Below are 243,793 nucleotides of genomic sequence, written 5' to 3' on the forward strand. Positions count from 1 at the left end.
CCAGGACTGGGATTGCTGGATCATATGGTAGTTCTATTTTTAGTTTTTTAAGGAACCTCCATACTGTTCTCCATAGTGACTGTATCAATTTACATTCCCACCAACAGTGTAGGAGGGTTCCCTTTTCTCCACACCCTCTCCAGCATTTATTGTTTGTAGATTTTGTGACGATGGCCATTCTGACTGGTGTGAGGTGATACCTCATTGTAGTTTTGGTTTGCATTTCTCTAATAATTAGTGATGTTGAGTATCTTTTCTTGTGCTTTTTGTTCATCTGTATGTCTTCTTCGGAGACATACATATGGCCAAAATAGATCTTCCACCGAATTTTTGATTGGGTTGTTTGGTTTTTTGATATTGAGCTGCATGAGCTCTTTGTAAATTTTGGATGGGCTGTGCAATTTAGGTTGGCATAGGTGATTTACCTGGATTCAGAGGAAATAGCTGCAGGCATCTGTCGAAAAGATAGAGAATCAGATTGGTAAGCCCGAGCTTTCCTTTTTTCAGCCGCAGCACACTCAGATGTCACAGTTCATGGGCATTCTGGGATATTGATCACCTCAATCTTCCTGGCAGGCAGTTTTGCCTGGAGTCTTCAGTAGGTCACCTCCAGCCTCGGACTACTCCATCCACCTGCCCCGATGTGCTGTACAACTATGATCATTTTCTATGTTTTCCATCTGCAGAGGGTTGGGAAGTACTGATTTAGTCTATCCTTGAGAAATTCAAAGAACAATCTAGAAGCCAATATTTAGAAGAGAAGCAAAAAATACCATTCAAATCAACATCTGCTCTACCTCCTTCCTAACACCTGAACGTTCTGAACATCTACTGACATCAGACAAATGTGCCTTTGGATTAGCTCCTAGGTACCCAGTCACCAAATATTACAAAGTAAATAGTGGGACGAGTTGCCTTCATCAGTCCACTGTACGGAAACAATAGACTCATCTCCCCAATGCTTTATGCAAATCCACACAAAGACATCAAATAAAGCAAACTCTTACAGACTCTATCCTATGAGAAAGAAGTTGCCGAAGAGATGTGCACTGAAATCTTGCCTTCATGTACACCCCTGCTCCAAGAAAGCTGTGATCCAGAACCCATCCATGCTTGCGCTTTGGAAGGGTGGCACGCCTCATCAGCTATTAATTGGAACTCTGAGAGGAACGTGTTGGAGTTGTAATTAGAAGGGTGGAGCTCTGAGTTGTTTTCTAGTTACAAACTAGTATCCTGAGAATGTAGGACACTTGTTAATAATGATTACATTACAAGAGCACATTTTTCCATTTCTAAATCATAAAGATTTATGAAGCTGTGTGGTCATGTCTTGTAGCTGATGTTTCCAATGAAGAATAATCTAATTTCCCAGCACATATCACAGTGATGTGACTTAGAGGCATTCTGTTTTGTCACAACAGCATTTAATTTGAACTGAAATTAGCCAGAATTACACCATGTTCCTGGCGAACAGTTTGATCCAAAAATATCACCATAGTAACATGTGTATTCTATCAACAAGTCCCCTTTCATATTTTTTAAGGTCTCATTCTATCAGTAATTCTGAAATGCATGAAAAAAAAATTGTTTTGGGGCCCCAGCCTGTTGCTAAAAACTATTTGCAACTCAATTTAAATGGCATATTGGGTTTAAAAAATATATATTTCCCTTTATTTCAGGAAACATTTACTTACTCATTAGGCCAGATCAACTTTGTTGTTGTAGTGACAGCTTCCAGAGATGTTTTATATGACCAAGTGCTGAAATTCATTTTCTTTTTACTGTTTCTTTCATCACCTTCTAAGAAATTATATGTTCATTCCAAGGAGTTAGGTCTCAACTGACCATGGAAAGGTAATTTTTTAAAGTTTGCCTCTTTAAGCTAAGAGAAATCATAGAGGAAACAGAAAGTTCATATTCTCAAAGAGGTTTTAAGTTCTCACTTCAACAATTGAAAAAGAAATCTCTTTTGATTATATATATATGAAACGATTATAATTGGCCCTTCATAGGTTTAAAGCAGTTCATTCCCTCCCTTCATCAGCTAGGTTTGTTAAATGTTTAGAGAGGTAACAGTTTGTATAGAGATGAATTTGAAAAATGATCATTAAATGTATTACGATGCCCCAGGTTGATATGTGGGTGGTTAAAAGAGACAGAAGGGAGGGAAAAGGGGAAGATGGAGGAAGGAAGGAGAGAAGAGAAAATATTTCAAGGCCTTTGATTGTTACACGAAAGACATTGAATAAATAACAATTGAATTTTAAAGGAAAAAAAGAAAAAAACACTAATTTTCCTGAAAAAGGAGTAAGAGTTATATAGTCCTAAAAACCAGCGTTTGTGAGTGAAAGACAAATAATGATGACAGAGGATGGAAAATCATTCCAGCAAGCTATAACTAGGTAAAAGTTTGAAATGCTCTTATCTGAAGTAGTGGCCTATTGTGTGAAGATCATGTGTGAACATTTCAGTTTTTCTGTGTATAAGAACCTTCAGCTTGATACCATTAAGAATGAAAAAAAGGATTGTTTTGTAGAAAAAGATTGCCTTTGACTAATCATGCCCAGGGTGTAGCATACGAAGCAATGAACATTTCAAAGATGTTAGCTTTGTTTTTCTGTTTTGTCACGGTGGGTGGATTAATGATCCAGAAAGCAAAGCATTACATGTAAAGTCACTTGTTTTTCAGTTTGACTTGAACTCCTTAACTATATTGCAACTCTATGTAGACATTTTCATTTAGAACAACATGCTCAATGGCCTCATTTGAAATAACTTCTTGTTTGTTTCTCTCTGTGTTTGTTATCTTTCTGGTTGCTTGTATCTTGTTCCATTAAGTTTATAGCAATGAGGACAGTGACCCATATTTTATTTCCTTTAGCAGAATTCTTCTTTATTCTTTGATAAACAGTCATTCATATCTCGTGGGAAATTTTGACATAGAGAGACAGGACTACTTTTTGCTTAAACTGTGACAGCGGGAAGACTTTCTTTGGTAAAGCATTCATTTACTCAAAAACTGTTTAGTTAATAACTATGCTATGCTAAGTATTGTACAAGTCAGTGGATAAACATGTCTGAGCAAAATTGGCAAAGTTCTGCCCACTGAGGCGGATGTCAAACAAACACAGAGCAACATTTCTAATGATAAATATCAATAAAGGTCATAAATTGGGGATAGGTCTAGAAAATAAGAGAATGGTACAGAATTGTGGAGCTAGGCAAGGTCTCCCTAAAATTCAATCTGAGAGTGTATGATTAGTCAAAGTTAGTCAAAAAGAATAGTGTGACGGTGGCTGGTGAAGAGGATATATAAGGAGGGGGAGATAGAAACTGTATCATAAGGAAACTGTATCATAGAGTACATATAGCAACATATACATGTTACTATATATAAAATAGATAATCAATAAGGACCTACTGTATAGCACAGGGAACTCTACTCAATATTCTGTAATAACCCATATAGGAAAAGAATCTGAAAAAAAATGGATATATGTATATGTATAACTGAATCTCTTTGCTGTACACCTGAAACTAAAGCAATATTGCAAATCAGCTATATTCCAATATAAAATAAAAATTAAATTAAAAAACCACTATATATAAAATAGACAAGCAACAAGGTTCTACTGTATAACACAAGGAACTATATTCAATATCTTATAATAAAATATAATGGAAAGGAATCTGAAAAAGAATATATGTAAAACAACATTGTAAAGCAACCTATACTTCAATTAAAAAGAAGAAAGGCTGTAAAAAAAACTAACAGGGAAGGGTAGTGAGAGTTGAGGTCAAAGAGATGGGCAAGGGTCAGAACCAGAAGGGCTCAACAGGCCTTAATAAGAGGTTTGAATTTTATTCTAAGAGTGATGTGCCATGATGAGAGAATCATGAGAGTGACATAATGTGATATACTTTCAAAAAAAATCACTCTGTCTAGTCTAAGGAATAGATTCAAAAGAAGTATGAGTAAAGACAAGAAAATCCAGTTAGAAGACTATAGTCCAAGCAAGATATTATGGTGGACTTCCCTGGAGACACGGCAGTGAGGAGAGACAGAAATCAACAGATTTGAGATACATTTTGGAGGTAAATCAACAGGTTTTGAGACAATAAATCTAGAAAGAAGGAAGATCAAAGATTACTCTCAGGTTTCTTGCAGTGGTAAGCAGCCTCCTTCATGGCCCCCAATTTTCCCTACCTCCTGGTATTCACACCCTTGTGTAACTGCCTTCCACATTGTACTAGGTTGGTCTATGTGATCAACAGAATATGGCAGAAGTGATGGCATGTGACTTCCAAGGCAAGGTCATAAAAGACTGTAGTTTCTACCTTGTTCCCTCCCTCTTGGGTCACTTACTCTGGGGTAAGAAACCCTACATAGATGCCCAGCTCAGTAGATGTTAAAGGAGAAGCCAAAGTGGTAGAAGAAAACCAGAAAATGAGTGTCACAAATGTCAAGGGAAAATGAGAGGTCAACAATGTGGAATGGTACTTAGAGGACTAGTCAAGTGAAGAAATTTGCACAACACTTTACTTTTCATCAAGTGTTCATGTCATCGCACCTTCCAAGCAGTCTTATGAGGTAGGCAAAACCGATGTTATTTTTCTCAAGATAAGATCAACACATCCAGAAAAGTGAAGTGAAGGGTCCAAGCCCATGCAATAAGGGTCCACATGTTTTAACTCCAGTTCGTTTACTTCACAAACCATTTCTTATCCCATGATTGTTGAAAATCAACTTCACTGAGTATGAGTAAACCCGATCATTTATAAGAATTTAAAGGCAGACATACATTGGCAATATATAAATAGTTTAAATTCTAGAAGTTCTCTGAGAAATTTTGTATTGTAGAAAATTGGAGGTTTTTTTAAAGGGCTTAATTCTGACAAAATAATAATAAGGTGTTATAAAGTCACCTAATAAAAGTTGTAGGGAAGCAAAAGGAAACACTTCCAGATTCTTACTAAAGACTGAGACCCCGTCAACCTGAGAATTATTGCAACACCCCATTATTTGAGGAAACCTCTAGGCTAAGGAAATCAGTGGGATAACTTGAAAATTTGGATTGTAGCTGTTCAGATAATTGTTGGGATTTGAGGGTGCCCGGTAAATGACACCCCTTTTCCTTGCCTAAGTTCTGAACAATTGCCTGAGTTCTGAATATTTGAAAGAGGATTCAGTCAGCTGGAGATGAAGATGGAAACTTGGGTTAGAGGACATGGCTTAGATATGAAGCCAATGGTTGGTTGGTTTGATTGTTTGTTTCACCATTCATGCCCTCTCCACCCTGAATCTAGGCTTTGTGAAAAGATAGATCCACAGTACCTAGTATTGCTGCATTGGACTGTTTAGACAGGGAAGAAAAGAAAGGGAATACCCAGTATGTACAGCTTTTTAACAGACTTGCCTTTTCAAATAAGACATAGATTGACTAATAGATGTATGCCAATCAAATGGAGGAATAAACAATGAGGAGGCATGAGTAAGGGGTGGGGCAAGGAACCAGGAGTGCTGCTCTACTGAATGACACTGTTCTCCAGATTATCCTAATGACAGCGTAGCCCAGGATGGTGGCATAGAGCTCTGTTCTGCAATGAGAGGGTTAGGTTAGGAGGAAACATGTAGACACATAAAGATAAGATGGTATGAAGAGTGTGAGATGGCCTCTAAAGGAAGCATGCTTTGGATGCACACCATTTCACAGGCAGAAATACACACATGATGATCTGGGAGCCTCCTGGGGAGTATACGTTCCCCCCACACACACCAGGTGACTATAGCCAGCAAGCTGAGTGCCCCGGGCTTTGCTTCCTTCATGTCAATGAACATCACCCAGACTTGCTTACATCCAATACTTTTCCATATCACAAAACAAGTCAGCCTGAAAGAACCGTGTTTGTAAACTCTTCTTTCAGGTAACCAGTTCTGATATTCCAAAACAGACACTGAGTTAATTCCTGCTAAACCTTTGTTTATCAGAACAAGAACTTTTCTTTTTATTATAAATGTTTATTTATTTTATTTATTTATTTTTGGCTGTGTTGGGTCTTCATTGCTGTGCACGGGCTTTCTCTAATTGCGGCGAGTGGGGGTTACACTTCGTTTCAGTGCACGGGCTTCTCATTGCAGTGGCTTCTCTTGTTGCAGAGCATGGGCTCTAGGCGTGCAAGTTTCAGTAGTTGTGGCTCATGGGCTCTAGAGCGCAGGCTCAGTAGTTGTGGCACACGGGCTTAGTTGCTCCGTGGCATGTGGGATCTTCCTGGACCAGGGCTTGAACCCGTGTCCCCTGCATTGGCAGGCGGATTCCTAACCACTGCACCACCAGGGAAGCCCCAAGAACTTTTTCTTTAAACAAAACTTTTAAAGTTTTTAAAAACAAATTAAGTCTTTTACCTGATTTCAGAAACTGCACAGTGTTCCTTGCAACAAATGCAATATAAAATATACCATTAAAAGGGGCCAGGACAGATGAAAATATCTGGGAAATACCAGACCAATTAATTGAAATAAAGAAAACCATGTGAAAAAATCCACTCTTTACCTTTCATAGTTAACAATAAAGCCAATGATGATTGAAGATACTCTATGGCTTTCTCCATGCAATGAAACATAAACCAAGCAAAAGATTTCTTCTTCTAGAATTTACAGTGTTGTCCCTTAAATCTCATGAGCAATATTTCAACTCCAAAGAATACATACTCTTGATTATCATCTTTGAAGTGAACATATTCAAACTCCCCAAATTACTAATAGCAAATTTAGAATATGCTTGATAGTTTTACCTTTTCTTTCTCTGGCTGTATTCCAAGGCAACCTATGTGCAGATTATTTGAGTTAAAAGACTAGAAGAAAACATACACTTGGATGCTTAAATACAATTGAGGAAAAATGTCAGGGTAATTCTCCAAATCAGTAAAAATTGTGATTGTGGTTAAGAATCCAGTCCTGGGACTTTTCTGGCCTTTTGAATTTCAACACTCAGAAATAGAATCTATGTATTTCAAATCTCCCATAGATCACTGATGAAAGAAAGGATTTCATAAATCTTTGTCTATTAACCACATTGTGTTCAGACAAAAAACCTTCCAGACACATAAACACCCAAAGAGTTGTTTTTTGCTGGTGGTGGTTGATGTGTCCTGCCCTTGCTGCCCCTTTTTGTACCCCTGTTTTCTAGTGAGTATCTGAGAGAGAAAGGCTATGTCTGTTGTGGTTTTATAATTGCCAGATAGTCTAATAAATGATTAGGTGTCGAAGCTGATGAGCAAGAATGTTTTATAACTGTTTTGAAGAATACTTTGTGTATAAACTGAGCAAGTTTTTGTTTTTTAATTACTTTTTATTGGAGTATAGTTGCTTTACAATGTTGTGTTCATTTCTGCTCTACAGCAAAGTGAGTCAGTTATACGTATACATATATCCACTCTCTTTTAGATTTCCTTCCCATTTAGATCACCACAGAGCACTGAGCAGAGTTCCCTGTGCTACACAGTAGGCTCTCATTAGTTATCTATTTTATTTTCTGAGCACTTTATCTGACAGCTTGCGCTTGATTTCAATGCAAGGTCCTGCATAGACAGTTTAGTAGCTGAGGGCCAACTGAAGACTTGCTTCTGTTCTCAGTGGTCGGCATGCCCTGGGCTCATGACATGATGTAGGTAATGGTTGAGTTGAACGGGCTTAAAGTCCTGCTTTTTGAAGACTACTTATTCTGCGTTTCTCAGCATGCAGGTGCAAAATTTCCATCGGAGCTCTAGTCATAGGATATGATTTTATTTATACCTTGCTCTGGTTTCAAACCAATCAAAAACTCTATTCATTCCCCCCAGGTACCCATTTGGCTCAGTTGTGAAGGAGATCTGAGAACCATTTCAAACATAGCCCCTGAGTTGAAAAAAATCTACAATACAGTTTGGGGGGAAAACACTTTTTTTTTTTTTTTTTTGCATCTTGCACCATTTTAATTACATCATAAAATATTTGTTATTTGACCTATTAATTAAGGAAAATCTTAACCTTTGGAGAAATATATACATTTCCATCCAAGAGAAAAAGACTCTTAAGTAAAGCACAGAGCAGTAGAATTGCTATACTTCTGTATGTATTGTATTGATATTAATAGTAATTGCTTAAGGTTATTGAGCAGTTTTTATGGACTCTGTGCTAAGTGCTTTATGTACTGTATCTCATTTCATCTTCATACCAACTCTTTGAGAGAGGTTTTATTACTCTCCCCATTTTGTAGGTGAGCAACCAAGACTTGTAGGAGCAATTCTGCCTGAAGTCCTTGCACTGATAAACACAAAGCAAAGACCAGAATCTAAGCTTCTTTGACTCCTCCGCCCATACCCTCAGCTACTGGGAGATGGAGACCAGCAGGGCCAAGGCAGAAGGTGCTGGGGTCCTCGATAAACAAAACCAGAAGAGATTTTATGTCCAAACCTCAACATCAAAGCCCATCGTTGGGCTGGGAGAGGCAAGAGCAGGGCCAGGCCCATGTGAAAGGAGGCCCAGTTCTGAGTCATTTGCTTAAAGGGACTTAACTCCTGACGAGGCAGTACTGAGCCTGTCAGAGGAGTTAATTGGCCCCTGAATGTGTGGAAAGTAAGGAGAGAGAATCCAGCAGCAGGCAGGGTCTGTCACACTTAGCCATCTTCTCAGGATCCTTGGACTGTGGAAGCCACAGGCCAGTGCGATCCTGGTATTATCAGCACAAGAACCTATTGACTGAATATTCTCTCAATGAAATAGAGAGTTGTTGTAATCCTACATGGCGACCATTTGAGGTCAGGACTCTGTCTCTCTCAGTTGTGCAGCGGGTATAAAATGTATTCCACACACAAATGAAATGGAGGCTTTTCCTCTGTGGTGTGAGCTCCTTTTTATAACTGAAGGTTTCTTAGAACAGGAGATAGGCTTTTCAAGGCCCCATGAAAGCGAACCATCTTTGTAAACTGCTCTGTAGGAAATTACACTGGGAATCATAGGTCTGTGAGCCACTTCCTTCTTTCTTTATCACCACTGGCCTGAGTACATCCAAAACTTGCCTTGCTGTGTCTTATGCTGCATCAGAGACATTCAAATAGCTAAAAGATTAAATGCTTTCTTATGTTGTCATTTCTCATATCACTAAACTTTCTTTCCGAAAGAAAAGCTATAGCTGGCTTTGCAAAATAATATTTCCATCACTCTGAGGTTTTCCCTTATGACATAATGCAATATCAGTCAGATCATTCAGACCAATGCATTTAATCCACTAATCCAAGTGATTCTCCTCTGAGCATGTTCAGGGTTTGAGGAGATACTGGTTCATTGCAAGGGATTATGCTTTATGTCTTGTGCTTGCTTGTAGACTGTGCACTTCAGAGATGCCGAGACAGGTGCGGTCTGTAGGGTAAGCCTTCCTGAATGCTAGAAATATCTGCTGGGAGCTAGAGTCAGAAGTGCTTATCTGTGGGTGGCACTGACCTTGGGAGCCCTTTCACCAGACACAGCCAGATTTACTGCTACATTCTGGAAATACAAGAGGAGAAAGAGAGAGTCCCAGCCTAGGAGTCAAGGGACACGCAGGCCATTCCTAGCCTACTGATTCAGTATTTGACTGGGAACAAGTGGCTTAGCTGTACTCAGATTCCTCAACCTTAAAGTCAGATGAAAATAGTAATTAACATATTTTTGTGCCTTAGCCATCTCATCTAATAAGTTAGTCTCTTTCTGACCTAGAGAAGTGAAGTGACTTGTCCAAGGCCAAAAGTTTCTTAATGCCCAGGCTGGGAGGGTTTCTCAGCGTTCCTGTCTTGTAGCACAGTGCTTTGTTTACTGGACTGTCACTATGGCACTGCTGCCAGCCCTGGTTGGAGGACAAGTTTTGAAGCAGTTTAAGTTTGCTTTTCCTGAGTATTTGACTCAGCATTTTACGGGGTTGTAGACCAACGTTTCTTTTTAAGGCAAATGTTAAAAATATATAAATAAGCTGCTTCAGGCTTGCAAGTAAGCTTGGTAAACTTGAATTTCATCCTTGTTTAGAAGCTGACTCAGGCTGGATTTTATTCAAACTCCAATTCTAGCTCCAAAGAAAAATGGCTCCCAAATATTAGCCTCTCAACAATGGTGCTTCACACTTGCCAAAAGGTCTTGGGATTTCAAAGCTCCATTCAGCTCTGAAGCAGAAAACAGTGCCCGAGATATATGAAAGCTCACGTTCAATTCTCAAAGACCATTTGTCTATTTGTAAGCCTAAATTGTCTAAGATAGGTTTAAGTGTGTAGTCATCAATGTATATGTATTTCCACCAAATAGGTGTAGGAATCTACTTGTGTATCTTTAAAACCAGGTACACTTTTCTCCTCTCTGCTGACATAGGATCTGGCAGGCATCATTTTCACAAGAGTCTAGTATTGTCTACACTGACAATTGGGAAATTCACTCCTTCTCTTGGTAATCTCTACAAGCTGTCAGGCAACTCTTTGGCCGCTTTGGTGTCTACACTGGCTGCTTTGCCCTTTACCCTGATGTTATACAGAATCCAATCAATAGCACTCTCAACATGCTTATTATTCCTTCAGTCTTTGAACCAATGCTTAGCCATCTCTTGAATAAATATTAGGCTCATAAGCACATGCCATTGATACTGACCCATTGGCTACATGCTTCAATTTTTCCACTTTTTTCTCTGTAATGAATATGGTTGGTTGTAACTATCCCCCACTTCTTCCTCCATGACAGTCTTAATTGTCCCCAGCTATGCACTCCTGTGTCATGCAGCTAAGTATCTTCCAGGAAGCTAACCCATTGCCTCACCCCTGCCATCCCGGTTTCAAGAATGGAACTGATTAATATATTCAAACTCTCCAGTTGCTGTGACCGATTCAGAAATAGACGTGGGCATAAAGCACAAACATTACAGGCCAGTGGGCAGCTCAGAAATCAAGAATTAAACACCTCACAACCATTAACAACATCTGTGTTGATCAATATTAACATCCTATTTCTCTGGAGAGGCCTTTTGTTCCTGACTTGAAAGGTCCCAAGAAGAGGCCTCTACATATTGTTCTTAGCCTGTCAATGAGCTTTTATGGGGAATTCGAATAATTTTGATCCTTGGATAACTCACTTTGCCCAAATAGGTTTATATCTCTTATCTGTGTAGTGAAGAAGCTGAAGAGCTGGACTATTTGGTTATATATGGTGTGAGGTCAGCAGGAGAGACTGCACTATAGGTTCTGACATACTTCAGAGGGTAGGGGTTCCTATACCTTAAAATTGCTAGAATATTTCCAGGATATTGGGTCCATTAAATTGGAAAAATTTTTTTATTTAATTATAGAGTATTTAAAAATAAAAATAGGGCTCCCCAGGTGGCGCAGTGGTTGAGAGTCCGCCTGCCAATTAGGGGACATGGGTTTGTGCCCTGGACCGGGAGGATCCCCCATGCTGCGGAGTGGCTGGGCCCGTGAGCCATGGCTGCTGAGCCTGCACGTCCGGAGCCTGTGCTCCGCAACGGGAGAGGCCACAACAGTGAGAGGCCCGCGTACCGCAAAAAATAAAAAAATTTTAAAAAATTAAAAAAAAACATAAAAATAACATAAAGGAGAAAGAGAGACAGAAATTAATACCCGTAGATAGAGGCCATTCCAAACAGAAATAGTGATGTTGTTTAGCAAAATTATCAGAGAAGAGCAAGATGTTTTTGTGTATTTGTTTTGTTTTGTTGCATGTTTGGTGGAATAACATTTAAATGTTAAATATATAAAAGAAAATTCCATTTAATAATATTAACTGTTTTTTCCCATCACAGTATTTCCCTAATCCCTCTGGTCCTCCACCCCTGCTGATAGTTACGTTTATCTGTAAGACTTTCTACCTCAGGGAAGGAATGTGACAGCAAAAGGCAGAATGTTCTTTCTGCCTCTTTTTGGCATTTGAGTTTCAAAACATTCAGGCTCTCGGTGAATGGAAAGGACTCATGGCGTGGATAAAATATTTTGAGGACGACATCATGAGTCAGAGCAAATATTCCTCATCCTTTATTTCCCACCCCACCCTGGGCCTCAGACTAACCATAAACAAAATCCTCAGGCTGAAAGGGGAAATGAACGTCAGAGATAAGCTATGAGAAAGAGATGGGTGGTTTTCAAACATGGTTCCAAAATCCTTTGACACTCTTCCCACTGAGAGGTAGGGGTCTATGTCCCCTCGCCTTGAATCTGTATGGCCTTCTGATTTCTTTAACCCATAGGGTATGGCCGGAGTGACTTGTGTGACTTCTAAGATTGGGCCATCAAAGGTAATGCAGCTTCTACCTTATTTTCTACAACAGTGGCTCTTGGTGCCAAGAACTGCCATGTAAGAATTCTGACTACCCTAGGCAGCCATGCTGTGAGGAAGCCAAGCCACACAGATGGTAGGAGATCCAGTCGGCGGTCCTCATCTTTACGTCATCCCAGCCCAGGCTCCAGACACGAGTGAATGAGTCTTTAGATAATTCCAGCGCACAGCCATTGAATCTCCCCAGCTGAACACTAGACAACATGGAGTAGCACCAGCATGTCTGCTGTGCCCTGTCTGAATTCTTGACACACCAAATTCTATGAGATAATAAAAGGTTGTTGAAGCTGCTAAATTTTAAGCTAATTTATTAGGAAGCAATAGTAATTGCAACAGAGGAGATTGTTTACCTGTCTCTGAGCGCCTCCCCATGGAAGATAAACCTCTCAGATTGGTCTGAAGAATCTGTCTTTTCTTGTGATGTGACTCTGGTACTTTGTAATTACTCTGTAGATACAAGTCATCTTCACAACCATTTTGGTCTCTTTCTTAGAGGGATACCAAGAATAAAGCCATAAAATAAGGAAGGAATCATCCTCAGTTTCAGTGTCTTGATCTAGTGGTGGGTGGGATTAAGGCACACAGCAATTTTGTACAAACTCTAAGGCTTTTTGCTAACTTAAACATAGCAAGTCAAAATTCACACATCATACAAAACTTTAACTCTGTAATATTTCCTTCCTTTTCAATCATGCATAAATAATGCTGCAGTTTGACTCTACTCACTTTTATGGTATTTAAGGTGGGTTGATTTTATTTTTTTTTTACTGAAGTATAGTTGATTTACAATGTTGTGCTAACTTCTGCTGTATAGGAAAGTGATTGTTATACATATATACACATTCTTTTTTTATATTATTTTCCATTATGGTTTAACCCAGGAGATTGGATGTTTGCTGCTCTATACAGTGGAACTTGTTGTTTCTCCATTCTAAATGTAATAGTTTGCATCTACTAACCCCAATCTCCCAACCCATCCCTCTCCATCCTCCCCTCCCTCTTGGCAGCCACAAGTCTGTTCTCTATGTCTGTGAGTCTGTTTCTGTTTTTTAGATAGGTTCATTTGTACCATATTTTAGATTCCACATATAAGCGATATCATATGGTATTTGTCTTTCTCTTTCTGACTTACTTCACTTAGTATGATAATCTCAAGTTGCATCCATGTTGCTGGAAATGGTATTATTTCATTCTTTTTTATGGCTGAGTAGTATTCCGCTACATATATGTACCACATCTTCTTTATCCATTCATCTGTTGATGGACATTTAGGCTTTTTCCATGTCTTGGCTATTGTAAACAGGGCTGCTATGAACATTGGGGTGCATATGTCTTTTTGAGTTGTAGTTTTGTTTGGATATATGCCCAGGATTGGGATTGCTGGATCATATGGCAGTTCTATTTTTAGTTTTCTGAGGAACCTCCATACTGTTTTCCATGGTGGCTGCACCAACTTGCATTCTAATGTGGGTTGATTATACAATGTTATATTCACCTCCAAATGTGCACCTTTCCTGCTTCCTCTTCTATAAATCCAGTGCTGCTGTAACTTCCTTTCAGAGGATCATTATATTTCACAGCATTTTAAGGTCCATTATAATGGTTTTCTTCAAATAAAATACCTGTAAGTAAGCAAAAAAAGAAAGAAAGAAATCTAGAAGATGTGTTCATATCTAGGAAGGTAAAAGTCCCCAGTGAAGATACACTGTGATATGTCCAGGCACAAAGGGCCAGAGATAGGCTCCCAGAGTTACCTTGTTCTCTTTGGCACAATTGCCCTGCAGGGACCCTATATATCCCCAAATAGCATGGAAGTAAGCGCTAGAACTTCTAGACCTTTCAGAGCCTGTGGAAGTGCCCCAGAGGGGGCATGGATACCTTGGTACTAGGTCAGCCCTGCAAAGCTATACACGACTCTGAAGTAAAGAGGTAGCCTAAAATTACTGACCAATTTTTTGTCATCCTGGTAGAATAGGGGTGTAAGACAGAAATTATGTTGAATTATAGAAAATTAAGAAAACCACACACTGAGGTGTGTGCATGGAAATTCATTGTCACTCCTTGTGCCAGCAGGCATCGCCTATTGTTCCATGAAAAGGCTAATTCAGGTTAATCTTCCATTGTCATCGATTGTTTGATCATCAATATTATGAGTTCCCTGATTAAGTATAATCAATGACCCAGAGTTGTCAGCTTAAATTCCTAACTCCTTGGCATAAACTTCTATCATACTTGGCCCTACTTACATGAACAACCTGTCTCATAATTCTCTTTACTAAAAATCCTGGTCTCATTAAACTCCTCTTTAGTCCAGGCCATACTCTTTCTAAATTCCATGCTTTTCCTGTGTTATTCTTTCTAGAATGTTCTCCTCCTTTCTCACAACTGTATCATGTGCTTCCGGTGCTCCTAACAAAATCCTACTCATCTATCAAGACCCAGCACCAAAATTACCTCATTTGTGAAAGTTTTGCCATTATGCCTAGGCCAGGCAGCATTAACTATTCCCTATTTATTGCCTCTATAGCATTTTTTCAAGCTTCAGTTTTAACACTTGCTGTATTGTAATTATTTATTGATATGCCTCTCCCTTAGAATTCTAAGATCCTTCAGAGCAATAGAGTGTAGTGCGGTGGTTGTTAAGATACTAGCTTCCAATGAATCATGCCTCTCCATTTCCATGATCTCATTCAGTTCTCCCACCTTGACTCTAAGCTTGGCTCTATGATTTGTTTGGGGTAATAGGGCACTGAACAATCTTATGCATGCACAGGCTTTAAAAAGCTCATGAAGTGGATCTTGTCTTTCCTCTTGAAGGAGTCCAAGCTAGTATGCTGGAAACAGCTCAGCAAACAGCCAACACCAACTGCCAGACTTGTGAGGGAAGCCATTTTGCATTGGTCAGCTTCCACCTGCATTCCAGACTGACTATCAACCCGTGAATGGGCCTCACCAGTGTCTGAGGAGAAGAGCAGAACCATCCCAGCTGAGCCCTGTCCAAATTGCCAACACACAGAATGGTGTCTGTCCTAAGCCACTAATTTGGGAGATTATTTGTTATATAGCAAAACTGACACAGTTGACTAACTACTCTAACAAGCAGTTAATGCATCTTAGTGACTTAATACAATAAAATTTATTTCTTGTTTGAGTCATAGCCCAATGTAGGTTGATGTTGATGGGAAGAACCTCTGTTCTACGCAGCCACTCAGGAACCCATGCTCCTGTCTTCTTGTGATCCCTCTCTCTCTGCTAGGTCCTTCGAGTCCTCTTCATTTATGTGGCTGATGGGACAGGGAGAGATGAGGGAATCACACAAGGGATATATTTATGGGGCAGGTCTGAAAGGAACACATAACACTTTTACTTTCATTCTGTTGGACAGAATATGGTAACAGAGACTGGAAAATGAAGTCTAGTTGTGAGCCCTGAAAGAAAGGAGAACAAAAATAATAGTCAGGATTTAGTGGTCACTGTCCAGGCAGAAATGCTTTGTTCCACTTTGTGTATTGCTCAGAGCCAGCACGATAGCTGGCTTATAATAAATACTTTATAAATACTTATGGAAAGGAATGAATGAATGAATGAAATAGGCAGTGATGCCGTAGTGCCTCTTTTAGGTGAAGATCTGAGAATTACGCATGAAAGGAGCAATTGTCTCACCCAGGATCTTTGTCTCCTAAATCTTTGAATTCATATCAATTTTATGAGAGAGCACTCACCAATTTAAAAACCGAGGATGAATGGATGTTGATGTTTCACTGTGGCTGGTTTCCTAATACTGCGATGATGACATAATAGTTTTGCTTATCCTGAAATTTGTAAGAATATCAAATTTAAAAGAACAAATTGAAAGTATACTTAAAGTTAAGTCTCTGATTTCCCCAAGGATTTATGTGGTGTGTGTGCACGTGTGTGTGTCATTAGTATACTATTCAATCAAGTTACCAGTAACTTAAGCATTTTTACGTGAAATATGTTACAAACAATATAGTTAAGAAATTTACACAATATAATTTTCACTGCAATGTATGATACCATATCAGCATACTGAGTTAAAAAGCCAAAGAGATTTGGGTCCTGGTCTTCATTCTGTTATTAATCGTTTAAATTTTCCTGGTTTTAGTTCCTTGAGTCCTTACCAGCTATAAAATCCTAGAATTGTTGATTTCTCTATCATAACACATATGTTAGAGGCATCCTTCATTTTTCTCTTCCCACTAGTCAAATCAAATAAATATAGATCAAGCTTCTTCAATAAAACAAATAAAAGAATAGTCCCTTTTTTGTTTTATTTTACCTGAGAAATGGGAATGTGAGTAAATAGACTATAAGGTGTAAGCTCTGAACGCCAAGCATTCAGGTAGAGAAGATTAAATGAGCTCCAGGCAGCATTTAAGGGATAATTAGGACAGTTATTCAGCCATGGAGTAGGACAGGAGAGGATGACTGGTAGCCTTCCTTTATTCTTAATATCATATTCAGTGTTTACCAATTATGACTCATCAGTGTGTTTTAAGGCTTGGTCTTTCCAAGCACTCTATTTTAAAATACGCACCCTCAGAGGGTTTGCATTCATCATTACCACCTTGGCCTGAGTATTCTTAGATGATCAAGTCTACCAGCAGGGGCTTTAGAGAAAGTGATAGCAAGTAGGAAGGTTTTAGTTTGGAAGAGTGATGACAGTCTGCTTTGCAAGTCAGGGTCCTAACGGGCCACCTGAGAGCAGGAGAAAGATCCTGGGCACCAAAACGATGGTGCCGGGAACCCCATGATCCTATCTATGCCATCTTGTAGAGAAAATTAAACAGTAAGGACACTGCGGCATGTAGAAAGACCCCACAGATCCCAGGCAAGCTAACTGGGCAAGTGGAAGGCAGAAAACAGAGGCAGTGCTCTCGGTTGGGAATAAGGCATCATGGAACAGAGACCAGAAAAGAAGTCAAGAGTGAGTGGGGTTGGTTCGACTTATTCACTGACGCACTCGTCCATCAATGCAGATCCTAGACGTTTCTTCTTCAACGTTACCCTTAAACCATTTTAGGGTACACTCACTCAGTTTAATTTTCAACCTGATCAATTCAGTGGAGGGAAAGTAACCTAGTTAATTCAGGGAAAGGAATAATTTATAGCATGAGTATGTTTTTTGTATAAAGCTTTTACCTTTGATTGGCTACATTGGTGTTGTTAAAGACAGTGATCATCCATCCCTAGAAACACTTGACATTAGGAATTCTTTTGACTGGTGTCACTCTGAAATTAGGGTCCTTCCCTCCCTTCCTCATTACACAATTTCTTTTCAAAAGAATGCTGCAGAACAGATTAACAGTACATTGTTCTTCTGGTTACTGTAACAGAGTCAGGGTAAATTTGAAGGGAAGAAACGCAAACCAGCTTGAGGAAGCACTGCCCAATTTGATCAAAACGAAATGCAACCATCGTGGGTTCGAGTTTGGTGGTCCAAAACATTGGAATGTTTCAAAGACATCTCAAATCCGATGCCAGTGTTGTTTTATTTGGTTTGGGGTTTGCTAACCCTTTATGTTAAACAGGAGTTTGGAAAAATGACACAAAAGTCTCACTGTCTATTTTCGTGGATACCTACATACTAAGTAGCCAGTGTTACTGATAAAGGAAAATATCAAATACACTGAACAAAGTCTCCACTCACCTACCTCGTGAACTTAGAGGAAGCTGAGGATGAATCAGATCTGATCTTTATTTAGCATCCTACCTCACAGTAGTCATTTTCTCTGAACAACTAGATTCTGAGCCTTGGAACTGCACATGAAATGATATTCACCTGGATCTCCCTGCAGTGACCCATGTAATACCCTTGGTTGAATAACACCATCCAGATCTTCTTAAGAAAGATACAGGAACTATCTGCTGTCTTTGAACCCCGGAGAAATATTACACTCTAAGTTAGGTTTGGAGGAGGGGAAGTTAAATTCAGAATCCAGAGCAGCAAATGATACCTTTGTGATGCACCGAAACGTATTCTTCTAGCATACTATTTTGTAAAGTTTTATTTTGTTTGTTTAGCCCAGATAGCAAAGTACGGTATTGTCAGTCAAGACAGACTTCAAACTGCCTGGGCCCGTTAGAAACGTTTCATTAATAACATGTGTTTACCATTGAGCAGAGTAGAGTTTGTGTGCTAAGATTTTGTTTGTCAGTCATTCATTGGAACCCCACTGTTAATAGCATACAATGGTTTGTGGTTATGCCACAATTTAACCCAAGTTTAAAAATACAAACCAGAGCCCTGGTGGTCTAGAAGGAAAAGGGAGTGAGGGAAGGTATTGGCTCAACCTGCTCTGTGGTCTGGTGGCTTGGAGTGCTTTACAAACTAATCAAATTTATTGACTATGATCCTGAGGACAAAAAAAATCACATGCTGGTGTGTGCATCCTGGTTTGACGGCAGTTTGGTGAGGTTCTGAATGTCTGAAGGGGGAAACAAGGCAACCCTTTGGCATCCCTTTCCCTAAAGACAAATGAGAAACAGATATCACCGAATAGGAGAGAGCTTTTTTTCCCAGCAGTCTAATAAGAAAGAGAGATTTTCCTCTATAGTTTTAATTCGACTGTATGTTAAGGATAAGTCAACAAAATTAATACTGTCCTAGGTTGAAGAGTCAATGAAATTTCTATTAATTCAGTAGTTGGAGCAGCAAGTATTCTAAACGCAGCACAGGAAAAATAATTGATTTTGCGTGTGATATCCATTTACCTATGTAGGGCTGGCTGCAGGTTTGTGGGATTAAACAGTGCTCATTCTATATGCACTTACAAGATATATACTCTGAGGAGGAAAGTTTTACATTTTGCACAGATCTATGTGTAAAATGTTCATTTAAAATACAACCAAACATAGCTATCTATAGTAATGGATAGAAAATACCCTTTGTTTAATGTGCCACCTCAGTGATGCAGAAAGATACTAAACCATAAATAGTTGCTATATGACGTGTTTATGAAATCTCATAGTCATGGAAATAACACCATGATCCTAAACATTTGTGAAATCTTATATCACATGTGCTTAAAACCAATTTTCCAGTTGCTTACGATGTATCCTTTTAAAAATATTTGCATGTCAAAATAAAACAAGAGAGAAAATTTAACCCCTGAGAGAAGGCGGTCCTTAAATTATCTGTTTACACATTCCTAGAGGGGAGATTTGGGACTTTAAAACGTTTTAATGTTTGAGTGTGTTTTCCTTTCCTTTTATCACTTTTTTTTTAAAGGAAAAGGACACATCCAGAGAGAAACGGTTACTACTAAAAGATCCATTTTCCAAGCTCCACATGCATAGAAAATGAAGAACAGATAACATCTGTTAAAGTCACACTTTACATTTTCAAAAATCAAAGTCCACAAGTATACATTGTGTGTGGACTACACGTGCAGCAATGTGCTAGGAACCATGAAGGCCAATAAAGATGAAGAAAACTGGATCCACGGTTGAGTGGCCGACGATTTAGCCAAATATACAAACACCTAATGGTTCGTAAAACAAATCTTTCCGTGTCTGGAAGTGTAACATTGCGATCTCTTATTTTTAGTCCTATATGATTCTTGGAGGTATTTCCTGTGACTATTTTGTTTGTTTGTTTTTTATAGCACTTTGTTATATAATACCGTTTTTCTGTAATTAACTGTAATGGGAACATAAAATGGGCACAAATAATATTTAGGGTAATTGGCCCTTTCTCCAGGGACTAGAGGAGGCAGCATATATAGACGATGAACCTGGGGCCTCCTCGACGTGAAGAACACCCCAGCTGCCCGATCCTTGACATCAGACTGAAAGAAAAATTTTTAGAAACCATGTCCTCTGCTTAAACTCTGCCCAGACCATGATAGAGTCAGCTTTAATCCTAAAGCTGGTCCACCAGAAAACAGCATTTTGAAGTTATAAACTGTTTAATAATATGACAATAATTTATTCAGACCACTCAATATGAAAAAAACAAACAACCCAATCAAAAAATGGGCAGAAGACCTGAACCGACATTTTTCAAAAGAAGACAGATGGTCAACAGGCTCAAGAAAAGATGTTCTACATTGCTAATTGTTAGAGAAATGCAAATCAAAACCACAATGAGATATCACCTCACTCCTGCCAAAATGGTTAGCATCAAAAAGTCTACAATTAACAAATGCTAGTGAGGATGTGGAGAAAAGGGAAGCCTTGTACACTATTGGTGGGAATGTAAATTGGTGCAGCCACTGAGGGAAACAGTATGGAGCTTCCTCAAAAAACTAAAAATAGAACTACCATATGATCCAGCAATTCCACTCCTGGGTATATATCTGGAAAAATGAAAACACTCATTCAAAAAGATTCATGCACCCCAGTGTTCTTAGGAGCACTATTTATAATAGCCAAGATATGGAAGCAACTTAAGTGTCCATCAACAGATGAATGGATAGAGAAGATGTGGTATATATAAACAGTGGAACATTAGCCATAAAAAAAGAATGAAATAATGCCATTTGCAGCAACATGGCTGGACCTAGAAAATATTATGCTTAGGGAAATAAGTCAGACAGAGAAAGACAAATACAGTTCATTGTCACTTACATGTGGAATCTAAAAAATAAAGTTATTGTATATAGCAAAACAGAAACAGATTCACAGATATAGAAAAGAAGTTAGTGCTTACCACTGGGGAGAGGGAAGGGAAGAGGGTCAAGATAGGGGTAGGGGATTAAAAGATACAAACTACTGAGACTTCCCTAGCGGTCCAGTGGTTAAGACTTCGCCTTCCAATGCAGGGGTGCAGGTTCGATCCCACACCTGTTCCCTGGTCAGGTAGCTAAGATCCCACATGCCTCGTGGCCAAGAAAACAAAATATAAAAGAGAAGCAGTATTGTAACAAATTCATTAAAGACTTTAAAAATGGTCCACGTCAAAAAAATCTTAAAAAAATAAAATAAAAGATACAAACTACCATGTATATAATAGATAAGCAATAAGAATATATTGTACAACACAGGGAATTATAGCCATTATTTTGTAATACTTTTTAATGGAGGATAATCTATAAAATATTGAATTACTATGCTGTACACCTGAAGTTAATATAGTATTGTAAATCAACAATACTCCAATAAAAAAAGTTTAATGAAATAAAATTAAGAGCTTCTGTTCATCAGAGGACAACATTAAGAGTGTCAAAGGGCAACCCACAGGGTGGGAAAAGATAATTACCTAGAACATATAATGAACTCCTACAAATAAATAAGAAAAATGCAGACAACTCAATAGAGAAGTGGGTTCAAAGACTTGAACATATATTTCATAAAGGGGATATCAAAGTGGCCAATAAATTTACGAAAATATACTCAAATATACTTGGTTCATTAGTAACCAAGTAAATGCAAATTAGACCACAATATAATACCATTAAACACCCTACAGACTGACTAAAACAATAAAGACATAAAATTCCAAAGATAAAATTGGCAAAGATAAAAGCAACTCAGATCTTTATACACTGCTGGTAGTAGTGTGAACTGACACAAGCACTTGTAAAACTGTTTACCAGTGTCAACTAGTTCTTCTCTCTCTCTCTCTCTGTATATATATATATATATAATACATACATGATATATATATTATATATATATATATATAATATATATATATATATTCAGCACAAATATGTACTTAGATTTGCCAAAAGGCTTTACTGGAATGTTCACAGCAGTGCTATTTGTAATAGCCCCAAATCAAACTGGATATTACCCAGATGTCTATCAGTGGTAGAGTGTATAAATAAATTGTGACATATTTACTCCATGGACTTTTATACAGCACTGAGAATGAATGGTCTACAGGTATATGCAACAATACAGTAAATCTTACAAAAAAATACTCAGCCAAAATGTACAAAAAAGTACCTGTTGTATGATTCCATTTGTATACATTACAAAAAGAGGGAAAAGTAAGCTATGCTGTTGGAATTCAGGATAGTGGTTAATCTTATGACTAGAAGGGAAAGTGGAGGGGTTTCTATGGAGGCTGGTTATGTTTGTTTTTGATCTGGGTGCTAGTTTCACACGTCTGTTCAGTTTGTGAAAAATTCATCAAGAAATATGCTTAAGGTAAATACACATTTCAATATATGTATTTTATATCAATAAAAAATTTTAAAAATGGCTTTGTCTCTTTAGTTCATACTACTTAGGAGAACTGTTGTGATACAACTTCTATATGATCAAAGCAATAATCCTGAAAGATGAGCCTGATAGCTGACAAAATCAAGCACAGGGACTTCCAGGTTCATTTCTTCTCTAACCAGCTTCTTTCATCCTTCCTTCCTTTATTTTGTTTATCTACTTAATGAAAGAGCATCATTAAACAAATTTTGCCGAATTCTAGGAAACAATATTGTACCAACTCTCCTATGTAGATTAGTGTAATTAGTTCATCCTTCATTTAGTAGCTGCTATTTCAAGCCAGGTAGGAAGGGTAAGCCTGGTGATGAGCCATGTGACAAAGAAGCAGCAGGGCTAGACTATAAATATTTTCTGCTTGTCTCTACAACTTGGTAAGGAGACCAGGAGAGCACCATTTTCCTATAAAGAGCCTTTCACACCTTAATGCAGGCAATCGACCAAATGCTTTCTCAGTGGACCTACTTAATCTGCACAAAGATGAGTAATAATTCCTTTCAGTAAAAGGAAAGACACGTACATTAGAAAATTAATACACTTCTTTTCAAGGCTTATAAAAGAAGTAGCAGCAAAACAAATTGTGCAGAGAATCGACTACACTGTCTTTATTTAACCTGACAACCTGGCTCCAGGGGGGCATCCCAAATAGCTGTCCAGTGATCTCAATCACATTTCAGGGAAAGGCATTCATATGTTCTCAATCCCTGGAAGCACAAGACACAATATCATGGAGACAGAGTTGGTTTGGCCTGATAAGAGATTCCCTACTAACTTTAAAAGTCTTTATCTATGGGCTTCCCTGGTGGCGCCGTGGTTGAGAGTCCGCCTGCCGATGCAGGGGACATGGGTTCATGCCCCGGTCCGGGAAGATCCCACATGCTGCGGAGCGGCTGGACCCGTGAGTCATGGCCGCTGAGCCTGTGCGTCCGGAGCCTGTGCATCCGGAGCCTGTGCTCCGCAACGGGAGAGGCCACAGCAGTGAGAGGCCCGCGTACTGCAAAAAAAAAAAAAAAAGTCTTTATCCACAAATTCTTCTACTTGGCTTTTTGAATGGATACGTAGGGACCAATTTATACATCAAAAAGGCAAAAGAGTTGTATGGGTTTCTCTTAGGAGAGTCCTCTTTTAAGAGTACTGTAAAACTAGACATTGAAAATTAGAGAACAAGAAGTATCTTTGACATTTCTTCTTATCCAAAATGACTGCAAAACTGTTTCAAGAGTTCCACCAAATCCTTGTCCCCTAAAATTTTACTCAGCTATTTATAAATATTGATAACACAGATATCGAAGCAAACCCCAAATTTGCAGTGACTTAATCTAATAGAAGTTTATTTTCACTCATCTGAAATGTTGGTGCTCTGCCTAGGGGTAGTGGGTGATTTTCCTCCACACCGTGATTCAGAGACCCGGACTCCTTCCATCTCTTGGGTCCACCACCCCTAGGACCTTATCACCATTATCCACACTGAGCTGGAGAAAAGGGGAAAAGTGTAGAAGGCATACTTGCTACTAATAAAGCCAACTCTGAAACAACTTCCGTTCATACTCCATCATTGAAAACTAATTGTATAGCTGTCCCAAGATACAAGGAGAAGGTTTGGGGAACTGCAGTTCTTGGCTGAGCAGTCCCCTGTAAGCAATAATGCCTCACTGAGGAAGAGGAACCATGGGTTTTGGTGGATGTGGCCATCTGTGCCACAACTGTCTTCACCTACATTGGTCGTGAATTTGACCATAAGACAGGTGAATAGGAAACTGAGGGTTGATTTTTCAGTCAAATTTGGAAGGAAAGTGGAGGAGGGAAGGGTAGAGGATAGCATAACAGACTTGAGGCTGGTTACGATTTTTCTCACATATTCACAACAATACACTTATGAATTCATTGACCAAACAAGTATGTATAGGACATCTCTCTCTTTTTCTTTCTAGTTTCTTACTTGGTTTTATTTTTTATTTTTTTAACGTCACATATGCATTTTATTATTTTTTAAATTGGAGTACAGTTGATTTACAATGTTGTGTTAATTACTGCTGTACAGTAAAGTGATTCAGCTATACATATATATACATTCTTTTTTCTTTACATTCTTTTCCATTATGGTTTATCATACGATATTGAATATAGTTCTCTGTGCTGTACAGTAGTACCTTGTTTATCCATTCTGTATATAAAAGCTTACATCTGCTAACCCCAAACTCCCACTTCAGCCCTCCCCCAATCCCCTCCCCCCTTGGCAACCACCAGTCTGTTCTCTATATGTATAGGACATCTCTTAAATTCCAGATCTAGGTTCTATGGACATAGCAGTAAACAAAACAAAGTTTCTGCCTCTATGAAGCATACATTCTAATGTAAGAGTCAAAAAATAAGCATATGCACAAAGAGATGTATAATGTCAAATTGGGATAAGTATTGTGAAGAAAAGTTGGGAGGATAAGATGACTGAGAATGACAGAAGGGGAGATGTCTTCAGGGAAGTGACAGCTGAGCAGAGAACAGAATGAAGTGAGGAGGTGGCTCTTAAGGACACCTGAGGGAAAAGTAAGGCCCTCAGGTATTGGGTTGGCCAAAAAGTTCATTCAGGTTTTTCTGTAACGTCTTATAAAAGCAAACTTGACTTTCCCAAAGAATATTGGATAGCCTATTCCATCTCAGCAGTGCTTCATGGGTTAATTTATGCAATGCATTAATTTTGCTTAGGAAAGAAACATTGAGGAGGGGAAACAGGATGGACTTTGGAGTAAAATGATATGGTTCAAAAATGGAGTCTGCCAGTTATAGCTGGTATTACTTTTTGCAAATCATTGACATGCTTGATCCTCTGATTTTTTTCATTAGCAAAACAAGGAGACCGATCTCACTGAATTATGACAAGGTATATATGAAATAATGCACATAAATTATTCCTGCTATACAGCACATTGCAAACATGCATTAAATATTAATTACTCCTTGTCTGACACGTAGTCCTGGGGCTGGTGAGTGGGAGATCATCTCTTTTCCCTCTTTCCTTTCTTCCTCAAGCTGGGCAACTTTCATGCCTTTTCCATTTTGAAGTTCTGAAATTCTTTTCTCATCTCAGAGAACTGGCCTTGCTTCACAATAATGGGGATGAGGAGAAGGAGAGCCTGATAGTCCTTCTATAAGGAGATGGACTTTAATATAGTCATCCATCCCTCTGTGGACACTTTCTTTATGATTTGTGCCATGTTTAATACAGTTAAGGACTTGGTTGGGAGAAGCCAGAAGTTCATGGCTGTACACCACAGTGTGAAGGTCAGACTTCTAAGTGGGCCTCCTCCCCATCTTATTCTCTCTGTGTTCATTATTCATTCATTTCTTTTAAGCTCTAGGGCAGGCTGTTGTCCTTTGGAAAAGTGTTGGGGAAAGATGAGATCAGCAGGGTTTTTTTTCTCAGACTCATCTTTATGGATTCTCCATCTGCCTTGTGACTTGACTATGGCTGAGTAGTTTCTGCATTCATTGGCACACTGATTTGGTTTGGTTTAGCACAAACACGTGTCTAGAAGCCCTACTGGACTTCCAGCGGAACAGGTGGCTATTAGCCCACTACAGTTTGAATTACTTTGTGTGCACTGCTTTCCATGCCATTTTGAGAGTTCAGTCCCCCCCTTTTTTAGAATGTGTTTATCATCACCGCATATGCATGGACTTCTAAATTTGTCTCCTTGACTTTTTGACAGCAATATCCTCAAGGCATTTCTGCCCCTCTAGTAAGTCTGCAGCTCCCTGGGGCAGATCTCAGTACTTTCCATCTTCAAGGAAGCACCTTGTCACACTCAAGTGTATAATACACCATGGGTTATTAAACATTTAACTATTTATTTGCATGTGTGGTCACCTATACCTTAGAGTCCTTGTTGTGAATCCCCTTTTTTCAGGGGCAGTAGCTTTATTGTATGAGTAGCACTTTAAGATATGTTTATAGAGTTCTTTTGACTAGATTTTGTAATGACGCATTCAGTTTACTTGCTTGGAGTCAAATCAAGTCTTCCTTTTCCTTTGGACCTCCCTATTCTATCTCCAGGACTAGTATTTCTCAGACACTGATAAATGTTTCAGTAATTTCATTTTTTAGAACACTCACCAACTGAAACACATTAAATTGCAATCTCAGGACCTCAGTGAGACAAACAGAACATCCAAGAGTGTCATCATAATGGGGATATTTGAATTTTGAAAAAGTTAAATTGTACTAGAACATCTCTGACCTCTGTAACAGCAAGAGTTCATTCTCATAAAAAAGTGCATCCATTTCCTAGAGAAAAGCTTATGTGACCATAGCCTGGAAAGCCCTGCCTTCCTCTCTCCAACACCTCCCTCCAAGCTTCACCGCCTTCTCTCAGCATCTTGCTTCAAGTACATCCATGCAAAGATGCTTTCAGGGACATCTGTACTCTCTCATGCAGGAAGGCAAGCAGAGCGGATATCCTGCAGAAGGATATACCAGTAAACATTAAAACTCCAAGAAAGACATTTGTTGGGGTATCTGCAGACACTTCTCAGGACTAATGAGTCCACAAATACGCCCCACTCCATGCAGGAGCTACTGAAACTCTGTAAATGCTGCAGAAAATTTCTGTATTCCTTTACATCTCCAAATGCCAGCCTCTGGTGTGTTGGGACAAGGCCTAGATTTCATGGTGCAAGTAAAAAAAATAAACATTTGCCTCAACTTTTCTTTCCAAAAAACACCTTCAAATTCCTCATGAATCTTGCACTGTAGTACAGTTGGCTAAGAAACTTCTGTGTCTTGTACTTGTTAAGTTTTTAACAAACAGCTGCTATAAATCAAAGAATTTCAAAATTAAAAGTTTCCTTAGAGATTGTCTAGCCTAGGTACATAGTACCTTTGATAAAGTGGGAAAACTGAAAGTCAAAAACACCTTAATGGTCATCAACTTAGGAGCCAGTTATTACATTTGAATTTCTACAAAATATTCTAGGAAATATATGGAGCTGTTCAAAAAGAAATCAAAGTATAATCTCTTGATCCTAAGCTTAACTAGTTGTACTAAATTAGTAGAATACATCAGTATTTTTTTTAGTCAATGACTTGTGTTTTATTGGAACAACTTTGAGTCCATGTAAAAATAATAGCATTAAAAGCTCAACATATTTTCTGAGTTTTTTTTTTAGCATTTATGAAAACTATAATAAATGAAATACATGCTAATTATAAAACTTTTGTGAAATATCCAACTATAAAGAAGAAAATAAAACAAACGGTTGTAGTCCTGAAACAGAAATATACATAATTAATATTCTGACATCTACACGTTGTTGACTTTCTCATTTTTTGAGTAATTAAGGTCTGTCTAATATTCTTTATTTGCTCAGTTATTTTTTGGGTTTTTTTTTTTGCTCAGTTATTTTTATCATCAGCATTGTCCTACTGTGGCAGTCAGTCTCCAAGGTGTCCCCATTGATCCTTACCTCCTGCTAGGCACACCCTTGTGTAGTCCCCGCTCCTTCCACCAAGATTTGTCTGTGCCGTCAACAGCACAGGACAGAAGTGAAGGAACGTCATTTCGGAAATTAGGTTATACGTGACTTCAGCTTTCACATTGGGCTGGCTGCCTCTCGCTGCCTCTCTCTCTCTCTCTCTGGGGGAAACTAGCTGCCATATTGTGAACAACCTTATGACAGGTGAGGAACTGAGGCCCCCCAACCAACACCCAGAAAGCCTGCCAATAACCACATGCATGAGCTTGGAAAAGGCTTCTCCAACCCCAGTCAAGCCTTGAGAATACGATAGCCCTGGCCAAACAGCCCAACTGAGATCTCACAAGGCACCCTGAGCCAGAACCACCAGATAAGCCACTTCCCAGCCAATCCTGGGAAATTCGGTGAGGTAATATATGCCTGTTGTATTAAGCTAATATGTTTTGGTGTGATTTGTGGTGTAGCAAGAGAAAATGAATGCATCCACAGTTTTAGAGTCTTCAAGAAAACTATTTTTAATGGCTACCTAATATTCTGCCCTATAGATGCATCATGATTTAATTTACTATTACTGGATTCTCAGGCTGATCTCAATTTTTTGCTCCTTTAATTATTGCAGTCTACATCTTTTTGCAATTGTCTGTATCTGTGACTAGTTTCTTAGAACAGACTCCTAGAAATAAAATTATTAAATAAAATATTAATATTTTCAATGCTTTTGATATTTATATAATATTTTCCAAATTGATTGTACTAATCAGTAGTCTAATCTATTTAAATTTTATTGACTCACAAAAGGCAGATCTTGGGTTTCCCTGGTGGCGCAGTGGTTGAGAGTCTTCGTGCCCCGGTCTGGGAAGATCCCACGTGCCGCGGAGCGGCTGGGCCTGTGAGCCATGGCCGCTGAGCCTGCGCGTCCGGAGCCTGTGCTCCACAACGGGAGAGGCCACAATGGTGAGAGGCCCGTGTACCGCAAAAAACAAAACAAACAAACAAAAAAAGGCAGATCTGTGGCGTGACTGAATTGTACTTGTTTAGAGCACCAAATATTGTTGATATATAATCTAGCTTTACATTTAATCGCCTTTTATTTTAAATGCTATTCTAGAAAATAAGATCTTAAAATCCATTTGCTATTTGGTTATATCTGATGATTCAACTATCCAATGCAAACACATTATCTTTTCCACCATACTTGCTCTCTTTCTGTTTTTTCTGATCTCAGGGAATAGCTTCACCATCCTCGCAGTCTACCAATACAGAAGCCGGAGAGGCATCTTAGACTATTCCTTCTATCTCACCCCTTACATACACTCTACCCCCTTCTCTTTACACCTCCCTCTCCTTTCCAGCCCCACAGCTACTGCCTTATTGAAAATCTTGTTCAGCTCTTTCCCAGACTGTTCTTCCCATCCTGATTTTCAATCTTTTCTCAGCCATGGCTCTACTTTGTGATAATGCATTGGTGACTCTTGGAAACACTAGTGATAATTTGATTTTTTAAAAAAATATTTTCTTGGCTGCGTTTCATGGCATGTGGGATCTTAGTTCCCCAACCAGGGATTGAACTTGCATCCCTTGCATTGGAAGCGCAGAGTCAACCACTGGACCGCCAGATAAATTTTGATTTTATTCAGCTATACTCTCTTACTAGTACATTCTACTTTTATGACTGCATTATGGAACACTATAATGTTAATATTTTATGTATAAAAGAATATACTTATTTTCACACACACACACACACACACACAAAACACCTGAACAAATTATACCTGCTGACTGTAACAAGGCATGGCCTTCCATGACCATGTTAATGAACAACCATCCAAGAGGGTTTGGGGATTGCAGATGCAAATCTCAGTGGTGTCAAGACAAAATCTGCCCTGAGTGAGAATCATTCCTTCTTCCACCTCTCTCAGAATATTCACTCTAGTTGGGGCTTTGTTTTGCCTTCTTTGGGAACTCCCCACACCCCTCCAGGTAGATTTCACAATTGATTTGGCACAGACTGCAGGCAGCGTCAAAGTGCAGACAATGAGGAAAAGGAACATGTTGAAGATGATGCATCATTTTCCCCCTGTCTTTCAACAGGTACCTACACTGGAGCATATTAATGTTCAGAAGAAGAAAGATGGTCGTTGTCCCAAATAATAAAGTGAAATTTTGTTAATGATTGTAAAATGTTTCTTCCAAAAAAAAAAAATGAATGCAGTTCATTTGGCTTTGGATTATCTGGTAGAATTTCCAGGTCTATTCTGGGCCATCTATTTTGTTGGCCAAAGTGACCAAAAAGAACTAAATACAGATCAAGTACAAGTTTGAATATATTTTGCAGATATTTACTAGAACATAGCATTTTTAATGTAGCTCCTCTAGCTGACTAGTATATAATAAAATATATTTTTAAATGATGCCTTCCCCAGGTCTAAAAACAAATGTATGCTTTCATTTCTACGGGCACAAAGAAAATTTCCAAGTTCAAGAGATGCATCTTCTAGGGTGAGGCTGTTTCTATTTAGTTTAATGTAACTACTATCTGAAGAGACATTCAAAGGATATATTAGAATAAGATTCCCATTTTGTTTGGTTCTTGTTATCTAAGCAGTCATTTTTCACTTTCAGTTAAAATTAGCACAGAACATTCTTCAGGACAGCCCTTACATTCCTCACATATTTCCACAAAGGGCCCTTGGTTGGAGGGCCCTATCCCCATGATAGTGTACTCTTGTCAGTATTTTATGAATAATAGTTTTTCATAGTCATATCTACCTGTTATTTGCTGGACACAGTGCTAAAATCTGTACACACATTTTCTCATTTCCTGCTCACACCAGTACCATAATGTACTTATTATTATTATCTTCATCTTCTAAATGAAAACCTTGAAGCTTGTAGTTGAGCAAGTTGACCAAAGTCACAAAGTAAGGGGCAGTGTCCGGCTGGTTTAACTCCAAAGCCAGTTCTCTGCCTTAATGTTGTTTCTTCTCCTGTAACTGGTTGCCTAGTAATTCCATATCAGATTGACCTAAGACCTTGATTCTTCTAAGATATCTTCTAAGACTTTGAGCAAGTCTCTGTACATTAGAACCCTGATTTATGAAGAAACATCCCCACAGAGTATTAACTTGGATTTAATGAATTCCAATTGCTTCCTGCTCACAGGAGAGGCCTGTATATACTCTGTGCTCTAGTGACTTAAACATTCAGTTTCTATTTTTAGTGCCCCCACTGAGGGGTACACAGTATTTCTCCCAGGGCACTACATTCTCAGGGTCTAACTCTCAAGTGGCATCAGCTTTCACTAGGATGCACTCATGACTTGACTTGCACAACTTAAGCTTTTCCTGCACACACACACACACACACACACACACACACACACACATGGGAACTTCCAGAATAACCTCCGGTCCCTAGGAAGTCTCTCTTGAGCCCAACAAGAGAAACACCCAATCAGCATTTCCCAGACCTATTTTGTGATATCTATCTACTTGTAAGTGTCAAATAAATGTGTCTTTCAAAATAAACTACATTTTAAAATGGTTTTCCATTCCCTAAAGTAATTAGGATTACAAGCCATATTCAATCATCCCATGGTAGAATGTTCCACTGCCTCTGTTTTCCTTCTTGTCTTTCTCTTGCCCTCTCCACTCCTACCCTATGTATTTTCTTGCCTACTCTTGGAGCATTTTGGCCTTCAGAAAACAAGAAATAGTAGTCATTCCAAGTAATAAAGTTAGTTCTTTGTTATATCATTATATGCTTTTTCTTGGGAGGAAATGAATACTCTCTAAAATTTGGCTTTGGATTATCTGGCAGAATTCCTATATCAGTTCTAGGCCATATATGTGTTGCCTGAAGCTTCCCAAAAGGACTAAGCACGTATTAAATACAGGCTTAAAGTAACATTTATAAAGACTGATGTGTGATTAGCACTTTGTAGTTTACAAATCACTTTTATAAATATTAAGTCATTTAACCCTACAACAACTTTTGGTGGAAGGAAACAAACATTTTCCTTTCCTTAAATATTTATCACAAGCTAGGCGTTATGTTGGTGTTTTACATTTAGACTCTCCCTTAATCTTCACGACAGTCCTTCAAGGCATGTATTAGTCCCATTTTGGAGATGAAGAAACTGAGGTTCAAAGAGGTTAAATACTTATGTAGCACCACACAGCTTTAGGATTCAAATTGAGAGTATTGAGATCCAAAATCTGATGCCTGCCCCCTGCGCTGTTTCTGACATCCCAGCCTACTAAGGTGGTCCCCAGCTTCATCCCAAAGAACACAGTCAAAGCCATGGAGGTATTAGCATCTACTATATATCTTATTCCATAAACACTTTTTCTCTAGGAGAATGAGTAGAGAGACATACATCTTTATCCACATCACCATTATATCTCTAAATTCTCTTCTTTGATGTTTCTTCCCTAAACTTCTGATTTATAGACAAGTAAATTAATTCCTTCCTATGTCCAGGAATGAGACCTCTTGCTTCTAGATATATGAAGTTTTCATTACACTTCAAAATGTTTCTCAAGCCCAGGGGTAACTCAATTGTACCAAGTTATTATGTGTATCACCGTTCAGATTATATGAACTAATAAGGGTCAGATTTGCACTTTGGCAAGGCCTGACTTACCTAAAAGAGAATTTAGCTCTTCTAGATGGCCACAAGGTGACTCAGACTTTTTGCTACTTGCTGGAATAGAACTGTAATAGTAACATGAAATGTCCTCAGGACACTCGGCTAATGACCTGGTATAACATAAATTTTCTGTTTTCTTTGATAGACCAAAGTTCCCCTTTGTGATTTAGACAAAGAAGGATGGCTAGATGAGTGAGGTATCCCAGAAGAGATAATAAATAGTACCTGGGTGGGCTGAATGTTAAAGTCTCTCAAAAAGAAAATTTCTCTCTTAATACCCTGTAAGACAAATTTTATAAACAACACATAACTGATTTTGTGCCAAATGATTGTTTATACAAATATGATTTACACACACACAAATGCATGTATATGTATGTGATTGTGTATAGCTCCTCATTCTCAAATATAATTGCCTTTATGATAATAAGAAAAATAGTCCCATATATCTGAAGCATAGTAAGAGTGAAATAAAACTAATGAGTGTTTTGAGGTATGGGTCCGGATCACTTGATAAATACAGATGCAAACCTGAGTTTCTAGTAGACTTTAGAATACGTGCTCTGTGAAATCCCATAAAAGACCAGCTTACAGATATAAGATCTCCAATATTAGAATTTCTAGATAAATATTTCCTGTAAAATAACAGCTCTGTCATGGTAATATTTTCTAGGGCATCATGGACTACAGCCTGTAGTTTTGCATTTAACTAAACCTCTCCCACGAATCATACAACAGGTTCCCAACAACATGTTTTTAAATGTGTCTCCTAAGATACAGTGGAAAATGTGACTTTTATTTACAACTTAATAAATAACTCAATGATGTGAAGTGTTTTAAGTACAGCAATGTGCTACTTTAAACAAAGTAGTGAAAATATATAACTGAATGTGTCTCGTTGTTTTCACTTCTTTTAAGGTTTAGATTTCCTTTGCCCGCCTGTCTGATTTAACTTAAAAAAAAATTATGGAAAGTGGGAACCTTGGCTACTTCAAAGTTAACCAAGATCAAAGTCAAATGAGGTCCACTGAATAAGGAATAAGCCTGCCTGCAAAATGTGTCACGTTGATATTGGCTTGAAGTCTCTTAGTTTATGGCTTGTACCAAAGACCTGTCCTTGGATTTGTCAGGTATGTAAGCGCCGGGAGTTCTTATGGAAAAGAATGATTTGCTTAGTATTTCCGGAAGACCGATTCAGACACCAATTCATCTGCGTGACCAGGTAACTCATTTCTCTCTTGGTAATTGAAACATTGAAAATATGAGAGTCTTCTCACCGATTGCATCCTTGTCCACCGTATATAACTCCTGACAAGCATGTGCCTTCCACATGATGCATCTTGTTTAATTACAGAAACCTCATCTTTTAATATGAATTCTGCCTTCCTGAAATGGAAGCATGCTGAGAACATTGAAATTCGTTAGTACATCTTCCTTTCTCTGCTCAGTGAAGCCTTTGGAGTGAGACAGTTTCCTTGAGTGTTTGCAGGATTCCAATGTAGGTTTTGAATCTTCCCTGCCTCTCTGTAATTTTAGGGTCTGGGGATTTGGGCTTATGTTGAATTCAAAAAATGCAGGATCATTACCATGTGAAAAGGTAGTGTGGTCTGTTATTCAAAAGATGCCATGGGTGTTCTTGAATGTTCTGCTTCATTGAAGCCCTCCTACACCACACATGTTACCAGTAAAGGAACAACGTTTTTTCCTTGAAATGGTCCATGGTGTTTCATCCGAAACGGTGTATGCCTGCTGCTGGGCATTCTGTGGTTCTGTCTCAACAACATGGCTCAGAACTCACATTCAGCAGGTATCAGCCAAGAGGCCCTTTCGTATCAGAGGAGGAAATAAATCACATTCTCTAGAAACACCCATCTGTTTTGAATAGTCCCATAGATAGATGGCTGTCTGTTTCAGGGAATATTTAATGTTAGAAAAAAACTAGTCCAAACAGTTTACTCTCCTTAAGTCTAAGTAGCAAGAGGTCTTCCAGTAAATGCTTCAAAACTGCCTAACAGGAGAGGCCAGAAACATCCCTCTGTGACTCAAAATGAAAACGGAAAGGAAAAAAAAAAAAAAAAAGACTACTAATCTTTATGTCTTTGGTGACCTCTAGTGATCAAAACAGAGAACAAATTTACCAGTTTTATTTTCCTTTTAGAAAAGAGGGATCTTCCAAAGTCAGGAAATGTATATTTGTTTTGCAATTTTTCTACTCATTCTTTAAATAAAATAACTGATTTTTTAGTAGCAAGCAGCAATGTATTCTCACAGTAGAATATGTAATAAGCAAAAGGAGGGGGAAAATCTCCTTACTTGAGGGTATATTCTTTTCAGTTTTGTTTCTATACATTTACAAACAGGCTCCCAGCAATACACAAAAGTAGGTAATTCTCCACGAAGTGGTCACACAGGACAATTATTTGCAATTTGTATTTTTTACAACATACTAATCTGGTAATATACTATTTCATAACTCGTATTTTTTAACAGTATATTGTGAATATCTTTCCATGTCTTTAAATATCCCTCTACACATGATTTTTACTGATCACAATATTTCATTATATTTTGTTTAAGCATTTCCCTATTACTGGCTATTTAGGTTGTTTTCAATTTTCTTTCTATTATCCCTGGAGCTAATTCTCTGATCTCTTCCAGCATTAAGATAAAGTCCTAGACATGAAATTTCTGGTTTAAAAAATGTTCAAAACAGAATGGTTTTCAATACTTAGTATCCAATTACCAGATAATTCTAAGAAAGAAATGGTCACCTAAACACTACAGTAGTGCTGTCCAAGGGAGCATGTGGTGAGCTGGGAACTCCTTGGCCGGAGGTCTGTGTGTAGACCAGCCACCCAGGCATTCCTTGAAGGGCCTTCGGCCAAAGAAGGAACCAAGAATAACCCAAAACGCTATGTGTGAGCTAAGAGCGCATGTCCACTGGTGCAAGGTTATGCCACTTGGAAAAAAGGAATAAGTAGAGAGTTATCAGGTTCTGAGGAGCTCTGTTTGGTAAACGCATATAAACATATGGTTCTCACATCAGCAAAAACCTCAACTTTTACACAAGGTATCTGTTCACCAGCTATCAGCTGAAGGTTATATTTGAAAAGTGTTTGTTGAGGGCTTAATTTATTTTAATGGTTTTTGCATTCTCAGGGTAAATACAAAGTTCTCTTTTTCTTCTCTGTATAAATAAGGTTGGGTAGATTTTGTAGAAGAAAGGTAAGCCGGGAGAACAGAATTTCTGAATATCTTTTTTGCAATGATCAGACTAAGGGTAGTGAAAAGTATTGTGAAATACTTTCCAAATGTATAAATTACATTTCCTGGCTATACTGCTTGAGTTTACACTGTCAAAGACCTGTACTATATTCATACCCTCTCTCTCCTAGGAGAATGTATTAGGCCGTTTTTAATAAAACATATTCATGTGCCCTTTGTTTCTTTTTAAAAAATTTTATTTATTTATTTATTTATTTAGGGCTGTGTTGGGTCTTCATTTCTGTGCGAGGGCTTTCTCTAGTTGTGGCAAGCGGGGGCCACTCTTCATCGTGGGCCTCACTGTCACGGCCTCTCTTGTTGTGGAGCACAGGCTCCAGACGCGCAGGCTCAGTAGTTGTGGCTCACGGGCCTAGTCGCTCTGCGGCATGTGGGATCCTCCCAGACCAGGGCTCGAACCCATGTCCCCTGCATTAGCAGGCAGACTCTCAACCACTGCGCCACCAGGGAAGCCCTGCCCTTTGTTTCTTAATACGAATTACAGAAAGTAAAAATCAATCAGTCCTCTGGGTTGGTTAAAACTGAGAAAAGAGGGATTTCCTTGGTGGTGCAGTGGTTAAGAATCCGCCTGCCAATGCTGGGAACATGAGTTTGAGCCCTGGTCCGGGAAGATCCCACATGCCACAGAGCAGCTAAGCTCATGTGCCACAGCTACTGAGCCTGTGCTCTAGAGCCCGTGAGCCACAACTACTGAGACCGCATGCCACAACTACTGAAGCCCGTGTGCTAGAGCCTGTGCTCCACAACAAGAGAAGCCACCGCAATGAGAAGCCTGCGCACCACAACGAAGGGTAGTCCCTGCTCGCCACAACTAGAGAAAGCCCGCGCCCAGCAACAAAGACCCAATGCAGCCAAAAATAAATAAATATTTTTTTTAAAAAACTGAGAAAAGATGGAAGGGATGGGTAGCATGAGCTAGAAAAATCGAGAGGCACTTCTTCAGAGCAATGGATGTGTACCAGGTCCTTGCAGTAGAAGCATCACTTGGTGAAGTTGAAGGATGTGTTACAAGGTCCAGCCAACTTGTTCTTGCTCTCAAGCCACGCTCTCCAGGCACTGCTGTCCTCCCACTACCTACAAATAGCCACTCTGGCTTTTCCCCAAGATTAAATAGCAACAGCTGAAGCCCAACATCCACAGAGAGAGGGGCTTCTCAGGCTGGGTCCTTGGCCCTCTCCCAGCATGAAGACAGATGCCACAAAGCTACTGATGCCTTGATTAGAAGATCCAGGCTGAATCTGTGCATCCTGGGTCCCAGGTGTGGCATTGCCTCAGATTCTGAATTTCAGGCTACTTCTCTCTGATGGTGTGTGCCTTCTTCTATTCTGTTAGAGTTATATGATTTCAAGCAAAATAAATCAATGCTGGCTAATGTATCATTCAGTAAAGAAAAATGTAAAAAACAAAAATGAAAAAAATAAAAACAAAAAGAGTAGCTCAGCAGATCCAGAAAAAAGCTACTAAATGTAGTCTCTTCTGAGCCTGGCTAGAAAGAACCAGCTTAAAACACGTTCTGTGTTTGAGTCCCTCTACTGAAAATACCATAAGGGATATACCTAGGTATCTTAACCCTGCTCACCCAAGGCAAAGACTCTATATAGAGCCAAAGTTATTTTTCTTTACTGAATGATACATATTATCAAAATGAGACATTTATTTTGTAGTTTATCATCTCCCCATACAAGTAATAGTGTCAATTAGGTGTCTCATTGACAGTCTTGTGTCTTTTTTTTGTTGTTGACATATGGTTGATTTACAATGTTTCAGGTGTACAGCAAAGTGAATCAGTTATACATACATATATATATACACACATATATATAAATGTATTCTTTTTCAGTTTCTTTTCCATTATAGGTTATTACAAGATATTGAATATAGTTCCCTGCGCTGTACAGTAGGTCCTTGTTGTTTATCTCTTTTATATATAGTAATGTGTATCTGTTAATCCCAAATTCCTAATTTATCCCTCCCCCACCCCCTTTCCCCTTTAGTAACCATAAGTTTGTTATCTCTGTCTGTGAGTCTAACTCTGTTTTGTAAATAAGTTCATTTATATCATTTTTTTAAAAGTCATGTCTTTTTAAGGGACACCTCTTAGGTTATTTCTGGGTTCTAATTTTTTACTAGCTATGGCATTTTGCAGAATTATTATAATCTATCAGATTTAAACAGCTAAATTGTTATCAAAGCTATTGAAGTATTACACAACTGAAACCTTGTTTTCTTTCTCACAGCATGACATTTTCTTGTACGTTCTTTTAAACTCCACTAGTACCAGTTACAGTCTTCATATTGAAGGCAGTGCATAAGAAGTGTTCCCATATGACTCACTGGTTAAATCATACACACTGATAAGACATGAGGCTAGTAAGAGAAATTAACAGAGTATTTTTTAACCTATAATAATTTTATTTATATTATAAATAGAAATATGAAACTTAAGAGTATTTAAAAATGGCTTCTTCCCTCAGTTTTTATTCTGAGGGGTTTTTTTGTCCTGTAAAGATAGACATCAAAATTTTCCAGTAATTTCTTCTTTTTCCCTACTCTGTCCAGGATCTGAGTAGAAAACCCAAATAAAAAAAGATGCTGGCCTTCTGTACGGCCACATTCTATGAGGGAAAAAAGAAAAACCCTGGTGATTTGGCTGAACCACATAAATGAGAAACAGATTTGTGCAATACAAGCTTGCTCCAAGCCACAGAAGGCCAATGCCATCCTTTGGCATATTTTTAAGACTAAAGGGTAATTGAATCCCTTCTGCACTAGACAGATAGTAAAAAAATAAAAATAAAAATAAAAAGTCAGCAGGGTTTGTCTGGAAACTGGAAGAGACAGTGCAGGCTCACATCTCACTTATGGGAGTGTCATGACAGGACTAAGGGGCATATTTGGATTGTGTTAAACATCCCCACATGATCAGCCATGCACAAAAGGGCCCTTTAGTCCTCTGCAGCCCAGCAATCTGTAATACCTTCCAGGAGTGCGATCTCTGCTGTCTTCCCACCCATGATGGAGACTTGTAAAGCTGCCTGTCTTGGTCCCCGGCCAGTTCAGCTCAGCATCAGCTTTTGTTTTATTCTATTAATGATTCCCTAATTAGACACATCAAGGCCTGTCCTAATTAAGACTCTTTTGGTTACAAGTATCCCAAACCCACTTCAAAATAGCTTCATAGAATGAGAGAATTTCTTGGAAGAACTTTGGGCTACCTCACAGACTCCAGACATCACAAAGGGTGGGAACACATGCGGTTCAGTGGAGCTCAGGAAATTTTGGTCGCTATTCACCCAAGAATTCCATCGCTAATAGAGCTTAATTTCTAACTCCCAGTCTTCTGTGTTTCTCAAGAATATATTCTCCAGTGGGGAATCAGATGGGCTCAAGTGGTATCCCTTGTCCATGTATGAGCTCATCAGCCATGGTCAAAATTAATCATCACATAATAAAATATATGTCTAGTGTGAGCCCACCTCTGAATTCTGGACTAATGGTATCTTTTATAAGGCTCCAGCTGGATGCTACAGGAACGCAGAACTTAGCTGAGACAATATGGCCAAGATCCCATCCATGTCTCTAGTTACCAAGGCGAGGCTTAGAGACATTCTGGGAACTGTCCATCCAGCCTGAAGACATTATAAACTTTCCCTTGTCTTCTGTCCATCATTACCTCCATTCTCTCCATTTACAAGCTGACAATACAGGCACCTCTATCTCCAGTCCAGATTCCTCTTCTGAGTGCCAGATTCAATCATCCATCTTCCTACTTGACCTCTCCACTAAGATCTTCCAGAGAAATCTCAAATTCAGTATTCCCAAATGAAACTCATGATCTTCCCTCATGAACCTGGTTTGCCTCCAGCATTTCCCATCCCCATAAATAGGAACACGCTTTACCCAATCATGTAAGCTGAAAAGGTTGGAAGCAACCTTTAGCCTGCCTCTCTCATCCCTCTTATCCAATTCAACACAAGACTGTTCAACCTGAAGTTCTAAACAGTTGTTGAATCAGTTCAACTTACTCCATAACAGCTGCCTTATTCAATCATCTGGCTTTATTCTCACATTATTGTCTGCTAAGACCTTCTTCCTGTTCTCCTTGACAGCAATATTACCTCCCAAAGATCTGTTCTCCATCCTATGGACAGTATGGCATCACACTGCTGCACAGCTTTCAATGGTTTACCAGTTGTCCATAGGATAAAACCCCAAACCCTAACATAGTTTATGGTCTCACCAAGCACAGTTTTTAGCCCTATCTCTTGCCACCATCCTCACTGCTCACACTCTACTCCCCAGCCATAATGAGTCAAGTTTACTCCTCTGAACAGTATGCACCTGTCTCAGAGCACAGAGTGGTCTCTACATAAAGGCTCTTCACCTACTCCTGTGTGCAACTAAGAAACAATGTCCTTATCTTAGTGTTTGCCCTGTCCCTGCCCCTCCAGACCGTGCTAATTGATTTTCACTATGTGATCTGGCATAGCAGGAGGGAGTGTAGTATTGAATATAAACCTGGGACCTGGTGAGAGACTGCTTGGATTCAAATCCTGGCTCTACCACATGCTAGGGGAACAGTACTTACTGCACAGAATCATGATGAGGGTTAATACATTACTCACAAGAAGTAATTAGTACAGTAATTAGCCTGATAATTGGTTAGTATTCAATAACTTTTCATTAATATCATGGACTGGTCAGAAGCAAGAATAACAGAGCCAGTGGAGTAACAATGTAGTAGGCATCCCATGGTATTATAACCTGAAAATAAATCTATTGTTTTGGGTTCAGCTGGCTCTCAGGGCTTAGAGAAGCTCACCTATATTTGCTACAGCAAACCACTCAGTTTCTGTTCTCTGACCCTAAGAGTGAGGCCAAGAAAGGGAAAATGGAAGAGATATTGGGATCTATAATCCCAGAATTTTATAAAATACCACCTGTTTCTGGATTAGTTTTTAAGAAATCGGAAGTCTGTCGCTAAAAGTGATCCTCCAAGTGTCAATGAGCTATTTACTCATCGAAACATGTGCTACAACTACTCCTTTAAATTTGGCATATTGGGGAAAATGTGGGAATATCATCAGGAAGATTCTGTTAGAGGTATCATAATCAGGTGCAGATATGAGAAGTAATAGGAGGTCCCATCATCACATAGAAGGAATCTTTTTTTTCACTGAGGAAATTTACCTATTTGTTGATTTCTTCCATGGGGACATTAGATTGTGGAAGGGGGAGAAAAAACTATCAGAGCATTTGGCGGTTAATCAGGTTGGCGTAACAGACTAAGAGCAAGAGGAGCCCCACTACAAGGCTTGTTTTCTCCCACAGGACACTTGCTGAGTTCTAGAATGGCACAGGAGTCTGGGGAGCTAAATTGGAAAAACAGAACAAAATCCTACCAGAGGGAAGGGGTTTGCAACAAACCATGATGAATCTCTTCCTCGAGACATCTCCACGGAACCTGCATGGACGGGAAGCTTAAAAGTTAAGGTCAATGTCCTGCACAAAAGAATAAAAATTATTAGGCATGCAAAGAGACAGGAAAATGTGGCAAATAATATTTAGAAAATAAGAGCTGATGATTGTAACAATGTGAATGCACCTACTTATGCCTTTCAAATGTAGACTTAAAAATTACTAAAGTGATAACTTTTATGTTATGCATATTTTATCATAATGAAAATAAATAAATAAAATAAAAGTTGAACTACAGATGTCCAGATACTGCAGTCAACAAACAAGGACGTTAGAATAACTATGATTATTATGTTCAAGGACTCAGAGAAAAAGGTACACAGAACAAATGAAAATAAGTAGAATTTCAACCATGAATTGGCACCTGTATAAAAGAATTGTGTGCATTCTGAATTAAAAATGTGAAAGTAGCATCAAAGAACTCATGATATAGGACTATATCTAGGACTAAATTTAACAGTAGACTAGACATCGTAGACGAAGGATTATTAAAGGACATTAGATAGAACTCAAACTGAAGCACAGTAAGAAAAGAAGGTATGGGTTAAAAAAACCCATATGTGTGAGTATTAGTTAAAAAGTCTAATGTATGCATGATCAAAATCTCAGAAGGAAGAGAGAGCCAATATTTGAAAGGTACTGGTCAAGATTTTCCAAAACTGCTAAAAATACCAACTCATACATTTAAGAAGCTCATATCCCAAAGAAAATTACACACAGATATTTCATAATCAAACTCCTGAAAATCTAAGACAAAGAGAAAACCTTAAAAGCAGTCAGAGGACAAATACACATACTACCCTCAATGAAGAAACCATACCTTGGGAAGAAATGGTCTTTTCAATAAAGGGTGCTGAATCAGTTGGATAACCACCATACTATAAATGAAAGATCTACTCTTCCATGCAAAATCAACCTGAGTGAATCTCTCAGACTTTATGTTAAAGAGGGAAGAATCCAGACACAAAAGAGTTCTAATGTGTCATTCAATTTTTACGAAGTTCAAGAACAGATAAAACCAATCAACAGTGTTAGAAGACAGGGCCGTGGTTACCTCAATGCAGGATAGATATTGACCTGAATGAGCAAGAAAGAAAATAATGGGAGTGTTGAAAATGTTCTATATCTTGATCTGACTGGTTGTTACACACACACACACACTCACCCTCACACTCACACACATGTGTGTATGTATGTATATATGTGTGTGCATGTGTATCCATCACATTGCACCCTTAAAATTTGTGTTACATCTCAATAAAATATAAATACAAAAAATTACTATAGATTTGTTCTTTATCTTTTGTTGGTATTCTTCCCCCAGTATTTCTTCATGTAGAGAACCAGGGTCAAATTCATGTTTACATAGGTAAAGGGCAGAGTGGATTGACCTCCTAGACATTGAAAAGTGCAAATGTGCAAGTTCGTGTGTGTGTCCTTGAAATTTCAAACAGTTGTGCAAACTACTACAGTGCTGTCTCTCAACTCCAGACCATTACTTATGCTGTTTTCTCTGCCTGGAATGTGCCATCTTCTCCCTTGACCTGGTTATTCATTCTCTATGTTTCCTTGCTTGCTCTGGAAAGCCTTTCCAGAACACTATGTTTGAGTGGGCCTCTCTTATGTGCTTCCAGAGTGCCCTTTGCTCACGATTATATATCCTGGGCACTCCGTAATGCACTTGCCTCCTTACTTGTTTGTCCCCCAGGCAGGCTGTAAGTTCCTGGGGGGGAACTTGAATTACAGAAGGTTGTATCTCCAGCACTTAGTAGGAGCTCACTAATCATTTATTGGACAGTTATATGGATGTAGAACACAATGGACCTGTTAATCCTTAATGGAAAGATGATGCATGATACCTGATTCCAGGGGGATAACACAATGGGATTAGAGCAACATGGAGCCATTGTTTACTGCCTACTAACCACGTAGTGATGAGAGTTTCTGACTTCTAGGGTGTGACTGAGCATACCTCCAAAACAGCACATTACATTAAAATTGTAAAGAAAGGAAACAGGGACCTGGTTAAATCTCATCTCTAGAAGACCTTGAAGAGGTCTCCTAACTATCTAAATTGGATTAGCAAACTTAAATGCAGGCAGGAGCAAGGCAGAGAGTATAAATGAATGTGGTTGATTGTATTATTGTTCTCAATTATTCACTGCCCTCCATATAAGTGTTTTCTATATCCTCACCATTGCCATACAACTTACAGGATTTTCCTTTGGAGGAAATGTACTTCCTTGCCCCGTTGCTGTCAGTTTGGCCTGTGATTTGCCAATAGAATGTGAGCCAAAATGGCATATGCCATGTCTGAGGCAAAGCATTAAAAGCTATTGCCCCATTTGGCCATTTTTCTTCTCCCGCTGCAACAAGAATTCCAAATGGGGGCTGTTCCTTCAGTATGGATCCTGGAACCTGGAATCAACACAGACAAACAGGACTGTGAGCAGGAAATGAAGCGATGTTGCTGTGAGATGCTGAGGTTTTGAGGTTTTATCAGAGGAGAACTCCGTCTAAGCTGACAGCGGCAAGCATCAGGCGGAAGGCTTGGCTAAGTCAAGAAAGCCTACCTGTCCCAAGGGACAGCTCCAGTGGACTGCCACCATGTAGGACTGCAAGCTCACCCTTGACAGATCTTCCTGTGCTTTCAGAGGGCCCAGATTTTTAATTAAATCCCCTACTGATGTTTAATTGAAATATATCTCCTTTTATTTTTTTTAATTTTAATTTTCTATTGGACTATAGTTGATTTACAATGTTGTGTTAGCTTCAGGGGTACAGAAAAAGTGATTTAGTTATACATATTCATAGATCTATTGCTTTTCAGATTCTAATTAAAATATGCCACCTTTTAAATATGACAACTGGGGACCTTCAAGATGGCAGAGGAGTAAGACGTGGAGATCACCTTCCTCCCCACAAATACATCAGAAATACATCTACATGTGGAACAACTCCTACAGAACACCTACTGAACACTGGCAGAAGACCTCAGACTTCCCAAAAGACAAGAAACTCCCCACATACCTCCGTAGGGCAAAAGAAAAAAGAAAAAACAGAGACAAAAGAATAGGGACGGGACCTGCACCAGTGGGAGGGAGCCGTGAAGGAGGAAAGGTTTCCACACACTAGAAGCTCCTTCGCGGGCGGAGACTGCAGGTGGCTGGGGGGGAAGTTTCGGAGCCACGGAGGAGAGCGCAGCCACAGGGGTGCGGAGGGCAAAGCGGAGAGATTCCCGCACAGAGGATGGGTGCCGACCGGCACTCACCAGCCCCGAGAGGCTTGTCTGCTCGCCCGCCGGGGAGGGTGGGGGCTGGGAGCTGAGGCTCGGGCTTCGGTCGGATCCCAGGGAGAGGACTGGGGTTGGCGGCATGAACACAGCCTGAAGGGGGATAGTGCAACACAGCTAGCCGGGAGGGAGTCCAGGGAAAAGTCTGGACCTGCCTAAGAGGCAAGAGACTATTGTTTTGGGGTGTGTGAGGAGAGGGGATTCCTTCCCTGTCTGCCCACAGAAGGCAGACCACTGCCTAAATGAGCTCGAGAGACAGGTGGGAGCCGCGGCTATCAGCTCGGACACCAGAGACGGGCGTGAAACGCTAATGCTGCCACTGCAGTCACCAAGAAGCCTGTGTGCAAGCACAGGTCACGATCCACACCTTCCCCCCAGGAATCTGTGCAGCCCGCCACTGCCAAGGTCCCAAGATCCAGGGACAACTTCCCTGGGAGAACACACTGTGTGCCTCAGGCTGTTGCAATGTCACACCAGCCTCTGCCACTGCAGGCTTGCCCCACATTCCAATTATAACTACTGTACCCCTCCCTCTCCCCAGCCTGAGTGAGCCAGAGCCCCCTAATCAGCTGCTGCGTTAACCCTGTCCTGTCTGGGCGAAGAACAGATGCCAGAGGGCGACCTACATGCAGAGGTGGGGCCAAAAGCAAAGCTGAAGCCAAGGAGCTGTGCAAAAAAAGAAGAGAAAGGGAAATTACTCTGAGCAGGCTCAGAAGCAGTGGATTAAATCCCCACAATCAACTTGAGGCACGCTGTATCTGTGGAATACCTGAATAGAAAACAAATCAACCCAAAATCGAGGTGGTGGATGTTGGGATCAACTGTAGAACTGGAGTTTGCTGTCTGCAACTGACTTGTTTCTGATTTTTATCTTAGTATAGTTTTTAACACTTGTTATCATTGGTGGATTTGTTTATTGGTTTGGTTGCTCTCTTTTTTTATATTACTTTTCTATTTTTTTAATTTAATAATTAAAAAAATTTTTAATTTTATTTATTTATTTATTTATTTTTCTTTCTTTCTTTCTCCCTATCCTTCTGAGCCATGTGGCCGACAGGTCTTGGTGCTCCAGCCTGGTGTCAGGCCTGAGCCTCTGTGGTGGGAAAGACAAGTTCAGGACATTGGACCACCAGAGACCTCCTGGCCCCATGTAATATCAATCAGCAAGAGTTCCCTCAGAGATCTCTGTCTCGATGCTAAGACACAGCTCCACCCAATGGCCAGTAAGCTCCAGTGCTGGATGCCTCATACCAAACAACTAGCAACACAGGAAACAACCCCACCCATTAGCCGAGAGGCTGCCTAGAATCATAATAAGTTCACAGACACCCCAAAACACACCACCAAATGCAGCCCTGCCCACCAGAAAGACAAGATCCAGCTCCAACCACCAGAACACAGGCACCAGTCCCCTCCATGAGGAAACCTACACAACCCACCGAACAAACCTTACCCACTGGGGGCACACACCAAAAACAATGGGAACTACAAACTTGCAGCCTGCAAAAAGGAGACCCCAAACACAGTAAGTTAAGCAAAATGAGGAGACAAAGAAACACACAGCAGCTGAAGGAGCAAGGTAAAAACCCACCAGACCAAACAAATGAAGAGGAAATAGGCAGCGTACCTGAAAAAGAATTCAGACTAATGATGTAAAGATGATCCAAAATCTTGGAAATAGAATGGAGAAAATACAAGAAACATTTAACAAGGAACTAGAAGAACTAAGGAGCAAAGAAACAATGATGAACAACACAATAAATGAAATTAAAAATTCTCTATAAGGGATCAATAGCAGAATAACTGAGACAGAAGAACAGATAAGTGACCTGGAAGATAAAATAGTGGAAATAACTACTGCAGAACAGAATAAAGAAAAAAGAATGAAAAGAATTGAAGACCATCTCAGAGACCTCTGGGACAATATTAAACATACCAACATTCGAATTATAGGGGTCCCAGAAGAAGAAGAGAAAAAGAAAGTGACTGAGAAGTTATTTGAAGAGATTATAGTTGAAAACTTCCCTAATATGGGAAAGGAAATAGTTAATCAAGTCCACAAAGCACAGAGAGTCCCATACAGGATAAATCCAAGGAGAAAAAAGCCAAGACACATGTTAATCAAACTATCAAAAATTACATACAAAGGAAAAATATTAAAAAACAGCAAGGGAAAAGCAACAAATAACATACCAGGGAAACCCAATAAGGTTAACAGCTGATCTTTCAGCAGAAACTATGCAAGCCAGAAGGAAGTGGCAGGATATATTTAAAGTGAATGAAAGGGAAAAAACTACAACCAAGATTACTCTACCCAGCAGAGATCTCATTCAGATTTGCAAGAGAAATTAAAACATTTACAGACAAGCAAAAGATAAGAGAATTCAGCACCCCCAAACCAGCTTTACAACAAATGCTAAAGGAACTTCTCTAGGCAGGAAACACAAGAGAAAGAAAAGACCTACAAAAACAAACCCAAAACAATTAAGAAAATGGTAATAGGAACATACATATCAATAATTACCTTAAATGTAAATGGATTAAATGCTCCAACCAAAAGACATAGACTGGCTGAATGGATGCAAAAAATAAGACCCATATATATGCTGTCTACAAGAGACCCACTTCAGACCTAGGGACACATACAGACTGAAAATGAGGAGATGGAAAAAGATATTCCAGACAAATGGAAATCAAAAGAAAGCTGGAGTAGCAATTCTCATATCAGACAAAATCGACTTTAAAATAAACACTATTATAAGAGACAAAGAAGGATATTACATAATGATCAAGGGATCAATCCAAGAAGAAGATATAACAATTGTTAATATTTATACACCCAACATATGAGCACCTCAATACATAAGACAAATGCTAACAGCCTTAAAAGGGGAAATTGACAGTAACACAAGCATAGTAAGGGACTTTAACACCCCACTTTCACCAATGCACAGGTCATCCAAAATGAAAATAAATAAGGAAATACAAGCTTTAAATGACACATTAAACAACATGGATTTAGATATTTATAGGATATTCCATCCAAAAAAACAAGAATACACTTTCTTCTCAAGTGCTCATGGAACATTCTCCAGGATAAATCATATCTTGGGTCACATATCAAGCCTTGGTAAATTTAGGAAAGTTGAAATCATGTCAAGTATCTTTCCTGACCACAACAAGATGAGACTAGATATCAATTACAGGAAAAATTCTGTAAAAAATACAAACATATGGAGGCTAAACAATATGCTACTAAATAACCAAGAGATCACTGAAGAAATCAAATAGGAAATAAAAAAATACCTAGAAACAAATGATAATGAAAACACAATGACCCAAAACCTATGGGATGCAGCAAAAGCAGTTCTAAGAGGGAAGTTTATAGCAATACAATCCTACCTCAAGAAACAAGAAAAACCTCAAATAAACAACCTAATCTTACATCTAAAGCAATTAGAGAAAGAAGAACAAAAAAACCCCAAAGTTAGCAGAAGGAAAGAAATCATAAAGATCAGATCAGAAATAAATGAAAAAGAAATGAAGGATACAATAACAAAGATAATAAAACTAAAAGCTGGTTCTTTAAGAAGATAAAAATTGATAAACCATTAGCCAGACTCATCAAGAAAAAAGGCAGAAGACTCAAATCAACAGAATTAGAAACTGAAAAGGAGAAGTAACAACTGACCCTGCAGGAATACAAAGAATCATCAGAGATTACTACAAGCAACTGTATGCCAATAAAGTGGACAACCTGGAAGAAAAGGACAAATTCTTAGAAAATCACAACCTCCCAAGACTGAAGCACTGAAACTGAAACTGTGATTAAAAAGCTTCCAACAAACAAAAGCCCAGGACCAGATGGCTTAAAAGGCAAATTCTATCAAACATTTAGAGAAGAGCTAACACCTATCCTTCTCAAAGTCTTCCAAAATATAGTGGAGGGAGGAACACTCCCAGACTCAGTCTACAAAGCCACCATCACCCTGATACCAAAACCAGACAAAGATGTCACAAAGAAAGAAAACTACAGACCAATATCACTGATGAACATAGATGCAAAAATTCTCAACAAAATACTAGCAAACAGAATCTAACAGCACATTAAAAGGATCATACACTATGATCAAGTGGGGTTTATCCCAGGAATGCAAGGATTCTTCAATATATGCAAATCAATCAATGTGATACACCATGTTAACAAACTGAAGGATAAAAACCATATGATCATCCCAATAGATGCAGAGAAAGCTTTCGACAAAATTCAACACCTATTTATGATAAAAATCCTCCAGAAAGTAGGCTTAGAGAGAACTTACCTCAACATACTAAAGGCCATATATGACAAACCCACAGCCAACATTGTTCTAAATGGTGAAAAAGTGAAACCATTTCCTCTACAATCAGGAACAAGACAAGGATGCCTATCCTCACCATTATTATTCAACATAGTTTTGGAAGTTTTAGCCACAGCAATCAGAGAAGAAAAAGAGATAAAAGGAATCCAAATCAGAAAAGAAGAAGTAAAGATGTCACTGTTTGTAGATGACATGATACTATACATAGAGAATCCTAAAGATACTACCAGAAAACTACTAGAGCTAATCAATGAATTTGGTAAAGTTGCAGGATACAAAATTAATGCACAGAAATCTCTTGCATTCCTATACACTAATGATGAAAAATCTGAAAGAGAAATTAAGGAAACCCTCCCATTTACCATTGCAACAAAAAGAATAAAATACCTAGGAATAAGCCTACCTATGGAGACAAAAGACCTATATGCAGAAAACTATAAGACACTAATGAAAGAAATTAAAGTTGATACAAACAGATGGAGAGATAGATCATGTTCTTGGATTGGAAGAATCAACATTGTGAAAATGACTATACTACCCAAAGCAATCTACAGATTCAGTGCAATCCCTATCGAACTACAAATGGTATTTTTCACATAACTAGAAGAAAAATTTCACAATTTTTATGGAAACACAAAAGACCCTGAATAGCCAAAGCAGTCTTGAGAAACAAAAATGGAACTGAAGGAATCAGGCTCCCTGACTTCAGACTATACTACAAAGCTACAGTAATCAAGACAGTATGGTACTGGCACAAAAACAGAAAGATAGATCAATGGAACAGGATAGAAAGCCCAGAAATAAACCCATGCACATATGGTCACCTTATCTTTGATAAAGAAGACAAAAATATACAATGGAGAAAAGACAGCCTCTTCAATAAGTAGTGCTGGGAAAACTGGACAGCTACATGTAAAAGAATGAAAGTAGAACACTTCCTAACACCATACACAAAAATAAACTCCAAATGGATTAAAGACCTAAATGTAAGACCAGCCACTATAAAACTCTTAGAGGAGAATATAGGCAGAACACTCTATGACATAAATCACAGCAGGATTGTTTTTGACCCACCTACTAGAGAAATGGAAATAAAAACAAAAATAAACAAATGGGACCTAATAAAACTTAAAAGCTTTTGTACAGCAAAGGAAACCATAAACAAGACAAAAAGACAACTCTCAGAATGGGAGAAAATATTTACAAATGAAGCAACTGACAAAGGATTAATCTCCAAAGTATACAAGCAGCTCATGCAGCTCAATATCAAAAAAACATACAACCCCATCCAAAAATGGGCAGTAGACCTAAACAGACATTTCTCCAAAGAAGATATACAGATTGCCAACAAACACATGAAAGGATGCTCAACATCACTGATCATTGGAGAAATGCAAATCAAAACTACAATGAGGTATCACCACACAACAGTCAGAATGGCCATCATCAAAATATCTACAAACAATAAATGTTGGAGAAGTTGTAGAGAAAAGGGAACCCTCTTGCACTGTTGATGGGAGTGTAAATTGATACAGCCAGTATGGAGAACAGTATGGAGGTTCCTTAAAAAACTAAAAATAGAACTACCATATGACCCAGCAATCCCACTACTGGGCACATACCCTGAGAAAACCATAATACAAAAGGAGTCATGTACCACAATGTTCATTGCAGCTCCATTTACAATAGCCAGGACATGGAAGCAACCTAGGTGTCCAACAACAGATGAATGATAAAGAAGATTTGGCACATATATACAATGGAATATTACTCAGCCATAAAAGAAATGAAATTGAGTTATTTGTAGTGAGGTGGATGGACCTAGAGTCTGTCATACAGAGTGAAATAAGTCAGAAAGAGAAAAACAAATACCATATGCTAACACATATATATGGAATCTAAGGGGAAAAAAAAAGTGGTTCTGATGAACCTAGGGGCAGGACAGGAATAAATATGCAGACGTAGAGAATGGACTTGAGGATATGGGGGGTGGGGAGGGGAAGCTGAGATGAAGTGAGAGAGTGGCATGGACATATATACACTACCAAACGTAAAATAGATAGCTAGTGGGAAGCAGCCACATAGCACAGGGAGATCAGCTCGGTGCTTTGTGACCACCTAGAGGGGTGGGATAGGGAAGGTGGGAGGGAGACGCAAGAGGGAGGAGTTATGGGGATATTTGTATGCATATAGCTGATTCACTTTGTTATACGGCAAAAACTAACACAACATTGTAAAGCAATTATACTCCAGTAAAGATGTTAAAAATAAATATTGACAACTAAATCAATATGTTTTAAAAAAACCCTTAGGGTGAAATCAAATCAAGGATACATATGCAATTTCTTATCCACCCCTTAGTTTTCTGGTGTGTAAGAGAAGAATGATAATATCTGTTCTGCCTCTGTAACAGGGTTATTTTGAGTGTCAGATTTGTCTAAATTTGTGTTTGTTTTATTTTAATTTTGAAATGATAAGAGAAAAGAAGTTTGAGGAAAGAAGTTGAACAACCCTGGCAAAGCAGGCTGGAGATTCCTAAGGTGACAAGATACCAAGAGGCCAATAGTGCAAGCACCATGTCTCAACTTTCCTCAGCCTCCATAAAAAGCCGGCTTCTCCATAGGCAGATCAGACTAGCCTGCAACCATCTTCAGGAATCATGTGATCCTGAAATCGTTGGGGCATAAATAATTGACAAAAAGTAACAGTTCCTTGTCATGAAATAAGTCTGAGCTAGCTTAATAGATCCAGTTTGACTTTCCTTGTTTGCAACATTATAATTCATCTTTCTCCTTGAGTAATGACAATACAAAAAAGTAGCCCAAGGACATAATGTACCTAGAAATGGGATAAAGTTTCCATGTTTGAAGGTATAAACTGAAAATTCTCAAAAGATAGGTAGATTTCTCTGACACCTTTCCACGAAATATCTCACAGGTAGGATTTGTTGGTGATCCTGCACATGTGTCTCAGTAAGAATATAAAGAAAATTGGGGAAATGCCAGAAAGGGAAAAGCGTAAGGTGATGTCCTGTGTTTTTTTCTGTTTCATTTTCAGATTTCAGTTTTCCTTCGATTATGCGGATGCACCACTAGAGGGCACCATACAGTTCTGCTTCCACACACCCTGTGGTGTAATGCTGGGTCTGACCTCCAGTTACTACACTGAAAGCTCTATAGCTTTTGTCTATCTTTAATCAGATCACATAGGGTCAACGTATCTGCCTGAAGGAAGCTGCAGACCCATCCTTGATCCAAGGTCATTTCTCACTCCTCGTGTCATTAGGAGCTATCTAGTCCTTTCAAGTGACCAAGAGCAAAGCATCCATTCCTGTCCTATGGCCTCAGGTTCACATAAGGGGCTACATATGTCATCCAGTTGCCAGTACTGAGGACAATTTCCTGACTGCCCCTCAGCCTCTGTAGGGTGTTCTGCCAGACGCTGGAACTAGAACAAAGATCACAGGACCTACAGATACAAGAAAAGGGGTCGTGCAGGATAACAAATGAACCAGTGTGTGTAAGTACTGTAGGAGCTTCAAGACTGATGAATGAAGTGATTCTCCAGGAAAGCACGAGGTCTCATGAAGAAAAGTGTTCTTGGAGGCCAATCAGCCCAGGCTGAAGAAGGTAAGAAATTGGATTTTACGCTGAGTTTCCTTTTCTCCTTCCTGCCTTATTAGGGACCTCCACACAGGGGGAAACCTGAAGCTAAGGTATGATATAGGGAATATCTATCTATCATCTATCTCTCTCTATATATATGTATACATATGTATATATTTATGTGTACATATACAGAGCAGCTTCTGTTCCCCAAGACTGCCTGAGAGAAGTTACTTTCTCCTGCACTGCAATATTCATTTGTCATTTATTGATTTGACAAGTATTTACTATCAACTGTGCCCCAAACACTCAGTGGTAAATAAGATAGCCACAGGCAGGGCATACCTGCTTAGAAGTTATAGTCCACTGGGGACACAAAAATGATTGCAACACAATATGGTAAGTCCTGTAAAAAGGGAGGAAGAGGGTACAGTATGAGTACAGAGGAGGGACCCCTGACGCAGATGTTGGAAGTCAGGGAAGACTTCCTGGAAGAAGAACTATTAAATCGAAATCCTAAGCAGAATAGAAGTAGGTCATGTGAGAAGAGCATAAGCATGTTCCAGGCAGAAGTAACACGGCACAGAGGAGAAAAGAATCAAACAGGATTTTATTTCTGCATATACAGTTTCCGAGCTTGCTGTTTTCCACTTACCTATTTTATCCCAAGTCTCCATGTCAAATATTTTTGAAAACGTGATTTTAACAGATGCCTAATAGTCCCTTGTGAGGATAGTAACTAATTTATTTACCTATTTTCAAAGAGACATAGCATTTTCAAGGCTCATGCTAATTGCTTTCCCCTTAAAAATATAAAGTCATGTGAAATAACCTTTATTGCTCATATTAATATCCAAAAAAACTCCTTTACTTGGCTCTCTGTCAAGAACAATTTCTGCAACCCAGCCTGATATTCCCCCTGCAGCAAATACTGAATTTAAGCAAGTCATTGGTTTGCTAAATATTGGTTACTAGGAATTATTTGTAAATTTTGCTGTAATTGTCTTGCATGCATTGGTGGGGCCTTCAGGATTCCAGGGCTTTCAGATTTTGCACTGTCCCTCAGCGTGCCACTCTGTGCCCCCAGCCTCCTCCATGTCTGCATCTCAGCTCCTCATCTATCCCTCAATCTCAGTGAGATTGGGATGTTAACAGATATTTATCTCCACCTTTTCCCCAGTAAATATTTTTCTCGGTGGCTCAGTTTCCTGAAGCTGCAAATATCAGTTTCATAAATATTTTTTTAAAACCATCTTTGGGTAAAAATAGAAATAGAATCTATTTAACAAGTTGTTGACTTAGCAAATTGATTTTCTGGGCCAAGCAGGAAAGATTTGCACAGACTCTTAGAGGAAGTGAGGTGTTTGAGGTAGAGTATCCAAACAGCTTCTTTTGAGCTGTTTCAGATCTAATTCCGCCTCCCTTTAAAACTGACCTTCCTCGGATGGCCATACTTCTCATTTTAACCTGCTTCGCAACAAGGTTTTGGGTTTGTCTGTTTTATTTTTGAGTGTTCACATTTATTGTCTCGTCATCCATTTATGCTTCCTTAGTGAGGTGTGTTTGGAGGGAAACTCACCTCACTGGTTCTGCGTGGGCCCTAGCTGTTCCATTCAAACTCTATTTTGAATTAAAGATTTCTTGCATCGCATGTATTCTTACATTGCTGTATGACTTGCCATGGTTGGAGAGTTTTTTCAAACCTCAGAGCACTCCAGTGGTAATTCCAGTTCTCCAATACATTTATTTCGTGTAAGAAGTCATTTTCTCTCTGGCCCACAAGAAACTCCACATTAAAAATGAGAATTTCCCTGGCTCTATTATAGTGACCCTAGTCTCAGGCCTTCACAGTCTAATTCTTGTTTGTCCAATTGGGTGGCTCCTGACTGCTACTACCTTACCAAGCCCACTGAATTTATGCAAAGTAAATTTAACATGTAGCTGCCAGTTCCCTAAAGTGAAGATTTGACTGAACACTTTAATAATCCTGGTTAAGCAGATACCCACGTATCTTTATGGACAGATGGTTCACAACTTTGCATCATTTAAAAATGCCACCCGGCCTATCACCCAATGCCTGGAGAAGGTGGGCCTGAAAGATAACAGAGTGCAGGCTGAGGCCACCGACGTCACACCAGTCTTCCTTGGTGGATTTCTTGCACTGACCTTGGCAAGCGAGCTCATGATCTCAGGATGCACGGAAAAATGATCTTTGTACTACTATTGTCAGGTAAGTGGAATTTTTTTTTCGCAGGGTGCTGTTATATGGGATATAGGATTATACATGCAAAGGTAAACTATCCCATTTTAGTCCTATCTGACTTAAACGAATACCTAAATGAGTAGTATCTCAGATCCCAGTCTGGAGGATGGATTCTTATTGAGACTCCATGGAAGAAATGGCTCCAGGGGGCCCAGAAATTGTGACTGGATCACAGCACAGTTCCAGGATGAGAAGCATGCTTCAATCCTAAGCCTAGCCAGAATTAAAAGAATTTTATCAAATACACTGAGAAACATCTCTGTGTGAAGGAATGTGTTGCTTTACTGGCGTTTTCACGAGTTGAACTTCTAAGTTAGAAAGTCATTTGTGAAGGTGATCGTGGATATACGGTCTTCAGTTTTCAAAAAAGTCTTCCAAAAAATTATGATTTCCTCCTTCTCCTGCCAAAAATGTACAAGCCGCAAGCATGAACCCTGAATCCATGGGGGAGTTATTTCTCACATTGTGGTCCATTACTGAGGTGTAAGGTGGAAAAAACAAAAAAAGAAAGAACTCTTATTGGCTAAGGGGTTATGTGGTTTGGGGAGAAATCGAAATCCATTCATTAAAAAAAGAAATAACATAAGCGTATTATGAAGTGGTATCAAATTAGCATTACTTTTGGCCTCTTCCTGAGGGTGTTATGGTTAATGTCTTCTCAAATGGAGTGTTTATGTGTCAGAAATACTGGTGCCCGGCACATAGATAAGGAGCAGGCAATGACATGAAATGTGTTTAGCCCCTCAAACGTGGTTGTAACTCGAGTTACAGCAAGCATCAAGGATCTACCGGGCGCTCTAGGAGATGGGGAAGGGATCCAGCATTTTCTAAGATCCATCAGGGGATACAGTAGTATCATGGTTAAAGCACGGGCATGAAAGACAGAACTAGATTCAAACCTGGCTTCACATCTGAAAGCTGGGGAACATTAAGGCAAATTACTTACCCTCTCTTGGCCTCAGCATCCATGTCTGTAAAATGCAGACAATGTTGGTACCTGCCTCCTAGTAAGCGCCTAAGGACTAAACAAACTAATTACTGTAATGTCCTTCCTCCAGTGCCTGGCACATAGTAAAGTAGTAAATAAGTATTTAGCTCTGATAATAGTTATAAACTAGGAAACAAACCTGGGTATGGGATGGTGATTTCTGAGAAGTGATGGAGAATGGAAAAATTCCAGGAAAACAGAAGATCAACAAAGTTGCTCTAATTTTTTTAAGTGGCAAGGAATGAAAACATTTAGCTTGAAGAAAACACATGGAAGGAATGTGGCAGAATATTTAAATATATTCAAACATTTGTAGAGCTCTTACACAGAAGAGACAAGAGGTATTCACTGCGTGGTTCCAGAGGGCAAAGTGGGGTTACTCAATCGAATTAGACACATTACCCATTTGGGGGAGGGGAGGGGCAGAATATTTGGAAAGGATTCCTGGAAAAGAAAGAAATTCATTTTACCAGTGCTCAAGCAGGTAGTGCAGTAAGGCCTTAAATGAGGCTTCAGGAGGTCAGAAAGTTCAAGTGACTCCAAAGGCTGCCTTGGTCTCCAGGGCCAAGGCTGTCATCATCTTTGCATCTCCTGGAATCCTCCAAAGCAGGGATCCCCAACCAGCCTGTTAGGAACCGGACCACACAGCAGGAGGTGAGCAGTGGGCAAGGGAGCGAAGCTTCATCTGTATTTACAGCCGCTCCCCGTCGCTCGCATTACCGCCCGAACCATCCCCCGCCCCCCATCCCCTGGTCCATGGAAAAATGGTCTTCCACGAAACCGGTCCCTGGTGCCAAAAAGGTTGGGGACCGCTGCTCCAAAGAAACTCTCTTGATGTGATGACTTTATAGAATAATAGAAAGACGCTGGAAAAACTTTCTCCCTCTTATTCATTAGTTGAAGAGGAGAATGTGAAAAGTGTGAGGAAATGGGGGGAAAAATTATTTGCTTTCTCCAGTAATCTTAAGGGTAAAGCCAAAACTTCTAATTCTAAGAGTCTCAGATGTCATCCTCCCAATGGAGAGTAAGTTTTTTTGAAACGATTTGATTCCCAATCCCTGAATTCATTCACTCCTTTGTTCATTCGGTAAGTATGTGTCAGATGACAAACACCGAGGCCATGGTAGGGAGAAAAATGAGCTCCCAGAGTTGGAGTTCAGGGCGGGTGGGGGCAGGTGGGGAGGGGGACACAGACATTCAGCAGAACAAGTAAATTATTAAAAGAAGAAAAGACAGTGAAAACTAGCACACAGAGAATTAAACCGGGGAAGGTGATGAACACAGCGCAGAAGGCTGATGTAGAGGAGCAGGACATTTTTCTCTGAGTTCGTGACATTTCTGATGAGAGCTGAACAGTGAGAAGAGGCCAACCTTGCAAAATCTGGGGAAGGGCACCGGAGGTGGAGGGCACACGAACGGCGAAAGTTCTAAGGCAGGAGAAGACATAGTGTGTTCAAGGAAAAGCCAAAGCTTTGATTTGAAAAGCGGGTCCTGATGCTAAGGAGCCTTTGGAGAGAGCTCTGTGTCCCTGGACCGTGATTAGCCATGTGCACCTTACCACACACGCCTGCAGACACACCATTAGAATGACTAAGCAAAGAAACAAGGCTTCTCCTTTTTCTTCAGTGATCCAAGAGGAGATCCTTTCTCTCCATTTAATTGTTACGGGAATGAGTTCTGAACTGGGTTTCAGGGACCACAGCACTCTAAATTTCTTAAAAGTCAAACCTGTGCCTCATTTATGCATCCTCCACACTGCTAGGCACATAGTACGCACTCAATTAATAATAGTTGCAGAAATGACAAATGACCAGAATTTTGCTGCAGGTTAGTTTAACTGTGGAGAATCAATTGACCCCTACGGGCCTCAGTTTTCTCCTGCCTCTTAAATAAAACACAGACTAGATGGCATCTAAAATCCCTTTCATCTCTAAACTTCAGTGATACCTCAAAGGTCAGCCTGAGATGATCTGTTAGGCTAGCTACCAAATCTATAAATCTCTAGTCTGATGCGAAATTTTTAGAAAGAAATGAACACTCTCACTATGAACTCCTGGAGAAGGATTTCTTTTTTTTTTTTTGTGGTACGTGGGCCTCTCACTGTTGTGGCCTCTCCCGTTGTGGAGCACAGGCTCCGGACGCACAGGCTCAGCGGCCATGGCTCACGGGCCCAGCTGCTCCGCGGCATGTGGGATCTTCCCGGACCGGGGCACGAACCCGTGTCCCCTGTATCGGCAGGTGGACTCTCAAACACTGCGCCACCAGGGAAGCCCCGTGGAGAAGGATTTCTAAGAGGGGGAAGAAGAGACAGTATCTCAAAATTGACTTACACAGATTTTAAATTGGGAAGTTGAAGTTAACATTCTTGTGATGAATTTCTTTTTACTTTGGTCTCTAGAGGATGACCGAAAACATCTATGAATCTATTGGGGAAGCACATTTTAAATAATTTTCTCAAATGTCTTTATAGGTTATATTTTTACTAAAGCTGTCGCCACTACTACAGAAATATCTGTTACAACTATACCATCAGGTGAGTTACCAACAAAAGCAATAGATTTCCAGACATTATTATCATATCTATGTATTTAATAAATACCTTTCGGTGTGGTTTTCTGTGATAAATGAACTAAATTAAAACTAAAGCAACAATACTGAAAAGAAATATTCCAGGGTTATCTCTGGGTGTTGGGATTGGGGGTCATTTTTTTCTGCTTTTTCATACTTTCTAAATTCTCTGTGAAAAGAATCATCAAATATAATTAGGAACAATTTTTTTAAATTTTTTAAATTAAACTGAACACACACAATCTTTGCCTTCTAAGATGTCTCTATCATTAAGCAATGCTGACAAACATTAACAGAGGAAAACCTAGACACCAGCATATTCATTTCATCATGCTTATTACTACTGAAATAAACTTGGTTGTTATGTATACTGAAATTGATTTCAGGGATCTGACAGACAAAAGAGCAAGAATTGACAGTAAATGTATGAGATAACCCATGGTTACTATTTTCCCATTTTCTGTTTTTCTTTTAAATTGAAATATAGTTGATTTACAGTATTATATTAGTTTCAAGTGTACAACATAGTGATTCAATATTTTTATAGATTATACTCCATTTAAATCTATTATAAAATATTGACTATATTCCCTGTGCTGTACAATATATTCTTGTAGCTTATTTATTTTATACATAGTAGTTTGTACCTCTTAATCCCCTACTTCTGTTTTGCCCCTAACCCATTCCCTTTCCCCACTGGTAACCACTAGTTTTTCTCTATATCTGTGACTCTATTTCTGTTTTGTTATAGTCATTCGTTTTATTTTTTAGATTCCACATTATAAGTGATAACATACAATATTTGTCCTTCTCTGATTTATTTCACAAGTATAGTACATTTTAGGTCCATCCATGTTGTTGCAAATGGCAGAGATTCATTCTTTTTTATGACTGAGTAATATTCCTGTGTGTGTGTGTGTGTGTGCGTGTGTGTACTGCATCTTCTTTACCCATTCATCTGTTGATGGACACTTAGGTTGCCTCCATATCTTGGCTATTGTAAATAGTGCTAATATGAACATTGGGGTTCATATATTTTTTGAAATTAGTGTTTTCATTTTCTTTCCATATATACCCAGGAGTGGAATTGCCAGATCATATGGTAGTTCTATTTTTAGTTTTTGGAGGAATCTCCATACTATTTTCCATAATGGCTGTACCAACTTACATTCCCACCAGCAGTGTACAAGGGTTCCTTTTTCTCCACATCCTTGCCAACATTTTGTTATTTGTAGATTTTTTGATGACAGCCATTCTGACAGGTGTGAGGTGATATTTCATTGTGGTTCTGATTTGCATTTCTCTGATGTTTAGCAATGTTGAGCATCTTTTCATGTGCCTGTTGTCCATACGTATGTCTTCTTTGGAAAAGGTCCATTTTCTGTTTCTTACAGGGCTTGTTTCTGTTATGATACAATAACTCATCTCCAAGCCCCCAGCTGCCACACTTTAGTAGCTAAGAGTATCCGGAAAGTGGCAGCATATAGAACCTTAGGATGCTTTATTCACTGAGAGACTTCTGCCACATCTTGGGAGTCAGGCAGTGTTCTGACGCATGTCTGTTTCATAAAAGTAAATGACTCCAAAAACACTGCAAGCCCCAAGTCACAAAACATTGTACATTCTTCCTTCAGTCCCCAAGCACCATACCAACCCCCAGTACAAAATGCAGGAGGAGAGTTCTGGCCTCAGCTTGTCTACAGCCTTATCTCCCTTGATATTTTAGATCTTTCCCCTTTTAATGGTCTTGGCACCCTTGCTGAAAATCAATTATCACAGATATATGAGTTTATTTCTAGACTCTCAGTTCTATTCCATTGATACTTAGTGCAGCGCCACACTGTTTTGATTACTGTTGCTTTGTAGTAAGTTTTGAAATTGTGAAATGTAAGTCATCCATCTTTGTACTTTTTCAATATGATTTTGGCTATTTTGGGTCCCTAGCAATTCCATATGAATTTTAAGATCAGTTTTTGTTTTTATAAATATTTATATAAATATATATGTATATATTTAACTCATTTATCTTAGTCAATAACTCCATATGATAGACAATTATTATCCCCATTTCATAAATTATGAAATAAAGGTACAGAGTGATTAAATCAGCTGCCCAAGGCCTCAGCCAGTAGTTAGTGAAATTAGTTTGAACCCAGGCATTCAGGCTCTAGAGTCTGTGCATTTAATCCATATATGATATTGCCTTATTTGTCATACACATTGATGTTCTGAGCTTGGCCCTTCCTTACTCTTGTGGCGTTGTCACTCAGTGTTCTGCTCATGCTTTCACTAAAATGAAGCCTATAGTGAAGGCTGGTAGTCTGTCTTCTCCTTTTGGTGCAGCTAATGAACCCTAATTTTATGACTATGATGTTAACCTTCTGCTCCTTTTTATCTGGACTAGATAACTTTTATCTAGGGCTCTCCCTTTGATATTGCCACTTATTTCTCTGTCATGATGATATTTAAAAATTGAAAGGAAAGGAAATAAACCCAAAGCACAAAATGTGAACATAGTGCATCTGTTGAAGGCAACTGGGAAGATGGATCATGGCAATGACATTGCGTCTTACCAGGAGAAACACGGCACAAATTTGCCTCTTGGTACCCTCCCTGTTCTGTCAGGTACAGATCTCAAAATATCTTGTCAAGCAATTCAGCAATGTCACTTCAGAATGCATGTATGGGAATATGGGAACATGTGGTAAAGTTTATCCTCATTGATTTATTACCAAAAGAAGTATACATCGATCACTTGTGATTGTGAGGCAGATAATTTTCAGATTCTCTCAATGTTTTTCTTTTTTGCTTCCTTGACTTATCACACTTGGAGAAAACTGTAATATTTTCTCACTGCTATTGTAATTCTGCCAATTTCTTCTTTTGCTTTATATTTCATTTTGCTCTGTTTTTGAGCATATGAAAACATTATATGTTTTTGAGCATATAATGTTTTGATCAGTTTATATTTATTTAAGAATCATTGTGCAATGTATCCTTTAACAATATAAAAAAATTTTGTTAATTAATTAATTAATTAATTTATGTTTGGCTGTGTTGGGTCTTCATTGCTGTGTGCGGGCTTTCTCTAGTTGCAGCAAGAGGGGACTACACTTCGTTGCGGTGTGCAGGCTTCTCACTGCGGTGGCTTCTCTTGTTGTGGAGCTCGGGCTTCAGGCGCGTGGGCTTCAGTAGTTGCAGGGCGTGGGCTCTAGAGCGCAGGCTCAGTAGTTGTGGCACATGGGCTTAGTTGCTCCACAGCATGTGGGATCTTCCTGGACCAGCGCTCGATCCCTGTGTCCCCTGAATTGGCAGGCAGATTCTTAACCACTGCACCACCAGGGAAGCCCTAACAATATAAATTAATTCTCTGTCTTTTTATTGTTTTGCCTTTAATTTTACTTTGTCTAGTATTAAAATGGTGATTTCTGGTTTTATTTATTTTTATTTTTCTAATATACCTTTGCATTTTTATTTACATTTCACATTCTTTTGTTTTATTTGTATTCCTTGTGATCTAGTGTATATTTACTGGGATTTTTGGTTTTTGGTTTTTGTTTTCTTGTCTATCGTGACTCAGTCTAAAGGTTCTTGTCTTTTAATACAGAAATTTAATCCATATGTGTTTATGAATTCACAACTGACTTTTAGTATCTTTTTTGTTATTTTTATTCCATATTTTCTTTATTAAATGTTTTTCTTATTTCTGATCTTTTGATACACATGCTATGGTGTATTTGTCCATATCCTTTTATATGTTTTGAAGGTATCCATCCTACCTTCAAATCATCCCATTGGTTAACTTTATGCTTTTGAAAGCATTCGCTCCTCTCAGAACCCCCAAACCATTTTAATGGTACAGCACACATAGAAACTCTAACTGCTTTTACAGACCTTATATAAGCCAGATAAGGCTGTTAGAGTATGAAGCTAACTGGCCAATAGCTTGTGGGTGCCTTAAGTGGATTTCAATTGTGACAAAGGCTATTGATTCCCTTAGCCCCTCTGGAGGCCAGGTATTCAGATAGGGTATAGCCAGGTGTATTAATCAACAAGACATATTCAAGGACGATTAACACATAGTGAATGTACATTGCAACTCATTGTACACAGAGACAAACACATAAACATATATATGTATGAAACAAACTTTCACAAAATCATAACTGTCCTTACAATGTGTGATGCACTTTCATGTACTCTCTTCTATTTTATACAATTTAATTTTTTTAATGCCAGTGACAACTGAGTAAACTGATTTCATGGCCTCTTATAGCAAGAATTCACTATCTTGACTACATGTTGGAATCATTTGAGGGACTCTAAAAAGTATTGATAACTGAGTTCCACATCCAGAGATTCCAAATACACTAATGTCGGGGCCAACAAATTATAGCCCATGAGCCAAATCCAACCCACCACCTGCTTTTGTATAGCCTGAAAATTAAGAATGATTCTTACATTCTTAAGTGCTTAAAAAAACCAAAAGAATATTTTGTGACATGTGGATATTATATGAAATTTAAATCTGAGTGCCCATAAATAATTACTGGAACACAACTGTACTCACTCATTTATACATTGGCTGATATATTGCCAGTGGCTGCTTTTGCCCTGTAACAACAGAATTATAGAGCTGTAACAGAGACTGACCTGCAAAGCCTAAAATGTTTTACTTTACCCCTTTACAGAAAAAAGTTTACCAACTCTTACACTAAGGGATCCCAACTTGAAATTTAAAAACTCAGTTTTAGACTGAGGATTCTCCAGCTGAGTGCCTGTGGAGTTCCTTGGGGACGCTCCCAGGTGGCTGTGGACATGGGGTATGAAGCTCCAGGCCTGGAACCCAGGTTTCCACCAGAGCCATTCCACTTTGTCTGTTTCACACACTGTGGAACTTACCCTTGGGAAGTGCATTACAGTGAAATCAAATGTCAGGGAGATGGGGTTTCCTAAGACAAAACCTCAAGAAATACCATCATTTAATATGGAAAAGTTTGAATGGTATTCTTTCTCAAACAAATCAGGCTAATATCCAATCATTTTATGAATCTGTGCAACACAAGGTAAGGGTGACATAAGAACCTTTGAAAATGTAAGAAAAGATCTTAAAGATTAAGAAAATGAAGTTTCTACATGTTTATCTAGACTGGGACAATGGTTCTTGCTGCAGGCAACACATTAGACCCCAATGTCTGGGTACCACAGATGATTCTAACATGCAGTCAAGAGTGAGGATACTGATCTAATCTCTACTGTTCCTACTCATGGTTGTCCAGCCAGTGACAAGAAGTCTCGGTGGTGTGAGAACTTTGGGGTAAAGTTTTCATTTTTAATTAGAATTTTTCTCATCCAGTCTAACTTCCTTTAACCCCTAACCTAATATGTATAGGGAGTTTAGCTACAGAAATGCCAATATCTTAAGATAAAGCAGACACCTCTAAAGTATGTGAAATCTCCTTTAGTTCTGAGGATTTATGATAAGCAGGAGTAACTGGACTGGAAGATGGATGCTTCACTGGAAAAAGTGAGATTTCGGTTAACAAATTGTTACCAACCAGAAAAATCTGGCCTTCCGTAACCTGGATCTGACACTACAGGTCATGCTGTCACTGTATGTTAGAGGAACAACCCTCCTACCCTCACCTTCTGCACAAGGTGAATTATTATTTTTGCATCTTTTCAGTTAGCCCTGATTTGCTGCAAGGTAAGGCTTGCTTGAGAGTTAGTTGCCTAATTTGGTGAGAATTTCATCTTCTCTTAATGAAACTTATTTGGTGTCCTTTCTTTTTATTCTGCATAGATTATGGTAGACCTTGGCAGACAGTTCTGCCATCAAGTAGATAGGAATTCAAACTCCAGCTCCACCATTTATCAGCTGCATGATCTTAGGCAAATTAGGCGATGTTTCTGATCTTTGTTTTTCTCCTCTACACATAATGATTAATATATAATAATATGCTCTCAGGTAATTGTTTTGAAGAGAGAATGCCTAATATGTAGTAAATATACATGTTGATTATGAATATTACTATCTCAGACATATGAATCATATATCTATGATTTTGGAATAATGAAGTACCTTAGGGGACATCTGTTCCTTCACTCTCATACTAGAAATGAGACACTGAGGCCCAAAAAAGTTCAGTGACTTACTCAGATCCCCAACCAACTGGTGGCAAAGCCAGGACAAGAATCCTGATCTCCTTTTGCCCTGGGACGATGAACAGAAATATCCCTTGCTTTCTATCTATCCAGGCTGAAGAATGCACAATGGCTGGGATTATGGCCTGGTTTTTCTCTCTCTTATTCGCTGGCTCAGTAATAGTTTGGAGCAATGAGGGTGACTAGAAGCTGGGCAGGACAGAACCAGGCTGCAAAGTTCAGGGTCCCATGAGGGAAACCACTGTCCTCCTAAGCCATAGCAGCTCCAAGGCAGACTCAGGGAGGAGCTGTTCTCTACCAAGTTAAGGAAGGCAGAGGTGTGACCCATTGGCTGCTGGGAACCGCCAAAGCAAGCCACTCTGCAGGTGAGCAGAAACTGGGTCATTGCTCTTGACATCTGGTCCACTAATTAATTGCACCAGTGGACAGGCTGTGTCCTTCTTTAAGAGCTATTAAACCAGAGAGTGCACAAAATTTTGAGGGCTATTCAAAACACTAAGCTCAAATGTTATCCCATCAACAACTTTATCCTTTAGAAAGTTCAATTTTTCTAAATTGTAACTGAGCTACTTTGGCTTACTAAAACCCTTCCAAAAAAAGAAAAATGAATAACAAGAGATAAGAGGGACATCTAACTACATTATCACAAGTTGACCCAAATTGAGTTTGTCAATCCTTTGGTTCAAGGGCAAAACTGAGTATTTCTTTTAAAATATTGCTTTGTGGCAATAGCCTTCTCCAAACATCTTTTGGAATAGGCAAGAGCTCTGTTTGTACGTTCGTTCTGTAGAAAACAAAGAAGCCTGGCAGAAGGACACTGAGTTGGAAGCCAGCAGATGTGAGTTTTTTTCCCCAGCTTTACCACAAACGAGCTGGGCAGAACTTCCACAAATACATTATCTATCGGTTTTCACGGTCATCACAATGCCAGAAAACTGTAGCACTTAGGAAATTTCCTTTTCTGACTTGGGAACTATTGAAGGCATTTCATAGGTTGGGTGTTTCCTTGTAAGAGTTGGCTTTTGTGAGATAAGACTTCTATCAACTGCAAGTCAGGAGGGAACCAAACGAAAACTAACAGCTGCGTAAAATGACTTTATCACATCCTGACAGGAGCTCGGCAGCTGGAAGTTTGGACAGAGAGCAAAACTGTAGGGTGTTTGTCCAACGTTGCATTTTACCTTCTTTCTGATGACATTCCATGTGAGCAAGGTCAACTGTTTGGGAGAGCCGTGTGGTTTAGTGGCTGGAACCCAGAGCAGAGTGCCGGGAGATAGAACCTCCGTTCCCAACTGTGTCCCTAACCCCCAAGTCACCCCACCTCCTCCAAACACTGGGAACAGTGTCAGGGGCCCTATCATGTTCCTCCTGCAACACCCAGGCACGGTTTTCATGACCAACCATGAGGTCAGAGCAGTGAGGATAAGAGACAAAAGGGGTGAATGTTCTGGAACAATTCCGACATCATGCAAATATGAGATGACACCACCGTGCAAATTTGGAATGTTTAATATTCTGGGTGGTATATTCATTCATTCACTCCTTCCTTCCCAAATCTAAAATGAAGTGATTCAATTCAAGTCCCTAATACGCACTTTGTGCAAAGTACCACAGCAAACGCCATCTCAGTACCTGGAGAATGAAAAAAATGTTTTTCACTAGGAGATTGAGGCCCCGCTAAACCTACCCTTCTATTCCATTTTGCGCTAATTCGCCACTTGAACATTAAACTCTTGTCAGTCTGAGAGGTTTGCCAACCTTGGCCTGCCAGCTGCCCCTGAGCCGCCACATAAATGCACCTTGTACTCTTTCTTCCTCCGTATTTTAGCCCACGTTATTTCTTTACCTTAATTCCTTCTTCTCCACATTTCTACCGGATACTCGACCCATCCTTCAAGCTTCAGCCAGTGATTCATTGCAAGTAGGCATGGGGCAAGAACTTCAGAGTAAGTTTTCAGAGCCCAGTGCAGCTAAGGAAATGTGCAGTGATGGCCCAAGACCCATCTGTTCCTGGGTGGCCAGATGCTGGAATGTCTTCCATGATACCGCAAGGTAAATATGCTTCTCTTGGGGAGAGAGGGGGAATTTTTCAGGTATAGTCTGGATGTGTTCCTGCAAAAGAAGTGAAGGGATTAAGGAAAAGACTCTCAGGTCAGTATTTCTAGAGCAGAAAACAGTTTTTCTTAGTGGCTATAGCAAGAGGACACTGAGGGCTAAGAGATATAATGGAAGTAGTACAATATATTGGTGTGAAAAAATCATCAAGATGAAGACTATGTGATTATTATAACAATTCTGGCCCTTAGGATGTCTGGGAATCTCGAGAACTTTAGTTGCCTTTTTTTGTGTGTACAAGGCACCCCAAAGTTCACCAGCTAATATGCTAAAACATCAAAGAAATCTTGCTGACAAGATCTCAACCAGGCAGAGATCTGGAAAGTGGGAATATTATAGGAAAGCAGCAGAATTTGTTCTCGGTTTTGTTCCTTACCTGCTGTGTTTAACTGAGCTAATCATTTAATTTTCAAATTTCTTATCTATAAAGTAAGAAAGTTGGATTAAATAATCCAAAAGTCTTTGTAAGGTAAAATGTAAAAGTACATTCTGAATTAATTAGGACAATATTTAAATTGACCTTTATTCAGCAAACAAGGCAGACAGATTGAAAGCTGATTTAGCAACAGAAAAGGAGGGACCTAGAGCACCAGAGGAAAAGAAGCAGGAGAGAAACCCTTCCTGTAATCCAGCCTCTATGAGGTTCAGGCAAACTGTGTCTGTTGCTTAATGGTTACAAATTTCCTTGGAATCTTTCTACCTAGTTGGCCCAACTGAAGATTAGGTTGTAAAAAGCCCTGTTTAAAATCTGCTTATTTGTAGAAAGTTTGCAACTTCGCATGACTAAATATATCCCTGCTTGCCTATGAGCCAATTAGGGCCTTAGGAACCTGGGAGAGTAAAATAAGTGTGAGCTCTATTGCTATCAATGTAGCACTAAATCATTCTTGGTGGTTGTTGGAGATATGTTTTGTGGGATTTGGGGTTCCTTCTCTTGAATTGTGAAAGGAGCTCAAGCATCTGAGGATGTATAAAGAGATATTTCTTTTGTTTCTCCTAAGTGACATTTTCCAATCAGGGGCTGGTTTATTTAATTTGAGGTGATGGATAAAATTCTTTAAGTTGTTCCATGTGAATCTATGTTAGAATACAATTTAATTAAAAGTTTGTCTGTGTGATCAGAGCCCGTGTTCTTTCAAGCTGACACTGATTGTGAACTGTGGACTTTGAGGTGTCTGAGCCCTTCTTGTACCACTAACCAAGCACGGGTATTCGTATCGAAACACTTATAAGGTTATCTACTTTTTTTAGAAAATGGAAGAATAACTATGACAAAGGTCATTTCACAGATCAGCTACAGAAATTAGATTGTTAAGCCAATGATGTTAAAAAACATTTTCTATCAAGTTCTTCTTAGGTCATTTATTTACTGACTGCAAGTTAGTATTTATTTATTTACTGTGCTGGTGGTTTTAGGTGACTTTGGTAAGAAATTGTATCAGAGAAACTAAACCTGGAGAATTCAAGCAGGTATTTCTAAGAACATACATGGAAAATTTCAGCCTCAAATCCATTTGGCCACCAATCAGTTTTTATAGCACGTGACACTCACCAATGGAACTTGGATAAAGCATGTGCAATTTTTGGAAATTGCCTCAAGGACATTGTTCCTCTCAACAACTTGTTGCCTTCAATGTTAGATATTCCTGAGTTCTGACTACAATTTAGAGGCTTGGGACTTCAGCCTCTGCTTCTTCAGAATAAAATTTCCACCAAATGGTCCTTTCCCTTGAGGAGCAGCTTGTAGAGAAGAAAGAAGTCTGTCTCTTTGCTAGAGGGCTTAACTTGTTTTGCTAAAGTTCAAAACAAATTTTAATGATCTCTCTCTCCTTAAGCATTTTCTCATTTTGATAACAAAAATGTTACAGACTTTGATTATCCCTAGCAAATTCTGTTTTCCCCTTCTCTCACTTTGTTTAAAATTAGAAGCATGAAAGTGCCAGCTTTAAGACACATGAGATCCTACTGTTAGGTCTTTGCCATATTCTTTGTTTGCTGTAATTTTCTGTCCCTTTAAGCCCTTAATCTATAGGCCTTCTCCACCAAAGGCAATGCTGACAAGTGATAAGGACCCTCTGCAAGGAGGAGTGCCCTGTTTTCAAAAGGACTGCATATCTTGACCACTATTGAACACAAGATGGGATCCTCTTCTGAGGAGTTCTGGGCATGGTTTTTTTGTTTGTTTTTCCCACATCCTTCATGCCATGGACGGTGATCCTCCCCAAATGAAAGTCTGGTTCAAACCCTTCATCGTCTTTCCAACTGCCTTGGCCCATGGAAATTCCATGCCATGGCCCACAACAAATGGCACTTCACTGCCTTCACTGCTTCTCACACCACAGGCTGTAGCCACATGGATTCTTGTAGTTCCTCCAAACTGCCAGGATGTCTCAAGGACCAGGGCATCGCTGACCCTGCTGACTCTGTAACTAAATGTCCACATGGTTGGCTGGGTGAAACCCTAGACTTCCTTCAAGGTGGGTTCAGAAAACCCCTCCATGAGGTCTTTCCACCTCCTCCTTTTTCAGATAGAACTGACCACTGTCTCCTGTGCCCTCACTTCACCATCCCCTAAAATACTTCATTACACTTAGATTAAATTTTTATCTCTCTTGACTAAGCTGGAACTTCCTTGATGGAAAGACCATGAATTATTTATTAATTCATTGTATTGCTAGTGCAAAAGAGACATGCCTACACACTCTTGTAAATAAACGAACAAGTGAATAAATACCCAAGGTGCCTAGGAACCATTGTTGGCTGAAAAAAATGCACAACCCAAAAGCTGAGAATTATGTTTTATTCGGTGAAATTTCTGAGGAATTAAGCCCAGAAGACAGCCTTTCAGGTCGCTCTGAGGGACTGCTCCAAAGAGGTAAAGGAAGAGCCAAGGTATGTAGGAGTTTTACAATAAAAACCAAGTAGTCGGAATATCAAAAGATTACTGTTAATGAAAGAAAACCAGACACCTCAAGTTAATAAATTTTGTGCTTTTCCATGTGTGGGAAGATGCAAGAGTCAGGGCTCATTGAAATCATTCCTTTGATCTGTACCTTAACTGTCTAGGGCCAGTAGCCCGCTTTCCTCCATCCTGAATCCTCTCAGGGTGCACAGTCTGGGGCAGCTGCAGTGGCTGACAGCTTGATAGCTGCAATATCCTTTGTTTACTGATATGGCAGGTGACTTTTTTCATCCACACCATCAAGGCCTATGGAACACATCTGGATTCTAACAGTCTATCGTAAGATTTCATTGAGCTTTACCACACCATGCCAAGCACTGGGAACTTTGTGGAGTTTTTAGTCTAAATCTAAGTAGGGGAGATCAGAGAAGATCTCCCAATATTATGCAACAACCTAAATGGGAACACAGCTTGAAAAAGAATAGATATATGTATATGTATAACTGAATCACTTTGCTGTACACCTGAAACTATCACAATATTGTTAATCAACTATACTCCAATATAAAATTAAAAGTTTAAAAAAAAGAGAAAGAAAGAAAATGACCTTGAACTGGGACCTGAAAAGCAGATAACTAGGCAAATTAGGGCCTCAAGAGGATATTTCAGGAAAAGGGAAGAATAGGCACACAGGTCTGGGCATGAAGAGTGTGGCTCATTTGAGGAACCAAGAGATGACAGCATGGCTGGACCACAAGAGGAAATTGGAGTGGCAAGCAATGAGGATGGGGAGACGGGGGTGCTGGGTCATGCAGGGCCTTGAGGGTGTTCACAAACAGGAGGGGGCACTGTCCCATAGACAGAACACACCTCCCTAACTAACCCCTGCAAATCCTGACTCAGACAGTCAGGAAGCCTGAAGGAGGGCCATCTTTTCACTCAGTCAAAACTCCTAGATGGCTTCAGTTAAACTTTTAACTTTTTAACTCATTTACCACTTAAAAACTTTAAATTTGGTATGGTTTTGTTTTTTCACTTGGGGATTTCTTTTCTTCTAGTTGTAAAATTGTGTGTGATTGAAATATCAAAAATATTTTGTTGGTCTTCTGTAGATGAAGGTTTCCACTATCCTTACACTCATTCTGTGCATGCCACTTTGCCATGTGACTTGTTTAATTCATTGTTATGTTAATTTTAGATGCAATCTGGAAACTCACTTATGTGTTTCTTTATAAGAAATTGGCCAAAAAATACATTGCTGTATGTCAATTACATCTCAATAAAACCGGAAGAAAAAATTTTAAACCAGAAAAGAAACTGGCCAAACATTTACAATTGTTAGTATTTCACTGAATACCTATTATGTACAGAGAGCCCTGTTCTAGTGCTGAGGAATTCAAAATATGCCAGCCCTGGGATCTAGAAGCCCAGGACACTTGTTTCAGAAAAGCTCATTGGTATCCACAATGGGTTATAAACCTGTGCCCTAAATGTGAATGAATGACACTGAACTGAAAGATGTAAAGGAGATGTAACACTAACTAAGAGAGATAGATGATTTTTGTTCATTACGTATCATTTTTTATAATTTTTACATACTTTCATTGATTCCTAATGAAAATATTTATTTCCATAATTTTAATCTGAGTATTTTATGAAACCTCAACATTCCTATCATCTAGTTATTGTTTAAAAACACTTGTTCTTAACAGATACACACTATTATATACAAAATAGATAAACAACAAGGACCTACTGTATAGCACAGGGAGCTATACTCAATATCTTGTAATAACCTATAACAGAAAAGAATCTGAAAAAGAATAGATAGATGGATATATGTGTAACTGAATTCCTTTGCTGGATACTTAAAACATTTAAAATCAAGTATACAACAATTTAAAAAACACTCTTCTTCTTATATTATCTTTTACACCACCATCCCTGAATGTTGAAGGATAACTTAGAGATACAAGTTATTTGTCACACCATTTGCCTAATTTGTGTGGCAACTGTTTACATACAAGTAATGAAACAAGCAGTATGACAAGTCAAGGAACAAGATGAAAATAGGATTTATAGGAGAAGAGAAAATATTTCAGACAGTGTAGGTTCTTGCCTGAACAATTTGAGGGTGAACTGAGTAGCTGGCAGCTGGTAGAAAGAGGCAGACCTTGGAAACCTGTCTTTCAGTAGACTGAGCAGAAGTGCCAAAGGCATTTTCAGTTCTTTGTGGATTCTCCAGAAAACCTTGAGCGCTTAGCTGAGAAGCTAGGGTGATGCTGTCCTGAGAAGTGTCTGCAGGGGTCCTTCCACCTCCATACCATCATACTTGGGTACCAGTTCCTTCACTAATATGTCTCAAAAGAATGAGTGGAGATACCTCTGCAGAGTTTAGTGCACTGATGTTTGTCTCAGAGTGGTATTAACTCTCATAAGAATAAAAATAATATGAATGTTCAAAGTCAGAGATTCATAAATAAACTACAGTCTTCATACAATGGAATACTATGCAGCCATAAAAAATCTTGTAATAGAAGAGTATTCAAAATATAGGGTATATGTTCATGGTATATATGTTTTAAATGCTATTTACATATTTAAACACAATTATTCCATATTTAGATGCAATAGCTAAAAGTTCAGATGATTATATACCAAGATGTTTAAAGTATCTGTCTCTGGGTGGTGGAATGATAAATGACTTTTTATTTTTCTTTGCCCTTTCTTGTATTTCCCAACTTTAATTTATTCAATCTATATTGCTTTTACAATAAAAAATCTTATTTAATTTATAAAACTTCATAAAAGAATTTATAAATTTATAAAACTTATTTTAAAATAAATGGATAATTGATTAATTATAAAAACCAATTCATTATGTATTCAATGAGATCTTAAAAGACACATGAGAATACATGTTCTGTATTTGTATTTGTGTGCATATATGTTTGAGGTAAAGAATAACCATGACCTAGAATTCATTACATCACTTGGTTATCTGGATCCTTAGCCAGTAATCTTAGATCGGAGCCAGCATTTCCTACAATTCTATTAGAGCTCGGAGATTCTATTTTTGAAAGAGAGAATGGATGGAGAACCTTAGAACTGACTCATCCTCTATCAAGCTAGAAGAAAACTAAATTTAATAGTGTCTTTGTTTTAGTTTTTACTGGGGAAATAGGATCGTACTGGGGAGATGGAGGCATGGGGCAGAACTTCAGTCTTTGTATAATTGCCGTGAGTCTCCATCTTCCTTTAACATGGACAGTTTTCCAAAGTTATGTAAAATGGTATGCTAATGCAGCTTCAAGTCACCCCCCTTATAAGAACAATAATAATAGCCAACCTGAATGTAACGTTCATTACATGCCAAGTACTGTACTAACTGATGAGTGTGTGAATACACACACATATATATTTAACTTAGTCCTCACAATGTCATTTTGAGGCAGGTATTATCATTTTACAGATGAGGAAATCAAGGCTCACTTTCCTCCTCTGTAAGGCCCTGTGATGTACAAATTCTGAAGCTGCCATTGGGAGAGATGTGGGATAAATTTGTCTTTTGTGACACACTCTCTGGTCCACTCATCACCTCATTCTTGATTCCTTTCTCAATTTCTCTCTTGTACAGCTTCGTTTTCCACCAGTGGCTCAACATCAACCACTCCTAGTGGTCCAAAGTCAACCACCCCTAGTGGTCCAAAGACAACCCCTCCTAGTGGGGCTGTACCTACTACAAAAAAGGAAGAAGGTTTGTTCATATATTAAAACAGTTGCTCTGGAGTCATTGTTATGGTGCAACTCTATTTAATGGGACCTACCACTGTGGGGAAACTGTGACAAAGACTGAGAAATGGAAGCAAAGTGGACACAGTCCCTCCCACAGAGGAATTCTCACTTCCAGAATGTCACACTGAAAAAATACTGTAGGTTAATAAAATTAAAACAATCTAGCAAAACACATAAACAACGAATGTGACCATGAAATAGTGGGCCAGATAAAAGGGATCCAGTAGTGCAGTGGTGATGGGGGGGCTTGTGGTTAAACCCAGCTGGACTCAGCCAAGGGCTTGGCCCTGTCCCAGGTGCTGACCCTGAGTGAGTTGAACCCTGAGTTCCCCAAAGGGCCTCTGTCTTCTTAATTTTAAAATGGGACTCATTATACTTATCTCACAGTGTTCTCTAAGGATTAAATAAGAAAATGTGTGTAAAATTGCTTGGCTCAGAGCCTGGCACATCATAAGCGCCCAGTAAAATATAAGCCATCTGGGTGCTGAGATAAGAATGGTCAGGTGGCATTCACACTCTCTCTGGTTATTTTTCTAGGGAGAAGAAGATGACTTTACAAGAGCAGGTTGAAAGTAGAAGGGGAGAGGGTCTTTTGTAGGTGGGGTTTAGGCAGGGTCCTCTGGATTTAAAATACAGCCTCAAAGAAGACTTAGCGTGGCTACCGGATCATTAGCTAATAGAATCATTGAAAAAATACACTGAGATAAATGGAATCAATGGATTTTCTGAAGGACAGAGAGCAAGAGAGGAAAATTAGGCTGAGTGCTTGGAACTAATTATTAGGTTTCTGGGTCCAATTAAACAATCTAGTTTTCAAAGTGGTTGCAGTGTGAAGCCAACATGTTAGTGTCAAACCAGAAAGCACTGATGGGTCAACTCCAGACACACATGGTGCTACATGCCTTGAATCCTATAAGTAATGAATGGCATGGTGGGTGGGGCATTGTACTAAGTGGTTTCATGCACTAGCTGGTCTTATCCTCATAGGAACTCAAAGAGGTGGCTATTATAATCTTCATTTGCTAACAGAGTACTGAAGCACAGAGAAACTAAGTAACTTAGCAAGGCCACACAGTTAGTAAGAGGCAGACAGATGACTGAAACCCTATCTGTTTTATTCCAGAGCTCATAAACCAGCCACAACTATCAACTGCCACAAAGATAGAGAAGACAAGCCCAGTTAACCTTTATGCACAAGTGCTAAAGAATGACCAAATATAACTAAGTCCTTGATTTGTATGTCATACAACATAGTGTGATATGTTGTTCGTAATATCTAAATTCAAGAAAATTGTGTGGCTACAGTAGTAAGGCAGCTTCTTGACATGAAATGACATTTGGAGGCAGCAGAAAAAGAAATATTAGTTGTGGACTGATAAGGGGGAGGTTAACTCTAGCGGAGCCTTAAAGCAACCGTATTAGAAACTTCTACAGAAAGGGAATCCAGTGGGACTGCTGGCAAAAACTTAGCTGAGACACAGTAAGGGTTTGGATCCTCATGGTGGCTGTGGCATAAATCTGGAAAACTGATAGCAACATGGCCTCTCTTGGGGTTGGACTGATGTCCATGCGGGATGATGGCTCAACATGTCTCCTTTCCGATCACTGTTTTTACATTTTTTAAAAATGCACTGCTTCTTGTGGAAGTCCACGGATGGTTCTTCCAATACTTTTTCACACCCTTCCCTTTAGTGCATGAGATGGTTTACTAATTTCTGATTCATTAAAACTTGTTGGGTAGTTGAAAGTAGATATTGGAATTACTAATGTTAAGACTGACATTACCTCATACATTTTACTAGCTCACTGCTGAAAGTTGAACATTAGCTCTCTAAGCATAGTTAAGAAAAAGAAATCCACTAGACAGCCTGATTCCAAAATGGTATTTTTAAAACATGTCTTATGTTTTCTAACTTTATTTTGAAATGTTGTCCTTTTAGCCGCAAGACAAAGATATCCACACCATTTCTCAGAACCAGGTATGGTAATATTTGACGTGGAATGATGATCATTCCATTTAAAATTTTGTTTTGCTAGTTTTAAATGCCTATGAAAATAGAAATGTCAATTTATTTTTTATGTTTATTTTATTTTTTGTTGCTGCTTTTTTTAAATTGAAGTATAGTTGCTGTACAATATTATATAAGTTACAGGTGTACTATGTAGTGATTCACAATTTTTAAAAGTCATACTCCATTTATAGTTATTGTAAAATATTGGCTATATTCCCTGTGCTGTATAGTATACCCTGGTAGCTTATTTTATACATGATAGTTTGTACCTCTTACTCTCCTACCCCAATATTCACTGTCCTCCTTCCCTCTCCCCACTGGTAACCACTAGTTTATTTAAAAAACAAGAGAGTGTATGTTATTGACTTTAGTCACACAAAATTGTAAAGGCAAACAAAATATGCTCTTTTCAAAATTAAAATAGGCATCTATAATTTCCTTAAACATTTTGGAAACAGCAACACATAATTTGATCATCATTTTTCTTTTAGGATAGATATTTTTTTAGCTTTCTAAGTAACTATGGGTACTTGAGAAAAGTCTGAGAGCTTATAAAACACTGGAACTTCTCCCCTCCCTACTATAAAGAAAGCAAGGGGCTTAAAAATCATCTACTTAATTGGCACCAATCCAGAATAAATATAGACCATTCATGTCTCCATCTGGATTTGTTCTGGGCCCTGTGCTACCAATTTGGAGCTATCTTCCCAATCCTCTCTATCTGGGGACTGTCACTTCCCCACTTAGGTGCTGCTGTTGCTTTGGCTCTCGTTCATTTATGTGCTTATTTACTATTCTGCATCTCTAGGCATCCCTTCCCACTTGGCCTGTGTCCATACTTCACACCAGAAAAATGGATTGTATAACTGAGTCACTATCTCATAAATTAAAGCTAAGTGGAGAAGAAGGCTGGACAATACCAGTGATAGGAAAAGCTACTTTTACTTTTTTACCAGTAATAAGGCTTTTAAACATAAACTAGCCAGATAAATATGCTCTTTTCCCTGTATGTCTTGCCCTCAATTCTATTTACTTCATTTGGAAGCACTGCAAATATGCCGTGAATATGTGAGAGTACCTCTAACTTAAATTCTGTTTCACTCCCAACGTGTAAAAGATTTGAAAAAGATTTTTAGTGATTTTATTATAGACTACACATAAGGATACTGTGGAGGGAACAGAGGCTTAGAATATAGGTGAGCTGGATAATAGTTACCAGTCTACTTCTAACTAGTTATCTCACCTAGTATAACTTGAACTCATTAGACTTCTTTTCCTTTTATAACGTTATACCAGGTTCCTTCCAAATTTTTGATTCTATGATCTGTCCAATACTCTTTTATACATCAAGACATTATCTTCTCCCATATCATTGAAACTATGAAAGAGTCTGTGGTTTCTCCCTTATTGGGTAGAAGGTCTACATAGCTCTTATCCATAATTATACCTCTGAGGTCCTGTAAACTCCACCGGACTTGGAGTTGAAACCCCTGGGCCTTGGTACTGTCGTTAGTTGTGTGACCTTGGACAAAAGATTTTACCACCCAAAGTCCAAGTTTCCCACGTGGCTACTGTAAAAAACCTAATTTTTGAAAACTAAAATATACATAAATTTTATTAATGTACTTTCTATAAAAAAGACAAAGTGATATTACCCTGATTTTACCTGCTTTACTTTTCAATTGCTATGTCATTTACTTCACACTTTTGTAATTTGCTGTTTTATTTTTCTCTCATAGTAATAACAGTCATTATTTTTTCTGTGATGGCTGCTATCATTGGAATTATCCTCATAAGTGCTCGGCTTATTGGCCTGCTGATAAAGGTGAGGACTCAGTTTTCAATTTTGCTGTAAATGCTGGTGTAAATAGCTCTAGGAGGGTTTAGTCCTCTGCGTTCAACTAAACTCAAAGAGAAAACTGTGTAAAACTCATCTTTTTCAACTGGACACATAGAAGTCACTGCATTACTCTGACAGAATTTTTTTTTTTTGCACTTGCCCTATAAATAAACCCCAAATATAAATCTATCCCCCTTTTCTAATGAAAGATCCTCCAAAGTTTTTGTCTAACTTGATTTAATATATTTTGATGGATATGGATGAAATAGTCAAATTTCTAATTATAGTATCTAGTTTAATTTGTGTATGAAAAATATTTAAAATAACATGATATATTTATGCATGTTTAAAACGTTTGCTTTTTTTAATTCTCATATTTCCTGAGACAGATTTTTCAAACTCCACCTATGAATTTTCCAGCATGAGTGATTTTTTTCACCCCTAAAATTAATTTTGAGTCTGTATGACAGATTCCAAAGCACACAACCTTTACTGTAACTTTCTTTATAAGAAAGTTCAGACACAACACTGGTGTGTGTGATTATAATGCTAGTAATTGGAACTATAATCATAGATCATTAAGTTCCTAGTCACAAAAGAATGGTAAAATTGAGTTCTTATTCACACTATTTTTTACCTCTCTTTGTGATCTCCATACTATAAACACTATATATTCTTTTAAAAAGGCTTGTTTAGATAGATAACAATATTGCAATGGCAGGGCTATAACAAGATCGACAGTAAATCTACATAAAGTTCCTTTGCCCTTTACTTTTTTAACTATTTTTATTAGGTGATTTTGATAATCATACAAATCTATAATTGATTAGCATTACTCCATGTCAATGTATCTTCTCTAAATAATACTTTCTTGATAACAGTAAAGTAATTGAGAGTATCTACTCTAATATGAGAGATTTTGTAACGACTTGAATGGGAGATGACCCCTCGTTTGCAGTTTAAATGTTGGGGAAAAAGTAATCTCCTTGGGTTTGGGCATAGATGGCAAACTTAAACTTTGTTGTCTTCTCTCTTGGTTGATGATCTAAAATCTGAAAAAGTCAATGACATACTTAGTTGGCAAAATTCAGAGAAAATCTTCTATATGGATATAGAAGAATTGGGTCATGGTTAATATGACTAAAAGAACTTATCTCTTTTTTAAAAATTTCCATTTTGGCTTTTCATTACAGCAGGGAAATATGACAGAGTCAAGGTTTGGGGTAATAATTCACCTACAGAAATAACAAATACTATTTAGAAATACAAATACAAGTTTAAATCAAAGTTTGTAAATATCTACGAAATAACGACTTCTCCCGCAAAAGAACTCTGCAAAGTGAAGTTTAATCAAAAGAAAACAAACTTTAGCCAAAAAATATATATTTTTAATCTGAGGTATTTTTCTTTATTGTGTCTAAGTTTATAAAACTGTGGTATTAACATTCTTTTGGTTTTTATTCATAGAGGAATCCAACTCTTGGAACAAGCGATCCTTTAACTTCTGTAAAAATAGGAGAAACAGGTTGGTGCTAATATTTTTATTGCCTTTTGTGTTTTTGAAAGGGAAGTAAATTAATGACTTACTTCTTTCTGAGTTGGGAAGGGTGCACCCAATTAGGATTCATTTATATTCTGTTTTATCAATGCCTCCTCTGTAAGAATTTTTTTTGTGAATGTTTATCTGCAGCATAATGAAATTCTCCCTTAGGCATAATATATCTTTAAAAAAGAAGAAAGTAAAACAAATAAGATAAGTAAAGTAAAAACCAAGTTATTTGTGTACTTCTTATTTTCCAAACTGCAAAGTTGTGTATAGGAGACCCTCCAGGGGGTATAGTTTAATAGTCCCGTATGTGGAGCCAGACCTGGATTTGAATACAAACTCCAACACTTATCAGCTGTGTAACCCTGAGGCAGCTATTCATGTGGAGATGATGATAGTGAATGTGGAGATAATTTAACATGGACATGATGATGGCCTTCATCTTATAGAGTTTCAGGAGGATTAAATGAACCAGCACAAGTAAAGCACCTAGAACAGTGCTTGGCCATAGTAAGTACCTATGGCCTATTTATATTATAAATATTGCAGGCTTCATTTCCAAACGACTTCTGCACAAATGGCCAGTCACTTGGCTCTGTTCTCGTTTCCACTCCCAGGTGCAAAGGGGTACACAAACATGGGGAAAATAGCGGGTGTATCTTGCTCACCCAGAATAGTATTGACTCACCCAGTGTTTTCCAAAAAGAGCACTCATGCCAACCTTAAAAAGTGTGAGACTTTTACATTTAAAAACATCCAGATATTAGTACTCTCTTGCAGAAAAGAAAAAAAAGTAAACTCTAACAGTGCTGGAGCATCCATACCAGCATGAGAGCAATTCATAAGAGCTGTGTAGTAGTTGCTGCCTCTACTATGTGTTTAAATACCTAGCCAATTTTATTAAATATGGCCTGTTGTATAATCTCACTAATTGCCTATATAGTTCTATTAAAATTTGCCTCAGACATAAATGCAAGTGACATCTATCCTGGGAGATGTCCAGCAAGAACAAGTCTCTGTGGAGTGGGCTTTAAATGCTCAAGCAAAAGGGAACTGATTCTGCCTTCTACAAAATCGATTGAAGTTTTTCCCATAATTAACAAGGGCTGTAAATTTCTAGATTCCAGTTTTAACCCTATACCTAACACCTATCTTCAAAGGACTTGCTAGGACTTTGGGGTCACTAAAAATAGAGAGTTTTAAGCTTCTACCCCCAACCACATAACCTGTATGCAGAACTAGCCTCATCACATTATCTTATAGCTTCTTAAAGCTTAACGATGATCGTTATATAATTGTTTAGTCCTAGGAAATTCATGCTTGGTAGGCCGAATGGCCTACATGTAATTCTCAGCTAACAAGATTAATAAAACCCAATCTGCAGATACTTAAAACAACAAAAGTTTTGAGTCATGTACCAGATTCACTTCATTTACTAAGGTTACTTCTTTATAGGACTTGCAGCTAGAACAAATATGCGTTAAGTATTTATTTTATCTACATTCTGCATTGTTTCAAAAAAATGTTTTGAAGCTGTTTTTAAAATGGAGAATTTACCAGTCAAAACCTTTTTTTTGTTGTTGTTACCTAAATTTCTATATGCTTTTAACTACTGATTTATTTTGGTGACAAATTTAGTGTTTAGTGTTTTGTCTGCTTTTTTTTCCATACAATCTTGAGCCTCTCTGTCGAATAGCCCACAAAAGTTTGGGACAACTTAATCCATCAAAGTGCATTAATATATCCTTGTTAGTTATTTATCACATGCTTACTGTGGGCTAGGCACCACACTCGCATTAGATACACCAAAAGGAATCTCTGTCCTCTAGAAGCTTAGAATCTAGTTGGGAAAACAGACTGTGGTCATTGTAGGGAACAAGTTTTAAGGTAGCAGAGGTGTTAGCATCTAAAAAAGACCGGGGCAGGTAGCAAAGGCTTCTGGAAATGAAATCACCAGAGGGCAGTCTTAGGGGACAGAGAAACATTTCTGGGGGAAAGTCAGTTCTAAGCAAAAGGGGAGCTTTGAGCAAAAGCATAAAAGAAGACAGGATATGGTGTAGTCAAGGACTTGGGTGCATTTCCACATGAGCAAGATTAATGCCTCAGTTCGCCATTCATTTCTCAAATATTTGTAAAGGCAATGGGAAGTCAGATGAATCAGATTTTAGGCTCAATTCATTTCCCCATATTTGTGCAAATGAAGTTATTAAATGTGTCTTAGTAAGTTAATGAAATTGTTACTGGAGAGTAGGTTCTTGTCTCATCGCAGAAAGAATTCAGATACGAGACACGGAGGTCAAGAAAATAAAGTGAGGATTTATTAAGCGATAGTGTGCTATCAAGGGGAGAGCGGGCAGACTCAGGTGAGTAGCTGCCCTGAATTCTTTTAGCAATCCGGTTATATGGGGCACAAAAATGAATGGGCAGGATATTCACTGGGGAGGGAGAAGTTTGACGTTGTATTCCCTGATTTTCATCCCAGCTTCACCTTTCTAAGGAGAGGAGAGATTTTTGTCCTTATTTAGCCTTGTGAATAGAGCTGCAATGAACATTTTGGTACATGTCTCTTTTTGAATTATGGTTTTCTCCGGGTATATGCCCAGTAGTGGGATTGCTGGCTCATATGGTAATTCTATTTTTAGTTTTTTAAGGAAACTCCATACTGTTCTCCATAGTGGCTGTACCAATTCACATTCCCACCAGCAGTGCAAGAGTGTTCCCTTTTCTCCACACCCTCTCCAGCGTTTATTGTTTCTAGATTTCTTGATGATGGCCATTCTGACTGGTGTGAGATGATATCTCATTGTAGTTTTGATTTGCATTTCTCTAATTGATCAGAAGTGTCACAGCATCGGCGCATGATGGCAACATTTTATCTGCAAGGCTAATTTTATTGTAATGAGGGCATAATGAGCAAAAGGTTATGTTTGGACACTGGAGATGCCTGACTTTTCCCATCTTTCTTTGTCTGCCTCCTGGACACTTGTTACCCCAAAATGTGTGGTTTCCTGTCAGTCCTGGGGTTTTTTGTCTGCCCAAAGACCCACTTGTTTACAAGCTGTATGGTTTCCTGCCATTTGGCCTGTGCTTCCCTTTCTCTTCTCTTATCTAGCTATCTGTCTGCTCTAACAAAATAGGTTATAAAATCTGATCCCCACACCTCACAGGAAATTTTGGGAAACACATGAGATTCAAAAAAAATGCTTTAGCCCTATTTTTGTAGAATACTCTAAAGTAACTTACAAGTCAAAGGCAATGAGAGATTAGAGTGATCGTACCATCTCAATGAGAACTAGAGATGTTAGGGTATAAAGAATGAATTGCTTTAACCTCCCTGAACTTGCACACGATTAATGGTTGGTGGGAAATGAGAATAAGTGAATCTGAGTTAGGTGCCCACAGTGGCGGCCACATGTGACCCCTGCCAGCCCATTTTTTATGGGAGAATTTTGAGCTGCACAGTTCCTATAATTCCCCAATAGAAAGAAACTGTGAAGAATGCTCTGCTTCCATAACAGCAAAAGTTCACCCCATCCCTTTCACACAGTCTCTGGAAGTAACATAAATCCAACCTACCAGCCAAGAAAGTTGGAATGTCAGATTTGGTGCAGGAGATCAACCCTGCTTTCACGTGCTAGAATCAGAGAGGAATTTAGCAGTGAGTTTCTGTACAGACTTGCCCTTGCTTATGGTCTAAGAAAAAAAAAAATTATTCCTAAAAGAGATTACAGACTACTTGTCTTAAATTCAAACACATATCTGTAATTCAACTCACTTATCCTTTACGGCCTTCCCACTATATTCTACTCCTACACAAGTTCTCTGTTAGTTGCTCATCTCTGCAGAAACTAGAACCAGAGAGATTATGTTTGTTCCTTACCTAAGGTTTTTAGAATGATTTCCTAAGGAATTTTTTTTCATTACACATAACTCTAATAGAGCTAATATGAAAAGAAATTCCTTTCATTTCTTAACAATTGTATTCCAGGACAACTCGATAGAATATAGAATCCTGAAATTCTTTTATGCATTAATTTCCTGTTGTATTTAAATATAACTATGTTTTATACTACTGTTTTGTTTTGTTTTTCTCTATAATCCTTCTACAGTATAGTAACCGATGAGAATCTGTTCACCAAGCCAAGTTTTGGAAGAACTCAAAGACAAGACTTCAGTCAAGTGAAAAATAAACATGTAAATTTTGGTCAAGTGAAAAATGAGCATGTAAAAAAAACCCAATAAATTGTATACCTTCCAAAGTTGTACAATTTCAGGATGAAAATTTCATTGTAATGAGTCCAGTGACAAATATTTTCTTTCATGCTTGTTTTTGTGTGTTAGCATACTTTTTATAATTAAGTAACTTGGAATTCTTATCCAAAACTTTAGTTGGCTTCGTCCACAATTCTTTAAGACTGACATTCTGTTCTTTTGTATTTTAATGATTGTGCTGTCAAATGAAAGGCTTGTAACATCTAGATAAAATCTAAGTTCTCTTCTCATTCTAAACTTCCAAGTCTATTTTCATTGTTTTGAATAAATTAAGAGGACAGCGAAATGCTATTACTTCCTTCATTGCTGAATAGGCAAGGTATATATTACACTAATGATGATGATGTTTTAGTCACACTAAAAAAGTTTGTGCTTGGAAATGCCTTGCATCATACATACGTACATACACATATACATACATACACATATGTACATATACATAAAGACATGGACATAGATATAGATGTATAAAATGACACCTACTTTCATCCTATAATGCGTAAATCAACACAAAAGATTTTTCCCATTAAAAAAGTGAGGTGTTACACATGTGTAAATGGCTCATTTAAAATAACTGTCGATAGTCTAGAGCATTAACTCACTCGGGGCACTGACTGATGCATTGTTTTCTACTAGGAGAGTTAGTTATGTCAGTGGGCAGAGTATCCTGAGAAAGAATTAATGACTTTTTCTTCTTAACAACTCTGTAAATGCAACAAAATGTGCAAAATTAACATGCAGGTAAATATATTAAAAGGTTACTCTGTATTGTCAATTAAATTCTTTAATCTTTCCAGTCCTGGTATCTCTTATTAGTAAAGTTTGGAAACTGGTTTAAATAATCTAAAAGAAATTTCTGGATACAAGAGACTAAGGCTTCGTGACTATACAGTTATCACTCATTTACAGTAAAACTTGAAAAGCAATGTAAAAACAAAGTACCTTCTTGTGATGCTCTATTTCCAAATGAATAAAAATCCATATAGCTTTTCATTGTTGTGTAATAATTAAGTAAATAATATTATGTACATATTTGAGCCTGGGAATGTAGATTTACTTTTTAATAAGTTAAAAAAATCTAAATCTTAACCTACTTGTATGTTCAGAGAGTATTCTTGTACTAAATTGATTATATAAAAATAAAGAATAAGAACAACATATTTCTGTTGGTATATGTATTTAAAAGTAGTTTTAACAGTATTATTGGGTTAAATTAATCAAAAGAATGACCCAAGCATCATGCCAACTTTAAATGTATTTTTTTAATAAAAACAAAATGTTGAACCAAGGGAGAACATGAGACTAACCTTGTCTCTAAAGTAATTTATGACTCAAAGACAATAAGAGATCAGAGTGACTGTGCCATCTCTACCAGGGCAAGAGAGTCCAGAGAATAACTGAAATAGGAATTGCTTTAACCTCGTTCAACTTTTCCTCAATTTCTCTGTACTTCTATCAAAGGAATTTTCACATTTAAATTTAATGTTTGTGGGGAAAAAATGGCCTTTACTCTTCATATTTTTATAATTAAATCATCATAAGATTATAGAAAAGAAATCTTACCTATGAGGTCATCATGCCCCTATGAATGGTTCACTTAGAATTTCTTAAACTTTGGGACTGGAGTGGGGGTGGGAGTGAAGCTGATTAGAAAACGTCATCCTTCAGGCCTGGGTGTTTGTCTGTGTAAGTGTGAGTAAAGGGTCTACAGTAGGGAGAAAATGAATGGAGAAAGGGGAGAGATGCTTGAAGGCAGAACATGGGGAGGCAAGGAATAACATGGTTAAAGGGTTATTGTAATGATATCCATAATAGTAATTGAAGGAGAGCCTTCTGACTTATTCTAAGCATTTGTCTTATCAAATTTTGCAAATTTCATACAAGAAACTCTTAAGAGCCAAATGTCACTTAAATAAAAATCAGTGCAAAATTCTGCCCAATATCATGCAAAGCCTCTTATTATGTCAACACAGTTCTAATGAATCTGTACCCTCAGCTCTATTTAGCTGGACTGTGTCCACTGGCAACTGATAAAAGATTTTCAGCCTCTAGCTTTAAACAAGTGCTCTGAATTCTCATGCATTGCTTGTACTATTATTTGGGTTCCATCCCCTATTTAACTGGGTGTCATTGAAAGCAGGGACTTTTCATTCGTTTTTGTAATTCCTGTGAGGCTTCATAAAACTCGCTTCTTATTTCATGATGCTTCTCTTAATATTTAAAATGCCATTATACATAGTGATATCTTGAAAGTTTCACATGACATGATATGGAAAGAGAATCGATCTTGGAGCCAGAGTTTGAACCCTTGCTTATTTGTTCACATAATTTCTGTTTCCTTATCTGTGAGGATGAGAATAACCACCTTGCAAAAATGTCTTGAGATTTATTCAAAATGAAGTACATAGGGTGGTCAGCACCAAGGGAGTGCTTGTGTCCTCTGAACACTACAGAAGTCTGACTCTCACTGGGGAATCTAAACAATAGATGCCCCAGTCCTGCTCCGACAGTGCAGGACAGGTAGTGATACTGGGGATGACAAGCATTCCTAAATTTGGTGGGGAGGGGCCAATGAGAAAAAGACTTTCCTATGGGCTTTCTATGGGTTCTGGGTTGTGGGGGACTGTTGGGCATATCAGACATGAATTTCTAGAGGAGGGACTAGCTTTAAATAGAAAGTAGAAGTGCTGCCAGATACCTTAGGACTGAAGAAGATGGAGACAACCAACTGAGACAAAGATGGATTTACAGAAGCCAAGAGAATAGTAGGTGAGCAGTCCCCAGTGATGGGAACGTTTTGCAGAACCCACAAAAGCACCTACAAAAGAAAGATTCGAATGGAAATCTCTGCCAAGAGTAGAAAGCTGGGCCACTGTGAAGATATTGGTCTAGTCAGAACTTTCCTACCCCCTTACCCAATTTTTCCCTTACTGTGTTCATATGAGAGAGAGGTCAGAAACTTTGGGTAGCAAGATGCAGGAAGAGGAGTGAAAGCTTTAGGTGGGTGAGGGAAGGAATTTGACCATCTCTTTCCTGATCCTAGGTGGGAGAAGGAGTAAAAATATTAATTTAAACTCAGAATGGAAATTTTGATTATTGCATTGGTATAAATTTTAAAAAACTTTTTTTAGCTTTTATACAATTTTTTTAAATATAGATATTTTAATTACTAACTGGAGGACTATTTGTGTTACTTAATAGTGACCAGAATAGCAATGGAGTCTACCCAGGTTTTGACAGAAGAACAGTGGAAGAATCAGTTCCATAGAATACATTTTAAATGACACAGGAGACATAACTAAAGTTATTTTAAATTTTCTTCTATGAGTCTTATTCATTCAATTTAACCATTATACTGATAGAATTATTAATGTAGGAAAACCATTTGTTGATGAAAAGTAGATAAGGCATAATGATAAGAACACATACATTATCAGTATAACTCTCTAAATTGACTCAGAAACAGTAGAAAAATGTATCCCCAAATTTACAAATTTGCCCATACATTTTGGCTCAGTATTTCTATTTTGAAGAAGGTACTCCAATAAAAAATAGAAGAGCAATTTGTAATTTATTACCTTGTAATTTATTACAAAATAATATATACTCATAGCAGTGGCTAATAACAACATGAATAAAGAAAATAGCACAAATGTCCAACAACTCAGTACTGTCTGTATGTCAGTCATATTTTTCTTGTTAGTATCTTAACAAAATAGACTGTTCCATAGCCATAAAAAGTTACAAGTATGTTGACTCTGTTTCCATGTGAAAATGTGTGTATAAATTACTTTTTAAGTGAAAAGGTAGAAAACATAGCCTGTTTACTCTGAACAAATCAGAAGTACAGGTGCATAAATGAACAAGTTCAGAAAAAAATGGGCAACAATATTCAATAGTTTCTTTCTTCCTGTTGTTGTTTAAGAACTAGTTAAAAGTAAAATGCTACCAGTGTTTGTAGGTTTTTGCTGAATATCTTTAAGCTAGAGCTCTATTTCAAAACTGAACACCAGAGACATTTTGGCATACCATTACCCGTATCTCATGAAACATGTTTTTGGGTGTGATTGAAATGTGTGGTGACTCTGCAAAAATAGTTCTTGAAAGTTGTAAGATAAATGTTTCAAAAAAGGGTGAAACAGAAAGATTTTGTTTCCCAATTCATCAATAAGATAACTTAGTCTGTACACCTTAGGAGGAATGTGATCCTATTTTTTTAATGTGCTGCAGTCTTAAAAACTATTTTTTTCATATTAAGATGTATATCTGTTTGTTGTAATGTTAGCAGCCAGTGTGTATATGATATTTCAACAACTTAACAAATTTTACTTCATTCAAATCCTAGTTTAAAAGAATCAAATGAAATAATGTCATCTGCAGCAACATGGATAGACCTAGAGATTATTATACTAAGTGAAGTAAGTCAGAAAGAGAAAGACAAATATCACTTATATGTGGAATCTAAAATATGATACAAATCAACATATCTATGAAACAGAAACAGACTCACAGATATAGAGAATAGACTTGTGGTTGCCAAGGGAAAGGGTCTAGGGGAGGGAAGGATGGGAGTTTGGGATTAGCAGAGGCAAAATATTATATATAGGATGGATAAATAACAAGGTCTTACTGATATATTCAGTATCTTGTGACAAATCATAATGGAAAAGAACATGAAAAAGAATATATATGTATGTATAATTGAGTCACTTTGCTGTATAGCAGTAATTAACACAACACTGTAAATCAACTATACTTCAATAAAATTTTTTAAAAATTAAAAAAAAGAGAAGAATCAGGCCACTTTTCCCTCTTAGAAATCCAAAGAAACAAGAGTAATGTCACCCCAGCAACAGAAGGCAGAAAACTGTGTCTGTTTCCCCTTCCAACAAGTCAACTCCAGAACAATGTTTATTTCTAGATATCTAATGGCCACCTCATAGAGCAGTAACCATGGTTCCCACAGAGGCTTATAAAGAAAACACAAAAGGAAAGCAAATGAAGCCCTCATCTCTCTCACTGGAATCATGCGACCAAAAGATATAGGAGTTTGTGCTCCCCATTGCTCCTGACATGTAATAGTTCTTGTTCACTTCTAAAGCTAAACACAATCCTCTAAGAAATGATAACCTGTAATAATTTCAAAACCCTTTAATAATTTGTTTTGATTTACTTACCGCGAGGTTTTCACAAAACTTCCAGTATATTGGAGGTATAAGTTCCCAGCGTTCTTCCTCATTCCTGTTTAATACAGCTACACAGCGTGAACTTCTGGCTTCATGTGATTTGCCTATTTTTCTTCCATGAGACCCTCAAGGCAACGACAGAGCATCTTCCCATCCTAACTTCTTCACTGTTCCTAGAACAGAGTCCACCAAAATAGTACATTATTACATAGATGACTCGTAACTCTTTTTGAAATCACAACTAAGACAGACCAGGAGTTCATGTACTTTTTTTCTCAAATATTCTATAGGTAGATAGGGAAATACAACTAGTACTGTGTTTCCTCGTAGTTTAAAAAATTTCTTAAAGCAAAGTGATTGATACTTTATTCATATTCTTTTCCATTATGGTCTATTACAAGATATTGAATATAGTTCCCTTTTCTACACAATAGGACCTTGTTCTGTATCTATTTTATATATAGTGGTGTGTATATGTTAATCCCAAACTCCTAATTTATCCCTCCCCACCTTTCCCCTTTGGTAACCGTAAGTATGTTTTCTATGACTGTAAGTTTATTTCTGTTTTGTAAGTCTGTTTTCATTTGTATCATGTTTTAGATTCCACATATAAGTGATATCATATGATATTTGTCTTTCTCTGTCTGACTTACTTCAAAAGTGATCAATATTGATTTAAAAAATGGCTTATGGGGCCTCCCTGGTGGCGCAGTGGTTGAGAGTCCGCCTGCCGATGCAGGGGATACGGGTTCGTGCCCCGGTCTGGGAGGATCCCATATGCCACGGAGCGGCTGGGCCCGTGAGCCATGGCCGCTGGGCCTGCGCAACCGGAGCCTGTGCTCCGCAACGGGAGAGGCCACAACAGTGAGAGGCCCGCATACAGCAAAAAAAAAAGAAAAAAAAAAAAAAAAAAAAAAAAAAAGGCTTATGAACTCCTGGCTCGGGGTCTCTTCCCTCTGCTGTCACTGAACTTCCCAGACCCCGAGGGGAGGGCGGCCTCACTGAGGCTGCTGGCTCTGGAGGGGTCCCAGCAGCCAAAGCCGCGACACTCCTGGGACCGTGGGCCGGTTGTTTCAACAAGTAACTTAAAGACAAAATGGAAAAACAAGGAGGTTTGTGCCTGAGATGATGTTGATGTGAACCCAGGGATGGCCATCTTGTGCCAGACATCAGGGTTGTGCCTCCGAGGTGGGAGAGCCAAGTTCAGGACATTGGTCCACCAGAGACCTCCCAGCTCCACGTAATATCAAATGGCAAAAATCTCCCAGAGATCTCCATCTCAACGCCAAAACCCAGCTCCCCTCAATGACCAGCAAGCTACAGTGCTGGACACCCTATGCCAAACAAGTAGCAAGAGAGTAACATAACCCCACCCATTAGCAGAGAGACTGCATAAAATCATAATAAGGTCACAGACACCCCAAAACACACACATCAGATGTGGACCTGCCCACCAGAAAGACAAGATCCAGCATCATCCACCAGAACACAGGCACTAGTTCCCTCCACCAGGAAGCTCACACAACCCACTGAACCAAACTTAGCCACTGGGGAGAGACATCAAAAACAATGGGAACTATGAACCTGAAGCCTATGAAAAGGAGACCCCAAACACAGTAAGTTAGGCAAAATGAGAAGACAAAGAAACACACAGCAGATGAAGGAGTAAGGTAAAAACCCACCAGACCTAAAAAATGAAGAGGAAATAGGTAGTCTACCTGAAAAGGGATTCAGAGTAATGAGAGTAAAGATGATCCAAAATCTTGGAAATAGAATGGAGAAAATACAAGAAACGTTTAACAAGGACATAGAAGAACTAAACAGCAAAGAAACAATCAAGAACAACACAATAAATGAAATTAAAAATTCTCTAGAAGGGATCAATAGCAGAATAACTGAGGCAGAAGAACAGATAAGTGACCTGGAAGACAAAATAGTGGAAATAACTACTGCAGAACAGAATAAAGAAAAAAGAATGAAAAGAATTGAAGACAGTCTCAGAGACCACTGGGACAATATTAAACGGACCAACATTCTAATTATAGGGGTCCCAGAAGAAGAGAAAAAGAAAAGGACTGAGAAAATATTTGAAGAGATTATAGTTGAAAACTTCCCTAATATGGGAAAGGAAATAGTTAATCAAGTCCAGGAAGCACAGAGAGTCTCATACAGGATAAATCCAAGGAGAAACACAACAAGACACATATTAATCAAACTATCAAAAATTAAATACAAAGAAAAAATATTAAAAGCACCAAGGGAAAAACAACAAATAACATACAAGGGAATCCCAATATGGTTAACACCTTATCTTTCAGCAGAACCCTGCAAGCCAGAAGGGAGTGGCAGGACATATTTAAAGAGAGGAAAGGGAAAAACCTACAACAAAGAGTACTCTACACAGCAAAGATTTCATTCAGATTAGATGGAGAAATTAAAACCTTTACAGACAAGCAAAAGCTAAGAGAATTCAGCACCACCAAACCAGCTTTACAACAAAAGTTAAAGGAACTTCTCTAGGCAGTAAACAAAAGAGAACAAAAAGACCTACAATAACAAACCTAAAACAATTAAGAAAATGGTAATAGGAACATACATATCAATAATTACCTTAAATGTAAATAGATTAAATGCTCCAACCAAAACACATAGACTGGCTGAATGGATACAAAAACAAGCCCCGTATATATGTTGTCTACAAGAGACCCACTTCAGACCTAGGGACACATACAGACTGAAAGTGAGGGGATAGAAAAAGATATTCCATGCAAATAGAAATCAAAAGAAAGCTGGAGTAACAATTCTCATATCAGACAAAATAGACTTTAAAACAAATAATATTACAAGAGACAAAGAAGGACACTACATAGTGAACAAAGGATCAATCCAAGAAGAAGATATAACAATTGTAAATATTTATGCACTCAACATAGGAGCACCTCAATATATAAGGAAAATGCTAAAAGCCATAAAACGGGAAATTGACAGTAGCACAATCATAGTAGGGGACTTTAACATCCCACTTTCACCAATGGACAGATCATCCAAAATGAAAATAAATAAGGAAACACAAGCTTTAAATGATACATTAAACCAGATGGACTTAATTGATATTTACAGGACATTCCATCCAAAAACAACAGAATACACTTTCTTCTAAAGTGTTCATGGAACATTCTCCAGGATAGATCATATCTTGGGTCACAAATCAAGCCTTGGTAAATTTAAGAAAATTGAAACTGTATCAGGTATCTTTTCTTACAACAGCGCTATGAGACTAGATATCAATTAAAGGAAACAATCTGTAAAAAATACAAACACATGGAGGCTAAACAATACACTACTTAATAACCAAGAGATCACTGAAGAAATCCAAGAGGAAATCAAAAAATACTTAGAGACAAATGACAATGAAAACACGACAGCCCAAAATCTATGGGATGCAGCAAAAGCAGTTCTAAGAGGGAAGTTTAGAGCAATACAATCCTACCTTAAGAAACAAGAAACATCTCAAATAAACAACCTAATCTTACACCTAAAGCACCTAGAGAAAGAAGAACAAAAAACCCCCAAAGTTAGCAGAAGGAAAGAAATCATAAAGATCAGATCAGAAATAAATGAAAAAGAAATGAAGGAAATGATAGCAAAGATCAATAGCACTAAAAGATGGTTCTTTGAGAAGATAAACAAAATTGATAAACCATTAGCCAGACTCATCAAGACGAAAAGGGAGAAGTCTCAAATCAATAGAATTAGAAATGAAAAAGGAGAAGTAACAACTGACACTGCAGAAATACAAAAGATCATGAGAGATTACTACAAGCAACTCTATGCCAATAAAATGGACAACCTGGAAGAAATGGACAAATTCTTAGAAATGCACAACCTGCCAAGACTGAATCAGGAAGAAATAGAAAATATGAATAGACCAATCACAAGCACTGAAATTAAAACTGTGATTAAAAATCTTCCAACAAACAAAAGCCCAGGACCAGATGGCTTCACAGGCAAATTCTATCAAACATTTAGAGAAGAGCTAACACCTATCCTTCTCAAACTCTTCCAAAATATAGCAGAGGGAGGAACACTCCCAAACTCATTCTACGAGGCCACCATCACCTTGATACCAAAACCAGGCAAGGATGTCACAAAGAAAGAAAACTACAGGCCAATATCACTGATGAACATAGATGCAAAAATCCTCAACAAACTACTAGCAAACAGAATCCAACAGCACATTAAAAGCATCATACACCATGATCAAGTGGGGTTTATTCCAGGAATGCAAGGATTCTTCAATATACGCAAATCAATCAATGTGATACAACATATTAACAAACTGAAGAAGAAAAACCATATGATCATCTCAATAGATGCAGAGAAAGCTTTCAACAAAATTCAACACCCATTTATGATAAAAACCCTGCAGAAAGTAGGCATAGAGGGAACTATCCTCAACATAATAAAGGCCATATATGACAAACCCACAGTCAACATCGTCCTCAATGGTGAAAAACTGAAACCATTTCCACTAAGATCAGGAACAAGACAATGTTGCCCACTCTCACCACTCTTATTCAACCTAGTTTTGGAAGTTTTAGCCACAGCAATCAGAGAAGAAAAGGAAATAAAAGGAATCCAAATTGGAAAAGAAGAAATAAAGCTGTCACTGTTTGCAGATGACATGATACTATACATAGAGAATCCTAAAGATGCTACCAGAAAACTACTAGAGCTAATCAATGAATTTGGTAAAGTAGCAGGATACAAAATTAATGCACAGAAATCTCTGGCATTCCTGTACACTAATGATGAAAAATCTGAAAGTGAAATCAAGAAAACACTCACATTTACCACTGCAACAAAAACAATAAAATATCTAGGAATAAACCTACCTAAGGAGACAAAAGACCTGTATGCAGAAAATTATAAGACACTGATGAAAGAAATTAAAGATGATACAAATAGATGGAGAGATATACCATGCTCCTGGATTGGAAGAATCAATATTGTGAAAATGACTTTACTACCCAAAGCAATCTACAGATTCAATGCAATCCCTATCAAAGTACCACTGGCATTTTTCACAGAACTAGAACAAAAAATTTCAAAATTTGTTTGGAAAAACAAAAGACCCCGAATAGCCAAAGCAATCTTGAGAACGAAAAACGGAGCTGGAGGAATCAGGCTCCCTGACTTCAGACTATACTACAAAGCTACAGTAATCAAGACAGTGTGGTACTGGCACAAAAACAGAAAGATAGATCAATGGAACAGGATAGAAAGCCCAGAGATAAACCCACGCACATATGGTCAACTTATCTTTGATAAAGGAGGCAGGAATGTACAGTGGAGAAAGGACAGCCTCTTCAATAAGTGGTGCTGGGAAAACTGGACAGGGACATGTAAAAGTATGAGATTAGATCATTCCCTAACACCATACACAAAAATAAGCTCAAAATGGATTAAAGACCTAAATGTAAGGCCAGAAACTATCAAACTCCTAGAGGAAAACATAGGCAGAACACTCTATGACATAAATCACAGCAAGATCCTTTTGGACCCACCTCCTAGAGAAATGGAAATAAAAACAAAGATTAACAAATGGGACCTAATGAAACTTCAAAGCTTTTGCACAGCAAAGGAAACCATAAACAAGATCAAAAGACAACCCTCAGAATGGGAGAAAATATTTGCAAATGAAGCAACTGACAAAGGATTAATCTCCAAAATTTATAAGCAGCTCATGCAGCTCAATAGCAAAAAACCAAACAACCCAATCCAAAAATGGGCAGAAGACTTAAATAGGCATTTCTCCAAAGAAGATACACAGACTGCCAACAAACACATGAAAGAATGCTCAACATCATTAATCATTAGAGAAATGCAAATCAAAACTACAATAAGATATCATCTCACACCAGTCAGAATGGCCATCATCAAGAAATCTGGAAACAATAAATGCTGGAGAGGGTGTGGAGAAAAGGGAACCCTCTTGCACTGCTGGTGGGAATGTGAATTGGTACAGCCGCTATGGAGAACAGTATGGAGGTTCCTTAAAAAACTAAAAATAGAACTATCATATGACCCAGCAATCCCACTACTAGGCATATACCCAGAGAAAACCATAATTCAAAAAGAGACATGTACCAAAATGTTCATTGCTGCTCTATTCACAATAGCCCAGAGATGGAAACAACCCAAGTGTCCATCATCGGATGAATGGATAAAGAAGATGTGGCACGTATATACAATGGAATATTATTCAGCCATAAAAAGAAACGAAACTGAGCTATTTGTAATGAGGTGGATAGACCTAGAGTCTGTCATACAGAGTGAAGTAAGTCAGAAAGAGAAAGACAAATACTGTATGCTAACACATATATATGGAATTTTTTAAAAAATGTCATGAAGAACCTAGGGGTAAAACAGGAATAAAGACACAGACCTACTTGAGAATGTACTTGAGGATATGGGGAGGGGGAAGGGTAAGCTGTGACAAAGCGAAAGAGAGGCATGGACATATATACACTGCCAAACGTAAGGTAGATAGCTAGTGGGAAGCAGCCGCATAGCACAGGGAGATCAGCTCGGTGCTCTGTGACCGCCTGGAGGGGTGGGATGGGGAGGGTGGGAGGGAGGGAGATGCATGAGGGAAGGGATGTGGGAACAGATGTATATGTGTGACTGATTCACTTTGTTATAAAGCAGAAACTAATAAAAAAATAAAAATAAAAATAAAAAAGGAGGGTAAGTGAGGCAATAATAATAAGTAGATTTGTGGAGAAACACTCTCAGTGATTTTCATAATTTTTAACACTAAAGAACACAATTTTTCTTAGAACAGATAATGTAAATGTATGTTCGTCATTTGCTTTCTAAGAGCATGGCTTTGGAATCAGACAGAATTTAAAATCTCAGCTTCACTACACACTAGTCAAGTAATTTCAGATAATTAACTTCCCTAAGCTTCAGGTTCATCATTGGAAAAATATGAGAATAGCCTACTTCATAGGATTCATGTAACAGTTAAACAAGAGGAGGCAGGGAAGGAATATAGAGCCTGGCACACACTAATTGCTCAGTGCTCATTGCTGTGCTTTAAAGGTTTTTTTTTTTTTTTTTTTAAAAAAGCTTAAGCTCATCTCTTTCTGTCACTTGTGACCTCATGTATGGAGAAGTGAAAATAAATTATATGGAGTTTATGTAAATACACCTGTCAGTTATTGACTATCCTTGCATGTATTTTTATAATATTGCTTTTTTTCTATTGAGGTATATTTGATTTATGATATTATATTAGTTTTAGGTGTATGACATAGTGATTAAAAATTTTTATAGATTATACTCCAGTTATTATAAAATACTGGCTATATTCCCTGTGCTGTACAATATATCCTTGTAGGTTATTTACACAGTAGTTTATACTTCTTATGAATATTGCTTTTTGTTTAGAAATTTTAATAAACTTGTCTAGTGGAAAAAGAAAATAAGTAGTGTTGGGAAAACTAGACAGCTACATGTAAAAGAATGAAAGTAGATCACCCCCTAACACCATACACAAAAATAAACTCAAAATGGATTAAAGACCTAAATGTAAGCCCAGACACTATCAAACTCTTAGAGGAAAAGGTAGGCAGAACACTCTATGACATAAATCACAGCAAGATCCTTTCTGACCCACCTCCTAGAGAAATGGAAATAAAAACAAAGATAAACAAATGGGACCTAATGAAACTTCAAAGCTTTCGCACAGCAAAGGAAACCATAAACAAGGCAAAAAGACAGCCCTCGGAATGAGAGAAAATATTTGCAAATGAAGCAACTGACAAAGGATTAGTCTCCAAAATTTACAAGCAGCTCATGCAACTCTATATCAATAAAACAAACAACCCAATCCAAAAATGGGCAAAAGACCTAAATAGACATTTCTCCAAAGAAGATATACCGATTGCCAACAAACACATGAAAGAATGCTCAACATGATTAATCATTAGAGAAATGCAATTCAAACCTACAATCCGCTATCATCTCACACCTGTCAGAATGGCCATCATCAAAAAACCTACAAACAATAAACGTTGGAGAGGGTGTGGAGAAAAGGGAACCCTCACACACTGTTGATGGGAATGTAAATTGATACAGCCACTATGGAGAACAGTATGGAGGTTCCTTAAAAAACTAAAAATAGATTTACCATATGACCCAGCAATCCCACTACTGGGTATATACCCTGAGAAAACCATAATTCAAAAAGAGTCATGTGGGCTTCCCTGGTGGCACAGTGGTTGAGAGTCCGCCTGCCGATGCAGGGGACGCGGGTTCATGCCCCGGTCCGGGAAGATCCCGCATGCCACGGAGCGGCTGGGCCCGTGAGCCATGGCCGCTGAGCCTGCGTGTCCGGAGCCTGTGTTCCACAACGGGAGGGCCCACAATGGTGAGAGGCCCGTGTACCGCCAAAAAAAAAAAAAAAAAAAAAAAAAAAAGTCATGTACCACAATGTTCATTGCATCTCTATTTACAATAGGCAGGGCAAGGAAGCAACCTAATTGTCCATTGACAGATGAATGGATAAAGAAGAGGTGGCACATATATACAATGAAATATTACTCAGCCATAAAAAGAAACGAAACTGAAACTGAGTTATTTGTAGTGAGGTGGATGGTCCTAGAGTCTGTCATACAGAGTGAAGTAAGTCGGAAAGAGAAAAACAAATACCATGTGCTAACACGTATATATAGAATCTAAAAAAGAAAAAATAAGGTCATGAAGAACCTAGGGGCATGACGGGAATAAAGACGCAGACGTGGAGAATGGACTTGAGGACACGGGGAGGGGGAAGGGTAAGCTGGGATGAAGTGAGAGAGTGGCATGGACATATATACACTACCAAATGTAAAATAGATGGCTAGTGGGAAGCAGTCGCATAGCACAGGGAGATCAGCTCGGTGCTTTGTGACCAGCTAGAACAGTGGGATAGGGAGGGTGAGAGGGAGGGAGACACAAGAGGGAAGAGGTATGGGGATATATGTATATGTATAACTGATTCACTTTGTTATAAAGCAGAAACTAACACACCGTTGTAAAGCAATTATACTTCAATAAAAAATGTTAAAAAAAAAAAAAAAAGGCTTATCCCACAGTTCCTCTACCAGGTTTGGGAAATGAAATTCAATCCTTACTCTTTGGTCTGGTTTCTGACCACTTGGATAGCCCTCGTCTTGTGACTAGATATTTCTCTGTATCCTCAGGCCCTGATGACACTGTGGCCCCAAACCTACTTAGCCTGTTTGCTGTCACCCATTTGAGTTGGCTTATTTTCACTGCTTGAGATTACTGCTAAAATATCCCATGGACTTGATTGTATATGGTATTAACTAGGGCAGCTTAAAACCCAACTTATAATGGTGCTAACACTAAAGTTGATTTCTTGCTCAGGTAATGGTACAGAAATATTCCAGGTCAGCGGGGAATAGAGATTATCTTTCATGTAGTCATTCATGCATCTAAGCCAATGGCACCTCTGCCATCTTCAACACATGGTTTCCAAAGTTACCCTGGGCATCATTATTCCAGTCAAGAGGGAAATAGTAAGAAGGAATACACATGGGAGGCTTAATCACTAAGAACTAAAAGGGAGTGGAGTGGGGAGTGGGGGAGAGGATATATCATCTTCACTCACATTCTGTTGATTAGTACTCAGTCTCATTGTTCACTTAACTGCAATGGAGTCTGGGAAAAATCAAGCCCTATGCCCAGTACTAAGGGTAGAATGGATTTTAGTGGACAGTTGACAGTCCCTGCCATGACCTCATGCTTCTGGTCATGAGATACTCGTGTACTTCCCTATTCTCACACAAAAATCACACTCTCCTCCTCTCCCCTCTAGCATTGCATGTAGCTGAAAGCCTAGGATCTCTTGGTGGTGAACGGTTTTCTCATGAGGTTAAAGTGTAGTTCCTCATGGTCAAACAATCAAGAAACTAAGAAGACAAGCTATCTGTACCTGCCACCCCCCATACACAATGGTGGAGCTGGGCTAGAATGTTAGCAGTAAAAATTACCATTCAAAAAAAGAGATGAATGTGAAACACACGTCAGTCATTGGTGCAGAGCAATGAGAGAATCTTATGGACAAGAACTGTGAAGCCCAGGATGGAGAAGATGTGTCTATTGTTCTCCACAGCACTTGGCTTTGCACTTTGAAAGGCTTTTCCTGGTGATTAAATATCACAGTCACACTGAAGTGAGTTTTGAGCAGTGGGCCCTCCTTGAAAACTGTACACACTTTGCAACACATTTTCTAATGGTGCCAGGGTTGTTTTACAGAAGAAATAGGCAAAGGCTTTTTCAAGCCAGGCTCAGGGTTACTTTGGTAACACAAATCCCTTAGAAACTTAAGTGACTTCTAGTCAATTTGCTTTCAATCAGCTCCATTTGCCTGTAACTACACCCAAAGTTATTTCTGAGACACAATTCCAAATCTCTTAATTTCTCTGTGTACTTGCATTAATCCTTGCCTCTAACTTAATGATAGCTCCTTCGAGACATCTTAAATAATGGGCTAAGATGAAAAGCAATATTCTTGATATAATCTTAGCCATAGGGATGGATTCTTTTGGTGAATGAGAAGCACTGATACATCTTTTTCCTCTAAGTTTTTTTCAGCCTTATCTTCTACTGTTTTAGGTCCAGAAGCGTTTGGTTTCTCCAGCATTCTGAGATCCTTAATTTCTTCTTAAAAATAAAAGCCAATTCTTTCCTGAACTAATTATTTTCTTAAAATATATTGCTAAAGGCAGCGTTTAAGGAAGGAGGGAATGAAAAGTGCCCACCAAGCTAAGAAGACATCTTGAGACCAAAAAATGAGGCAGCCAGCTCCATATAATCAATAGATCAATTTATTATTGATTAACTTACTCACAAGGTGGGATTGGGCAGACAGTGATCCAGAAGCATTCACAGCTGCACTCCACACCAGTGAGGGGCCATAGGGACAATTTTACAGTTAACCTAGGTATGGGGGTAGGTGCTTGGAAACAGGACAAGTATTCCTAAGTCAAGATTCATGAAAGGGTAACTAGTCTCATGGCATCCTGGAATACATCAGCAAAGGTTTTCATCCTTGTTTGGGGACTAACAGAGTATAGAGGCCACCTGATCCTGATTATTGTTAAACAATATCTATTAACTACAAAGCCCTTGATGACAGAGAAGTGATTTATTGCACAGTATAGTTCTGGGTAGAGTCAACGGAAGGAAAGGAAAAACTGTAAGTGCCCAAAATAGTGTCAGTTATGATACAAGCAGTAAAAATTAACAAACACCAAAATTTGGGTGCTCTCTAACCACTCTCCTAAACTACAGATGCAGAAGGCACATTCCTTCTAAGTTATTGTAGATAACACTCACCAAATAATAATATCTAATTCTTTGTCTCCTGACACCCAAATACTAACCCAATGCTATATATTTCAGGGGTTTGCTATGGTAGCATCCCTATTTCTGTATTAGATCGGTTAAATGCTATAACAAATAGGCCCCAACTTTAAGGGTTCAGCACAATTAAAGTTGGTAATTTTGCACATATAAGTGTGCAGTGTGAATCTGGGCGGGGAGGAGAGAGATTTCTCCTCCACACAGTCATTCAGGGATCTAGGCTTAGTGCCTCTTCAATCTGCAAAGTCACCTAGCCAGGAAAATGAATGGAGAAACGCTCAGATGAAGTTTTCTGGGCCAGACTGGCAAATGGAACAAGTGGTAACCTTCACTCACATGCAATTGGCTAGACTTAGATGCACAACCACAACTAAATGCCATGGAGGCTAAGACATGTTGTTTTAGCCACTATGTCCAGTAATACATTATATAATGGCAGTGACAGTTGGCATCCTTCTTGCTCCTTTTCTTAAAGGGAATATGTCTGAACTAAAGTTTCTTCATTAAGAATGATGTTTCCTATAAGTTTTCAGTCTATAACCATTATTGTTTAAGAAGCTCATTTCTAGTTGTTAGGGGATTTTTTTTTCATTGTAAGTAGTTATTAAACCCTACCAAGTGCTTTTTTTCCCACAACTCTTGAGAATTTGTAAATTTAAATCTTCCTTTGTCTTGTAATTATTATTTGAACACAACTGCACCTGGTTTCAAGCCCAGGTTTCTTCCACTCCAAAAGCAGCTGCTTTTGGAAGAATTAAAGTTGTCACTGCAGGTGACAAGATGCTATATGTAGAGAATCCTAAAGATGTTACCAGAAAACTGCTAGAGCTAATTAGTGAACTTGGTAAAGTAGCAGGATACAAAATTAATGCACAGAAATCTCTCGCATTCCTATACACTAATGATGAAAAATCTGAAACTGAAATTAAGAAAACACTCCCATTTACCATTGCAACAGAAAGAATAAAATACCTAGGAATAAACCTACCTAAGGAGACAAAAGACCTGTATGCAGAAAATTATATGACACTGATGAAAGAAATTAAAGATGATACAAATAGATGGAGAGATATACTATGTTCTTGGATTGGAAGAATGAACATAGTGAAAATGACTATACTACCCAAAGCAATCTACAGATTCAATGTAATCCCTATCAAACTACCAGTGGCATTATTCACAGAATTAGAACAAAAAATTTCACAATTTTTATGGAAAAACAAAAGACCCCGAATATCCAAAGTAATCTTGAGAAAGAAAAACGGAGCTGAAGGAATCAGGCCCCTGACTTCAGACTATACTACAAAGCTACAGTAATCAAGACAGTATGGTACTGGTGCAAAAACAGAAATATAGATCAATGGAACAGGATAGAAAGCCCAGACATAAACCCACGCACATATGGTCACCTTATCTTTGATAAAGGAGGCAAGAATATACAGTGGAGAAAAGACAGCCTCTTCAATAAGAGGTGCTGGGAAAACTGGACAGCTACATGTAAAAGAATGAAATTAGAGCACTCCCTAACACCATCCCCCAAAATGGATTAAAGACCTAAATGTGAGGCCAGAAACTATCAAACTCTTAGAGGAAAACTTAGGCAGAACACTCTATGACATAAATCACAGCAAGATTGTTTTTGACCCACCTCCTAGAGAAATGGAAATAAAAACAAAAATAAAGAAATGGGACCTAATGAAACTTAAAAGCAGCTTTTCTACCTTTCATGTGTAATTCTGGATACCATCAAATTCTTCCAATCGTGAGAGAAAAGTGAGCCTCAGAGCATTAGCAAAGCTTTGTCCCTCCTGGAAACAAGTGTTTAAAGTCAAGAGCAGAAGGCATAAATGAAAGGGCATAGTAAATATAGATACCATTCTCAATGACTTAATAACTGACTTTTACCCTGTTTTTCACTCAGTGCAATAAACCCAGAGGTCAAAACGCAGATGTTTTCTAAGTATTGTTCTCCAGAAATGTTAGAAACTACAGGAACAAAGGAGAAATTTTAGAGGATACTAATTCATTTTGTCCTTAATTAATTTTGTCACTGTCATTGGTAACAAAAGTGAGACTCTCAAGAATACATAAGAAAAAAAAAGAATATATAAGAATGTGGATGAATGAAAACTCAGAGTTTTATTTCATTTTTCTGGCTCTGATTTCCAGCCTGTTCTAGAAGTGACCCTATCAAAGGAAAGGAAAAGTTGTACATGGAGATAAAGATTTTTATAGATTAAAATTTGAAAAATTGCTGTGAACATGGAAAACAAATGAAATTTTAGAGATATCTCTTCAGCAAGCTGACTTTTTGAGTGCACTATTACAATTTTTTTTATTTTAAGTACCACCTCTGAGTCAAGGGATGCAAATGGAAACCGGGGAAGCCGGTGGAACTTCAATTTTCCTGCCCACACTGACATTGCTATTTATAGCTGTGTGTTCCTGAAGCAGTGTCAGCAGATCTGGATTTAACTCCACCCAAAGGAGTTGAAAATTTATTTCCACATAAAAACCTGCACTTGGATTTTCATAGCAGCTTCATTCTTAATCGCCAAAACTTGGAAACGACCAAGATGTTCCTCAGTAGGTGAATGGATAGATAAACCAAGGTACATCCAGACAATGGAATATTATTCAGCGCTAACAAGAAATGAGCTATCAAGCCATAAAAAGACACTGAGAAACCTTAAATGCATATTACTAAGTGAAAGAATCCTTCTGAAAAGGCTACGTACCATACAATTCCAACTGCATGACATTCTGGAAAAGGCAAAACTATGGAGACAGTGAAAAGATCAGTGGTTATCAAGGGTTGACTGGGGGAAGAAGAATAGGTGGAGCACACAGGATTTTAGGGCAGTGAAAATAATCTGTATGGTACTATAATGATGAATACATGTCATTATACATTTTTGCAAACCTACAGAAATGTATAACATCAAGAGTAAAATCTAGGGTAAACCCTGAACTTTAGGTGATTATGATGTGTCAGTGTAGGTTCATCAGTTGTAACAAATGCACCACTCTGTTAGGGGATATTGATAGTGGGCAAGATTGTGCATGTGTGGAGACAGGAGAAATCTTTATACTTGCCTTCTAATTTTGCTGTGAACCTAAAGATTCTCTAAAAAATTGCCTAAAAATTAATTAATTTTAATTAAAATTAATTTTATAAATAAATTTTATTATGATTTTATAATAAAATTAATCAATTTTACATTTTTATTTTTTTTTGCACACCTGATTTTTGCTTACCAGTGTACTAACTGAGCATACAAGAGAACATCCAAGCATCTACACCTTATGAGGGCTTGTCTTAGTCTGCTCAGGCTGCTGTAACAAAATACCACAGACTGCATGGCTTAAACAGCAGAAATTTATGTTCTCACAGTTCTGGAGGCTGGAAAGTCCATGATCAAGGTGCAACACAGTTCACTTCTTGGCTTGCATATGTCTGCCTTGTTGTTATGTCCTCATACGGTGGAGAGAGAGAGAGACAGAGCAAGCTCTCTGGTGTCTCTTCTTATAAGGACACTGATCCTATTGGATCAGGGTCCTACCCTTATAACCTCTTTAAACTTAATTACTTCCGTGAAGGCCCTATCTCCAAATAGTCACATTGGGAATTAGGCCTTCACATATGAATTTTGGAAGAACACAAACATTCAGTCCATAACATAGCCCAAGCCTGAAAAAAAAAGAATGGATCTAAATATTGAATAATATGCTCTTGAGGAAGGATCTTGGGGGTAACTCAATATACAGCATTCAGTACCCCAGATTCACTCCAGGCAAGGCATGTCACTATCCAGATAGCAGCTAAGGTGTTACACAAGTCCACACATCACAGTAAACTTAGCTGATGTTAGTTAATAAGTCATTTTATCTAAGCCTCGATTTCCTTATCTGAAAAATAGGAATATTATTTACCTCAATATTAATCCTGTAAGGATTAAACAAAATTAGAATATGAATACTAACTAAAGAGCTTGCACACAAACTTGATAAATATTAGTAGAAATGAAGGTGTGTCAGATCACCTCAAAGAATATCCAGTTGCTTCTGTATTCACTAAGGTTTATTAAGGTATGCTCCAGAGTTCCCACCAAGAACCAAGGAAATAGCTAGATTTACTCCCCTATGACCATATACCAAACACCTGCTTACTCCACCCCAGCATCTGTACTAGGTACCGGGTTCATTAAAGCATATTAGCTTAGGTAGAAACGATCAGATTTAAGGTGTTTAATTATAGCTAAAATAGAATTAGGCATGCACACTGAAGGGCAGTGTCTACTGGTTACAATCTTTTAGGGCCTTGGAGCTGCAAGTCCCTTGTTCTAAGAAGTGAGTCACTCTTTGATGGTTAGTAAACCCAACAACAGTGACCACACATCCTAAGTGCATCTCAGTACTAGAGCTCATTTGCTTTCAGATGCCTCTGGTTGGTTGCTTATACCCGAGAAGGGGAGTTTCAGTAGGTATAAGACTGGAAATACCCCTTTATGACACCATCAGCAACATCATGAAAATTGTAGCTTTCCACTGAGCAATTCCCAAGTAACAGACTCTGAGCTAGGTTCCCTGCTTATGTTATCTCATTTAAGTCTCACAACTACAATCTTGAGAAGTAAAAATGGAGCTGGAGAAATCAAGCTCCCTAACTTCAGACTATACTTCAAAGTTACAGTAATCAAAACAGTATGGTACTCGCACAAAAACAGAAATATGGATCAATGGAATAGGATAGAAAGCCCAGAAATACACTTATGTCACGCACTTATGGTCAATTAATCTACAACAAAGGAGGCAAGAATATACAATGGAGAAAAGACAGTCTCTTCAATAAGTGGTGCTGGGAAAACTGGATAGCTACATGCAAAAGAATAAAATTAGAACATTTGCTAACACCATACACAAAAATAAACTCAAAATGGATTAAAGACCTAAATGAAAAATCAGATACTATAAAACTCACAGGGAAAACATTGGCAGAACACTCTTTGACATAATCTCAGCAATATCTTTTTGGAACCGACTCCTAGAGTAATGGAAATAAAAACAAAAATAAACAAATGGGACCTAAGTCTCACAACTCCATGAGGTTGGCATATTCATTATCCCATTCCATGGGTGAAGAAAAAAGCATGGCTTCAAAAGATACCTGGTAAATTAAAACCACAAGTAAGGAGATGAGTAAAGTTTCAACCCCAAATCTGAGCAATTCCAAAGACCATGAGTAAGTCTACCACAGGTTGGTCTGGGAGGAGCAACCTAAAATCCAGAAAGACTGACAATTTAGAATTCTAAGTTGCTGGCAAAGACATCTTCTTTCATAACTTTCATAAAGACTTAGAGCTGGACTATATCATACTACTCCAACTTTGTATCAGAGCTCTGACAGGAATGACATAAAGCAACTGTTATAGGCAGAGTGTGGGGAAAAAAATAAGAAAATTGACTCTTCAGAGCTATTTATTTTCACCCAGAGATGGAACCAATATTAAACTCTTGTTTATATTGGGTAAGGATTCACACTTATTGTTGAGATCTGTACTTCAGTATAAACAGAATAATTCTGAACTTGATTTAAAAAACAAAACACTTTTAAAAAACAACCTGCAAGGGGAAAGTATAATTTTTTTTTGGTCGCTTTCCTCTTGATTGGTGAGCATTTTTGCATTTTCAAAGACATCAAAGTAACTTCTTTAAGGCTCAACTCACACATGTGACTTGTGCTGTATCTTTCAGTGCTGCCGAAAGGCTGTATGATGACAAAGTGAATCTCCTTTGGTGGGGGGGTTGGTCAAACTAGAATCACTGGGCTTGAAAAGAAGGCAGAATTTTGCCGTGTGCTCAAGATAGCTCATGTTTTTCTCTAGGGAATGTAAAAGTTGTAAAGGTGAAAAATAAATGATTGGAAGAAAAAGGATGAAGGAAAAATGCTTTTTTTGTTAATATGTAAACATTTAAAAACAAATTCTATCCTGAAATATGAATCATACGAGAAAATTAATGTCGTACTACTAGCAAGATCATCCACTTTATGGCTCACTCTTTTCCATAAAGCTTTCCCAAGTTTGGAGAACATGAAGAATATTATTTGGAAAAATAGATGAGATAACTTCATAAATACTTTTCAAATATCCCTTTGCCACCAGAATTTAAAACAGATCTGCCTACTATGGCCTCAGCCAAGTTAATGAGTGTTACCCTTTCCCCTTCTAGTGATTCTCACAGACTTCTATATCTTTTTAAACCAAGAAGTCACAATGCATCTGCCTGAACAAAATATATACAGCTATCTCAAAGGCACATCTTCTAAGAAAATGACGTTAAAAAGGGAACTATTTAAGACAAAAACTTATTGACTTTTTTTTTTTCTTCAGGCTTTCACCTATGTTCTTCAGGTCCATTTTAATATCCTCTAGGTCTTAGGATAACGGGTACATTAAACCAATAGATTTTGTTCACATATTTAAAGAAAATGTGTAGCCTAAAAGAAACAAAGCAAAGAGAGGATATAAGAATAAATTTTATGCATAGATGCAGGATAGAGTTAATTTTATGCACTGGTACAGATGTCATCTACAGGAGTAGATATAGCCCTTCTTTCATGACTGCTTTTGATTGTGCGTTACAGGCATCTTATACTCAGTGTAACACAAGGTAGCATTCGTCACTGACAGAAGTGTGTTCCAGGACATCTTCATGATGCCAGCTAGAAAAAGGGATCTGAGCTTAGTTCTCTTTGTTCAGTGTAGTTATAGCCCTGAGTCTCTCCACCTACCACTTTTCACTTATTTTATTGAAATTTCAGTGTTATGAGCAACTAAATCCTGGCTAAGATAAATATTCCTTCCATCTTCTTTGACATACCCAGTTCCCAATATAATCTCAAACTCTGATTAAATTGCACACTGTAAACTTAATTCTTTAAGACTTACAATGTCTTAAAGTTTCTTTAATTAGACTTTCAAATCCTAGGGAGACCCAAAGATAATTACGTTTAAAATCTTTATAACTCTCCTCACAGCCATGTGCAAATAGATGCTCTGTTATCAAGAAATAGCTAGATTAATGCCCAGGAGCTGTCAGCCTATCTTTTGAGCAGGGGAAGCAAAGCACCATAGTGATTAGTTTGAGTGGCAAGCTGTCTAATTTATTTCTGCTGAGTGAAATTTATTCATTTTCCAGGAATAATAATAACACAAAATAAAAAGGCCATGCAAATGCCAAGAAATTAAGCATGGTAATAGAATTACATCATGCTGCTCTGTGGGGTCCAGGTTTCAGTACAAGGATAGGAAATTGATTTTTATTATCTAGATGATCATGTCTTCATATGTCTTATACTACCAAGTTGAAATACTTTGATCTTCTTCATTGTTTTTTCCTAAGATTAAGGCAGCTGAGGACACATTCTTTTACTTTTACATGTATAGTCTGTCAATGTACAGAAATTTTCTTGTCATCCAGAGATAAAACAATAATATAAAACACTGAAGTTTCTCTGCCCTATAGAATTACCTTAAATATTTGACTGATAAGTTTTCAAATTAAAAATCAGACCACCAAGACTCTATTATCTATCCATATTCTAAACAGAAATTGCAAAACATGTTGTTACAGGGATAAAAAATAGAATAATAAGGACCCAGTTTATAGAAAATAGTGATTGACTCTATCCTGTTCTTATATCCTTCATACCCTTTAGAATTTTTAGTACGTTTATGGGTGGGAACATGGAGATATTTAGAAACGAGTTCCTTAAGGAAAGCAGCTCAACAGGGCACACATCTCTTAAAAAGGCAATAATATCTTGGTGTCTTGGCCCAAGTTAAAAATGATAATTACTCACACATTATATTCTGATGGGTCTCCTACTCTCCCATCCTCCCACACACCCCCATCCCATAAAAGGATAGTCCATCAAGAGGTATTGTGTGTATATGGGATACTTTTCCTCTTTTAATTTTATCTTGTCTTCTAAATAAAAGGTATAAACATTTATGTAGAATTGTATATGAAAATAGAATATGGAGTTTGTACAACTCTCTTAGTAGCTTCAGTAATGGAGCAACAAAATTTTGCTGAGGAATAAATAAGCAAGTTCCCACAGATCATTGATCCGGTCTAGTGAGAAAATATATTAGGTGATTTCTATGTCTGTGTTCCCTATCCTAGAGAAAAAACAGATTTGATCCCTCATAATGTCATAAAACTAAACTGCAGAAGTCCATCTTCTCCTTTCTTACCCTTCTACTGTTCACAGAAGAAGAAAAAAAAATGTCCTCATTGGCAAGAAATTTCTAGTGCCAGGATCTAGAGCTTACAAGCCTTAATATTTTCACATTGAGGTATGTCACTTTGCAGACAATGGATTTCATTGTTTGCTTTATTTAGAAAGTAGAGTTTTCTACAGATAGCAATCAATGTGTGTTTCCCAGCTAACCCAGGGATCACCTCCAGTTGTTGTTAACAGGCTACAGCAGGAATGAGAAAAACATTTCCCAGTATTTTACTACTGTTTAGAATAACATTGATTTATTAGATTGATTTGTTTCCTTTTTTTTCTGAGTGGAAAAAGAGCCGTGTTCATATTTCTTACCTAAGTGCTAGTTTAAGGTTAAATGAAGAATCAATACACCAAAGATTTCTTTACAGGAGTAAGGGAGGCAGTGTAGAAATTGGAGAACATGTAATCACATTTTGACACAACCTTATGAATCCAGAATCAACACATTTAAATAGAGCCAGACCATTAGATTCATTTGGAAACTTGGGCTTAACTACATGACTTAGAAGAAATTCAATATTCTATTTTGGCTCTGAAGCAGCGTAATATAAACAACAATTTCATTAAAGCAACTGTGTCAAACCATATAATTTTACAAAGCAAGACCTTTCTGTCCCCAAAGTTTTTGCATTAGTCTCAACATTTCCTACATTCCCACAGAAAAGTTAAAATTGGAAATGGCACAAAATTATTCAGTATTACTTGAAATCAAGCTCCATTTTGTGAGCACTTGAAAATTGAGTGTGTGGCTATTGGGGAAAACGAGTTCCATTGATGTTGGTGTTTTTGTTCCTTGGACAGTACGGTGAGATTTGCCTGGTGTTCCAATACATTGCTCTTTATCAGTGTACTTAAACTATCTACATTTTTTCCCTTGGACAAAACTCCACATGTATATATAACTCCTGTTCGCTCAACTGGCTATGGGGCTGACTCATATCATCAGTTTGGCGGGCAACTGGTCCTTATCTCCTTCTCTGAAGTCCCTTTACGTTTTCCTCAATTAGAGTTGAGACAACTTGTGTTTCCTGGGCACTAGAAGATAAGAGAGTCTCAGAATTACTTCCCTAGCAAGGAAATATTTACTCATCTAGAATGACATTTCCCAATTTATAGGACCCTCCCCTCTGAGCCAGAATCCTCTCCCATTTCCACCTCTCTCCCACCCAGAATCCCAGAGAATATTGGAGATATCAGACAGTGAAATGACCCACAGTGAACACTCGGATCCACATCAGGGTTGAGTCAGTTCCAAATTAGTATTCTTTTAGAATAGCCCTGACTGGATTAAATATATTTTGTAATGTTTTAAAGAAAACGCGATGCCATTTTCTGAATGCCAACTGTTTATAACTTGATCACTGATGATAATTTTATCACTGATTATAACTAATCACAATTATTAAGGACAGGAAAGCTGAGTGATGTATGGGAAAAGCATTGGATTTGGAAATTTGGCTTCTCATGCCATTCTTACAAATTATGTGCTGGGTTTCCGTAGTTAATTATCTTAACTTCTCTGTGCCTCATACCCTCATTGGTAAGCAGAGAATGATGATAACTATCCCACTTACTACATACAGTTCGTAGGAAGATTAAACGAGATAAGAGATTCCAAAGTGATTTGAAAACTATAAAACACTGTGTAAATTCAAAAAATTAATTTTAATAACCTCAGAGACATATAACCTACCAAAATTTTTACGCCAATGGTAACTAAAGGAAAAACATGCTATTGAGAAGCAGCTACATATTTCTCATTTACTACCTTATAGTTTATGATTTAAATATGTTTTTCTATGTGGATTGGATATGTGAAAGGAAAAACTGTTTCTTCATCAATCATATCTTTCCTTGGGTTAAAAACACCACAAGCTATTCAAATGACTTCAAAGTCAGCTTTGTGTCCTCTTTCTCCCACAGCCTCCACATCCAGCCAATCGAGTCGTCAGGTCCTCTTGATCCTCTTCCTGAGAGGTCTTTACCTCCTCCCCCCACACCCACTGGTACTCTCCATGTCATCAGGCCTATTTTAGCTGCAAGCAGCTTGAGGAGACAAAGAATGAACTGATTTACCTATCCAAAAATTTCAGAAGGAAACCTAGCTTCAGGCACATCTGGATTCAGGAGATCAGATGATATTGTCCTGACTCTGTTGTCTCCATCAAAGGGCTCTGCTTGCCCCAATGTCACTCACAGGCCCTACACCTGCAAGGGCAAAAAGACCACCAGCAGCTCAGGCTTATACTCCCAGCTGAGCAACTTCAGTGGAAACACTACCTCTCTCCCAGTAAATTTTTTTTTTTTTTTGGCCACCACGCAGCTTGCAGGATCTCAATTCCCCAAACAGGAATTGAACCTGGGTCACAGGCAATGAAAGCCCAGAATCCTAACCACTAGGCCAGCAGGGAACTTCTGCCAGCAATTTTGATAGAAGTCCAGCACTGACTTTCTTTGTGCTGACTAGGTCCATTTTCTATCCCAGAACCAAGTCCTCTGACCAGAAAGATGGAACACACTCATTGGTCAGCTTGGATCACATGCCTGCCACACACACTCACCTCCAAATATCAGGCCCCAGGGACTGCGTCAGTTCCACCTCCAATCACGTGGACTGAGAGTGTACAGGAAGTGGCTTTCCATATAATAAGAATGATAAAATAATCAGAGGAAGAAGAAGAGCAGAGGCTGGTCAAGCAAAACATATGTGCATTATACTCTCCTAGCCTACGGTCTCATAATATACTATCCACCTCCAGGTTTAATAAAACTAACCTAAGGTTACTCTTTGGTAATATTAATTTTAAAAGAATTTTTAAATTTAAATACATTTTTTTAATTTAAAAAATATTAAATTTATTTTTTTTAATTTTTAAATCAAAAGAATTAAAAGAAGCCATATGTATGTATTATCCCCAATGTTATCTAACCAGGCTGCATCCATCTATATACTGCTACAAAACCACAATCCTGCTTGCATTGTTTCCTTGGGTTTCCTCTTCTCAGGTTCCCAATCAATTCCTCCTTCAACACTGGATAACTCTAATACAAATTCTTTTTTTCTTTTCAAGTGTGTACACATCATATTTTACTTCTGTGGTCAAGATTATGCAAAAGTCCAAACACTTTCCTTTAAAACTTATAGACATTATTTGGGGTTAAAGTGACCCATCTGTTTTTTCTACCGTTTTGCTGCCTTAGGCTCTTTTTTTGATGCAAGATTGTTTTTTCTCATATTTATGAGTCCATTTGTTCTAAAATATTATTTGAATTTGAAAAAATGCATCCCTGTTATGTTAAAATTCCCTCCTCCTTCTTCACGTCCTGTGTTGAGTATCTGTTTTGAGTATATTAAAAATTCTCGAGAAGGAATCAATAGAAGAATAACTGATGCAGAAGAACAGATAAGTGACCTGGAAGATAAAATAGTGGAAACAACTACCGCAAAGCAGAATAAAGAAAAAAGAATGAAAAGAAATGAGGAGAGTCTCAGAGACCTCTGGGACAACATTAAATGTACCAACATTCTAATTATAGGGGTTCCAGAAGAAGAAGAGAAAAAGAAAGGGTCTGAGAAAATATTTGAAAAGATTATAGTTGAAAACTTTCCTAACATGGGAAAGAAAATAGTCAATCAAGTTCAGGAAGGGCAGAGAGTCCATACAGGATAAATCCGAGGAGGAACACAACAAGACACGTATTAATCAAACTATCAAAAACTAAATACAAAGAAAAAATATTAAAAGCAGCAAGGGAAAAGCAACAAATAACATACAAGGGAATCCCCATGAGGTTAACAGCTGATCTTTCAGCAGAAACTCTGCAAGCCAGAAGGGAGTGGCAGGACATGTTTAAAGTAATGAAAGGGAAAAATCTACAACCAAGATTACTCTACCCAGCAAGGATCTCATTCAGATTCAACAGAGAAATTAAAACCTTTACAGACAAGCAAAAGCTAAGAGAATTCAGCATCATCAAACCAGCTTTACAACAAATGCAAAAGGAACTTCTTTAGGCAGGAAACACAAGAGAAGGAAAAGACTTACAATAACAAACCCAAAACAATTAAGAAAATCGTAATAGGAACATACATATCGATAATTACCTTAACTGTAAATGGATTAAATGCTCCAACCAAAAGACATAGACTGGCTGAATGGATACAAAAACAAGACCCGTATACATGCTGTCTACAGGAGACCCACTTAAGACCTAGGGATATATACAAGTTTAAAGTGAGGGGATGGAAAAAGATATTCCATGCAAATGGAAATCAAAAGAAAGCTGGAGTAGCAATTCTCATATCAGACAAAATCGACTTTAAAATAAACATTATTACAAGAGACAAAGAAGGACATACATAATGATCAAGGGATCAATCCAAGAAGAAGATATAACAATTGTAAATATTTATGCATCCAACATAGGAGCACCTCAATACATAAGGCAAATGCTAACAGCCATAAAAGGGGAAATCAACAGTAACACAATCATAATAGGGGACTTTAACACCCCATTTCACCAATGGACAGATCATCCAAAATGAAAATAAATAAGGAAACACAAGCTTTAAATGATACATTAAACAAGATGTAGTTAACTGACATTTATAGGACATTCTATACAAAAACAGTAGAACACACTTTCTTCTCAAGTGCTCATGGAACACTCTCCAGGATAGATCATATCTTGGGTCACAAATCAAGCCTTGGTAAATTTAAGAAAATTGAAATTGTATCAAGTATCTTTTCCGACCACAACACTATGAGACTAGATATCAATTACAGGAAAAAACTGGAATAAATACAAACAGATGGAAGCTAAACAATACGCTACTAAATAAGCAAGAGATCACTGAAAAAATCAAAGAGGAAATCAAAAAATACCTAGACACAAAGGTCAATGAAAACACGATGACCCAAAACCTATGGGATGCAGCAAAAGCAGTTCTAAGAGGGAAGTTTATAGCAATACAATCTTACCTCAAGAAATAAGAAAAATCTCAACTAAACAACCTAAACTTACACCTAAAGCAATTAGAGAAAGAAGAACAAAAAAAACCCCAAAGTTAGCAGAAGGAAAGGAATCATAAAGATCAGATCAGAAATAAATGAAAAAGAAATGAAGGAAACAATAGCAAATATAAATATACTAAAAGCTGGTTCTTTGAGAGGATAAAGAAAATTAGTAAACCACTAGCCAGACTCATCAAGAAAAGGAGGGAGAAGACTCAACTCAACAGAATTAGAAACAAAAAAGAAGTAACAACTGACCCTGGAGGAATACAAAGAATCATGAGGGATTACTAAAAGCAACTATATGCCAATAAAATGGACAACCTGGAAGAAATGGACAAATTCTTAGAAAAACACAACCTCCCAAGACTGAACCAGGAAGAAATAGAAAATATAAACAGACTGATTACAAGCACTGAAATTGAAAGTGTGATTAAAAATCTTCCAACAAACAAAAGCCCAGGACCAGATGGCTTCACATGTGAATTCTGTCAAACATTTAGAGAAGAGCTAACACCCATACTTCTCAAAGTCTTCCAAAATATAGCAGAGGGAGGAACACTCCCAGACTCAGTCTACAAAGCCACCATCACCCTGATACCAAACCAGACAAAGATGTCACAAAAAAAGAAAACCATAGGCCAATATCACTGATGAAAATAGACGCAAAAATCCTCAACAAAATACTAGCAAACAGAATCCAACAACGCATTAAAAGGATCATACACCATGATCAAGTGGGGTTTACCTCCGGAATGCAAGAATTCTTCAATATACGCAAATCAATCAGTGTGATACACCATATTAACAAACTGAAGGATAAAAACCATATGATAAACTCAATAGATGCATAAAAATCTTTTGACAAAATTCAACACCCATTTATGATAAAAATTCTCCAGAAAGTAGGCATAGAGGGAACTTACCCCACCATAATAAAGGCCATATATGACAAACCCACAGCCAACATCATTCTCAATGGTGAAAAACTGAAACTATTTCCTCTAAAATCAGGAACAAGACAAGGGTTCCCACTCTCACCACTATTATTCAACATAGTTTTGGAAGTTTTAGCCACAGCAATCAGAGAAGATAAAGAAAGAAAAGGAATCCAAATTGGAAGAGAAGAAGTAAAACTGTCACTGTTTGCAGATGACATGATACTATACATAGAGAATCCTAAAGATGTTACCAGAAAACTTCTAGAGCTAATCAATCAATCTGGTAAATTTGCAGGATACAAAATTAATGCACAGAAATCTCTTGCATTCCTATACACTAATGATGAAAAATCTGGAAGAAAAATTAAGGAAACACTCCCATTTACCATTGAAACAAAAAGAATAAAATACCTAGGAATAAACCTACCTAAGGAGAAAAAAGACCTGTATGCAGAAAACTATAAGACACTGATGAAAGAAATTAAAGATGATACAAACAGATAGAGAGATATACCATGTTCTTGGATTGGAAGAATCAACACTGTGAAAATGACTACACTACCCAAAGCCATCTACAGATTCAGGCAATCCTTATCAAACAACAAATGGCATTTTTCACAGAACTAGAACAAAAAATTTCACAATTTGTATGGAAACACAAAAGATCCCAAATAGCCAAAGCAATCTTGAGAAAGAAAAACAGAGCTGGAGGAATCAGGCTCCCTGACTTCAGACAGTACTACAAAGCTACAATAATCATGACAGCATGGCACTGGCACAAAAACAGAAATATAGATCAATGGAACAGGATAGAAAGCCCAAAGATAAACCCACACACATATGGTCACCTTATCTTTGATAAAGGAGGCAAGAATATACAATGGAAAAAAGACAGCCTCTTCAATAAGTGGTGCTGAGAAAACTGGACAGCTCCATGTAAAAGAATGAAATTAGAACACTCCCTAACACCATACACAAAAATAAATTCAAAATGGATTAAAGACCTAAATATAAGGCCAGACACTATAAAACTCTTAGAGGAAAACATAGGGAGAACATTCTATTATGTAAATCACAGCAAGATTGTTTTTGACCCACCTCCTAGAAGAATGGAAATAAAAACAAAAATAAACAAATGGGAGCTAATGAAACTTAAAACCTTTTGCACAGCAAAGGAAACCATAAACAAGATGAAAAGACAACCCTCAGAATGGGAGAATATATTTGCAAACAAAACAGCTGACAAAGGATTAATCTCCAAAATATACAAGCAGCTCATGCAGCTCAATATCAAGAAAAGCAAACAGCCCAATTCAAAAATGGGCAGAAGATCTAAACAGACATTTCTCCAAAGAAGATATACAGATTGCCAACAAACACATGAAAGGATGCTCAACATCACTAATCACTAGAGAAATGCAAATCAAAACCACAGTGAGGGATCATCTCACACTGGTCAGAATGGCCATCATCAAAAAATGTACAAACAATAAATGCTGGAGAGGGTGTGGAGAAAAGGGAACCCTCTTGCACTGTTGTTGGGAATGTAAACTGATACAGTCACTATGGAGAACAGTATGGAGGTTCCTTAAAAAACTAAAAATAGAACAACCATATGACCCAGCAATCCCACTACTGAGCATATACCCTGCGAAAACCATAATTCAAAAAGAGTCATGTACCACAATGTTCATTGCAGCACTATTTACAATAGCCAGGACATGGAAGCAACCTAAGTGTCCATCAAGAGATGAATGGATAAAGAAGATGTGGCACATATATACAATGGAATATTACTCAGCCATAAAAAGGAACGAAACTGAGCTATTTGTAGTGAGGTGGATGGTCCTAGAGTCTGTCATACAGAGTGAAGTAAGTCAGAAGGAGAAAAACAAATACCATATGCTAGCACATATATATGGAATCAAAAACAAAAAAAGAAAAAATGGTTCTGATGAACCTAGGGGCCGGACAGGAATAAAGATGCAGACGTAGAGAATGGACTTGAGGACACGGGGAAGGGGAAGGGGAAGCTGGGACGAAGTGAGAGAGTGGCATGGACATATATACACTACCAGATGTAAAATAGATAGCTAGTGGGAAGCAGCCGCATAGCACAGGGAGATCAGCTTGGTGCTTTGTGTCCACCTAGAGGGGTGGGATAGGGAGGGTGGGAGGGAGACGCAAGAGGGAGGAGATATGGGGATATATGTATCTGTATAGCTGATTCACTTTGTTATACAGCAGAAACTAACACACCATTGTAAAGCAATTATACTCCAATAAAGATGTTTAAAAAAAATTATATTCAGCAAGATCCAGGGGAAGGAAAGTGTGTGTGTGTGTGTGTGTGCGTGTGTGTCTGTGTGTGTATTCTGAGGTTGCTAGCCCAGGGAAGAAAGAGGGACATAATTTATCACTGTGGGGTAATTATCAGAGAGTCTGCATTTGATGTACAAGCTTAAATAGCTGGGAAAGTTCTAATGGTTTGTTCACTTGGTTATCTAAATCCTGGTCTTGACACGTACTATACTGAATGAAGTTGAGATGCTAGAAGTTCCTGTGTGTAATATAAAGGGGATGTGAGAGGTTATGGAGATAGGGATATTAGAGTGGCATTATCAAGGAGGATTGGCTCAAAAAAGAAAAAGAAATATATCTTGGGAGGCTGTAGGATGTCTCAAAATTTAATTTGTTGATCACTCCTGACCTGCGAAGTTACCCTTATGCATGTAAACAGCTCCAAGCCCTGCTGTTGGCCCTGCACACATCACACTCTTTTTTAGGAATCAAATATCTTAATTTCCCAAGTGTAACCCCTGGCTTACAATTACTGGCAACACTACAGGTCAGAAAGACAGACTGCTCTTCTAAACTCAACTTGCAAAACTCCTTTTTGATCTCTATAGCCAGAGGCAATAGAGTTAATAAGTTTCAAACACCATAAGCTCCAGAGACACTAGTTTTCCTCTTTCTTACTGAGAAAAGCAAGTGTGAGATAAATATAAGTATAAAAATCCTACCATGGAAATAGTTACATTTCTGGCCCAGAATATTTCAAAACACTTAATATTAATAATAATACTTAAATAAAACCAAAGAATTACATTGGCTAGCAAATGCGACCAGGCCCATGTCTTTTGGCTCTTTCCACTGTTGCCTCATTTGACTAGATGTTTTGGTTACTACAAAGATCATTACTATCCTAAATAATTTCTGTAAAAAGTGAATAAACAGAAACCTCAATTAAATTGAATTAGAGACTAGAAGAGAGAACTCTCATACTTTGCAATGATACCAGAGCCCAACAGGAAAAAGACTCCTCTTGTTTCTTGGCAATAACTCAACCAATGAAAACCCATGGACTCTTTATTTACTCCAGCCCTTCCAACTTCCTTTCCCCTTGATAAGAGTTCTCCATTCTTCACTCTGCTGGGACTTGCACGTGACTCACCATGGTCACAGACCCCAAATTACAATTCTCTGCTGATCCCAAATAAACCCATTTTTGCTGGAGAAATAACTGGCCATCTATTTATTTTAGGTCAGCTTTTCAAAGCAAGTTTCTTCAATATTGAGATCCTGTAAATTATTATTTAAAATAAAAATTTGGGGGCTTCCCTGGTGGCACAGTGGATAAGAATCCACCTGCCAAAGCAGGGGACACGGGTTCGAGCCCTGGTCCGGGAAGATCCCATATGCCGTGGAGCAACTAAGCCCGTGCACCACAACTACTGAGCCTGTGCTCTAGAGCCCGCAAGCCACAACTACTGAGCCCACGTGCCACAACTACTGAAGCTCATGAGCCTAGAGCCCGTGCTCCGCAACAAGAGAAGCCACTGCAATGAGAAGCCCGCATACTGCAACGAAGAGTAGCCCCATTCACCGCCACTAGAGAAAGCCCGCGCAGCAACGAAGAGCCAACGCAGCCAAAAATAAATAAAGTAAATAAATAAATTTAAATAAATAAATAAAATAAAAATTTCGGAGGAAAACAGCATGTTACAAACAGCTTGCAATATGATCTCATATTTGGAATTAGCTTTTTTTAAGTCTAACATAATTGACAATTGAACCAATTATATTTCTGTTAAGTTGAAGACACTTCACAGTTAATTGACTGAAAACATGATTAAATTCAAACAAAAGGGAAGCCAATAGTCCATTACGATCTTTGAAGAATATGGATAATCAATTGCTTTTTACCAAACGTTTTAAATCAACCCATACCAGGCAGATCATTTAAAAGGGCTGCTGAGATCTTAAAGTTTGTTTCAAAATTTGCAAGCATCAAGTGTCAATCAAACCTAAAGATGAGGGACTTCCTTGGTGGTCCAGTGGCTAAGACTTCAAGCTCCCAATGCTTGGGGGGGCCCGGGTTCGATCCCTGGTCAGGGAACTAGATCCCTCATGTCGCAACTAAAGATCCCGCATGCCGCAACTAAGACGTGGCACAGCCAAATAAATAAATAAATAAATATTACCAAAAAACCCCTGAAGATGAAATACTAATGAATGTTGAATTCTCATGCTTTAGGTGTACTTCCTTTTTAGATTTTTTGGTTCTCTGCTATTTTTACCTTACTGTTTCATTTAAATTTCCTACACACTAACTTTGTACAATTGAAATAAAATTGCAGTATATACGAAAAAAAAAAGGGCTACTGAGTAAGAATCACCAAATAATATTCTGAACTTGAACGAGTGGGATTATGGTCTGACAAATTACTATTTAAGTTAATATAACCTTTATCTTTAAAGTAACTGAGAAATTCTAGAATACTTGAAATAAAAAGGTTTTGAAAGAACTTTCAATGTTTAGGCAAAACCACATCTAAACCAAGCTAGTGGTATGTGTTGTTTATTTACTTGGGACAGGGATGTTTAATCACTTGGACCACATAATTCCAATCAATCAGAATGAATGCTGACTGACATAACAGTGCAGGCTAGCTAATTATCAGTCCTAGTTTTAGGTAAAATTAGTAAAATGAGTAAACAATAAGGAGCCGTATGCTTTTGTGTATGCCTTGTGAATCTCTTCTTAAGAAATTCTGCAAAGCCAATATTAGTTAGAACTCTGTAATTTGGTTACCTTGCTTTACAAATTATGTCTCTAATCAATTAACTTTTTAAAGGAGATTGAATGATGTCAAGAAATATGCCTACTGCTATCAGTATGTGGCAGAATAGAAATTTGTTAAACCTGCTAAAATCTTTGAAGATGTCAGCTGAATCTTTTCTTTGATAATTTAATGTTTGTTGAGTGTAAGAAATGAAAATGTTCCAGAGTAATTTTTTAAGTTTTACCTTAATAAGATTAATTTTAGTAAATATTCCAGGTGTTCAGTGTAAACATTTTAATCCTGATGTACTGTAAGTAAAATGAATCATTTACTCTGGACATGCTAGTCTCTCAGGTAGATAAGATAGGATGTTCATATAACAATATCTGTTCAGGAGGGTGAAAACATTCACCTTCTTAGTTGTTGGCACCTCTTTTTGAATTGAATATTAGAAACATTTTTTGGGTGGAAATATATCTCAGAATTATGTTTTCCTTTAACTGCAGAGTCTGGCTGTAGAAATGTTAACATTTCCATATAGTCCTGGAATAGATATGATTATTTAATGCTATCAAAATCTGTAGTAATGTTTCTGTATGTTAAATATGGTCATTTAAATTACTAGTTTCAGTTTAAAATTTTTTCTATGTCCAACTGTTTCTAAACAATTTTTTTTCACAGCACGATACTTATTCTATCAGTATTTAACGCTATAGGATAAGCAACTAGGCAGTGGTCAGTTCACCAAAATTGAAGTTCAAATTATTTAAGTTTAAAGTATTATAAGAAGAGATCTATATTTATACTGAAGTATTTTAAAATCTTGAATATCCTCAGTCTTAAGGTTTGAGGTGGAAGAAAATTACAGTCAGGAAGAGCATCACTTCCTGTCTGTGCTGCTCCAAGCCCCCGTCCAGTGGCTGAGAGCTCAGGGCATGCTGAGGTGTCCCTCTGAAGTGCCAAGTGGACAGAGGCTCACACACCCAAGCCCTGGGCCTGCTCGGTCAGTGGCTGTCATGAACAAAGTTGTAATGGCACATGGTCCCACCATGCCCTTCTCATCGTCTGTGGCTGCTTTTGCAGCTACGTTGGTGGTGGGGAGAAGATGGGTGACAGACACCATGGCCCCAAAACCTGAAACAGTCACCGCCTGGTCCTTTACAGGGAAGGCTGCTGGTGCTGGCCCTGCCCGGAGGACGCAGTGGTCTCTCTTCTCCCTGCGGCGTTCCTGCACAAGCTGGCACACCCCAACCTTCTCGCCCCCCCAGGTGGGGACATCATCGTCACTTGTTCCATACGGCACAGGTTGACAACTCAGCTGTAGTGTGACGTCACCACGAGGCTAGAATGTCCTTAGAACTCTGACCCTGAATAGCTTCCCTGCACTGATTTACTGAACGCTCTGAAATCCCCTGGCTCAGGTGTGTGGCCTTTGTCCACAGGCATGTGGAGAGTGCCACCAGTGGTGGCCCCAGGCAGTCCCGGGAGGTGCTCGCCCTGCACTTGGAGATGCTTTTGTTAACTCTCTCTCTGTTCCCCAAACCAAGCCAAACAACAAAGGAAACGCACATAACTCAAACTTGAAAGGGATCATACGCTACTAGTTCGCACTAAGTTTTGGGGGGAAAGGGAAATAAATGTATATATAGATGCGATCTATTGTTGCACTGTTTTCTTACTGTTAGGGAATGATGAGGTCATCACCTTGTCAGTGTGATGGGACAAGTAGTGCTGATGTCACAGGTGCTCTGACTCAGAACCACACTCACCAGGAACTCTGGGGGCGTCTGTGGGGCTGCGGCATGGTGTCACCCATCAGTCGCTGCCCAGGCCTGGCTTGCAAACGTGTGGCTCTCCTGCAGCAGCTGGGCGAGCTCCCGGATCCTGTGGTGCTCCAGAGGCTGCTTTAGTTCCACCATCTTGCCAGAGAGGCTCTTCACGCTTGTCTGAAGTCCAGTAATCTGCAAGTTCAGCAGCTGGAGTGTCGGCATTTCTCGCTTCTTTCTTCATGCTGAACAGAAGAGACTTCCAGCTCCCGCTGTCCTCCAGAGGCCTTTCCAGATGCTGCCTCGGGCAATCCATCTTCTTCCCAGTGTCGGCGAGTTCCTATACCACCTCACTCATCATCACGCCATACTGCTGCTGTAGCTCAGCAAGGTGACTGCGCAAAGACTTCTTTTCCAGAGTCAGGTAGCGAATTTCTTCATTCACAGCTGTTGAACAGTCCTGAGTGGCTGTAGATTTGGGGATGGGTGGGTGGGAGGTGGTGGTTGGCTGTGTTCCAATAAAGCTTTATTTACAAAACACGTGTGGGCTGGATTTGGCAGGTGGCCTATAGTTTGCTGCCCTTTGCCCTAAGTGATATAACAACTCCATGGGAAGAGAGGGATGAGGAAACTGGACAGTTAGGACTAGAAAACGAGCCAATGATTTGATAAACTCTGATAAACCAGAACGTTTTGAATTAGGAATTAGGAGACCAGCTTCCAGAGCCTGCTTGGCCATTAAGTTACTATGTGGCCTTAAATAGGTCTTTTAACCCCTCTGGGTCCAGTTTTCTCCACTGGCAACCTGGGCGTTGGATTGGCTGTAAATTCTTGAACAGATGACAACACGTGTCTTGCCTGGGCGAGGAACACTTCGTCGCTGTGCAGGGACCGGCAGCCACTCCAGCACCTGCCCACCAGGTCGAGGAGAGCTGCCAGGAGCCTCACCTCCAGGGCGGCCTTCTTCACGGGCGGGCGGCGCAGCCGGGTGCAGGTTGGGACACACCTCGCTCACACCAGGGTGGGGGGGGCCTCTGCTCTCAGGCTCCAACGAGCTCCACCGTGGGCCAGGGCGCCTCACTCCAGCCCTCCGAACCATTCCTCCTGCTCAGACCCTCCTTCAGGCAGCTCAGACACTACTAGTCTGAAGGCGCCCGGAACCTCCCGCCTGGCATCCTGTACTTTTTTGGGAGCGGGCAAGGGATGTAACACCTTTTGGGTCGACAAATTCGACTCCAAAGAAGGGACTGCGCCCTCAAGGTCTGTGCAGGCTGAGGGAGGGGTGAAGTGCTGGGGGGGCGGGAGCGGGGGACGCTCGCCACCTCGCTGTCCTGCAGCCCCGGCTCTGCACAAACGCCCCCCCACCAGCACGCACGCCCGCTCCTCTTCTTCTCGGGGTCCTGCCAGCGGGAGTCCCCACACTGGTGCTGCACCGCCTGAGGACTCGACAGGGGCTGCGATTCTTGGGAGCTCTGGAAGCCGGCCTCTCGCTCCTTCCAGCTGGAGCTCGCGCTCCCAGGAGGGTTGCTCAAGTCCCGCTTGCACTTGGCAATGAGGTTCAGGACCGCTTCGTCATCCGCGTCCATGACCGAGCACTTCTTGGCCGAGGGGGCAGTGCACTTGGCTCTGGAGTGGCGCGGTCTTTCGACGCTGAAAACTGCTGGGAAGCTCTGCTTTGAGGCCATTGATTCCTCATCGAAGCAAAATGCAGCCAGGACGCTTACTGCTCGCTCCCCGCTCACAGGGCGGTAGTCCAGCACCAAGCCCCGCCCCGCGCCTCGCTCCCGCGCAGCCTATCCCCGGGCGCATGCGCACGACGAAGAGGCGGGAGTCAGAGTCGCTCTTCACCGCGGGGTTCAGCCGGAAGTCAAGGAGCAGAGGCGGAAACTTCCACCGCGGAGGAGATGCGCTGAGAGCAGAGGTTGAGGCTCTCCGGAGAGTCAGATCCTCGATGCCCTCTAGACTAACCAAGGAGTTTCGTGAGAGATGTAGAGATTTGAGACCTGTTAAGTTCATCAAAGAATTTCCAAGGTGAGTCATCTCTTCTTGGTAAATTCCAGGAATAGATCATGACCGAAACCAAATGGTGCGCACCTGCCTGCTGCTGCGCCTCTTAGCAAATATTTTTTAACTTATTGCGATGTTCTGGGCCTCTGTTTGTTATTAAATAGTGATTTTTATTACCAGTTTTCTAAACAAATGTAGCAAGTTTATCATACTTGGGGCCAAAGAAATATCATTTAGATTAATTATTTTTACTTCTAACTTCATTTTGGTTTCATATTTTAGTTTGGTTCCGTGTCTTTAGACTGACAGCTAATGATTGATGCATGTAAGTTCAGAGAAATATGTGGAGGTGACTAAAAGGATTCAGTAAGGAACATTTAGGACAAAATGTGAATTAAGCAGAAATACAACAGAAGGGCTTCTGTGGTTTTATTTTGTCTTGCCTTGTTTTTAAGTGTATATTTTGTTTGGGGATGAAAGGGAGGCAATTATTTATATGGAAGGAAGTTAGATATCTATCCTTTGGGATAGATAAGTATCAGGTTTCAAAAATTGCTGTGTAGAGGGAGTTCCCTGGAGATCCAGTGGTTAGGACTCTGCGCTTTCACTGCTGAGGGCATGGGGTCAGTCCCTGGTCGGGGAACTAAGATCCCACAAGCCACGTGGCGTGATGAAAAAAATATAAAAAGTAAAAGTTTCCCCTCAAAATATTGCCGTTAAATTACCAAAGGATTTTTTTTTTTAATTGCTGTGTAGAGTTTAGTAGTGATAGTTAACTTTGCTTTGAAAATTAGTCTGACAAGCCTTGCGCTTTGGTCATATAAGTGCCCATGCACAAAATTGGCTTAACGGCTCTGTGTATTCAAAATATGCAGCCACAAATTTATTCTCTGAGAAATCTTACGGGGAATTAGCTCTGTTATTCCAGATGCCTTACATTCTCAGACAAGTGCTTTAAAATACTTGGAATTATTTCAAGATGTTTAACGGTAATGTAAGTAAAAACAGCAAAAGGCCATTTTAAACGGTAAAGTCTAGTTACATATATAGAAGCTTAAAGATAAAATTCAGGCTAATTTACAAATTTTTATTTACATTGTTTTATATACATCCTAGTTGATGAGTTTTGTACTCATATTGATCTCATGTGATCATTTACTACCACATTTTTTTCTTTAGAGTTTTGAAAGTACACTTCAAGAAAGGCCTTCTGATATCTATTCCCAATCCTCACTTAGCTACATGATTACAGCCAAAACTGGGAATAGAATTCTACTCTACAGTAAATAAGCTATCCTACAATAAAGATCTTAATAAATTGCACTTCATAATTTTCCTTAGTATTCTAAATAGCATGTTTACATCTGTGTTACCATGCATGACTCACATGGTTCTTTTATTTTGCTCGTCACGGTGTTGTATTTTGTACTCTGTATTTTGGCTGTATTTACCTGAGGTGCATTTCCAGCTGATTTCTTATTGAGAGAGAGCACAGCTACCCTTTGGAGCTGGTCTGAACCATTGCTTCCATTGTCTCATCCTGCAAATTAGGGTTCTTTTCTAGAGCTTATGAAAGTCTTAGCTTTTCTGGGAGCCTTGGATTTCAAGGTCAGAGATTTACGCCACTGTCTGAACAGGAAGTGAAGAGATTGTCTCGACCCAAATAGAGTCTGACCTGAATTTGCTCCTCACAAGCTCGCAATTTACACTTGTTCTCCCTGACTTTGCTTTCTCCTGAGTTTTCCATTTATCTAGAAAGAAATTCCTGTGGCCTAACCTATTAAACACTAGATGGGCTGAAGACTATGTGCTCCAATCGAAAGAGGCATTCAATAAATATTTGTTTAATACAGCCTATTCAACAAATTATCTTAGAAGTTCCAACTTCTTACCCCAATGGAGAGTCTAACACTTGAGAAATAACTGCTGCTAGGAAACTTTTAAAAGCAAAGAAGAAACCAAATTCTGTATTAAATTTTAAATGTTTAATATTTAATAATATTTCTTATCCAGGTGCTGTACTGTATAATAATGGCATAGTTCCCCACCACAAGAAATAGTTGGGGAACATAAGATGACTTGATTATCTCAGTTCTCCTTTTATCCTTATAGTTTTATGATTATATAATATTCACCATTTTAATTTCACATACATTATCACCTCTTTCAATTCTAATCATGAATAAACATATTTCAAGGTGTACCACAGAATGTAGGACAAACTTTAATAGGCTATTATGAGATATATATATATACACACATACATACACACACATACACACTTGACATTGCATTGTATATCTCTACTTTCAAACTCTTTGGTATTAACATTACCTTCTTTTTCTTAGGGACTGTTTTCTTACTATCAACAGAACTCAATGAATTAAATTCAAGTGAAAGAAAAAATATAAGAATGTCTCATAAAACTCAATGGTAGGAGACACAGTCAGGTCTCAAAAAGAACTGGAACCAGGGACTGAAAGTCAGTAAATGAGGTTATTTGCTCCCTCTCTTCTGTTGTTGGAGGGTGGTAGAATTAAAATGGAAAAAAGGGGGGGAATTGAGAAAAATAAATAGGAAATTCCTTTTTATATCAGCTAAATGTTTATCCTCTAAACCAGGGTTTCTCACCCTCAGCACCATTGGCACTTTGAGCTCAGGAACCCTTTGTAGTGGGGGGCTGTCCTGTGCATTGGAGGATGTTTAGCAGCGTCCTGGACCTTTACACTAGATGCCAGTAGCATCCTCACTCATCCCTTCCTCCCCACCCATGTGGCAACTGACAATATCTCCAGACACTACCAAATGTCCCACTGGAGGAAGACTGTCCCTGCTTGAGAACCACTGCTCTAAACTTACCCTGAAAGCACTTTTAAATAAATTATAAATAATTTAAATATAATCACATATGTGTACTTATGTAAGCAGGCATGTATGTATTAGAATTATCTCAGAGAACCTTAGGCCAGTAGATCTAATAAACTAAACCGGTAGTTCTCAAAATTTTCCCTCAAATTATATTTTATCTATTCGTTTGTTTATTTATATTCCCATCTCTCCCTTCCACAATTAGATCCCCAAATCCCTGTGTCCCATGGTAAATCACAAAAAGATACTCCATTACAACCAATAAACAGCTGGACTATCACCATGACTCTTGTTTTGATCAATTCTAATGTGAAAGTAAAAGAAATTATACACACAGTAAGCACAGAAAATATTTTAACTTGTTTTAATCGATTGCATCGGTTTCTACCAGCACCTTAATAAAAGTGTTTTTAAAATTACTAAGTTGAAAGATCTCACATCATGTACTATAAAACTTTGATTGTGATTTGTTTCAGGTAGTAAATTGAAAGCTAAAGTATTTGTGAGCTGGGATTCATGCACTTGGGGACCCAAGTGTATGAATAATCAGCCGCTGAATCATACATACAAGCTTCTCTTTCCAGGAAAAGGCAATAAATAAATGCTAGAGAAACATAACAGTACATTCATAAATATTGTGTACATTCTTTGTGTTCTGTTATCTTCCCTGTGAATTGTAAAATTTGTTTTCAGGAACCCAGATTGTATGAACATAATCACACCCTTTAGACTAAGAGATATGTGAGGACATAGAAAAACATTTCAGCAGCTCTGGAGAAAAAAATCCAGAAATTTAGGGCTCTGTCCCCTGCCCAGGAAGCTGGCAAACCCCACACAAAAGACAGGCAGCAAATTGCAAAGAGTAATTCTGCTCCTGTAAAATTTGTGCTTGAGTTGACCCTGCTCCGTACCTTCCCCACACCTCTGCCCACTCTGTATCTATCCCCAGCTTGTGATTGAATCCTGCTGTTTATTTTAACTTGGAAATTTCCAATATCGATTTCTTGGTTGACCTGCTTCTCCATTCTTCAGCCCACAACGTTGCTGCTTAGCTCACAGTCATTCTTTCAAGAAGTGCTCTCTATTATCTCAAACAATGGGGATCCAATGAAAAAGGGAAGGATGGTCTACGTGGGAAGGTGAACATTGAATAATTACAGTATGGAGTGATGAGTACTGTGAAAAGGAAATTATGGGGGAGTCTTCTGGGTTGAACTCTGTCCCCCAAAAAGATATATTGAAGTTCTAACCCCCAGTACCTGTGAATGCCACCTTAGTTGGAAATAGAGTCTTTGCAGATGCAATCAAGTTAAGTTGAGGTCATGAAGGTGGGCCCTAATCCAATATGATTGGTATCCTTGTAAGAAAAGGAAAGTGCCATATGAACACAGAGACACAGGGAGAAGGCCATGTGATGACAGAGACAGAGATTAGAGCGATGCGGCTACAAGCCAAGGAATGCCAACTATGCTGGCCACTTCCAGAAGCTAGGAAGAGGCCAGGAAGGTTTCTACCCAGAGTCTAGAGAGAGCATGGCCCTGCTGACATCTTGATTTTGGACTTCTAGCCTCCAGAACTGTGAGAAAATAAATTTCTGTTGTTTTAAGTCACTCGGTTTGTCGTACATTGTTATGGCAGCTCTAGGAAACTGGAACAGGGGGTTACAGGAGCATAGAGCAGTGGGGGTGAATCTAATCTGAAATTCAGGCAAAACTCCCAAGGAATTTGTATTTAAGCTAAAATCTGAAGGTTGAATAAGAATCTACTAGCAAAGAAGAGGAGGGGGAAACACCTCAGACAAAGGGAATGGTGTATGGAAAGGCCTGAAGGCAAGAAAAACAAGATCTCATTAAACAACTGAAAAAAATTCAACATGGCTAATGGCTAAGGGTGACTGGAAGGATGAACAGAGATCAGTCTGGAAATATGCACTGGATCCAAGTCAGGGAAGGCTCTGAATGACATGTTAAGGAATATTCACCCTATCCTGAAGACGATGGAAACTCATTGAAAATATTTGAGTAGAGAAGCAGTATCCTTGGGAATCATGTTTGATTTAATAAAACACTCCAGCTACAGCATGAAGAATGGGCTCGATGGGAGCAAGACTGCAGGAGAGGAGGACAGTTCAAGAGCTACTGCAGTCGTTTATGTGAGATGTTGCTAGCCCTAGTTAGGGTGGTAGCTGTAGGATGGAAATAAATGGACAAGTATAAAGAATTAAGAAGTATTTAGAGAACTGAATCAATAAGGGTTGATGACTGACTAGACATGGAAATGAAGAAAAGGGAAGAGGACTTACTGATGAGTCCAAACTTTCTGCTTGGTTAAGACAGTGGATGGTAGTGCCATTTACTGAGAAAGAATACAAAAGGGGAAGCATAATGTCCTTATTGACTTTGATGTGTCCATAATGGCATGTAGATGAATTGGGCTCAGGAAAGAGGATTAGGATGGAAATATAGATTTGGAACTCATTAGTATATAGCTGAGACCTGAACCTATGGTATAGGATAAAGTAGACTAGAAAGAAGTTATAAAATGAAAAGAAAAGAAAACCAAGGATAGACACAGAAGACACCAACTTTTTTTTTTTTTTTTTTTTTTTTGCGGTACGCGGGCCTCTCACTGTTGTGGCCTCTCCCATCGTGGAGCACAGGCTCCGGACGCGCAGGCTCAGCAGCCATGGCTCACGGGCCCAGCCGCCCCATGGCATGTAGGATCTTCCCGGACCAGGGCATGAACCCGTGTCCCCTGCATCGGCAGGCGGACTCTCAACCACTGTGCCACCAGGGAAGCCCAATTATTCCATTTTTATCAATAAACCGACATCACATAAAATAATGCTTCACAAATTTATTGAAGATTACATTTCTCACAAATGTAACACAAATGATCAAATACCACATAAAAGATCTACTCCCAACTACAAGTATCTTGATTTTATTCCACAGTTCCATGTCTTCTTGCAGAAAGATCAAACATGCTCTTTCTGTCTGTTCCCGAAGATTTAAATACTTTGCCGTAGCATACTGAGGAGATAATTATGACACAATCTCTCCTTCAGCAGACACTAAATATATAATTTCTCTCACTTGCTTCAGATTCCAGAAAACTTAGTTTTTGTTCTCTTTGAGCAGTAAGTACAAGTCTCCTCCCAACATACAGTGAAAATTTTAACTCATTTCTATTTTTCAAATATAGAAGCTGAGGCAAAGACCCCATTACCTTCTTAACTCTTAGCACTATCATTAACTTTGGATGAACTGAAATTCTTTAGCTCCACCAAAGACTCAGAAATTTTGAATTGCTTAAAAAAAAAAAAGTGTTTCTGAATTTAAAAATCAGTAAGGATGGAGTATTGCCAGCAGACTTTCTGGATCTGGGTAAAATTTCAGTGCCAGACATTGGTGACCCAGAGACAAATAAATTTTCCCTGTAATTTATTGTTCAAATGCTAATGTGTAAACTGGATCTTTTGTTATTTGTGAAAGGGAAAGAAAGCATATGGTAAGGGCAGTCTTTCACAGCCCTTTAGCAAATGTCTCATTTCAGGAATATAACACATCTCATGCCAGAAATCCACAGCTCAATGTTAAAAACCCACCACAGATGTTATCTGTCAGGGAGAAGGGTAGGGATGGGGACCAGCTTTAGGGAGGAATCAGTTTGTTGAGGGAAGCCAAGAGCACCATGGGTAACAGATATTCCCAACAGGCAGGTCGAGTCAGAGGACAGAGGTCGGTGTGCAATGGAGAGCATGGGAAGGGATGCAGAAAACAGGGTCCCAGATCTGGTTGTTATCTATATTGTAGAGCATTTCACGTCTTACAAAGAGCTTTTGCATAGATGACTTTATCCAGACTTCATTGTGGAGAGGCAGGCATTATTAACTACATATTGCAGTCGGTAGGACAAAGACTCAGAAGGGGACTGTGAACTGTGGCACTTGCCTAAGAGAACATCACTAATAAGCAGAGTCCAGATCTTCCCACCACAAGCCCAGGCCTCCTCCCAGCAGTTCGGATTTGGACTCCACTCTCATAACCAGAGGCACTACGCTTTTACTGTTGGCAACTACGACAACTTCTCTTACTTGCCATATAAATTCTGGATATTTCATTGGCCTAGGATCCTGTTTGTTTCTTTATTCTGCTTGGAAGGAAATCTTATTCAAACAGATAGACAGTTGTAAATGATAACCGTTTTTGAATAGCTCCCCTTGCAGTTTCAGGAAAACTCCAATTAAACAAAGATAGCAGGAAAAGCATTTTTCCACTAACGGCCCAAAAATGAGGTAAGCTGACAGCACAAATTATAGCCTTGATTGACTCCAGCAGTGAAGGTGCAGAATTCAATTTAACACACCTGTTGTTTTTATAACAGTTTAATTAGTCTGTGTACACACAGACACACACACACACATACGCATATATATACATATAGAGATATGTATAGATACACATATATGTAATAACAAAATTAGAATCAAGTATTTGGAAAACAAGGTATTATGCTATGTCTGTGCCACCAAATTTTGCTCTGAGTCTTTGAAGAAACAAAAGAGGGAATAACCAAATGACTCCATCAGCAGGAATAATTAATTGGATTGTACAAAAAGGCCATAACAGAAGCTTACAGTGCTGTAGAATTAGCCTTAGATAATTATATTCCTGTCTGTGCTTTTATGAATGAATAAACACATGAGTTAATTCATCTTTATTTGAAGCAATCAATCTATAAATATTTACTTAGTAACTTTCACCTGCAAAAAGCACAGTGCTGTGCATTGTAGGAGATACAAAGACACAGTCTAAGTAGAAGTTAAGGATGAAGTGTGAACAGGAGCAGATAAGCCACCTTACAGAGATGTGAATGATTTGTACCTTGAGAGTAGTCCGAACCATAAGTAGTCAGGGGGTTTAGAAGAGGGAGAAATCACTTCCATCCTGGAGCTCAGGAAAAGCTTTGTTGTAGTGGGAATTCAGCTGGTCTTCGATAGACGATTGGATTGAAATTGGGCTCACAGGAAAAAATGGAAGAAGGAACTTGCAGGCAAAGGAGATATCCCAAATCACTTCATAGGAAAAAGTTAATAATTTTTTTTAAAGGCAGGCTATAGCCTTCTGTGGGAGTTGCTGTTTCAAAGACTACAGAATTTGAACTTTATATGAGAGGTTAAGAGGGAGCCACAGGAAGCTTTGAGGGATGAAAGAAGCATGATCAGAGTGGTAGTTGTGCAAGATGATTAGAGACTTGGAAAATAATGTAATACTCCAGGTAGAAAGTGACAAAATCTGAAAGAGGTGGTTAAAGGGGAAAGGAAAAGCAAGCAAAGCTATGAGAAAAATGAAGTAATAACTAGCCAGAACGCTAAGTAGACTCTACGCCCCCTAGAGGACAGAGATTATATTGTATTCACCGCTGCCTGACCCTGAGCAAGCTCTGGATAATTGCGGAGTGCGTACAGAAGGCAAGGGAGGGGAAGGATTTTAATGACTGCACTTTTGAAATTGGGCCACTTAGAAGAAAATTAGCACTGTTCATTGAAATGGGAAAATCAGTGGTGAGAAAATTCAGATAAAAAAACGATAATGAAACTTGGTGATGATGTAGACTTGGAGTATTTCTGCTATCCTATTCCCCTTAAACACACATAATCTGTAAGTCACCTACATTTCTTCAGTAATATGAGTCATTCCTTTCTTCGTGACCACTTGCTTTTTCCCTAAGTTTTTAGCACCCTTTAAAAACTTCTGTGACTCTATGAAGTAACTGAGATGACAAAGGAAACAAAAGTACTGATCATGCTTTGCCTGAAAGTGCAGCACCGAAAAGGCCTAATAGGTGGGAGTACCTTCTGGTCTTGCTAAACATCCAAGGAGATAAGAGTTGACCCTGGCAGTGGTTCTACAGACCTCAGATTTCAGGGACCTGCAATTACGCCAAACATGAAATGTATCTGGCGTGCCTTGGACTGCATCACAGGTACAGAGAAGTGGTTAAACTGTTAATAAGTCCTACCCATGGATTTAGCTATTTTGAAACCAAAACAAGATTTTGTATTCCAAAAAACAGATTATTTAGTTGGAATCATTCCCTCAGTTGGTTATCATTTTCTATTATTGCTTCTGTGGGCCTTTTCATATAAAAGGACATTCTCTATTTCTACCAAGTCTGAAAATGTTATTCGGCTCTTTCTCATAAAGCCCACAGTTTGCAAACTTAGCTCGCAAATTCAAATAACTGTGTAATTACCAACCACATCTTTAATTTAGAGCATCTGACATTGTAAGGCACACAAGTGGAAGTAATGGTATCAAACACCGCAAATGTCTTTGAGAACAAATAAACCAATAAAAACATTACTCAAGATAACGTGTGCAGGACGAAAACTCGTAGAGAATTTATACATATACTTAAAGCATCTATTCAAAATTTGCTTTTACAATCACTTTAAATGAATAATAAACATCACATTATTCAAAATAAACCCATTCAACAACAATAACAAAAGAAAAGAAAGTAGCCAGTATGGTGTGCTACTCTCCCACTGCAACTGCTTCATATTATTAAAATTTTACATTTTGCAACTGACACAAAAGCAATCTAGACTTTTCAAAATGCTCTATTCATTTGGACTACTTTAACAATTTTCCCTCAGAACTCAAAAATATAACTTTTTAAACTTGAAAACATAATTTTAATTGCTATATTGCAGTGTTCATATTGCAATGTCTACACATTCAAATATATGAAATGGATGTGATTGAAACAATAAATTTCATAAACTCCATATTTTCAACTGTTTACAGACTTTTGTTTCAAGAAGTCCTGAAGAAGAAAATAGACACCGTTTTCAAAATATAAACCATATTTATTCTTCTATACATTATACAGAGAATAAGGCCAAGCCTAGAAAAATCCATACATAGCATACTGTATAATTATGTGAACTATGACAGCTGAACCTAAACTTTGGAATGATTCAGTTTTAAAAAATCTTATTGGAATCAGTATGTCCTACACCTGTAACTTATATAATATTGTACACCAACTATACTTCAATTTTTAAAATCAAAATATAATCTTATTGGACTTCTACATATCAGGTCCTGGGAAACACACATAAATGAAAAGCCACTTCTTGCTCCCAAATGGAAGGAATGTGCAAGGAAACCAAGATGTTGGGAGTCCTGGATGCCTAGATGCCAGGCACTTTCCATACATCATTTTATTTAATTCTCACTTTGGGTGGTTTTTCCTGATGCCTTCAGTCTCTCCCCCTGATTCTGCTCTATTCCTGTGTTATGTCTTCCCCCACAATTATCCATCTCTGCTTCCTTTTCCACTCTATTTTCCTTCCCCTAAAACATCCTAATTTTTCCCTATGTATCCTCCAGAATAGAATAATGAGGCAGTGGGCAGTTATTGGTTTAAACAGATGGCCTGCATACAAAATTAAAGATCAACCCACAGTGTACCACCACTATGGACCCCATTCCTGGCTTCAACATCCCTGCCACATCTCAGCCCACCAAGGTCAAGAACTAGGTACCTGGGGGAGATTCCTTGCCATCCCTACTGTGAGGTCAAAGGACACAGCTCTATACCAATGATCATATCTTATGATCCTTATTTAAAATGAAACAATGTATAAGAAGGTCCTTTTTCCCTGACTCATGCTACACTATACACCTTGGTGTGCTACATATTCCCATAGTGCCTAAAAGATGGACAGCTTCCAAAAGTCTTATGTCTTAGCAGGCAAAAGAGACTTTGTGAAACAACACTATATCCTTTGTAGATGAAAACCATGCTTGACTGTAAAGCATGCACTTTATGTTTTCCCAGCGAAGACAGAGATGTAGTCTCCCTCCTTTATTTTCTTATGCCCCTATGGCTTAATTAATTCATGTCACCTGTCTAACCCTCTAAGTATTTGACCTCCTTCAAATTCTCCAAACACAGTCTGGTCACACCTGTTAAACTTGTCAACCCCCCCACACACAAATTATAATAACATTTGACTTTAATGATTCAAAAATGAGTTTTTCCCTTAAGCAAAATTTCTACAGTGACTCCAAAGTGCCCATACCTATCCTTTAGGGGAGAAGCGAAGAATGAATTGTTAGGCTACCTGCTGTGACTTCAGGAAACCCTATTTACTGGTCTAAGGAAGGCCGCCTTAGGCAAGTCCAGTGTGTTTCTCCCTCACTGAAGAAGAGTGTGCACACACATCCACACATGCAAATTTAACCTCATTTGATCATCCTGATACTCTTAGAATCTTCTTTTAAAAATAGCTTTAACAACTTAAATGTACATCACAGATAAATGTATAAAGATGTGTATATACCCAATGGAATACTACTCAGCCATAAAAAAGAATGAAATAATGCCATTTTCAGCAACATGGATGGACCTAGAGATTATCATACTAAGTGAAGTAAGTCAGAAAGAGAAAGACAAATGCAGTATGATGTCACTTATATGTGGAATCTAAAATATGATACAAATGAATTTATTTACAAAATAGACTCACAGACATAGAAAACAAACTTATGGTTACCAAAGGGGAAAGGGGGGGAAAGGGATAAATTAGGAGTTTGGGATTAGCACATACACACTACTATATATAAAACAGATAAACAACAAGGTCCTACTGTATAACACAGGGAACTATATTCAATATCCTGTAATACTCCATAATGGAAAAGAATATGAAAAAGAATATATATGTATATAGATAGATATGTATGTGTATATATATATATATATATATATATATATATATATAATTGAAATACTTTGCTATACACCAAAAACTAACACAACACTATAAATCAACTATTCTTCAATAAAATTTTTTAAATAGAATAAAAATAACTTTGATATGCCAGTTATAAATTAATCTTTAACAAGTGACTAAGTCAATTTACCTTGGAATCTCTAATAGAAAATGTTGAATAAACCTTGCTCAAGCTTACTGAATGTATTAGAAGTGCCCTTGAAAGTCAAAATTAAATAAATTCACCACCTTAATATATTCTGAACATTATAATTAAGATGTCCTTGCAGTTATTCTAAATAACATTTCAAAACCAACAGGTCAATTAGCAAAGCAACATTTATATGAAACCCTTTTCATTTTTATCCCTTGATCAGTTTAAATGGGAAGGTTGAACTAGTTTTTAGCCCAGTCTGAGGAAAATACATATTGCTATAACCTGAGGATTTTCCTTATGTCAGTTTGGTGTTACTTAAAAATTTGGCTTTATAGAAAAAAATCATGGTGAGAATCAGTTTGGCTACATGCTATATTATTAATAATTTTTATTGTCTTTATTTCTGTTAAGAACCTAATAATAAGGTGATGATTTGACCTCATATATAAAGGCTTCCAGAATTGGTTTTCTTCCTCATCACCCACATACAAATTTTCATTGAGCATTGCCTTAATTCTAAAAGATAATGAACAAATTGTCTCCTTATTAATCAAGAAGAATTCAAATTAGATTTTTTCCCCTCCTTCAACGTGCCTGGAAAACATTTTCCTACCATGTGAGCATTCTTTATAGGTCACAACTAGTTCAGAATATTGTTACATACCTACCCTGGGCTGAGGGGGTGGGACCATTACTCAGCTGGGTCTGAAGGACAGAGTATACAGAGCGTTCAGCCAAAAAAGATTATTCTCAAACCTTAATATCTAATGGAATTTGCCCTGTTAAGTGTCAGACTTGCTTGAGACTCATAACTCTGTTTTCCTTCTAATTTTACCCCTTTGGAATAGAAATGTCTATCCTATGCCTGTCCACCACTGATTCTGGGAAACAGATAGCTTGTTTCCTGGTTTTGTTACTGCACCAAACTTAGATCCAATCACTTGACTGGCAACAAAGCCCATCTACTGACACCAGGTTGTGGTGAATGAAAGTACAGTGTTTATTGGAAGGAACCAAACAAGGAGAATGGGCAGCTTATGCTCAAAAAACCCAAACTCTCCAATAGCTTTCAAGGAAGGGTTTTAAAGACAGTGTGGGGAGAGGGTCGTGGGGTGTGCGATCAGCTTGTGCTCAATACTCTGAATGGTTGATGGTGAGGTGACAGGGTGATGCTTCTGGAATCTCAATCATCAACCTTCTGGTTCCAGTCAGTCTGGGGTCTGTGTGCTGGTGGTCAGCATGCAGTTAACTTCCTCCACCTGGTGGTGATTTTAGTATCTGCAAAACAACTCAGGGATATGGCTCAGGATATTATCTATAGACCTTGAGGAGGAACTAAAAGTCCTTGACTTTGTTTTATGGCCAAACTATTGTTTTGTCTTGCTTGATTTTTTTTCCTTTGTTTCTGCATTTTCTCACTTCTCTGATTAAACTTGCTCTTTTGGAACTTGGGGAAAGCCTAGGAGCCCAAAGCTTTTCTACAAACAAGAGATGGGGAACATGGGGGTATGTGATGGCAGGGATGGCAGGGTCCTGCTCAGTTTCAGTTTCACAAGTTCACAGGTGGAGAGGAATTTTTCCCAGGATGAATCATACCCCAAGTCTCACCCATAACTGTTTTAAATGATGTTTGGATATTTTGGACTTAGAGTTGATGATGGGATGGGTTAAAGACTTTTGGAGATGTTGGTATGGGGTGAATATATTCTGCATGTGAAAAGGGTATGAATTTTGAGGGGCCAAAGCAAGAATGCTATGAGTAAATTGTGTCCAAAATTCATATGTTGAAGTAATAAACCCCTAGTACCTCAGAATGCAGTTTATTTGGAGATAGTATCTTTACAGAGGCAATCAAGTTAAAGTGAGGTCATTAGAGTAGACCCTAATCCAATATGAATAGTGTCCTTAGAAAAGGAGGAATCTGGTCACAGAGACATGCATAGAGGGAAGATGATATAAAGATACACAGGGGAAGAGATGGCTGTCTATAAGCCAAAGAGAGAGACCTGGAACAGAGCCTTCCTTCACAGCCCTAGAAAGTAACCAAGCCTGCTGAACCTTGATTTTGAACTTCCTGTCTCCAGAGTTGTGAGACTATAAATTTCTGTTGTTTAAGCCACCCAGTCTGTGGTACTTTGTTATGGCAGCCCTAACAAACAACACCATTTAATTATAACAATTTAACATAGAAAACATGTTGATATTTAAATTATAGTGTTTATGTGGCGTTTGAACATCTATTCAAAAGCTATTGATCATATTTTGCAGTAAGATATTGCTAAAGCTTTAATTTCCTTATAAAATATATTTAGGGCTTCCCTGGTGGTGCAGTGGTTAAGAATCAACCTGCCAATGCAGGGGACACGGGTTTGATCCCTGGTCCGGGAAGATCCCACATGTCACAGAGCAACTAAGCCCGTGTGCCACAACTACTGAGCCTGTGCTCTAGAGCCTGAAAGCCACAACTACTGAGCCCACGAGCCACAACTACTGAAGCCTGTATGCCTAGAGCCCATGCTCTGCAACAAGAGAAACCACCGCAATGAGAAGCCGGCGCACCACAACGAAGAGTAGCCCCCTCTCGCCACAACTAGAGAAAAGACCACCGCAGCAACAAAGACCCAATGCAGCCAAAAAATAAATAAATAAATTTATTTTAAAAAACATATTTAATAGAGGTAGACTCATATCATAATAGTTCTGTATTTCCTATGCATATTCTGCACTTACTGATTAAAAGAAAAAAAGTCAAAGTAGAACACTCTGAAAGCATAAGCAAAAGAAAAAATAGCTGAGAGGTAAGAGTAATTATATTTAATTGATAAATATACTAGCAAATCATTTTTAGAATTTGGCTGAACTCTAAATTTCCGAGCTGAAACCATGATTATAATACGCAACAGATCAATTCTTGAGACAAAAATGCTAATTTATTAAATATACGTAATTCCCCTTCAGATAAAACTTGTCGACAAATAAACAGGACTGTGCCTCAAAGCTAGACTTCCTATTAACTCCTTCAAATTAGATTGATGGAAGACCAGAATAAAAACAAAATAATGTCATCGTTAAGTAGTTCTGACATCAGATTCAACTAAGATTTCTCCAAAAAAACACTGCCGATTAAATAGTATCACTATTCATCATCGTGTGAGTTTTGGCTCCTAAAATTTGAAACTACTTTTAAGGAAATCACTGCTAAATAGACATGGTTCCTACATATACTATAAGGGAGTAATACCAATTAGATTAGAAAAACAATCTTTTATTTAGGTTTGATTCTTTTTTTAACACGTTCTTTTTTTTTAACATCTTTATTGGAGTATAATTGCTTTACAATGGTGTGTTCATTTCTGATTTATAACAAAGTGAATCAGCTATACATATACATATATCCCCATATCTCCTCCCTCTTGTGTCTCCCTTCCACCCTCCCTATCCCACCCCTCTAGGTGGACACAAAGCACCGAGCTGATCTCCCTGTGCTATGCAGCTGCTTCCCACTAGCTATCTGTTTTACATTTGGTAGTGTATATATGTCAATGCCACTCTCTCACTTCATCCCACCTTCCCCTTCCCCCTCCCCGTGTCCTCAAGTCCATTCTCTAGTAGGTCTGCGTCTTTATTCCTGTCCTGCCCCTAGGTTCTTCAGAAGCTTTTTTTTTTTTTTAGATTCCATGTATATGTTAGCATACAGTATTTGTTTTTCTCTTTCTGACTTACTTCACTCTGTACGACAGACTCTAGGTCCATCCACCTCACTACAAATAACTCAATTTCGTTTCTTTTTTTGGCTGAGTAATATTCCATTGTATATATGTGCCAGATCTTCTTTATCCATTCATCTGTCGATGGACACTTAGGTTGCTTCCATGTCCTGGCTATTGTAAATAGAGCTGCAATGAACACTGTGGTACATGACTCCTTTTGAATTATGGTTTTCTCAGGGTAACCCAGTAGTGGGATTTCTGGGTCGTATGGTAGTTCTATTTTTAGATTTTTAAGGAACCTCCATACTTAACATGTGTTCTTAATGTCTTCCTATGAAGTAAAAAATATCAGTTGTTACCTCTTTTATATGTTGTATGATTTAAAGCAAGAAAATCAATTATGTCAGAAATTAGTGCTGAACAATCCCTCTTGGTCTCCCAGGGTCTTCTTTTCAACCAGGAATGAGGGCATTTGAATCAGCTCTTTGTCCTGGTGCAGAGCAGAGGAGACCCTTCTTCACCTCTCATGGGCTCCCTTGCCCTTGGCTCCTGGCATCCCAGCATTTTCCCTGAGCAGCTACAGCCTGTGCAAGAGTCCTGCCAGTCAGGGATCGTGCACCCAGCAGCCTGAAGGGCGTCTCTCTTTGGGGTTAGAGAGCCAGGGCCACCTGCTCTCTTCCAGATGTTAGTTGGAATCTCAGAAGAGCAGGAAAATATATTCTGATTCCCCTCTTCTCTCTCCTTGCCAACACCACACAGTTCCCAAATGCACTGACAGTAACAGTGTACTTTACATTAGTAGGATAACTAGAAGTCTTTGTTGGGACAGCTTGAGAAGTTAATGAATGCAGCATCATATCTTTGATACAAGCTGTGTGGCTACTCCCATTGGGTATGACGATCTTCCCGTTGCCCAACTGCGTGGAGCCTGCCTTTAAAAACACCCCGTAGTATGTGGAGGCACAGAAAACAGTGGTGCCCATCCTGCAGGGCATGGAGATCCTTGTCCAGATCTATGCAAAGGAAGATGTGGTCCTGGGATACAGTCATCGAGGTGGAGCTGCGGCCACTGCATTCTTCAGGCTGGGAGGGACCCATAAGAAACATAGGTGCCCACTGACTCCACGTGTAATGGAGGGGCAAAGCAGGCTCAGCCAACGATAGACTGTGTGCTTAACTCCTCTTGAAGCTGCTGTCCTGACAGATGACATAGGACCTACACAGCCAATGGATGTCATTTTAATGTTTGGGGGGTGAGGGGGTTTATTTTTTTAACCTATAGCCTTTCTGGAACATATTGTTTAATGTCCAAGTGTCCACTGCTGACCCCAAGGCCAACTAGAGGAGAGCCTCTGGGTAGGTTTTACTGTGGCAAGGCATTCGTCTTGCAAAATTTAGGCTTTAGGCCCTTTTATTTCTCCAGTTAGTAGACAAAAAATAGCTTCAGCAAAGATCAGGTTGAATAGCTGGGCTCCATTAGCCTTAATGGGGAGCAGAGATATTGGTGTAGAACTTCCTAGTTCTTGAGGCAGAACTTTCCACTTGTTCTCAGTCATTTCTCCTGAAGTTGGATGTGACTTTACTGAAAATGGACTGTTTCTCTGCCAAAGCACAAGCGCAGTATTTGGACACATAATCTCCTTTCTATGACCTATTAAATGCCATGTATGTACTTCAGGGCAGAGCCAGTTATTTATGGTGTGGGCATGATGGAAAGTACCCTGGGGTGACAGGCGCATGTGAGGACTCCTTCTCTGTAAGGACACACTTTTAGTGATAGTTGAATTAATTTACAAGGTAAATTTTTTCTACTTAACTCCTGTAAATCTCCATTTCCCATCTATAATTGTAATAACTTACATTCGTTGAACGTTTACTGTGTGCCAGGTATGCTTCAAAGCCTTTTATGTGCGGTAATCTATTTAATTCTTATAATAGCTTTATGAGGTGGGATCTATTATTACATATAAATTAGAAATAAGACACACAGTCACCTTGCAGGGTTCCACAAGGATCCAATGACATAAGGCATATGAAAAACTCCAGCATAGCACACAGTCTGTAGTTCTTTTCTTTCCCACTTAATGATAGACTTGAAATGCAGCTCAGGTTTAAAAGAGAAATTTGGGATGGTGAGAGATAAAAGAAATATAATATGGATAAGTGAAATTGCCCTGTGGAAAGAAAACTCTAATAAAATAAATCTTTGGTTAGAAATCAAATTCGTGTTCTCTGAACAGAGCCATCACCAGCCTCTAATGAATTGTCATAGTCTGAAGAAGGAAGAAAGAAGTGATCCTACATTTGAACTGTTTTTCTCTGCCTAGCACCTCGACCTTATAGTATGTCAATTACTAATTCTGAGACTCTTTCATTCTATTATTCATTCATTCAATCAACAAATAGTTGTCATGTACGTGCTACGAGCCATAAGCACTAGGTATCAGGGGTAAACATCGCAGGCTCCCTGCTCTCATGGAGCTTAAAATCTAGTGGAGAAGACAGATCTTAATCAAGTGGTCCATGAATGTATAATTGCAGAGATTTAATATGGCTTGGGGAGCATAGGAAAAAGGCTTTCTGAAGAAGTTAGGACTTGAACTGAGAGGAAAGAGGAATACCAGAAGGGTGGGACAAATGGACAATACCAAGCACAGTCATTAGATTTTTCCACCTAGAGGTTACTAATGACCTCAGCAAGAGTTTTGTTGAAGTGTCTAAAATGGAAGCCAGACTGGAGTGTTCTAAGAGGGAGTTGGTGGGAGGTTAAGAAATGGAGATAGTAAGCAAAAACCAACAAAACACAAGGCCAAAAAACACCGCTTTCAAGAAGCTTCATAGTGAAGAAGAGGAAAAGGAATGTTAGCTGGAGAGGGCAGATCAGAGGACAAAAATATCAACATAGTTTAGCTTTCTATCAGCTCAGCTATCCACCCCATCTCTGCCCACAATGAAAATATTATAGCACATAGACAAGATAGTTGCCCAAAGTGAGTGGTGCTTGGACGGGAATCAAAATACACTCAACAAGAATATTCACTTGGTAAAATTTAATATATGGAGACCAATGAGAGTTTTATTATTTAAAAAAAAATCCTTTGGGGACTTCCCTGGTGGTCCACTGGTTAAGACTCTGTGCTTCTACTGCAGGGGGCACAGGTTCGATCCCTGGTTAGGGAACTAAGATCACCCCATGCCGCGAGGTGCGGCCAAAAAAAAAATCCTTTGGACAAGGCAGGAGCTTTATAAAATATAATGCCTCTTTCATTTACAATGGAATTTAACCTGTGTTTCAATTTAAAATATTTTTAATAATACTTTCCAGACACACCAGAGTAGCTTTGCATAATTAGGCTAAACATATATTCTTTCAATTTTACTATCTCTTAATGTTCTGTTATATGAACAAATCTGTGCATTGAGGTGTACTAGCATTCTACTTTAGTGGATTATACAGACCCATAGCATTTCACTGCCTGGTTAAATTAAATATTTAGGGAGAAAATTAACTATTTCAAGCCCCTAGCAGATTATTCCTGCTCTGGGAGTCAGTCAGTTGCTGCTGCTGCTGCTCAAGTGAATAAAACAGGCATCTGCAACACTGTAAAAAATCAAAAGCATAATTTAAGGATGACATTCTACAGATTTATATTCCCCTTGAAGCCATTTTTATCAGTACAGGTTTGGATGCACCTATTTCTACTGTCATCAGTACGTCTCTCTCACATTCACATTAATTGCATAAGAAAGCACATTAACTACCATTTTATTTATAGGAAAAGATTACTCTGCACTGTGCCTAAATGGACACCTCTAATACTTAAAACATGAGTATGAGGCTAAGATCACACACTGCTAGCTTCTTTTATGTCCCAAGTGAGACTCACTTTTGGCTAGAAAAATGCACTCTTGTCAGCGGTAAGGAAGAGGAATGGTGTCTCTCCCCAAGACCATTGCCTGGATGAATGGACCGCGGGAGCGCAGTGTCTCTCACACGCGCAGAACTGGCCCGGGTACCGTCGGCGTCTCCCAGCCCTGGGGGACAATCCCGTTGAGCCTCCTGGGGAGGAGAGTATCCAGACGAACTGGTCCGAGGTAGGCAGCCCAGGGCTGCACGGGGGCCGGCCACCCCTCCGGGCGCGAAGGTCAGTGAGACAGCCGGGGAAGGGCACCGAGGAGTGGAGGGGAGAGCTTCCGCACCCTCCTAGGTGGGGCAGGAGGTGGCTGAGCCCCTTCCTCCTATCCTCCCCCCACCCCCTGCTGCTCTTACCTCCTGCAGCTGAAGCGCAGCCACCGGCTCTTGTTGAGTCCGTTCGTCCCCTCCAGAGTGGACAGCAGCCACCGCCTGCACCTGCCGATGAGCGGGCCACTCTGAAGACAGGGTACCCTCCAGGCACCCCAGCGCCAAGTTCCCATGGCTGGGATTTCTCCGCGCCCTGCTGGGTCGCCCCGGCAGCTTGTCGCCGCGCTCGCCTACCTGCTCCTGAGCTGCGCTGCCCTACAGGGACAGGTACTCTCGCCTGAGGCTAAGCCCCACCGGGCGCTCTACCTGCCCACCTGGGGCGCCCTGGGCCGCAGCCGCCCCGACGGCCCCAGCGTCTTGATCGCCAACCCCGGGCTCCAGGTGCCCGTGGGCCGCTCTCTTTGGCTGGACCCGCTCCGGGACCCGGTGATTCGAGTGCAGCCGAGGGACCGGTGTGAGGTGACGGTGCTGGACTACCTGCCGCCGCGCCACGGCGCGCTCTCCCCGCGCCGCTTCCCCTGCGCCTGCGGGCCCCGCCAGACTCGGTCCACTCACTTCGGCGCCCGCAGCCCCGGACGCGCCGAGGCGTGGCTGCAGCTGCGCTACGACGCCCGGGCTTCCACGCTGGCGCCGCCCTTCACGCTGGCGGTGGGCGTGGTCTTCCCCCAGCTGGAGCTGGTGTCGCGCAGCAGGCCTTTGGAGGTGAAGGGGCTGCGCGGCTGGAGTCACGCCATCGACAGGAGAGTGCTGCACTTCGCCTCCGCGGGGCCCGGGGCGGCAGCCACCCGCAGGTGCCGGCTCGCCGCTCTTCCGCCCGAGGGCGGCCCACTGCCCAAGGGTGGGCGTTTGGGGGCCCCTCTCCCCAGGGCGAAGGGCGTAGACTGTGGGGCTTTTGTCCAGGCTGGGGCGCGCTACCAGCGCCCGCCACCACCCCCTCGCCACACCGGGACTATGTGCCCATGATGGCGAAGCTGCTAGGGCCAGGGGACCGAGGCGCTGGGTCAGGGGAGTTGCTGCTCCGCGGACACTTCCAGCTGCTGGTGAGGATCCGCGAGAGAGCCAAGAACACGGCACCCAGGCCCAGCTTGAGGCCCCTGATGTTGACGGGGGTCCATCAGTTCGTGCTGACAGCCCTGACGCCCGACGCCCTGGCTGCGGAGGACGGGGAGTCTGCCGCTGATGACCGGGTCTACAACATTCTCAAGGCCCCCATCACCACGCCAGGGCACCAGGGCTACGTGGTCAGCACTGACGACCCCCTGGGCCTTCCAGTCTCCTCCTTCACCCAGCGGGAGCTGCGGGAACTGAAAATTGCCTATCAGCCCCCTACGGAGAAATTGGATGGGGAACGCCTCTTCCAGCTGGAGCTGGAGGTGGTCGACAGAGATGGCGCCATCTCAGACCCGTTTGACTTCATGGTGGTAGTGAAGCCTGTGAACTCCCTGGCCCCAATGGCGAGCCATAACCGGGGACTGCTGCTTTTTGAAGGTCAGTCAAGGCCCCTGTCCAGCGCCCACAGCCTTCGGATCAGTGATAGTGATAACCTGGGAGAGATGAAAGTGGCTGTGGTCAGGGGCTTGAGACATGGGCAGCTGGTGGTGCTTGGGGCACCTGCTGGGTGCAAGCATGTCACACCAGTAGACCTGGCAGCAGGGCGAGTGGTGTACCAGCACAATGGCAGCAATACCTACAGTGACAACATCATCTTCCGGATGGAGCATGGGCACCACCAGGTGGAATTCCTCTTCCCTGTCACCATCATCGCTGTTGATGATGAACCACCAACGGTCACTGCCAACACTAGGCTCTCAGTGACTGAACGGCAGCTGGTCCAGATCTCCCCCTGTGTCCTGAGCGCTACAGATATTGACTCTGAGGACTCAACCATCCACTTTGTGCTGGAGGACCAGCCTCTGGGAGGAGAAGAGGAAAATAGAGGGTGGGATCTGGACCCTGGTTCCTCCAACTCAAGTCAGCATCTGGGGAAGATGCTGCTGCGGCCTTTGGAACCACCTCTGTCACCTGAAGATGAAGGCTGGTATTATGTGGAAAAGGAAGTAGTTTATGAAAAGGTGGTGACTGAGTGGCTTCAGAAGACATAGTGGAAGGCAGACTCTTCTACCATCATCTTGGACCCCTTGGCCCTCAATCTGTAATGGCCCAGATGACTTTCCATGTGCAGGATGACCATGACCCACCCAATCTATCCAACCAGCATTTCTTCACGATCAAGGTCCAACCAGTGGATCTGCAAAGTCCAGAGCTGTTTCCAGGAACTACCCTAGAAATGACCGTGCAGCAATACCAGCTCACTCAATTCCAGCAGAAGTTCCTCCGATATATTGACCAGGACTCAGATGACCAGCACCTGTGATATACCTTACCGATGTCCCCGACTGGTACAGTTGGCACCCAACAAGTCCAGGCTGGAGAATTTGTGCTCACTGATTCACCAGACACACACATTATGCACTTCCCCCAGGCCCAGGTAAATCACCACAAAGTTGCCTACCAGCCCCCCCAGAAGAAGCTGGGTACTGTACCACGGCTTGTGCAGTTCACCTACCTGCTGGACGATGCTGCAGGCAATAGCGTACCTGGCACAGTCACATTATTCCTGAAGCCTATGGACAACCAGCCTCTCCAAGTCACCAACAGAGGCTTCACTGTCTTAGAGGGAGAAAGTTTTATCCTCAGCAGTAATGAGCTGGATGTTTCAGACCCTGACACAGACATTGACCAGATTGTCTTCATATTAGTTTGGGGTCCCCAACATGGACATTTGCAATACTTAAAAAAAATGTATGGTCCCAGGGGAATTTTTCATGCAAGCTGATATTGTTAATGGGAGTATCTCTTACCAGCACCACAGAGACCAGACCTTTCAGCTGGAGGTAAGTGACAGGGTGCATCACATACCCATCACTGTCCAGATTTCTATGCATCCCATGGCAGCTGACAAATGTCCTAGTATCTCTATTATAGGTAGTCCATTATCAGAAGTGTCCATAGATGTGCTAGAGAACAGAGCCACTGAGATCACCATAGGCATCATCCATGACCAAAAAGACACAGGTGACTTGATGCTCTCTTTCGTTGTGGAGGACAGCCCAAAATTGGGCACTGTTCTGGTGAATGGTTTACCAAGAGAACGATTCACCCAAGAGGACCTCATCAGTGGGGCAGTAGTGTACGTCCACACAGGAGGTGAAGTTGGATTCCAGAAGCAGCCTGATGCCTTCAGCCTTGCCCCCTCCAAGGATTCTTATCGGTGGGTGGCGGAGGACAACACAGTGGAGGGGGTGCAGGTGCAAGTGGTTGTGCTACCTGTGGACAGCGTGGCCCCCAAGGTCTTGGTGGGGGAGCCCTACACCGTCCATGAAGGTGAGAAGAGCCCCTTGACCTTACAACATTTCACAACTGAAGATGTGGACACTCCCCAAGATGAAATTGTACGTACAGTAACTGGCTAGCCAGCCTCTGGCTACCTGGAAAACATGGCACCAGCTCCTGGCTCAGAAGAGTTGCGAGCTGGTAACCTCATCAGTGCTTTCTCCGTCAGAGATGTCCGGGTAAGACGTATCAGTTACATACAGAGTATCCACAAGGGGGTAGAGCCACAAAAAGATCAGTTCACCTTTAATTGCTCTGATGACATCAACTTCTCCCTAAATGTCTTCTTCCCTATAATGATCTTACCCACCAATGATGAGCAGCCTGAACTTTTTGCCTGAGAACTTGTGGTATTAGAGGGGATGAGCCGGGTCATAGTCACAGACACCCCCTGCTCAATGTAGCTGAGGCTGATCTGCCACCAAATGAGCTTCACTTTCAGCTCACAGCCCTCCCTCGGCAAGGGAGCTGGCCACAGCAGGTGGCCACAGGCAGCCAGCCCATCCACAGCTTCACCTTACAGGAGATCCAGGAGGCCTCCACCATTGTGTATGAGCATGATGACTCTGAGAACACAGGGGACGGTTTTGAGGTCTGGCTGAGCGATGGCAAGCACACCACCCGCAGGAAGGTACCCATTGGGATGATCCTGGTGGATGATGAAGCCCCTCAGCTGATCATCAACAATGGGCTGGAAGTAGAGACTGGATATACTGAGGTCATCAGGCATCGGGTCCTCAAGGCCACAGATCTTGACTCACATAAGAGCCTCAGTTTTGTCCTCCATGCTGAGCCTCAACAAGGGCTTCTACAGCGACTGAGAAAACCCAGAGGGGAGGTGAGGAACAATCTCACCCTGGGAATGAACTTCACACAGTATGACATTGACAGAGGTCTCATCTGTTACACCCACACAGGCCAAGGACTTCATGACCTTATCAAGTTTGATGTGACTGATGGGATTAACCCTTTGCTAAACCACTACTTCTACATCACCATTGGCAGCTTACACAAGGTCTTCTTCCCTGAAGTGGTTAGCAAAGGGGTCACCTTGATGGAAGTTGGCAGAGTAACCCTCATCATGGATCTACTTAGCACCAGTGACATCAACAGCCCCGATGAACAGCTTCACTTTAACATCACACAGGCTCCTAGCCTGGGGCACTTGGAAATCTCTGACCACCCTGGGGAGCCTGTTGCCTCTTTCACTCAGCTTCAGTTGGTTGGCAACAAGATATTCTATGCACTTCAAATGATGAGATAAAGGTGGACAGCTTTGAGTTTCAAGTGACTGATGGACATAATCCTGTGTACCGAACCTTCGGGATCTTCATCACGGATGTGGATGATAGGATACCTATCATGACCATCCATAAACTAATACTGCAGGAAGGGAAAAGCAAATGGATCACTCCCTTTGAGCTGACAGTGGAAGACGAGGATACCCCAGATGATCTTCTCCTCTTTACTATCACCCAGGTCCCTGTCCACGGTAGGATTTTATATAATGGCAGCCGTTCTGTGACCACCTTCACCAAGCGGGACCTGAATGAGAACCTCATTAGCTACTGACATGATGGCAGTGAGACAACTGAAAACACTTTCTCCTTGACTGTGACAGATGGCGCTCATGCTGATTTCTGCGTCTTCCCAGACATTGCCGTGGAGACACACAGACCTCAGGTAATGAGCATCCACATAAGCTCCCTAGACAACAGGCTCCCCCAGATTGTCTTTAACAGGGGTGCCCTGGCCTTGAAGCGCCTTCACACTGGACACGTGGGCTTCCTGATTACCAGCAGGTCACTGAAGTCAGAGGATCGGGACAGTTCCCCAGGCTCCAGAAGTATAAAGTGACCAGAGGACCAGTTCATGGCTTCATCATCAACACTGGCCTTGGAAACAAGAGCACTTGAGTGTTTACACAAGGTTAGTACACAGTGTCCTCTGATGCCTTTGTCCCTCTCCTTGAGTAGATTAGATCTCCCAGGTTTGTATGAAACTGTCCTGACCTTACTTAGTCCATTAGCAGAAAGATTCTAATTCTAATGAAATACAATGGGATGTGAAATTAACAAACCAAAAAAGGCAACAAGTCCATTATCAGCTATTTCATCAACATGCCTGTTTAACAGGAACCCTCAGACATTCAATCAGGCTTGTAGTTATGCCTTAAAACTGCAAAACACAGGTGGACAGCTTCTGCTTCTGAAATAGTGTAAGATTACATTGATTTTGAAAATTGCAGTTAAGTTTGACTTTTAAGTAAACAATGACATATCTAGGAATCACTTGCATAGTTTATCAGTAAGTCTAGATTTCTGAAGATAGCGTTTGATATTTAGATTTTAGATATAAAAATTACACTGCACATTTTATTGTAGTACTATTCAAATGCAATTTCTGCAACTAAAAAAACGCATAGAACTAAGTTTGCCTAAGTGTTGGAAGTACGTGTTTTTTAAAATTTTTATTGGGGTATAGTTGATTTACAATGTTGTGTTAGTTTCAGATGTACAGCAAAGTGAATCAGTTATGCATATACATATATCCACTCTTTTTTAGATTCTTTTCCCATATAGGCCATTACAGAGTACTGAGTAGAGTTCCCTGTGCTATACAGTAGGTCCTTATTAGTTAACTATTTTACACATAGTAGTGTGTATATGTCAATCCCAATCTTCCAATTTATCCCTCCCCTTCCTTACCCCCTGGTAACCGTAAGTTTGTTTTCTATACATCTGTAATTCTATTTCTGTTTCGTAGATAAGTTCATTTGTACCCTTTTTTTAGATTCCACACATAAACGATATCATATGATATTTGTCTTTCTCTGTCTGACTAACTTCATTTAGTATGATAATTTCTAGGTCCATACATGTTGCTGCAAATGGCACTTTTTCGTTCTTTTTTTTTTTTTTACCACATACCAACATTTATTGAATTCTTTAGATGAAGAAAGAAAATAGTTTACATAACCTGTTCTATCAGTTTGATAACGTCCCATCTCTTTTTTTTTCAGGTACTGACCTGATCTTGCATGAGTAGTTTACTTGAGGCAGGTACAATAATATTCTAAATGTGGAATCCTATACCCTTAGAGATAGCTTATAATCATCCTCAACCAGTGAAAATCCTGCCAACAAATGGACAAAGAATTCTTTAAGAATAAAGTCCTAAGCACGCTTCTCAACTGCACAGGCTATAGGACCTGCTAGATGCATAACCTATTCAGTTAATGTGGAGAGTGTATCTATAATGTTATAGCAAAATTTTCTTATCTTTATTTTCATTGATTTCACCAATGATATTTTATTCCTGTCATTCATTATGCTAATTGACAAGCCACTAATTTCAGCAGTGAATCCCTGTATCAAAAATTGAATTGTAGGGCCTCCCTGGTGGCGCAGTGGTTGAGAGTCCGCCTGCCGATGCAGGGGATACGGGTTCGTGCCCCGGTCTGGGAGGATCCCATATGCCGCGGAGCGGCTGGGCCCGTGAGCCATGGCCGCTGAGCCTGCGCATCCGGAGCCTGCGTGTCCGGAGCCTGTGCTCCGCAACGGGAGAGGCCACAGCAGTGAGAGGCCCGCATACGCAAAAAGAAAAAAAAAAAAAAAATTGAATTGTGCAATATATGACCAGAAATAATGACAAATGAAATAATGAAGTACACATGTATCTCAGATGGATCTGCTTCTAAAATGGAGTTGTTCTGATTAAAGGACACGTGACAATCCCTAGGATGTGAATCCCTGATTAGAGAAATTAACAACACCTAACATAGCTAGCTTGAGTGTCTCTTTTTCTCAGGTTTCACTATTAGGGGCATTTAGAAGAGCTGATAAGCAGTTCCAGAGACCACTGAGCTCTTCACTCACCCCAGCAAAAGCCCAGTGTTTTCACTGATCATCTCACCATCCTCCCAAAGCACTGAGTTTCCCTCCTCTTGAGGCAGACTACAAATCCACTGTCAGGCCCTTCCGGAATCTCATGCACACAGGGTGCTTGAGAAAACAGTGTCATATGTCTCAGGAAGTACTTCTCCTCTTTTCCCCAGTGATACTTATTCCCAGTTTGTCATGTCACCCATTATTGATATGTAGAGTAAAGGCTAGTCTCTGGGAAATTATGAAAATAATAATTGTAGAAAGGGTAGTCGTGACAGAAATAGCATATTTTAATTCTTGATTCATGTCTTCTGCCTGGGCCTGCCTGGAGAAACCCCAAAGCCACCTACTCTATATAACTATAGAACTACTCTACTATAACCATGGAAACTCCATGCTGGGCAAACACAGGACCTTGGCTTAAGGGACAGTCATATTTTTGTTCTATATCTTGGACCATACAGTTCATATGCTTTTAGTGGGGAAATGTTTCTTTTCCTTACAGACACCAAGAAACACTTTTTAAAAGAAATTACATACTTTTCAGATTGAGCTTTCATTTTTTTATTTAAAAAAGAGCAAAATTATAGAAATTATTATTGTTGTTATTATGATAATACTCACTTAGAATCACAGACCTAAAGACTAGAAATGACTTCAGAGATCATACCCATTTTTGTTCCTTTGTTCAATGAAAGATGTAGGAGACTTACCTTGAGATTTTATCACAAACTCCAAGGGAACTACTAGGTTTAATTCCAACGGAAGGCTAAAGGCAAAGAATAAATTAAGAAACCTCTTTATAGATGCTGCTTATTAAATAATCATTTCTTGTATGTTTAAACTTTAAAAAGAGAGTGTATACAAAAATACTAACCAGTCTTCTAGAAGCTGGAAAGAGCTCTTGTTTACACAAAGACAAATAAAAATACAGAAGGAGAGGCAGATACTTGGGAGGGGGGAAAGATAAAAGAAACAGAGGAGAAGGGGCTTTGGCAAAGGAAACACACCACACCACACACACACACACACACACACACACACATACACACACACACACACACACACACCAGGAAGGGAATAAGAGAGAAGGAAAGACGCAGAAAGTCAGGAAGCGTAGGCTATTCTGTGTGTGTTTGGCCCCAGTTACAACATTTCTTTCCCCTTTAAATGTCCACTGATCATTATATAATAGTATCCCATGTCAAAGTATGCAGCAACGTAATTCGCAAAATAATACATGTAATCAAAAGTCATCAAAATGATTTTCATTTTAATAAAATATATCCTAAGTGATTTTCAAACTGAATTTTTCTTTACCATTAATACAGGCAGTATCTGGGGTTCAGTCCAGACTCTCAGGGACCTATGAGCTAAGACCTATTCTGCCATTTTTTAATTCTTGCCAATCTATAGCATAATTCAATTTCCATTTTCCTTAAGGGTCCATAAGATTTAAGAATTTGACATTTGATCGCTTTAGTGGAACCCCCTGGGACCGTTTATAGCTTGTGCTATTTAAAAAAAGGCATTTTACTTTCTAGAAAATGAATATTCTACCCAAGAGTTTGTAAGTTGAGTGGAAGCTTTTCATTTATCTAGCAACTGTTGATTTGTGGTCTGGCAGAAAGGAATTGCTGACACATGGAATGCTTCCCTTGGAAAGAAAAGCTCAGCTTATATTCTTCGCCTGATAAGTGCTTGCCAAGCACCAGGCTAATGACATCTGTTGGGCTCCCTGGCTTGACCATTTTTGTAAAGCGCTGACTTAACAATGGAGATGATTATTACAGAGCTGGCCTGTGGTTTACTTTAACTCCCAACCTTTCCTCCCTAATTATTTTTTTGTCAAACCTCAGGAAGGGCTCTCAACCAGAGGTCATCCTCCGTTTGTTTAGAGGTTTGCTGGATGGTTCCAAGGTTTGGCCCAACCCACTTACAATAGCATGTCGATACACTTGGCTCTAAAATCTGGCCTGTCATCAGTAGAACTTTATTTTTATGCCTCCACAAGGCTTCCTTTTGATCACCTTTTCCTTCATGTGGACCTTCACATGGCTCCTCCTTTCCTAATATTTATGAATCAAATTGCTCTTGGAACTGTCTTATATATCCTTTGTACTACGTACATGAGCTGGGATGGGATGTGACATTGATCTCTTTCTTCTTAGGAGAATAGGTGATCTGGGTATTATGCCCACTATTTCAGAGTCACTTGTCACTGACATTAGCATAGCCACACTGGGGACTCTGTCCTGTTGTTGGACATCTATATGGAACTGCAGGGGCTTGGTTTGGTAAGGGATCATGTCTTCCTAAGGCATACAGTGCATTAGGGCTTTTCAGGAAATGGGCCTTTTCCTTTCTTTCTCTTTCTTTCCTTCCTTCCTCCCTTTCTTATACGATCTCATTTCTAATGCCAATCAAGCACAAACTTATATGACAAGTGTTACAGTATCAATTTCTAGAACATGAGAAGAATGCTGGACCATGGGGAAAAGGTTAAATAATAGGTACTCTGGAAATGCAAAGTATTGTTTTTATCATTTTTAAAAAGATTTCTCTAGAACAAGACCCTCAAACTTAAAGATTGTTTCACACTCTGTACGTATAATATTTTGTACAAGAACAAGCTCTAAGCTAAGAATCTAAAAGCCTGGCATGTAGGTCCTGGCTCTAACTAGACTATAACTACAGCTTTATATATTGATATTACTAGATTTTTTTAAACCATCATCTATATTCTTATGAAGCAAGGTAATAGAAGTAATACATTTACAGCTTGTAAATAGATTAAATTATTAGCAGTGCTCAGTCTATTCTTTAAATCTATATTTAGGTCAGTTTTTATCCAGGAGGGATTTAGTCATATTCAACAGGTATTTAATGAGTCCTGATTAATCTCCGGGAACTGTGCTACGTGTTAGGGACTCCATGATGAAAAGCCACAAGCAATCAGCTCCAAATAGAGAAAGGGAGCCAGAAACAGAGACAATTAACTACTGTGAGAGGCACCTACCAAGGAAGTATGTGCATGAGGGGCAGAGATGAGCCATCACCCAGGGAAGTTTCATCAAGAAGCAATGCCCACTCTGGGCTTTGAAGGATGAATAAGAGTTTTCAAAGCTGAATTCAGAAACAGCACCACAAGATTTGCAAACTGCACATAGCTTAGTTAGCTTATAGACTCCAAGGCAGCAAGAGAGTAGGAGATGATGGAGAGGTGGAGAGGATCCAGATTGTGGAGAGCTTTGCATTTTTTTTTTATTTTTATTTTTTTGGCTGCATTGGATGTTTGTTCTCTAGTTGCAGCGAGCAGGGACTACTCTTTGTTGCACTGCACAGTCTTCTCATTACAGTGCCTTCTCGTTGCGGAGCACAGGCTCTAGGCATGCGGGCTTCAGTAGTTGCAGCATGTGGCCTCAGTAGTTGTGGCTCGTGGGCTCTAGGGCACAGGCTCAGTAGTTGTGGCGCAGGGGCTTTGTTGCTCCGCAGCATGTGGGATCTTCCCGGACCAGGTATCTAACCTGTGTCCTCTGCATTGGCAGGCGGATTCTTTAACCACTGTGCCACCAGGGAAGTTCCTTTGCATATTTTTAAATTTATTGACTGATTCTGTGACCTCGAGTGAGGCACAGTTATGGAACCACAGGTACTTCATTTGTAAATATAGTGTCAAGTGTGCTTGCTCCCCTTGCAGATTGCTGTGCTGCCTGGATTTTCACACGAGATAATGGATATGAAAGGGCTTGGTTATAACATGCAGCCGAGGTAAAGATCATGCCTCTAGATGAGCCAGTGCACCTCAGTACCCAGAAAATTTGTGTGCCTTCTGCAGAACTCATTCTCCTCGCCTGTGCATAGGGCTCCAGAGAGCTTACGGCTTACATTTAATTTGTCAAGTTACACCAACTTAGACGAAGTAATATTATCATTTGTCCAAAGTGGGACATAATAAGTTAATATGTTTTCTCTACTGCTGTGAATCATGAAATATTCAACCTGCAAAGGAACTCAGAAAGGTTCTAATTCCGCTCCCTCGTTTGAGAGAAGAAGAAATGAGGTCCTGAGAAGGAAGTATTTCCTTAAGGGCTACACCTCTAGTTAGTGGTGCCCCTAAGACCGCAGCCCAGGTCTCCTCACCCTGAGTCCGGTTCTCTTCCCACTGCATCCTGCCTCATCTCTACGTACCAAGTTGAATTACACAAAATTGCTGACATTTTTGATCTGAAGAAAACAATCATTTCCTGTGGTTTGATCTATAGAAGGACTAGCTCAGCTGGCCAGCTTGCTGCCCAAATCCCACTCCCTCCATGACCTCTGCCAGCGGAGAAGGCTCTCTTCCCACTCAGATCCCTGCAAACTTGGCTTTAGGGAAATTCAAACTTTTCCAAAACTTCCACATCCCTTATCACATTTGATCCTTATTACAATCTCAACACAGAGGGAAGAATCTCTGAAAGAAAAGTTATATTAAGATATCACCAAATAGGGCTTCCCTGGTGGCACAGTGGTTGAGAGTCCGCCTGCCGATGCAGGGGACACGGGTTCGTGCCCCGGTACGGGAAGATCCCACATGCCGCGGAGCGGCTGGGCCCATGAGCCATGGCCGCTGAGCCTGCGCGTCCGGAGCCTGTGCTCCGCAACGGGAGAGGCCACAACAGTGAGAGGCCCACGTACGGCAAAAAAAAAAAAAAAAAAGATATCACCAAATAAATATTTTGATATCACCAAATAAATATTTTGGAAGTGAGTGTAAGTTGTTTCACAGGGTCGGTAATCAGAAGCATGAATATGAAATAAGTGATACTAAGCACAGAGGATGCACCTGGATGTGGTACTTACGAGTCAGGCACTGACTGGCTCTCTGGGAATCTGAGGGCCATGACCCCTCTTGCTGCCTCAACACCCCCATTAGTCTGGTGTGTGGAGCTGGAATTCACTGCTTCTGTGTCTTCTCCCTAATGAAAAATCAAGACTCTGTCATGGGCAATTTATTTAAATTGCTAGATTGCTTAGGGAACAGAGACCTCTAGCATCCCTGGCCCTAAAGCACAGTAATCAAATATAGTCTCCACCTCCAATGGGGAGGGCAAAGAAAATAGAGTGAAATTTTAAAAAATTAGATAAAAAGATTCTTTCATTAAATATGTGAAATTACCCCATCACTTTGTCTGGATCTATCTAGATTGTATCCAAAAATGAGAATGATTATTCTGATTTCCAAATAGGAAGTTGCTATATTACATTACATTACATTACGTTCTCTGGAAGGAAGAATATGTTTCACATCTTCCTTGAATCCTATACACTCTAGAGAAGGAAGAAAGCATAATGTTTTCTCCCTTCCAGTTAACCCATATGGAGCCCTAACTCCCAAACAGAAATGGCCATTCACAAATGGCCATTAAGTGTATTTCTACTTTCCTGCTAGTTGGAAACTAGGAAATTGACATTGGTATACTGGGTTTGCATAGCTCTGTGTCACTTTATCACATGTATAGATTTGTGTAATCAAGTAATCAACATATAGAATCTATTTAAAATTCTTATTATTGTTCTCTAAAGTCTTGCTTTAAGAGTTTCTTGGGTAATTTTATTTTGTGTCAAAAGCAGCCAATGGTTCTCCTACTGAGGCTTACAGAAGAATCTAATAAAAGCTTGTGGTCTGTATTTTTTCACGTCACTTCCACTGAGTTTATATTGAAAAACTCTAAGAAGGAGGGAAAGGACACAGAAAACTTGTATTGTTATCCATAGCAGTAACATGTTGGGTTCATAGCCTTCTAAATGGAGAGCCAAATATATCATCAAGACAGTTTGGAGACATCTCCCAAAAGAATATACCAAACACTTCTTTTTAAAACACATTAGGGCTTCCCTGGTGCGCAGTGGTTAAGAATCCGCCTGCCAATGCAGGGGACACAGGTTCGATGCCTGGTCTGGGAAGATCCCACATGCCGCAGAGCAACTAAGCCCGTGTGCCACAACTACTGAGCCTGCGTTCTAGAGCCCACGAGCCACAACTACTGAGCTCACATGCCACAACTACTGAAGCCCGCGTGCCTAGAGCCCGTGCTGCACAGCAAGAGAAGCCACGGCAATGAGAAGCCCGCGCACCACAACAAAGAATAACCCCTGCTCACCACAACTAGAGAAAGCCTGCACACAGTAATGAAGACCCGACACAGCCAAAAATAAATAACTACAATAAATAAATTAAAAATAAAAATGAAAAATAAAACACATTAAACCTGCCACCCTGCTGCCCTCACCTGCCCACCAGGTGAGCACAAAGGCTTCTCCCTCCACCACCTGCTCCCACATTTCCAAAGACTGCAGAAGGGGATTTAGAAGCATTGCATGGGAGGAAGCTCACTGTAGCTGAGGAGAACACATGGAGAGAAATGACTGCAGATAGCTTATCTGTTTGCTCTGGGTTCCCGCCTTTCTAAAGAACCTGATGTGAGCCTACACAAAACAGCCTATTATTTCTCAAAAAGAGAATGGACTTGACCCTTTGGGGTCGAAGACTCCAAGAGGAGACAGCTCTCCTCCGCAGCCCCGGGACATGGGCGTTCGCGCCCACTGAAGGCAGACAACCAGGCAGGCCAAGGAATCATGGAAGAGAAGTGAATTACACAAAAGAAATGGGAGTGGAATAATAAATATCCCTGTGCAGGAAGGGAATGTGGCATATTTCACCTAACAAAGCACATTTTTTAGATTGCTACCTACAGCTCCAAGATCAAAGGGAAACAGCTAGGGGAAGAAAATGGAGAATCTGTCTGATACGCAATTTGACTTTTTCTCTTACCCAAATTTCTAATTCTTCTATCTCAAGTTACTTACTTTTCCCTGAATGTATAACTCTATTTTTTAAAAACCCATTATATTTGTAATCTGTAGACGTGCAGCTGGAGCTGTACACATCAAGCCACAATTCAGAGTAGCACATTTCCTCACGATGAGGCACTGTGAAGCATTTTCCAAATGACTAATGACATTAACTGACACTTTTGGACAATTGTTAGTTATAGGTATTATTTCCAAATGCATAATGAATAGGTGCTTATGGAATTCAAATACATTATCAAATTATATTATGTTGGTAGCTGTAGAAGCTAAATGCTTATGACAATGAAGCTATTTGAAAATGGCATGGAGTAGTAGAAACATAAGTATATATAATATTATATTTTCATTGGGTGATTATTAAACATTTAAGATCAAATATCCTATTCAATTAACTCTTTTTCCAAGTTCAAGGACATAAACCATTAACATTTGACAGTGGCTGCTACTTTATCATTCAGTATTTGATTTTACCTATTTGAGCATCAGCTTTCATTAGATGTATTTTCAAAACTGTCTTTAGCAGTGTATAACCTCTTCTGTCTTGCTTTAAGTTTTAGTTTTAATTTTAAGTTTTAAGTTATTGCATTTTTAAAAGAAGAGGTCATACAGCAACTAGAATTAGTAAATCATTTACATCAAAATGAAACCTTTCTGAATACAGTATTTGGATAAAATACTTGTACTTTTCCTTTTTTTTTAACCTAACGGGATATAATTGTGAAACATAAATGCATTATGCCCTTCAAATTCAATAAACTAGAAAGTCTGCCGTTGGGTGTTTTTCTCCATTATTACTTTAATAGTTACTTTCTAAGCCATTCCTTTTTCAAAATTCACCTTTTTGTGCACTGAGACCCTTTCCTCCTCCTGGTTGGTCCTGTCAGTGCCTGTTCACTGACTCCTATCTCCTTCATCTTGATTGCCTTTCCTTTTTTTTTTTCTTTTTCTTTTTCGTTTGCAGATTGTACTGCCTAGTCCAGTGCCTGGTACATATAGGTATTTGGTGCATGTTTGTCCCTCTTTATTCCCATCCCCTGTTATGCGCTGACATTCTCTTCTTAGAACATTAGAACATCAGTTTTGTTCTACGTAGTTTTTTTTAAACAATTTATTCTCCTGTTGCTTGAAGGAAAATAAATGAACTTAATAATAATAACAACTTAAGCTATAAAAAGGACACTTGCTCACACTTTCCTACACCTCTGATCCACATGCATGCTTTCTTTGTCCCACCCTTTGGGATACTCTTTTCAATTACTTCCTGAATACAGCCCTCTCCACTCTCTCTAACCTGCCAAGACTGTTTAAGCTTTTGGAAGCAAACTAAGTGTCCATCAACAGATGAGTAGATAAAGAAGATGTGGCAAATATATACAATGGAATATTACTCAGCCATAAAAAGAAACAAAATTGAATTATTTGTAGTGAGGTGGATGGACCTAGAGACTGTCATACAGAGTGAAGTAAGTCAGAAAGAGAAAAACAAATACTGTATGCTAACACATATATATGGAATCTAAAAGAAAAAGGTTCTGAAGAATCTAGGGGCAGGACAGGAATAAAGACGCAGACGTAGAGATTGGACTTGAGGACACGGGGAGGGGGAAGGGTAAGCTGGGACGAAGTGAGAGAGTGGCATGGACATATATACGCTACCAAATGTAAAATAGATAGCTAGTGGGAAGCAGCCACATAGCACAGGGAGATCAGTTTGGTGCTTTGTGACCACCTAGAGGGGTGGGATAGGGAGGGTGGCAGGGAGACGCAAGAGGGAGGAGATATGGGGATATATGTATATGTATAGCTGATTCACTTTGTTATACAGCAGAAACTAACACACAATTTTAAAGCAATTATACTCCAATAAAGATGTTTTTAAAAATAACGGAACGCATCATATGTGTTCACATGGGTCTCTGACTGCAGAGGACATGTCAACTCCTCAAGAGGTTCAATGGAGTCTACTACCTCTAAGCTGGAGGTGAAGGCTGCAGCCTCATCCCATGTCCACACCCTTCTAGGGTGGTGGTAGGGATTTCCCCCAGTGCATCAGCTTTTTCAAAAGTACGCTCTTCACAAATCCTCCTCTCTTGCCCACGTGCTGCCCGCTTTTGATATGCTTGATCTGATGTTAGGGTTCAGTAGTTGTGGAATTGGTTAGTAAAGCTTTCTGTTACAAAGTTTGCATATGGTGGTCTGTCCTGCACTCACTTTGGTATCTGATATCTATTATATTGGGCAATATGTTGAAAGTGAGTCAGAGAGCCCTAGTTTACATGCTTCTACAAGTGGTTCTTTGTAACAACAACCAGTCCCCAGTTGCAGGAGATGCTTTTACTTCCATTGTAATTCCAAATGTAATTGTAAATTTTGGAGATTAATCCTTTGTCGGTTGCTTCATTTCCAAATATTTTCTCCCATTCTGAGGGTTGTCTATTTGTCTTGTTTATGTTTTCCTTTGCTGTGCAAAAGCTTTTAAATTTCATCAGGTCCCATTTGTTTATTTTTGTTTTTACTTCCATTTCTCTAGGAGGTGCGTCAAAAAGGATCTTGCTGTGATTTATGTCATGGAGTGTTCTGCCTATGTTTTCCTCTAAGGCTTTTATAGTGTCTGGCCTTACAGTTAGGTCTTTAATCCATTTTGAGTTTATTTTTGTGTATGGTGCTATAGATTGATCTAATTTCATTCTTTTACATGTAGCTGTCCAGTTTTCCCAGCACCACTTATTGAAGAGGCTGTCTTTTCTCCATTTTATACTCTTGACTCCTTTATCAAAGATAAGGTGACCATACGTGTGTGGGTTTATCTCTGGGCTTTCTATCCTGTTCCATTGATGTATATTTCTGTCTTTGTGCCAGTACCATACTCTCTTGATTACTGTAGCTTTGTAGTATAGTCTGAAGTCAGGGAGACTGATTCCTCAAACTCCATTTTTCTTTCTCAAGATTGCTTTGGCTATTCAGGGTCTTTTGTGTTTCCATACAAATTGTGAAATTTTTGGGTTCTAGTTCTGTGAAAAATGCCATTGGTAGTTTGATAGGGATTGCATTGAATCTGTAGATTGCTTTGGGTAGTAGAGTCATTTTCACAATGTTGATTCTTCCAATCCAAGAACATGGTATATCTCTCCATCTGTTTATATCATCTTTAATTTTTTTCATCAGTGTCTTATAGTTTTCTGCATACAGGTCTTTTGTCTCCTTAGGTAGGTTTATTCATAGGTATTTTATTTTATTCTTTTTGTTGCAATGGTAAATGGGAGTGTTTCCTTAATTTTTCTTTCACATTTTTCATCATTAGTGTATAGGAATGCAAGAGATTTCTGTGCATTAATTTTGTATCCTGCAACTTTACCAAATTCATTGATTAGCTCTAGGTAGCATCTTTAGGATTCTCTGTGTATAGTATCATGTCATCTGCAAACAGTGACAGCTTTACTTCTTTTCCAATTTGGATTCCTTTTATTTCTTTTTCTTCTCTGATGGCTGTGGCTAAAACTTCCAAAACTATTGAATAATAGTGGTCAGAGTGGACAACCTTGTCTTGTTCCTGATCTTAGAAGAAATGGTTTAAGTTTTTCACTGTTAAGAGCGATGTTGGCTGTGGGTTTGTCATATATGGCCTTTATTATGTTGAGGTAAGTTCCCTCTATGCTTACTTTCTGGAGGGTTTTTTATCATAAATGGGTGTTGAAATTTGTCAAAAGCTTTTTCTGCATCTATTGAGATGATCATATGGTTTTTCTCCTTCAATTTGTTAATATGGTTTATCACATTGATTGATTTGCATATATTGAAGAATCCTTGCATTCCTGGGATAAACCCCACTTGATCATGGTGTATGATCCTTTTAATGAGGAGCATTTATTTTTAAAACCCTTGACTTCAACATAAGGGTTTCAGCTCAAAGTTACCTAAGAATCAGTTAACGTCTATGCCAGGTGTTCAGTACAGTTTCTGGCCGAGGGTGCCTCTTGCTGTAATAAGTTGGTCCTGGGAAGATATAGATTCAAAGGGAGTTGGAATGGAAAGGGGCTAATTCTGGGCATAGCATCTATTGCCTTCCAGAGGGAAAAATGTTTGCCTAAGTGTGTATGTACTTTTAATAAAATCCACTTTTCATCAAAAAATAAAATAAAATAAAACCCTTGACTTCAGAAACAAAATGCAAACCCCAATCATTTTTTTTTCATCTAATAGTCCATCTAACATCTCTTTTACCCCTGTCAACAACAGGAGGAAATAAGCTAACAAATCAATGTTTCCATCTATCCTGGGCTTGGATTGCTTTGGAGAAAGAGTATTACATTGTGGAGGAAGACTCCACATTCTTAGAAGTGACCCTGACATGCAGAGGACACCTTGGAGAAACATCATTTATCAGTATGTAACTTTGGATTGGTTGTTGGCAAAAGGTAACAGAAACATGAAATTTAGGCTTAAAAATAATTATAAGAGAATGGATTGGAAGAGAATCAATAACAGATTTGGGGGAACTTCTAAAAAAATGCATGGGAAATTATGCCATGGTTTTCACTCCATGTAAGTTACAGGCTCATGTACAACAATTTATTCTCCTCCTTCTATTTTCCCCCTTTCCTTTTTCAACTCAAAGGACTCCAGGAAAATGAAGAGACATTTCATAGCCACATACCACAATCCTCGTCACTCCGTTTCTTTAAAAATTGTTTTTAAGCATAGAATACATTATTATGCTTAGTTCTAGCTATTTCTTTTGAAAAATTATTTACGAGTACATGATACATTATTGTGTTTAGTTGTAGCTACTTCTTTTGATTATGTATAATTGTTTTCACCCTATTAGGTTATAAATTCCTCCAATATATGTACAGTGTGAAATTTTTCTATGTTCTACAAAGACCTATGCCTCTTTGGGGTAAATGGATATGTAAAGCCTACATATTACGTCTCATTATCATTAAAAATCAACAATAATTGTTCTAATAATGCTTTACATTTTTATAACACCTTTAGCTGCCAGAACTTTCAGAGATCATTTTGCGTTTTTCTGGGTTTTTTAATAAATTTAATCATCAGTGTCTTTATTTTTTTAATTTTTGGCTGCATTGGGTCTTCATTGTTGCACACGGGCTTTCTCTAGTGTGGTGAGCTGGGGTACTCTTTGTTGCAGGTGCGGGCTTCTCATTGCTGTGGCTTCTCTTGTTGTGGAGCATGGGCCCTAGGTGCATGGGCTTCAGTAGTTGTGGTGCGTGGGCTTCAGTAGTTGTGGCGAGCGGGCTCAGTAGTTGTGGCTCATGGGCTCTAGAGTGCATGCTCAGTAGTTGTGGCGAGCGGGCTTAGTTGCTCCACAGCATGTGGGATCTTCCCAGACCAGGGCTCGAACCCGTGTCCCCTGCATTAGCAGGCAGATTCTTAAACACTGAGCCACCAGGGAAGTCTCCCATTTTGCCTTTCTTTTCATAATCTTTTGTGAAGACAGATAGAGGTGTTTTGTCTTCATTTTACAAATGGGCATTTTGATTTTCCCAGACATTTGGGGTCCAATCTGAGTCCTGCCAACATATCAAAAACGTTGTAGAGAAGCCAGGAAGGAGATATCTGGAAATAGGCAATCAAGGAGAGGCAAGCTTTTCCCAGGTCTCCTCTCAAGGCTTCTCAGTTAGGACTGTTCTCCCAGGAAAAGAGGTCAGCCAAAGAGCACCCTGATTTCTGCATGGCCCTCAGCCTCAGTCTACCCCAAGGTTACTTTGTCAACACACAGTGGAACTCTCTGCAAGAACTTCAGCTGAAACATGCCTCCTTTCTCTTGTGGCGTTCTGTCTCCACAATTCTTTATCTTGGGGATTTCTCATGGGCAAAGATTTGGGTTATTATGTCAAGAAGTATTTTTATATCTGCCCAGAACCATCTGGATGTTTGTAGACTACCTAAACTTCTCAGGGAAGTGGCCCTGGCCTCCCCATCTGAGCCAGCACCTCCATATGCACTATCCCTGTGCCCTACTTCATTGTTTCTTCATAGCACTAACCATCCCTGACATACATCATAGGTCCACTGTCTATCTTCCTCAGCAGATTTCCAGCTCCATAACGGCAGTAACTACATCTTGGGTTATGGCCAACTCCCCAAAACAGCCTGGGGCATATGGTAGTCACCCAATATTTATTGTTAAGTGAACTACAGTCAACTCTTTTGTTCTATAAAATACCACTTAAAACCACATCAAACCACAGAAGACAATCTACAAAATACCTTACTCAGGGCTCTAGGAAGAGCTCTTAATCCCCTCACCCCACCCCATGCTGGGGTTAGTAGTCTAAGCACAGGACCTAGAAGAAAACGAAACAACACAACTGTGGGATTTGAGCTCCTGCTCGGATATGTACTCTTTTTTTTTTTTTGACACCCTAATGACCTTCAATTTCCTTATCTGTAAAGTATCCATCTCAAGATTTGTGGATTAAATGTGATAATGATATAAATCAATCTAACACAGTCCCTAGCACACATTAAATACTCAATGTTAACTACCATTGTTCTTTCATGAGTCTCATCCAACAGAATTGAAATCACCTGTTTACCTCCCCAGTGGACTTTAAACCCCTCAGAGGTAGTGGTGGCTGGACCCAAATCAGCATTACATCTTTAGCACCTCGTACAGAGCTGATACCCACCAAAAATTAAGTAAATAGCCACATGCCTGCACAATTTATATAGCAGTGCTACCTAGCTCTATTTAAACTGTGGCTGAGCACTGTGGAAAACAGTATGGAGGTTTCTCAAAAAACTAAAAATAGAACAATGATATGACCCAGCAATTTCACTCCTGAGTATATATCCAGAAGAAAAAAAAAAAAAAAACACTAATTCAAACAGGTACATACACTCCAATATTCATAGCAGCAACTGTCAAGACATGGAAACAACCTAAGTGTCCATCAACAGATAAATGGATAAAGAAGATGTGATACATATATGCAATGGAATACTGCTCAGCCATAAAAAAGAATGAAATTTTCCCATTTGCAGCAACATGGATGGACTTGGAAGGCGTTATGCTAAGTGAAATAAGCCAGACAGAGAAATACAAATACAGTATGATATCACTTATATGTGGAATCTAAATAATACAATAAACTAGTGAGTATAACAACAACAACAAAAAACCAGACTCACAGATATAGAGAACAAACTAGTGGTTATCAGAGCAGGGAGAAGCATTATCAGAATAGGGAAGGAAGTTCTACAAATTATTAGGAGTAAAATAAGCTACAAGGATATATTGTACAATATGGGGAATACAGCCAATATTTTATAATAACCGTAAATGGAGTGTAACCTTTAAAAATTGTGAAGCACTATATTGTACACCTGTAACTTATATAATATTGTACAGCAACTATACTTCAATTTTTAAAAAATGAATAAAAATAAACTGTGGCTGAGGACACACCCCCTCTTCCTTATCTTCTCCACTTCAACATGTGACCAAAGGAGGGTCTTCAAAATTGGCCCTCCATTCTCAGTTACCAAACTAGTATTAATGCAGGCTTTCTGCAACAGTTTTGAAAAGTCAACACCAGCTCTTCGATCCTGGAAATTATTTTCACGCTTTAGAGTTTTGGGTGTCTTTTACATGATATCAGATTCTCTGAGAATGGGACAGAGCAAATGGCACAAGGAGCTATGAATCTCATTTTATATGAAGCTTTTCACAATAGCTGGTGACAGAGCAGGATTATTTGATATCACACATTCGAACAACTGCAGAGTGTAAACCTTATGAGACCTAAAGTGATGAGACATGGGTATTCATGCTCCATTAGGCATTCATTGGGATGTTAAATCAAAACCAGATGATACTAGAATGCTTCTTGAACATTCCGTGGAAAGGGGAGGATCAATTCAGCCTTGACGGGCTAGCACCTGTCACCCTTGTATCTCACAGTGGGTATTTTTGACACTATTTTGTTGTTGTTCAGTTTCTTCAGTAAGTTGCTAATTCCTATTTCCTAGCAGTGCTCAAATCTATCCCCACCTCTCCATTTCCACCTACGGTGCCTTAACTGTCTGGAAAATTACTAACAATTCTCTTACCATCAAAAGTCAGGAAACACATGACATTGTAAATTAACTATACTTCAATTTTAAAAATGGTTTTAAAAATCACCAAAAAAAGAAACACATCAGTAGATAAAGACAAAAAAAAAAAAACAGTAAATACGTTAAAAACTCAAGCCACTATGATGAAAGATCTGCCTGAGAAAATAACCTATAGTTATTCTCCCAGAGACTGCAGAAATTGAAATGATCAGCTGCAAAATAGTCACTCAAAAATATTTATTGCCTACCTACTCCATGCCTGGCACCGTTGTGGTCACCAGAAGTTCATTAGTGAGCCAAACAGCCAAAGGTCTCTACCTCCATGGGATTCACATTCTAGAGTCTTCTTTTTTAGACTCTGAGCTTTCTGGGGCTGGGACAGTTTCTTACTCATCTCCGAATCCCAAGCACCTGGCAGAGTTTGGCACATCAGATGCCCTCAAGAGACATTTCCTAAAATAAAGAAGGGAATGCCTGTTCTCTGTTCTCTCTTTTCTGTCACTCCTCCTTCCCTGCTTTTCTCTCACTTTCAAGCCCCTCTGCTTAGACACCCTCTCTTAGCCAAAAGTATAGTTTATAACTCTAATTCAAAAAGATACATGCACCCCAATGTTCCTAGCAGCACCATTTCCAATAGCCAAGGCATGGAAACAACCCAAGTGCCTATCAACAGACACGTGGGTTAAGAAGATGTGGTATATATATACCACATCGTATATGTGTGTGTGTGTGCATGTGTGTGTGTGTGTGTGTATATATATATATATACACAATGGAATATTACTCAGCCATAAAAAAGAATGAAATAATGCCATTTGCAGCAATATGGATGAACCTAGAGAATATTATACTTGGTTAAGTAAGTCAGACAAAGAAAGACAAATATTATATCACTTATATATGGAATCTAAAAAATAATACAAATGAAACTATGTACAAAATAGAAACAGACTCACAGACACAGAAAACAAATTTATGGTTACCAAAAGGGAAAGGGAGTGGGGAGGGATAAATTAGGCATATGGGATTAACAGATACAAACTACTATACATAAAATAGATAAGCAACAAGGGTTTACTATATATCACAGGGAGCTATATTCAGTATCTTGTAATAACCTATAATGGAAAATAATCTGAAATATATATAGATATATGTATAACTGAATCACTTTGCTATACATGTGAAACTAACACAGTATTGTAAATCAGCTATATTTTGATTTAAAAAAACACAAAGGGCTTCCCTGGTGGCACAGTGGTTGAGAGTCTGCCTGCCGATGCAGGGGACACGGGTTCCTGCCCCAGTCCGGGAAGATCCCACATGCCACGGAGCGGCTGGGCCCGTGAGCCATGGCCGCTGAGCCTGTGTGTCCGGAGCCTGTGCTTTGCAACGGAGAGGCCACGACAGTGAGAGGCCCGTGTACCGCAAAAAAAAAAAAAAAAAAAACCACACACAAAAGTATAGTTTATAAGTGCCTTCTAGGAACATTAAAAGAAGCAATTTCTGTGTTATTTGCTTTTCATCAACAATAGAAAAACAATAGATGTGAAAGAATATCCCATCCGTCACTTGTTTATATATTTATAGTTTCCTGATTTTTGTTTAGGCATTGTAACCAAAGATGAAACTGCAAATAAAGATATAGATTTTAAAGGAAAGGGCCAGAAACAGGTCAAATTCAATCCCGGACAGACTACAGCCACGTGGAGAGTGAGAATTCTATCAGACAATGAATATGAGGCTTCAGAGACCTTCCAGATCATTCTGACAAACCCTGTCAGGGCTGCACTGGAGTTTCCAGAAATGGCAACTGTTGAAATTGTGAACGCTGAAGATGGTATGTGGTTCCTATTAGTATGACCTATTAACTAATATGGGTTCCTGGGTCCATTTCAGGCATTTTATACCTCTCTCAAGCTCCATAAGCCACTGGACACATTCAATCCCACTTAGGGTTTAAAGTTAAGTAAATCAGTCCAAGGCAGTCATTTTTCCTTTGTTCTTAGGATTTTTGAAAGGGATATAGGTTTGCCAACATTCCTTTAACAAAGGCCCAAGTCCTCACTCTTAGTTCTCTGCACACTAAATATGGCGCAGCTTCGCCCCCAAATGGCTAATCCTCAGGACTCATTCCAGGCCACATCTTCTCACAATTTTCTGGGAGCTCCCCACCGGATCAGGTGGAGACCTCATATATCCCTCGCCCTAGATGTGGCCATTGGGAACCAACCAACGGATTCGTTTTTAGCATGTGTTCCACAAAGTTCTGTTATACTTGTGCATCACAGACTTGAATTCATCGGCTCATTCTACTCATTTATTGGTTCATTCATTCAGCAAATATCTCCCCAGAGAAATTAAAAAGGAAAAAATGTTAGCCAGTGATCGTGCTATTTGTTGCCTCTTTTTGTGATAGTAGAAGAATAGTCCCTAAAAGAAGATTTTAGTATTCATATTTGAATGTTAATTAGACACATCGACTATCATGAGAGTTGAAATACTTCAGGGATCCCCTAGAAGTGCATGACTTAACTATCAGGAAGGAAGTCTTAGTTAAATGCCACAAGAATCTATGAAGAATCTCCTGTATCAGCAGGTCCCAAACTGCATAACAGAAAATAAAATAGAATTTCTACAACAGGGTCAGTAAGCTTTCCATGGACCAAGTAAGTCTAGAAAACTTCAAATATCTCCCTTCCTTTGAAGCATCATAATTCACATTAGCTTATTAAGGCTCCTGAGAAATTCTCCTATAAAGAAACCTGTTTAAACTAACACAGTATTATAAATCAACTATATTTCAATAAAAAAAAGAAAAAAAAAACCTGTTTAACTTAGTTTATCTGGTTTTCTCAAATTAGACCATAGACCTTTTTTTTTTTTTTTAATTGGTGGTGCCCAAAGAATATCCTTTAAAATCCTTGAATTCTAGTTTTCTTGAAACACAATTTGAGAAATACTGTTCTACACGCTTTGCACTCCGGCAGACAAAAATAGAAAACACTGCCCTCACCACCCAATGAATGAGGTATCTGATCCGTTTTGTTGATAACAACACTTAAACACATAAATCAATTAGGAAAGCCAGATGTGAGGGTACATGGCCAAAACAGAGTTCTGAGCTAAGAAAGTGGAAAGATCACCATCATTCCAAACAATTAAGCTTTTTGGAGGAGGCAGGATTTGAGCTCTTTTTTTTTTTTTTTTTTAAAGAAGATGTTGGGGGTAGGAGTTTTTATTAATTAATTTGTTTATTTTTGCTGTGTTGCGTCTTCATTTCTGTGCGAGGGCTTTCTCTAGTTGTGGCAAGCGGGGGCCACTCTTCATCGCGGTGCACGGGCCTCTCACTATCGCGGCCTCTTGTTGCGGAGCACAGGCTCCAGACGCGCAGGCTCAGTAGTCGTGGCTCACGGGCCTAGTTGCTCCGCGGCATGTGGGATCCTCCCAGACCAGGGCTCGAACCCGTGTCCCCTGCATTAGCAGGCAGATTCTCAACCACTGCGCCACCAGGGAAGCCCTTGAGCTGACTCTTGAAGAATAAAATGGGATTTGGATTCCTAGATGGATATGAACAGGCTGCCCAGAATGGGAAAATAGAGAACGTTACTGAATAACTCAGTCCTAACGTATCAGGTTTTTCACATGACATTAATAACTGTAATTCACTTTTAACTTCCTCCATGATGACAACCTTTAGAATCAATTGATGTCCAGAGAGTAGACTACCATAGGGAGGTAAAATGGCAGAATGAAAATTATCACTGGTCTTTCTCCTCTGTAACTCGGGACAAGTGTTTTCCAAAGGCAGGAAAATAAAGAAGAAAAAAATTAACAAATGATTAGCTAGATAATTCAACATTGAATTATGGGTAAACTCTTAGTAATAGTTCCAAAAGAAGAAAGGATGGTCTACTACAATATTTTTCCTTCTTGCTTCCATTACTGAGAGGAAGAAATTTTGTGCGTGTATGTATATATGATACAGAGGAGAGATCTGAGTCTATTAAATGTGGTTTAATCCAGAGAATTACTTCAGTTCTCCACTTGACTCTGTGAGTAGGACCAACCCACTTCAAAATTTTATATTTTTAAACAAACACATATATGTTAACTACACAATGCATGCCTAATGAAAAGCCCCGCCCCCCAAAAAAATAGTACACATAATTCCATCAACAAGAGATGACCAGTATTCATACTCGTATTTCAGTGACTATTCTGATGATGCATATGTGTATATTTTTATGTCCCAAACTGCATGGCAAATAACAATAATATAACAGAAGTGCACACACACATACCCACATACCCAGCTCAGGAAATTTCAGTGGAAATATTATTTTAAGAGTTAACGCAGGACGAGTAGCTTCTTTTTCTCAACATATTAAGTGTCCAGCCTTGTGTCTTACCATGATATCTGCTCAATAAATGAATCAAATGTTTGTTGAATGAAGCTGGAAAAGATTTTATGCATTAATGAATTATATTACCTGATTGTTAAAAGCATTAAAAACACACACACACTAAAAGTAGGTCTTATTGAGAAGACCTAAAATGTGACCTCAAAAAAAAAAAAGACGGGCTTCCCTGGTGGCGCAGTGGTTGAGAGTCCACCTGCCGATGCAGGGGATACGGGTTCGTGCCCGGGTCTGGGAAGATCCCACATGCTGCAGAGCGGCTGGGCCCGTGAGCCATGGCTGCTGAGCCTGCGCGTCCGGAGCCTGTGCTCTGCAACGGGAGAGGCCACAACAGTGAGAGGCCCGCGTACTGCAATCAATCAATCAATAAATCAATAAATCAATGAATGAATGAATGAATGAATGCTGTATCAGGAAATGGGAATTTGACTCCTGGACAAGACACTGGGGTGTTCCCTGCCTCAATTTCCACATCGATAAAGTACCCTAGCCAGCTCATAAAGTTATCATATGCCATAATAGAGTGATTCAATTACCCTTTAATGTAGCTTCTTGATAGAACTTTCTCTCTGACTTTAAGCATCATTTATGATTTTTACAAAGCAAATGTACTCTGAAGCTGCAAAGACTGAGCCATATATACCCTCTGTAAAGAAACAATTAATTTTTAAAATAGTTTCAGAGATTATCAGACTCCCAGTGATGTCTGAGATGGGCATGGGTGAGGGAAAATCTATGCCACTGTCAGTATGGATGGAGTGGCTTGCTGGATCCAGCCAATAACTGCTCCTGAGAAACAATTGGGTGCATCTCTTTCCAACACTGGATTCAGTGACTTCACATTGATAGTGAAACTGGCTGTGGTACTTTTGTGTGTTTTGTTTTGTTTGTTAAACCTTTACCAACACAACATCATGCTCAGTTAGTCTGAGATGAATCCTTTGGTTCTAGCTTGAATTTTGGAGAATTAAACCCATACTCAGTAAGACATTCCATTCTGCCCCATAATCTACCTCTAATGTTCCTCATAAAGATGTTATAACACAACTACTGGGTAAATTGCCCTAATAAGGCTTGAGGCCCAACTGCTAAAGCATCTTTATGAAAGCAATCTGGAAATCACACATCAGTCCTCCTTGGAGACTCTTCACTATTAAATAAGGGATTTGTCCAGACCATCACCAGAGACCTCAGCTTATATCACAAGGTATATTTGATGTTTTTGGAGCAGAAGTTTCTAACTCATGGGGATTCTTTTTTTTTTTTTTTTTTTTTTTTTTTTGCTGTACGTGAGCCTCTCACTGTTGTGGCCTCTCCCGTTGCGGAGCACAGGCTCCGGACGCGCAGGCTCAGCGGCCATGGCTCACAGGCCCAGCCACTCCGCGGCATGTGGGATCCTCCCGGACCGGGGCACGAACCCGCGTTCCCTGCATCGGTAGGCGGACTCTCAACCACTGCGCCACCAGGGAAGCCCTAGTATTACTTTTTTTAGGTCTCAGTTGTCCTTTCTACAAGAGGCACTTTCAAGAGAAAATGTTGATAAAGACAGGGACGGGATCAGACTATTTTATTGTAAGTCTCAAATCAGTTTGACCACTTCATCTCTCAAACACGCCTCTGTCAGGATTTGAGTGGCTATGGGTTGCTGTGTTCAGATCTAGACAGGATTAGACTGGGCTGCTGTTACAGACCCAGAATTGGTGTGAATTTATAGATACAGCACAGAGCTTCCATGAAACTGAGCTATGTCAAGCGATAAACCAGATGGAGCAGAGTTTGAAGAGTGTATATGCTCTTTAGTTGGGGATGGCAAATTTATCATGTATTATATTGTTCTAGAACAAAGGAAAATATGAATGTGATTAAAAGTTGGTTTGGTTTTTGTTAGTTTGGTCTCCTAAATGGGTTTGTTTGTTAATATCCCACCCTGTGGACAAGATCTCAGAATGGTACAATAGGCCAGTTTTGGTCCACTAAGAAAAAGAAATTGCTGGGACTTCCCTCGTGGTCCAGTGGTAAAGAATCTGCCTTCCAGTGCAGGGGACCCAGTTTCGATCCCTGGTCAGGGAACTAAGATCCCACATGCCGCAGGGCAACTAAGCACGTGTGCCACAACTACTGAGCGCGCACGCGCCTCAACTAGAGAGAGAAAACCCGCACACCACAACTAGAGAGAAGCCCGTGCTCTGCAATAACAACAACAAAAAGATCCCCCATGCCTCAAATGAAGATCCCGTGGGCCACAACTAAGACCCAATGCAGCCAAATAAATAAATAAATAAAGGGGGGGAAAGAGGCTAGCCATCAAAGCCTTGGGAAAAAAATAAAGAAATTGCCAAGGACTAAGTTCAGTTCCTAAAGATATTTTCACATGTCTCAAGGGCTAAGAATAAGTATAGACTCTGAAGTCTATGCATTCTTCATTGTGTAATTTATTTTCAAAAATTGACCCCTTAGAATTAAGATAACTATTTTTTTCTTAAAATAATGTGTATGACAGCTCAATACCAGACAAACAACCCAATCAAAAAACAGGCAGAAGATCTAAAAAAACACTTCTCCAAAGAAGACATACAGATGGCCAACAGGCATATGAAAAAATGCTCAACATCACTAATTATAGGGAAATGCAAATCAAAACTGCAATGAGGTATCATCTCACTCCAGTCACAATGACTATCTTCAAAAAGTCTACAACTAATAAATGCTGGAGAGGGTGTGGAGAAAAGGGAACCCTCCTACACTGTTGGTGGGAATGTAAATTGGTGCAGCCACTATGGAAAACAGTATGAAGGTTCCTTAAAAACTAAAAGTACAGTTGCCATATGATCCTGCAATCCTATTCCTGGCCATATATCCAGAGAAAACTGTAATTTGAAAAGATACATGCACCCCCTATGTTCACAGCAGCTCTATTTACAATAGCCAAGACATGGAAGAAACCTAAATGTCCATCGACAGATGAATGGATAAAGAAGATGTGGTAAATATATACAATGGAGTATTATTCAGCTGTAAAAGAGAATGGAATATGCCATTTTCAGCAAGATGGATGAACCTAGAGATTATCGTACTAAGTGAAGTAAGCCAAAGACAAATATTTTGTGATATCGCTTATATGTGGAATCTAAAAAAAATGATACAAATGAATTTATTTCCAAAACAGAAATAGACCCACAGACATAGATAACAAACTTATGGATACCAAAGGGGAAAGGGGCGGGGGGAGGGATAAATTAGGAGTTTGGGATTAACATATACACACTACTGTATATAAAATAGATAAGCAACAAGGACCTACTGTATAGCACAGGGAACTGCACTAAATATTTTGTAATAACCTATAAGTGTTCAAGTCAAAAAAACAATAAAGTATGTGAATTTTCAGTATACTCCATAGAAATTTGGAATTTGTATTATATTTTCTGTTAAACCAAAGAGATATTAGGGAGTGTCTACTAGGAATATTAATCTTGATTATGTAGATTTTTGGAGAGAGAGATGTTACTCACAATCTTATATATAAAGTATCTGTTGTTTTCTCCACAGAAGAGAAGGAAATAGGAGTAATTTTAACTGTTTGAGATTCTGAAGAATCACTGCCTAGTCAAGTCTATTTGATAAATATAAGAGGCAAACAGAGGAATAGAAACACTCTGAAAGAAAAGAATGACAATATGGAGTTATGTGGCTTTTTAAAGCCTATTTGAAAGATTAGAATTTTTTAAATATCAGGGTTCTGATTAGCATTATAGCTAGAGCAGCTATCTCTCACTGAGAGGTTGGGACAGGTTTGCCTGAACCAAGTTCTCGAGACCCAGAAGTTGTTTGCCGGGCAAAATGAGAGAGAAAGAAGCAAAGTTATGGATGTAGGGACTTTTTTAACATTGTTCTACATACTCTGCTTCATAGTAGCTCTTTCCTTTTATAACCAGTTCTCAGTTTTCTAGGGTGATGAGGAATTAACATGAAAAAGTTGAAATCGGTATATCTATAGCTTTAACTTCCTTTTATCTTCACTGTCATACCTTTTCCTGTAGCCGAAGAGTGATGCCAGTACAATATCTGTGCTCATTCTCTGCTGGACCTAATTGCTGGTCAAGGTGCACAAGGAAAGAAATGGAAGAAGAAAAAAAGAAGAGAATGGGGAAGTGAAATGATAGAGTGAGAAAAGCCAGGACTGGGGGCTTGAAGACTTGGCCTCTGAGTCTGGGATACCACTACCTTCCCACGTAACCTCGGGCAAGTGGAGCTACTGGGGCTCAGTTTCCCAATCCATAAAACGAGGCTAACACAAGATTGTAAATCAACTGTACTCCAATAAAAATTAATTAAAAAAAAAAGAGAACAGACTTGTGGTTGCCAAGCAGTGGAGGGGATGGGGGGGCAGTGGTGGTGGAAGGATGGGTTAGGAGTTTGGGACTAACAGGTACAAACTATTATATATAGGATGGATAAACAACAAGGTCCTACTGTGGGGGAACTATATGCAATATCCTATGATAAACCATAATGGAAAAGAATATGAAAAAGTATATATGTGTGTGACTTTGCAGAAATTAACACATTGTAAATCAACTATACTTGGATAAAATAAATTTAAAAAAAAAACCTAAAGCCGGAAACACCTGAAATGAATTGTTAGTGCCACAGTATTATATGAACTACAAAGTCATTATGTGAACAACAAAATAAGTAAGATGAGCTAAAACAGACTAACCTGTAGGAAGAGCTAAAAGCAGGAATGTACAAAAATAAATATGTCTTAATATCTATTTCTTGAGGACATATTTCCTCCTTGAGCCCTGCCATACCACCACTTACTTTTTACTTTAAAATCTTAGTTGTTTTAAATCTTCCTACGTTCAGAAGTTGCAGACATTTCCAATGCCAAATAGAAAAAGAAAGAAAAAAATACAGCAAATAAAGGAAGAAAATTAACACAGAATTCAGTGTACGACCCAATTGTTTACTTCCAATATTGTTTGAAATGGTTTTAGTAGATTTTTAACAAGCAACTCAAAAAACATTCATAGTGTCCTACCGTGCGCTTAGTATAGGACCCCAAAGTCAAATAAGCTCTTTTCCCTGCCTTCTATTACATCTGACTTGATCCTTAATTATTCTCAAACTCATGAAGGCTTTTCAATGGGAGAAAAAAAATCATGTACAGAAATAGTGATGGAAGAGTCTTTGTTCAGTGTAAACAAACTTAGTTGCTGCATACTGTTCTGAGAAAGTCACTGTTAATAATTATTGGATCCAGGGAGCTTGCATTCAGATTCTGTAACATTTATTGAGGATCGAGCACTTTGCTCAGCTTAGGAAAAACCAGCATCCTCTGCTTGATACCCTCTCCTTAAAGGGCTGATGAGCATGGGAATGGGATCCTAGCAATGCCGTCAAGCCAATAGAACCACCACTAGCTTGGCCAAAAATAATTGCTGAGGGTCCTAGACCCTCAAGGTCCATAGTGAAAATATTCTTTCTCTTAACATGGCTGGAAACAGACAGCCCATTTTTCAAATTCTTTTGGCTGCTTTATCTTTCCTCGGTTCTATGCTGAGCGAACTTGAGCTGAAACGGTTGGTTGTGCTATAGACGTGATCATACTAACCCAGCCCCACTCTCCTGAAGCTGTGAGTGCAGGGCATCCTAGAAGCCACCTGCATCCAATCACTGGATGCTGCTCAGGACACTTATTACATCCATCTCTTCCACTCCATCCCTAGTACAAGTGCAAACCATCCTCTGTCTCACATGGATAATTGCAACAGCTTCCTGATCAGTAGCCCTAACTCTCCCTTCAGTCTGTGGCCCACACCGAAGTTGGACAGATGTACAGAAAACAGAAAACCAACCACGTTTCCACTGCTTAAAATTGGTCTCCACATTCTACGGAGAGTCTAGAAAGTGAAGTCCCATCTATTTCAAATGGATCCAAGTCTCTGCAGGATCTGGCTTCTACCTTCCTCTCTAAACTCATTCCCTCATTCATCTCTTCTCACCTTACACGTTTCTAAGAAACACACTCTTGTATTCCTCCCCAAACGCTAGGCTGTGTCATGCCCCTGTGCCTTTTTTCATATTAGCCACTCCGCTGGGAACATTCTTCCCCCCTTTCTCATGGATCACTTGTCATTCATTCTTTGAGTCTAGTACAGCATTATTTCTCCCAAGACTCCCCACTCTGAGCCTTGAGGTTGGTTCCTTCTTTTGTCAAAGCACTCAGGGTTTAGCTGATTGGCATCGGTGTGGCTGCCCTATTACACCAGAAATAACCTCAACCACTAGGACGCACATCTCTTTACATCCCCAGTAACTAGCACATTTAGAACACATAGAGGATGTCCAATAGATGTCTGTTTAACTAAACAAAAAAAAAATTAAATTTGATTTCATGAAACTAGATGTTAAAGAACTGATATTAACTCATAAGCATAATAACCTCTTTCTTATCCAAAAATTCAGAAACTGTTTAAATAAGCTGTTCCAGAATTTTTCTAGCAATCAAGCTTACCAGTTTGTTTCCAGAATCTATTTTCTCTTCTGAGGTAACTGAAAAAAACATTTTCCAGTCTTCCATCTTTTGGCCTCCATTCTGTTTCGGGTAGTTTGTCCAAGTTTACCAACAGTATTTCTGTCACTTCACCTGCAAGTCCTCTTTGGATCTTGGCATGAAATTTCTCTGAATCTGGACATTGAACTCATTTTTAAATGATGGTCATATCTCTTTTGAAAGCTTTACCTTGTCATATTTCTTTCTTATTTCCATTTAAAGAACATTCTCTCTTAAAGGAGATAAAAACACATCTATAGCATCCATTTAACATAAGTATCATGTGGTCAAAACATCATACTCTCATAATTGCCCGCCCTTAAGAATTATTGCCAGCACCTCAGTTTTTTTAGACAGAGCTAGGGTGAAGACGACTTGGAGATAGTGCTCTTTTCTCTATTTCAACAAACTTCCTGATGCTCAATATACAGAGCATCTCAGAAGAGTTTCATGATTTTTTTTCTAAGTGACACTTGTTCTCCTCTTACATCGTGTATCTTACTGTACTCAGAGAAGCTTGATTCTTACATTTTTTCTCTGAACAGTAACATAACTCAAATTTTTTTTTAATCTTTCTTACCTCTCTCCCTTCCCCAATACCACACAGAGTAATTTCTGTGCTAAAAAAGATCACTTGGTCCCAGCTTAAAAAAAAAAAAAAAAAAAAAACACTTTTGTAATAAGCTCAAAGTATATCAGAAGTGAGTTAAAATTATCCACTTGACAAATTCTTGAGTACTTATAATATACCAGCCGATGTGCTTCTAAGGATATAAAGACATAAAGACGTGTGGAATGTGGTCCCTGATCTTGAGATGCTTCTAGAGCTCTGATAAAAACAAAGAATGGTGTATAAGAATGGTGGCTTTAATATTTTAGCTTTTCAAAGAGGTGCTAAATCACAAGGCCATTTGGGGAGTGTAATGTGTGTCACCTACACTGTGGCGGATACAGAGAACTGGGGTCTGGCTCTACCTGGAAAGTCTCAGTGTAGGAGATAAGCTGATTGGCTGCTTTGATGGATGAGCAAAAAAGAGGGAGTGCATTAGGATTAGGCAGTATTCCTAGGGTTTATCAAGGCAAAGGATGCAGGAGGGTTGCCGTGGACCAGAAGTGAGCCATGCACACAATAGAGAGCCAGAATGGAACCATCTTAGGTCTTGTCCAAAAGCGCCATCTAGAGGGATGAACAATCCCCAGCACAAGTATTGCCGAATGCTGATGGTTGAGGAAGAATTAAGTGACCAGCCAGGATAGGGATGTGGTCACCCTCATCAAGGGAATTGCAGATGAGAAATACCCAACTATGGGAACAAGAGATCTCCAAAGAACACACAAAAGTGCCCATGAGAAACAGAATCCGCTTTCTTCCATCTTCTAAGATCCGAGAATGTGATCACCGTGATAAAAACCCATCAAGAAAGACCTTTCCTGCTCCCCTTGCCCCTCTTCCCTCTTTCTTGTCCCAGGCTTGGAGGTATCAGAAACATCTATTAGCAACAGTGGGGAAATTGAGTGAAACTTCTGGGTCAAAAGAGAGGATGGGGGCTTCCCTGGTGGCACGGTGGTTGAGAGTCCGCCTGCTGATGCGGGAGACACGGGTTCGTGCCCCAGTCCGGTAAGATCCCACATGCCGCAGAGCGGCTGGGCCCGTGAGCCATGGCCGCTGAGCCTGCGTGTCCGGTGCCTGTGCTCTGCAACGGGAGAGGCCACAACAGTGAGAGGCCCGCGTACCGCAAAAAAAAAAAAAAAGAGAGGATGATCACCCCACCCTTCTCTGAGTGCAGGCCCCTACCTGCAGTGCACCTAAAGACAGCAACTAGCAAGTGTGACCCATCACTGCAGTTATAGAGCAATGCAAACTGTCAGGGGAGCACGGGGTAAGGAACAACTAACCTCTTAAGGGCATATATGGCCTCCCAAAGCAGGTAACCCAATCAAAGTCTTACAGAAGGACTGTGTGAAATTAACATGTTGGGAAGGGAGTTTCAGCTCAGAGAACATCACCAGCGAAGATGGAGGCCATGACCATGTGCTGTGCTGGCTCATGGAGAGCTAGTGTAACTGGAACACAGGGCACAGGGTCAGGTGTCATACATTATGACTCCAGAAAGAATGGACTCAAGTCAGATTATGGGAGCTCTTATACACCATGGTCAAAGTTTTGGTAAAACTCTCCACAGCACAAAGAGATCTACTAAAATACATCCTGAGCAAATAGTACTTATTACTTTGGCTTTCTACCTTCCAAAATGTAAACTTCATTCCAATATGCTTCTACGTTGCATTGTGTTTCCCAAGGTATCATCTCTGTAATGTTGATTTTCCATTTACTGTCTCAGGAGTCATGCCTCCATGGTGAAGCTGCTGCCTGGTGTTTACATTTGTTTGCCTCTGGATTTCACAGTCCAAAGAAAAACATTCATTTCCAAACCTTTTTCGTGACAGTCTATCTAGTGTAACAGCTAAACCTTGTGTAAGCCTTGAAGAGTCAGCTAAGTTCATAGGCTGCTTTTTAGAACTGGGAGAACTGGAGATGGATGGGTTTGTCTGCTTGGCTGAATCTTGACTTTCTCATTGTCAAGCTTTTCCTCCCATCAGATGTGCTGTTCTCTTCCACGTACCCTCAGAGTCTGATGCCCGCCCCAGCTGCCTTCAGCCTTCTCTTTCGGGGGGGCGGGCTTTTCTGCCTCTGGGGGTAGCATTTCTGGCATCTCAGCTAACAAGATCCCCAGAATTTCTATCTTTGTAATAAGCAAATGTTATGGTAAAAGGCATAGCCGCAGCCCCCAAATTCAGACCCCTGGACTGCCCCTCAACATGAAAGGCACTTCTCTCCTGAGAAAAAGCCTCCTGAATTCCCCACCATCTTTTCCCAAACAATAGCTGACTTTACCTGGGTTACAAGCTAGTTGGCCAGTTTTTCCCAATTGGGAAATTTCTTTGTGCCACAGATATCTCTTTTTTTTTTTTTTTTTTTTTTTTTTTTCTTTTTGCAGTATGCGGGCCTCTCACTGTTGTGGCCTCTCCCGTTGCGGAGCACAGGCTCCGGATGCGCAGGCCCAGCGGCCATGGCTCACGGGCCCAGCCGCTCCGCGGCATATGGGATCCTCCCAGACCGGGGCACGAACCCGTATCCCCTGCATCGGCAGGCGGACTCTCAACCACTGCGCCACCAGGGAGGCCCCACAGATATCTCTTAAAGCAGAAAAATGAATAGAATTCTAACTGATTTTATCTCACTGCACTTCCTGGAATCAAAGCCATGGCATGTGACTCCTTGATGTGTTTTTTTGTGTGTGTTTTGCTTGTTTTTCGTCGAGCCTGTGCGAACTGTCATGTCTGATGATTGTGACAAACACCCAGGCTCCCACAGGGCCAAAGGAGAGGGGGCCTGGGAGGCTGAAGCAGTCTTCGTTTGTCCTTTTATGTCTCCCTAGAGCCTGCCCTGCACTTTGGTGTTGATGAAAGTGCTGGCTCCATGGAGGTTTGTGTCTGGAGAACAGGCACTGACCTTTCCCGAGTGTCCTCTGTCACCGTGCACTCCAGGAAGACAGAGCCGGCACCAGCAGAAGGTGAGCGGGCCATTTTAAAATGTATCATTATCATGACATGAGTATAGGGTAAGGTCTAGTCTGTCAGTGTAGCATGCCTAGTCTTTGTGGATGGGCTCTGATTTAAAGTTTCTCCTACCTGGGCACATAGAATGACTTCTGCTCTTTATAAAATAAATAGAATATTCATTCAGCGACCTTTATGATTTGTTCATTAACCACTTGCCTGGGACCAAATTAATCTTCCAAAGTTGAGAACATTTGTAGATACCATAAGCTGCTCATAAACAGTATTTCAGATCAAGACATACCTGTGATGGCTGAGCAGGTCCCAACTCCTGGGTGAATCCAGGAATCTGTTAGCTCCTAGGAGGGTAGGACAGTCTCACTTCTGATTCTTGGACATTTTCCTTGGCTTCAAGCAGCATGTCCTCATGTCCCACTTCCTTTTGCCTTTCTTGATGTGGACAATCAAAGCCTGGTTGGCAGTGGAGCTAAATGGTTCTGAATACCACTTCCTCTGGTGAGCCTGTCAGCTGCTTTACCAGAAAAAAAAAAAAAAAAAAAAAAAAAAAAAACATAAAAAGCACAGGATTCAGAAAAAGAAAGGGAAATTTCCATCTACGTTGATACCCACATTTTTTCATTTGCTAACAGGGACATTTTAGTCTCCTGGGATGTGGACAGGCAGCAGAGTTAAGGATTAGCATCGTATACAACCAAGACGCATGAGAATATGTAAAGATAAAAACTAAATAAAAACACAAATCCTGCAAATAAAACTCAGCAGTCTAAAACCTACATGAACTGACAAGACAAAAAGAGAAAATGTATCTATGAAAACATGAACCCAGTTTCAACATGTACCCCAGAAACAGTTAAGGAAACTAAAGGCAGCTTTACAGCCCAGAGCTTGCTCTTAGGAGAATTAACGTGTTATAACACTTGAGGGAATATATCACATCATACTGTACAGGATACCAGTAATGATCCTTAAAGTTCTTTTGTTGTTTTGCTCTTTTTTTTTTCTTGCTTTCCTTTCTTTCTCGTAATTTTCAGACAGAGCTATTTCTCACTCTATATATATTTGTTGGGCTTCCCTGGTGGTGCAGTGGTTGAGAGTCTGCCTGCCGATGCAGGGGACACGGGCTCGTGCCCCAGTCCGGGAAGATCCCACATGCCGCGGAGCGGCTGGGCCTATGAGCCATGGCCGCTGAGCCTGCGCGTCCAGAGCCTGTGCTCCGCAATGGGAGAGGCCACAACAGTGAGAGGCCCACGTACCACAAACAAGCAAACAAACAAAAAACTTAGAATGCAACTCCTACAGAGACATTCTCCTCTATACTCACAGTACAAGCATAAAATCAGGAAATTAACTGATACGTTACCACAATCTCATCTTCAGACGTCATTCAAGTTCCACCCGTTGTCCCCCAAATCATAGCAAAACAATCCAGTTCAGAATCACACATTGTATTTAGTCATCATGTCTTTCAGTTTTCTTCCATCTGGACAGTTCCTTGTCTTTCCTTGACTTTCATGACTTTGATATTTTTCAAGATTACAAACCAGGGGGAAGGGATAAATTAGGAGTTTGGGATTAACATATACACACTACTACATATAAAATAGATAACCAACAAGGGCCTACTCTATAGCACAGGGAACTCAGTATTCTATAATAACCGATATGGGAAAAGAATCTGAAAAAAATAGATATATGTATATGTACAACTGAATCACTTTGCTGTACACCTGAAACTAACACAACATTGTAAATAAACTATGCTCCAATATAAACTAAAAATTTTAAAAAAAAGATTACAAACCAGTTTTGTAAAATATCCCCCAGTTTGGGCTTGTCTGATGTTTCCTCATAATCAGATTCAGGCTATGCATCTCCAGCAGGAATATCACAGAGATGGTACTGCATTCTCATTGCATTCTACCCAACTGCACACAATTTCAATTTATCCCACTGTTGGTGGTATTAACTTTGACCACTTGGTTAAAGTGGTACCTGCCAGGTTTCTTTACTATAAAGTTACTTTTCTTCCTTTGCAATTAAGAAGACTTTTGTGGAGAGATACTTTAAGACAATGTAAATATTCTATTCCTCCATTTATTTATATATTTATCTATATCACTCAGGGTTTCCTATTTTAGTCTCTTAATTATAATTTGTCATGACATTGGATGACTTTTTAAATAAGTAGCAAAGAAGCGATATGACCAGGTGAGCCAGCTTGCAAAATGATTAATAACCCAGAAAATAGCAGAACCTTCATGGCCGGGTAAATAGAGCGGAATGTTGTAAGGTTAAACCAGAGGTCTGGCAAAGGTGAATGAGTGAAACCTAGTCAAAATAAAAGTCATGATCATCATCCTAACAGTTCCAAATAGAAAAGGGAAACGCTTTCATTGCAAATTGAATTTGCCTTCAGAGAGCCGTCAGTCTATAGTGGGATTTTTGTGGAAGTGCTTGGAAGGTGATGGAGAGCATGTGGTGACAGATCACTGGCTATTGCGGCACTTGGTAGAACATGGAAATTTCCCCTTTCTGAGGATCAAGCCAAAAAAATATGCGTCTGAAAGTGCTGTGTACATAGAAGAATGCTACAGACATTCTCTGAATTTTTTTTTCTCTGAAGGAAAACTTCTGGCAGTGAATTCTGCAGTCTCACTCTTGGCTTTCCTTTCCCACTAGCGGGACTACACTATGTTGGCATTAGCCAAAAACTGGTCTTCGCTCCAGGAGTGTGTGTTGAGATGTTCCAATTGACAATCCTTGATGACCTGGGACAGCCCATCTCAGAGGGTCCAGAGAGGTTTGAATTACTTCTCCAGATGCCTCTGGGAGAACCCAGTAAAACCACCATTTTCATCAATGACACCGTCACTGACTCTAAACAGAGTGCTTGTCATTCTTTTGATTGAAAGACTTCAAGGGAGGGGAAACAGCCAAAACACATCTCCTAACAACAGTTTCCAGATCTTAGCAACTCCAGGATATCAGTGGTATTGAACTGACATTGGTGTTACATATATTCTGGTGATATGTGCAAATCTAGTTTATGTAACTGTATGAATATGTACAAACAGAGAAAGGATCCAGCTGACAAAGGATTGTTAGACCGTGCTCTTTGTTTTTTTCTATTTTCTTTTACTTTGTTACCAAGGCCAGTGAAACCCACTGTCCTCAATTAAATCAAAGGTTAGGAATAAAAGGGTCGACCTTTCTTTGCTGATTCATGCTGGACAGGAAGCACTTTTCAACTGTAGAGATACCCTCATCCTCTGTCAGTTTTTCTGGTTATAGTGCTGAGTGACCTTACTGAGATTTGCAGATAAGCCTAAACCTCCTTTTTGCCAGTTGCTCAGTTTTCCTCCACAAGTCTTTATCAGGGCTACTTAGAAGGGAAATCCTTTCATCAACTCTCCCTTCTTTTGCAAACTCCTTTATAAAAGAAGATAATAAACAATAAATTGTAAAAATGCAAGTATCGTAAGAGAGAACAAAGAAAATTTAAAGAGTTGTAAAATCTTCAAACTGCCAATTGCTTCTTTACTCATTTTAAGCTGACAATATAAATCACCATTATTGTGCCTCAGCTAATATTACATAAATTAGAGTTTCCAAACTATTTTGAAAACCACATCTTTGTGCCCCATCATTATCTTTTAGGTATTTCTTGTAAAAACACTTTTTAAATTTGTATTACAGACATGACTTAACGTATTCTCAAGCCAGCATGGCACATGACAGAAGCCATTTCAAGAAGTCATCTCCTGGTACCAGCTCACACTGGTCAGAATGGCCATCATCAAAAAGTCTACAAATAACAAATGCTGGAGAGGTGTGGAGAAAAGAGAACCCTCCTACACTGTTGGTGGGAATGTAAATTGGTGCAGCCACTGTGGAGAACAGTATGGAGGTTCCTCAGAAAACTAAAAATAGAGTTGCCATATGATCCAGCAATCCCACTCCTGGGCATATATCCAGACAAAACTGTAATTCGAAAAGATACATGCACCTGTATGTTCATAGCAGCACTATTCACAATAGCCAAGACATGGAAACAATGTAAATGTCCATCAACAAATGACTGGATAAAGAAGATGTGGTACATATACACAATGGAATACTACTCAGCCATACAAAAGAATGAAATAATGCCATTTGCAGCAACATGAATGGACCTAAAGATTATCATACTAAGTGAAGTCAGAAACAGAAAAACAAATACCATATGATATCACTTATATGTGGAATCTAAAATATGACACAAATGAACTTACTTACAAAACAGAAACAGACTCACAGACATAGAGAATAGACCTGTGGCTACCAAGGGGGAGGGTGGATGGGGGAGGGATGGATTGGGAATTTGGGGTTAGCAGATGTAAACTATTATATATAGGGTGGATAAACAACAAGATTCTACTGTATAACACAGGGAACTATATTCAATATGCTATAATAAACCATAATGGAAAAGAATTTGAAAAAGAATATATATGTGTATATATATATATGTATAAATGAATCACTTTGCTGTACACCAGAAAGTAACACAACATTGTATTATTTGATAAAAAATAAATTTAAAAAACTACAAATGCAAAAAAAAAAAAGCAGCAGCAGCCATCTCCCAAAATACTGAGCAAGTGTAAGAAGGCTCTTGACTACCATGGGGTCTGCACAGATAGGTAGAGAAGTCGTTCTCTCCCATCAGCCCAGGTTTTGCTTCATTGCTAGACAACATCAGCTTCGCCAACCAGAGAGGAGATTTCTCCAAGCTACTTCACAACTCTTCACCTCACTTCTCCCTCTGTAAAATGAGAAGTTTGCACTCCATTTCTGTTAAGATCCCTTTCAGTTCTAATTCCTGTCTGAGTAAATATCTACCAACAGAAAGTCACCCTCATCTTCCAATTTTCCCAACCACCACAATCAAAAATCTTTTAAACTCAAATTCAACAAACACTTACTGGCCTTCTCCAGCATGTCAGAGAGATATGGATCCTTCATAAATGTTTAAAAAAATAATAATAATGAGAAAACTACGTCTTGGCCATGATAATTCTCAGATACACCCAACAGGTCCTACTGATGCCCTGACTTAGTCTCCAAATGAAGCAACCAATTTGACCTTCCCACTGAGTACTTCTGTGCCCAGGAGAAATTCACATTATCAGCCTTGTTAAAAAAAAAAAAAAAAAGCCATGGAGGATTCTATTTTGCACCTGAAATTAATCCTAGCCTTTCAGTGTTTTGCAGAAAATCACTCTCTTTCTCTCCCTTATTCTGTCTTTTGTTAAGGAATTACATTCAGATGAACGCAGTGCTTATGCATACATCTTTTTTTCTGGGTGCCATTACCCACAGCGATTTCTATGAAGTTGATCTGTTACATTCCCAGTTTCCTCCCAGTAAGACATGCCAGGGAAGCAAAACTAAGTTTTTTAGGCTTCTAGGATAAAAACTAGTGTATTCTAGATACAACCTACGGTGTATTTGGTAGCTGGGTAATGAAAGTGATCTAACGGCTTAAAAGAGTGAAACATGCCTCATTTCCTTCTAAGAAAGGAACTACACACACTATGGAAAATTGGGCTCATTTTCACTCTTCACATATTCTTCCCCGGTGATAACATTTTTATGGAGAAAAAGCATATACATTTTTCCTCATTTAATATTTTAGTTTTCTTAGGGATTTGGAAGGCATAATGGAGATATACCAGATGCCCATGATGTCACTGTTACTGTGTAAACTATGAATGGAAAGATGTTGTACATTTCATTCCAGCACCCAGTGCCAAATTTAAGGAGCCCACATACAGGGTGAATGAAAAAGGCATCTAAGGGCATTCACTTCCCATAGTGGAGACACCAGCCACAGGTCCTTGCTGTGCTGCTACACCCACCAGGGCTCAGGTGATGACAGAGGATGACTCCACAATTAGTTTTCTGCCAGGTAAGCATTCTAAAATTTATTTGACACTAGTCACCCCAATATTGCTCCTACTAACCTTTTTTATAATAATGAATAATAAGAAACCTAAATGTCCAGTACTCAGGAAATAGTTCATTGAATCATGATAGCCACTTCATAGCATAATGAATTCTAGATTATCAGTGATCATGTTGCTACTGCAAGCCTTAAAAAATATGGAAAAAACTGGGCTTCCCTGGTGGTGCAGTGGTTGAGAGTCTGCCTGCCAATGCAGGAGACACGGGTTCGTGCCCCGGTCCGGGAAGATCCCACATGCCACGGAGCGGCTGGTCCCGTGAGCCATGGCCGCTGAGCCTGCGCGTCCGGAGCCTGTGCTCCGCAACGGGAGAGGCCACAACAGTGAGAGGCCCGCGTACTGAAAAAATATATATATATATGGAAAAAACTAAAAGGACATGCCTCGAAAAGATAAGAACTTTGTGTTAGGGTAATGAGATTATCAGTAATTTTTTCCACAACTTACTGTATAGTTCTATTGGTAAACACATCTCTTCAATGGCAAGTTGTTGCTATTTATGAAATTAAGGAAATTAAACAGGTTGTAATGACTTCTCTCTACTGTATTATCACAACTTGGGACAGAGTCGTATGGGGTCCCTTTGGGAACATTAGCTCTGACTTTAGAAAAATGAGCCAGACACCAAGAAGTATATGCAAGCCATCAAAACTAAGTACAATAGAAGTGAAAAGAAAAAGAACAGGTAAGTGGAGTTCAGTAACTGGGCTTCACTGAATGTGTCTCTAAACATTGGGAGGTAAGACAAAGGAAACGAAACAAACTGAATTTGACAGGTGTAGCAGGCTGAGTAACGGCCCCCAAAGAATTCAGGTCCTAATCCATGGAACCCGTAAGCCCTATAGCTCATATGGGAAAAGCATCTTTGCCGATAGGATTAAGTTAAGGATTCTGAGGTGGGAAGATAATCCTGGGGCACCCTAACTGTATTGACAAGTGTCCTTATAGGAAGGAATCGGTGGAGATGACACAGAAAAGAAGGCAATGTGACCATAAAAGCAGAGATTGGAGTGACAAGCCATGGACGGTTGGCAGAGGCAAGAACTGGATCCTCCTCTAGAGCCCCTGGAAGAAGTGCAGCCCCACCAATGCCTTTAACGATAGCTTCCAAACTCCCACCCCCTTATAATTTCTCTTACTGTGTTAACTTCCTCAAAGCAGATTTCTTTTTTCAAAGTTCGCAACTTGAAGAGAGTGGTACATACATACGATTTATACTGTCGGATCAAGAAAGAGTGCCAACAGAGGGAATTCCCTGGAGGTCCAGTGCTTAGGACTTGGCACTCTCACTGCTGTGGCCTGGGTTCATTCCCTGGTCAGGGGACTAAGATCCCGCAAGCTTGCAGCCAAAAAAAAAGAGAAGAAGAGTGCAAACAGAGCGTTTGGAAAGAGGAGTCTGGAATATTATCAGTCCGCACTCTCCTTTGCTGGGGGCAAAGCCTTCAAATGCAGAAGAGCCAATCCTGAGTTCCCGACTCTATCTCCAGATATACCTGCTGATAAAAACAAGGGCACTCATACTCAGCATATCACCCCGAACCTTTTAAAAAAGCCAGCTTCGGGCTTCCCTGGTGGCGCAGTGGTTGAGAATCTGCCTGCTAATGCAGGGGACACGGGTTCGAGCCCTGGTCTGGGAAGATCCCACATGCTGCGGAACAACTGGGCCCGTGAGCCACAGCTACTGAGCCTGCGCATCTGGAGCCTGTGCTCCAGCAACAAAAGAGGCCTCGATAGTGAGAGGCCCGCGCACCGCGATGAAGAGTGACCCCCCGCTTGCCACAACTAGAGAAAGCCCTCGCACAGAAGTGAAGAACCAACATAGCCAAAAATAAATAAATAAACAAATGTGGGTTTAAAAAAAAATAAAAAATAAAAAAACTGGAAATAATAACAGTCCTTAAAAAAAAAAAAAAAAAAAAAAAAAGCCAGCTTCCTCCAGACTTGTTCCCAGGTGGCACAGCTCATGGGACTAGAAACTATAGGTATGGATCCTCCAAGCAGCACCATGTCCATTTGGGGGACGCAGCTCCAGTTCCTGAGCTGGCTCATGTTACTGACTTCCCTTCTACTCAGACATAAGGTTGATGTCGCAGATCAGAAAAATGACCAATCTGTAAGCTACTTTAACAGCAACCAGACAGTAACTCCACTCAGTAGTTATGGTGACTCCTCAGAAGTCTACCATGCCGCAAGCTGACCTTGACCATCCCTAGCAGCAGATATTGTCGTCAGTGCGTCAACAGGGGGACAAAAGTTTCTGACTTCAAACCAGATCAACCATGTCTCGAAAGAGACAACATACAGCAGGACACATGTGCTGAGAATAACTTTTGATGTTAAAAATGGTCCTTCCTGTGAAAGAGATGACACACTCACCCAAAACCCTTCTGTCACCACGTCTGGTTCTTTAACCACTGTTTGTACATCATCCCTATAAGGAGAGGTGGCTTATAGCTCTACCCATGAACGCCTCACCTTCGTTATAAAAATGAGATGACTCAGGCACGATTCATTTAATGACCCACACACTCAGCCTGCTTCCTTTTATAGTCTCATAATTGGATTTATAAATTTATAAATGTGAGTAGAAAAAAGCAAGTCACGATCCAAAGTTATGTAACATTTGTTCCCTTTAAAGGAAGGAGAAACCAACAAGTATAGTGAGAGGTACTAACCCAGTGCATCTCAAACTTCAGTATGAATCACCTGGAGAGCCCCCAACCCCGCTTCTCATTCGGCAGAATGGACTGTGATCTGATCTGAGCAATTGTAATTTTAACAAGCTCCCAGGTGCTGCCACTGCTGCTGGTCCTCGGACCACATGCTGCTCCTCGGACCACATGCTGCTCCAATGTAATTGAGATGTGGTGACTTAAATGCTAGTATATTACAGCTCACCAGAGGAACCCCTGCTAAAACTATCTGCAGATCCAAAATTCAACATAAAAGCATTTTCTCTGAAATAGTATTGAATGATCTTCCTGACCTAAACTAAAAGATCTGTTACCCTGATGATGTCATGTTAATATATCTGTTAAACAACTATTAAGGTTTCATTTTATTTTACTTTGGCAGTTTAAAGCAGTGCTTTTCAAAATTTCCCGTGCATATGAATCACCTTTGAGGGTCTTATTAAAATGCAGATTTTAATTCAGCAGGTCTGGCATGATGCCTTAGATTCTACATTTCTTACAAGCTCCCAGGTGAAGGTTTTAGTTTACCACTGCAAGTCCGAAGATTACTATGTTATCTCCATTTTCAAAATACATCAGATTCAGGGTGATACTTTTTTCCAAGTGCAACTTGCAGTACTGAGTGATGCCTGAGATATAAGCAGAAAAGAAAAGTAGTTTGAGAAAGAGGTGTACATGGTGAGGACGTTAGAACACTACCCCGACTGCTTCTGCTGTCAAGGTTCACCAGTGTTCAATGAGTGACTGCCTACACATAGGCAGTAATTCTAAAACTTGGTGCACAAATCCGAGTGTGAGGGCTGTGCAGGAGTATTCTGGCTCCAGATACAATGAGATAGGTTACACTATTATTTTCACAAAGAGCTGCCCCTGCCTTTAAAATGGTCATAGGAATCAGGACAACTGTGTTCTATGCCTGAAACAAGTGCATTATTGTGCACTTGATTCAACCTGTTCATACTTTTTCAACTTGAGCCTGCCTGCCCACTGAATTAATTCCCCCTGAGACACACTGACAGGAAGGGTCTGGTGTTAAGGGCTGGTGGCCTCTCAGAAATGGGACTTATAAATGTTCCTTAAAATGTTACTATACCTGAACTTATCTACCACACTGACATACTGATCTTTAAAAAATAGCAATATTTTTAAAATACACAAATACGAAATAAAATATTACAAAGCATAATCCTATTTGAGAAAAACAATTACTTGAAACCACCAACAAATTGGCAGGTTAATTGGTTAGTGTTAAATGTTAACATATTGACCCTCTTTACTATCTTATCATGTACCTGTTACACTTAACTGGACAGTATCCTTTTTTTTTGAATTTTTTTATACAGCAGGTTCTTATTAGTTATCTATTTTATACATTAAGTGTATATGTGTCAATCCCAATCTCCCAATTCATACCACCACCACCCCCCAACCCTGCTTTCCCCCCTTGGCGTCCATACGTTTGTGCCTACATGTGTTGCCATTTCTGCCTTGCAAACCGGTTCATCTGCATCATTTTTCTAGATTCCACGTATATGCGTTAATATATTTTTCTGACTTACTTCACTGTGTATGACAGTCTCTAGATGCATCCACGTCTCTACAAATGACCCAGTTTCGTTCCTTTTAATGGCTAATATTCCATTGTATATATGTACCACATCTTCTTTATCCATTCGTCTCATGATGGGCATTTAGGTTGCTTCCATGACCTGGCTATTGTAAATAGTGCTGCAGTGAACATCAGGGTGCACGTGTCTTTTTGAATTATGGTTTTCTCTGGGTATATGCCCAGTACTGGGATTGCTGGGTCATATGGTATTCTACTTTTAGTTTTTTAAGGAACCTCCATACTGTTCTCCATAGTGACTTTATCAATTTACATTCCCACCAACAGTGCAAGAGGGTTCCCTTTTCTCCACACCGTCTCCAGCATTTGTTGTTCATAGATTTTCTGACGATGCCCATTCTAACAGGTGTGAGGTGGTATCTCATTGTAGTTTTGATTAGCATTTCTCTAATAATTAGTGATGTTGAGCAGCTTTTTATGTGCTTCTTGGCCATCTGTATGTCTTCTTTGGAGACATGTCTATTTAGGTCTTCTGCCCATTTTTGGATTGGGTTGTTTTTTAATATTGTAGACAGTATCCTTTAAAGACCAACATTTAGAGATCCATAAATGCCACTACCCTCAATTAGGGCTATTCAGTTCAGATTTCCTAAGGAAATAAACAAAACTTTAACACATTAAATTGAGCATATGTAAGCACTGCTACAAAATTAAAGCACACACCTTAAGTCTACTATATGAATATGAAATACCCTAAATTTTTTTTATAAGTTTGCTATTGGAAAATTTTCCATTATCTTTTTTCTCCAAGGTTACATTAATATTTAAAAGACTGAAGTTAAAATGATTACATTTCATTAGTTTTACCTGTATATTTTCCCAATAGAATATAATCTTCCCAACAGAATATAGAGAGCCTTGCTCAATTAACTATTAAATGAAGTACTCTGGGTAACAATAGACTGTGACCATGGTCACCTGTGTAAACACCCAGCCTCTTCTAGGCTGGCTTTAGGGACCATTCCTTCCACCTATTTAAGCCCTCCTATTCCTCAACTGGAAATTGCAGAAATCAACTGGAAATTGGGTTCCAATTTTGAGTCCACTCCAACCACCAATTCCTCTTTTAAAACAGTTGGGTTGAGCTTAGTTATCATTTTTCCTTCCCTTAACTAGCAGTATAAATAAAAACTTGGCTTTACTTTATTCTGGATAGACATACAAGAGTGATATCCTAATTGACCTGGGAAACACAAATGCCTCACACATTGGCTAAACCACAATGCTAAATTTAATATTGTTTCTTTCATGCTCTTTTCAAGTGTTTCCCTGTACACGTTCCCATGTCCCTGAGCTCTGAAGGGCTGGCACTAGGTTCCTTTTGTATTTCCACTCTCAACCTCCTCCCACCTCCTCCACCACACATACACACACACACGCACACACAATTAGGCTGTGTTTTCTTCCTCTTGAACTCACCACTTCCTTTGTGACCTCTGTAAAGTTTTCTCTGGCCTTATATTTTCCCAATTATTTCCTCCAAAATAAAGCCACCACTGTTAAGAATGATAGCTCTTTTCATGGAAGAAGTAACCATTCCTCACATTTTGCATATATTAGATCCATAACTGTTACTTTAAGAATCCAAGGCTATAAAGAAGTCAATTTGGGGGGAACACAAACCAAACCAAATTACTCCACAAATTGCCATAAACGCTGCATTTTGCTTGACACTGATGGCGGCAATCCCACTTTTTAAAAGCAAGCAGTAGTAGTAATACTATAGAAATCACCCTTATAAATAAAAATCCCAATTATGTGTGGGCAAATGAAAGCAACTGATAGAAATCTGAGACGAAAAAATCCAATTAAGGAAAAAAGATAACGTCCTAAGGAAAAAAGCAAAAATCAAATGCGAAAAGAAAATTACAGCAATGGAAAGAAAAGACCACTTAAGGATTATAAAAGTTATATTTATTCACGATGCTACATTTATTGCATTCCCTTAGAAAAATGGAGACTATTTATGTACCCAATTTGCACATATAAAACTTTATACAAATTATGTGTAGCACATAAAGGCCTCTGGTACAGCTAAAATCCTGACACTACAATTTGGGTAATCCTGCTTCAGGGTCTCCAGTTTATCAAGTCTGTCCATAGAAAATAAAAACTGGAATTATAGTCAGTCTTGCTGCTCACACTTAGAAATTATTTTAAATATAATAAAATAAAATGTTCAATTACTCTAAAACCCAAAAAAGTAAACTGGAAGGGGATACATTTTACCAATTTCATTTTAACAGTATGACAAATTCACACCTTATTTTGGCTGGGTCTTTTTAAAAAAAAAAAATCACCTTAGTTCTGACATTATCTTTCTAAGCTGTGGCTGCTTCAGAAGGTAATTTGTCAAAAATATTTACCAAACAATTAAAAAAAGTAATAATAATATTCCTTTTACAAAATGGTACAACAACACCTTAAGGAACCAGAAAATACTAAATGTCTTTGGCTATATAACTAAAAGGCCATTCTTCCAAACAGAATAGGGCATATTCACCTCAGAACCAACTACAGAAACAGAAAGCATAACAGAAATATGCATAGAATTTAATGAGAATTTGTCTTGCCTTTTTTTCCCATTCTACCCATATAATAAGCAAGGAGAATGCAATTTACATAATCTTCCCAGATGAGACTGAATAGCACTACAAAGATACCCAAACTTCTGCAAAGGCAAAGTGATTTAAAACAAGTACACAACGAAGTGAAGACTGAAGGGACAAATGTTATTTGCAATTTTCTTTTTTTTAACTTGTTTGCTTCTTTTTTAAGCCTTACAAGTGTAGAAATTATAGCTGATAAACAAAAGTCACAAGCCTCACAAATGGAACTATAATATAAAAATAAATCAAATGAAACATTTATTAATAAATGAAGCCTATTTTATTACTTCAAGTGTTAATGATAAAAAAATTTCAGCACAGCTGTTGCATTTAAAAAAGTGAAACTACATACTATGTTTCTAGCTTGGTAAACAGATGAACCTGATGTCTTTGAATGACATAACAATTGAGCATTGTACAGTACATCTTATGAAGACCCGTAAATTAAAGAACTACTGGTTTAAAGTTAGTGATTATGAAACAAATATGTATTCATAGTTTCAGCTTCTTTTTTCTTCCTCGGCCATCAGGTGCTCCATCCATTTTACGTTTCTGGGTCTACAAACAAACAGAAGGATTATCTTCATCACAAGAGTAATATTAACATGAAATATATTGGAAGACTCATGGTGGCAATTTATTAATAACTGCCACTTAGTAACAGGTATTAATTTTCTTAACCAGAATAACTTAATTCTCCAAATAATCTTATCTACATATTTTACTAACATAAATACCTTAATGCTAATAATGAAGTAAATGAGTAATTCACAATTAGCAATAGTAAATCAATACACCAAACCAATGTATAACATGCCCTCTCATCAAAAGAAAGCAGTAATGAGAAATACTTTGAGTATACCAGACTTTCCTGATACGTTCACTTACGCATGACTATATAAATTATTATTAGATAACAGAATGACTTTTTTTCTTATAATTTTTGCCTTCATATTGCTAAGATATCATTGGTACAATAAATCAAAGTTTAGAAGTGAAGAGTAAAGGTTGTAAAGGCCACTGCTTTCCTAATATTTCTTTACATATTCTAAAATTATAACGTGTACTCTCAACATCAAGTGTAGGCTCTTGCCATTCACAAGACAGACCTTCCCATATTCTCACAAATCCCCATACTGTGAACTACCATCATGACATGATTTGCCCCACACAATGCAATCAAGTTTAATTTATACTTTTAAAGCAATTCAAGGCCATACTACTTACCAAAAAAAAAACAAACAAACAAAGACTAACACATCAGTGATAGCCAAGTAATGTTCAAATTCTTGAAAAAAGTGAAGTTCCCCAAGAAAATATTTACATTTTTATGAGTACTTACTGAAGGTTTTGGTCCTCTTTTCTTTTTCTCTGCCTTCTCCTTTTCTTCTAGTTCCATGTTTTCTCTTTCAATCAAGGTAATTAAAGTGTTACACCTCCTCTGGAGCTCCTGAGTTACAAACAAAAATTTACATGGTAAACTTGTATTCTCCATCCATAAGTTTTCATGATTACAATTTCAAAACCAAAGGTACGTTTTAACAGTGTAATATCACTTATATACCCCCAACAGATAAAATTTTAAAAAGCAAAAGGAACTGATAATTTTCATACACAATCCATGTTAGGAGGATAAAAAAAGATATCTGTAAATTTTTCACTTCATTATTTAAGTGTTGTGTATTTTTCATAAATTCTTCCTTCACTTAGGAACTGAAGCAGTGAAAATGAACATCTCTTAATATATGCAATTCTGCTACTTAGTGTCTATGCCTGAAAACTGTCATCTACATCCAAAACTTAAAATTAACAGAGCACATATTTGAGGGTCAAAATCAACTAAAACTTAGTGGTAGTCAGTGTACCACCTGCCGTCTTTCCCAGTTTGGGAAAAATAGTCATAGAAATCTATGATGAGTTTTACCTCATCTCTCCCTAGCAATCTACACAGGCTCCAGAAAGGATTTTAAATTATAGTGTAGAAATAGTAAATACCCCTTAAGAAAACAGGAGTCCATTTGTATCACTGCTGGCTACCTACTGAGTAAAATTGTTTTTTTCCTCTCCTTGTCGTAAGTGACATTCTACACAAATGGTCACAATAAAATCATTTAAAAATATTATCGTATAATAGGACACAACCATATAAGGTTTGGAAATATTTGCAATAGTATATATAGAGAGAAGGTAGTACACTGCATCAAAGTTCTTTATTTCCTTTAACAGGTACACTGAGATACACATGCCAGAATGTGTTACAGATGTACTATGGTATGAATCTTCTTGGCTCTTAGAGAAGGACTATGCCTCAACTGTTTATCACAAGGGGCCATATGCATATTATTATTTTGTATGTGTGCCTTAACATGAAACACATTAGGAAATAACACGCAGTTTAGACCACGGTATTGTACCAGTAAATCAGTGTGACACTGCATCTTGTTTCACTCACCAAAAAATCACTTATTAATTATATAAATTGTTCCTACTTTAAAAGACGTAATATAGAGCTTATAGCAACTGAATGTGTCTCCTCTAACTATATATTTATAATGCATTTATAGTGTAACATTTCCCAAACTAGGGTTTCATAGAACAGTAGCGTCCATTGATGCTTACTGAAAAACACCCCTTCAGTGGTCACATTTAAAGACTAAACACTATCCCCCATCTTGAAGAGTGACAATGTATTTTAAATATACTGAGGTAAATCCTACTATAAAGTTGTTTAAACTTTGCTATCCTAGTACATCTCAAAATTAAGACTACAGAATTTTTTTGGCATTATCATCATCCTGAAGAACACAAGATGAAGCTAAAAACTCAAAGGTGGTAAAATATAGTAAGTCAGACAGAGAAAAAGACATATCATATGATATATGCGAAATCTAAAAAAACATGATACAAATGAACTTATTTACAAAACAGAAACAGACTCAAAGGCTTAGAGAACGAACTTATGGTTACCAGGGGGGGAAGCGGGTATATTAGGGAGTATATGAGGGAAGTATATTAGGGAGTTTGGGATTGACATGGACACACAGCTATATTTAAAATGGATAACCAACAAGGACCTACTGTGTAGCACAGGGAACTCTGCTCAATATTATGTAACAACCTAAATGGGAAAAGAATTTGAAGAAGAACAGATATATGTATAACTGAATCACTTTGCTCTATACCTGAAACTAACACAACATTGTTAATCAACTATACTCCAATATCAAATAAAAAGTTTAAAAAAATACATAAGAGAAGAGCAATTCATCAAAGCTAAACTTTTCTGAATTCTGATTTTAGGTCATTACAAATGGAACTTGCTGATCAGAAACAGGTTGATATTGGGAATAAAAACAAAACCTAGGATTACATCAGTATAGTGTTTTACTACATTAAGCTCTTTTTAAATAATTCAAACTCAGCATTCTGATGGGCAGATGCGTGAGTACAAGTCCTTTCTTTATAGAAATGTGTTCATTTATAAAACTAAAAGTCCAATTTTAAATTGTGATCATTACATTCAGAAGTTAAAATTGATGGTGACATTTCCTCCTACTTAGAACCAGATTAAAATTCACATAAAAAAATTAGTCCTATCATATATAGTGATGTTAAAAGATGTGCTATTAAACAATGGAAAAAATAAACTTTGTAAGTTACTTACAACATGAGGTTTTTAACTGTGGATGTGAACTGTTTCTTAAGGAACTGATTTAAACTGTGATACAAACAATATTGCAACAAAAATTTACTTCAAAGATACAGTTGAACCAGTTTTCTCTTAACAGAATTTAAAAAGTTGAAGAATATTAAATAACCTACTTCCTTTGAACTGTCAGAGGAAGTTTAATTCTACTACATTACAGAAAAAGGCCCCCAGTACTCACCATTGCAGTTCTGGACTTTAGAAACCAGTCAAATCTGAACTGAGGAGAGTTGCGAATACACTGTCGCAATTCATCATAAACATTTTCTTTGTCAAATCCAAGCTTGTGAAGCATACAGATCAGAAAACGATCCTCTTCTTCAGTGTAGTTTTTTCCTTTGTTAGTACCATAAGATATTCTCAGCTGATGAAAAGGTGCTTTGTACCGTCCAATCTATGAAAATCAGATTTTATATTATATAAAATACAAATCCTATATAATCATGTTTCAAACTCGGCTTTAGTAAAGTTAGCTATAAATGTTGTATTTCACATCAACTTTCTATCCAAAGTCAGTTACATTGTAATCTTTGTTCTGAAACAACTTCAGTCAGAAATACAGACTCAGACTTTCTGGTACACCACACAGCAAAGAGCCAATCATAGTGACTCTGACCCAGATATATCAACTGAAATACTGAGGTAAATTCTGTTGAGAACACCTATAATGTTTGAATGCTGTCCTTTGAAAAAAAATTTTATATCAACATTTCTTTTCCTTTTTAAAAGTTACTTTAAACTCTCATATTACTGATAGGAGTTATTTTACTATTATATTTATTAATATTCAAAGTACCTTCGTGTCAAGTGCTTTTTTGATACTAATTCTTCTTTGAATTCTTGCCTCTCCCCTTTCAATCTGAGCCATAATCTTCTCTATGTCCTGCAGCTCATTGCATCTTTCCCAGAACACAGCTGTAGGAGTAAGAGTTGGGCAGATGAGATAGGTGGGGGAAGGGCAGAAAGATAAATAACCTCTTGTTGTTAAGTGCTCTATTTTACTTGCTAAGGATTAAGAAATGTTTCCATTTCCCCCACATCTAACACTAGTAAGTCACGTAATTATTTCTCAGTTTCCTTAACTATGAAGAAACCAGGAAGATACGCTGGATGATTACAGGAAGTATCCCCCAATTCTTAGTTGTGTCTACTCGGAAGCTCTGGGCGGACCACCAGAGCTACACCCACCCGACAATCCAACTGGCTCCAGGAGACACAGAAACACGTAACACTTGAAAACTTATGAAAAACAATGAAATAAAAATGAAGGCACAATTATTTAGTGACCTATTCTTGTTTCCTTGGCTACAGCTAGTGAACGGGGGTAAAAAAAAAAAAAAATTAACAACACCATTTTAAAGAAGGGGAGATTTTCCAATTCAATTTTTAAAAAACACAAAACAAAACAAGGCACTAAGTTGTGGTGAAATTAAGCTTATCAAAGCAGTATTCAGAGTAAGAAAATCTGAACTTTCCAACAGCTCTCCAGAAGCCTGAGAACATTCTCATACCTATTAAAATAATAGGAGAATTACCTGAGTATTCAATGACTTCTTCTGGAGTTTTTCCTTCTACTTCTCTTGCTATATTTTCAATATCATCACGACCCCACTTCTCATTGGCTTTGATAAACTGGTTAAAATCTCTCTTATTCCAATTGGTAAATCCCTTCAAAGCGATGGAAACAAAACATATAATCACAGCACACTGAACTTGGGAGAAAAGCTATTAAACTTTACCAATGCTGCTGAGTATTTTAGAAAATTTTCAGTTGCTCCAGGTTTTCTTTGTAAGTTAAGTGCTTTTAAAGTGGTAGATTTTCATGTACATAGATGAGCACTTTTAGCAATACATCATATATTGCTTAGATAGCCAAGCAATTGAAGCTGAGTGGGAGAATAAAGAATGCTGCACAAAAAGGGGACATTTTTGCTGAGCTTTCAAAGAGTAGAAGTTTGCCAGGAGGAATGAACATAGACTAAAGGGCAAAGATATAAACCAAGTGGGAAAACAGAAGGAAAATAAAGCTTTAAAGGTAGGTTAAGGCCAGATTCTGAAAGGCCTTGACTGAAACTTAAAGGATGTTAAAAAAGTATGGAGCAGAGATTTGTCATTGAGAATAATAACTTAGTAGCAACGTAGAAGATTCACAGGAAAGGGAAGATGGGAGTGCTGGAAGAATGGTGATCAAAAGGATACCCATTCTACCAAGGCTGGTGCAAATCCATAATCTTCTCTACCACCTCAACGATGAATAACAATCAAAATGTAGCAAACACCATATGCCCATGCTTTATGATCTCCAATTATTCCATTTTTGAAAGCAAAAAAATGTACTTCCTTTATATATTCCAACACAGCCTAAGACAGCACCTTACAAAATAATGGTTACTAAATTCTGTGTTGATTGAAGGCTATACCTGTGTTAGAAGCTTCTCTTTTTCCTCTAACTCTTCATCATTAAGAGGTTCAGCTTCATCAATTTTAAGCTGTTCTTCTTTTTGTGCCTGTGCTGCATTTGGTAGGTCAGGATTTCGAGGCACCTAAAAATATTTATTTTTTTTCCTATGTCATCAGTCAACATATTTTAGGAAGTATGCAATGAACTAAACTCTTAACCAAGTACATGACATTTCACAAATTTTAATCCAGCCATAAAAGAAAACATATTGATATTCTGCATTTATTAAGTTAAAAACAAACCAGATTAGGGACTTCCCTGGTGGTCAAGTGGGTAGGACTCCACGCTCCCAACGCAGGGGGCCCGGGTTCGTTCCCTGGGAACTAGATCCCACACACATGCCACAACTAAGAAGTGCACATGTTGCAACTAAAGATCCCACAAGCCACAATGAGGATCCCACATGCTGCAACTAAGACCCGGCGCAGCAATCAATCAATCAATGAATGAATAAATAAACAAACAAATAAATATTTTAAAAAAACAAAACAAAAAACCAGGTTAGTTATGAACAAAGTGTTACTTCTGCTACCTTGTACCCAATCGTTTTTCTGTAATATAGAATTTCTTTTTCCAATAATTCAAATAGACGTGGAGGAAAGAACTGGAAATCCTGAACATTAGGTTGTTTTGGAGGTCGAGGAGCCTAAAAACAAAAAGTATTCTTCATAAGAAAGCAACTATTTTGCTTTAAATCTATCTATAACCTTTTTTCATTCTATAAAATCATGACAGCCAATTCTCCAAGCAACTGAATGCATCTTCCACTAAAACTGAACAAACATTAATCAAATTTTAAATGCTTACATTCAAAATTAATCTTTAGAAAACTTTTAACAAAAGCTGAAGGAGGTATACTGTAAGAAACCATAAAATCTAATTCTCAATCTGATTTTATCGCAAGAGTATAAGGAGAAAAATGATTTACAGTTCCAATATTTTTAGACATTTGTGCTCTGTCAACTCACCTTGGGTGCTTTAGGTTCACTGACACGAAGAGCTTCCCTGAAATAGGCATCAACAGCATAGTTGGCTTTTCTTTCTCGTTTAGGTGGTTCAATCCACTCTGTAAATGCAATCTAGCACATGGGAAGCAATTCAAATCACCAACTTTATTATATAGTCGCAAATCCTACATGAATGCAACTCGGACTATGTACATCACTATGACTGTTATTTATAAATGCAAAGATATTCATAGAATTCTAGACTATAAGCTCTATGAGGCTAGGGACTATGCAAGTAACACACAGGAGGGTGTCTAGTGAAGAGCATAGGCGTTCAGTAAGTATTTCCTGACCAAATGAATACTAGGTGAAAAACAATGCTACAGAAGGTTTAGAACCCCAATTAGGAGAGAAATGTAGATATATATTTAGCCTAGAAAAAATTCAGAGGATGTACATGCCTAAACATTAAAAGGGAAAGCATTAGGTAGAATTTTTTTTTCTTCTACCCTGTAGGTATTTTCTAATTTCACTATATAACAGCAAGTATTACTTATGATATTCCCTTTAATTATTACCAGCCAATTCTGCTGTTTGAAAAAAAAAAAAGTCTAGGGCTTCCCTGGTGGCGCAGTGGTTGAGAGTCCACCTGCTGATGCAGGGGACATGGGTTCGTGCCCCGGTCTGGGAAGGTCCCACATGCCACGGAGCGGCTGGGACCGTGAGCCATGGCCGCTAAGCCTGCGTGTCTGGAGCCTATGCTCCGCAACGGGAGAGGCCACACAGTGAGAGGCCCGCGTACCACAAAAAAAAAAAAAAAGTTAACTAAAAAAAAAAGTCTAATAAGGTTGTGATGATTTTTTTTGGCAACAGTCTTAATTTTCAAATATCCCAAATTACTATAATCACCCCACACAACATAGTGCACTGTAACAGTATAAACTTTTTAAACATTTCACTACCAACTGAAAATGTGGCATTAAATTTACCACAAAATGAAAATAATTTAGCTGTGAGTAAACAGAAATGACTGCTGTTTGAGACAAGGCATTACACCTAACACTTAAATTCCAAGTTTCAAGTAAAATATTAAGTCTCCAAGTAACCAAAATCTTTTTCTAAATTACCTTTTGTTTTTCTCTATAATCTTCTCCTTCAAAGTTATAAACACTTGACTCTGTATCCATTGTAAAGTTTCTAAGTGAGCTTTCACCCATCTTGGAGAGCTTTTCATTCATCTCTGCAGTCTAGGAAACAAAAGAAACATCCTATTAAATGGAGAATTAAAAAGCATGAGAACTATAGTCAAAATACATTAGGCTTTATACTACATAAAAACTTCTTTCTGTGGAAGTCAGATTACCGATAACTCACATAACTATTTCCTCAAACAGTTCTGGTTTAAAATATTTTACATATTAAACATATCATCTAATCTGCATCTCACCTTCTTTGCACCTCTTTCCAAAATACCATCAATATCCTCATCAGTAATCTCGCTTTCCTTTGAAGCAAATACATGTGTTGCCCCATGCCTTATCATTTGAAGCATTTCATCTTTCCCAATTTTGTTCAGATTCTGATCCACAAGTCTTCCTGTAAAAAAGGTTTTGTTGTGTAATGTTAATCAAACAAACTTTAGTTTACTGGATATTTGGAATTTTAAATGTTAGATGTAACACCACATAGTTTTGCCTCAAACGTCAATCATTTCTGTTTATTCTCATCTGATAATTTTTATTTTTACATAAAATACCAAATTCTAATCTGTAAACTCGGAAATATTTCTTAAGTTTACAAATTACATAATGAAGCCTACCGAATGCCACAATAAAATATATTCTTGTACGGTGAGAATGACAGTAACTTGGAATATCTGAAAATCAAAATTATTACCATAACTTTTTTTAAGTATCAAAAGATGAGAGCATTATAAACACAAGAAGTTTCTGCAGAAACTGATTAGTATTATTACTAATGCTCCCAAATCAGCTTGTTCTACTTACAAAAGCGAAGTATAAATACAACCTTCATATTGCCAAACTTCAAGAGCCATTCACATATACTTCTTTCTTCTATTTTAATTTTTCTACTTCAACCAACTTGTAATGAGTAGGTAAAGATACAAGTTGTTTTCTGGGACCTTACATACTTGTATCATGGTTTTGGATCCCTAATAGAATGCACCATCAAATATTTGTGACTTTCAGGGGCTTCCCTGGTGGCGCAGTGGTTGAGAGTCCACCTGCCGATGCAGGGGACACAGGTTTGTGCCCCGGTCTGGGAAGATCCCACATGCCGCGGAGCGGCTGGGCCCGTGAGCCATGGCCGCTGAGCCTGAGCGTCCGGAGCCTGTGCTCCGCAATGGGAGAGGCCACAACAGTGAGAGGCCCACATACCGCAAAAAAAAAAAAAAGACTTTCAAAGTTAGAATATATCCACAGAACATGTTTGTTGAAAGCTATCTCACTGCTATCAAAATGTTCTTAAGCTTACAGAAATTACTTCCCTGCGGACTGGGAGGGAACTTTTCAGACATAAAGTACTTCTGTATATTCTCATTTTTAGTTATACCCCTTAGTCCACAAAACAGTTAACACAGAGGCATGCACCCAAGGCTTGCTTGACTAATACGTCTATAAATGGGATTAACAAAGCTACTAGCACAAAATTTTGCTCCAAAAGTTGCCTTAGTAAATATAAAAAAATACCCCAAAAATACTAAGTCAAAAGACTCAAAAAGCTTTTCTAAGCTGACTGTAAAAGAATTTGTATTTTTTTAATCTTCAAAAAAAAAACAGAAAAGGGTTTCAGAGATGAAAATAATTGAGAACAAGAACCACAAGGCAGATGTTATTTCTAAAAGCATGGATGAATGTGAGAGGGAAAAAAATCTAGCCATTATATCACTCATGAGAAACCTGTTTGGCAGGCCCCAGAAGTCCCCAGAGACTTTGCTAATTAAACACTGCACTGTAATAGTGTTTTTTTGTTTTTGTTTTTTTTTTGCGGTATGCGGGCCTCTCACTGTTGTGGCCTCTCCCATTGCGGAGCACAGGCTCCGGACGCTCAGGCTCAGCGGCCATGGCTCACGGGCCCAGCCACTCCGCGGCACGTGGGATCCTCCCGGACCAGGGCACGAACCTGTGTCCCCTGCATCGGCAGGCGGACTCAACCACTGCACCACCAGGGAAGCCCCTGTAATAGTTTTATATAGCTCTTGATGCCCTGGATGAGTCACCTCCTAGCTGTGTAAACGGTAAATAAGTGACTTGCTTCTACCTCTGATGCCAACCTCCAGCTGGCAGAAGACTAAAGAAAATAATATTCAGTATTTAAATATTTAGCACATGGCTTGGTACAAAGTAAGCTCACTATGTTAAGCAATTATTAACAAAAACAACTAATAATAAAGCAATCATGTATTGTCTTTTTTTTTTAACATCTTTATTGGAGTATAATTGCTTTACAATGGTGTGTTAGTTTCTGCTGTATAACAAAGTGAATCAGCTATACATATACATATATCCCCATATCCCCTCCCTCTAGCGTCTCCCTCCCTCCCGCCCTCCCTATCCCACCCCTTTAGGTGGTCACAAACCACCTGAGCTGATCTCCCTGTGCTATGTGGCTGCTTCCCACTAGCTATCTACTTTATGTTCGGTAGTGTATATATGTCCATGCCACTCTCTCACTTCGTCCCAGCTTACCCTTCCCCCTCCCCATATCCTCAAGTCTATTCTCTAGCAGGTCTGTGTCTTTATTCCCATCTTACCCCTAGGTTCTTCATGACCTTATTTTTTTCTTTTTCTTAGATTCCATATATATGTGTTAGTATACAGTATTTGTTTTTCTCTTTCTGACTTTATGTATACAGACATGTGGCTAACTCTATGGTTGGCATTATGGGATAACAAAGAAATGTAACATTCCCTTCCTTACAAGGAAATTAGAGACTGGTTGACAAAACCGAGACACACAAATGGAATAATCAGTGGATAATACAACAGTATACCTCTTAGCTTTAGAGACAGATAAAATGCATTTGGTCATGACACAATTTGGGAAGGAAGGAAACCAATGTGGGCTCAAGGTTACTGAGGGTTTGTTTTTGTTTGGTTTGGTTTTTTGGGGGTTTTTTTGTGGTACACGGGCCTCTCACTGTTGTGGCCTCTCCCGTTGCGGAGCACAGGCTCCGGACGCGCAGGCCCAGCGGCCATGGCTCACAGGCCCAGCCGCTCCACGGCATGTGGGATCTTCCTGGACCGGGGCATGAACCCATGTCCCCTGCATCGGCAGGGGGACTCTCAACCACTGCGCCACCAGGGAGGCCCCCTGAGGGTTTGTTTTGGTTTTTACATTTTACACATCCCATCACTAACTCTATTTTAAGCTTCATGAAAATATAAATGTCTTCCTTGAAAGCTGATCTGGCATGAACTTGAAGTTCCCTTCAATTAATCCGAAAAAAAATCCCACTTTCACCATCTAGTCCTATTTACATAAATGTTTATTCTGTGTCTCGCTCTCACTAAATTATAAAGTCCTTGAAAGTAAGAACACTGGTTGGTTTCAGTCACCACTGTATTCTCAGCACTAAGAACAGTGCCTAACATCTGCGGGTGCTCAATAAATCGTTGCGGACTAGAAAAAAGAATTCTGAGCTTTACTGTTACCTCTTCAGTTTCCCCAGAGTAGTCAACTGAGTGTTAGTACATGTAAATCACTCATCACACCTCTATTTAATATGTACCACACTGAATGCTGGGTATTTTTATATACATTATCCCCTTTAGTCCTTAAAAACCTCTGTATCCCTATTTAACAGATGAAGAAGAGGCTCAGATAGTGTAAAAGCACTGCTAACCAGCCGAGTCAATATTCAAATTTCAACCTTCCTGAGCCCAAACCCATCCTCTTAACAAAACTGATGCTTACTTTAGTCTGGAATATAAATATTGTTGCCTGGTAGCTTGATTTAATATATGTTTAACAACAAGAATATCCAAAAAAAAAATCCAGGAAAAAAGTGTTATAAAGTCAACCTGGTAAATTTTAAAAGTCCTAAGGCTCACCTTGTTGGATGACTATTGAATCCAGTCTGAGTTTCATCTCAGCACGTTCCACTATTCTTTCTTCTACAGTGTTATCCGTTATGAAGCGGAACACTCTGACCGTCTTGGTTTGTCCAATTCTATGGGCTCGATCCTAGAAAAATAACCAGGTTACTCTGAATCCAGTTGAAAATTCACATAAATAACATTTGAATGTGTATACTAAGAAACAAAATGAAAATATTCTCAAGTACAAAATGATTTTAAAAATACGAAACAACTATAATGGATCCATATTCCATCAATATTTCTTAAATTCTCAATTTCAATCAAATTAACTGGTTATCTCACAAGAAAATCTTTTAGGAGGTATAGAACACGTCATAGTTGCTGAATCTGTGAGAAACTACTGTATTAATTTTTCTAGGTTATACGGAAATAAAATATTTCCAGACAAGATAGACACAATTATAATCTTTAAGTCTGATGATAAAAGTTTTTAAAAATCTTTTTCTCTTAGGTTTAAATTCAAAATGCTTTTCTACCTAAATCAAATCTAAATTTTCATTGCAATTAGGGAAAAAAGTGACATGAACAAACGAACTCCACAAACAATATAAAAATCCTAGTCTTTAAATAGTGCCCAATTAACTACATGTAAGTAATCAAATTAATATGAATTCCATTTTCTGTTTAACTTTTCTTAAGTTCATAAAACACATCTTACAAAGCACCCCTACTTCTAATTGATCAATTTTCCCAGCCATCCTTACAAAGAGTCACAGGATGAAAGTGGCCAACACCAAAGATGTAAATACCACAGGTCAAATTATTAGCAATATCAAACTTTAGAACTTGTAAGTTTTCATATTAATCTATAGCCCATAAATTTTCTCAACGTAAGAATGACTAGAGACTGTCATACAGAGTGAAGTAAGTCAGAAAGAGAAAAACAAATATCGTATTTTAACGCATGTATGTGGAACCTAGAAAAATGGTACAGATGAACGGTTTGCAGGGCAGAAGTTGAGACACAGATGTAGAGAACAAACATATGGACACCAAGGGGGGAAAACCACGGTGGGGTGGGGATGGTGGTGTGATGAATTGGGCGATTGGGATTGACATGTATACACTGATGTGTATAAAATGGATGACTGATAAGAATCTGCAGTATAAAAAAACAAAACAACTAATACTAAACTTTCTTTGGGTTATTTGTATGGAAATATGTTAATATAAGTGTTTCAGACATTACATGAAATTTCTAAAAATTTTATATGTTCTGATGTAATGTTACAAGTCATAATTCTAGTTATTGCTCTAAAATGTGTATCTCAGAAATAGCTAAAAAAAAAAAAAAGAATGATCCTCTTGGGACTTCCCTGGTGGCACAGTGGTTAAGAATCCGCCTGCCAGTGTAGGGGACACAGGTTCGAGCCCTGGTCCGGGAAGATCCCACATGCCACAGAGCAACTAAGCCTGTGCGCCACAACTACTGAGCCTGCGCTCTAGAGCCCGTGAGCCACAACTACTGAGCCCACACACCTCAACTACTGAAGCCCACGCACCTAGAGCCTGATCTCAACAAAGACAAGCCACCGCAACGAGAAGCGCGCTCACCGCAACGAAGAGTAGCCCGTTCGCCACTAGAGAAAGCCCGCACACAGCAACAAAGACCCAACGCAGCCAAAGATAAATAATAAAATAAAATTAATTAAAAAAAAAAAAAAAAAGAATGATCCTCTTGATCTGGGCAAGATACTCCCACACATGGGCCTAAAATTTTAAACATCTAATGTGGCAGGCAGGTTAGCAGCTCCCCAAACCCACTACCCCTTCCTCCTGGGACACAACTATACTATCATTTACCAACTCCCTTGCAGTAAGTGATGCTATGTGATTGAGTGCTAGCTAATGAATGCGGGGTCACTTTCAGTTCTGCCCCATAAAAACTTTCCTGGGCAATTCTCAGCTTTCTCTCCTCCCCTTTCTACCAACAGGATGCAGATGTAATAGGACTCTGAGGTCCTAAGCTATGGCAAAGATGTAAGATGGAAATACCCTGATTTAGATTGAAGGTCACCAGCAAAATACCCTCACTGCACTATTAGGTCAGAGAAAACAAAATTCTACAGGATTAAGTCACTGACATTTGTGGACTGTTTATCAGTTTACTTTAAAACGTCTGTTAGGCACAGAATATATTTGTTATCTCTTACCATAGCCTGAAGATCTACTTGGGGATTCCAATCTGAGTCATACAAAATTACTACATCAGCGGTAGCAAGATTGATGCCAAGACCACCAGCACGTGTGCTTAGCATGAAAACAAACTTTGTGCTGTTTGGTTCATTGTATGCATTGATGGACTCCTATAGACATAAAATAAATGTCAGAAAATTATTTTATCTGATAATTTTTTGATCTCCCCTCCCCAGATTTTACTCACTTGTCTCTCATCATGGGGTGTCTGCCCATCCAATCTACAGTAGTCATAATTTCTCCACATGCAATAATCTTCCAAAATATCCAATACCCTCGTCATCTGACTGAAGATTAGTACTCGTGAACCTGTCAGCAAACATTAACAGCCCATTATCAGAAGCTTCAAAAGTAAAAAAAAAAAAAGAAAAAAAATTAAATTTAAGGCTAAACAAAACCAAGACTAACCAATTACTCCTTAATTCCAGGTTACGTAGTTAGTTACAAGAAAAAAACTGTACATTATTTATTATCCAAGTTGAAGTCACTCCCCACATTTTTCCCATCAATGCACAAATAGAAAAGGGTAGTATTTACACAACACACTAAAGAAAAGTGTTTCTGTAAACAGAAAAGGGTATTTACCTCTGGCTTGGGAGGTCTTGCCATCCCAAAGGCTGAGAGAATCACTATCTTTTTATCCCACATACTTAAAAATAACCCTCCACCACAGCTCCCTGTGCACAGCCCCACACATCTCCCAACACACACCCAACACCCTGGCCTCATTCTAGTTCTCAAGACCCAATCCAGATGGAAGAACCATAAATGTGCGCCTCACATCTAGACCATCACCCTTCACTTATGCCGTGACTCAAATTATCCAACTGCGTTTCTTCAGCCAGCTGCACAACGCCTTCAGTACGACAAACGAAGACAAAGGGATCCTTTTAAAAAATAATGATTACGAAACTATCTTCTCTTAGAAGCTGAGGCTGATAATCTGCTCTTGTCCACCTTCCCACACCCTAAATGCATATGGATGTTCAGTAGTCTCCTATCAAGTTCCGGCCACTCCTCCCCACGTATTCAATTGCTTCAATTACTAAGTTTTTAAGGAAAACGTTTTATTTATTTATTTATTTTTAAATCTTTATTTATTTGTTTTGCAACAGGGTCCGGTTTACTGTGCCTTGGAAGGGTGGTCCTGAGAGTGGCAGGTGCCACCCTGCCCTGGGAGGCGGGAGGGCCCGAGGGCCGGTTAAGGCCAGTGGCAGGAGAAGCGGCGGATACTGCCCCTAGAATGTAGTGAGGCCAGGCTGAGGCCCAAGGAAAGCATTTTAAAAAATACATTTTTAAAAAAGGTATAAAAAGAAAAAAGTAAACCAATTCACTGGCAACTCTTACAATGTTTTCAAGTCAATATGCTAGAGGAAATTCACCTACTGGTACAATTTTCATTCTTACCAAAATATACAGAGAAACACAAATGGAGAAACTTTAAATCTGACTGTATACTTCATATTACAGAATGAATAATTTGTCTATGAGAATGCCTTGATGTCTGGGATTTGGTTCAAAACGTTCTCGGAGACGGAAAGTAGGTATGATGTAGATGAAAACAAGTTTTGCCATGAATTTATAATTGCTGAAGCTGGCTTCCTACTAAATTCTCTCTACATTCCTGTAATTTAAATACATCCATATGCATACTCATTTTCATATTAAAAGCCAATATGTTACAAATAAAACTGCTTTGGGTCCGTGCACATGTCATTTAATTAAATTAAAAATCCACACAAACAGCTAAGAAAAAATACCATGAACAAAACACCACTGTCTATCAAAGGCTCTGGGAACTGCATATGGGTGAGAAGAGCATTCTTGGTGTTTTATAACAAAAAGTTGACATTTCTAGGAAAGCATATATAAAATAAGAAAGAACTCTCCCCCAAATCCAGGGAGTGTGGCTACCCTAACTACTGATCACTTTCTAAAAGATTTAAGGCGTAAAATGGGAGGGCGGGGGGAAGCTCAGATAATGGACAGAAGTTTTTAAATGTCCCACACTTTAACTTTAGAAAGTGCCAGAGTAGTCATTTCATAGGGTAGGATGGCTCCTTCATGTTAACATCAGAATCTTAAGACACTTTCCATTACTTCTCCATTTGATACCAGTAACATAAGTACCTTGTTCTTTTAATTTAGGGAGCAGTTTGTCTAACACCACCATTTTGCCACTGTTGGTAACTAGATGCATGTCCGTTGTGTAAGGTGGACCAGGTTCAGCTCCATCAAAGAGATATGGGTGATTACAGCATTTCCTCAACTGCATCAGGATGTTCAGTAGCCTCATTTTGTCCATCTTCCCTGCAGAGTTTAGTATATCTATATCCTTCATTAATATACGAGTATACCTAGTGAGAAGAAAAACACTTTAAGAGGGCTCAAATGTTCCTGGGACGAGTCTCTGCCACTTTACATCCTCAATCCCATCTCAACCCAAAATACCTGTAAGAAACAACCCATCAACTTCTAAGGTGTAGTTAGGAGTCTATCACCTATAACTGCTTTTTTCTTCTGTTTCTCTTTATTGCCCCCCGTGTTCTAACGTGTACCATTAATGCTTTGGGCCTTGAGGCCCGAAAGAGTAAATTTGTCTCCTTGGGATGAACTGAAATGAAACAGTATGATACAACATTTTTAAGTAATAAAGCAAAACTTATTCGTAGTCTTTTCCAACAGAAGAGTGCCACTATTCTGTTATAATTCAACGTAGCTAGTGTAGCATTTGGGTAAGAACATTAAGAGCTAAGGAGGGAGAAAGAATCATGAGAGCATAAAACATGATGATGATAATAAAATGAATACAATGCGATTTAAATATAAGTAAAAGTGTACAGGCTGGGGGAAGAGAAGGGGGCAGTTAAGCTAAGGCTGGATTATGAAAAGCCTTGACTGTATACACTAAGAAGTTAGACATTATCCTAAAGGAAAGAGCAATCTGTCCAAATACCAAAGATTCAGGACCTTGAACCCACTGAGCAAAATAACGTAAACAACCAAAGCAATCTATACTTAACAACTCCAATTATGCGGCACAAAATACTCAAGGCACCCACAATTCTGACTGATATAAAGTTCCCCAATATGATTATAACTAAAAAAGATTTGTCTTCCCTCAGCATTGACTCATGTCTTAATTCTGTATTTTAGAACTTTATATAAGACAAGCCTAACACCTTATAAAAAACCTTTCAAAATTTCTGAAGACATTTAGGATGGTCTATCTTCTACACTGGTCATCTCTTTACCAGATAACATCCCCATTTCTTTGCCTTACATCCCCTTCTGTCCTTTTACCAACAACTGCAGACCCTTGCAAATACTTACCAATGTTAAGTATGGAACTGAATATACTTGAGATGTGGTATAACCAGGAAAGAACACAGTGGGTATTTATTCCCCTCCTCTGAACACTACACTTAAGACAGCGGTTTCCAGCCCTTTAGATTTCAGATACCCATAAAACTTTTTAAAAAAGACAAAAAGAGGAGGAAATGAAAATTGAAACCACAGTGAGAATTGGTTCAAGCTGGCGGAGTACAAGGACGTGCTCTCACTCCCTCTTGCAAGAGCACCAGAATCACAACTAACTGCTGAACAATCATTGACAGGAAGACACTGGAACTCACCAAAAGATACCCCACATCCAAAGACAAAGGAGAAGCCACAATGAGACAGTAGGAGGGGCACAATCACAGTAAAATCAAATCCTATAATGGCTGGGTGGGTGACTCACAAACTGGAGAACACTTATACCACAGAAGTCCACCCACTGGAGTGAAGGTTCTGGGCCCCACGTCAGGCTTCCCAACCTGGGGGTCCAGCAACAGGAGGAGGAATTCCTAGAGAATCAGACTTTGAAGGCTAGTGGGATTTGACTGCAGGGCGTCGACAGGACTGGGGCAAAGAGACTCCACTCTTGAAGGGCACACACAAAGTAGTGTGCACATCATGACCCAGGGGAAGGAGCAGTGACCCCATAGGAGACTGAACCAGACCTACCTGCTAGTGTTGGAGTCTCCTGTAGAGGTGGGGGGTGGCTGTGTATCACCGTGAGGACAAGGACACTGGCAGCAGAAATTCTGGGAAGTACTCTTTGATGTGAGCCCTCCCAGCGTCTGCCATTAGCCCCACCAAAGATCCCCAGTAGACTCTAGTGTTGGCTCACCTCAGACCAAACAACCAAAAGGGATGGAACCCAGCCACACCCATCAGCAGTCAAGCGGATTAAAGTTCTACTGAGCTCTGCCCACCAGAGCAACAGCCAGCTCTACCCACCACCAGTCCCTACCATCAGAAAACTTGCTCAAGCCTCTCAGATAGCCTCATCCACCAGAGGGCAGACAGCAGAAGCAAGAAGAACTACAATCCTGCAGCCTGTGGAACAAAAACCACATTCACAGAAAGACAGACGAGATGAAAAGGCAGAGGGCTATGTACCAGATGAAGCAACAAGATAAAGCCCCAGAAAAACAACCAAACAAAGTGGAGAGAGGCAACCTTCCAGAAAAGGAATTCAGAATAATGAGAGTGAAGATGATCCAGGACCTCGGAAAAAGAATGGAGGCAAAGATCGAGAAGATGCAAGAAATGTTTAACAAAGACCTAGAAGAATTAAAGAACAAACAAACAAAGATGAACAATACAATAACTGAAATGAAAAATGCACTAAAAGGAATCAATAGCAGAATAACTGAAGCAGAAGAACGGATAAGTGACCTGGAAGACAGAATGGTGGAATTCACTGCTGCGGAACAGGCTAAAGAAAAAAGAATGAAAAGAAATGAAGACAGCCTAAGAGACCTCTGGGACAACATTAAACGTAACTGACATTCGCATTATAGGGGTCCCAGAAGGAGAAAAGAGAGAAAAGACCCGAGAAAATATCTGAAGAGATTATAGTAGAAAACTTCCCTAACATGGGAAAGGAAATGGCCACCAAGTCCAGGAAGCGCAGAGAGTTCCATACAGGATAAAAGCCCAAGGAGAAACACACCGAGACATATAGTAACCAAATTGGCAAAAATTAAAGACAAAGAAAAATTATTGAAAGCAGCAAGGGAAAAATAACAACATACAAGGGAACTCCCATAAGGTTAACAGCTGATTTCTACCAGAAACTCTACAAGCCAGAAGGGAGTGGCGTGACATATTTAAAGTGATGAAAGGGAAGAACCTACAACCAAGAGTACTCTACCCAGTAAGGATCTCATTCAGATTCGATGGAGAAATCAAAAGCTTTACAGACAATCAAAAGCTAAGAGAATTCAGTACCACCAAATCAGCTCTATAACAAATGCTAAAGGAACTTCTTTAAGTGGGAAACACAAGAGAAGAAAAGGACCTACAAAAACAAACCAAAACAATTAAGAAGGTGGTCATAGGAACATACATATCGATAATTACCTTAAACGTGAACGGATTAAATGCTCCAACCAAAAGACACAAGCTTGCTGAAAAAAAGCTAGACCCATATATATGCTGTCTACAAGAGACCCACATCAGACTTAGGGACACATACAGACTGAAAGTGAGGGAATGGAAAAAGATATTCCATGCAAATGGAAATCAAAAGAAAGCTGGAGTAGCAATACTCATTTCAGATAAAATAGACTTTAAAATAAAGAATGTTACAAGAGACAAGGAAGGACACTACATAATGATCAAGGGATCAATCCAAGAAGATATAACAATTATAAATACATATGCTCCTAACATAGGAGCACCTCAATACATAAGGCAACTGCTAACAGCTACAAAAGAGGAAATCGACAGTAACACAATAATAGTGAGGGGACTTTAACACCTCACTTACACCAATGGACAGATCATCCAAACAGAAAATTACTAAGGAGACACAAGCTTTAAATGACACAACAGACCAGATAGATTTAATTGATATTTATAGGACATTTCATCCAAAAACGGAAGATTACACTTTCTTCTCAAGTGCGCATGGAACATTCTCCAGGATAGATCACATCTTGGGTCACAAATCAAGCCTCAATAAATTAAGAAAATTGTAATCATATCAAGCATCTTTTCTGACCACAATGCTATGAGATTAGAAATCAATTACAGGGAAAAAAACGTAAAAAACACAAACACATGGAGGCTAAACAATACATTACTAAATAACCAAGAGATCACTGAAGAAATCAAAGAGGAAATAAAAAAATACCTAGAAACAAATGACAATGAAAACACAACAATCCAAAACCTATGGGATACAGCAAAAGCAGTTCTAACAGGGAAGTTTATAGCAATACAAGCCTACCTCAAGAAACAAGAGAAGTCTCAAATAAACAATCTAACCTTACACCTAAAGGAACAAGAGAAAGAAGAAAAACAAAACCCAAAGTTAGTAGAAGGAAAGAAATCATAAAGATGAGAGCAGAAATAAGTGAAATAGAAACAAAGAAAACAATAGCAAAGATCAATAAAACTAAAAGCTGGTTCTTTGAGAAGATAAACAAAATTGATAAACCATTAGCCAGACTCATCAAGAAAAAGAGGGAGAGGACTCAAATCAGTAAAATTAGAAATGGAAAAGGAGAAGTTACAAAAGACACCGAAGAAATACAAAGCATCCTAAGAGACTACTACAAGTAACTCTATGCCAATAAAACGGACAATATGGAAGAAATGGACAAATTCTTAGAAAGGTATAACCTTCCAAGACTGAACCAGGAAGAAACAGAAAATATGAACAGACCAATCTACAAGCAATGAAATTGAAACTGTGATTAAAACTCTTCTAAGAAACAAAAGTCTAGGACCAGACGGCTTCACAGGTAAATTCTATCAAACATTTAGACAAGAGCTAACACCCATCCTTCTCAAAGTCTTGCAAAAAATTGCAGAGGAAGGAACACTCCCAAACTCATTCTATGAGCCCACCATCACGCCGATACCAAAACCAGACAAAGATACTACAAAAAAAGAAAATAACAGACTAATATCACTGATGAATACAGATGTAAAAATCCTCAACAAAATACTAGCAAACAGAATCCAACAACACACTAAAAGGATCATACACCACTGATCAAGTGGGATTTATCCCAGGGATGCAAGGATTCTTTAATACACGCAAATCAATCAATGTGATATACCATATTAATAAACTGAAGAACAAAAACCATATGATCATCTCAATAAATGCAGAAAAAGCTTTTGACAAAATTCAACACCTATTTATGATAAAAAATCTCCAGAAAGTGGGCACAGAGGGAAGCTACCTCAACATAATAAAGGCCATATACGACAAACCCCCAGCAAACATCATTCTCAATGGTGGAAAACTGAAAGCATTTCCTCTAAGATCAGGAACAAGACAAGGATGTCCACTCTCACTACTATTATTCAAGTTGTGGAAGTCCTAGCCATGGCAATCAGAGAAGAAAAAGAAATAAAAGGAATACAAATTGGAAAAGAACTACTAAAGGAAGTACTAAAACTGTCACTGTTTGCAGATGACGTGATAATATACATAGAGATACACAGCATAGAGAATATACATAGGATAATATACATAGGATAGAGAATCCTAAAGATGCCACCAGAAAACTACTAGAGTTAATCAATGAATTTGGTAAAGTAGCAAGATACAAAAATAATGCACAGAAACCTCTTGCATTCCGATATACTAATGATGAAAAATCCGAAAGAGAAATTGAGGAAACACTCCCATTTACCATTGCAAAAAAAGAATAAAATACCTAGGAATAAACCTACCTAGGGAGACAAAAGACCTGTATGCAGAAAACTATAAGACACTGATGAAAGAAATTAAAGATGATACCAACAGATGGAGAGATATACCATGTTCTTGGATTGGAAGCATCAACACTGTGAAAATGACTATACTACCCAAACAATCTACCGATTCAATGCAATCCCTATCAAATTACCAATGGCATTTTTTACAGAACTAGAACAAAAAATCTTAAAATTTGTATGGAGACACAAAAGACCCAGAATAGCCAAAGCAGTCTTGAGGGAAAAAAGTGGAGCTGGAGGAATCAGACTCCCTGACTTCAGACTATACTACAAAGCTACAGTAATCAAGACAATATGGTACTGGCTCAAAAACAAGAGATATAGATCAATGGAACAGGATAGAAAAGCCCAGAGATAAACCCGCGCACCTATGGTCAACTAATCTATGACAAAGGAGGCAAGCATATACAATGGAGAAAAGACAGTCTCTTCAATAAGTGATGCTGGGAAAAGTGGACAGCTACATGTAAAAGAATGAAATTAGAACCCTCCCTAACACCATACACAAAAATCAACTCAAAATGGATGAGAGACCTAAATGTAAGACCGGACACTATAAAACTCTTAGAGGAAAACATAGGAAGAACACTCTTTCACGTAAATCACAGCAAGAGCTTTTTTGACCCACCTCCTAAAGTAATGGAAATAAAAACAAACGAATGGGACCTAATGAAACTTAAAAGCTTTTACAAAGCAAAGGAAACTACAAACAAGACAAAAAGACAACCCTCAGAATGGGAGTAAATATTTGCAAACGAATCAACGGACAAAGGATTAATCTCCAAAATACATAAACAGCTCATGCAGCTCAATATCAAAAAAACCAAAAAAACAAATCCAAAAATGGGCAGAAGACCTAGATAAACATTTCTCCAAAGAAGACATACAGATGGCCAAGAAACACATGAAAAGCTGCTCAACATCACTAATTATTAGAGAAATGCAAATCAAAACTACAATGAGGTATCACCTCACACCAGTTAGAATGGGCATCATCAGAATATCTACAAACAACAAATGCTGGAGAGGGTGTGGAGAAAAGGGAACCCTCTTGCACTGTTGGTGGGAATGTAAATGATACAGCCACTATGGAGAACAGTGCAGAGGTTCCTTAAAAAACTCAAAACAGAATTACCATATGACCCAGCAATCCCACTACTGGGCGTATACCCAGAGAAAACCATAATTCAAAAAGACACATGCACCCCAATGTTCATTGCAGCACTATTTACAATAGCCAGGTCATGAAGGCAACCTAAATGCCCATCACCAGACGAATGGATAAAGAAGATGTGGTACATATATACAACGGAACATTACTCAGCCATAATAAGGAACGAAATTGGGTCATTTGTAGAGACGTGGATGAATCTAGAGACTGTCGTACAGAGTGAAGTCAGTCAGAAAAAGGAAAAACAAATATCATATATTAACGCATGTATGTGGAACCTAGCAAAATGGTGCAGATGAACTGGTTTGCAGGGCAGAAACTGAGACATAGATGTAGAGAACAAACGTATGGACACCAAGAGGGGAAAGCCACAGGGGGGTGGGAGGGTGCTGTGATGAATTGGGAGATTAGGATTGACATGTATACACTGATGTGTATAAAATTGATGACTAATAAGAACCTGCTGTATAAAAAAATAAAATAAAATTCAAAAAAAAAGAAAAGAAGAAAAAGATAATAAAAACTTACAAGGTTTTCAACTTTTTTAGTATGTCCTATTCAAGTATTGTAAAAGTAGCTACCATATGTCATCACCATAATTTCACAAAAGGACATTTTATCCTGCCTAAAATAAAACATCAACTCAGAACGGAGTCTTTTAAATTAAATAAACATAGCTTTCTGCGATAAGAGAAAGCACTTAAGTTTTCTCATACCTCGACAATCTCCAACTTCATCAGGGACTAGCACTAGCCCACGGGCCAGTATTTATGAACCACTGGGTTAACCACATGTCTCACATCTATGCCACCACAGCTTCTTTTTTAGAAACCCAAGCAGTGGGCTTTAATTGCATCCCTGTTAAATGTCAAGTTTAATTTTTGAATTCATAAACCTCCCAACTTGATTCCGTCATCTAATAAAGGCTTTGCATCACAAATTTGATTAGCAAGTCCTAATCAAATTATAGGACTGGGAAACTCTTTAGGCTGAGTTCAATCCAGCAAACAGAATTCCTTGACAACACAAGTTAGGAAAATAAAATACAAATGAAAGTTAGTACAGGATCAAGAGTGATTTCAAAAACGTCTCAGAAAACATACCATTCCCTTTGCATTTTGCTGAGACCCACATAGATTTTTACTTCCTTCTTTGGAGGCAAACTCTTTTCAACATCAGCCTTAATTCGACGAAGGAGGAATGGACGCAAAACCTTAAAAGAGCAAAAAGAAATGCAGATGACCTTATCTGTAATATAAGCATTATTTCAGGATCTCAAAAGTGTCTATTAAATACATAGAAAAGAAATGTATCTTCTTGGACATCAAATTATTCTTAGGACTTCTTCCTGCCAAACATAAAATTTATTATTAGTGATTTTCTAAAGAGTAATGTTAAGATGAATATTTTTTCAATACGTAGTGAGAAAGAGAAAAATTAATATCATATATTAACGCATATATGTGGAATCTGAAAAAACTGGTATAGAGCATCTTATTTACAAAGCAGAAACAGATGTAGAAAATGTATGGATACCAAGGGAGAAGGGGAGGGTGGGATGAGCTGGGAGATTGGGACTGATATATATACACTATTGATACTATGTATAAAACAGATAACTAGTGAGAGCCTGCTGTGTAGCACAGCACTCAATGCTCTGTGGTGACTTAAATGGGACGGAAATCCAAAAAAGAGGGCATGTATGTATACCTATGGCTGATTCACTTTGCTGTACAGTAGAAACTAACACAACATTGTAAAGTAACTATACTCCAACAAAAAATTTTTAAAAATATATACTGTCGGGGCTTCCCAGGTAGCGCAGTGGTTGAGAGTCCGCCTGCCGATGCAGGGGACACGGGTTCGTGCCCCGGTCCGGGAAGATCCCACATGCTGCGGAGTGGCTGGGCTCGTGAGCCATGGCCACTGAGCCTGAGCATCTGAAGCCTGTGCTCCGCAACGGGAGAGGCCACGACAGTGAGAGGCCCGCGTACCGCAAAAAAAAAAAAAAAAAAAAAAAAAATATATATATATATATATATATATATACTGTCATAAAGTATTAAAAATAGTAAATTTTCAAGATGATATTTTCAACATTCATTGCCTCTCAGATCTCAAACTAGTTACCTGCATGTAGACTGTCTAACATTACTTAAGAAATGGCTAGGTCTACATTAAGATGTCTTCATGGTTACAGTTTTTAAATTTACTACCATTTTCTTATGGAAATAGACAAATGTAAAGTATACAAATCGTGAATATACAGTTCGATGCATTTTAATCAAGTAAACATACCCATGTAACCATCTCCTAGATAAAGAGAACATCCCATAAATCCTTCTGTAACCTTACCAGTCACTACCCCCCTTTTTCTTCCCAAAGGTAAGCAATATTCATACTTTTTAACATCATAAATTAGTTCTGCCTGTTTTTAACTTTATATACAAAGACTCATGCTCATTTATATCTGGTTTCTTTTACACATTATACTTGTGAGACATACCAATGCTATATGCAGTTGACATCTATAAAACTGAAGATATCCTTTTATTTGTGTCACCCTTTGTTCTAATTACACTAGCTTATAAAAATATAATCACCACAAAACAAATTAAAAATTGGTGAGAAAAATAATAAGCAACACTACTCTAATACCATCACATAAGGAAGCTAGTGCAGCCCTAGCTGAAAGCTAGCACCAGATGCCAGACACGTGAGCAAGGACCTTCAGCGCCACTGGCCCTCTTCCAGAACCGTCCAGGTACATGCAGCTGGATAAATACAGGTAAAACCAGCAAAGAGCCCACTCAGCCAACTTATAACTTCTGGAATTATTAAAACACATACAATTTAGGTTTTGGTGCGGGTTTTTGGGGGGTTGGGGGGTGTTGCAACAATAGAAAACTCATACGACAAGAATTATCTCATTCCTAAGTACACCCATGTGACTGTGAATATACTCTTTCATTCTGAGATCACAGGAGCTATGGTGGGACTTTCAGGACAGAGCAGAATGGTAGCCACCAGACCTTTTCCCCCTGATTTGGTAAGTATCTTCATACTACTCTCTGAACAAAACAAACAAATACCAAAACTGGTATTCTGTTGTGTGGATTTTAGTATGCTTTACCTACATGTACCCATCTATTTATTAAAGCAAAGCCTACATATACACTCCACAGTCCTTCAAACAGATAAATCTGAATGCTTACATGCTTGAATGCCATCTAAATTGAAACAAAGGTGTCTAGGAGATCATCATCTTCAAATGTTTAACAAAATAAAATTTCAGTACATAGAATTTTAAAGTACCTTAAAAATTAATTTCTGTAGAAAGAAATATCGGAACATTCATAAAATTTTTAATTTTTTCCCCTTAATCAAATATCCACTTTGAGCCAGGCATTGGGCTAGGGATACAAAAACAAATGTTAAGACATACTCTGCCTTTGTGTTTACAATGCAGCAGGGAAAACGTGTAAATAAGTCATTTCAGTACCCTGTGCAAAGTCCTATAACGTTAGAATGTCAAGATTAGTAAAGATAGAATATACAGGAGTCTCTAGGCTGGCCTCAGCCTGGGTATTCAGTGGAGAAAGTGACATCACCACTGAGTCTTGGCCTAGGTGTTATCAGTAAAAGAGGGCAGGAAAGGGGATACTAGATGTGGCAAAAAAGGTAAGCAGAGAGACTGAGATTAACACTACGTTTACAGAAAACTGACAGTGGGGCCAGCCAACTCTAGCAAATTAAAGCTTGATATAAGAAGTGAAACAGAAGTTGGAAAATACTCGAAAGGTTAACTTTTTGGAGGAGGGGCAATGTTGCCCTGCAAGACATGTTTATAATGCCTAGAAACATTTTTCATTATCACAAATGAGGGCATATACTCTGGCATCTAGAGTGCAGAAGCCCTGGGGATGCTGTCAAACAAGAAAGCCACCCTTCCTCGCCCTCCAAAAAATTATTTACACCAAAATGTCAACAAAAGTTGAGGAACCCTGAGTTAGGTCATGAAAGGCCGTCTATGTCATGCTTAACATGATTTACCCTGCAGCCCAGGGTATCACAATCTGTGGTCTATCAGAGAAATTTCTATCTTCCTACCAACTTTCACTTGTGAATCTCCAAGGAAGGAACGAAGCCATACTTCACAGCAAAAACATATCAACTCTTCTCGCACTGTGCTATTAGCAACTGCTTACACACAATCACTGGATTTAAGAACAACAGATGGATCTTTGGCCTTTTAGAACAAAATCTGTTAGATTCTCCTACGAAATGTAAATGGAACTAAGCTTCTAAAACTTATCTGTATTAAGTCCTTATGCAACTCCTTTCCCCCACTGTACTTTTTTTAACCCTAAGGGATTACTTTTTTCCTTCATAAAGTTAGTATTCCACCCTAGGTTCTAAGGCTAAAACTGCCTATATTACCCCTCCTCCCACCATAAGATTAAGCAGTTAAGTGGGCAGAATTCAAACAGATCTGATGCTAAAGCCACTGTGCTTTCTGTTAACAGAAAAATAATCCGCTAAATTAAATCTGTAGCATTTTTCCCATTGGAAATATGCTTTCTAACCCCACTCCAAAATACTTACCATATGAAGCCTCTCAACTAGCTTCTGATCCCCAAGGCAATTGTTTGTATCAAACCAGGAATCAAAGTCCTAGATTAACAAATAAAAAATACATTAAGATCAGAGATAATATTAACTACAAAATACCCTTTATGCTAGTAATATAGCATATAACAATAATTTCTAAAATTAATTTAATGTTTGAGTTGTGAACCGCAAAAATCATTTAGTTCAATTCCTTATTTTTCATGTGCGCTATTGTTAGCAATTAATTTTAGAACTAGTTTGAGAGTCATATTATCTCCTTAACATTTTTCTCAAAAACATACAGATGCCAAGTTTCATAGTGAAAAGAAAATTGTTAGAAACCAAGTTTTACAGAATTAGAAAATCAATATCCTTGAAAAAATATCCTTCTTCAGTTTCAGAAAACATTAAAAATTAAAACCACTTCACAGTTTGTTCTCAAAGACCATTCAGACTACTCAAACACAAGCTTTCTAGAGCAATGTCAATTTTCATTAAACTTACTAAAAGTGAAATTGAGATTACCAGTATTTCATTAGTACTTGGGTAGGATTTGAACAAGGACAGTTTCCCTATCCTTACCTCTTTAGCATATTTATTATATACAGCTGACCCTTGAACGCAGAGGTTAGGAGCACCAACACTCCATGCAGTTGAAAATCCACATATAACTTATAGTCAGCCCTCCCACTGTGGATCATGCAGAACTATAGTATTTACTACTGAAAAAAAAAAATGTGGACCCACCCAGTTCAAACTTGAATTGTTTAGGGTCAACTGTATTTGCTTTGTTAGTAAACATAATCTTAGAATTCACTGTGTTAACTAAAACAAAGCTTTAGCAGAGATTATTAAACAAATGAAAGTGTCAATGTGGTAGGAAAAAAATTATCTCAAAAACAAAACCAAAATACATAAAGCAGAACTAAAGTAGCTTGATGGCACTGACTAAATGTCTTTCAAGAATACAATTTTCTCTACTCTTAAAATGATCCTTACTTAACACAACAAACCAAAATTAACACCTTTTTTGAACTTATTTGAATAAGCTCTTCAAAGCCACACACACACTCCAGCAATGGGAACAAAGGGTCAAAAATGAATTCTAGTCCAACAAAAAAATGAAATTACTAATAAGCACAGACTCTCGACATAATGTACATTATGTTCCTAAGTACAACCAACAATTCAAATAGTTAACCAACCATTTCCATCACTGCAAATAATCTATCAAAGGTAAGGATTAGGTTCTATGTTTGCTAGACTGTAAGAAAGAATGGTTAGACATATTTCACCAAACTTGAAGGCCATCTTGGGGAGAGGGCATCCTGGGGACTTAAAACACAGGCAACATGAAGTACGCAAATTCACTTGGGGGACCACCCTGAGCACTACCTTAAAAACATAAGCAGTCCACCTAGAGCCACTGAAACAATGTCAGACCAACAGGACCACCAAATAAGAATGTGAATCTACGACATTCCAGAGAGAACAAACCATGATTTCTAAAATAAGACTAAAATCAAAAGGCACAAAAGTAAATTCTCAGGATGCATACAAAACATGGTAGGTTACACGAGGCTAACTACCTAAAGGCGTGAAAAAGTAATGATTATCTCAAGTAGTACTGAAAGGTAAGCCAATTCTTTTTTTTAATTCTTCTGGGTTTTTTTTTTTTTTTTTTTTTTTTTTTCTTGCGGTACGCGGGCCTCTCACTGTTGTGGCCTCTCCCGTTGAGGAGCACAGGCTCCGGACGCACAGGCTCAGCGGCCACGGCTCACGGGCCTAGCCGCTCTGCGGCATGTGGGATCTTCCCAGACCGGGGCACGAACCCGTGTCCCCTGCATCGGCAGGCGGATTCTCAACCACTGCGCCACCAGGGAAGCCCAATTCTTCTGGTTTTATTGAGATAAATTGACATACAGCTCTGTATAAGTTTAAGGTGTACAGCACAATGATTTGACTTACACACACCATGAAATGATTATCACAATGTTTACAGAACATCCATCATCTCATATATGTACAAAATCAAAGAAACAGAAAAAATATTTTTCCTTGTGATGAAAACTCTTAGGATTTATTACTGTTAATTACTCTTAGTTGTTATTTACTCTCAACAACTTTCATGTATAACATACCGCAGTGTTAACTACATTTATCACGCTGTACATTACATCTCTAGTACTTATTTATAAGTGGAAGATAAATAAGTACAATAAACTTTGTGCCTTTTGACTGGCTTCATCCAATTCCCCCCCTCCCCCTGCCTCTGGTAACCACAAATCTGATTTCTTTTTCTATGAATTCATCTGTTTGATTTTTGAAGCAGGCCAATTCTATTACAAAAATGTATAGTATTAAAAAACATTATTCCAACTAGAAAATAATAAGAAATACTTACATCAGCTGAATTAAAGACATCTGGCAACAAAAAATTAAGAAGTGACCAAAGCTCATGCAAGTTGTTTTGAAGAGGTGTTCCAGTTAATAATAGTCGATTTGTAGTCTTGAATTCCCTCACTATTTCTGACAACTGAAAGAAACAAATTCATCATTAGAATGAATATTCTGTACATCGATCAAATTCTAAACTAAGGTACAAATGATTTGCACATCTAAATATCAAATTACCTTAGATTTTTCATTTTTGATCCTGTGAGCTTCATCTATAACTAAGTACCTCCAATTAAATTTCTTGAAAACAGACTTCTCTTTAATAAGCATTTCATAAGATGTTACACATACATCCCATTCTCCTGGTAATAAAACATCTCTGACAAAAGCAGCCTGTGTAGCAAAAGAAAAAATTTACATCATGCAGAAATAAACTATACATTAAATTTACTGATGACAAGGATGTAATCTACTATGTAAAAGGGGGTGGGAATAGTAAAAAGAAGAGTCATCTATAGTACGCAAGCAGCTTGACCAGCTCAAAGTAACTTCATTAACCATGAAGTAATCACGTCAGAGCCATTTAGTAAAAACCAACGGACAAAATTCTTCGGTGCAAAAGTCAACAGACTAATTCTTAAAATGTCTTCTTTCCTTGATTCCACTGGGTGCTTAAATTCTTAGCACATAGGTTTAGGAAAGGATAGAGAGTTTTCTGACATGAAGATAGATAAGGACTAAAGGCTAGCTTGCAGTAAGCACTTTCATTCCTTTTATGTTTATAGATCTATTAAGACATTGTTATTAATTTTCTCATTTTACAGGTGAGGAAACTAAAGCAAAGAAGGACTGGTTAACAACTGGGCTTCAAAGCATAATAAGCAATTTTGTAACTTAGAATACAAAAGGAGAAAAGAAATCTAGAGTCATCACTGATATCTGAATACAGGGAAAACAAAATTAGGTACATAGTCCTTCAATGCAGTATGAGTACATTTTTTAATCTGAATTTTATATTCTTAATAGTGTCATTATTTCCATATCTTCTTCCAAAAAGGATGTGCCAACTTATCAATATTTTAACTTATTTCGATCGTTATCATACCGACTTATCACGTTACTATTTACATTTTTACTATTTACATTATTTACTATTACAAATTACTATTCCATGACTATTACCATTATATACATCAATCTAAAAATCTGGCTCCTTAAATTTCTAACCACCTCACACACTCAAAACTTCTTTTAAAAATAAGAAAATGCTGCTAGAATGAGACACAGCCTTTGATTTTGTAACTACCATCAGAAAGCAGGAGAAAACTATATTCTTATAGCTTTCTACAGTCTACAATTCTATTTCCCTAGTATAAATCTTAAGCATCAAAAAAAATACATTTATAAATTACTAATATTTGTGAAGACCAAGCTTATTATTGGACCCTTTTTCTCTCCTTTTATCCCTCCTCTAGTTATCCCCCTCCCACAAAACCTAAATTCAAATTCTTTTAATATCAAAAATGTAATGAAATATGAGAAACTTACTCTTTGTTCTTTATCTCCTATTAAACAAACAGATCTAAGTGTTGGTACCCATCTCTTGAATTCACTCATCCAGTTGTGTAATGTAGACTTAGGAACCAAAACCATATGAGGACCAGGAATGTTTCTATAGTGTTTCATGTACCCAAGAAGAGAAATTGTTTGAAGAGTCTTTCCCAGGCCCTGAAAGAAAAATAAGCACAAAGCAATGAAATACAAAAACAAAACAGACTTCCATATTCAAACTTCCTGACATATACAGAAACATTTAAAAGAAAAGCTATGTGTACAGCTAACAAATGGCAAAAACTTGATATGTGTCAAGTTTACGAGTGTTACGTCATTTAACCTTCACAAGTCTTTGAAGGATGTACTATTACCATCTCCATAAGGCCCAGATATTTAAGTGACTTTCCCAAGGTCACCTAGCAGAGCTAGAATTGAGACCTATTTCTTTTGACTCCATACTTTCTCTAAGCAATTGTCTTAGCACTATAGCTACAGGGAAACATAAAACATTCACTACATAACTAGTAAATAGTAAACAAGATATAATGTTTTACGGGATAGAACTGTACAAGCTACCATCATGGAGAAAATATTTCTCGATGACATTCAATTGACCCCACCACCTGTGTTTTGTAGAATTGAAGGGAGATGGCCAAATCATTACATTGTAAAAGTCAACCAAAGGCATGCTTCTCAAAATGTATTATTTTTAAATTTATTACACTTTCATAGATAATAATTCCTCACAGCTGAAGTACAGATATAAGATCCCACTTAAGCAACTAAAGTGAGCTTTTATCAGTTTGACAGAGGGTTTGCTAACAGTTCTAGAGTATAATCAATAAACTATACGCTACAAACCTTAACTTTTATAAATCTAATGATGTATAAGGTTTTAAATTATAAAATGTGGACTTGTACAAAGCTATCAAACACATACCATTTCATCTGCTAGGATACCATTGATGCCGTTCTCATACAAAGAAATGAGCCAATTTAATCCTCGGACCTGATAATCTCGCAGTTTACCCCATTTTACATCTAAGAACAAAAGAAAAACGACATGCACGTTTTAAAGACAATAAAAACAGGTGGGAAGCTCCCCCTCCATCTGATACTCAGAGGTTTAATTTTGGGCCTACACATGTTTATTCTGACTGTACTACTTTCTTTACTAGGTCTTAAGAATGGGAATTTTGCAAGTTTCAAATCAGTGGAGGTAGCGGCGGCGGTGGTCTGGAGTGGAGATGACAGATATGGAAGACAACCGCGTACAGGAAACATGACTGGAGACATCAGAGTACCTCAATCCCTCAGTTCCTATGTTACCCATACACTGGTCCTAGAGACTCTTTGGCCTATTTCCTTTTTCAATGTTACTACAAGTGTTTCTAACCAAACGTTTTCACCTTCCTTGATGACCTAAACAGAGGTTCTCCGGGGATTTTGTTTTTGTCCTAACAAAGGGGAAACAGGAATTAGGAGAGACTGTTTTTCCTTTACCCTTCCTTAATTTACTTTTCCAAGGGGTCCTACAAAAAGGAAATGTATCTCTTTCAGGGTTTATTAAATATTTCCCACCCCATAATAATTATTAAGTATATGAATCATAAATAACTCAACTTTTTAAAAAACTATGTATTATGTACTCCATCCCTTTTGAAAAACACCACTTTGAGATGAAAAGTTAATCAATGCTGGGAAAACTAGTTACAATGTAGGAATGTGAGAAAGAGATAACTCAAATAATTCAAATTTCCTTTCTCCTTGTAGATCTGGTTCTGGCCTCTAGCTTCATGAAAAGAAATGGAAACTGCGTACTGTGTAGCAAAAAAAAAAAAAAATCTGGAGGTACACTGTTGAATTTCTAACCAAATCCTATCTTCCCTGAAGTTCAGTTTGCTAATTATTAAGATAACAAATCCAAACTATACGTCCTATATTGACTATTATAAATTTTTTTTGCTCACAACCACTATGATCATACAAACTTGTCATCAAGTGAGACAGAGAAAGGAGGTCGGGAAAAAAAACGCTGGGCTTCAGTGAAGACAACCGTGCCACCAGACAACCAAGACCATATGTGGGTAAAACCTAAACCTTGTTAACCATGTTTTCTCTTGGAAAACCTTTAATAACAAGTACATTTTGGGAAAAAAATTTAAACAAATAGAAAATCAGAAGATGAGTAAAAAAAACTCTTTATGAAGTGCTTTTTTTTACACATTAGTCTTCTTATCTGGGGCAAATATAAGGCAAAGTTCATTCCCAGTTTTACATATACATTCAGGCCACAAGCACAATGGCGTTTTATGACCCTTTGAAATACAGCCCCACTATCACACTAATATACTATGGCTTCCATCCAAAAAATATCTGAAGTTCATTTCACTATCAATAAATTTCAAAAGATCACTAAAAACTGCATTTATAAATTACAGCCAAGAAAAATCCAAAACATTAACCAAAGGATATCTCAAAAGGGGATGTTTCAGAGATCAAGTAATTAAATATGTGTAACGTACATGACGGAGAGTCTTCAAATCGAGTACAAACATTGGTTGCTTTGGAGCTTTCTGTTAATAATTCTTCATCCTCCTCTTGCTCTGTTCTTCGGTGCCGATAGCTGTTCAAGTTTAAAATAAAATCAAGTGATTTGAGTTTTGGCTTTAATTTTAACTACCAGCTACTATTTCAACATAATAGTCAAGAGGCTGACCAAGATTACACAATAATTTCTTAACAGGCATGTAAATTAAGACTAAAAAAGTAAACAGTAGAAATCATTAGTAAATTTAAACCTGAAATGTTTTACATGGTTTTCTAAGATACACATACAGTTTTTAAAATAGAGTAATACCTTAGGTTAACCAGAACCTGATAAACATAAATGTGACAATCTAATTTCAAGGAAATATGCAGTCAGAAAAACCTCATAATTTGCATTTTAAAGTTAAGTATTTTGCCCCCTGACCTCAAATAGTACCAGAAGTCACATTTTTAAAACTACAGCTTTCATCAAAAGCTGCAGAATATGCAGAATAGAGACTTTGGGCTTAAGCAATGACTCTTAACTAGATTCATCAGAATTACTCAAAGCATTTTAAATACACTTGCCCAGATTCTACATCCCAAAAGAATGATACTTCCTCTTAATAACTAATTTTCTGCACTTACAATATTGCCAGATTTCTTTCTTTCTTTTTTTTTTTTTTGCGGTACACAGGCCTCTCACTACTGTGGCCTCTCCCGCTGCGGAGCACAGGCTCAGCGGCCATGGCTCACAGGCCTAGCCGCTCCACAGCATGTGGGATCTTCCCGGACCGGGGCACGAACCCGTGTCCCCTGCATCGGCAGGCGGACTCTCAACCACTGCGCCACCAGGGAAGCCCCTTGCCAGATTTCTTAATCTCTAAAGGACTCAGGTAAGTAAAGCTATTTACTCCCCAATTCTCAAGTTTCCAATTATACCTTCATATTTTCAACAAATATTTTCATTTAAATTAGAAAACAGTAGATTATTCCACTCTTGTGACCTCTAAATCTAACTCACTGCTTATTTCTCCCAAAACTACATGCTTGATGGGAGAGGATAATCAGCCTTCCCAGACAGAGAAATATTCCTCAGAAATGCAGGCCAAGGCAATAATAACACAAGGATGTTTTTGTTTGTTTTACGTGCTTCTAATCAGAAGGTCTTAGTGTAGGTGTTATTTCTTGTGCTTCTCTGCATTCCAACCCTATGAAACTTAGTGCAAAGATCTACCCGCCCCCCAACCCCAAGTTATTCTCCATAAACTGAGAATTTTAACTTCGTTTTTTTTTTAATAAAATCTCCTTCACAATATATTATCAAGATAGTTGATTATTATGGTTGTTAAAACTGAAGATAAAAGCTGAAATATGCTTTATTACTTCAAATTGAGGCATCACTGATTGTTAACTGGATGATGGAAAGGGGAAAAAAAGCATATATGTACTTATACTGAAGGACAGGACAGTACCATTACCCTAATTACTTCACTTAAGCTAACTTTCCATTTAAGATGGTTTGATGGGTAGAAAAGAAATCTATTAACCAAGACTCCTTTTCTTCACCAACACTAATAAGATCAAAGCTGAACAATATTTTATCTATTTACTACATGGTATCTTTATCTTACAGGCTCTTAATAGAAGTGTTTCTTCTCATGCCATCATACTGATGACCCCATAACAATATCCATTACAGCAGTCTGCATTTCCAGAGCACGAGACTGACGCTATTTAAACAGCTGCAAACTTCAAGTCTGAAAAATTTAAATACATCTGAATTGCAAAGTTCTCATGAAGTTTCATATGTATTAAAACAAAAGCACTTTCGTTACAAACAATGGATTAGCAAAAAAGATATATCAGATGAGTAGAATACCCCAAATAAAATTAAGGTAATATGCTTTTTGATGATAATCCCCTCGAGATAGAGCTAATACTTCCATGTTTCTGTATACTACGTAGTAAATTTAACAGTGTTGATAACAGTTTGTACTCTCCTCTTTTAGATAACCTAGCATATTTTAATTACTGATCACATTTCATTTTTCACTTTGGAAATTACATATAGCCATTCCAGGGAGCTGAGATTGCCCTAAATTTATTATTACAAACTGAACATCTTAGCTATCCAACCAGCACAAATTCTAAAAAAGAATTTATAAATTCAACACGTAGGAATTACTTTACACATATTGAACCACCACCTAACAGTGTCATCATACACCTTGACACTTCAATTTATATAAAGAAAACTAAGTATGTAACAAAAATTTTAAACAAACTGCCGTGGCATAAATCATCACAACATCCACACACAAGCACAGACTTCAGATAATAGCAATACCCTCAATGCATGTATGTGGTTTATGAGACTAGAGCACACCCCAAGTCAGATCTAAATTCAAAGCTGGATTATTCTAATTCCTTCTAGGTGATGTTAAATAGGCCGCTTAACCTCTGCATTTGTTTCCACTCCAAGGAGTGGAATACATCTGAATTCCCTATTCAGTCCATATAAAAATAAAGCATTATGCAAATTTTTATTTATTTATACATGTATGGCTATATCCTGCCAAGCCAATCAGGCCAAATAAATAACAGCACCAAAACAATTTTTTTTTAATAAAGTGATTTTATGCTCCTAATGAAGACTATCAAAAATAAGTTTGCTTCAACTATTAAGTATCAAATATTACTCACTCGCCAACTGACAGCAAGTTCTGTTTCTCATCCTTTTTTATTCGTGGGCGCCCTGGTTTCATCTTCAAAGGTGAGGTTGGAGTCTTCTGAGCAGCAGGCTGAATGAAATGTGCAAACAGCTCTGTCTGCTTTAATAAATACTCAAATCTATTTGCCCGGTCAGTTTGCTACAAAAAATTTGAAAACGCATTTTATCAGAATATTAATACAACTTCAGAAATCAAAGTTTCAACATGCCTCCACACAACAATCTCAGAAATAAAAAGGAACAAACTACTGCTATGGGTAACAACACAGACGAGTTTCAAAAGTATTATACTAAATGAAAGAAACCAAACATAAAAGACTACATACTGTACGATCCAACTTATATGAAATTCTAAGTAGGGATTTCGTAGAAAGCAGATCTGAAGTGGCAAGGGGATGAGGGCAGGAGCAGAAGTTATGGGGATCATAGAACTGTTTACATCATGACTGTAAGGTGGTTAAATGACCGCATGTGTTTGCCAAAACTCACTGAATTACAAACATAAAACTATTGTGTGTCAATTATACTTCAATACAGTTGATGAAAAAATATCAAATAAAAAAATCAAAAGACATTGTGCAATACAAGTGTATTTATTCAGAAGGGGGAAAAATGCATTGGTCATTCATCAGTTAGGCTGTTTCAAATTTTAAAAGGCTATCAGGCTTGAAAAACATCTATTAAGTTCATGAAATATTCATTAACCCAATGCAGTTCTTAATACCATTTCTTATTTTCGTATCTAAGATCTACTGCTTTGAATGTTCCCTATTATCGCACAAAGAGAATGAAAGAATTTAAACCAAAAAACATTTAAGATCCTGAAATCAAGTTTTTATGAAAATAAACAAGGGTGGGGCTTCCCTGGTGGCACAGTAGTTGAGACTCTGCCTGCCGGTGCAGGGGACACGGGTTCGAGCCCTGGTCTGGGAGGATCCCACATGCCGCGGAGCAACTGGGCCCGTGCACCACAACTGCTGAGCCTGCGCGTCTGGAGCCTGTGCTCCGCAACAAGAGAGGCCGCGATACTGAGAGGCCCGTGCACCGCGATGAAGAGTGGCCCCCGCTCGCGGCAACCAGAGAAAGCCCTCGCACAGAAACGAAGACCCAACACAGCCTATCAATCAATCAATCAATAAATAGAAATGCTGTAGAATTATTTAAAAAAAAAAAAAAAAAAAAAAAAAACCTCGGGGGTTAGTTCTGTGAAACACTACATAAAATTTAAAAAAATAATAAAAATAAAAAATAAACAAGGGAAATCTAGAGCCTTCAGACAACAGACTTTTTACAGACACTCTAACAGTTTGGTTAAAAAAAGGAGAAACAAGAAGACAAGAGTTCAATAAACAGAGAAACCCTCAACTCAACATGTCTACCTATAAATGCTTAAAATGTCAATTTTAGAATGAATTCCAAAACAGTATTTTACCTAGCAAACACCAGAGATAATCAAACATCGTAATGTTTTAAAAACTATGTATTTTTTAAAGGAAAACATACTATACCAAGGTAAAACTGAAGCCCAATTTGCTATCAGGAAGGCACAGGGTGACTGCCTCACTGGACCACAAATGCAGCCCAATCCATACAACTAACAACAGGTCAACATGTTTCTCCTTAGTAATGTCCTATAGATGACAAGCTTCAGTTGTTTTGTTTCTGAAGACTTAAAAAACTGTTTTAGGGCTTCCCTGGTGGCGCGGTGGTTGGGAGTCCACCTGCCGATGCAGGGGACGCGGGTTCGTGCCCCAGTCTGGGAAGATCCCACATGCCGCGGAGCGGCTGGGCCCGTGGGCCATGGCCGCTGGGCCTGTGCGTCTGGAGCCTGTGCTCCACCACGGAGGAGGCCGCGATGGTGAGAGGCCCGCGTACCGCAAAAAAAAAAAAAACTGTTTTAAAGTACTGAACTGAGATCCATATACATATATGTATTTTGCACAATTTCACTTCCTAATACATGTATAATAAAAGAAAAGCCAAGAACATGCAATGAGAAAGATGCTGCTACTTAAAAAAGACTATCTATTATTATAGCTATGTTTGGATCAAGATAAATAAGCTCTGGAAATGAATTCAGATAGGTCAGAGTCTAGATATTTTAAAGTAGAAGCTACTCTACAGTATTCAAATCACTGAATATGTATTCTTCACTTCTTTAAAAACATTTTCAAATCAACATTTCCTTCATAAATACTTATTCAATTCAAAAAATACTTCTGTGTGTCTACCAGAAAAGGTATTTTGTTTCTTTAGGAAGTTTTCATTATAATCCAATATTGAAAACAGAACATAGTAGGTAAGTTATGTAAGATTGTCAGAAAATGATGAATACTCAGAAGTAAAAATAAAGCAGAGTGATGGCAAGTGCAAGTAGCACTGAAATTTTAACCAGGAAGATCAGGAAAATCCGAACAGAGGTAATGTTTCAACAGAGAAGGGAGGGGATCCCCCCAATTCTTAGCCCTTATCACACCTCTCTAATGCTCAAAAACCTTTAATGGCTCTAGATGTCTTAAGATGGTATTTTTTCAAAGTGTGGTTCATGATCCATCAGACCAAAAATATCCAAGATCTCTGTTATCTTCTACAAGGTCAAGTTTGAGAACTACTGCCTTAAAGAACTAAATGTAAGTTTCACCAGGGCCTTACAAAAGATTCCATAATTTCCAAAATTCTCTCTCATTGACTCAAGTAGTGGTGGGGTTACAAACTAGTTGCAAAAAACCGAGTTCAGAACACACAGAATAAGCTTTCAGTAGAACTGTGGCAAAGGTTTGAGGGGAATAACAGGCAAAGACCTTGTTGCTTGAAAAAATGACAAGGTTAAGATAAAAATGACTTGAGATCTTAAAAGAGGGGTAAGGAAAGTGAACCTATCTACAAAATAAAAACAGACTCACAGACACAGAGATCAGACTTGTGGTTGCCAACGGGGAGGAGGGGAGGAAGAGGGATGGACTGGGAATTTGGGGTTGACAGATGCCAACTAGTACATTCAGAATGGATAAACAATAAGGTCCTACTCTGTAGCACAGAGAACTACATCCCATCTCCTGGGATTAAACCATAATGGAAAAGAATAGTAAAAAAAGAATGCATATATGTATAAAACTGAGTCACTTTGCCGTACAGCACAGACTGGCACAACACTGTAAATCAACTACACCTCAATTTAAAAAAAAAGATTTAAGGAGAAAAATCACTTCCTAAAACGCAGAAACAATAGAATAAGATTTAGGAACCTAAAAGAAATGAATCATAAAATCAAATGGAAGAGTAAAATCAATAGCCTTGGAAAAAGCTTCTTTCTCTGAGATAGAAGGAAACAACCAGGACAGTAGAAGCCATACATGCTTGGAAACAGAGAGGAATTGAATTGATGATGGGCCTGCAACTCTTTGTGGAGGAAGACTGAAAATGAGCGTGTGGCAGAAAAGGAGTAATCAGAGTGGCAAAGTTTTAGAATGCCTAAATGGGATTGTTGAGCAATAAATACTGAAAGCCAAAGACAGTAAAAACCATAAACTTATTCTGGTACCAGTCAGCACTATTATTTTAGTTTTCTCAAGCAGAACTCAGCATCCCGGGTTCAAGAATGAAGAGTGGATATCAAGACTTACCTATGAATAGGATCTAGCAGATGATAAAAAAGTTGCTTAGAAGAAAACTGCTTCTCAAGATCATGATGTTGAAAAAGGAAATTAAACTAGGAGACTAAAAAATCTGTAGGAAGTGAGAAAAAATTTACAATAAAGGGAACCGTGAAGATGAGAAGCATTGTAAAGAACCATGAAAACCTCCATTATATAATCAGATTTGTGTTGTAAATATACTTTGCAAAAACATAAAGAGATGTGGAAGAAGCCAGATCATGAGAAAGGAGCCAAATAAAGATGCCAACACAATAATTCATGCAACAGAAGAATACCGAACTAGGGTGATGGGGAAAAGATAAGAGAAATATTTATGAAGTTAAATTTGCCAAGACTATTAAAACTATGAGGTACCGTAACAGCTTGGGTATTTATTAAGAGAAAGTTTCATTCATTGAGATAATCCTAAGTAGAAGTGTGGGGTAGAGATAAGGAATTCAATTTTGGATACTCCTAAATAAGAGGTGCCAAAGGGACTTAAATGTCCAAGAAACAAATGGAAATGCAATGGTTGGAGGCATCTGAAGTATTCACTTAGAGATGGCAGATGAAAACTGTGTCAAGGATCAAACTGTCCAAGAACAAATGTTCAGAATGTAATGAGAAGGACAAAGGAATGGTCAACTAAATAGGATATCATCATGGAAAAGAAAGTCTCTCAAGGCAAGAAAAAATTCCGTGGAGTGGTCAATGGTGTCAAACTCAAGTGACAGCAAGGAAAATCAAACTACAATTAAGCCAAAGAACTGGCCATTAGAATCACTAGTACAGTGTTAATGACAGAATCTAAGTTGTGAAGGGTTAAAGGAATGAATGGGAAAAGTAGAGCTGGAAAATATATCTTTTTCTTCAATTAAGTTTGACAGCAAAGAAAGGCAGCAGGACAGTTACAGATATACACATATATAAATGTAATAGGAATCATATAGAATAATACATCATTCCTACTTTACATATTGCAGTATGTATTATGCACATCATATATGTGTATACATATACACACGTGCATACTTTTAGGATTCTGAAGCTATTTAAGAGATTCAGAAACATTTATTGATATTGAAGAGAGAGACAAAGAACAAGGGGAAAGTCAGATTTGTTAAAATTTACTAGGTGCCAGATATTGTTCTTGGTGCTGAAGACAGAAAGATGAAGACACTGTCCCCACCCTTAAGCAGCATACTGTGTTGTGTAGCGGTGTTATTATTACACAGGCTATTTTAACTTTTTAAGACTTCAAAACAATTAAATGAGTTTAATCCATACAAAGCACTTAGAACAGGGCCTGCTACATAATAATCATTCACTATTAGTCATTATCATTGAATCTAAATTTAAATTTAAAGCTCTTTGTAGGTACTGGTTAACTCAGGGTAAAATAAAGTTTCCTAAAAGGATATGAAACATGAGCTGGGTATTTTTCAAGTATAACATTCATATTCTCTTTTGTAAAGATCCCATCCATATTATAAGAAGGCTGCAGGCAAGGAGCATGTATTATTTGCTTTATAACCAGTAGAGTACAATGCTAGACACATGCAGAATAAACATTACCTTGAATAATTACTTCTCTGGTCTTTAACTCACCTCACTCCCAATGCTAAATCTTAAAATACATGGGGTGTTAGCATAACCCACATATTTACATAATATGTGAATTCATGCAATACTTCTATATTTGCTTTACATAGTCAAGTAAGTCAAGTAAGGTACAAAAGTTATAGTACTCCACGTTATACATATTTAAATTGGATATCTGTGCTTCAATTTTGGTACGCTTAATCACCTAATAAAAACTTATATAAACTCTTCATATGCCTAGAACATACCATTTTTTCTTCATAGGTAGGATCTGGTTCTTGGATTTCTTTTTGCTTTCCAGGAGACGCATCATCAAATACTTCCTGGTAGGAGGGAAAAATCATGGATTGTTCTTCAAGAATACTCAACACACCATTATTAGACTGACTTCTGCCCAAAACACATTCAAAGTAATACACTCCTGTCCCAAATTTCCCAGATACTTAAATGGCTGTCATCCTACCTGATAGGAAACCTTGATGAAAAATACCACGATGATAACAACTTATTTAATCCAAATATGTAAACTGCATGGCTATTGCCAAGACTGAAACACAAGATTATTATCTCCATCATCCTAGAACAAAACTACTTTCAGCAAATGTTTCATTTTCTAATCAAAAATTATGAAGCTAAAGTAAACAGTATAAAATGTGAAGAAAATACGTTCCCTTTTAATCATAAAATTGCAGTATCTACTGTACTGCCACACAAACATACACGTGGAAACTCGCATTAGTCACGCTGATTCCCATCTTCTGGAAAATTAAAAAAATTCATCATGCAGCCTAAAGTGAATACCCTTTAAGTACAATCTGATTCCTTAATTGGTAATAAATGTGCTATTTTTGCAAATTTATTCACCCTGACATTCAAAACGCCACAAACAACGAAACAACAGCAACAGCTACACGGCAAAGTTCCACCCATTCATTAAAAGAACATAAGGAAAGCTGGTGAAAGTCTAATTTTCATTAATGATGTACTCATCTGTGTGTGGCAATACATACTGTAATAAAGCTACCTGTGATTAAGAAGTTGGGGGGATGGGCCTGGTACAGCACTAAAATTAAGAGGTCAACTGACCCAAATTCAAGTCTGCCTTCATCGTTAAGACCTGTAGGAACCTGTGTAACCTTAAGCTCATCACAAATCTCTGGTCTCCACAAGTAAAAATGACAAAGCCACCAACCTAGCCTACTTCACAAAATGGTAATGGGATACCATGAAAGGTCAAATACATCCTAAAAAAATAAGATGTGCTTTCCAACAGCACTCATTATTTCTTTCACAGTTTTAATTAAAAATAAATAAATAAATAAATGAAAGGTTTGGATTTAGGACTCTTGAGGTCATACAGTTATTGGTATACAGTGTGCCTACCTATCAGTCGAGTCAATACTGAGAAATGAGGATGAACAAAGACAGGCCCCGTCCACATTGCCAAAAAGATCACAATAATAAACAGAAAATGAGACTGCTTCCGTGACCTATCAGTACCAAGCAAAAACAAAAATTAACCTAATACATAGGAGAGCTAGCTAATATTTCTAGGAAAGTGGGCTCTGTCAGAAAATAAATGATTTTGGAAAAACCCAAATTAAAGACCAAGAAAAGAAAAATCACACTATAATGTGAAGGAAAAAATAAAAACTAAACCTAGTCAGTAAAAAGATTGATAAAATTACTGATGTTCCTATTCTAAGAAGGTAAAAATAACTAAGTCATTCTTCAATAAATGAAATCGTCAAACACCTTTTTTGTAAGAATATGAAAGGGCAAGATATACAGGGAAAGGGTCAGCTTCAGAGCCAGATGTGGGTTCTATCACAGGTTCTACTTACCAGAAGACTCAATTTCCCCATCTGCCAAATAAAAATACCACTGACATCATTTGGTACTTGTAACATTAATATTCATAGTTAAACTTTAATTCCACTTTAACTTAAAAATAGCAACTGAAAGCCAAAATATTTCGTTTAGGCTTTAAATTATTCTGCTTTCTGATGTTTCTGTAACACCTCTTGTGAGACTTTGGTTGTTATTCCAACATTTGAATGACAGCCCCTTTTGAGAAGCTGAGGACAACTAAGAACAGCAATTTGCAGAGAACTGCATATTTACATACAATTGCTTTTAGTGTCAAACTTCAAACCCACTTAAGCCATGAAGCAGGAATCCACATTAACCCAGGGAATGCAGAAGAACCATTTAAAACCTAAAGAAAGAGAAAACAGGCAACACCAGATATGAATTTGAAACAAATCTCAAGTCACTGAAAACTACAGAACACCAGATGTCCTAGTCCACCAAAACCCACCGTCACCTAAAAGTTCTTTCAAAAACTAGTAACATGTTACTTCACCCTAGATTAGACCGCTGCTGCCCAAATAAAACTACTGCGCCAAATGCTTCAATGGTAAACTGCGCTACCATTTCCTTATTAATCCTGCAGCAACGTTCATTTTTAGAGCAGTATTACCTTCGCTCAATCTGTCCAAGGATGAAAAAATCCCAGAAATCTTTGGGCTGCAACTATAAAATATCTCAAAACAGACTGAAGGCCAAGAATAAAATTTGGAAGGAGCAAGCAATCACTTTGTTCCCAGACATCGCAAAGCCTTGGAGCACACCCAAGAGACCCGCCTGGCAGTTCCCCAATCTTTCCACCCCCGCAGTACTGTCACCATCCCCTGGCCGGCCAGCCCCAGCCCAGAAGACAGGCTCGGCAGCGAAAGGTACCAATTTTCAAAAAAACAAAAGGCCAAGGCCCCCAAAGAGGAATTCCGCTGGTCTGAAAGCCCCTGACTCACTAATTCATTCATCCGTCCATCCATCACCCCTCCCCAAATGAGATGGGGGTTCAAGACAGCTGCTGCCGCCTTGGTCACTTCCCTCCCCATGGAACAGTGCCTGGGAGGAGCCTCCTCTCCCTCCAAGGGAGCAGCTGCGCCCCGCTTATCCCCACTGCGCCCTCGGCTATCCAGCTCTCGCCATTGTTTCTGCCCGGAACAGATACCTCCCCCGCAAGGACCGCGAGGAAGAAAAGGAGGCCCAAGTCCTCGGAAGCGCTCCTTTTAAATGCCTTCCCCACCCCGCCCATCTAGCCTCTTTCCTAAGGGGAAATCTCCCTCGCCCTCCCCCCAAGTTTAGTGGAAACTAAAATCGAGATTCAGAAATGGGCGAGGGAATTATGGGAGTCTAGCTTAAAAAAAAAAAAAAAGGTAGATCCCACTCGGCCTCAGTAATCAAGAACATGTGTCTAATAAGAGCGTTCGAGGGTTTGGCAAGGTTCACCAAAGAGACAAATAATGTAAATGTGAAGTGCCAGAGATCCATTTGAGTCGGCTGGGATAGGCTAGGCACAGGGCGCAAGGGTGAGAGCATCATTTCGGATCCACAGGGTCCGCGGCCGAGTCTGGGTGCACAGGGGTGAAGTTCGGCTCTGCGTCTCATCACTAACACAGAGGCGAGGGAACCAGTTCCTCCTCCCCATCCCGCCGTCTCCCCACGCCACGAGCCGCCCTCACCTCCATCTCGGAGTCCGCGGCGCCGGCGCTGGCCGCAGAGGCAGCCGCCTGGGCTGAGACGCCCTCGGGGCCGCCTTTGTTGCCGCTGTTGTTCCCGCTGCCGGCGGCCGAGGTTGCGGGCTTGGAAGGCGCGCTCTCGGGAGGCGGGGGTGGCGGAGGGTCGGCCGCGGACGACATGATGTTCCTTCTGCGTCACCCGCTGCTGCCAGAGGCCGGGCCCGGCAGAGATGAGGAGGAGGCCTAGGCCTGGGAGGCTACGTCGCAATGAGCTGATGGAGGAGCGAGAGGACCACCCGAACGCCCCCTTCGCCGCGGCTCCGCGACGAGCCCTAGCCAGGCCCACCAGCCTCCCCCTCTCGTCGTCCTCCTCTTCCGCCGGGCTCGGGGTTCCACCGGCGCTTTACCTCACGGCGGGAATCACGTCGACGAGAGTGGGCGGGGTCACCCGGGTCACTGAGGTCAGGAAGGCGGGCTGATTTACTGGAGGGCGGAGGGTTGAGGGAGAAGGAAAGGAAAGCGAAAGAGGGACCGGGAGCGGGAAGTGACTTGGCCGCCTCCTCTTCTTCCTCTGGTAGATATCATCTATCTCGCCTGCATCCAGGTCTACTACCTACGCCATCGACTTTCAACACTCGCGAGATTGATAGTTGGCTAAATGACTGGGTTCCAGTTGCGCATGCGCATTCTCTCCTCCTCGCCCTTGGCCACTCCCCCTCCGGGGCCCCCAGCAAGCTCTAGGGCAAGGCGTGGGCGGGGCCTCAAGGGAGAGCTCGGAGGCGTAGGTTTGTGCTTCCGCTCCCGGGCTGGACGCGAGCGCAGTCTTAGAGGCGTTCTTAACGGCACTCGGTCCCCGGACGCCGCATCTCCTGTGGTTGGCAGCGATCGGCAGCACTCCCTGAAAATTTGCACAGGTTTTGCGCTGCCTACTGCAGCATGGAGGTCTGTGCAGGCCTTAACACTTTAACCGCCTCCGCTTATAGGCGTGACGCCACTGTGTTGACGAGGTTGTGGTTATTCCAGTTGACGTCTCACTGTTTTGTTGTCTAAGGAAGAGTGCCCGTTAGTGTGATTTTTTATTTTTCTGTCATCAGATGTTAGCTATATCAGTCATTTCTAAATTCCTTCTACTCTTCGGTGCAGAGTTAGGCGATATTTCCTCTGATATTTCCTCTGAATTTACATGCTAAAAGTAAGCAAACTGTGCCCACCACCATGTAAGTGAGAAACATGAGTAATCAATAGATAAGAGGCGATGGGTTGTATCTTTTCCTCAACCACCAAATATTAAATTAAAATGTACATTCTTCTCTTCTTGAAAGAATGGTTTGTACACTGCCTTGCCCTCTCTTCAACACAGCCTGTGGGTCTCGCGCACCCATCTGCTGCAGATTTTAAGCGTAGCGTGTTCTATTCAGTAGCAAATCTGCACACTGCAATAAATTACTATCTGCCCTGCACAGGCTCTTATTCATCTTTGTATCCCCATGTCCAGTATCTTATCAGTACGTACTGAATAAAGGAGACACACTTTTAAAGAGTTAAGGTTTAAGCAAACTGTTGATTATGTTGAATTTCAAACAGAAGGGATCTCCTTTGAATATATAGCCTGCAAACTTTTAACCAATAGAGTGATAATTCTTTAATTGAGATCTGGAAAAATGTCCCCCAGCCCATTATAAATGCTATTTCTGAGACTATAAGGAACCGCCTAAGGATATATGAAAAAAAAAAAAATACCTAAATGATGTTCGTCGCAGGCTTCGCATGTAATTGCAAAAAAGTTAGCAATAGGCTAAGAGTCCAACATTGAAAGTATGATTTTAAAACTATTGTACACCCACAAAATGAACTATTATTGACCTTTAACAACCATTAATGTAGAAGAATGTTTATTCTATAGTGTTAACTGAAAAGAAAATTTAGCAGTTCAAAAATCTGAATAAAACTTTGGAAGGATAATCATAAAAGTATTGAAAGTGATTGTTGTTGGTGTATATTTCCTAATTCTTTTTTGTTTGTATTTTTTAATTTTTTCTAAAATGAATTTGTGTATTATATTGAGCAAACTTATTTTTAATATTTAAAAAATACTTTCACCAAAAATAGATTGTGTGGAAGGGTAAAAAGTTAGTGTCTAGGGGAGTAGCTGACATATAGACACTCAATAAATACTTATGAGAACTTCCCTGATGGCACAGTGGTTAAGACTCTGCGCTCCCAATGCAGGGGGCTTGGGTTCAGTCCCTGGTCAGGGAACTGGATCCCACATGCATGCCACAACTAAGAGTTCTCATGCCACAGCTAAGGAACCAGCCTGCCACAACTAAGACCTGGCGCAACCAAATAAATAAATATTTTTAAAAATGAAAATAAAATAAATGCTTACGAGTAAATATTTATTTAATATTGACATTAAGTAGAAAGAATATAACACTTATTTAATATTCAGAGTATTTCTTCACCCTATAGTGAAAGGTAAATATCTTGGGTCCTGGTTTGGAAACCCTAAAAATATACTGAATATATAAATGGATGAAGCTTAAGTCTGACAATTTAAGAAAAACAAATAGCAAGAAAAGCAATAAATAAAATTGCCTCCAAAATGACAACTGTCTTTTTTAACAGACACATTTATATTGTGATTGCGTTTCTCATGAGCATATGAACGCTGTATGATAATCTTGTGGGGAAAATTATAGAGAAAAGATACTTAAAAGAAAGGAGGAAGGGACTTCCCTGGTGGCACACCGGTTAAAGAATCCGCCTGCCAGTGCAGGGGACATGGGTTCGAGCCCTGGTCTGGGAAGATCCCACATGCCGTGGAGCAACTAAGCCTGTGCGCCATAACTACTGAACCTGTGCTCTAGAGCCCACGAATCACAACTACTGAGCCTACATGCCTAGAGCCCGTGCTCCACAACAAGAGAAGCCCCCGTTTGCTGCAGCTAGAGAAAGCCCGTGCAGCACCGAAGACCCAATGCAGCCAAAAAAAAAAAAGAAAGGAGGAAGAGGAAACAATGTTTGAATGTTTGAACTGTTAGGAAATTAAATTCATAACCTAAAAACTCCCCAAAAGAACCAAGCCCAGATGGCTTCACTGGAGATTTCTACCATATATTTCTACACAAATTCTACACAATCTCCTCCATAAAAGAAGATGCAGGCTTCCCTGGTGGCGCAGTGGTTGAGAGTCCGCCAGCCGATGCAGGGAACACGGGTTCGTGCCCCGGTCCGGGAAGATCCCACATGCCGCGGAGCGGCTGGGCCCGTGAGCCATGGCCGCTGGGCCTGCGCGTCCAGAGCCTGTGCTCTGCAACGGGAGAGGCCACAGCAGTGAGAGGCCCGCGTACCGCAAAAAAAAAAAAAAAAAAAAAGAAGATGCACTTCCCAAATCATTTTATGAGGCTACTGTAACCCTGATACCAAACCAAAGATGCTATATAAAAGAAAGAAAGACCAATATCCTTGATGAATATAGATGCAAAAATCCTTAACAAAATATTAGCAAGTACAATTATACAATGTATAAAAAGAATTGTGCACCCTGATCAAATAGGATTTATTCCAGAGATGCAAGAGTAGTTCAATATTTGAAAATTAATTAATATTATCTGCCATATTAACAGGTTAGAGAAGAAAACTCACATGATTATATCAAGCAATGCAGAAAAATCATTTGACAAAATTTCAACATCCTTTCATGATAAAAACTCTCAGAAGAAGAAAAAGAGGGAGACTTCCTCCACTTCATAAAGAGCATCTAAAATACCTACCGCTAACATGATGCTTAGTGAGACTGAATGTTTTTCCTCTAAGATCAGAAACAGGCAAGGATTCTGCTCACACCACTGGTATTCAATACAGTGCTGGAAAGAAAATATAAAACTGTCCCTATTTGTCAGTTACATGATTATTTACTAGATAATTCCAAGAAATCTACAAAAAATCCAAAGGCCTAATAAGTGAGTTCTGCAAGTTTTCAAGATATAAAACAAACATTCAAAAATCAACTCTATTTCAATAAACTAGCAATGAGCATGTAGACTCAATGCAGAGGCTTTTTAACAAACGGTCCTGGAGAAATGTCCACAGGAAGAAAAAACAAGGAACCTTGACCTAAATCTGACACTTTGTACAAAAATTAACTCAAAATGGATAGTAGATTTAATGTAAAACAGAAAACTATAAAATTTTGGAAAAAAATAGGAGAAAATGCTAAGGATCTAGGTCTGGGCATACAGTTCTTAACATTTGATACAAGAAGCATGATCAATGGAAGGAAAAATTAATAAATTGAATCACAAAATTAAAAGCTTTTGCTCTATAAGAGACTGTCAAGAAGGTGAGATGACAAGCTACAGAGTGGGAGAAAATATTTACAAAACACATATCAGACAAGGGATGAGTGTCTAGAATATATAAAGAACTCTCAAAATTCAACAGGAAAAAAAGCAAACAGTCTATTTAGAACACCGGGAAAATAAATGAAGAGACATTTCACTGAGGAAGATATACAGATAGCAAATTAACACATCAAAAGAGGTTCAAAAGCATTAGCCATTAGAAAAATTCAAATTAAAACCGCAATGAGATGTCACTTCATACCTAACAGAATGGCTAAAATTAAAAATAATGACAACACCGAATGCCGGTGAGGATACCAATAAAATGAATCACTCACACTTTGCTGGTGGAAATGTGGTGCAAAGGAGTTTGTAGACCAAAAACCCTGAGAATGGCTGCTTCACGAAAAAGTTATTTTCCTTGAAAAACAAAAATCTGTACACAGTTGTATTTCTCTGAAACTATTGCTTTTAAGTATATGGTCTCAATCATTTGTATTAATAGTAACTTTTAACCAAAGTAACTTTTATTTTACAAAAACTACAGGGTAAGTAATTGTGAACTGTATGATAGATGACATTTTAGCAGACTAGCAAAGCTTATGAATACACGGAACACAACTTTCTATAGCCACACACATCCTTTATAAGGCTTCTCAAAGTGGCAAAAATAAGCACATTCATTAACAGACCCAAAGAAATACCCTCTTTGTAGCATTTAAAATACAAAACAAAAGCATATAAACTGAAAATCATGCTTAGTAATCAATGTTTCCATTCCATGATTTAGAAATATTGATAATTTAGGCATCCAATGAACATCTGGGAATTAATTATATAAGCCTAAGGTTTTAAGTTACCTAAATAAATTATTTTCAATCTAACATACTATAAAATGTAACTTCTATTGAAAATCAGAATAATAATTCAATTTAGTTAAGCACAAATTTATATATTTTTAATCTTAAACATTAAGTGGAAGTAATGCTAGCTTATTTGATCAATAAGCCAGTATAAATTTAGGAAGATCATTCCCAACTAGAGTAAAATGTAGGCTTACATTATCCTTAACAGTGATAAATTAGAAAAGGCACAGCTGGATTTATTAAACCAACATATTA

At 38.9% G+C, this 243,793-nt stretch overlaps 2 protein-coding genes and 1 pseudogene across 3 annotated transcripts; 1 reads left to right on the top strand and 2 right to left on the bottom strand.

Annotated features, from left to right (window-relative positions):
- Positions 1-120,892: 120,892 nt before the first annotated feature.
- LOC309798715 (centrosomal protein of 72 kDa-like) lies at positions 120,893-122,914 on the bottom strand (annotated as a pseudogene). The gene is made up of 4 exons: positions 122,173-122,914; positions 121,947-122,062; positions 121,625-121,856; positions 120,893-121,190 (listed from the first exon to the last, which is right to left on the bottom strand). The product of its transcript is annotated as a centrosomal protein of 72 kDa-like (transcript).
- Positions 122,915-142,797: 19,883 nt separating this feature from the next.
- FREM3 (FRAS1 related extracellular matrix 3) lies at positions 142,798-182,320 on the top strand (the record flags this gene model as incomplete). Its single annotated transcript, XM_082611239.1, is given in 17 exon segments — positions 142,798-143,547; positions 143,550-144,717; positions 144,720-144,997; positions 145,001-145,420; positions 145,422-146,096; positions 146,100-146,357; positions 146,361-146,406; positions 146,409-147,260; positions 147,263-147,588; positions 147,592-147,850; positions 147,853-147,932; positions 147,936-147,950; positions 160,924-160,997; positions 160,999-161,147; positions 166,459-166,689; positions 179,270-179,404; positions 182,091-182,320. Coding segments are annotated over 17 exon segments (5,946 nt in total).
- A 9,313-nt stretch (positions 182,321-191,633) lies between these two features.
- SMARCA5 (SNF2 related chromatin remodeling ATPase 5) lies at positions 191,634-238,965 on the bottom strand. Its single transcript, XM_082611631.1, has 24 exons — positions 238,330-238,965; positions 235,048-235,122; positions 229,535-229,701; positions 226,825-226,925; positions 225,240-225,340; positions 224,294-224,473; positions 222,983-223,138; positions 222,753-222,884; positions 220,343-220,411; positions 216,841-216,950; positions 208,909-209,135; positions 206,966-207,087; positions 206,736-206,888; positions 204,535-204,667; positions 200,907-201,055; positions 200,587-200,706; positions 199,481-199,591; positions 199,045-199,158; positions 198,472-198,594; positions 197,587-197,719; positions 196,848-196,966; positions 196,233-196,445; positions 193,688-193,795; positions 191,634-192,903 (listed from the first exon to the last, which is right to left on the bottom strand). The coding sequence occupies exons 1-24, from the start codon at positions 238,504-238,506 to the stop codon at positions 192,838-192,840; spliced, it is 3,159 nt and encodes a 1,052-aa protein (XP_082467757.1). The 5' UTR covers positions 238,507-238,965; the 3' UTR covers positions 191,634-192,837.
- Between the last annotated feature and the right edge of the window lie 4,828 nt (positions 238,966-243,793).

Source organism: Mesoplodon mirus, assembly GCF_964341445.2.
Source record: "Mesoplodon mirus genome assembly, chromosome: 2".
NCBI lineage: Eukaryota > Metazoa > Chordata > Mammalia > Artiodactyla > Ziphiidae > Mesoplodon > Mesoplodon mirus.

Bases quoted from the DNA above. Each gene is read 5' to 3' on its own strand.
- SMARCA5 (XM_082611631.1), bottom strand. From the start codon at position 238,506: ATGTCGTCCGCGGCCGACCCTCCGCCACCCCCGCCTCCCGAGAGCGCG. The intron at 226,926-229,534 runs GTGAGTAATATT...AAACTTGAACAG, and splicing joins AACTTGCTGTCAGTTGGCGA to CTATCGGCACCGAAGAACAG. The intron at 209,136-216,840 runs GTATGTTTTCTG...TCTTCTCACTAG, and splicing joins AGCAAAATGCAAAGGGAATG to GTATACTCGTATATTAATGA.